Source organism: Mauremys mutica, chromosome 14 (genome assembly GCF_020497125.1).
Source record: "Mauremys mutica isolate MM-2020 ecotype Southern chromosome 14, ASM2049712v1, whole genome shotgun sequence".
Classification (NCBI taxonomy): domain Eukaryota; kingdom Metazoa; phylum Chordata; order Testudines; family Geoemydidae; genus Mauremys; species Mauremys mutica.
In genome coordinates, this window is record NC_059085.1 from 11,097,207 (window position 1) to 11,340,228 (window position 243,022).

At 46.9% G+C, this 243,022-nt stretch overlaps 5 protein-coding genes and 2 non-coding genes across 24 annotated transcripts; 3 read left to right on the forward strand and 4 right to left on the reverse strand.

The window, feature by feature from the left end:
- Nucleotides 1-48,848: 48,848 nt before the first annotated feature.
- LOC123349354 (C-C motif chemokine 17-like) lies at nucleotides 48,849-84,296 on the reverse strand. 13 transcript variants are annotated; one of them, XR_006573504.1, is made up of 7 exons: nucleotides 84,210-84,296; nucleotides 82,961-83,023; nucleotides 81,890-81,932; nucleotides 78,908-78,990; nucleotides 53,807-54,276; nucleotides 51,380-51,994; nucleotides 49,660-49,825 (listed from the first exon to the last, which is right to left on the reverse strand). XR_006573504.1 is itself a non-coding variant. In XM_044987322.1 (6 exons), exons 2-6 carry the CDS (start codon nucleotides 81,916-81,918, stop codon nucleotides 49,095-49,097), a joined length of 351 nt encoding a protein of 116 aa, XP_044843257.1. In that variant the 5' UTR covers nucleotides 81,919-81,932; nucleotides 82,961-83,710; the 3' UTR covers nucleotides 48,849-49,094. The 13 variants fall into 13 exon arrangements, 4 of the variants coding, with proteins under 4 accessions (XP_044843257.1, XP_044843256.1, XP_044843255.1 ...); XR_006573502.1 differs by lacking the exon at nucleotides 84,210-84,296 and adding an exon at nucleotides 83,622-83,729; XR_006573505.1 differs by lacking the exon at nucleotides 84,210-84,296 and having other exon boundaries at nucleotides 51,380-51,500; nucleotides 51,968-51,994; nucleotides 53,728-54,276; nucleotides 82,961-83,715.
- A 121-nt stretch (nucleotides 84,297-84,417) lies between these two features.
- TRNAL-CAG lies at nucleotides 84,418-84,500 on the forward strand. The gene has a single exon. It is a non-coding gene; the product is annotated as a tRNA-Leu (tRNA).
- Nucleotides 84,501-84,692: 192 nt separating this feature from the next.
- Nucleotides 84,693-84,775, reverse strand: TRNAL-CAG. The gene has a single exon. It is a non-coding gene; the product is annotated as a tRNA-Leu (tRNA).
- Nucleotides 84,776-99,976: 15,201 nt separating this feature from the next.
- Nucleotides 99,977-124,091, forward strand: LOC123349564 (plasmolipin). 2 transcript variants are annotated; one of them, XM_044987724.1, is made up of 4 exons: nucleotides 99,977-100,237; nucleotides 117,015-117,188; nucleotides 120,211-120,330; nucleotides 122,962-124,091. In XM_044987724.1, the coding sequence occupies exons 1-4, from the start codon at nucleotides 100,094-100,096 to the stop codon at nucleotides 123,067-123,069; spliced, it is 546 nt and encodes a 181-aa protein (XP_044843659.1). In that variant the 5' UTR covers nucleotides 99,977-100,093; the 3' UTR covers nucleotides 123,070-124,091. The 2 variants fall into 2 exon arrangements, with proteins under 2 accessions (XP_044843659.1, XP_044843660.1); XM_044987725.1 differs by lacking the exon at nucleotides 99,977-100,237 and adding an exon at nucleotides 100,838-100,932.
- Nucleotides 124,092-125,080: 989 nt separating this feature from the next.
- On the reverse strand, nucleotides 125,081-143,638 carry LOC123349206 (ADP ribosylation factor like GTPase 2 binding protein). Of its 2 annotated transcripts, none has more exons than XM_044987090.1 (7): nucleotides 143,553-143,638; nucleotides 140,943-140,994; nucleotides 134,732-134,793; nucleotides 133,187-133,293; nucleotides 131,189-131,274; nucleotides 129,585-129,681; nucleotides 125,081-128,758 (listed from the first exon to the last, which is right to left on the reverse strand). In XM_044987090.1, exons 2-7 carry the CDS (start codon nucleotides 140,981-140,983, stop codon nucleotides 128,663-128,665), a joined length of 489 nt encoding a protein of 162 aa, XP_044843025.1. In that variant the 5' UTR covers nucleotides 140,984-140,994; nucleotides 143,553-143,638; the 3' UTR covers nucleotides 125,081-128,662. The 2 variants fall into 2 exon arrangements, with proteins under 2 accessions (XP_044843025.1, XP_044843024.1); XM_044987089.1 differs by lacking the exon at nucleotides 143,553-143,638 and adding an exon at nucleotides 143,016-143,146.
- A 5,395-nt stretch (nucleotides 143,639-149,033) lies between these two features.
- Nucleotides 149,034-208,730, reverse strand: RSPRY1 (ring finger and SPRY domain containing 1). 2 transcript variants are annotated; one of them, XM_044987087.1, is made up of 15 exons: nucleotides 208,593-208,730; nucleotides 190,566-191,060; nucleotides 185,950-186,002; nucleotides 184,077-184,189; nucleotides 179,543-179,669; nucleotides 177,779-177,837; nucleotides 172,696-172,762; nucleotides 171,868-171,999; nucleotides 169,814-169,929; nucleotides 168,536-168,679; nucleotides 156,108-156,219; nucleotides 154,835-154,937; nucleotides 153,801-153,953; nucleotides 151,506-151,610; nucleotides 149,034-150,544 (listed from the first exon to the last, which is right to left on the reverse strand). In XM_044987087.1, the coding sequence occupies exons 2-15, from the start codon at nucleotides 190,910-190,912 to the stop codon at nucleotides 150,448-150,450; spliced, it is 1,728 nt and encodes a 575-aa protein (XP_044843022.1). In that variant the 5' UTR covers nucleotides 190,913-191,060; nucleotides 208,593-208,730; the 3' UTR covers nucleotides 149,034-150,447. The 2 variants fall into 2 exon arrangements, with proteins under 2 accessions (XP_044843022.1, XP_044843023.1); XM_044987088.1 differs by lacking the exon at nucleotides 208,593-208,730 and adding an exon at nucleotides 195,634-195,717.
- Nucleotides 208,731-208,969: 239 nt separating this feature from the next.
- On the forward strand, nucleotides 208,970-234,755 carry PSME3IP1 (proteasome activator subunit 3 interacting protein 1). 3 transcript variants are annotated; one of them, XM_044987393.1, is made up of 8 exons: nucleotides 209,012-209,087; nucleotides 210,708-210,756; nucleotides 219,207-219,347; nucleotides 219,580-219,678; nucleotides 223,853-223,974; nucleotides 229,436-229,569; nucleotides 231,635-231,696; nucleotides 233,977-234,755. In XM_044987393.1, exons 3-8 carry the CDS (start codon nucleotides 219,218-219,220, stop codon nucleotides 234,192-234,194), a joined length of 765 nt encoding a protein of 254 aa, XP_044843328.1. In that variant the 5' UTR covers nucleotides 209,012-209,087; nucleotides 210,708-210,756; nucleotides 219,207-219,217; the 3' UTR covers nucleotides 234,195-234,755. The 3 variants fall into 3 exon arrangements, with proteins under 3 accessions (XP_044843326.1, XP_044843328.1, XP_044843327.1); XM_044987391.1 differs by lacking the exon at nucleotides 210,708-210,756 and having other exon boundaries at nucleotides 208,970-209,087; XM_044987392.1 differs by lacking the exons at nucleotides 209,012-209,087; nucleotides 210,708-210,756 and adding an exon at nucleotides 215,126-215,281.
- Nucleotides 234,756-243,022: the final 8,267 nt, after the last annotated feature.

Genomic DNA, 243,022 nt, shown 5'->3' on the forward strand with positions numbered 1-243,022 from the left:
TCTGCTACTTTAACTGGAGTTACCAGCCAGCCCAGTTTAACCATCCACTGGATTAGTTTTGATTAAAGATTAAAACCAGTTTATTTAACTCCAAAGAGAGAGATTTTAAGTGAGTGCAAGTCCAAGGCATTGAAGCCAGAAATGGTTGCAAGAGAAATACAGATAAAAAGCTTTCTAGTGCTAAAACTTAACTTAGACTTGGTTCAAGATAAAATCTGTATCTTGTACTTCCAGCAACAGGGCTGACCACATTTCACATCCCTGTTAATTATGCAAACCTATACAATGGGTGGAAGCTGACCTCAGCTGATGATCAGTTTATATCCTGGAGGATGAGGACTGATAGCAAGCATAATTTGGGTCCTCTCTTGTGTAACCAGAGTTGCTAGGCTTAGCTCCTCCACAGTCTGATCCAAGTGCTTTTCAAACTCTGGACATCACCGTGATCCAAAAACCACTTTGTGGTAGGTCATCAGGTCATTAGAACAGGACATAAACTGCAGTGGGGAAGGCCAGGGAAGCAAGAGGCTGGGAGTGGGCTGTGAGATAATCTCGCTTATGGAAGGACCCTTGCAATGCCCAGGGGTTATCCCCTCCAGATACTGGACCAGGATTTAGGAACAGTCAAAGAACAGTCCTGAGAATCTATCCCAGGTTTTATAAGGAGCCCAGTGGTTGCTGGGACAAGAGTTTAAGAATTAGGCCAGGTCTGTACTACAGACCTATAAGTCGCTCAGGGGTGTGAAAAATCCACCCCCTGAGCAACATAGTTATCCCGACCTAATCCTCACAGGGCTGTATGTGATGGGGTTTGTTACAGGGATTGGTTCCTGGGTTAGTGTTTCTGTGGTGTAGTGTGTAGTTGCTGGTGAGTATTTGCTGGAGGTTGGGGGGCTGTCTGTAAGCGAGGACTGGCCTGTCTCCCAAGGTCTGTGAGAGTGAGGGATCATTTTCCAGGATAGATTGTAGATCGTTGATGATGCGCTGGAGAGGTTTTAGCTGGGGACTGTATGTGATGGGCAGTGTTTGTTCTGTTATTTTCCTTGTTAGGCCTGTCCTGTAGTAGGTGACTTCTGGGTACCCGTCTCGCTCTGTCAATCTATTTCCTCACTTCCCCAGGTGGGTACTGGGTGGGTTTTAAGAACACTTGATAAAGATCTTGTAGGTATTTGTTTCTGTCTGAGGGATTGGAGCAAATTCAGTTGTATCTTAGGGCTTGGCTGTAGACAGTGGATCATGTGATGTGTCCCGGATGGAAGCTGGAGGCATGTAGGTAAGAATAGTGGTCAGTAGGTTTCCGGTATAGGGTGGTGTTTATGTGACCATCACTTATTTGCACTGTAGTGTCCAGGAAGTGGATCTCTTGTCTGGACTGGTCCAGGTTAAAGTTGATGGTGGGGTGGAAATTGTTGAAATCTTGATGGTGGGGTCAAATTCTTCAAGGGCCTCCTTCCCGTAGGTCCATATGATGAAGATGTCATCAATGTAGCGCAAGTAGAGGAGGCACGCTAGGGGACAAGATCTGAGGAAGCGTTGCTCCAAGTCAGCCATGAAAATGTTGGCATACTGTGGGGCCATGCGGGTACCCATAGCAGTGCCGCTGACTTGAAGGTATAAATTGTCCCCAAATCTGAAATGGTTGCAGGTGAGGACAAAGTTACAAAGCTCAGCCACCAGGTGTGCCGTGGCCTGATCAGGGATATTGCTCCTGACAGCTTGTAGTCCATCTTCGTGTGGAATATTGGTATAAAGAGCTTCTGCAACCATGGTGGCCAGGATGGTGTTTTCAGGAAGATCACCGATGCATTGTAGTTTCCTCAGGAAATCGGTGGTGTCTTGAAGGCAGCTAGGAGTGCTGGTAGCTTAGGGTCTGAGGAGAGAGTCCAAATAGCCAGATAATCCTGCTGTCAGGGTGTCAATGCCTGAGATGATGGGGCGTCCAGGGTTTTTCAGGTTTATGGATCCTAGTTAGCAGATAGAAGACCCCTGGTCGGGGCTCTGGGGGTGTCTGTGTAGATTTGGTCTCGTGCTGTAGCAGGGAGTTTGTTGAGCGGATGGTGTAGTTTCTTTTGATACGCCTCAGTGGGATCGGAGAATAGTGTCCTGCAGAATGTGGTGTTGGAGAGTTGCCTGGCAGCCTCCTGTTCATAATCCAACCTGTTCATTGAGGACTACAGCACCTCCTTTGTCAGCACCTTTGATTATAATGTCAGAGTTGTTTCTGAGGCTGGGGATGGCATTGCGTTATGTACGGCTGAGGTTATGGGGCACGTGATGCTGTTTGTTCACAATTTCAGCCTGTGCACATCTACAGAAGCACTGTACGTAGAAGTCCAGTCTGTCATTTTGACCATCAGGAGGAGTCCACGCAGAATTCTTCTTCTTGTTGAATTCTTCTTCTCCCAAATAAATCTGTTAGTCTTTAAGGTGCCACCGGACTTCTCGTTGTTTTTGTGGATACGGACGAACATGGCTACCTCTCTGATATATTCATTTCATTCAGGATCAGCACAACCATTGCTCCCAGGAAGGAGGAAAAGCTAATTCAAGACTAGATAATGGCCAGTGTCTGATGACAATGATTCACAACTCCTTGTCCTGTCGGTGGCTACAGCTGTCTTTGGGCATGGTTTGGAATTTGGTAGGGTTGAGCCAGGATTCTGACCTTCGTATTACCTGGAAATGCAGAGAGCTCTGAGCACTGCCTGAATGAGATAATGGCCTGTCCAAGACTGTGATTGGGTGGTGATGTGCACATCTAGTCCAAGGACAAAGGGCCAGGGTGTGACCGGCTGTGTGGGTTAGATCACAGGGGGCCTGTGAAATTTATCAGGAGGCAAGAGAGGAGATGGATATGAGGATGGAGGTTGCATCTAAGACCACGTCAACATAGGAGAAAGAGCATGTGTATTCTAGGCTGTTCTAGGACCTGTCTCTTCTACCACTTGCGCTCAAGATGGATATCAACTGCCCAGCCTGCAATCGCTGCTGCAGTCAATCACTGGCTGAAACCTGGTGCAGGTTTTCAGGGAGATTTCCAATCCATCCTTCCATACACTAACTACATTGCTCGGTGACGGACTATACACAGTTCTGTGAATGCCTTTCCAGCTCAGGGGTGATGTTCAGAGCCCTCTTCTGTAGTAAACACTGCATACCAGGTGTGACCGAATGCACCCCCATATTCACACCCTACACATCATTGTAAAAATATGCCTTGTGAGCAGTGTTCCCTCCCATGTGCAGAATGAATTGTGTTATGTATGCCATCAGTTGCACACATACAAAATGGGAAATGACTGCCTAGGAAGGAGCACTGCGGAAAGGGATCTGGAGGTCATAGTAGATCACAAGCTAACTATAAGTCAAAATGTAACACTGTTGCAAAAACAGCAGGAGTATTGTAAGCAAGACACAAGGAATAATTCTTCTGCTCTACTCCGAGCTGATTAGGCCTCAACTGGAGTATTGTGTCCAGTTCTGGGTTCCACGTTTCAGGAAAGATTTGGAGAAAGTCCAAAGAAGAGCAACAAAAATGAGTAAAGGTCTAGAAAACATGATTTATGAGGTAAGATTGAAAAAATTGGGTTTATTTAGTCTGGACAAGAGAAGACTGAGAGGGGATATGATAACAGTTTTCAGGTACATAAAAGGTCGTTACAAGGAGGAAGGAGAAAAATTACAAGGACGGTGTAGGTTGGACATTAGGAAAAACTTCCTAACTCTCCGGGTGGTTAAACACTGGAATAAATTGCCTAAGGAGGTTGTGAAATCTCCATCATTGGGGATTTTTAAGAGCAGGTTGGACAAACACCTGTCAGGGATGGTCTAGATAATACTTAGTCCTGCCATGAGGCAGGAGACTGGATTAGATGACCTCTCGAGGTCCCTTCCAGTCCTATGATTCTATGTGCACCAATATGGAGGCAGTGTGACACATCACATTTATATTGGTGCCCATAACAAAATTCATGTGGTGGGGGTGGGGCTGAGGTGTTCGGAGTGGAGGAGGGGGCTCAGGGCTGGTGCAGAGGGTGGTGCAGGGGTGTGAGGGCTCCAGCTGGAGGGTGCAGGCTCTGGGGTGGGGCTGGGGATGAGGGTGCCAGAGGCTGCTCTGGGGCTACAGGAGGGAGAGAAGACTCCCCCCAGCTCTCTCTCCCTGCAGCAGCACCTGGGCTGGCAGGGGTAGGTGCCGCTACCCCAGCTGTGGCAGCTCCAGGACTGCGGCGCTAAATAGGCGGCCGTGAAGCTTAGAGGGAACTTGGCTTGTGAGGTGTCATTTGAAAACGAAGAACTCGCTGCTCAGTGATATCATGGTGAAATGTGTGTAGCACCATTGTGTGTAAAGTTATCAACAGAAGCTGAAATCAGGACTGAAATGGTTACTAGACAAGTGTGGGGAGTGAACATCCTGTTTCTCAAAGACAAAGGACCCTACGCTTGGCCCTCAATTCCACAGGAAGTGAGGAAGGGAGGGAGGCCAGGTCTTCTCGCCAGGATGAGACGCAGTCCCCTAGCCACCGAGAGATGGTGCAACACTTTGTTATAGAGCTGGACCCTCTACGCACTCCGCCTCTGTGAGGGGTGCAGAGGAACTCCTCAACGGTGAGCTGATTGTAGGGTTTGTGGGGACACGTCCTAGAGCAGTGGCCACCCTACATGCTGCAGCGCCTTTGAAATGCCTCCTTCTGCCTACGAGCACAAGCTCTGTTTGATTTTAGCAGCTCTTCCTCCCCCGGTGCGGCTATCGGTCAGTTGCTGCACTGGCCGGACGCCTCTGGTGTTACCTTAGATAGCGAAGCACAATAGAGTTGTGTAGCATCGGCATCGTGCTGGCAACTGAGCTACAGAGTCATGTGGAAATATTGAATAGCATCACGGAGAGAACTCAGCCTTTGGGGACTCAGCTCAGGATGGGTCTAGTGGTCGAGGTGCAGGTTCCCTTTGCTACCCCTGGCCTTCAAGGAACAATTCAAACCGTGTTCATGAGATTCCCTGGACCCAAGCCCACCTCCCTCAGGCCACGTTGTGACAGACCCTCCTGAGTGCTATGGAGAGGTCCAGGATGTGAGAACTGACACCTGCCCCAGGCCCATGGACAGCAAGAACGTCCATCAACCCAGGACAGATTGAGGCAGGGGCTATTTTGGCTGTAGAAGAGGAGGTGTGAGATGATGTGGGGAATAAACAGGTCAGCTTGGGCTAGATCTTCTGCTGGTGTAAATCCGTGTAGCTCCCTTGACGCCCACAGAGCTACCTCAGTTTACACTAGCTGAGGCTCTGGCCCATTGACCCTCAGAAGCAGGCCCCACTCTCCCTCCCCACCACCAGCACATTCCCAAGATGCTCCTGCTGTAGCATTGCCATGCAGTGAAGCAACTTGGGAGCTCCAGATAAGCATTGTTCTCCCTGGGTTCCGCACCTGTACAGATTCTTCATTGCAGGGGTGGCGGGTGGACAGGAGTTGAGAGTTGATTGGCAACCTTTACCCTCTAGAAGCTTGAGAAAGTCCCTGCACTGGCTGAGGTTTCCTTTTCATCGGAACAGAGCTCTGGAGAATTCTGCGGTGCATATGTACCAAGGGAAAAAAAAGAAACATCCTACTTCTGCAAATAGGGAAGGGGGAATTCAAGGGAAACGTGTTCTGGCTTGGTGAGAGCTGCTTGACCCTTAAATGCAGTGTGGAAAGGAAGGGGCCAGGGAGAATGTGCACACAGGACCATTGTTTCATCCCCTAGCCTGACTGAAACAAAGCAGGGAACAGATACAGCTCTCTAGGCTCTTCCTTAGGAGGATACCTGCCGGGTCAGCACAGGGTCAGAAAAAGCCCAGCCCAAAATATGCAGGTGACAGAGCCTTAACCATTCAACTCCCTTCTACCTGGGTTTTCTCTCAGTAGTTTTCTCTCAGAGTTTAATTCACCCCTGCCTATGGGGCGTTTAAACCCCACAGAGAGCCAGGACCTGGCTCAAGTACTGATAATACCTAGTAGATCTCACAGTGCTTTACAAAGGAGGTCAGTCTCCTAATCCCTATGTATACATGGGGAAACTGAGGCACAGAGCGATAAAGTGATTTGCCAAGCCTCATGGGGAATTAAATGGTACCTAGGCCTCAGTACTTCTCGTGTCTTGCTTACAACACTCCTGGTAATACACCTCAGAATGATGTTTGCTTTTTTTGCAACAGCGTTACACTGTTGACTCAGATTAAGCTTGTGGTCCACTATGACCCCCCAGATCCCTTTCGTGCAGTGCTCTTCCTAGGCAGTCATTTCCCATTTTGTATGTGTGCAACTGATTGTTCCTTCCTAAGCAGAGTACTTTGCATTTGTCCTTATTGAATTTCATCCTATTTACTTCAGGCCATTTCTCCAATTTCTCCAGATCATTTTGCATTTTAATTCTATCCTCCAAAGCACTTGCAACCCATCCCAGTTTGGTATCATCCACAACCTTTACCAGTGTACTCTCTATGCCAGTATCTAAATCACGGATAAAGATACTGAACAGAACTGGACCCAGAACCGATCCCTGCAGAGATATACCAATCTCCTAGAACTGGAAGGGACCTTGAAAGGTCATTGTGTCCAGCCCCCTGCCTTCACTAGCAGGACCCACCTTATAGTAGCTCCATCTAGGTTGCATTTCCCCTAGTTTGTTTATGAGCAGGTCAGTCTACCCCAGGTGGATCGACTCCCTTCCCCTGCTCCCTGCATCAGCTTTTCTTTTTACAAACCCCCGGACCCCCAACTCCTCCCAGATCCCCACTTCTCTGACAGTGGGTCTCATGTCTGGAACTCTCTGGGCCCTCTCCTCAGATCCACTACAGCCCCTTTGTACCACTCCAACTTAACCACTCTTGCCTGGAGTAGGGCAAATGCTGGAGCAATGTAGAACTGACATAGCAACTTCATGCCACTTCTCCACAGTGTGGGGGCTGGAGAAAAGTGAAAATGTGTCTTTCTTGCTGCTGGAATAGCGGCCAGAGCTGCCAGGCATAGTTAGAGCAGCCCTGGGGCTGCTGTAATTTATGTCAGGGGTCACTCTAACTCGCAGGTGGCCTCTGAATAATAGAGCCACAACTGATGTAAAGCCCTTGTTCCAACCCTCCCACCTTCTCCACCTCTCCTTCATATCCTGCACTGACCCCAACATGCCAGGAGCGGGAGTCTCTATTTGGTCTGCTGAGCAGGGTTAGCCGCACCAGCGGAGCCTGGTCTACACGCCTGTTCCCACTGAAGGAGCTTTGCTGCTGCTTCTGCCGCAGTGGGGAATTTCCCAGACACCCCAGCATAGCTGCAGTCCTGGGTTCGCTCCGGCGATGGTAGCTGGACCTGAGACCACATACACCCAGGCTGAGCCGGGGTTAGACGATTAGTACTGAAGGACTGGGTAGAGGTGCGGTTTGCCAGCTGGCCACTAGGAGACGCCGTTTCTCCAGGAATAAGGCATTAGCAAGGCAGCCTGGCTTCCAGCTAATTGGAAAGCCATTTCCAGTCACTAAAGCAATTAGCATGAAAAATCAATAAGTGCCTAAATTGCAGTTAATTGACCATCCCTTGCTTAACGGTGCACACTTGTGTGTCCCGGTACACGGGCAAGGAACAGGGCTAAGTCAGCCCTGGCGTCACTACAGCCTCCCGCACGGCAACGGAGACCCCTCCCCGGAGGATGTGGATGGTGTCCAAAGGCGACAGCGATGACCTGAGGGAGGATCCAGGCTTAGCAGGGAGACCCTGGAGACCCAGGAGAGTTTGCTGCCCCTGATGTTACAAGATGGTCACAAAAGACTTGCTGCCCTGGGTAGGGATCTCCGCCGGAGGCTTGCGTGCAGGATCGATAGAAGTGTTCGGTCCTGTCCCCCTGAGGATTTAACCGCCTGTCGGCCCAGCCCTGTCTCAGGGACCCTGGAGCTAGTGGATGGCCTGGAAGATTCCCCCAGAGAGGAAGCGCGACGCTGGGGCCAGCGCTGGAGCAGGGCAAGCGGGGGCTGCGATGCACACAAGAGACTGCCGGGGGTAGAGGAGGAAGGCAGGCGACAATGAGAGCTCTGCTCTGTTTGCGTGAGCTGCTTGGCTAACGAATGGAGCCACTGACCCCTGTTGACGTGTGGTGTACTGTGTGTGTGTCACTGCTGTGCAGAGACGAGCCTCCTCTCTTATGTTCCACTGACGGCCTGTGGTACAGTAAGGCCATAGGAACTTCCCCTGCAGATCAGACCAGGGAATCCGTCTAGCCCAGTAACCTGCCTTCAGCAGTGACCAGTACATGCTGCTTCAGATGGAGGTGTAACACCCACAATGCACCTGGCCAGTGGTGCCCTGCTGTGGGCTTCTTTCCCAGACCCACCAGCTGAATCCAGAGGCCCAAACCTGAGAAGTAGTTGGGGCCTGCACCCCTACTACCGCCACCACTGAGAGCCCAGCGTGCTCAGCAATGCTCCGGCTTAGCATTACCCCCCAACAACCCAGCCATCGCTGGTTCACGCCTCTGTCCTGCCTTCAGCACCTAGCATGACTGGGCCCCTATTGAGTTCTCTCCTCAACCCACCTAGACTCTCCTAGAACCCCCCTCTCCCTTTGGCTGGACTCGATTTGCATTCCATAGCCCCTGGGGGCCACACTGACCTAGGTCCCTCCTGAAGCCCCCTTGCTCCAGTTCCACTCATCACAGACCTGCTCTTTCTATCAAATGGTCAGAGTTCTGGGGATTTCTTGGGCCGGCTGGACCTTAGTGAGATTCCCTGCTTCCCCGTCTCTCCCCTGCAGCCAGCTTCCCAGCTCAAAGCTGTGCTGTAGCGTGGCAGGGTTGGCGATGGAGTTCCTCTGCTGTGATATCTCCCCTCAGATCCTTCGCAGTGCTTTACTCCCCTGCTACACTAAAGGAATTCCCCTGCGTGCTTATCTTCCCCCACAGGTTTACTTTCACAGTCCTCCCAGCGCGCCGCTGGCAAATGGTGGGTGGGAAAAGCACACAAAGCTTCCCGCTCCAGCATGAAGGAACGTAGATGGTGCTTGAATGCATAAATCTAAAGCCGTGTTGGAAACTATGACGAGCTCTGGCAGAGCCCGGCCAGGATAAACACAACTGGAAAGGCTCTGAGGAGCAAAAACAAAGGGCCCAGACAACTTTCGGTAGCATGCAAAGCTGTGTTCCCGGAAACCAGACCTCAACAGCTGAGCAATTTGCAAACACATGCATGGTCACCTTCAGCTGCTCATTATGCAAACAGCTCTGCATGTGTCCTCTCTCTCAGGATCCCACTCAGACAGGAGATCCATTGGGACAAATAGCACACTGGTCAGTTCTGGGACACTGGCAGAACAGTGGGTGCAATGACCTGACATTAGCTTTCAACACGTGATCCTTATGGGGCTCATCACAAGGTCGGCTTCCTCCTCACGCGCCTTTCCTTTCCTTTCACAAACCAGAAAATCAAGGCCTCTCTGTCCCAATAAAAACCCCTCCCCAAACAACAACCAAATCCTGAGTCCCAAACAGGATATCAGCGCCCCATGGGCAGAATCTGGTCTCGTTCCTTCCCGGAGTAGCTGTTCCTTTCTTTTGCCTTTCATGCTGAATCCAGTAGAGTGTAAGGTCCCAGCTGCATCTCCTGTCCAGCCACTTACCCCCTCCCTGTCCGATCGCAAACCCTCAGAGACTGGGTGAGGATACCAAGGTTTGGGGCTTTGGTCTACTCAGACTGCCCCATCCCAACAGCCCGAAGGATTTGTAGGACACAGATGGGAAGTTTAGCCTGTCACAGGGCTGTCTCCATGGACCTGAGGTTCTCTCTGGCCTTACCACATGACAGGGCTTGGTTCTGTCTTTGGCTCCCTGAGCTGGCGGGGGCAGGAAGTGCCGTGGAAGAAGAATGCTCGGCCCCTCAGGGGAGCAGCATTTCTCATGGCTCCAGAGCAGCTCTGAAGACTGAGCTTCTGCACGCATCACGCTTTCCCCTAGGAAAGTCACGGCAAGGCGGGACCATGAGGGAGAAGGAGATCATTCTTCTCTGGAGGACAAAATCGGCATGAAAAAAGGAATGATTCTAGGCTGTTTAGTGAAGCCAGAGAACAAAATGTCAAGGCACCGGTGCTAACCCATAGAAAGGGGAAGTATCCCAATGTCCTCCACTGCCGCCAGAAGAGAATGCACAGACATCCGTCCAGCTCGCGGGAGCAGTGTGAGAGTCACACGAGACGCCAAGGAAAGGACAGTAGGTCAGGTAGGAGCTTGGGACGTTCTGCTAGGGGACCCCTGCAATCTATAGCATACGGGCAGATCCCCTCTGTGTTCCCAGAACAAGCCGAATAAACCCAGCTGCGCCGAAGCTGGCCCAGGTTTCACACAAGAGCGAATGCAGGCCAGGGTAGGACGCTGGTTGGTTCTACAGGGGCAGACAGCCCATTGTGAAGTGCTCGGTAAAAACGCTGGTTCCTTATCGCCACAGCCTTGTGGCTTAACAATAGAGTCCTCGTCAAGGGGGGATGACATATTCACCCCACCCTTCACACCGAAGTGCAGACAGTGCCTGGCAAGCAGAGTTGCTGTCGGACACACTGGCGATATTGAAACACCCTATTGAAACCCGATCTGTAGGGCATTTATTCTGAATGCCATGAAAATGTGGGGGCCAGGGCCCCGCAGGCAGCTCCATGCTGTTTAGGGAAGTGAGCAGAGCCTGGCTAGACAAGTGACACAGAGGGGCTAGTGGATTTCCAGGTTGGAACATGTGAAAGAAGAAAACGCCCGTCTGGGGCAGCATTGAGAAAAAGAAAGAAAGCAAAGGAAGCTTTTCTATCTAAGCAGGAAGGAGCTCTCCTGAGATACACAGACACAAATATTCACGGTGAGCCTTCCGGCCCCAGTGAGGATGTGAGTGGTGAGGAGATGCCTGATCTTCTAGTTAGTCAAAGTGCAGGGGACCTGGCAGCTACTGCAGCATCCATCTCTCCATCTTAATGGATGTAACCATGCACATTCCTCAAGAAAAGTGTCGATCAGAGAAGAGTGTGGTGGAGGCACAAGAAACAGCTGCTGCTGAGTTTAATTCCTTACGTCTACATGATCCAGGACTGTGGACAGTATCCTGTAACAGTTGCCAGTGGAGGACGCAGCTTCTCCAAGCTGAAGGAAATAAAAACACATCTACTCTCCACGATGACACAGGAGAGGCTGGTCGGCCTTGCAACCATCTCAATAGAACATGAGCTGGCCCAGACTGTGGACCTTCAGCAGGAAGCAGTGCAAATCTCTGCAACCTAGAAGGCACGGAAAGCACCACTTTGATTATTCAAACAGATAAAAATGCCAGTGTTTACTATGCAGACAAGAAAACTTACATTTGCTGTTCAGGCGTTTGAAAGTTAAATGTTACTTAAAATTTTTGAACAAGGCATTTTAAGTTGTTCGTTCTCCTTTCTTGGGGTAGGTAGCAGAGCAGCACCATGAGAGGAGTGGAACAGGAATGTAACCCTTCTGCCCCTCTGAGTTGGCAGCAACAAGGGCTGGGTTCAGTATCTAGGGGTTCCGTTTCAATAACACAATGCAAAACCGGCTCGAGCCCCCACCCAGTGACCCGGGACAATTACATCCCCCCGCCCCGGGCGCCTCTAGGAGGCAATACTTCCCCACTCGCAAGCACAGAGTCCGAGTGTAGCAAAATCCTTTTAATAAAGGAGGGAAACAATGCGGCATCACATTGGAGAGACACCACAAACAGGATTATACACAAGCCATAAGCAAAAAAAAAACCCTCCTCCAAGTACATTTGGCAATGTCCTTTCCCCCTTAGAGTCTTAAGTCCAATCACCCCAAAGTCCAACAACCCAAAAGTCTCTGGTCAGTGCCCCCCCAGAGTTCAAAACTTTATCTGCCTGGGTGGATATGGGGAGGGTCACACACAGGGTGTTAAGGGGCACCTTACATGGGCCGGGGCCAACTGCTCCGCCTCTTCGTGGAGTTCTGCTGCAGCCTTCACCACGACCGGCTCCGCTCCACCAGCTGTGCCGTTCCTCCAGCCGACCCGTGAACCGCATCAGCCATCCCTGCAAACCGCTTCACTCTGCTCCGCTCACTGTTCTGTGGGCTGCTCAAACATACTGCAACTGCTCCACTCTGCCAGCCACTTAGCGATAGATCTTCAGGCTCCCCCACTAGTTAACACAGCACTCAGTGATCTCAGCTCAGCAAGCTTAGCTCTTTTAGTGATTTCAGCTTGTAGTAGGGGAGCCCCAGTGCTGGTGCACTACTGGTCCAACATGAATTCAGGGCAGCAGCCTCTAGATGAACTCCTAAAGGATTCAAAATTAGCTCTGCTCTTCAACAGTGGAGAGAGGAGGATGTGCAATTGGTGTTCCAGGCCCTCAAAAAGGGGCACACACCATACCATCAAGTACACAGCCCAGTCCCCAACCTCTCTCAATTCACTGGGTTTTGGCACCCATGTCCCTTGTCTAGCGAGTGCTATTTACTTGATGGTGAGATTCTCTGTCATAAGGCAGTTTCATAGTTCCTCATTCACATAATCAGGGTGACAACACTTTATTCCTCCTGCCCCAATAACAAAGAAATTGAGGATCCCACAGCTGTGAAAATACCCATCCCAGGCTGCTGTGAGCTATGCTAAGTGGAATGGGTTTGCCAATGCAAATGCCTGAAATTCCTTTCCCCACGCCAATGCAAAAGCCTGAAATTCCTTTCCCACTCCTCATAATTTACCACCAGATGTCAGGGTAGAGCTCATCCTGACTCTGCTTACAGGAAGAAGGGAGAATTGAGACCTTTCAAAGCTTTGGCCCAAGCGAGGGGGCATGGGGGCGACATTGGAGCTCCCCGCCTCAGGTGCCAAAATGTGTGGGCCAGCCCTGGCTTGGACACATGCAGCAGTTAGCTGCTGGGCCCAAGTCTTTCAGTGCCCCGTGAATTCCAAAGAGGGCATTTCAGACAAGCCCGTCTTTGTCCTAGATGAACAAGACATTGTAAAGAACAGACATAAAGTGTCCATGAGCACACATAGAGTGCATGCATCCCCTGGCCATCTTCACTGAGCTGCCCGCCAAATAGCTGCTCCTCTCTGGAAACCACACAGCCCTTTGAGATTTAAAGGGTCAGTAAAGCCAGTAAAAGTCAACGGCAAAGTTCGCCTCTGATTCCAGTGGCGGCGGATTGGGCCTAATGTGAGCTGGCATTTGCTAAGAAACTGCAACTGTTTTAAATAATTCCTAGCCCGTTATTAGCTGAAAGGAATTCCAAAGTTCTGCCAACACACTGGCCAGGTAGCAGCCCCAAGAACTCCCTCGCTGCCTTATCCTACACCATATGGATGCTTGCAGCCCTGAGCGTAAAAATGACCCTCAGCACAGCCAGGGGCAATCAGCGCTGTCTGGGTGAGTGTGGACTGGATAAGGGGGCACGGCCAAGTGGCTGGGGCACGGTGCTGGAGGGAAAACATGGTCCCCCTGCTCCACAACTGCCCTGCTGCTAGAGGCATTCAGGTTCCTTATCGCCACAGCCTTGTGGCTTGACAATAGAGTCCTCATGGGGGCGGGGGGGTGGCGCCCCCATGAGGACTCTATTGGTCATGGTGGATCCCTGAGACAAACAAGTTTCTTTTCATTTACAGGAGATCATGCTGCCCTCTTCTTATTTACAATGTCACCTGAAAGTGAGAACAGACATTCACATGGCACTGTTGTAGCCGGCATTGCTAGGTATTTACATGCCAGATATGCTAAACAGTCATATGCCCCTTCATGCTTAGGCCACCATTCCAGAGGACATGCTTCCATGCTCATGACGCTTGTTAAAAAGATGTGTTAATTAAATTTGTGACTCAACTCCTTGGGGGAGAATTGTATGTCTCCTGCTCTGATTTACCTGCATTCTGCCATATATTTTGTGTTATGGCAGTCTCAGATGATGACCCAGGACATGTTTGATTTAAGAACATTTTCACTGCAGATTTCACAAAACGCAAAGAAGGTCCCAATGTGAGATTCCTAAAGATAGCTACAGCACTCGACCCAAGGTTTATGATCTGGAGTGCCTTCCAAAATCTGAGATGGACAAGGTGCGGCGCATGCTTTCAGAAGTCTAAAAACAGCAACATTCCGATGTGGCTACTACAGACCCCAAACCACCAAAAAAGACAATCAACCTTGGACTGGTGGCATCTGACTCAGATGATGAAAATAAACATGCTTCGGTCTGCTCTGCTTTGGATTGTTATCGAGCAGAACCCGTCATCAGCATGGACACATGTCCTCTAGAATGGTGATTGAAGCATGAACGGACATACAAATTTTTGGCGCGTCTGGCACGTAAATATTTTGCAATGTCAGCGAATGCCTCTTCTCACTTTCAGGTGAGATTGTAAACAAAAAGTGGGCAGCATTATCTCCTGCAAACGTAAACAAACTTGTTTGTCTTAGCAATTGGCTGAACAAGAAGTAGGACTGAGTGGACTTTTAGGCTCTAAAGTTATACAATGTTTTATTTTTGAATGCAGTTATCTTGTGCACATAATTCTACAATTGTAAGTTCAACTTTCATGATAAAGAGATTGCACTACACTACTTGTATTAAGTATATGAAAAGTCCTATTTCTTTTTTCTTTTTTACAGTGCAAATATTTGTAATAAAAAAGAAATATAAAGTGGGCACTGACACTTTGTAATCTGTGTTGTAACTGAAATCAATATATTTGAAAACGTAGAAAATATCCAAAAATATTTAGCTAAATGGTATTCTATTATTGTTTAATAGAACGGTTAATCACGATAAATTTTTTTAATCGCTTGACAGCCCTAATTCTTATACATTTTCCGTACTCTGGAAACAACGCTTCCAGGGTACTGAAAGTGAGTCCAAGATCTCTTTCTTGATGGGTAGCAGCTAATTTAGGCACCATCATTTTGTATGTATCGCTGGAATTATATTTTGCCACGTGCAGTACTTTGCATGTAACACTGAATGTCATCTGCCATTTTGTTGCCAAGTCACCCAATTTTGTGGGATCCTTTTGTAACCCGTTGCTGTCTGTTTTTTGACTTAGCTGGCTAGCTTGGGTAATTTTATATCATCTGCAAACTTTGCCACCTCACTGTTTACCCCTTTTTGCAGCTCATTTATGAATCCGTTGAACCGCGCTGATCCCAGAACAGTACAGACTCTGGGGGACATGGCTATTTACTTCTGTCCCTTCTCAAAATGGGCCATTTATTCCTCCCCTTGGTTTCCTGTCTTTTAACTGGAGTGCCTGGGACTGCTAACGATCCTTCATTTAATTTAATTTAATGACAAGCCTTTTATTATCTTAATCACCCTATCTCTGTTTATAAACAAGCTTGCTGCACCGAGGGGCGGAGTCATTAGCAGCGCCCTTGCACCCCCACCTCTGCCCCAGGCGATGCGGGAGGGGCATGGGACCCGTCCACACACACACACATCTCCCCTGCAGGAAGCCGGGCAGCCCTTCCCATGAGCTCAAAGGTGCCGCCATGTCTGTAGTCCTTGCCCAGGAATTACAGTCACCGCTGAGGCAGGGGAGTGCTTGTCTGCGCTATCCTAGCCACACATTCTTCTCAAGGAGAAGTGACCCACGAAAGGTTCAGATGAGGGCCCACCCTTCCCGAATCCGAAGCTTTGTGGCATGAGCCAAACCTCAGGCGAGTGCAAACTCCTCCTAAATGAGTCCTTGGGGATATTCACGTGGCTCCAAAGTAGGGGTCCAGGGCCTGGCTGGCTGTAGAATAGGGACTGGGCAACCAGTTTGGGGAAATGAAAATTTCCTTGGAACTGTTTCCATTCAGTTCCTTTTTCTGGAACTGAATGGGGCCAGAACCTTTTTCTGAGGGAAGAAATGGTTTGTCGACCTTCAGTTCTGCCTGGTCAGAAGCAGAAATGCTGTTGTCTCTCAAGACAACATGTTCTGTGCAAAGATCTAGGGCAGCATGTGGTCCATAAAGTGCAAACACATGGGGTGCAACCACGGCTCCATTGAAATCAATGGGTGCTTTGCCATTAAGAGCAATGGGACCATCATTTTACCCAGATAATCAAAGTCCCAACTCACTTCTCCTTAGTGCTGGCATTAGCCTCGAGACATTGATATTCATTATTCATCCAACTACATCCTTTGATGAAGACATTGACTTTTGTCATACAATTTTATTGGTTTTTTCTTACGAAAATACAATAGAGAATACGATACATATACCAGACACATTACTACATCTTAGCACGTGCCAATCCTTTTCACCTTGTGCTTTAAATTAAATAACACTTTCAGTAGTACAGAGAATGCAATTGGAATCCCCTGTTTCCAGCCGCATCACCCCAATATAACAAAGGTCCACCCTGGACAGTCAGTCCTCCCGCACCCTGCCAAGATGACCAGTGTGCAGGATTTTTTAAAGAAATAATAATCCCAAGCCTGTACCAGTAGACGTCAACGGCAAAGTTCGCCTCTGATTCCAGTGGCGGCGGATTGGGCCCAATGTGAGCTGGCATTTGCTAAGAAACTGCAACGGTTTTAAATAATTCCTAGCCCGTTATTAGCTGAAAGGAATTCCAAAGTTCCGCCCACACACTGGCCAGGTAGCGGCCCCAAGAACTCCCTCGCTGCCTTATCCTACACCATATGGATGCTTGCAGCCCTGAGCATAAAAATGACCCTCAGCACAGCCAGGGGCAATCAGCGCTGTCTGGGTGAGTGTGGACTGGATAAGGGGGCACGGCCAAGTGGCTGGGGCACGGTGCTGGAGGGAAAACATGGTCCCCCTGCTCCACAACTGCCCTGCTGCTAGAGGCATTCGGGTTCCTTATCGCCACAGTCTTGTGGCTTGACAATAGAGTCCTCATGGGGGCGGGGGGGTGGCGTTCACCCCACCCGTCACACCGAAGTGCGGACCGTGCCTGGCAAGCAGAGTTGCTGTCAGACACACTGGCGATATTGAAACACCCCATTGAAACCCGATCTGCAGGGCATTTATTCTGAATGCCTTGAAAATGTGGGGGCCTGGGCCCCGCAGGCAGCTCCATGCTGTTCGGGGAAGTGAGCAGAGCCTGGTGAGACAGAGGGGCTAGTGGATTTCCAGGTTGGAACATGTGAAAGAAGAAAACGCCCGTCTGGGGCAGCATTGAGAAAAAGAAAGAAAGCAAAGGAAGCTTTTCTATCTAAGCAGGAAGGAGCTCTCCTGAGATACACAGACACAAATGTTCACGGTGAGCCTTCCGGCCCCAGTGAGGATGTGAGTGGTGAGGAGATGCCTGATCTTCTAGTTAGTCAGAGTGCAGGGGATCTGGCAGCTACTGCAGCATCCATCTCTCCATCTCAAATGGATGTAACCATGCACATTCCTCAAGAAAAGTGTCGATCAGAGAAGAGTGTGGTGGAGGCACAAGAAACAGCTGCTGCTGAGTTTAATTCCTTACGTCTACATGATCCAGGACTGTGGACAGTTTCCTGTAACAGTTGCCAGTGGAGGATGCAGCTTCTCCAAGCTGAAGGAAATAAAAACACATCTGCTCTCCACGATGACACAGGAGAGGCTGGTCGGCCTTGCAACCGTCTCAATAGAGCATGAGCTGGCCCAGACTGTGGACCTTCAGCAGGAAGCAGTTCAAATCTCTGCAACCTAGAAGGCACGGAAAGCACCACTTTGATTATTCAAACAGATAAAAATTCCAGTGTTTACTATGCAGACAAGAAAACTTACATTTGCTGTTCAGGCGTTTGAAAGTTAAATGTTACTTAAAATTTTTGAACAAGGCATTTTAAGTTGTTTGTTCTCCTTTCTAGGGGTAGGTAGCAGAGCAGCACCATGAGAGGAGTGGAACAGGAATGTAACCCTTCTGCCCCTCTGAGTTGGCAGCAACAAGGGCCGGGTTCAGTATCCAGGGGTTCCGTTTCAATAACACAATGCAAAACCGGCTCGAGCACCCACCCAGTGACCTGGGACAATTACATACCACCCCCCGGGCGCCTCTAGGAGGCAATACTTCCCCACTCGCAAGCACGGAATCTGTGTAGCAAAATCCTTTTAATAAAGGAGGGAAACAATGTGGCATCACGTTGGAGAGACACCACAAACAGGATTATACACAAGCCATAAGCAAAAAAAAAAACCCACCTCCAAGTACATTTGGCAATGTCCTTTCCCCTTTAGGGTCTTAAGTCCAATCACGCCAAAGTCCAACAACCCAAAAGTCTCTGTCTCTGGTCAGTGCCACCCCAGAGTTCAAAAGTTTATCTGCAGAGTTTTACCACCCCAGCCTGGGTGGAAATGGGGGGGGCGCACACAGGGTGTTAAGGGGCACATTACGTGGGCCGGGGCCGACTGCTCCGCCTCTCCGTGGAGTTCTGCTGCAGCCTTTACCAAGATTGGCTCCACTCCACCAGCTGTGCCGCTCCTCCAGCCGACCCGTGAGCCGCTTCAGCCATCCCCGCAAACCGCTCCGCTCACTGTTCTGTGAGCTGCTCAAACATACTGCAACTGCTCCACTCTGCCAGCCACTTAGCGATAGATCTTCAGGCTCCCCCACTAGTTAACACAGCAGGCCGTGATCTCAGCTCAGTAAGCTTAGCTCTTTTAGTGATTTCAGCTTGTAGTAGGGGAGCCCCAGTGCTGGTGCACTACTGGCCCAACATGAATTCAGGTCAGCAGCCTCTAGATGAACTCCTAAAGGATTAAAAATTAGCTCTGCTCTTCAACAGTGGAGAGAGGAGGATGTGCAATTGGTGTTCCAGGCCCTCAAAAAGGGGCACACACCATACCATCAAGTACACAGACCAGTCCTCAACCTCTCTCAATTCACTGGGGTTTGGCACCCATGTCCCTTATCTAGCGAGTGCTATTTACTTGATGGTGAGATTCTCTGTCATAAGGCAGTTTCATAGTTCCTCATTCACATAATCAGGGTGACAACACTTTATTCCTCCTGCCCCAATAACAAAGAAATTGAGGATCCCACAGCTGTGAAAATACCCATCCCAGGCTGCTGTGAGCTATGCTAAGTGGAGTGGGTTTGCCAATGCAAAAGCCTGAAATTCCTTTCCCCACTCCAATGCAAAAGCCTGAAATTCCTTTCCCACTCCTCATAATTTACCACCAGATGTCAGGGTAGAGCTCATCCTGACTCTGCTTACAGGAAGAAGGGAGAATTGAGACCTTTCAAAGTTTTGGCCCAAGCGAGAGGGCATGGGGGCGACATTGGAGCTCCCCGCCTCAGGTGCCAAAATGTGTGGGCCAGCCCTGGCTTGGACACATGCAGCAGTTAGCTGCTGGGCCCAAGTCTTTCAGTGCCCCATGAATTCCAGAGAGGGCATTTCAGACAAGCCCGTCTTTGTCCTAGATGAACAAGACATTGTAAAGAACAGACATAAAGTGTCCATGAGCACACACAGAGTGTGTGAATCCCCTGGCCATCTTCACTGAGCTGCCCGCCAAATAGCTGCTCCTCTCTGGAAACCACACAGCCCTTTGAGATTTAAAGAGGCAGCACACAGCAAACGAAGCCATTGCAGTTACTAAGCAAAATACATTGACATTCCCAAGGCAGAGCACTATGTAAGTGCTAACTGTTACCAGCTGGACTATTGTATGTGTATGGAGCGCTCCCCTCCCTCCTCTGCCCCTTCCCTAATAGCACCTGTGGGTACAGCATGCAAGTGACTTCCTCTTCCAAGTCTGACTCTTCTCCACAGAATAACCTGGCCTGTCTGCTGAGGGACACCAGGAGAGCCTGCTCACTTTAGATTATTATTTTATTACAAATATTTGCACTGTAAAAATATTTGCACTGTAAAAATGATAAACAAAAGAAACGGTATTTTTCAATTCACACAAGTACTGTAGTGCAATCTCTGTGGTGAAAGTGCAACTTGCAAATGTAGAGTTTTGTTACAGAACTGAATTCAAAAACAAAACAATGTAAAACTTCAGAGCCTACAAGTCCCCTCAGTCCTACTTCTTGTTTAGCCAATCCCTGAGACAAACAAGTTTCTTTACATTTACAGGAGATCATGCTGCCCTCTTCTTATTTACAATGTCACCTGAAAGTGAGAACAGACATTCACATGGCACTGTTGTAGCCGGCATTGCTAGGTATTTACATGCCAGATATGCTAAACAGTCATATGCCCCTTCATGCTTAGGCCACCATTCCAGAGCACATGCTTCCATGCTGATGACGCTTGTTAAAAAGATGTGTTAATTAAATTTGTGAGTCAACTCCTTGGGGGAGAATTGTATGTCTCCTGCTCTGATTTACCTGCATTCTGCCATATATTTTGTGTTATGGCAGTCTCAGATGATGACCCAGGACATGTTTGATTTAAGAACACTTTCACTGCAGATTTCACAAAACGCAAAGAAGGTCCCAATGTGAGATTCCTAAAGATAGCTACAGCACTCGACCCAAGGTTGAAGATCTGAAGTGCCTTCCAAAATCTGAGATGGACAAGGTGCGGCGCATGCTTTCAGAAGTCTTAAAACAGCAACATTCCGATGTGGCGACTACAGACCCCAAACCACCAAAAAAGACAATCAACCTTCTGCTGGTGGCATCTGACTCAGATGATGAAAATAAACATGCTTTGGTCTGCTCTGCTTTGGATTGTTATCGAGCAGAACTCGTCATCAGCATGGACACATGTCCTCTAGAATGGTGATTGAAGCATGAACGGACAAACAAATTTTTGGCGCGTCTGGCACATAAATATTTTGCAATGTCAGCGAATGCCTCTTCTCACTTTCAGGTGAGATCGTAAACAAGAAGCGGGCAGCATTATCTCCTGCAAATGTAAACAAACTTCTTTGTCTTAGCAATTGGCTGAACAAGAAGTAGGACTGAGTGGACTTTTAGGCTCTAAAGTTATACAATGTTTTATTTTTGAATGCAGTTATCTTGTGCACATAATTCTACATTTGTAAGTTCAACTTTCATGATAAAGAGATTGCACTACAGTGCTTGTATTAAGTGAATTGAAAAGTCCTATTTCTTTTTTCTTTTTTACAGTGCAAATATTTGTAATAAAAAAGAAATATAAAGTGGGCACTGACACTTTGTAATCTGTGTTGTAATTGAAATCAATATATTTGAAAACGTAGAAAATATCCAAAAATATTTAGCTAAATGGTATTCTATTATTGTTTAATAGACCGGTTAATCACGATTAATTTTTTTAATCGCTTGACAGCCCTAATTCTTATACATTTTCCGTACTCTGGAAACAACGCTTCCAGGGTACTGAAAGTGAGTCCAAGATCTCTTTCTTGATGGGTAGCAGCTAATTTAGGCACCATCATTTTGTATGTATCGTTGGGATTATATTTTGCCACGTGCAGTACTTTGCACGTAACATTGAATGTCATCTGCCATTTTCTTGCCAAGTCACCCAATTTTGTGGGATCCTTTTGTAACCCGTTGCTGTCTGTTTTTGACTTAGCTGGCTAGCTTGGGTAATTTTATATCATTTGCAAACTTTGCCACTTCACTGTTTACCCCTTTTTGCAGCTCATTTATGAATCGGTTGAACCGCGCTGATCCCAGAACAGTACAGACTCCGGGGGACACGGCGATTTACTTCGCTCCATTCTCAAAATGGGCCATTTATTCCTCCCCTTGGTTTCCTGTCTTTTACCTGGAGTGCCTGGGACTGCTAACGATCCTTCATTTAATTTAATTTAATAACAAGCCTTTTCTTATCTTAATCACCCTATCTCTGTTTATAAACAAGCTTGCTGCACCGAGGGGCGGAGTCATTAGCAGCGCCCTTGCGCCCCCACCCCCGCCCCAGGCGATGGGGGAGGGGTATGGGACCCGTCCACACACACACACATCTCCCCTGCAGGAAGCCGGGCAGCCCTTCCCATGAGCTCAAAGGTGCCGCCATGTCTGTAGTCCTTGCCCAGGAATTACAGTCACCGGTGAGGCAGGGGAGTGCTTGTCTGCGCTATCCTAGCCACACATTCTTCTCAAGGAGAAGTGACCCTCGAAAGGTTCAGATGAGGGCCCACCCTTCCCAAATCCGAAGCTTTGCGGCATGAGCCAAACCTCAGGCAAGTGCAAACTCCTGCTAAATGAGTCCTTGGGGATATTCACGTGGCTCTGAAGTAGGGGTCCAGGGCCTGGCTGGCTGTAGAATAGGGACTGGGCAACCAGTTTGGGGAAATGAAAATTTCCTTGGACTGTTACCTGTTTCTGGAACTGAATGGGGCCAGAACCTTTTTCTGAGGGAAGAAATGGTTTGTCGACCTTCAGTTCTGCCTGGTCAGAAGCAGAAATGCTGGTGTCTCTCAAGAAAGCATGTTCTGTGCAAAGATCTAGGGCAGCATGTGGTCCATCAAGTGCAAACACATGGGGTGCAACCACGGCTCCATTGAAATCAATGGGTGCTTTGCCATTAAGAGCAATGGGACCACCATTTCACCCAGATTATCAAAGTCCCAACTCCCTTCTCCTTAGTGCTGGCATTAGCCTCGAGACCTTGATATTCATTATTCATCCAACTACATCCTTTGATGAAGACATTGACTTTTGTCATAGAATTTTATTGGTTTTTTCTTACGAAAATACAATAGAGAATACGATACATATACCAGGCACATTACTACATCTTAGCACGCGCCAATCCTTTTCACCTTTTGCTTTAAATTAAATAACACTTTCAGTAGTACAGAGAATGCAATTGGAATCCCCTGTTTCCAGCCGCATCACCCCAATATAACAAAGGTCCACCCTGGACAGTCAGTCCTCCCGCACCCTGCCAAGATGACCAGTGCGCAGGATTTTTTAAAGAAATAATAATCCCAAGCCTGTTCCAGTAAAACTCAACGGCAAAGTTCGCCTCTGATTCCAGTGGCGGCGGATTGGGCCCAATGTGAGCTGGCATTTGCTAAGAAACTGCAACGGTTTAAGTAATTCCTAGCCCGTTATTAGCTGAAAGGAATTCCAAAGTTCCGCCCACACACTGGCCAGGTAGCGGCCCCAAGAACTCCCTCGCTGCCTTATCCTACACCATATGGATGCTTGCAGCCCTGAGCGTAAAAATGACCCTCAGCACAGCCAGGGGCAATCAGCGCTGTCTGGGTGAGTGTGGACTGGATAAGGGGGCACGGCCAAGTGGCTGGGGCACGGTGCTGGAGGGAAAACATGGTCCCCCTGCTCCACAACTGCCCTGCTGCTAGAGGCATTAGGGTTGCTCCTGCCTTGTGCAGCCCACATCTAAAGGTCACTGCCCCCACTCAGGGCCGGCTTTAGGCCTATTCCACCAATTCCCCTGAATCGGGCCCCACGCCTAAGAGGGCCCCGCGCCCAGTGAGAATCCCTTCCCTGGCTAGAGGCGCCTTTTTAATTTTTACTCACCCGGCGGCGCTCCGGGTCTTCAGTGGCACTTCAGCGGCGGGTCCTTCACTTGCTCTGATTCTTTGGCGGCACTTTGGCAGTGGGTCCTTCAGTGCCGCTGAAGACCTGGAGTGAGTGAAGGACCCGCCGCCGAAGTGCCGCCGAAGACTCGGAGCACCGCCCGGTGAGTACAAGCCCCACGTGGTTTTTTACTTGGTTTCTTTTTTTTTTTTTTTAGTCATCCCTGCCGGGGCCCCATTGAAACTGTTTGAATTGGACCCCGCACATCCTAAAGCCGACCCTGCCCCCACCACTGAACTGGAAGGAGCCAGCTTCTCGCCACACACCACAAGGCACCATAACCTTTCGATCAAGAAAGGAGGAATAGCCCTTCACGCCTTATATAAACAGCCGCAGGAGGAATGTAAGGGGCAGACTCTGAGACGGCATTGGGCCGGGACACTGGCACTAAAGCCCTTTCTCTCACAAGAAGTGCCATGGGATCTTCCAGTGGCCCAGACCTCAGTTTTAGGTCTGCAGGTCTAACATCAATGCGCCCCTTAACAGCCTCCTGGGTCATTAGTCGAGAACTGGCTTAGTGGGAAGAGGGAAGACAATAGCTGCTCAGTCACCAGTCCTCCTTCCTGCAGCATCTCACTCCAGCTATGCTGTGATGAAGTCCGTGATCATTGCTAGAACACCAGGAGGACACAGTTTTGTACTGAAGGCATCCGTCAGTCCCAGGCATTGCTAACGTTCACTAGCAAGGGATGGGTTAGGAGATCAGTAGTGTGCACTCTGCATTTGCATTACATTTCTAAAGCTATGTACTATAAAAATAAAAGGCTAAATTTTGTATTTAAAGGACTATCCTTTGTACATCATTCTGACAACCTACGGGTTCCTATTCCCATAGGGCTAAATTCACCCCCGTGCATGAAGGCCTATGTACTTCCAAATAGGGCTAAAGTAATGCAGTAGTCATTGGGTGCCGGCCCTCTGCACAGGGCTGAATTTCACACACAAAACTCAAGTATCCGATCACACTGGGAATCCCTTGTACCAAGTTACCTCCAGCCCCCTCTACAAAACCAACACCCAAGGGGAAGGGAACTGGATCTCAAGCAAAAACAAATATTGTTGGGATGAAACCCATCAGTCCAGCTTCTGGGTCAGAGTCCCTCTACACGCGTGTCTGCTGGTTCCCAACTGGGGTAACCTCAGCACCTATGCCTTTTCTTTCCCAGAGGTTGAGTACAGAATCAGCTGTGGTTAGCTTGTTCTACTGTTTGTATGTACTTAGTGTATTAATCAGATAAAGCAGCTGCATTTTATGTGTCTTAGCTTTTGTTATACGTTTAATACGTTTTCTGCACGCACCTTTATATTCTGGAAGTCCAGTCCTGGTCACATTAAAGTCAATAAGCGCAGCACTGGATTCGTTTTGTATCTATATATGTGCGTGTGTAGCTACAGTGGCCCATATCCTGACGATTTCTTACCCAGACAAAAGTCCTACTGGGGTCAATGGAAATTTGTCCTGAGTGAGGACAATAAAAATTGAGTAAGGGACCTTCAGGATTTGACCCATAGGACTTAGATTCTGTAATGTCTAGACGTATGAAAATCAATAACCATTTGCATAAAAATCTGTCCCCTAGTAGCTTTACAGTCCATTAATACTATGGTGATAGATGCTATATATAAACCTGCGACAGATCGATACAAAGGTGCATTAGTGTAGGAGTGTTACACCTTCCTCTGTATCAGCCAGCGTTGGCCACTGCCAGAGACAAAATACTAGACTAGATGGACCATTGGTCTGTTCCTGAAGAGTAGTTTCTATGCTCCTAAGTCCAAATGTATTACCGCTAGTTACTCGAGGCTCTAAAAGGAAACTACCCATTCATTGTCTTTTGTAACTGTCAAACAGAATCAGACTCCACACTGGTTCCAGAATCAGACTCCACACTGGAAAATAACTAGATGCTTGGTGTCTGGTGGCTTCTTTCCTTTTCAGGTATCACAATGGCTCTTTTTTATATATACAACAGTATGTCTTTGTTCTGTAACATCACATTTGTGGTAGGAACTGGTTCGGTCCAGGGACCACAACTGGAGGAGCAATTTGATTAGCAATGAGTCCAGTTTTTCAGTGTGGGTGCTTAAAGTTTGTCCCCTGAATCCTTAGTTAGACACCTTCATTCTTGTTTTAGCCAATCATGGCCTGATTTTTCACAGGTGTCAAGTTGCAGGTGCTCAGCATTAGGTCACTAAGTGCTAGAGTGACCGGACAGCAAGTGTGAAAAATCGGGACAGGGTGGGGGGTAATAGGAGCCCATATAACATAAAGTCCCAAATATTGGGACTGTCCCTGTAAAATCGGGACATTTGGTCACCCTACTAAGTGCTGATTCTCAGTTGCTTCCAGTGGGTGTTTAGCTGCCAAAATCTGGATTCCGAGGCCTAACTTTAGGCAGCCCCATTGGAAAACTGGACTCAAAGTGGTCAGGTCTGGTAACAGTTAGTGACATGGTTGGCCCTGGAAGCCAGCAACCAGTTGAATGACACCTCAGGCATCACGCAAACAGAATCGGAACAGAATGGCACCACATGGGGACCCAAAGCGCAGGGAGTGAAGCCGCAGAGGGGTAACAAATGCAAAGTTTGGGACCACGCGCTTCAGGCAGGGAGAGGCTCGAGGTGGCGAGGCATTCAGCTTGAGAGCAGCTTGGTTGGGTTTTTAACTGGATGGTGCCGGAATGGAACTATTCCAGTACCAGTTCAAAAACATGCCTTTGGCACCGACTGGCAAACAGCAGCTGAGCTGCTCTATAACTGCTGTTACCTTTGCATATAATGATGCAAGACAAAAGACAAGCAACTCGTTCCTAAAACGTCGCCCTTGGCTCCCTGGGTATTTTTTGGCATTCCACTCAGAAGCTGTGAGTTTCCTTAGTGTCTCTCTACCTTGGCCCATTTGCCTTGCATTGTTTTTTGGCTTAGTCCGGTATAAACCTGATTAATGCCAGGTTTAGCCTCCCTGCTCCCTGTTAGAGAAACATCCTAGAGTCCACCTATTAACAGTAGCAACCCAAGTCCATGCCATGAAGGATTCAGATGGCTTCCATAGCGTATTCATTAGTTCGAGAGCCCAGCTGATTAAAGAGCAAACCTTGTACCGTTTCTTTAGCTGAGTCTCCAGGGCAGACTTTAGCCTTTACATACATCCATAGAGCAGCACTGCAAATACCCAGAATGCTCGCCAGCAAAGCAAGGCTGAGGATGTGGGTTCGGGATGCAGGCAAAATGCTGGACACCAAGGGACCATCTGAAGGCCCCTTTGCTCTGTTCTGAAGTGGGAAGCTTTTGACGGAAAGGACTGACATTTCTATAGATGAAATGGATTCAGGAAAAGAGCAAGGAGGAGGATCTTTCTTTCCTAAAGGAGATAAGTAGCTACCTGTGCGAGCATCAGCCGTAGAGTCACTAACAGCATCTCTTTCATCACCACTGTTGGGACTGACAGAACCACTTTCTCCTCCAGGAGATGTGGGGTGTGGAGTGGATCCCTTGGTGGCATCACTTCCTTTTAGAACAGCTGTGGGTTTTATGGTAGAGTTCTCAGTCACTTGCCCTATAGATGTAAGGCCTATAACAGGCTTGCTGGGAACAGATTCTAGTAGAGAAGGTGTTGTCAGGAACGTAGATGATAACTTGGCAATCTCAGGGCCATTTACAATGGATGGAGCATCTGAAATAAATCTACTGGGCGCACTGGCAAGTCCACCAGCTGTTTGATTTCTAGTAGAGCCTACAGAACTGTATGTAGGTTGTATGGGACTCTCAGACCCTTTGATAACAGTGGTGGGATCTGAATTCAATCTGCTGGGAGCTGTGCCAGGTATATCAGTTGTTGGACTGATAGTAGATCCTGTGGACTTGTTTCTAGATTCTACAACACTCTCAGAGCTTTTCATGACAGGGGTGGGAACTGAATGAAATCTGTTGGAAGTGCTCTCTGGTATGTCAGCTGCTGGCGTTGTAACAGATCTTATGGAAACTTCGCTGCCATCAGTGGCATCACTTCCTTTTAGAACAGCTGTGGGTTTTATGGTAGAGTTCTCAGTCACTTGCCCTATAGATGTAAGGCCTATAACAGGCTTGCTGGGAACAGATTCTAGTAGAGAAGGTGTTGTCAGGAACGTAGATGATAATTTGGCAATCTCAGGGCCATTTACAATGGATGGAGCATCTGAAATAAATCTACTGGGCGCACTGGCAAGTCCACCAGCTGTTTGATTTCTAGTAGAGCCTACAGAACTGTAGGTAGGTTGTATGGGACTCTCAGACCCTTTGATAACAGTGGTGGGATCTGAATTCAATCTGCTGGGAGCTGTGCCAGGTATATCAGTTGTTGGACTGATAGTAGATCCTGTGGACTTGTTTCTAGATTCTACAACACTCTCAGAGCTTTTCATGACAGGGGTGGGAACTGAATGAAATCTGCTGGAAGTGCTCTCTGGTATGTCAGCTGCTGGCGTTGTAACAGATCTTATGGAAACTTCGCTGCCGTTGGCAACAAGCTCAGGGTGGATAGTAGATGGAGTAACAGTCTCTGGTAATGCAGAGAAGGATTTTGTAGAAGACTTCTTGGTCTCTTGCACAGTCAATATGGATACGTTGGGCTCCTCCGTCCTCACAACAGATACGTGTGAAACCGGTGTGCCAGCCCCATGAATGAGATTGGCCGGAACACTGGGCTGTGTTGGTTTAGAGCCAGCATCGCCAACTACTCTGTGAAAAACGCCTGCCCCTTCTTGCACAACTGCAGAAGTGACGGTGCTTGAAAGTGGCGGATTCAGAGGGGCACTTGCTTGGTTTAGCTGTCGGACTGCTTCCTTCACCCAGCTCACCTCTGGATCTGCACAGAACTCTCTATTCTTCTTAGTGACAAATCTGAAGAGAGACCAGAAACAGTAACAATCACAAGAAACAGAACGGAAGAGCTGATAAATATGCAAAGCCTGGATAAAAGCAGCCGTAAGGAAGCTCATGCTACCTTGGCAGAAGCTCGAGACATTGCATTTTCCCAATGACTTCTGAAAGTTAAATATAGCCATGTTCTGGTGTGCAGGAGATAGAGATATAATCAGCTGGTGTTTGAGTCAGGATCTGACGTGATGAATAATTTCCTGACTTTCTTTTTCCTGTTCATTGTTAAAGTAACTATTTTGAAATGGGGCAGTTGACCCGATTTTCACCTGAGGATGCTGTAATGAAGTTAAAATGGGCCGACTGTGTAATCACATATAGGGTCGGATCCTGTTCCCACTGAAACCGAAGGGAATTTTTCTACCCACTGCAGTGGGAGCAGGGCCAGACTAACACTGAAAGTACAATTCTGCTCTGTAAAGTGGCTGCAAATATGGCATCATGGGGTTCCATGTTTGTGCCTCTCTGATGCCAGATTGTTATTTATTATTTAGCACCTACAGGCCCCTACTGAGCTCAGGGCTCTGTTGTGCAACGTGAACATAACTAGAGACAAGTCCCTGGCCCAAAACGTTTACAATCTAAATAGACAGAGCAGATCAACAGTGGGAGGGGAAAGAGGCAGGTCACTGGCCAGACGGGGAACAGAACTCAGCTTTCCTGACTAGAGCTGGTAGGTTTTAGGTTTTTGACTCAATGCAATTTTTAAGAAAAAGTGTCTGCGTTCCCGGGAAATGTTTGACTTTTTGTCCAGAAAAAACAAAACAAACAAACAAACAAACAAAAACCCAAAAAAACGAATGTCCAAATTTTTCAGCTGGAAACCGAAATGGAAAAGCTGTGATCTGGAAATTCTGCCTTGGTGCCTCATGGGAATTGTATCCTGACTGCCTCATTCCCCCTCCTTTCACCCGCCGGGACTGGGTTCCCCAGCTAGACTACATCTCCCATGAGGCACTACAACCAGGGACTTCTATGATGTGTTGTATCAAGAGGGAAGACCATAGTGCAACATGGGAGATGTAGTCTGTCCAAGGAACCCAGGCCATTGAGGAAAATGGGAGCTTGAAGCACCCAAACTACAGTTACCATGAGGCACCAAGGTATCATTTGTAAATCAAGAATTTCATATTTTCAGCTGAAAAGTTTTTGCCAAAAATTTCTGATTTCCAATTTTTCATCCAAAAAATCCACATTTTCCCTACTCATGACTCCCAGCCTGGTGCCCGATCCACTTGATCATGCTCTGGTCTCGCCCATGTTAGTAGAGCTATGCCAGTTCACATCAGCTGAGGATCTGGCCCCAAATCTGTAACAAATTTGGAGAGTCGCACCCACTTAAAACCAGGGCTGAATTTGGCCCAGGCTAAGTAAACTATTAAAAAGGTTGAAATATTTCCCCAGACTTTTCTCAGGGGCTGAATTTCTGGTAACTGTGTAAAGTGTTTATAAATTGAAACCACATGTAGCAATTGTCAGGTTTGTTTAAAATGAATTAATGAGTTCCCAGGGGCTCCCAGAGTGGAAGGCTGGACTTGTGCTTAAGGCAGAGGCCTACTCTTCAGGTCCTGATTCTGCCTCAGGCTTCCTGTAGAACCTTGGCCAAAACACTTAGGCTTGGTCTACGCGCTACCCATTCATCTCACTATAACTACATTGCTCAGGGAAAATCCACAGCCCTGAGCGACTCAGTGATACGGACGTTAACTCCTGGTGTAGACAGCACTGTCGATGGGAGGGCTTCTCCCGCCGACATAGCTACCACCTCTCCAGGAGGGGGAGAAGCTCTCCTGTCGACGTAGCGTAGGTAGCATCTTCACCAAGCGCTCCAGTGGTGCTGCAGCAGCACTGTACGTGTGGACAAGGCCTTCATCTCCGTTGGTCCCCCATCTGTAAAACAGACCTCATAATCTTTCCTTTCTTCTGCCCGTTGTCTGTCTTGTGTATTTAGCTTGTGAACTGTTTCAGGGCAGGGCCTGGCTCACTATGTGTGTGTACATCACCTAGAACAATGGAGCCCTGAGTTCAGCGGCCTGTGGGCAGTTTCCAGCATGTGTTTTGCACCAAAACGAGGATCTGTGCAGGATTTTGGCCCATTTATTCTCAGAGTTGCAAATTAAATTAATCGATTCTGAAAAGAGGACCACATGGTAGAAAAGTACTTACATGATAGCGGCTTTGGGACATGATGGTTCTGTCTTCCTATAGGTCTTCAACAGTTTCTGGGGTATTTCTTTTCGTGAAAATTCAGTGCATAATTTTTTGCACTTCACAAGTGCTCTGGGTTGTCCTAAGGCAAAAAAAAAAAAATTAAAAATTAAACCTAAGTATCAGTTTGTGCTCTGGATGCAGTGAAAGCTGCACGTCATCTCCATTGTCCTCCTGCATGGAGAAATAAAAGCCTGCTGTCTAATTTGGCAATCTTAAAAGGAAGCACGCTGCATCAGTGAAAACAAATCCTAGCAACTACATTCTCATCAGGGCTAAGTGAGTGCTGTAAGAATTTAGGGGAAGATCCTAGCAGCAAAAGCATGTGAAAACAAAAGAATCTTGAGACATCCTTAAATAAAAGCCCCCAGTGGGCTCAGGATGGATGGGGAATGCACAGAGACTCTTGCTTGTGTGGGCCGCAGTTCAAATCTGAACAGCATCATCGCTAAATGCCCCAATAGCAACTATGTGGGTAAAACCAATCACCACACTCCCAAATGAACTCACATCACATCACCTGTGTGTGAACACTTCTCACAAAGAGGTCAACCAGATCGTGTCCTCAGCCTCAAAGGAAACCTGCACGGCACTTTCAAAAGATTAGCCTGGGAGCTTAAATTCAGAACTACATGAGACACGAAAACTCTTGGCCTGAGTAGAGCAGGGGTGGGCAAACTTTTTGGCCTGAGGGCCACATCTGGGTATGGAAATTGTATGGCGGGCCATGAATGCTCCCAAACTTAACACGCCATGTTCCAACAGGGACAACACAAGTTTCAAAATCAAATTCCTGTTTTACAAGATTGCATGCACTGTGAAAAACTGGGCCCTCTCTCTGGCCTGGATTCGTCGGGCATCAGCTTCCAGTCATAGGAACGCATTGAGATTCACCAGCTCCCTGCGCTTAAAAATCTCCTCCCAGGTAGGTCCCGACAGCCCACAATCGAGTCATCTGTGGGTGGTAGGAAAGTCACCTAAGCCAAAAAGTAGCAGGCACCTGGACTTGCACCTTCCAGGCGCTGATGGTGCATGAGGTGTGTTGGGTTGGACACTGGAGTAACACAAGTGTCCTCACACGCATCATGCCGGAGCGCTGGGCGGGCAGAGCGAAACAAGCCCCCGACCCCGCTCCCAGACGAGAGTGCTGGAGCTAGGGTGACCAGACAGCAAGTGTGAAAAATCGGGACGGGAGTGGGAGGTAATAGGAGCCTATATAAGAAAAAGACCCAAAAATCAGGACATCTGGTCACCCTAACTGGCGCGGAGCAGTGAAGCTTGAGGGGCTGGATTATAAGGTCTTACGGGCCGGACGCAGCCCATGGGCCGTAGTTTGTCCCCCCCTGGCATAGAGACACTGGATTTATGGATTATTACAACAATCTATAGCTCACTAACAAGCCCCTCCCCTGGCCCTTTTCCTCCCTCTGACTGGAGTAGTGTTAACGGGCCACTTCACCTCGAATGGTCCCCTGAGATATGCGGTAACTACTCACGCTAAACACGCTGTTCTGCCTTGTATTTAGCTGTGACACTTTCCCAGCCCTGGAGAAGAGCTGTGTGTAAACTCCAAAGCGTCTCTCTCTCTCTCTCTCTCTCTCTCTCTCTCACCAACAGAAGCTGGCCCAATACAAGATATCACCTCCCCCACCTCGTCCGTTTGGTGGCATTTGTGAAAGAAATTAATGGGTCTCAGTCCAGGTCCTAGTGGCTTGTGTCTTTTTGGCTATGGCTACACTTGCACTTCAAAGCGCTGCCGCGGCTAAGTGTAGTCAAAGCGCCAGCGCTGGGAGAGAGCTCTCCCAGCGCTGTCCATACTCCACCTCCCTGTGGGGAATAACGTACAGCGCTGGGAGCCGCGCTGGGGTTTTGACCACACTGGCGCTTTGCAGCGCCGCAATTTGCAGCGCTGGAGAGGGTGTGTTTTCACACCCTGCTGCAGCGCTGCAAATTTGCAAGTGTAGCCATGGCCTTTGTCACAAAAGCAACTGCTGCAGCGGTCGTTCCTTGGCCCCTTTGCTGGCGCTCTCACAAATAAACTCCACCCACCTCGTCGCTTAACGTAGGGTTTGTACATAGGTGCCTGTCGCCATAGAGCGTATGTCTGCACAGCAGCTGGAAGGTGCTTCCCAGAGAGGGTAGCTGTGCAGGTGCTAGCTCCACTCCAGGTAGCATGCTAAAAATAGCTGCGTGGCTGCGGCGGCCGAGGACAAACCCACGGGGTTGGGCAGCCTTGTACTTGGGTGGCTCGCCTGAGAAGGTGTTTGTGCCACTCTGAGTACATGGTGACAGGGCCAGCTTTAGGCTAATTCACCCGATTCCCCTGAATCAGGCCCTGCACCTAAGAGGACCCCGTGCCGGCACCTTTTTAATTTTTACTCACCTGGTGGCGCTCCAGGTCTTTGGTGGCATTTCGGCAGTGGGTCCTTCACTTGCTCCGGGTCTTTGGCAGCATTTTGGCGGCGGGTCCTTGAGTGCCGCCGAAGACCTGGCGCACCACCAGGTGAGTACAAATCGGGCCCCACGCTTGCTAAAGCCGGCCCTGCACAGTGATTTTTAGCAAAGTAGCTCGAGCAAAGCACCTGGCCAGCTGCTGTGTGGGCATACGCTCAGTCTCTGAGCACTTCCTGGGAGTTGGGGAAAAGTGCAAAGGAAACACCTTGGGAGACCTTCTGTGAGTTTTCTCATAACTATTCCCCGGGCTTAGATATTAACAGGAGAGCCATAGACACATCCCAGGTAGCCTTTCTAAGACATGGCTACTGAAAACATCGTTCTGCAAAAATAGCATCTTGCTCAATACGGGCCAAATGGTGCTGTCCTGCCGCACACTGGGGAGACTTTCTTCCTGCGAGCGAGCCCATTGACTTCACTGAGGCTACTGCCCGTCCACTGTAAGCAGGGGTTGCACAATCAAATCTTACGTTCTTCCCTGCGTGCTTTGGCGTTGGAGCGTGTTTGGATTGGCATGTCTTCCATGCTCCTTTTAGCTAAATTAAAATCATTCCTTCCACCCCATAACTCCCTTATGGTATTTTTTTTCCTGAGTTCTCTGTTCCTTCCCATGGATTAGTTAATGAATTACAGACTAGGCCACAGGGTCTTCCTTCATGCTCAGCACTAAGCGGTCTGGGCTGTGGTGCCTGGTTTCTTCCACTTCAGGGAAGTTATACAAATATTTGCTGTTGTAAGGGCAGTAGAGTCATCAAACCTTCACCATCAAGGACCCGCAGTGAGTGACCCTTTGGCAAGCGAGAGGCTTACTCACGGAGTTACTGCTACTCCACAGGAGCAAGGGGAGGGGAGGGCAGCGTCTGACCCTGAGCCAGTGAGGTAGGTCTGCAGTGGAATGAAAGACCCTGTGGCTGGCCTGGGTCAGCTGACTCAGGCTCGGGCTGCAGAGCTAAAAATTAGCTTGGCCTGGAGCCGGGGCTCTTGGACCTTCCCCCCTTGTGGGGTCCCAGCGCTCAGACTCCAGCCCGAGCCTGAACAGCCGCACAGCAGTTTTACAGCCTGAGCCAGCTCTGCGTACATACCCCGAGTGCATGCCCAGAGAGGAGAGTACACATTGCGAGGGGGGAGGGGATTCGCATTGGGACGGGACTCTCAACAGGGTATATCTGGTTGGTTGAGCTTTGCTCCGTAGGCACTCTGCAGCCTATAGACCCCAGTGGGTAGCTCTAGGTGGGATGGTGTATGAGCAAAGATGACCATTGACTCATTATTGCGACTCCTGTTATACAATTGCGACCAATCTTGCGCAAAGTATGTCATGTACGGTGTCAATGGAAAAGTGATGCTTTGCAAAGTAGGATGATCCTGTTTAAATCTATGTATCATCTTTATACCTAAAGTTATTAATGTATTTACATTTCAAATGTGTTTGTTCCTGGGTGACACCTCTCAGATAGATATACATCAAGACTAGGCAGCTCTGTGTCTCATCAGGCTCATCAGGAACACTCAGCTCGCACAACGGGCTATAAAAGAAACTCATCCTGTCCAGAGAGCTCGCCCTGAGGATGCCTCAGACACCAAGTGGGCCAATGGCCAAGCTCTGTGAGTCAGCCAACCATGTAAGGACATGGGACATGCTCATGTGACCCTGGACTCCATTTTGGGCCTGTACCTTTCCACAAACCGGGGGTGTGGGGCTTTGTTTGGGACAGTAATTTTCCACGCACATGGCAGAGGAGATTAAAAGGCACCCGAGACATCGCTATTTTGTTTTCATTTCCTGCTTCGTTTCTCTGGACTGGATGTCTAACAAGGACTGATGACCCCTAATCTGTGTGAATGATTCCAGAGAGACTTTTGCAAAGTAGCTGTTTATTCCATCATGGCTACAAACCTGATCTAAGGCCTTTGCAACCCCTTGCATGTACATGTTTCCTTTCACCATTCAATAAGTCTCTGCTTTTCTTTCTTTCTTTCTTTCTATTATGAACGTTTTCGTTTTTGGTTACTAAAGGATTGGCATCCGCGTGATTATTGGGTAAGATCGGTTATATATTGACCTGGCTAAATCCTGATCCCTTGGGCTTGGAAGGACTCGATATCTGATTAAATTGGTTTTCAGTAACCACTCACCATAAAGTCCAGTGGCCGGGCGGAGAGCCGGGGGCTGGAATGCCGAAGGCGACTGCATGTTTGATGTTTGTTAACTGATGTGGTGAGAGAGACGTTCCCTTTGGCTACTGGCTTGGTGTAATCTAATGCTAGAATAACCACCGGTTTGGGGTGAGTCTGTCCTATTGCTCAGCAGTCTGTCCTGAAGCTGGTATTCTCCCCACTGAGGCACGGGGACACTGGAGTATAGATGAATCTCCCCCACCCCCACCCCCACCCCCACCCCTCCCAGCCAGCAGGTCATTACTGGGGCTGTTCTGAAACGTGTGTCGCTACTCACAGTTACTCCCACTGAGCTTGGGTCTGCGCTGGGCTCGCAGGAGCGGCTGCGCCGACAGAAGAGAAGGAAAAGTGGCTTTAAGCTAAAGTGCCTGGACAGTGCCTGCTCCAGGGGTTAGTAGCCAGTGGGCTGCGCCAAGACCCCCACAATTCCTAGTGCTACAGCCCCACCCTTCCCCAACCCCTCCTAGGCCCCTGCTCCTGGGAACCCTGTGCCAGTGGGATCCTCCCTGGGGCCATTGCAGCCTTTCATGGCCCTTATACACCCCCTGAGCCGCGGGGGACCAGAATCTGAGCCAGTCTTTTTAGCTTAAGTAGAAACAGGCCTGACCCAACCCCCAGATCTGAACCTTCCCCGTCTGCGAACGTTGGGGAAAGTGACAGAGTCCTGGGGCACCTTATAGCCTGACAGACGTATGGGAGCACGAGCTTTCGTGGGTGAATCCCCACTTCGTCAGATGCATGTGGTGGAAATTTCCAGAGGCAGGTATAAATATGCAGGCAAGAATCAGTCTGGAGATAACGAGGTCAGTTCAATCAGGGAGGATGAGGCAGGGTCGGCTCCAGACACCAGCCTACCAAGCACGTGCTTGGGGCGGCACCTTGGGATGGGGCAGCCCTCGGGGTTAGTTTTTGGGTTTTTTTGGTTCGGACAGGCAGCAGTGGGGGGGGCGGTGGCTTGGGAGGCATGGCGCCGTGCTGGGGGCGCAGGGACTTGGGTGGCACGACGTGACGCTCGGGGGGGCGGGGACTTGGGCAGCATAGTGCGGTGCTTGGGAGGGGCAGAGACTTGGGCGGCGCGATGCGACGCACGGGTGGGGCGGGGGACTTGGGCGGCGCAGCGCGACACTCGGGGGGGTGGGGACTTGGGCGACGCGATGTGACGCTCGGGGGGGCAGGGACTTGGGCAGCATAGTGCGGTGCTTGGGAGGGGCAGAGACTTGGGCGGCGCGATGCGACGCACGGGTGGGGCGGGGGACTTGGGCGGCGCAGCGCGACACTCGGGGGGGCAGGAACTTGGGCGGCGCAGCGCGACACTCGGGGGGGCAGGAACTTGGGCGGCGCAGTGTGGTGCTCGGGAGGGGTGGGGACTTGGGCGGCGCGACGCTCGGGTGGGGCGGGGGACTTGAGCGGCGTGATGCAACGCTCGGGGGGGCGGGGGATTTGGGCGACGCGACACTTGGGGGGTGCAGTACGGTGCTCGGGAGGGGTGGGGGACTTGGGTGACGCAATGCTCGGGGGGGCGGGGGATTTGGGCGACGCGACACTTGGGGGGTGCAGTACGGTGCTCGGGAGGGGTGGGGGACTTGGGTGACGCAATGCTCGGTGGGGCGGGAACTTGGGCGACGCAACGCTCGGGGGCGGGGGCGACGCGACGCTCGGGGGGGGCAGGGGATTTGGGCGACGCGATGCTCGGTGGGGCAGGGACTGGGGCAACGCGACGCTCGGGGGGGCAACGCGACGCTCGGGGGGCAGGGGATTTGGGCGACGCGATGCTCGGTGGGGCGGGGACTGGGTCGACACGACGCTCGGGGGGGCAACGCGACGCTCGGGGGGGCAACGCGACGCTCGGGGGGGCAGGGCGATGCGACGCTCGGGGGGCGACGCGATGCTCGGGGGCGGGGCGGCGCTCTTTGTTTTTGCTTGGGGCGGCGAAAATGTTAGAGCCGGCCCGGGGATGAGGCCCACTTCTAGCAGCTGAGGTGTGAACACCAAGGGAGGAGAAACTGCTTTCGTAGTTGGCAAGCCATTCACAGTCTTTGTTTAATCCTGAGCTGATGGTGTCAAATTTGCAAATGAACTGAAGCTCAGCAGTTTCTCTTTGAGGAAAGTGCGGCTCTGATTCTGTACTGGCCCCCGTCTCTGCAATGGACCAAGCAAAAACCCTGGCTCTGACACCCCCCAGCTTTGGACACATTCTTACCCTGACCTACGTCACTACTTAGCAGCTTGCGCCTCGCTCTGATTATAAACATCTTGACTGGAGACTTCACAAGGGAAGTCAGACACAGTACAGTCTTCTGCCACTGCCAGCTGGCCAAGGAGGACAGAAGTTGCATTATGAGAAAAGTGGGAGATCAAGATGATGGAAGGTTTAAAAATAATTATAGCAAAACAAAACCTAATGCCCATCCACATGAACTGGGTAAAGCCTTATGGAACAGTCCTGCAGAATTTAATAGAACATGAGAACCTTTCTACAGGATTTTTGAACCGTCTTATTGATTGAGTAGAGAAATCTACCCCTGCTGTAGAACTCTGTAGAATGGTTCAAACTATAGATTCCCAACCTGGAGGTCATGACCACCCTGCCCTGCCCAGGCCCTATTGCTAGATGGGGTCCCAGTTAGTTGGGTGCGGGGGGTGTCTTGGGATGGAAAAGAGAATAGCTCAGAATCACTGGTTTAGATAAACCTTCCTGTTAGATCCTAGACAGAGCCCATAAAATGACCCTTTATTGAAATGCCTCTATTAGGAGTATCACAAAGATCCCTGCTACTTCTAGCAGGACACAGATTTTGTAATCCTAAGCGAAAGTAATAGTCTAGTATGTACATCGCTACCCCAATATAACACAAATTCGGACATAATGCGGTAAAGCAGCGCTCCAAGGAGGGGAGGGGGGGCTGCGCACTCCAGTGGATCAAAGCAAGTTCAATATAACACGGTTTCACCTATAACGCGGTAAGATTTTTTGGCTCCCGAGGACAGCGTTATAGCGAGGTAGGAGGCGTATCATTATATGCAGCCAAGGATTCTAAAGGTCCTGTTATTTCTCATTCTCTACACCAGCTGTTCTGTGGGGGCCCCCGGTAAAAGTTTAGGCTCCATTCCTGTTGAGTTAGGACTGTCTCTGATTACCCTTGTGGTGTGATACATAGCAACACCCTCCTTCGAGAAGGTCCCTCAAGGAAACCAGCCTTGAGCCCAGAGGAGAACTCTGCCTCGTCAAACCTATTACATTTCTATAGATCGCTATTGGCTTCAGCCTGATTCATTTCTAACAGCGTTTCCCACCACAGAGAGAGGCAGGCAATTATAGGTCTGTGTGCGCGTACTCAATCCATGTTCATTTTTGTATGTTGGAAAGATTCGACTCATACCCACATTCAGATCTCACCAGCCTCCATGTAACATATCACCTTCCTGCCCTGTAATATTCTTATGCAGATAATGGGTCACATTTTCAGACCCTGGGATGCACAAATACAAGCCTTTACCAAGAGCCTGTGCACATGGCTGTGGCCACCACTGTGCCAGCTGAATGCCCAGCAGAGCAGTTATCCCTAATTCCGTGTGTGTCCAGGTGCTATTTAGGCACCCAGATGCACACCCATTCTTGCCCAGGGTAGAGCTGAATATCTAGCCCAGGGGTTTTCAAACTGCGGGTCACGACCCAGTACTGGGTCACGGAATGCCAGGCACTGGGTGGCGGCGGGTCTGGGCAGCACGGCTCACCGAGCCATTAGACGTCCCGTCGGCGGGGCTGCCCGGCTGAGGCAGGTTAGTCCCTACCTGTTCTGACACCACGCTGCACCCCAGAAGTCCTAGGTGGGGGGGGGGCACCGCAGTGCACGTGGGCGAGACCCACACAGCGCCGCTTGCGCGCCTCCACCGAGGAGCCGGACCTTCTGCTGGCCGCTTCTGGGGCTCGGCGCAGTCTGCGGTGCCAGAACTGGCAGGAAGCCTGTCTTAGCACCCCCGCTGCGCCGCTGACCAGGAGCCACCCGAGGAACGTCTGTGCCCCAACCCTCTGACCCAGCCCTGAGCCCCCCCAAACCTGGAGCCCTCTCCTGCACCCCAAACTCCTCATCCCCAGCCCCACCCCAGAGCCTGCACCCCAAGCCCAGAGCCCTGACCTCCCTCCCGTAACCCAACCCCCTACCCCAGCCCTGAGACCTCTCCTGCACCCCAAACCCTTCATCCCCGGCCCCGCCCCACAGCCCTCACCCCCACACCCCAACCCTCTGCCCCAGCCCTGAGCCCCTCCCACACACCAAACCCCTCATCCCCAGCTCCGTTGGGTCGCAGGCATCAACAATTTTCTTCAACTGGGTCACCAGAAAAAAAGTTTGAACCCCACTGCTCTAGCCAATCTATCAGCTACTTTTTTTAAAGTTTCTGTTTAACATTACAAGCCTGGTCTAAACGGTCTTTTTGTCTGCCCCTGTGTGTAGCTCTGACGCTCGGTGTGTGTCTGCCCCTGTGTGTAGCTCTGACACTCGGTGTGTGTGTGTCTGGCTAATCCTGAACCTTTCTCATTCCCTCGCCTGACTCAGAAAACAAACTGCAGCCTGGGCTTGTTTGGATTTCTTTGCTGGGCAGGTTATGCCTCACACCCAGGACACAGGGCCTGTTCCTTCCTTAAAGGAATCTTTGCTTTCTGAAATAACACCGCAGAGCAGTACCATGGATCAGCTTCACCCGCAGGCTTCCCCACCATCCCAGGAAACCCAGCCTTTCCTTCAGTTCTTTCTACTTCAAAGCAGCTCACCTTCGACGCGGTTTTCCACATTCCAGAGCCCCACCAGTGCCAGCAGCAAGACAGAAGCGATAGAAGCGCCCTTCATCGTCCAGCGATCGGGGACCGGTAGCAGCAGGAGGGAGGCTGTTAAGCAGGCAGTGATTTCCCAGAATTATGCTTGGCTGCGTCTTAGGTCTGGACACAGCAGCAGCAGCGTCCCAAGGGCTAGAGGCACGATGCAGTGCCAAGCCTTTATTGAACAAGTGGTTTCAATTTTGATTTTACGTGGGTGTGCAGGCTGGATTTACCACCCCCGCGCTCCTGTCCCGTGACCGAGTGAGCAGGGGAAAACCAGGGTTGGGAATGTCAGTCGGGGGCAGAACAGATGGAGCCGGGAATTTCCCAGTGTGTCAATTATGTAAACTATAAAACCTTTTCTGTATATAGCAGGTAGCAGGGCACTACCAAAACGGGAGTTGGTATAATCTGACGGGGCTCCACTGACGCCAAAGGAGCAGAGTTAATTTACAAGAATCAGAGGGGGAGCCGTGTTAGTCTGGTTCTGTAGAAGCAGCAAAGAATCCTGTGGCACCTTATAGACTAACAGATGTTTTGCAGCATGAGCTTTCGTGGGTGAATACCCACTTCTTCAGATGCAAGCTTGCATCTGAAGAAGTGGGTATTCACCCACGAAAGCTCATGCTGCAAAACGTCTGTTAGTCTATAAGGTGCCACAGGATTCTTTGCAATTTACAAGAAGTCACCCCAGTGTCATTAAGCTGACGCCGTCCGGCTGTTCCTTGCTCTCTGCTCGCTACCTCGTTTCCAATTTCAGCGGAAAGCAGAGTGTTTCTCCCTCTTCTCCTGTTTTCTCCAAGGCAGGTTGTGGGTGGAATCCCCGTCACTGGAGGCTGGACAAACATCTGTCAGGGACGGGGTAGGTCAGGTTTACCTGGCCCCGCCTCAGCCTGGAGGGATGGATTTGCTGCTTTCCCCAGGGCCCTGCCCAGCCCTCTACACTGCTGTGATTCCAGGGTCACGCCGGACAAATTGCAAACCAGTGTCATTGTGAAGTGACAAACTGAGCCGCACCTGAGGCTCCAATGGAATGTTTAGATCTTAGCCAAATGCTTCTCTCCCCACCCGCCCCCGCCCCCGCTGGTTCCAAATATGAAAATTCACGGGCACGGACACGTTCCTGCAAACGGTTTTGATTTCAAGGAAAGGGTATTTGCCAATGAACAAAACGTTCCACTGAAAAGTTTCCAACCAGCTCCATTCTTTGGCTTGCGGGTGACTGCCATGCACTGAGGAAGAGGCAGCCCCTGCCCCATAGAGCAGTGGGTCTCAACCAGGGGGCCGGGGGCTGCGAGCAGGTTTCAGGGGCTCCGCCAAGCAGGGCCGGCATTAGACTCGCTGGGGCCCAGGGCAGAAAGCCGAAGCCCCACCGCATGGGGCTGAAGCCCGGGGCCCTGAGCGCCGCCGCCCGGGGCTGAAGCTGAAGCCTGAGCAATGTAGCTTTGTGGGGGGCCCTGTGATGTGAGGCCTCAGGTAATTGCCCTGCTTGCTACCCCCAATGCCGACCCTGGGTTTTCTGTGCAGAAAACCAGCGATTGTGGCACAGGTGGGCCGGGGAGTTTTTATAGCACGTTGGAGGGGGCTCAGAAAGGAAAAGGTTGAGAATCCCGGCCGTAGAGCCCACAGCCTAAGGGCACAGAGGCAGGGGAAGGGATACAACATACCACCCACGGGATGGAAAAGATGAGGGGCCTGGCTTATTGGATACACGGGCTGTTAGCTTTTAAGGTGAACCATTGGCCCACATCCTCAGGGGGTGTAAAGCAGCCGAGTTGCACTGAAGCCAATACACCGAAGCTGATTTACACCAGTTTTCCTCTCCCAATTCTCTCTCCATGATTCGTCCCGCACCCGTTCCCATGTCCTTATTCCCTCCCTCCTCGCAGGCCAGCAAAGAAAGGGCAGCTTTGATGCAGATTCTGGGGGGGGTTTTGTCAGACTTGCTGGACAGTTGTGGTGTCAGACTGAGACCTGAGCACTGAAACCTCGCCACGTGGCAGTGGAAACCTCAGCACCACTGCTGCTGTGGTTTGTTACTCTGGCAAGCCGCAGACCTTAACCTCTGGTGTGGGGTTGAGTGACCCACTCTCACAGTGGTTACCCCTGAGGCTGGTGGGGGAGTGGAGCACTTTAGGTTTACAAAAGCTCAATTGCCATCTAATACCTGCTGTAGAAATCAACCCTTTCTGAGGCACCGCCACCTTGTGGTGGTGGAGAGGCGTGCGTGGGCTAAAGACCTTCAGAGCTCCATTGGACCCTTTTCTACTCCTGGTAGGGTCCCCCTTGGCGAGCAGGCCTGAGGCGAGGCTCCTGACTAACCATGGCCCAAATGTCACAAGACCCCAATGGTGGATCGGGCGCACACAGAGGACCTTCTACTACTCTGCGACTGTGAAGGCGGATGGAGGTTTCAGCAAGAGGGAGGCCCCTAGTTGGCTTGGATCTCCTTGCCACTGGGTCAGGGTTTTCCTCCTCTGTCAAGTTTCGTGTGGTTCCCACCTGCACACGTGTTTCCCCACATTAAAAGATTTCACGCGCAGGCCTCTGCCAAAGTGTTCACACCTGCACAAAGTCCTGCGGCAATGGACGAGTGGTGCGGAAGACAGGAGCGGTGATCTCTGGGTGTCTTTAGTCACAAATCTGCACGCAGGGGGCAGCCGTGTGATGGTCGTTTTGTGCTTGGTTGAGACAGAAGTGCATTTCGGCAGCAGCGGCTGTGGCTGAGCAGGGCCGTTTGGGGATCCCCTCTGCTCACCCCAAATGGGGAGGGGGCTAGAAAAGGTGCCCCAAGCATAAGCTCTGTCTCACTCTTCTGACTGGATGGGCGCATCCAGTGGGATCACTCAACTCCACGGCCGAAACAAGAGATAGAAGACAATGAATTTCGTCACCTGGAATGTCCGCACCCTCATGGACTCTCAGAGCAGCAAATGCCCAGAAAGAACTGCCATAATTGCCAGAGAACTGGCAAGACTCAACATTGATGTTGCAGCTCTTGGTGAGACCCGCCGGGCCGATGAGGGCCAAGTAAAAGCGGATGGAGGTGCCTACACCTTCTTTTGGAAAGGGAAGCCACCGAAGAGGGACGCAGTCATGGGATCGGCTTTTCCATCAAAAATAAGATCATAGTCAGCTTTTGGAGCTTCCCGTGGGGATCAACGAGCATCTCATGACTCTTCGGCTCAAGCTCAGCAACAACCAATATGCCACAGTCATCAGCACATACGCCCCAACACTTGATGATGAGGAAGACAATCAGGAGCAGTTTCGTAGAACTCACACCCACACCTAAGGCAGACAAATTCATCCTCCTGGGAGATTTCAATGCCAGAGTCAGGTGGGACTCCCAACTCTGGAGAGGCACAATAGGCAACAAAGGGGTGGGAAGTGTAAACCCCAATGGTATTCTCCTCCTCAGCAAATGAGTGGAGCATGACCTGCTCATCACAAATTCCATCTTTAGGCAGAGTCACAAATTTAAGATCACCTGGAAACATCCTCGGTCCAAACACTTGACTATGTTATAGTCAGAGCCTGAGATTATACCGACGTCCGTATAACACGAGCTATGAGAGGTACCGATCATTGTTGGACAGACCATCGATTAGTAAGATCAGTCATGTACCTGCAGCTTGCTCCACCACACCACAAACACCCAAAGACTAAGCAAAAGCGGTACAACGTCAAAGCACTTCAAGACCAAGCCAGCTGTGAGACATTCCAGCAACATCTGCCTGAGAAACTCTCTAACCTGCCTGAAAAAATGCTGGAAGGAGTACTTTGAGAGCCTACTAAACGGCGAATCCACGATCTCTGAAGACACCATTGAGTTTATTCCACAACGCTCAGCAACAGAACACCTTGCTGATCCTCCCATCTTCTGAGGAAATCTAGCATGCCATCACCCAGACAAAACATCACAAGGCTCCAGGCCCAGACGGCATCCCAGCTGAGGTTTTTAAAGCTGGTGGAACAATGTTCCAGCACAAACTTTGCCAACTCCTCGGCAAAATTTGGACCTGCGAAGAAATTCCACCTGACTTTAAGGACGCCAACATTGTTACAATATTCAAGAAAGGGGACAAATCTTTGTGCAGGAAATACAGAGGTATTTCTCTCCTCTCCATCGCAGGGAAGATCCATGCCTGGATCCTACTAAATCGCCTCCTCCCCCTTGCCGAAGAACTCCTTCCCGAATCACAGTGTGGCTTCAGGCCATCCCAAGGCACAACCAACATGATCTTCGTGGCATGACAGATTCAGGAGAAGTGCAGAGAGCAACACCAGGAACTGTTCATGGCATTCATCGACCTAACCAAGGCCTTTGACTCTATCAATCACGATATCCTATGGAAGGTGCTGTGTAGGTTTGGCTGTCCACAGAAATTCAGAGTACTCCATGATGGGATGACTGCCACCATTCTGTGCAATGGCTCAGAGACTGAATCATTCACCATTTGCAGGGCTGTCTCATTGCTCCAACACTCTTCTCCGTTTACATTGCCGTGATCCTGATTCTCATCCATGACCACCTTCCTGATGGAATCGGGATTGAGTATCGTATGGATGGCGAACTCCTCAATCTTCGATGTCTCCAAACAAACTCTAAGATCATGAGAATTGCCATCACTGGGTCCTTCAGTATGCAGATGACTGTGTCATTCTTGCACACACAGAAGTCAAGCTGCAAAGCAGCCTAAATCTTTTTGTAGCTGCTTATCACAGCCTGGGTCTCTCTCTCTCAGCATTGGGGAAACCAAGGTACTCTACCATCCCTCACCTGCACAAACTACTCTTTGTACTCCACCAATCACCATCAGTGGAGAACCCCTGGAAAATGTGGACCATTTTCTGTACCTTGGCAGCCCCACCCTGCCACCATCCACTCCCTCCGACTGCCCCCCACAGAAACCCCAACCCATCCAACTCCCCCTGCTCCCTGATCACCCCCTCCTGGGACCACTGCCCCCCCAGGACCCCACCCCCCTATCTAAGCCTCTCTTCTCCTTGTCCCCAACTGCCCCCTCCTGAGAGCCCCCCACCCTAACTTCCCCCCTAGGATCCCACCCCCTACCTGTCCCCTGACAAACCCCCGGGACTCCCATGCCTATCCAAATGGTGCCTGTCCCCTGACTGCCCCCCTGAACCTCCATCCCATCTAAACCCCCCTGCTCCCTGTCCCTTGACTGCCCCCCCCGGAACCTCCTACCCCTTCTCCAACCCCCCAGCCTCCTTACCACGCCATTCAGACCAGCGTGTCTGGCTCTGTGCAGCGCCAGACACGCTGCTGCATACATGCTGCCATGCTCCCCTGCAGAGCCCACAGCCCCCCCCCCACAAGAACGCTGCCGGCCTGGCGTGCTGAGGCTGCAGAGGAGGGGGGGCCGGGGAGGGACTCTGGCTGATGGAGACACATGCTAGCGGCTCAATCTGGCCGAGCCGCCCTGTCAGCTATGCCGCGCTCTGCATTGGGAGAGAAATCCTGGACCTTTTGAGCATTTTACAAATTCCTCCCGGATGGCTGTTTAAAATCCCAAAAGCCGGACATGTCTGTGAAAATACGGATGTATGATAACCCTAGTAGTGTGCCCAAGGAGTAGAAGGCTTTGGCCCAGCGATCCCCTTCAGAAGACATCCCCAGACTGGCTTAGGGATACTGGTGTGACCTCACCTTGCAGCCCCCAAAGGAGGAATTGGGTGGACTCAATGGACAGGGCCCCTCTCTATCTGAAGCCTAGCAAGGGCGGTACGTGGATCCCACTAGAATTTAAAATGAAAAGTAAGGGAGGGGAGACTCTGGACCTGGGCAGCTTTAGATACAGTACCAGGCACGTAGGAGGATTTCCACTTCTGAGCCATGGAAGCAGAAATTGACTTTTCCTTTCCAGATTTAGCTAATGTTCAGAAAGGGAATCTAGCACCTGCCTTCCAGATTTGAACACCAACATTCAGGAGTGCTCAAACTCAATTTGGGCAGCTGTTACTTCATTTCTCCCAAATCAAATATACTGATCCACTGTCACTTGCTGTAGAAAAAGTAGGATAAAATTGAGCAAGAAATACTTCCCAGTGGTTATTTGGACTGGAATTCCTATTTTCAACAGCCACTGCCTTTTTTTGTTTGTTTGTTTAAAAGGAAGACAGTGATATAGCATTGGCAAATTCCCGATAGAAAGAAAGAGTGGAACAAAAGAATAATAAAGGCTCCTCAACTTTTCCTTATTTATGGAGGACAGTCTTATATATGCATCCAGATCTCCTCCAATCACACAAGCTGAAAATTGTTCCACGTTACTGCAGCTCTGTAACCATATGGGAACCAATCCTGTCTGTGTTTTGTGCACATCCAAAATTCCTGCTGAATGACCCGCCCTGGGAGCGACTTACCAGTGACTCAGGGCTGCGGCGGAGGGAGGGTGCAGGTGGTGGTGGGGAGGGCCCAGGGCTGGGGCGGCAGGAGGTGTGTGTGGGAGGCAATGGTGGGGGAGAAGGGGGGAGCCCAGAGCTGGGCCAGCGGGGGGTGGGGGGGGCACTGGTGGGGGGAAAGAGGGGAGCCCAGGGCTGGGGCAGCACAGGGTATGTGGTGGGGAGAGCCCAGAGCTGGGGCGGGGAGAAGAGCCCAGGGCTGGGGCAGCAGGGGGGGTGCGGCGAGGAGCCCAGGGCTGGGACTGGGGGCAGCCAAAAATTTTTTTTGCTTGGGGCGGCAAAAACCCTAGAGCCGGCCCTGGTACCAGCCCAGTGACCACGCACTCAGCAGACCAGGCCATGCATGCCAGGAGGTATCCCTGGGCTCCAGTGAAACCCCCAAACTCCCAGCTGGCTACTCTCTCAGCGCTCCCTCCAGCACAGCCTGGGGGCGTACATCCCCCCAGGTCGAGCTTGCTGTCCTAATTTAGCCTCTTAGAACCTAGGTGTTACGAGCCCCCCTGACCCATTCAGCACTGGGACACGTGCTCGATTCTAGTGAGAAGCTGGGTCTTAACCAACCCCCTGGAAATGGACCCAGGGTTCAGATGTGAGTTTGCTGCTTTATTCGTACGCTCAGCCTCAGCTAAACCCCACTGCCAAACACTAGGAATTATGGGTACATTTGGTTTGGCTCCTGATTTCAGGCACCAGCATTCGGGAGTGTTCAGATCCAGCGTTCTAAGAGCCAGGAAGACCAGATCCAGATGCAGGTCATGTGAACCAGTGTCCGTGTCACTGCACAGCTGGAACCAGTTATCCTCCCCACGGGCAGCCTCAGCGGAAAAGCCATGGATCTACTGATGCAAGAGGACGAAACAACCCTGTGCCTCCTAGCGATGGGCCTTCCAGGTCTGCCATGCTGGAGGCAGGAGGGTTGGGGTGGGGAGGGATGCAGTGACGGGGGATGGGGGTAGGATGGGATGACATGGGGGAGGGATGCAGTGAGGGGGATGGAGGTGTAGGGGGGTTGGGCCGTGGAGAGATGTAGTGAGGGGGATGGGGCTTCAGGGGCGTTGGGATGGGGAGGGATGCAGTGATGGGGATGGAGGGAGTGGGATGGGGAGGGAGGCAATGAGGGGAATGAGGGTGCGGGGGGGTTGGGACGGGGAGGGATGCAGTGCAGGGGTGGAGGTGTGGGGGGGTTGGGGTGGGGAGGGGAGGGAGGCAGTGAGGGGGGTGGGGGCATAGGGGGTTGGGACAGGTAGGGATGCAGTGAGTGGGATGGGGCGTGGGGGGTTGGGATGGGGAGGGAGGCAGTGAGGGGGATGGGAGTGCAGTGCGGGGGATGGGGGTGCAGTGCAGGGGAGGGGGTGCAGTGAAGAGGATGGGGGAGCAGGGGTTGGGGTGGGTAGGGATGCAGTGTGGGGGATGGGGGTGCAGTGCAGTGGATGGGGCACGGGGTGTTGGGGTGGGTAGGGATGCAGTGTGGGGGATGGGGAGGCAATGAGGGGATAGGGGTGCGGGGGTTGGGATGGGTAGGGATGCAGTGGGGATGGGAGTGCAGTGCAGGGGATGGGGTGCAGCGCAGGGGAGGGGGCATGGGGGTTGGGGTGGGTAGGGATGCAGTGTAGAGGATGGGGAGGCAATGAGGGGATAGGGGCGCGGGGGTTGGGGCGGGTAGGGATGCAGTGGGGATGGGGGTGCAGTGCGGGGGACGGGGTGCAGTGCAGGGCAGTGCAGGGGAGGGCGGCACGGGGGGTTGGGATGGGTAGGGATGCAGTGTGGGGGACGGGGAGGCAATGAGGGGATGGGGCACGGGGGTTGGGGCGGGTAGGGATGCAGTGGGGATGGGGGTGCAGTGCAGTGGATGGGGTGCGGGGGTTGGGGCGGGTAGGGATGCAGTGGGGATGGGAGTGCAGTGCAGGGGAGGAGGCGCAGTGCGGAGGAGGGGGTGCAGCCCCGTTCCCCGCACTCGGAGACGGGGAGACACACACACCTCCAAGCCCCGGGTGCCGGGTGCCGGCGAAGGGGCGACAGACAGACGGCGGGTGGCCGCAGGGCACACGTGCAGCTGGAGCCAGGGCCCGGGGCAGCACGAGGCGAGGGGGCCGGGCAGCAGCGGGAGAGGCGCGCGCCACGTGACTCCTCAACAGCCGCCTGCTGAGCGCTCGCGAGTGGCCGTCGCGCTAGTTCCTCCCTCCCGAGCCAGCCAATGGGAGCTGCGTCTGCAGGCAGGGGGCGGGGCAGCAGCGGGCCCCTCCCTGGCAGCCCCTAAGACTAGGAGCCACGGCGCCGCCGGGATCTCTTTTCGACCGGGTGTTCGGGTCCCCCGGTCCCCCTGTGTTCCTGTCCCGTAGAGGCTGCCGCTCCGTCTCCAGGCCTGGGGACCCAGCACTTTGCACAGTGCTAAGGGGCAACTGAACGTTTCCTCTCAATGTCTTCCAGCCCCCAGAGGTCACATGACCCACCCAATTGCAACAAGCCCTCCGTGAGGCCAAACCTGGGCCTGAAAACGATTGGTCAGCGCTCGCTGTACGCAGAGCAGCACAACGACACACGACACAACTGGTTCCAAAAAACTAAAGATTTAATATATTTCAGAGTCACGGGTCTTTTACATAAATAGAGCCGGGGCAGCAGGCCCCGGGGAGTCCAGCCCTGCTAAGGGCAGCTGTGCTAAATTACTGCTTTCTCCTCAGGCGCCGGATTGCAACTTGTACCCACTTGGCCTCTGGATCGGCACAGACTTCCCTGTTTTGGAGAGTCACAAACCTGCAATGGGGAAACAGGGAGCTCGGTTACTAACTGGTGAGCGAGATTGGGCAGTGTCATACCCTGGCGTCAACTTTACAAAGGGTTGTGCAGACATCTGGGGTGCGACTCCCAAGAAATTCAATTAATACCCCAGAAAGGAAACCTGAAGGGGTCTGAATAAATCGGTTTTACAGCTTTGCTGCCAGCCTCTGCTGTAATATTTGTGCTGCTCGTGGCATACTGATATGAGGCAGCCCGGGAGGTGTCTTTTGCCTCATGTACCTGGTGCACTAAACAGCTGTGAGCTGGCTAGTGTCTGCAGAGGACTGATGGGGGAGAATTTCCCTGGCTGCTAGGTGGTAAAATTCAAATACTTTCCATTTCTATGGCTCCTTTTACCCAAGGATCTCAAAGCAGACTTCACGCTATCCCTGTGAAGTCCTGCAGTTACAGATGGGTAAACTGAGGCAAAGAACGGTTACGGGGCCTGCCCACAGCTAGTGCAGTGTTTCTTCATCCCAAGCCAGCAGGCAATGCTTTGACAACTTCTTCGTTAAAACAGTCTCTAGCTCATGCAGCACCTCCTGTCCCAACATGCCTCATCACATACAAATACACTCCCACTACTGGATTCCAGCAGCTGGAGTTCAGCACACAGCTGTTCCAGAAAGGAAGAAAAGCATCATCTTAGGGGCTGAGTCTCCTCTCACAGACACTGGTGTAAATCAAGAGTAACTCCAATGAAGCCTGTGGAGTCATGTGTATGTGAAAGGAGAATCGGGTCCTTTATGGCTGAGTGAAATTACCCGGTTGGTTTAGGCAGGCTGAACGGAAGAAGTCAGACTGAAGTCTGTCTGGGATGCAGTGGTTAACACCCTTATCTTGCAAAAAGGGCCATGAGCTCTCCAATGACCATAAGGGATCAGCACCTCAGTTCTACTCCTCAAGCCCTTCAGTCTGATCTGACATGTCCCCCTTATCGGGAAGCCAGACTAAAGAAGAATCTATAGCCACTTATGAAAATGCCGCTGCCGTTGAATTGGGGCCAGCTATGATGAGCATGCACCCTCTTCGTTTTCTCTGCGCTGTTTGGGTCAGGAGTGTCTCCACTCGCTGTGCCTTTTAACACCTCTGAAGAGCCTCAGGGCAAAAGCATGTCACATCCCCCACTGCACAGCCCTGTGTACTGGGACGGTGCCTTCAAAAGAGAGAAGGAGGATGTGGTGGCAATTAGGGAGTTAGCCTGGCTTGAATTCCCTGCTCTGTTTTATGTAAAGCTTCTGTGTAAACTGTCATTAGTGCACTGCTATTTAAGGAGTGTCTTTCTGATTGAGGAAGGGAGATAAGGCTTATCAGACGCCTCCAGGGCTCAGCCTATATCACAATGCATGAGGCACCCAGCTGGGAAGCACAAGTGTCTACAGCGCTGCACTGCCTGGAAAGTAAAGTCACTCCCATCAAGTCCTGTTTCCTGCTGGTAACTAGTGATTCTTGACCTGAGCAGTTACCCTGCTTAGCTGCATGGTCAGAATGGTCATCAGCCAATCAGATCCCGCCTTTTCTCTGTAGCATAAGAATGAATCAACACCAGCCCTTGAAATATGCTCCATACATTTGCATTTTTATAGTACAATTAATAAAATAATTATTTGGTTTACACTTGGGGCCTGATTTTCCTCTCGGTCACACCAGTGTCAAGTCGGAACGACTCTGCAGAAATTAATCTGGCTACACTTACAAATTTGCAGCGCTGCAGCAGGGTGTGAAAACACACCCTCTCCAGCGCTGCAAATTGCGGCGCTGCAAAGCGCCAGTGTAGTCAAAGCCCCAGCGCTGGGAGCGCGGCTCCCAGCGCTGTACGTTATTCCCCACAGGGAGGTGGAGTACGGACAGCGCTGGGAGAGATTTCTCCCAGCGCTGGCGCTTTGACTACACTTAGCGTTTCAAAGCGCTGCCGCGGCAGCGCTTTGAAGTGTAAGTGTAGCCAAAGCCAAATGAGGAGCAACTCCACAGGAGTCATACAGCTGCAAAACCAGCGTGAGATCAGAATCAGGCTCCTCGTTACTCAGTGAATAGGGCAGTTTCCTGGCTAAGTGACCACAGTATGGGATCCTTCCCCCTAACACTGGCAGGAGCTGCATGTCTCTGACACACACCTATCCTAGCCTCTCTTCACCCTAAAGCGAGGCCTGACTGACTGAAGGCTACTTACACCACGGCGCGTCTCCTACACCCCGGAGAGGTCCTGTAGAAACTCCTCAGGTTACTAAAACGAATGGGCCCCTCAGTGACGCCTGTGCAGCAGGTTGTGTCTTCCAGGATACCTTGTGGAGCTTTTGGGGGCAAGGAAACCAAATGAGAAACAGTTTCACACACGTTACATCTCTCTAGTGTCCCCACCTTGATGTACACGGAAAAGAGCTTGTGCTATGAATTCCGTTCAAAGACAATACTGACTTGCAGCTACACACCATCTTCCTAGACAGGAGCCCTGAAACAGCAGGCGAGGGAGTGCCAAATTCAACTTCCCTGGTAGAAGGTGTTTACCCAGCATGCTTTGCTACCCATGCTGCTGAACGCCCCTGAAACGGGGGCTGCAGGAAGGGTCCGGACAACACCCATTGGGGAGATCTGACCATTTTCTGGGCTCTTTGCATCACAGAGCAGACAGAAGGGGCTATCGAATCTGGCCCTGGAAGTATGATGAGGCCCTCTCTCACCACGACCCCAACGACATCTCCCCCCACTCCTCACAGCTCCCTGCTGAGAAGGCCTGGCAATGCCATAGGTTCCCACTGACCTGCAGGGATGCGCTGCAGGCAAAGTCCTAGAAGGAAAATCACCAGAAGAGCTGTCGTCAGGCTGTTCATGATTCTGGGAGGTTTCTCCTTGGCGGGAGAGCTCTGGACCTGGACTGTTTCCCTGGATGGCTGGGATGAACTGACAGCCTGGGACAGAGCTGCGGAATTTAAACCTGGCCATGAAGCTGTGGAATTCACCCTTTCCCCGCAGTTTGGAGAACTCTGACTGCAGTTCTGCAGAAAACTGAGCTTGGGCATTCTTAGAACCAAACCTTGTTTCCCTCTGTCATGCTGCCTGGAGTGAGTCATGACCATGACCTCAGGGAAAACTGTCAAAAAGCAGAGGCGACACCCCACCTGGTGGTATTATAGGGGCACAATTAGATTTCACCAACCCAGCATTAAAGGAGAACTCCCGAAGTACTACAGTAGCCTCACTTACGATTAGAGCAGACTCTGGCACTGCAGAAAAATCTCTCTGGTTGCGTGTTATGATATTAAGCTGCTTAGACCTGGCTAAAATGTTATGACCGATTAAAATATCAGTGGGCAGCAAATTTCTGATGCCTACGATTGACGGCCCCTTAAAATCCGCCCACTCCAGGAGGACGTTAGCCAGGGGCGCGGTCACAGAAAATGTATCCAAAGCTAGAATATTTAGACGTTTGCCAGGAAGTCTGTCCTCCTCCCTTCCCAAACCTTCCTTAACCAAAGTGGCTTGCGATGCCACGTCGCCCCAGCCTGTACATTCAGTGCTACTCCCTCGAGCACTCTTCAGTTCTTCGCTACCTTCCCAAGACTCAGTTCTAATATTGTTTATGAGGCCAATCTCCTTCCTCCTCTACAATTTCCCCTGGGATCGCAGTGGTACCATTGGCACTCGTGGGGGGGGGAGGCTGTGGGTGCAGATTGTGGGGTGGCCTTAAGTTTGGGGCAATTTGGTTTGATATGGCCAGGAGCCCAGCGGTGAGGGCAGACTGCCTGCCTTCCCTTAGCGCAAGGGGCTTTAAAATCCAGGCTCCCTCGGGGTTGTTTAAGAACGTTGGGATTAGGTTTATTCCTAGACCCCTCTTTCTTCTTAACCTGGGGAACAAGAGGATTTCCCTTCCCCTGGGGCTTCTGCCCCCCGTGAGCCCTTGACTCATCAGCGATTTCTGCTGCCTCCAAAACTGGGGAAGGTGTTTGGTCACAGAGGGCCACTTTTACCTCATCAGTGACTGTCCACAACAATTGTGCAGGTGCCAACAGATCAAACCCTATTTTTGCATAATTTCTCAAGGCCCCCATATAAACACACACACCCCTGCCTGGCTGCTGCCAGCTGTGGAGCAGTGACATGCATCCCCAGGGCTTGGGGTGCAGGGGCTCCCACCTCCTCCCTCCTGTCAGCTGTGCCCCCTGCTCTGGGCAAGTTCCACACAGCGGCGAGGAAGAGCCGGAGCAGGAGCTGCCAGCGCCGCAAGAGGAACAGGAACAGGGAGCGCTCTCAGCCAGGCAGTAATGGCACCTCCAGCCGCTGCCTCCAGTGCTGCTCGTCTGTCACCAGGAACTCTGGGATACATCCAGAGCACTTCCGGGACCAGAGTCAAGCTGGGGCCATGTGCACACAGAAAAGCAACAGGGGTTGGACCTCACGTCCCAGCTTAACATGGGTTCAGACCCGGCAGCCCTGCAGGGTCCTGGGACCCTAGGTCCAATCCCTAGGTTAGCACAATTGGTGTGTGGACACAAGAGGGGTTAGGCGTCAGCCCAGGCTTACATTGCTGTGTAGACATGCTCTAAGACTCTCCAATCTGTCCTACCACCCGGGCAAGCTGGACTGTGTAATGGTGACGCACCAAAAATTGTACAATATTCGGGTTGTTTCCGGTCCCAAGAGACCAGTCACTTTAGATCTCACACCAAAGACAACGCCTGTAGCCAATCCTGTAATAAACTAGGAAAAAGACAGGAGAGTTATTGACAGGTTAAAGCAAGGAAACATATACACACAAATGAATTTCAATCTGAATCCTAAGAGTGACAGAGTTGTAGTGATCTGTCAATTCGAAGTGTCGTTCATCACTGGAGATCGCTGGCTTCAGTTTGGTGTCTCTGGCCCTGGGAGAGTTCAAACAGCAAAGAGGTGGAAAATTTTCCTGTGTCTTTTATTTCCTTAATTCAGCTTCCCAAGAACAAGCTTTCCTGCAGGTAGCATTTCCAAGGTGCAATAAGGCCAATGACCAATCCTTTGTAGTGCGATGTTCCTTGATGGCCAATCTGATTTTGATAGCCCTCCTGGCCGGGCAGGGGGAAACACTCTTCTCATCTGAGTTCACAAGTTTAGAGCAAACATTTTCAAAGTTATAAAGCAAACCTTACATATTGCCGTATAGCAGGGAATACAGACATTCCACATGAAATTAATCCATGCAGCAACTTGCAAGCATTTCTCAGACTCTGCACTCTAACTACATCCTTATAAGACTAATACCTGTTCTAAGCAACCCCACCACATAAGTGAACTGGTCTGATCTCCAATTAGAGTCTGTCAGTTCTTAGCTAATGCCTGCAGCCTGGGCTAGAGCGGGTCACACGGCGGCCTATACGTGTGTAACGCACTTAGCACAACGGGGCTTTGATCTTTGAGTGGCACCTCTGGGAGCTACTGCAATATAAATAATAATTTATGAAGCGAGGAGAGCTATTGCCTTTTCTTGTCATGTCCCTAAGGTCAGTCTGAAGCAGCAGAGTGCATTCATTACGAGACTCTGCTACACTAACTCTGTGACAAATGTTAGCTTGTGTGGGGCTTTTTCTGAACTAGCATGATTCTTGTTTTTATCCAAGTTGACATGTCGAGCCCATGCCCTGAAGTATGTTTTAAATGGGCATAAATTCCTTTGGAAACCACTTGCATAGGTGTTAGAATGACCAGGTCATCAGCGTCTGGGAGCAGCAAGTGTTTTATCTGGGAATTCTTTACTTGAACTCAGGATCTAGGTGTGATGGGTCTGCCACAGAGTGGTCAGAGATCGGGGAATGGGGAAGGTTTGATGGATCCAATATCTTCCACCAGGAAAATAAACTCCTGTTGGATCTGATTTCATAGGAATCGAATGCTGACTTGCATTCCAGGTGTATCAAATTAGCAAGATAGCACATGTCCCTTCTGTACTAATATAGAAAGAAGTTCATGTCATTTACTTCTTAGGATACTTGCTTGTTTGTACATGTTCCGTTCTGTGTATTTGCACTTAAACCACTAAATGACCCTTAAAATCAGAGGCCCCTTTACTGCAAAATCAGCAAGCCCTGATCTCAGCACTTTTCTGCAGCTGCTTCTAGAGATGAATTTTACAAACGTGGAACAACAGTGCACGAGCTAATCATTCTGCGAAACTCCCAGTCCCCACCCTCCATTTCTATTGTATTTAAACCAATCGACTTTTCGAGGGAAAAGGAGGGAAGAAATTCTGAGAAGGATGCCACAGAAATAGAATTTTCTTCTTTCATTCTGCACAGTTGCAAAGCCTCAATCTGAGAAAGAGGCAGGAAATGAGCAGCAGCTGAGCTCAGTCTCCCCTCTAAGTATTGTGCAAGTCCCTCTTCTGGGTTTTCTAAAAGTGGGATCCTTTTTTTCAAAAGGAAATTATTTCACTTAGCCGAAAATGCCAGAAAACATCACATATGTGCAGCGTAATTGTAGCTTCTCTGCAGAGTTACTGAGGTTAAATAATTATAATGAATTTTGTGCTGGTGAAAGGTGCCAGACAGACAGTACTAAATACTGAGATCCTCTGTTTTCCCACAAAATGAGGATACCGTGAGCAACAGCCGTGCAAGATTCCCACACATGCTGCCCCGCCAATGTCCATCAAAGTGGCCACCTCAGAGCTGGAGGGGAGAAGCTCAATTCCTTGTCTATGCTGAGGTTGGTGGCCAGCAACTGCTGCAGCTGCTCTAATGCAAACCCTTAGAGCAGACAAGCAAAGTGGCCGATCTCAGCAGTGCAGCTTCTCCCGGTTCCAAGCAGAGGTAAGCCGCACCAGTGCAAATCACAGTTTTCCAGAGCTACAGGTTTGCATTTTTGCAGCTACACCAGTGGCTGGAATCGAGGCAAATCCTCAGTGTAAACAAGGCCTTCAAATCCTTAGAGAAACAATCGGGTGAGGCGGTATCTTTTCTTGGAGCGACTCAAGCTGATGAGAGAGACAGGCTTCTGAGCCACACAGAACTCCTCCTCAGGTCTGGGAAAGGTACTCTGAGTGTCACAGCTAAAGGTGGAACAGACTGTTTGGCATAAGTAGTTAGCACATACCATTCAAGGTAGGGATATGACAAGAAAAGGCTATATAGCTCTCCTCGCTTCATCTACCTGGAATGCATCTGACGAAGTGGGTATTCACCCACGAAAGCTCATGCTCCAATACGTCTGTTGGTCTATAAGGTGCCACAAGACTCTTTCCTATCCTTGCAACAAAGCCCGATGCCAACTCTGTCCACATATCTATTCAAGTGACATCATCATAGGACCTAATCACATCAGCCATACCATCAGGGGCTCATTCACCTGCACATCTACCAATGTGATATATGCCATCATGTACCACAATGCCCCTCTGCCATGTACATTGGCCAAACCAGACAGTCTCTACGCAAAAGAATAAATGGACACAAGTCTGACATCAGGAATCATAACATTCATAAACCAGTAGGAGAACACTTCAACCTGTCTGGTCACTCAATACCAGACCTGAGGGTGGTAATTTTGCAACAGAAAAGCTTCAAAAACAGACTCCAGTGAGAAACTGCTGAACTCGAATTGATATGCAAATTAGATACAATCAATTTAGGCTTGAATAGAGACTGGGAATGGCTGAGCCATTACAAACATGGCAGGGAAAATGGGCTACCCCTCTGATACTTGACACCATGCAAGGCACTGCATTTAGCCGTATGGAGTGGAAATCCATCACGGCTACCCCTCTGATACAAACATTAAATCTATCTCCCCATGTACGTATTCTCACACTTCTTATCAAACTGTCTGTACTGGGCTATCTTGATTATCACTTCAAACGTTTTTTTTCTTATTTAATTGGCCTCTCAGAGTTTGTAAGACAACTCCCACCTTTTCATGTTTTCTGTATGTGTCTATATATCTCCTCACTATATGTTCCATTCTATGCAGCCGAAGAAGTGGGCTGTAGCCCACGAAAGCTTATGCTGAAATAAATTGGTTAGTCTCTAAGGTGCCACAAGTACTCCTGTTCTTTTTGCGGATGCAGACTAACACGGCTGCTACTCTGAAACAGGACTCTTTTTGTTGCTTTATTCAAGATAGAGTGGCCAATTAATACCCCTGCAGTCATAGGATAAAAGAGGGGGTTAGTGGGTTACAGATTGTTGTAATAAACCATACATCCAGTGTTTCTGTTCAGTCCATGATTTTTAGCGGCTTGCAAAGTTATGAATTTAAACTCCCAGGCTGGTCCTACCTTCATAGATCCAGTAACTACCCCAAACACACCAAGAAAACTGTTATCTACAGCCAGGCATTCAGATACCACAGAATATGCTGTGAGGAAAAAGTCCTGGATATACATCTGAACACACTCAAAATCGCTTCACCAAACAAGGATGCTCTACCAGAGAAGTAGATCCCATCACGGAACGGGCTTCCCAAACACCCCAAGAGAAGTTACTTCAATTCAGAAATAAACCCCACTCTGACCGCACACCCCAAGTTGTCACTGTGACATTGCACTCCATATGTTTTATGGAAATATGTTTGTAAGTGTGAATATGATGTAACTGGAATATGCTTTATGCAAAAAGGTCTCTTGTAAGGTATCATTACAAAGCTTATAATCTACTGAGTGTGTTCGTCCTATTTGTATGAATGTATCATTCTTGTATCTGAAACTAGAAATACGAAGTATAAGTCTGAGGTCCTATTGTAATTATGCAAAGTGTGGGCCATTAATGGTGGTTTAGGATCTTGATGGCTCTGTTTACTTTCAAGGACAGTTGGTTGTAAATGGCTCTGTTTACTTGCAAGCCTTCCTGTGTAGGCATAGCCCAGCCTGTGGGTAATGAAGAATGAGGTCTTACAGTGACTTGAAACCACTTAAATCCTACTTTTTATACTCAATAAAATCACTTTTGTTTATTAATGAACCCAAAGTGATTAATACTGGGGCGGGGGGGAACAGGTGTGCATATCTCTCTCTCTCTATCAGTGTTATAGAGGGCAGACAATGTATGAGTTTACCCTGTATAAGCTTTATACAGAGTAAAATGGATTTATTTGGGGTTTGGATCCCATTGGGAGCTGGGTGTCTGGGTGCTGGAGATGGGTGACCTGCTGAGCAGTTTTTGGTTAAAGCCTGCAGCTTTGGAGGCATGGACCAGACTTGGGTCTGTGTTGCAGCAGGCTAGCGTGTCTGGCTCAACAAGGCAGGGTTCTGGAGTCCCAAGCTGGCAGGGAAAATGGGCTCAGAGGTAATTTCAGCACGTCAGGTGATGGTCCCAAGAGGGCCTCTGTGACCGAACCCATCACAGTCACCTACCACCCCACACTGAAATCCATTCGGGGTATCATCAAACATTATGACCCATACTCGATGGGGACCCCATCCTGAAATAAATCTTTCCTGAACCCCACTTCTGGCCTTCAAACAACCCCCCAACCTCTCTGAGCTCATCATGAGAAGCAAGCTCCCCACAGACCAGGACACACCAACTCAAAGCAGCATCAGACCCTCCCAGAGCAACCAAAACCATTAAACCCAAAGACTTGAAGCATTTCAGCCTGTTCAAAAGGACTACACTCACTGATTACTTCACACCAGGCCAGAATCTCAGCTGGCATGAACTGGCATATTTCCATGACTTCTTTGAGAGCCCAGGCAGCCTTTTGCATGCAGCACCTTTTTCCCTTCTCCAGGTGGCCGGTGAATTGGGAGGGCCCCTAGATGAGGGGTTTTCCATGTAGACTAGCAAAGAGATTGTGGGGAAAACCCTGTGGGACTGGAAGCTCAGCACTCCCCAAAAAACTGCCCTCTTCAGTGTCAGAAACCTCCACTCGCCAGGACGCTCTCCAGGCAGCCCACGTTCTGCTAAGCCCCGTCTCTGATCCCCAGCATACAGTCCCCGTTGGGGGTGGGGGGAAAGGACGGGCGGACACACACACACACACACAATGTATCCCATGAATTAAAATTACATTTCAGACATGGAATAGTCCCTACGCTGCTGCTGCTCTTTTAAAGAAACAAAAGCTCAATAAATAAGCAGACACCGTTCTATTCCTTGGGGAAATGAAGCTACAGACTCATGCGCTAAAAATAGACTCCTGTTTCATAAGGGTGAACAGCAGATCCTCTTTCCTGCTCCGGCTAATGGTGCCATCATGTGGCCAGTTCTGTTTACTAATGGAAAGCTTCCATGCATTACACATCTTTTCCGTGTAATTCACCCTTGCTCTCTTTGCTACAGTATTAGCCAAAGCTTTGCCCAGATCTCTGCTCCTGAGGAATGGACCCCAAACACACACTGTTAACCTGAAACTGGAAAACTGGTAAAATAGTGTCGCTAGCCCAGAAATCCTAAATTCCAAGCTACCCAAGTCGGCCTCAGACATCCCTAAAATCCCCTACCATGTGGGAATTCCCCAAAGATTTTTGTCTGTGGGAATCTCTCACCGTCCCCCTGGGTCCCACCATGTGAGCAATTCAAACATGCTTCTCAGCTGATGTACATATCTAATTATTTTACCTGAACTATGTCAATTCATAAGAGATGAGGGTCTGGCTGCAGTTTTCAAAACATCCTGCGTAACAAGGAACAATGCCCTCTAAATATTACTGGCGAGACAGAGCCTGAAAGCATGAATGCAACTTGGACTTTCCTCTCATAAAAACAGGGGGAATAACCAGTCTCAGGGACTCTCCATGGTCACCCCCTTATTTGCCCAGAGCATGGAACCCACTCTCACGTCCACACCCTGCTTCCTTTCTTTCTGATAATTCATTCAAAGGTAGCCTGCCAACTAAGCTGCACACATCTCCCCAGGGCTACTGATGGGAGCCAAATGCCCCTTGTGACGCTGGCAGACCAGGAGCCAACTGGTGCCAAGGTCCTCGTGACTCAACGGAACACTAACCAACACCCAGCCGCAACCAGTCCAGTTCCCCTGTGCGATGTGGTATATCCTGACTTTAGTAAAGCTTTTGATATTGTCTCGCATGACCGTCTCATAAACAAACTAGGGAAATACAACCTAGATGGAGCTACTATAAGGTGCATGCAAAACTGTTGGAAAACTGTTCCCAGAGAAAAGAACAGGGGTACTTGTGGCACCTTAGAGACTCACAAATTTATTTCAGCATAAGCTTTCGTGGGCAACAGCTCACTTCTTCGGATGCATGGAACGGAACACAATGAATTAATTAATTAATTAAATTTGTTAGTCTCTAAGGTGGCACAAGTACTCCTGTTCTTTTTGCAGATACAGACTAACACGGCTGCTACTCTGAAAGCTGTTCCCAGCGAGTAGTTATCAGTGGCTCACAGCCATGCTGGAAGGACATAACGAGTGGGGTCCTGCAGGGATCAGTTCTGGGTCCGGTTCTGTTCTGTTCAATATCTTCATCAATGACTTAGATAATGGTATAGAGAGTACACTGCGGATGATACCAAGCTGGGAGGAGTGCTCTGGAGGATAGGAGTAAAATTCAAAATGATCTGGACACACTGGAGAAATGGTCTGAAGTAAATAGGATGAAATTCAAAAAGGACAAATGCAAAGTACTCCACTTAGGAAGGAACAATCAGTTGCACACACACAAAATGGGACATGACTGCCTAGGAAGGAGCACTGCGGAAAGGGATCTGGGGGTCATAGTGGACCACAAGCTAAATATGAGTATCATTCTGGAATGTATTAGCAGGAGTGCTGTAAGACACAGGAAGTAATTCTTCCGCTCTACTCCGAGCTGATTAGGCCTGAACTGGAGTATTGTGTCCAGTTCCGGGTGCCACATTTCAGGAAAGATGTGGACAAATTAGAGAGTCTAGAGAAGAGCAACAAAAATGAGTAAAGGTCTAGAAAACACGAGCTCTGAGGTAAGATTGAAAAAACTGGGTTCGTTTAATCTGGAAAAGAGAAGACTGAGAGGGGACGTGATAACCGTTTTCAAGTACGTATAAGGTTGTTACAAGGAGGAGGAAGAAAAAAAAATTCTTTACCTCTGAGGATAGGACAAGAAGCGATGAGCTTAAATTGCAGTTTAGGTTGGACATTAGGAAAAACTTCCTAACTGTCAGGTTAGTTAAGCACTGGAATAAATTGCCTAGAGAGGTTGTAGAATCTCCATTACTGGAGGTTTTTAAGAGCAGGTTGGACAAACACCTGTCAGGAATGATCTAGATAATACTCAGAGGGGTAGCCGTGTTAGTCTGGGTGCCACAGGATTCTTTGCTGCTTCTAGATAATACTTAGTCCTGCCACGAGTGCAGGGGACTGGACTAGATGACCTCTCAAGATCCCTTCCAGTCCTAGGATTCTGTGATGGCAAAGATGCTCCCTGGATTGTGAAACGTGAACAGAGATTGTCCCTGGCTGTGAAAAGCACCTTGCTGGCGGGTTTCATGACATCACTCAAACAGTCAAACTTGCGCCTGGCAGCCATTCTGCAATAGCAGGGCAGCAGATCACAAGGAAGCAGATTCACGCATGTTCTGGCATGTTTGCTCAATGCAAAGCAAGCCCTTAGCATAAACAGGGTGCTAACGTGGAGTTTGGACTCAGCTGTTGCATCGAGGTGCCCAAGATCCTGCTCTAGCTATGGGGTAGATCACTGCTATTTCAAACGTGGTGTCGGCCAAAAGAAGAGAGTCAGTCCCGTGCACAGAGGGGCTATGGAGCTGGGAACGGACAGGTGTCTTATGCTGCCAAACATTCGTGCTGTTAGTGGATGAGACTCTATTTCCGCTTTCAGTGGCATGGGGGGAAAGAGATGGCTGAAGACAGCAGCTGAGCACCAAAGCAGTAGGTGGAGAAGGAGTTTAAAGCTCTTCTCCCTCCAAGCAGCGGGAGGTGGTGGGTGGAAGGAGAGCTCCAGAATGCCTCTCACACCCCACCGCAATCCCCAATCCCAAGGCTCTGTGTCTAGGGCATGCTCGTTCCCAACTCCCCACCCCGGGCTTGGGTGGCCTGCATCCATGGGGTCTATTCTGCATTCCCCACCTTGACCTCACTACCTGCAACGTTGACAAAGGAAGCCCATTCTCAGCTCCCTCACAGTCACCGTGCGTTTCGCCTGTAATACGGACCGAGCACCCCTTGTCTCAGCAGCGCGGCACAGGTCCACAAAGGGACTTAGGGGTGACAATACTCAGCGGCGCCAGCCCTAACTTTCAGCTGCCTCGAGACAGCTAAGCATCCCACTGGGGGTTCCCCAAGCCTGCGTCAGGCACTGAGGCGCCTTCGTCAAGGCACGGGGAGAGAGGGGCAGCGAAGAATGGGATTCACCAGAGCCAGCAGGGAACCGCCTGTGCCAGCCACTGGGAGATGCCAACAAGAGTGCTAATTCCCATCCCTTTCAAGGAGTTCGGTGCCTATCTCGGCTTGTGATCCAAAGCCAGGAACCCCGAAATCGTTTATTGTGCAATTGTCAGGTTCCTGCCTAATGCCTGCAAAATAGCCTAGGGGAGAGGGGGAAGCCTCTGCCCTGTGTTACATTTACGCAGTGGTTGGGGTACCCACACACTGTGCTTCACTCCCCGCACCCTGATGAGAAGGGATTTGAATAGGGCTCTCCCGTCGCCCAGGTGGGTGCCCTACTCAGTCATGCCTACTGAAGCTGTTCCACCTGAATTCAATATTATTTGGGCCTTGTTCAAATCTCCCCCTTGCCTGTTAGGAAGCGGTTTGAACAGGGATTTCCTCCCTCCCAGGTGCCTGTCCTCCGAGATGGGACATCCCCTCTTGCTCTCCGGAGGCCATTTTCTTCTTGGGACAGAGAGGGGATTTGGACAGGGATCACCCAGCTCTGACCCTCCTGGGAGACCCCTGTTCAAACCCCTTTACGGAGGAGGGGTTTGAACTGGGGTCTCCCACCGCCTGGCTGAGCATCTGAATCAGTGGGGACAAAAGAGTGATTCCCATGTTTTCTTTGGCCTCAATTCATACTTAATTAAAAGTGCAACAGCCCCTCAGAGAACAGCCCATTGTTCAGTGGCACAGGCACTCCCCTTAGGGCGGGGTCAGCTCCAGCTTCCTCCCGGTGTGGGGGCTGAAGTGGGCTAGACACAACAGTGAGGGTGGGGGCTGCACTATCCATCTTTTGGGCACACGTACTGAGTTATTTATTTAACAATACGCACTTAAACGTGTGTTTTATCTCTGTTATCCTCAAAAGGAGAATGAAAATATATACAGACAGGTCGGTTTTAAACTCCATCTACTGCAGCTCACTGGGGCAACATTTATTCACAGAAAGTCAATAGGGGGAAAAAACGAAGCCAATTAATACATACATAACAATAAAAACCATAAGAAAATGCAAACAGCTGGGCAAAAATTACTGGTTAAATAATACCAATAACTAATTACTTTAAATCAGAGAAGGTACAGTATTATATTTTTAAATTAATCATTTGCACATGCAAAGAAAACAAAACAACACACACGATTATTTAAAGCAAAATAAGCAACGGACCAAAACTAAGTACACCGTTTTTCCCTAGATGATCATTTCACTCCATTCCATTTAGGTAATAATTGGAGATATACCAATCTCCTAGAACTGGAAGGGACCTCGAAAGGTCATCGAGTCCAGCCCCCTGCCTTCACTAGCAGGATCAATTTTTGCCCCAGATCCCTAAGTGGCCCCCTCAAGGATTGAACTCACAACCCTGAGTTTAGCAGGCCAATGCTCAAAATCAAAGTTTAATCTATATTTCTCAACCTTTCCAAAACACTGCTATTTTGAGTACACAGTTACAGTATCAACTGTATTTAGAAGCTTTCTGCCAGTTTTGGTGAACATTAAATTATGTTTCTCTGAGTCATGGCCCTTTGGGGGAATTTATTTGTTTTTCCAACTTGGATGCCAGGTAACATTTAAATATTACACAACATGAGAAAAACTGCACGAATTGCAGCAATCTGCATCCATCCAGAGATGCAATGACATTTTTCTATCTTGTGGGTTACCCTAACTCAGTGGTTCCCAAACTTAAAATAAGGGATAGACAGTCACCCTAAAGGACAAAACTGGATCCTGTGCCTGGTATGCATTATTATCTTCATCCGTGGTTACAATAGCCTCTTAGAAGGCAATGCAATCTAGTGGATGGCGCATGGGATTACAAACAAAAGGATCCCAAGTTCATATCCCAACTCAGCCACAGCGACTTGCTGCACAGCTCCCTTAACGTCCGTATGCCTCTGCTTCTCCACCCATTAAAAAGGGGATGGTGTTGACCTCCCTCACAGGTGTTGGGAAAATTACCTAGCTCACGATTGTACAGCAGCTGGACCAAGAGCTCCATGTTACTGCATGACTGTCTGCAACACAACCACGCCACATGCTAAATCGGCTTCCACCACAGCCGTACAGGGGCAGCGCTGAGTATTTCTGGCCCAAATTTTGTTCTGCAAAAATTAACTTTACAAACTAATATTCCTAGAAACATTTTCCTGATGTTTTTTGGGAAATAAAAATTCAAGGGATGCAAGTAAATTTGTGGATTTAACCTCCCCTGCCTCACAGTGTTTAATTTGCAAACACCGCAGGGTCCACAACCTGCATGGGAACCAGGAAGTGAAACTGAGCAGAAAGAGAAAGTGAAACTGAGTCTAACAATAGGTTAGCAAGTGAAACAGGCAAACAAACTGCATCAATAGGAGGAAAGCTCCATTTAGGCCCAGGGTTTTCATTTCCTCCTCAGTTTCAATCATCTACAGTAGGGCCATTTTTCCACCCCTACCAAACATGAAACATTCTATTTCTAAAGTCTCTTAAAAACAACACATGCCACATTCCATGCAAGCTCTGGAGCGACAATGAGGTGCCAGATAACAAAGGAAAAGGAGCAGATAGATAAACAGATTTCCTTCCCAGGGCTGCCCTTTAATTAATGCTGAAGAATAATAGGAAGCAATTCCCTTTCGGAATCCAAACGTCTCACTTCCAAAGGGGATGAGGGCACAGAAAAGAGCAGGCGCTGTCACAGACTCAAATCACATCTAAATCACCCCCTGCAGCGAGGAGTCTAATTATTAACGAGCTTGGTTTCCAAACGATTTGAATCATCTATCACTGCCATCCAACACCGGTTTGCACCCTACCACTGAACTTTTATACGCAGCACCATCCAATCTTTCATCATCCCTGAGCCACCCCTCTATCCCCGCCTGTCTCAGTTTGGCATCCCCAAAACATTTTATATCCTATCCCTCTTGGGCTGCACGAGGCCCTTTGGAATAGACCCACCGGGGTTGAGACTGCGCATCAGGGCAGGTGGCGGGGGTGGGAGGTAACAGAATCCATTCTAAGGCGCATTGTGAATGTGCACTGGACTCTGGAGCGCGGTGACTCATATTTCCATGCATGGTGTGCTTTGGAACAGATCCCATTACACTCATTTCCTCTCTCAGGCTGCTGCTGTCAGGCGTTGCAAGGCTCGTTTTACTCCCATCGCCCCCCTACCAACGAGGAAAGCACAAGTTTTGGAACTTCCCAAGACATCCAGAGAGTTTCCAAAGAGTCTCTTGCATGACTAGTGTTAGGATATAGATATTCAGGCTTGCCTGCCAAGGCCTATACTTTAAGAATTTAGGTGTATTCTTATCACTTAGCTAGTTATAGAGGTATAAAAGAAAGAATCAAAAATCACTGTCTGTCTCTGTAATGGCCTTCTCTTACTGTGACAGTAAGCTAAGATGTAGTTAGGCAGCCATAAGCTGGGAAGTGTATGGTCACATCCTCACCTTCCAAACTAGTCGCATTGAAATAAGGTGCTATTGGGCTATTAGGAATACAATCCTGCCCTGCTATTTCTATCACCTCCAGAGGAAGGGAAGAGCCTAGAAGATAGCATCCTATCTGGCAAGAACTCACTTATCAATAGACACAGCTGGAGAACCCTTATGTCTGTATAGACGTAGTTGTGAAATCCTCACTTCTGTATTGTTTTGTATGTTTATTTGCATGGTCTCTGTCTGGTTCTGTGATTGTTTCTGTCTACTGTATAATTAATTTTGTTGGGTGTAAACCAATTAAGGTGGTGGGGTATAATTGGTTAAATAACCATGTTACAATATGTTAGGATTGGTTAGTTAAATTTCAGTAAAATAATTGGTTAAGGTATAGCTAAGCAGAATTCAAGTTTTACTATATAGCAGGGGACGGCAACCTTTCAGAAGTGCTGTGCCGAGTCTTCATTTAGTCAGTCTAAGGTTTCGTGTGTCAGTCATACATTTTAACATTCTTAGAAGGTCTCTTTCTAGAAGTCTATAATATATAACTAAACTATTGTTGTATGTAAAGTAAATAAGGTTTGTAAAATGTTTAAGAAGCTTCATTTAAAATTAAATAAAATGCAGAACCCCCCAGACCAGTGGCCAGGGCCCAGGCAGTGTGAGTGCCACTGAAAATCAGCTCGCGTGCCGCCTTCGGCAGCCGTGCCATAGGTTGCCTCCCCTGCTATATAGTCTGCAGTCAATCAGGAAGTAAGGGGGGAGGGGAAATGGGAACAGGGACTGGGGATGGGGGAATTGGGATCATGTTTTGCGAAAGGGGGAAATGGGAACAGGGGATGGGAACAGAAACAGGGACACAGACAAGGCTCTGTGGTGTCAGAGCTGGGAAGGGGGACACTGAGGAAGGAAACTAGAATCGTGCTTGCTGGAAGTTCACCCCAATAAACATCGAATTATTTGCGCCTTTGGACTTCGGGTATTGTTGCTCTCTGTTCATGCGAGAAGGACCAGGGAAGTGAGAGGGTGAAGGAATAAGCCCCCTAACAACTAGTTCAGGGGACACCATCAGGTCAAAGTAGGTCCCAAATTTAGACTTGGGAAAAACAAGCATCTCCAGCGGGGGTGGCCAAACCGCGGCTCGCATGCGGCTCTTATGTTAGGTAAAAAGCAAGTCCTACTCACCTCTCCAGCACCCGAGTTTGTGCGGAGTTGGTATAGGGCTCAGAGATCTGTCAGAGACCAGACAACAATTCGTTGATCAACGGGCTCACACCATCCTTAGCTTAAGAGCCAAGCTTTGGAGGAGTGTGGCAAGTTTATTAGGGGTGAGCATCAATGTTTATACACAGAAGTAAACAAAGTGATTAACAGATCATAATGGTCATGCATAATCAATCAAGATTCTACGGGATAAAACAGGTTAAAATGCAAATTGGAGAAGACAAAAGGGGAGATGGCTACTTATGGCTACTTATTGGGAGGGGAAGGGTCATGAGTAGTTTGCAGGTCAAAACTTTTGATTAAAAGTTTCAGACACAGACATGTAGTCTGAGTTAAGTTTCAGTTCATAAAGAGTTCAGACTCAACATTCCTCCATTTGTAGCTATTGGGATAACTATTTACCAACAGCTACACCCCATTTTAAGGAGCCAAGGGCCGCTTGGCAATTTCAGCCTGGGCCAACTCGAAGAGAGTAAGGCCTTTGGCTGAAGTAGAAAAAGAATAAACTGACCCACATGAGTTTATGAGGGAGGGAACACATTGAATACAGCAACACAGTATTATAAGGATTACTATGGCCCCAACAACACCCACCAAGAGTTTTTTAACCCACCCAAATCCAGGCAACCAATTCCATAAGGCTCCCCACCAATCATAAGGTGGCTGGCCAGAGGAGTAGTTCTTAGCCATTTCCCTTAGATGTTTGGTACATTGAAAAGTGTCAGGGTAGGTGTCGTTTACAAAAACACAGCATTTTTCATAAGCAGAAAATAAAATAAAAAGGCATAATAAAAAACATACAGTTGTCAGAATAAAAGGTCCTCTCATTTTTTGAGTCAATTTAAGTCTGATGTCTGAAAGAGGTAAGCTGGTCCACTGGTTAGAGGCAGTATCCTCAGTGGTGGCAAGAGCTGCTGGTTCGTTACTGTGGTCCACTACGGCTGGCTTGACGTGGGAGTGGTGGATCCAGGATTTGCGTCCTTCCAGGAACACTGCAGTCTGGGTTGTTAAAAGAACCTGGTGGGGTCCAGTAAACCTCGGCTGGAGGGCGTCGCCACGAACGAACTTTTTGGCCCAGACGAAGTCCCCTGGTTGGAACGGGTGGATCTGTTCTTCCAGCGGCACGGTCTGGGAAAACTGTGAGGCTTTCCAAAGGGTACGGAGGCGAGCCTGTAGGGAGAGAAACTGGCACGCGGTCATATGATCCCCTCCCAATAGTGAAACATCAGCACGTGGTAGCGCCCCGCCTTTGAAAGGGGGGTGTCCATAGAGCAGTGCAAAGGGGGATAATCCCAATACACGGGTTGGGCGAGTAAGAAGGTGAAACAGGACCAAGGGAAGTACCTGAGGCCAGTTTAACCCTGTTTCCTGACAGTATTTAGCCAATGTAAGCTTAAGCTCCCTATTGTCAGAGGGCAAACCAAAACAAGAAGGTGCTTTTTCCCAAAAGCCTTTGGCATATGTGCAAAGTCAATTTGAAGATGTTGAAATGGAGCAGCAGGCGGAGGTTTTTTACCCTTAATTTTGTTAAGAGGCGGAGCAGGTTCATTACGCTGACATGTGCTGCATGCTTTCACTATTGACAGGCAGTAGGGTTGAATGCCTGGAGCATACCAAAAGCGAGCGATGGTGTCCACAAGGGCGTGCGTGCCGTAGTGACCCCCCTTATCATGGTGCCAGCGAACTGCCACGGGGTATGTGGAGCGAGGGAGGCAGGCTCGGCCATCCGGCATAAGCCAGGTCCCTTTGACCAGAGTGGCTCCGAGGCTCTCCCACGACTGTAGTTCAGCGGGTACTGGTACGGGGTAAAAGCATACTTGCTATCAGTAAAAATGGTAACGGTCTTACCAGCGGCCAACTGGCAAGCTCGGGCCAGGGCGTAGAGTTCGGCGGCTTGGGCTCCCCAGTTGCCTGGCAGTGAGGCGGCCTCTTGAATGTCCCATTCAGAGGTGACTGCATAACTGGTGAAACGCTTGCCATCAACATAGAAGGAGCTTCTGTCCGAGAAGAGGATGCAATCAGGGTTGTCCAGTGGCACGTCAAACAGGTTGTTCCTTATCTGTAAGATGCTATGAACTACTTCCACACAGTCGTGCTGATCCTGGAGGACTGGCAGATCAGGAAGCAAGGTAGCTGGATTAAGGGGCCCACACCTTTCAAAAATTAGGTTAGTGTCTTCTAGGAGTTCGGCCTCTAGCTGCTGCTGACGATGGGCCGAAAAGACTTGGGTCGTGCCCTTACGCAGAAGGGCTGACAAGGCATGAGAGGTCCAGACCGTGGTAAAATGACCCAGGGTCAGGCTCTTTGCCTTTGTGATCAGCAGGGCAGCTGCTGCCAGAGTCCGGGTGCAGGATGGGGTTCCCTGAGCGACAGGGTCGATCTGCATCGATGCGGAGGGCGGCTTCTTCGCGGTTACCTAGTAGGATGTCATCTACGTATAGGACTAACGTGGATCCCTGCGGACTGGTGAAGCCTTCCAAGTCGTGGCGGAGGCATTGGCTGAAAATCGTGGGGCTGTCTCTGTAGCCTTGAGGAAGTCGTTGCCAGACATAACTTTGTCCCTCCCAGGTGAAGGTTGCACAGGAATGCTGAAAAAGGCTGATTTTAAGTCAATAACAGTGAACCACTCAGCATCCCAGGGGATTTGGCTGATGATAGTAGCTGGATCAGGAACTACTGCATGAAGAGGGACCACATACTGATTAATAACCCGTAGATCCTGTACAAAGCGCCAACGAATAGGGTCTCCGTCCTTTTTAGGAGGCTTTTTGACAGGCAGTATAGGGGTATTACAGGGAGTGCGCTGAGGGCGGACTAGCTTTTGTGCAATGAATCCCTCGACAATGGGGCGGATGCCTTCCCGGGCTTCCAGCGACAGGGGGTATTGGGGGACTGACGGGGGGGCTAAGGAGGGCTTCACTTGAATCCTTACTGGCTCTGCTGAAAGGAGCAGGCCAACATCCGTGTCAGAAATTCCCCAGAGGGTTAAAGGCAAGTCAGTGAGGTCAGGGGAGAGAGGGGGGGGTTTCCCAATTACCCTGAGTTAGGGCCGAATCTCCTAACACTGTCATTAATAATCCTACCCCTTCAGGAGTGCAGGTTAAAGTAGCCTCAAGCTTACAGAGTAAATCCCGGCCCATCAAAGGGATCGGACAAGCTGGGGAAAAAAGAAAACGGTGAGAAAAACATTTATCAGCATAAATAACATTTAGAGGCAAAGTGAGTCCCAGAGACTGTGGATTGCCTTCCACCCCAGTTGCAGTTTTAACCTCAGAGGATAGCCAGGGAGAGGGGGCATGATTTAAAAGAGAGAAAGTAGCTCCAGTATCAATGAGGAAACAGACAGGCAGTCCCTGGACTGAAAGGGTTAGATGAGGCTCTTTGCTGGGAGGGGAGAAAGTGAGGGAGGAGCCGGCTAAAGACATTAAGGAAATAAGACCATCACATTGTTTGCCTTCGCCCCCAGGGTACCGTCATTGAGAAGGCTGAGTTTGCTGCAGCTGCTGCTGTTGCCGGTAGTTGATCCAGGCCTGAGGAACGGGCTGGGCTGGTGGTGCGGGAGTGTATTCGTCCCTGGTGTAAGTATCTGCGGATGCGACCGGACCCTCTGGGCGTCCCCAGGGGCATTCACGTTTAAAGTGACCGGGTTGTCCGCACTGAAAACAATTTCCTGGTGGCTGGGGTTGCCAGGACCCTCTTCCCCGAGCACCCTGAAATCCCCTGCCACGGCCATGGCTTCTGCCTCGAATACCACCGCAAAAAGCTAAAGCCATCAACTTATATTCTTCCTTTTCTCTTTCTTTTTACTACTTTCCCTTTCTCCCATGCAAAACTCCTCCCGAGGTGTGCCCCTCCATTTCCTCCTTATCCCTCTGCAGAGATTCCAATCTGGAGTCCTGCAGATTCCCCTCTGCACTCTGGAGAGAGTCCCCTTGCGGAGGAATAGGGGCAGGTGCAGTGGGGACCAACTGACGAGTTAAAACACGCCGTGGTTTACACCCTTCATCGAAATAACATGGAGGGGGTTCACTCTCGGAAGAATACCTGACTGCCATAATTTTTAAAGACTTCCACAGCTCTGCTGCTGTGTTCCAACAAAACCAGTAACATAACTGTCCCGGATGGTCTTTTTCAATCTGGCTCCTTACTCCTCTTAAGGCAGCCTGTTCGAAAGAGCCATACGAAGGCCACCTCATCTCCGGGTCGGCCAATACCGCGGTATACCCAGTCCAATTCCTTACACACAGTGTGTACAACTTCCTCCTAGACATTCCTGTCTGTACTGGGAGTTTCCCTTCATTCCATAACTTATTTACAATCCCCAGCGGACTCTCAAGAGGCACGCTAGTCCCTTGACCCATGGTGTCTGACAGGAGCCCTCCAACTGGCGTTTATCCTGCTGTCCAGTACACGACCCCTCAATATTGAATTGGCTGGGAGAAATCTCCCGTGGCGCCTGCCAATTCGTATATGAGTGGTCTGACCACTGGACAGAGGCACCGCACCAGAAGGAATCCCGGACGAGCCCCCAAATTGTTAGGTAAAAAGCAAGTCCTACTCACCTCTCCAGCACCCGAGTTTGTGCGGAGTTGGTATAGGGCTCAGAGATCTGTCAGAGACCAGACAACAATTCGTTGATCAACGGGCTCACACCATCCTTAGCTTAAGAGCCAAGCTTTGGAGGAGTGTGGCAAGTTTATTAGGGGTGAGCATCAATGTTTATACACAGAAGTAAACAAAGTGATTAACAGATCATAATGGTCATGCATAATCAATCAAGATTCTACGGGATAAAACAGGTTAAAATGCAAATTGGAGAAGACAAAAGGGGAGATGGCTACTTATGGCTACTTATTGGGAGGGGAAGGGTCATGAGTAGTTTGCAGGTCAAAACTTTTGATTAAAAGTTTCAGACACAGACATGTAGTCTGAGTTAAGTTTCAGTTCATAAAGAGTTCAGACTCAACACTTATACAGTGAAAGTGCAGCTCACGGAGGCCCCCCTCCATTCTCCACCTACCAGAGTGGGGGAGGGAGTTTGGGACTTCTGCCCTGCGACAGGCTGATGGGGCTACAGGCTCCTGCAAGGGCAGCTCGAGGAACACTGTGAGTGTCTTGCGGCTCTCAAACGTCTGAAGATTATTGTATGTGGCTCGGCGGGTCAGTAAGTTTGGCCACCCCCGGTCTATAGAACCTAACAGCTATCGAGATGAGTCCAGGATTTAACCACCCCCCCGCCTACATTCTGGTGGAAGCTAGGGGATTTTTCCTCTGGTTCTACACATTCTTCTGAAATGCTGGCAACACAGACGCCCCATTGTGGGACCCAAAAGTGAAACTGATTCATTTAGTGGCATCATTCAAGCTACGAGCCAAGCACGAAACAAACAACTAGTGAAAAATATATTAGGTTGGAAAACTCCGCTGATGTCAAAGAGCGTTAACAACAAAGGAAGAACATTTCTCTTCTAAGCCATCGGTTTTCAGACTGTGAGGAGACCCCACCCTCCCCCATGGCGGCTGGGGACTCCTTGTGCACACTCCTGGCTGCTGCCCTGCCCTGGCCCAAACACACAGCTGGCCACAGCCCCATGTAATTTAAACCCCTAGAGCCTGTGGAAGCGAGAGGCTTGGGGAGAGGGGGCGAGAAGGCCTGGCCCACTCTCGCCACACTGCAGGGATGGAGCCTGCCAGGTCCAGCCACCACCAGGGACGTGAGCTGCCCACTCCCCTCAGTGAGTCACTTTCTGGCTGGATAGCTAGGGGGCAGCCCTCCTATGTGACTCCCATGGAGAAGGGGGCGGGTACCCGTGTCCACACCCCATCTGGCTGTAGTGATCTTTGAACAGAGTATGCCTTGTAAGGTATCCACCGAAAACTCATCATTCCAACCAGCCAACTTTGTCCTGATAAAATATGTGAAGCGATAGGATTCCACTGTCAGGTGCTCTTAACACACGTTCCAAGCTGAGTGTGGCAAACAGGCCTGGCTCAACCAAAGGAACGCTGGCTCCATGGACGGCGTGTGACCCGCCGGCTGGGGGAGGCTAGCCCCCAGCCTCCCCCGCCAGAGCCCAGAGGCCACCCACCGCGGCCGCCAGCCCCTGCCTCAGACTAGCCCCACCCCCAGCGCTCTGGGAGGGTGGGCTGCGCGGCCCCAGTCCCCGAGCATCGGGAGGGTGAGTTGTGTGGCCCCAGGCCGAGCCAGGGCCACCACACAGGGGTAGCGAGTGCAGGGGCAGCCTATTACACCAGCCGCCCATGGTGGGCTCTGCTTAATTTGCATTTAAGCAGCAAACAGTGTCCTCAAGCAGGAAGGGAAACAAAAGAAGGTCCAACAAGTGAGGAAGAGCGGCAGGAGACTCTCTGGGTATGGCTACACTGGCGATTTGCAGCGCTGGAAAGCCTCCACCAGCGCTGCAATTAGTAAGTGGCCACACCTGCAAGGCACTTCCAGCGCTGCAACTCCCTGGCTGCAGCGCTGGCCGAACACCCCTCTCGGCATGGGGAATAAGGATTCCAGCGCTGGTGCTGCAGCGCTGGTCATCAAGTGTGGCCACACACCAGCGCTGTGATTGGCCTCCAGGGTATAAGGATGTATCCCAGAATGCCTGTTCAGCCACTCTGCTCATCAGGTCAGACTCTACTTCCCTGGCCTCAGGTGACCCGCCCTTTAAATGCCCCGGGAATTTTAAAAATCCCCTTCCTGTTTGCTCAGCCAGGTATGGAATGCAATCAGTGAATCTTTACAGGTGACCATGCCTCCACGTGGCAAACGAGCCCCAGCATGGAGCAATGGCGAGCTGATGGACCTCATCAGTGTTTGGGGGGAGGAATCTGTGCAGGCACAGCTGCGCTCTAGCCGTAAGAATTATGATACCTTTGCCCAGGTATCGAGAGCCATGATGGAAAGGGGCCATGAGCGTGACGCGGTGCAGTGCAGGGTAAAAGTAAAGGAGCTGCGGAGTGCCTATTGCAAAGCACGCGAGGGAAACCGCAGATCCGGCAGTGCCCCCACGACCTGCCGCTTTTACAAGGAGCTGGATGCGATTTATGGGGGTGACCCCTCTGTAAATCCAAGGACCACGATGGACAGTTCAGAGCCGGTAGAGGAGGGGGAGGGGGAGGGGGAGGCAGACAGTGAGGCTACTGTGGTGGGGGAAGCCAGCCCGGAGGAGGCATGCAGTCAGGAGCTCTTCTCAAGCCAGGAGGAAGCTAGCCAGTCGCAGCCCCTGGAACTTGGTGCAGAAGAATCACAGGAGCAGGTCCCAGGTAAGCAGCTTTTATTGCAATGCAAAGGTTTGGGGAGATTCGGGGGGATGGTATGGCTGCATGCCTGCATGCCTAGACATGGAATATCCCATTGATGTGGTCTATCACGTCGCAGTAATCTGCCTCTGTAATCTCTTCAAAAGTTTCTGCAAGAGCATAGGCAATTCGCGTGACCAAGTTTAAAGGGAGAGCCATTGTGGTCCCTGTCCCATTCAGGCTAACGCGTCCGCGCCACTGTTCCAGGACGGGTGGGGGAACCATGCTTGCACAGAGGCACGCTGCATAAGGACCCGGGCGGAATCCGCATTGTTGTAGGAAACCCTCCCTTGCTTCTTTGGTAACCCGCAGAAGGGAGATATCTTCCAGTATTAAGTCCTGTGGGAAATGGAGGGAGTGTTTCAGTGCTGGTTTCCCCAACTGCATAGCGCGGCAGGCAGGAACCCCAGGAACCCCAGGGTTAACAAAGCCCCGAAACAGGCAGTCTAGCCATGAAGCAAGAAGCACCCTGCTCGAGCAGACCGCGGAAGGAAAGCCCAGGGTTAATTCCTGAGGGAGATGGAGGTGCTGCGTTTAAGAAAGCACCCCCCCTGCTCGAGCAGACCGCGGAAGGAAAGCCCAGGGTTAATTCCTGAGGGAGATGGAGGTGCTGCGTTTAAGAAAGCACCCCCCCTGCTCGAGCAGACCGCGGAAGGAAAGCCCAGGGTTAATTCCTGAGGGAGATGGAGGTGCTGCGTTTAAGAAAGCACCCCCCCTGCTCGAGCAGACCGCGGAAGGAAAGCCCAGGGTTAATTCCTGAGGGAGATGGAGGTGCTGCGTTTAAGAAAGCACCCCCCCTGCTCGAGCAGACCGCGGAAGGAAAGCCCAGGGTTAATTCCTGAGGGAGATGGAGGTGCTGCGTTTAAGAAAGCACCCCCCCTGCTCGAGCAGACCGCGGAAGGAAAGCCCAGGGTTAATTCCTGAGGGAGATGGAGGTGCTGCGTTTAAGAAAGCACCCCCCCTGCTCGAGCAGACCGCGGAAGGAAAGCCCAGGGTTAATTTCCATTACCATTTCTGGGAGGCTGTGAATTCTCGAGTAGTTGCTGAAATGTGTGAGGAATGCTTGTGAGACTTTAAAATAACTTCAGATTATACACAATGGAAGCTCTCTTAAATGTATCATTTGCTGTTTTTTTACAGTGACCTTGAGTAGTCCTGGGCCAGTCTTATCAGTGACTGAAAGAAAGCTGCAAAACCTGAGGAGGAAACCGAACAAGAGCAAAGAAGAACTGGTGAAGGCAGTTATGAACCAGTGTGCAACAGAGAATAAAAATGCGCAGGAATGGAGAGAAAAGATGCATCACTGGAGGCAAACAGAAAGCAGGAGAAAGGCGTTGACGCTGAAGAAAACCACGAGGCAGCTTATAAACCTCATTGCGCGCCAAACAGACTGTATGCAGTCAATGGTAGCAATGCAGGCAGAGCACTACCGTGCCAAACCCCCACCCTCCCAAACCTCTTTCCCCTATGCACCAATGTCAGCTCCAAGTCCCGTTCCCCAGCATCCAGGTTCTTACCTACACCATCACCAGCTGCCCCCGACACCTGTACGGTCACCTATGAGCCCAGAGAACTACGACCCTTACCCTCTGCACTCAACCCCCATCACCATGCAACAGTACAATCCTGAAGTGCACAGCACTCCTGGCAGTACATATGAGAAACTATGAATGTACAGTTCAACAACCAACCCCCCTGCCCGTGTACTTCATTTTTTTTAAATAAATGATTTCTTTGATTATGAATCAGTTTTTATTATTGCATAAACTGAAAGATAACAAACCCCAATGAAAACACAGGTAACAAACATCAAGGAAAACACAGGCACTGAAAAGCACTGTAACCAGTGCACGTCACTCCTGGTCAAGGCAAAAAAACATTACTGTTGGCTTTCAGCCTCAAATTTCTCCCTCAAGGCATCCCTAATCCTTGTTGCCCTGTGGTGGGCGTCTCTAGTAGCCCTGCTGTCTGGCTGTGCAAATTCAGCCTCCAGGACTTGCACCTCGTTGGTCCATGCCTGGCTGAATGCTTCACCCTTCCCTTCACAAATATTATGGAGGGTACAGCACGCGGATAGAACCGCGGGGATGCTGCTTTCCCCCAAATCTAGCTTCCCATAGAGACATCTCCAGCGAGCTTTTAAACGGCCAAAAGCACACTCCACAGTCATTCGGCATCGGCTCAGCCTGTAGTTGAAACGGTCCTGGCTCCTGTTCAGCTTCCCTGTATATGGTTTCATGAGCCAAGGCATTAATGGGTAAGCGGGGTCCCCAAGGATCACAATGGGCATTTCAACGTCCCTTACTGTGATCTTTCGGTCTGGGAAAAATGTACCTTCCTGCATCTTCCTGAACAGGCCACTGTTCCGAAAGATGCGTGCATCATGCACTTTTCCAGGCCAGCCTGTGTAAATATCAATGAAACGCCCACGGTGATCCACAAGCGCCTGGAGAACCATAGAGAAATACCCCTTGCGATTAATGTACTCGTAGGCTAGGTGGGGTGGTGCCAGAATAGGAATATGCGTCCCATCTATTGCTCCTCCACAGTTAGGGAAACCCATTTCTGAAAAGCCATCCACAATGTCCTGCACGTTCCCCACAGTCACGGTTCTCCTCAGCAGGATGCGATTAATGGCCCTGCAAACTTGCATCAACACGATTCCAACGGTCGACTTTCCCACCCCAAACTGGTTCCCGACCGACCGGTAGCTGTCTGGAGTTGCCAGCTTCCACATTGCAATAGCCACCCGCTTTTCCACCGTCAGGGCAGCTCTCAATCTTGTGTCCTTGCGCCGCAGGGTGGGGGCGAGCTCAGCACACAGTCCCATGAAAGTGGCTTTTCTCATACGAAAGTTCTGCAGCCACTGCTCGTCATCCCAGACTTCCATGACAATGTGATCCCACCACTCACTGCTTGTCTCACGAGCCCAAAAGCGGCGTTCCACGGTGCTGAGCATTTCCGTTACCGCCACAAGCAATTTCATGTCACCCGCTTTAGGAAAATCCATATCATCATCGGAATCCTCACTGTCACTTTGGAGCTGAAGGAGTAGCTCAACTGCCAAACGTGATGTGCTGGCGACAGTCAGCAGCAAATTCCTCAGCAGCTCAGGCTCCATTTCACAGCGTGCTGAACTCACAATGGCAAGAAACGTGGACGGCGAAACTGAGATTGCTGGGAAGTGAAGCGATGCACCACGGGGCGTTGGAACAGGAAGCGGAATGACCCACACACTTCCTTCCCCTTCCCACAATACTGAGCGCCAAAACGGCGCCAAAACGGGATGAGGTGCTCTGTGGGATAGCTGCCCACAATGCACCTCTCAGTACAGCGCTGGAAATGCTGCCAATGTGGCCACACTGCAGCGCTGGTAGCTGTCAGTGTGGCCACACTGCAGCGCTGGCCCTGCACAGCTGGATGACCAGCGCTGCAAACTACCAGCGCTGCAAACCGTAAGTGTAGCCATACTCTCTGTCTCCCGAATCTCAGCTGGAAATGTTTTCCCGGGGGGGGGGGAAATAAGGACACTATAAAATACCCCCAGGCACTCCCTTCTCTCTGTCTGCCCATCAATTCATTGCACGAGAAGGGACAAAGGAAGCAGCCATTAAGCAGAAGGGGTCCTGAGCTAAGAAGTTTGGGAAGAGGGTTCAGAGCACGTGGTGAGAAAAACTTTGCTTTGAATTTAAGATTAAATTAGGCACTAGTTGCAGTTCAGCTTCATTTTTCCTGTACCATTTCTGACTTTTATGCCTCATTACTTGTACTCACTTAAAATCTCTTTGTAGTTAATAAACTTGGTTTATTGTTTTATCTAATCCAGCGTGTTTAAATTGAAGTGTCTGGGGAAACTCCATTTGGGTTACAAGATGCAGATATTATTTCCATTAAAGAAGCAGAGACTTTAGATGAATTTGTATTGTCCAGGAGAGGGGTGGGCAGTACAGGACACACATTTCTGGGGGCGGAATCCAGGACTGGGGGTGCGTTGGGGTCCCCCTGCCGTATAACCAACACTGGTAAGAGAACAAGGTGTGGCTGGCTGCAGCTCACACAGCCATGACTTGCATGTCACACTTCCAGCAGGATCTGGCCTTCGAACCAGCTGCGAGGTTCACCCCAGGGTATGGTGATCCCTTTGTGGCACAGAGCTGGCGTAACGTTCTTTGGCCACTGCCCCGCCCTGCTGGCTCTGTGCCGCCTGGGGATTCCAGCACTAGCCAGGCAAGCCACCTTAGCAATGCAGACTAGTCATGTTGGGGCCAAGAATGTGATCCCATATGTCTCGCTAGTGCTTATGCTACTAAAGATGTGAGCAGGCTGTTTTGAGGTGCCACAGAGGCAGAGTTGTGGACGACTAGGCCAGCTGCAGTGGGGAGCATGGCATGGTTAGGTGGCTGAGGGTAACACCTGCTGGGGGGGAAGCACATACCTTGGCTCTCTGAGGATCTAAGCTTTACCTGCTCCAGACAAATGGGATTGGCCCCTGATCCCAGAAATATGTCACTTCCTGTCCTGTAAGAAAAATAATCGTCTCTTAAAATGAATTCTGACCTCTGCCTGCCCCACCTGTGCAGCCTAGACAGGCGAGCTGCCAGCTCCCTGCATTAGCATGGAGACAGGCGTGACAATGGATCTGTTCACCTGACAGCTAGGAAAACACAGCCCAGGGAGGGGAAATTCCAGCGAGGCTGTTACTCATCCCTCAGCCCTGAGGACCTGACAAGGGCATGTCCTAAACTGTTGCTAATTTTTGCCCTCTGAAATACTTTGAGCTGCTCCAACAGGGGTGTGACGTTATTGACAGAATCTGTAACCGTATTGTTGCAACCAAGGTCCTGCAGTGGCACCAGATCTTGTATAAGGGGGTCAAATAATGTGTCTAAGACAAGGTTACGGTTTGCTGGTTACAAGAAGGGGGGCGGAATAATTGTTCTTAACCTCTGAGGATAGGACAAGACGCAAAGATTCTGTCAATACCATCACAACGGGACACCCTCCTGCTGAGGCTGAGATACTCAGAGTGGGCCAGGCCAAGGGGTACTTTGAAAACCTTTCAAAAGCTGCAGCCACTTCTGCGTGTTACCTATCATAGACTCTTTAAATCACTGGGAAGGGCAGGGGATGGCTGGGCTCCAGGTATGAACCTCGCCAAGAAGCTACTCAAGGGTTGCCAATCAGCCTTCCTGCTCCCAACCTGAGCTCTGCGACCTTTCTTCTGCTGGCCACAGCAGCTCCATTGCAGTTCCACTCCTCGTCTACCAGCAGTACAACCCTGGAGCCACTCTCAGGAGAGCTACTCCTCCATCCTTGCTGGCTGCTCTGTGTTCTCTCACTATTTTGTCTGGGGCCTGCAGAGCATCATCTGTGCCCTTTCCACTTCCGGTGGGCTGTGACAGGGAGTGGCGGGGCCAACCTGACTCATCACACTGGATCTTTTGCTTGAATGTTGAGCCAAAAAAGGACGGATTCAGCTTTTGCAACAACAGAACTTCACTGGGCCCCATGTGCGTTGCATGAAGCGCCAAGGGAAAACCAGACAAGGGGCTCAGCTCAGCAATTACCAGGCTATGCCAAGCCCAGCTCCACCCCGAGGAGACTCCTCCTGTGGCTCGGAGTTCTCAGGGAATCTAAAGTGACTCAAGCACCTTCTGCTCAGGGGAGCAAACCCGCAGACAGTGGCCGTGCTGGTAAGATAGGTCACCGCTCATTCTCTCACCACCAGCTGGTGGCCGCTCTCACTTTTTATCCTAAAATACTTAATTAGCTTTAGGAAACCAAATAAATATGCACATACCCATGTCCAAATCATTGTAATTTATTTATCGCTAGCTAGTAAGTCTGTTGTGAAAAGTGATATTAACAAACATACAAGTCTCACTTTTCACAGCAGACTTACTCAGCCCTGGAGGGAGGGTCGGGGGAGGCAGTGGGGGTCAGGGGAGATGGGGGTGGAGGGCTGGGGGACGCAGCGGGGGCTGGAGCCCGAAGCCTTGCAGCTGGAGGACGGGACCCAGGGACGGAGCCGGAAGCCGTGTGGCCGGAGCCTGGGGCCTGCCACCACGCAGCCAGAGCACGGGCCTGGAGCCTGAAGCCCCGTGTCCAAAGCCTGCCACCCCACCACCCCAGGGCTGAAGCCCAAAGTCTGAACCCACTTACCCCAGGGAAAGTGGGGAACTCTCTGGCTGCCTGCTCCTACAGCGTTGTGCCCCAAGTGACTCCAGAGGGGGGCAGGGCCCAATCCCTGCTGGTGCCCCTAGTAACCCACACCAAGTGGTGCATCCAGGAGCAACAGGGAGGGGGAGGGAGGGCTACTTTACCCTCACCCCCACAATCACAGGCTAGGAGGCTGGGACTGCAAGAAAAGCCCCCTGGTGGCCGCATTTGAGAAACGCTGTGTACTATATATGGTATGTAAAGTGCTTTGGGATTCTTCCGATGACAGATGCTGTGTAAACGCACTATACCATTAGCTGTTATTAATAACAGGCGCTCTAGAATACAACAGAGGAGACACACACACATGGGAGGCACCTAAGGATTTAACCGTGCAGCTCTTCAAACACCATCCAGTTGAGTAATATTTACATGCAGCTGTAAAATGTGCATTATGAAGTCAAGTGAGTGGCAACTGGCACAATACAGTTTATACTTCTGCTTGGTTCATCATTACAGCCTAAAGGACGTCAGCATCTCTTCCTCTGGTACATCACAATCTAACACTTTCATACCCACCCGTTCCCTAAAACCCAAGCCTTGGGGCCTGATCCTGTGCTCCTTACTCCCCTCCACATCCTTGCTGACTTCAGTAGGGTTACTTATGTGGGCAAGAGCTTCAGAATTGGATCCTTTACCTTTTTCACCTTATACGCTCTAGGTTAAATGTTCACAGGCAGGTGCAAAAGGTGCAGCCTCAAAACCACAGTTATACATGCAGAACATTTGTACGCACCAGCCTAATGGCTCACTAATGCTTGCGATTACTCCGACTGTGTGTGCAAATGTCGGTTTTTGCAATCACAAAGACTAGACGCCAAATCCTGGACCCCCTGTGCTAGAGCAACTCTGAAGTCATCAGATTCAGTGGACATGCCCAACCGGATGAGAATTCTGAGCCAAGTTGCTGGAGAGGCAATGCCTTGGTCCTATAGCTGGGTTTCCCAGTGGATGATTTTCCCACTTAGCACATCAGTTCACATGACACCCTTATCGCAGAGCTGCCGGCAGGCGATCGCTGTCCAACTGCCTGTGGTTGAACCTCCCCACACAAGCGTCACGGCTCAGTAACATGTGGAACCTAGTTGTCATGGGAAAGTTAACACAACAAAAACTGATGCCGCAGTGCAAACAAAAGGCAGACAAAGCCCTTACCATACAGCTGCTCTTTACTGAGCTGCAGACAGAGACTACTTACCACCAGCAGTTAAGCCCAAGCACCTCCATTCTGATTTTGACTCCTAAGGGTGAACAGAGACAGAATAATTTGTGCCACGAAGGGACACTGAGACCTTGTCTTCACAGTAGACAGGGTTTGCCACTATAGCTTAAAGTGTATACCAGTTCCCCAAAAGAAATAAGCTATACTGTACTGGCAAAAGGACTTTTTCCCCCAGTATAACTACACTACGTCTCCTGTCAGCCTAACTCTTCCACATTACTAACCAACAGAGCTATGCCAGCAAAACTTTTAAGTGTAGACCAGACCATAGGAAGGTTGCCCGCAAAAATACAGAACATTTAGATGCTCCCATAAATCTCTGGAAGCTTGACACACTATACAACTGCTAACAAATATTCCAGAGGCCGCAAACAACACAGAGACAGCGTAAGAATGACCAAAAGGCTGGCACAGTTAACAGATCCGGGCTCCTTTCTCAGCTCTGTTTGGTTCTTACGCAAGTCAACTTCTCTATACTTCATTTTCTCCAGCTATAAAAATAGGGATAATCTTAATTAAGTAATTAATATTTCTACAACATGTCTGATGCTATCTAAGTATAATACATTTGCAGTGTTGGTCCCAAGATATGAGAGACAATGTAGCCAAGGCAGTATCTTTTATTGAACCAACTTCTGTTGGAGGAAGAGACAAGCTTTCGAGCTTCACAGAGCTCTCATTGTCTCTCTTACAATTTTACATGTCTCTTTGGCCCAAAACTGCCAAACAAGAGGACTGATTGTGCTGTATATCATGTTCTCGCTGGGTACGCTAGCCCCACTGCAGCACAGAAATGTAACGCTCTCCTTAGTCTAGTTCCAGCATGTTGCTCTTGTGTTTGAATATAAAAATGACTTAAAATAAACAGCGGATAAAAAAGGACACACACAAGTGATTATGAGGCTAGTGAAAGTGTAACTGACTATGTCAGCCATATTATCATCAGTGGAATGTGAGGGAAGAAGCAGGAAGACAAACTTTTGAAAGGGGATGGACAGATTAAACAATAAACCTATAGATCCAAGGTGTTCATGCAACAACAAATACCTTCAGCAAGGAAAGATATCCATCTGTAAGAGGAAATGGATGCCTGGCCTGAAAAACAGCCACCTGAAACAGAAGAGGATAGCTTTAAAGACTATGGGCTGGTTAACACTACACATGCTTTGCCGGTACAGCTATAGCAGTACACCTATACAGGCAGAGACACCTTGTGTAGACACAGCCTGTGCCCACAGGAGGGTCCTTGTGATGGTATAACACCACCACCTCCCCGAATGATGTAAACTCTGCCCACAGAAGCTCTGTTCTGCCGGCATAGCTGCATCTACGTTGGGGGTGTTACTGGCATAGCAATGTTGGCTGGAGGGGGGGTGGTTTTTTCACACCCCTGACCGACATAGCTCTGGCAACAAAATGTCCCAGTGTAGACCCGGCTTGGCGTTTTCATCACTTTGCAGTGTGGTAGGTGCTGACGGGTAATGCAGTGAGGCCTGCTCGACACACAGATTTGGTACCAATACGACTATGTTGGTTAGGGAGATGATTTTTACTGATACCAATACAACCCCTAGAGAGACCACAGCAATTCTGGGATAAAGGTGCCCTGGCCCCGTCTACACTACGCGCCCGACACCCGCAGTTTGTCGCCCGGGCTGGGGCAGCCACTCGCTAATAACCCAGCGACACCCACAAACCACTTCCACACCTGGGCTAGACCCGACCGCTACACCCCACCCTGCAGCTGGCTCATGACAAGCGGGGGCAGGCGGGGGGGATGGGGCAGGGCGCACGGGTCCAGGCCGGGCTGGGGGAAGGCTGGGGGGCTGAAGGGAGCTGGGGGGGGGCGTTCTGGCCAGAGGGAGGAAGGGAGCCTGGGGTGGTCCCAGTCAGAGGGGAAGAGAAGCTGGGGGGGGGTCCAGGCTGGAGGGGAGGGAAAGGAGCCAGAGGAAAGGAGGGAGGCGAAGGGAGCCGGGGGGGCGGGGGCAGGATAGAAGGGACGGGGGGGCGGACGGAGGGGGGCGAAGGGAACCCGGGACGGAGGAGGGCGGAGGGGGGCGGCCGGGGGGGGCCGAGACAGAGGGGGATGAAGGGAGCCGGGAGGGGCGGCGGGACGGAGGGGGGCGGAAAGAGCCCGGGGGGGCGGGGCAGAGGGGGGTGAAGGGAGCAGGGGGGGCGAAGGGAGCCAGGCGGGGAGGGGGGCGGGGGTGGGGGCGGTGAAGGAGGGGGGCGGGCGGGGCCGCGGGGCCGGTCCGGGGAAGGGGGGAGCCCGCGGCAGGGGCCGGTCAGACTCAACCGGCCTCGCCCCCCCCGGGGCCCGCGAGGACCCTGGGCCTAGGGCGACCCGCGCTAGCGGGGAGGGATTCGGAGTGCGGCTGCGCGGAGTCCGGCCTCGGGCGGAGTGCGGCTGCGCACAGTTTCCCCGGGGGATGAAGAGGCAAAGTGCGGCTGCGCGGAGACGGAGGCGCTTTTCTACCCTCGGGTGGGCGCTGAGGCTCACGGCTGTCAGGATGGCCGAGCGGTCTAAGGCGCTGCGTTCAGGTCGCAGTCTCCCCTGGAGGCGTGGGTTCGAATCCCACTTCTGACAAAGCTTCTTTTTTTTTTTATTTCCGTGACCCCTTTGAAGCCCTTTATGTTTGAAATGTGCCCATCGCTGCCTCTGCTGCGGGGATAGCGGGCAGCGCGGGCAGGAACAAAACAACAGCGGCGGTCTCCCACCCGGTTCTATGCGCTCTGGGAACCAGGGGCACCGCAGCGTGAAATCCAAAAGGTTGAGCTTTGTCAGAAGTGGGATTCGAACCCACGCCTCCAGGGGAGACTGCGACCTGAACGCAGCGCCTTAGACCGCTCGGCCATCCTGACTTCGCTGTGAGCAGGGCTCTCCCTTTTGTTACATTCATACACAGCTGGGGTCTCTGCCCAGCTGTTGGGTGCGCGGCTTCCAGTGCAGCCTGGTCATGCTCCTGGTTATTGCTCATGGCTACTGAGAGAGACCTGCCGCCTCCTTCTCCTCTGAGCTGGGGGAGCCGGACTCTAGGCCTCCATGAGCAGGCCTCTTTGCATTGCACTGCTCTGTGTGCTGACACCATTTGTAGTTCAGCCTGGTTTTAGCAAAAGTCACGGGTGGTAAACAAAAATTCACGGCCCGTGGCCTGTCCGTGACTTTTACTATATACCCCAAACTGAACCTTGGGTAGGGGCCGTAGGTGTTCAGGGGGGGCAGCCTGGGGTCACCGCAGGTGCTGGGGGATGGGGCCTGGGCCCCCGCTGCTGTGGGGAGGGGCGGTGCGTGGGCCAGGACCCCTGCAGGTGCTGGGGGGAGGGTCGGGCGGGGCTGCCAGGGGCTCCCTACTTGGCTCCGCGTGTCCCTGCAGCTCCTAAGCGGCGGAGGGGCCAGGGGGCTCTGCGCACTGCTCCCCCCACAAGCGCCGGCTGCGCAGCTCCCATTGGCCGGGAACCGCAGCTAATGGGAGCTGCAGGGGCGGGGCCTGTGGGCACGTGGAGCCCCCTGGCCCCTCTGCCTAGGAACTGTAGGGCCATGCCAGTGGGAGCCGGGGAGCCCCCACCCCAAGGCAAGCGCCGCACCCTCCAACCCTGGCCCTAGCCCTGACCCCCTTCCACACACCCAAACTGCTGCTGGCACAGGGGCTGCCCGGCTCAGGCAGCACCTGCTGCTGCAGAAGTCACAGAATCCGTGGCTTCCATGACAGACTCGCAGCCTTAATTATCATTAATGTTTAATCAGCACTAACTCTTATTTGTTAGTCTTTAAAGTGCCACAAGTACTCCTGTTATTTTTTGCGGATACAGACTAACACGGCTGCTACTCTGAAACCTCTTATTCTTGTACTGATCTTGCACTAAGTATGTTCAGTAGTAATTTATATTCATTTCTTTACCACCATTAATGTTCAGAGTATTGCTCTTTATTAATTTCGCAGTACTTTTTAACAAATATTGATTTTTATTAAATTCATCAAGACCCTCATCTTGCAATAAACCCCACGCAGGTGACCCCCTTTGCATTCTGACGCATTCCCACGGCTCAGGGGGTGTGCTCATTTGAAGCACATGATAGGACTGGAGCCTCGCTTTTTATTAAACATAAGAACAGCCATACTGGGTCAGCTAATGGTGCTAGTCCAATAGCCTCTCTTCCAACAGTGGCCAGTGCCACCTGCTTCCCAGGGACCGAACAGAACAGGGTAATTATCAAATGATCCATCGCCTGTCGTCCAGTCCCAGCTTCTGCCAGGCAGAGCTTTAGGGACACCTGGAGCATAGGGTGGATGGTCACAAACTGTCTTGGCTAATAGCCATTAATGGACCTATCCTCCATGAACGTACCTAATTCTTTTTTGAACCCAGTTATACTTTGGCATTCACAACATCCCCTGGCAACAAGTTCCACAGGTTCTGCGTTGCATGGAATGTTCACTTATTTATTCAGTATTTAATAGTCCCCTTCAATCAACATTGATTTGTATTAATTCATTTATTTGGCAGTGACTTTTATTTAGTATTGATTCTTGTTCTTTAAGGCCCTGATCCAAACATGTACATGCCTGACTTATTCATATGGGGATGCTCATTGGCTGTTTGCAGCATAGGGGCTTATGGACATGTACTCCCAGATGTAGGGTTCACTATTGTGCCTATTCCCATTGACCTCAATAGTGGTACAGCCTGGTAGTGGTTTCGGTATTAAAATAATATTTTCCCTGCCACTGCATCATGGGCACCTATAAATATTCTTAATAACGATGATCTTAATATACAAGGCTGCACAGCGTGAATGGAACATGTTGGCTATCTATGTATCGGAGAGGACAAAGGAGATCAGACAACAAAGAATATATGGGAGAGGGTCGGATGTGCATATGCTGGATGGAAGAGCACAGACATTTGGGATGGACTGCAGAGGTAAATAGATGACTTGAATGTAATGAGGCCCTGATTCAGAACAAGTGCAGGACTGAGTGATCCTACTGAAGTTAATGGGGCTACTCATCTGCTTAACCTTATGTACTTGCTAGAGTCTCTTGTTGCACCAGGGCCCTAATGCACAATTTCAGCAAATCCAAACCAGCTGATAATCATTTATGCGTACAGGACTTTGCTCATAAGGGTCAGCTGGCTGCGGATGGCAGTATTGTGCTAACTCATAGGAGCACTCGTAATTACAAACACAGAACAAAAAGCCAGTTCCTGCCCTAAAGAGCTTGCAGTCTGAGACTGGGGGTTGCCCCTGGAGCAGACCCGCACCCATTGTGGTTGAAAGAACAAATGGTGGGAAAGTGTTTTGTTGACAATGAGGTGTTGCCTCGCCTTTTGGGCTGTGTTGATAAGCGATTAGATCAGGGGTTGGCAACCTTTCAGAAGTGCTGTGCCGAGTCTTCATTTATTCACTCTGATTTAAAGTTTCACGTGCCAGTCACACATTTTAACCTTTTTAGAAGGTCTCTTTCTAGAAGTCTATAATATAGAACTAAACTATTGTTGTATGTAAAGTAAATAAGGTTTCAAAATGTTTAAGAAGCTTCATTTGAAATTAAATTAAAATGCAGAGCCCCCCGGACCAGTGGCCAGGACTCAGGCAGTGTGAGTGCCACTGAAAATCAGCTCATGTGCTGCCTTCGGCACACGTGCCATAGGTTGCCTGCCCCTGAATTAGATATAGGCCATGTGTGACCCAGCACTCCAGTGTTCCCTCTCATTTTTATATCCATATGTTGGATGAATTTTGGTATGTGCCCCAATACGGAGGTGATGTGTGGTGGGGGTGGGCCTGGGGTTCGGAGTGTGGGAGGGGGCTCATGGCTAGGGCAGAGGGTTGGGATGTGGGGGAGTGCGGACTCTGGGGTGGAGCGAGGGATGAGGGGTTTGGGGTGCAGGCTGCCCTGGGGCTGTGGTGGGGAGAGAGGACTCCCCCCACCCCCCCACAGCCCTCTCTCACCGCAGCAGCTCGGAGCCAGGTGGGAGATGCCTCTCCCGAGCCGCAACAGCTCCGGCAGGGCTAGGCTGGGTCGGGGCAGGGGCGCCTCTGCCCGCCTGCATGGCTCTTGATAGCCTGCTGTGCGGCTACACAGCTTACAAGGAATTTAGCCCAGTACCCCAGATTTTAGCAATCCTGTGAACTTCCCTTTTGTCCCTGAGCGGGAAAGCAAATGAAAGAAGCCGTCACCCTTCTGTTCTGCTGCAGCGTGTCTGGAACTGATAGGAGATGTGCGTATGTTTCAGCAGTGCCTCGGGGTATGGATGCCGCCGGCCTCCTCCCTGGCAGTGATGCCAGCCTTCATAGCCCGCTTGTTAATTTTCCAACAAGTACCTTTGTGCTTTTTCCTGGGCTGTCCCTTGGGCGGAGCTCCCCATAAACATCTGCAAAACTCACCGACTTCCTTCACATCCCTCCTTAAAACCCTCCCTGCTGGGATACGTACAAAACACCTGATATATGTTGGGCTGCCCGTGTGCTGAGACCATGGCCCAGACCGTGCCCTCCCCCCCCCCCCCGAGGCCTTGCCGAGCTCGGCCTGTGTCCCCCGAGGCCCCTCCCTCCCTCCCCCATGGAAGCAGCAGGTGGGGCCTCTGGAGGAAGAGGCAGTGGGCGGGGCCTTGGGGTGGTTCATCCAGCCCTGGTGCTGTCTACATGGGGGTTAGGTCGGTCAGGCGTGTGGATTTTTCACACCCTTGAGCGACTTGGCAATACCAATATAGGGCTGTAGTGTAGACCTGGCCTCAGACGGCAAGCTCCTCAGAGCAGGAACTGGCTTTTCGTCCTGTGCCTAGCGCCCTGGGGTCCACAATCAGGACTCCTGTGAGTTACCACAATGCTAACAATAATTACAGCCATTCATGGCGTTCTCAGCCTGCCTGGGAAGCGGAGAGGCTGCAGCAAACGCCCGGGTGTCTGTAGTCAAAGGCGACGACTGACTCAAACAATGGAACACGGGGCTGACAACGTGCTCCAGTGAGGGATAAAACGCAGACAATTGTGGTTCTACTCCCAGACACATCCTCAGCTGGCGTCAGTCAGCCCCACGGAAGCCAATCGAGTTACGCCAGCTGAGGATCTGGCCTTCTGAGCTGAAAGACGTGTGAGGCAAAGAACTTGCGTGATACTCACATCACACTGGATGTTGTTGCTCAGTGAGTTAACAGACTGGAGGCAGTTCACAGGATTCCCAGGCTCTGGGGTGCTGGGTCACAGTGGGCCATCGTTAACCATTCCCAGGCATCTTGATGCTTGGATGTAATAATTTTGGGAACGTGAGCAAGGGGGAGGGAATTCCTCCCCCCTCAGGATCAGAGTTTGACCTGCCTCCAAGAGGATTTGGGAAGGAACTCCTACTCTTGGATTCTCTCCCCATGCTAAGTATGGCCCAGACCCCCAGTTGCAGCTGGGGAGCATGCAGGGCTGCTAGGAAAGGGTCCACACACCTTTTCCTCTGACACCTTTGCAGGTCCCTGATTGTGGGACACCCGACAGCTGCTCTAATCTTTGCCAGCTGCCACAGCCCCCAGCAGCCATCCTAATGCCACAAGATCAATGGGCACGAGGGAGTCCCAGCCACCTGCCGGATGGCACAGGAGCTAAACCACCGGTGAATCCTATTAGACTGGTGCGATGGGTTCCCCCCACCTTTGGGGTGCCACCTGGAACTGGGGCAGCACTGAGCCTGCCTGACCCACTAGCCTGGGTTCCCCTTCACCCTGTAATGCTGTGACAAGCTGTAGACACGCTCCCAGCCTCACACTTTCACCAGCACACACGTAGGGACACAGAGACACTGAAATCAGTGCTGCATGGCAACGCTCAGCTAAGGAATTGCTTAGCTCTCAAGTGCACACCTCCCTCTAGAGGGTAAACCCAAAATTGTACCATCTTGCGCTGCACAGAGAACTGGACAGTGCAAGCTCATGAAATTCACCCTCTCCCTCAATGTGTAGAGGGATATACACAGCTTTCTGCTCCAAGTTATGATTTTCACGTGCACTGGTTTTGCATGAAACAAAGCAAGTTTATTAACTACAAAAGATAGATTTATGGTGATTATAAGGGATAGCAAACAGATCAAAGCAGATTACCTAGCAAATAAACAAAAACTTAATATACTAAAGAAATTGGTTATAAGTAGCAAATTCTCACCCTTGATGTTGTTTTAGGCAGATTGCAGAGATTCTCGAAGATGAGCTGCACTTGCTTGCAGCTTAAAACTCCAGATATTTCTCTCACAGGCCAGACAACCCTCTAGTCTGAGCTCAGCCCTTCTCCCCTAGTCCAGTCTTTTTTGTTCTCAGGTGTTTCCAGCAGTTCTCTTTCTTGGGCAGGGAGTCGATGAAGAACAAACGACAATAATATCACTCCCCTACCTTAAATAGTCTTTGCATATGGTGGGAATCCTTTATCTCTCAGTTTGAGTCCCACCCCTGGTCAGTGGAAAAACACTAGTATTATCATGGAGTCCAGTACCATGTGACTTGGTCACATGTCTCTGCAACCATAACACAAAGCCAGTTTGCAGAGTCCCCAGGAAGGTTTCCTGGTGGGAGATTAGCATCTTCTAAGACCTATTGTTCTCCTTAATGACCCTTCCCAATGAGTCATCTAGACTAATTGCATTCTTCTAGTGGATGTTCCCCAGGTGTAAACACATTTGTAATAGATGCACGGACAATATTCCTAACTTCAGATACCAAAATGATACGTGCATACAAATAGGCTAATCATATTTTGTAAATCATAACCTTTCCAATGACCTCTCACATAAAACACATTGGGACTTCATCAGGCCTGATTCTGCTGTCAGGGCAAGGGAGTTAAACCAGGAGTAACTCCACTGCAATGTGTGCACAGAAGGCTGGGAGGATCAGAGAGTGGAGACTGTAGAAACAAGAGAGCCAGCCTGCCCACTTGGGCTCTAGATTATCATACAATAGCGGGGTTGGAAGGGACCTCAGGAGGTCATCTAGTCCAACCCCCTGCTCAAAGCAGGGCCAATCCCCAAATAGATTTTTGCCTCAGATCCCTAAATGGCCTCCTCCAGGACTGAACTCACAATGCTAGGTTTAATAGACCAATGCTATCCCTCCCCTCACATCACTCATCCCAAGCAGTCATTTATTTGTTGAGGGGAAGTTAGCAGGGAACATCCCATCCATCCCACTCTCCACCGTCTGATCCCCAACTCTAAACATTCAGCAACACCCCAGCCAAGGGCTATTTTCCCCCCTCCTCCTCTAAGATATGTTCCTGCGCTTTGCAATATCATTGGCTAACTCTAATACCATCTGCTCTTTAGCTGCAGCAGCAAGACCTTTGTGTGGCATCTCTCTTCCTCTAGGGCTTTTACAAGTAAACACCTTTCTCCAAAGGGTGGAAGGAACCTTTTGGGGTGCTCAGTGATTCCGAGACAATTCTAAAGAGGAGGGAAAAGCGTGAACTAAAATGTCCAGAACGTGTTGTCCGTCAGTCTATTAAAGGGCTGCAATTCCACTGTGGGGTCCTGTGGCCAGCATGTCCCCTCTAGAGTGACATGCAAGCCACCAGCACCCCAAGGTGAATTTTAGGGTGCAATCCCATGTGCTGCCTTGGTGAGCTGGAAGGGGAAGAGGGTGAGGGATACTTCTCTCTTCACACAGCAGTAGGACAGCTCCCTGTAGGGCACTAGAGAAGGGGAACAGCTTCTTCCATGCTGGCTGGTGCATCATGGCTACAGTGGATCATGGTCTGCTGGCTAGAGACATGGCCAGCCTGCTCCTCCCAATACAAACACTTCTGCGTGCTGAACCTCCAGTCACCACCTGAACTCCTGCCCCGGGTGACAGGATCCTGGGAACACAAGACACGTGATGCTCCCACAGGACAGAATTTGGCCATTTCCCATGGTTTTGTATAATATTTACTTAAGGCCCAGTCAAGCATCAAACTGACCTGGTGCTTTTTAGGCCTCCTTGTGGCCAAGGATATTAGCAACACGTACAGTGAAGATTTGCTTGTATTTCCACCAGCTTTATCATGTGGGAGAAAATCTAATTAGCCAGAAATATTTTTTTAGGAGTGAATTGAAGAGGGTGAGATTGACTAAGACCATGTCTACACTACCAGTGCTACACCAGCACAGCTACAATGCTGCAGCTATCTATTGACTTCCTACAGTGATGGAAGGGGGGGGGTTTCCATCACTGTAGATAATCCACCTCCCTGAGCAACGTTAGCTAGGCCGACAGCAGAATTCTGCCACAGACCTCACCACGTTTACACCGGGGGCGAGGTCAGCATAACTACGACACTCAGCAATGTGAATTTTTCACACCCCGAGTGCCGTAGCTACGTCAATCGAACTTTTAAGCCATAAACCAGTCCTGAGTAAAAGACTGACCCAAAGCCCACTGGTATCTCTGGGGGGTCTTTCCATTGACTTCAATATGGTTCAGACCAAGCCCTAAGCGGATGTGTGACGAGCTACGTAGGGGAAGCTATGCTGAAAATGGTCAAGCCTGTGATCGTACTCGTCTCTCACAGGAAGGAATTTCCACCGTCTGGCACACTCATGAGCCTTCGACTCCTGGCTGATGCTTTCATTGTTCCAGTAGCAGGGAGCTACTGAGGGAGGTCGTGGCTGTGGAGGGGGAGGTGATCTCACAGGCTTCTGGGGTCAGTCCAATGGAAGCTTTTGAATATCAGGACAGAGACCTTGAACTGGGCTCGATACTTAATGGGGAGCCAGCCAGGAGCTGCCGTCACAGACTGATTGGATTTAAGGCCAGAAGCGACCTTTAGACCATCTAGTCTGAGCTCCTGTCTCTCACCGACCATTAACTTTCACCCACTTGCCCCTGCATTGAGCTCAGTAACTTGTCTTTAGCTAAAGCAGGTCTTCCAGAAAGGCACCATTCTAGCGCTGAGGTCATCAAGTGCTGGAGAATCCACCACCTCCCAAAGGTAGTGTGTTCCAATGGTTAATCACACTCCCGGTTAAAAATGCATGTCTAATTTCTCATTTTAATTTGGCTGGTTTCGTGGCACAAACAGTCCTACTCATGTGAGTAACATTTGCAAGATAAGATCCTGTATTTACAAGTTGCCAGACTGAAGCAGCCTTAGTTGCTCTTTGGACAGTTACACCCTATAGTCTAGGAGTTTTGTGGGTGTGGATATTCATTATCTTCATCGGAAAATGTGTAATCAAAGAAGAAAACAACCATAGCTACAGTTGCCTTGAGGCCTAGGGCCCAGTCCTAAGGTCCTTCTTTATATTTTACTCAGTCCTTCTTCAGGCGAACCTCCCCTTGAAGTCATTGGGATGTTTACCTAAGAAAGGACTTCAGGAGTGTGTCTTGCCATTTTATTTCCCATCCAATTTCCCATCGTTGGTGCTTGTCACATGGGTGGTTCTGCAGCTACCCACTGAGCAGTGCTGCCTAGCCTGTTTATATGGTCTCCTACTCAAACACACACAGTCTCTTTCTTTTTCACCACAGGTACCTTTCACCCTCAGTATCCAAGCAGGGCAGGACACAACACAGATAAACAGCAGGAGGAGAAGCCTTCCCCAGCTTTCTCTCCTCCCTTTGCTGCCTGTTCCTAGTCCCAATGACATAACCTCCCAGTTACTGAGCGAATTGCCTCATGAGCCCAGAAGTGGGTTCTAGCCCACGAAAGCTTATGCCCAAATAAATCTGTTAGTCTCTAAGGTGTCTCTTGATGTCCCTGTTGTTTTTACTGATACAGACTAACGCGGCTACCACGCTGAAACCTGTCATCCAGGTATCAGGAATCCCTCAACAGAAACAGATTAATTAACTTCACTCAAACTTGCAGTCTTCCCGCAGCAACCTCATTGACCTGTACCCTACAAGGAGCTCACTGTCACAGTGATATTAACAGTGCAGAGCCCCATGGCCGCCCGCCTCGCCCTGCCGTGAGAAAAGAACCGAGTTAGGAATGTAAACACATGAATACCAGGGAGCCAATGTCAATCTCTCAGCTGGGGGATGAGGAGGGAACCTCACCCAGTAAAGCCACGAGAAAGGAAATTGTTTGTTCTGAGCTCGGCTTTATTGGGTGAGGTTCCCTCCCCATCCCCCAGCTTGGCCCCAGGGTGACCTGCCATTGATATCAATGGAGGCACTGAAGCTTGGCCCCAGGGTGACCTGCCATTGACATCAATGGAGTCACTGCAGCTTGGCCCCAGGGTGACCCGCCATTGATATCAATGGACTCACTGCAGCTTGGCCCCAGGGTGACCTGCCCCTGAGATCAATGGACTCGCTGCAGCTTGGCCCCAGGGTGACCTGCCCCTGAGATCAATGGAGTCGCTGCAGCTTGGCCCCAGGGTGACCCACCATTGATATCAATGGAGTCACTGCAGCTTGGCCCCAGGGTGACCCGCCATTGATATCAATGGAGTCGCTGCAGCTTGGCCCCAGGGTGACCCGCCATTGATGGAGTCACAGCAGCTTGACCCCAGTGAAAGGGCCCAATCCTGCTCCCTTTGGACTCAAGGGCTAAGTGCCCATTTGTTTCCACAGCAGCAGCATCTAGAGGCTCGAGCCCGGAACCAATATTTCGTTCTGCCTTTTCCTCCCTCCCTTGCTGGGACTGTTCAGCCCTGGTAACGAATGCAAACTGACACTTGACTGAACTCCCTTCTCTAGTCAATGGGGTTTCTGCTATTCCACAGCCCCAGCCTGCTCCCAGTGGGGTAAAGCGCTGGCCCCTGGTGCCTGCTTCAGGCCTCATTTACACCGGTTTAATGCTGTGACATCACACTGGCTGCAGTGCAGTAATTCCTGAGTCACACCGGTGTAAATCGGAAGAGATTTGGGCCCACAGGGGCCAATCCTCAGCCATTGTGCCACCTACTTTGCACCACGGCAGCAGCACCAGGAGTGGGAAAGCTGCCCTGACGGGGCAGCCAAGGACTCTCCCTCACTCAGAGGAATCCTCAAGTGGTGCAAAACCAGCATAACTGGCTCCACGACACCGGTTTCCCGCTCCCTCTGTGCCGGGGAGGCAGGAGGGGTGTGGGCAGAGGGCACCACCAGCTTCCTGACCATTGCAGCCTCTGAAGCTGCTGTAAATTACATCCAGGGTTGAAATAGCTTCCATCCAGCCCAGGATCCCAGGGGCTGGGGGGACTGAGCCCACAGTCCACAGGGCAGTGCGGAGAACAGACGAGTGCTCGTCAAACAGCCTTTGGGCTAATGCTTTCTGCCTCTGCCCTGGTCACTGGGCTGTGCTAACGGGTATAAATAGTGATAGGTTTGAACAAGAACCCCAAAATCAAAATCCCTCCAACTTGGATACAGATCTGAACTTTGCAGCGAGGGTGCAGGTCTCTATGATTGGAATGCAGGGGTCTGACTCTGAATTCACTTGCACTTGTCCGTCAGTGACTTCAATGGAGTTATTCCTGATTTACCAACTTGTAAGTGGCAGGGGGGCCTGGCTCCATGTTTCTATCTGCGAGCAGGCCTACCACTGCCATGTTCGATTTACCCCATCAGATCCCTCGGTGTGGCCACTGAAAGACAATGGACCCAATTGTGCTGTCTCTTGGTGTTAAGGAGTAATGCCACTGCAGCCCATGGAATTACACTGGTGTCAAAGCAATGTGAGAGCAGAATCAGACCCAGTGACTTTATTAGGCAGAGAACTGAGAATCATTAATCAGAAAACCCCTTAATGGACAGAAAGGCAGAGGAATCCATTACCTCTCACCTCCTGGGAGCTCACCAGCAAGAGAAACAACAGAGCCATCAGGAAGCTTGATGAAGATAATGCCTGTGCATACAGGCCACACCTTGGCCTACAATATCCTGAGCATTTGGCTTTAGGGAAGTTTTCTCTTTTCTAGATTAGGATCAAATAATCCTCCACGTGGAGGGGAAGGGAAGAAAAGCCTTGCGGGGGGGGGGGGGGAGAGATTGGGGTCAGGCCTGTGAAGAGAAACAACTTAGATAATTTTTTACCTCAAGGTTCCCAAGACACAGACAAGGTTTTCATCTCAAGGCCAAAAGACCAAAAACATCAAGACACTTGATCACGGCCTTGGATAGGCCAAGAGACTACTCACGTTACATCAAAGGGCACCGTGTCTTCCCCATGCAGCAAAGGTTTCCGCTACCCTGGGTTTGTAAGGGCTTGTCTTCACATACAGCGCTACCGCTTTACCCCCAGTGCAGACACCACCATGTCGGCAGGAGAGTTTCTTGCACTCTTCCATCAGCGTCTTCACTAACAATATGGTTACTGTAGGTTTCTCCATGGCTGACTGCAGCAGGAGTTCTGGCTGAGTAAGGCCTTCAGGAGCTGGCTCTCCAGGGTAAGATCACCAGGGGAAATTAAAGACCTTGGGCATCGGGGCTTGAAGCCAGAGTTGGAGATGCAGGTGTGTCCTCCTAAGGAGCCCCTGAGGAATCTAAAGGCATGACGATAACTATGGACCAAACCCCATTGCAAACAATACTCCCATAGGAGTTAGTAGCAGGGCCGGCGCGACTGCCGCTAACATTTGGGGGGCGGCGACCGCGGCGGCCGGACCTTCTGCCGCCTCTGTCAGGGGCGGCATTTCAGGGGCCGGACCTTCCGCCGCCTCTGTCGGGGGCGGCATTTCGGGGGCGGGACCTTCCGCCACCTAGAACAGCAAAAAAGCTGGTGGCGCTCCTGGTTAGTAGAAGCATTGATCACCTCTGGGTTGTGTAAAGAGAGCTGGATTTGGGTCCCAATAATGATAACGAATAGTAGTAATAATAACGATAATATTTTGCACGTCTATAACATATAACACCCTTCTGGCCACAGTAGTTAAAAAAGCTGTAAGGCCTTGTGGACTCCTACCCTGTTGAGATAAGCAACTGGAAGAATAGAAGGATACTGCAAACAGTGCTAACCCCAACCCACCGACCTTTCTGTTGTGAGTTTGTGGCATAGCCTGGCACCAAAGACACTGTCAGCTGCAATTATATCTGCAGAAACGACAGATGGTGATATGTCTTACGCAGATACCAGGACTGTGTACATTAGAGACAGAGACAGCTAACTAGCTAGCGATAGGTAAGCAATTCAAATAGTCCCATGTAGAAGCAACATGAAGACTTGTAATGATCTTGCCACTCTGAAGTCCCACTGGACCAGCTTGTGAGCTGGTGTATATTTGTTGTCATTGATTTACAGGGAGCTACATGGTTTTACACCAACTGAGCATCAGGTATGATGATTTCAATAGGAGACAAACAACTGGCAATTCGTGGATTGTTCTGTACTTCGTAGCACACTTTGGACACCGTATAACTAATTAACTAACTAACAAGGACTGAATTTTTTAACACCACGTGCTCTGTAATTTTGTAGCAATTGCCTGTGGATGTTGCCATTTGTAGCTGGCATCAGCAAACTGCTAATTCGGAGCAAACCTTTTCACAATTTTACAGCAGTCCTGGCGGTAACAAGGGAGGCCAGTGGGAATTTTGCCGTTGACTTTAGTGGAAGCAGTATGGGGCCCTTCAAGAACATCTTGATGACACAGTCCCCATACACAACTTCCCAGTGCTCCCGGGAAAACGTTTGGAATGAGATGTTTAAATGTACCTGTGCCTCGAGAGCAGAAGGCAAAATGATTTCTTCCTCTCTGATCCGTCTCTGTTGCAGTGCGCAGCTCTATTGCACAGTGCTTAGATATGGTGCCAGGGGGTGTTATACAAACACCCTCATTCTGATCTTGCTTAAGGCAGTTGGACACTGGTGTGACTCCACTGATTTACACCAGTGATTCCTGATTTACACCAGCGTGCCTGAAATCAGAAGCAGACCCTCCCCTCCCCCCATATCTGAAAATTGTCATTTCACATTGACCAGAGAAGGATTTTGATACCCAGGAAAACCTTGTAAATATGGTGTAAACCTCAACTGCCTTGCAGATGCTTTTTTGTTCATAAGTTCTTCACACCACTTGTTAATTACACTATGGGTCTCATCCTGAGACCATTGAAGTCAGTGAAAAGACTGACAGCCACTTCAGTGTCAGCAGCTCTGGGCTTTAATAAGGATTCCTGCTTTCTCACAGGCCGTTTACTCCTCTTCTGAGTCAGACACAGTGGTTCTCAGCCAGGGGTAAGGTGTACCCCTGGGGTACATCGAGATCTTCCAGGGCATACGTCAACTCATCTAGAGAGTGGCCTAGCTTTACAACAGCCTACATTAAAAGCACTAACTACAATTTCACACAATGACTTGTTTATACTGCCCTATAGACTATACACCACAATGTAAGTACAATAGTTATATCCCAATTGATTTATTTTACCATTATACGGTGTCAAGCCTGATTCCCCACTCTGGCACTTTGAATGCAGAAGGTGGGGGCCCGCAAGGATTCTAAAAATTAATACTGGCCACTCCAGGCTTGTATTAAACTCCCAAGGTTACAGCTTTTCTCTGACCTTCGCTTGGTAAATGCTGCCACCACCCAAATGCAAAAACATCCCTTGGGCCCAGGAAGGAGCACTTGGGAATTCCTCCCTGGGGTGTACCCTCAAGCCCTTTCACCGCCCCCTCCCGGGAAGAGCTGAGAAAGAAAACAAAAGGAAATCAGCTGTTGCCACCAGCTAATTAAACCACATGTGCACAAACCGCCTCAAAAATCCAATCCTGTTCTTAAAAAAGGTAAATTTTATTAAAAACAAAATAAAGAAAATACATCTGGAACTTAGGCTTTTTGCTAGATCTTAAAAGAAACCATGACAAGGATTAAGCATCAAGACTAGCTCTCTTGAGGTTCAGCTTAAAGGTTACCAGCAAAACAAAAGCACCTGGGGGTTAGCACAGAGTCGTCCACAAGTCTTACAGAAAATAAAAGAAATAAACCTAATCCCGTCTTTCTAGACATTTCCTGGTCTATTTCCGTATTTGGGTAGTTCTAGGTATAATCGGATGATTTCCATACCTGGCAAAAAGCTTTTTATGGCACAGTCGTAGCCCTGACTTTGCCCTGTCCCCTCTCTCTGGAGAACAACCCCAGAACACACAGGGGAAGTTTTTTTCCCCCATTTTAAAAAGTTCTAGCCTTCCCATTGGCTCTTTTGGTCAGGTGCCCTCTCCCTTTCCTTTACCTGGGGGATTTTTAAACCCTTTACAGGTGAAGCAAGCAGCCACCAAGAGGGACTTTATAGCTAACTGGCTGGGTGTCCATAAAAGGGAGCTACCCCCTCCCCCCGGTTCATTTATCACACAGGGTAACAATGAGAAAGTCAGCAATCCCTCAGTAACGGTGTGTTGTGACACTTTCCTATTTTGTCTGATTTTGTAAGTAAGTAGTTTTGAAGTGAGGTGAAACTTGGGGCACACAAGACAAACCAGACTCCTGAAAGGGGCACAGTGGTGGGGAAAGGTTGAGAGCCGCAGCTCCAAGTCAGTCCAGACAGAACAGGAGATGCTGACAAAAACAATCGCCAGGAGCAGGGATTGGAATAAAATGGGATTTGGGTGCAATAGGAGAGAACGGCTGGAAGGGAGGGAGAGAGGGAGGGATAGATAGATAGATAGAGGGGGGTGTGGGATAGAAAGAAGGGGTGTGTGGGGATAGATTAGAAAGAAGGGGTGTGAGGATAGATCGAAGGGGTGTGTGGGGACAGATAGAGAGACAGACAGACTAGGGTGACCAGATGTCCTGATCTGATAGGGACAGTCCTGATTTTGGGGTCTTTTTCTTCTATAGGCTCCTATTACCCCCCCCATCCCGATATTTCCCACTTGCTGTCCGGTCACCCGGAGACAGAGGCGCGCTAGGCTCCCTGCCGCGAGTCCCAGAGGCGGCAGCTCCCGGGGTGACGGTGGGATACTCTTGGCTCGCCGGCGCTGGTCCCCTCCTTCCAGCACAAACCCACCCGCCGCCCCAAGTCCCGGCTCGGGGCCGCCCGACAGCCCGGCCCGGCCCGCACCCGCGAGCTCCGGCTGCGACACCTCCGGGCCGCCCGGCTCCGGCGGCAGCGAAGGGGTTAATCTCCCGGCGGGCGGGCGGGAGACTCGCTGCCTGGCGCTGCGGGCCCGCGGCTGGCTGGCTCCTGTCACCGGGTCCCCGGGTGGGTCCCCGCCCCGCTGGTGCCTGCCCCAGGCCGGCGAGGGAGCGCGGCCAGCGCCTGAGCCCGCGGCTGCAGGATCGGGGCCGCCCCAGCGCCATGGCCGAGTTCCCGGCCAAAGTCCGCACCCAGACCAGCACCCCGGCGGGGGCGCCCGGCCCGGCCCGCGGCGCGCTCCCCAACCTCGCCCTGGATCGCGGCTTCCTCCGCTCCTTCCTCGGGCTGCTCATGATGGTGGAGCTGGTGAGTACCCGGCACCGGGGGAGGGGCTGGCAAGGGGGCTGCTCCCCCAGGAGGGAGGTGGGGGGGGCTCAGCTCTGACCCCCCCCCCCCCCGCCAGACACAGGTACGAGGCACCTGGTGTGTGGGGCCAACCCCCACCTCCTTCCCTCCAGCCCTTTGTGCGAACGCCCTGACCCCCCACCCCCAGCTCCAGCCCGACGTGTTGTGCAGGGAGCCGGGGCTGCAAACAGATCCCAGTCCCTGGGGCTGGGAGCCCCCCGCTCTCAGCCCCCTGCCCGCCTGTCTGGGCACTTTCACCGCCTCCCCTCCCCGCCGGCAGCCTTGGTTTCGATGGTGAAATTCACCAGGGAGCCTCTGTGCCTCCCCGGGGTAGGAGCTGCAGGAGCGGAGCCGCTGCTGGGGGAGACACGCCTGAGCCTGCGGCTGCTGCAGCCTTTGTGACTCAGGTGCTTCCAGGGGGCACCCAACCACCAGGGTGTCACGTGACCCAGAGTCCCCCTTTTCTGGGGACAACTCTTGACATTCTAAAAATGGGGCCCTTTCTGCCCTCATTTCAAAACAAAGTTTGAACAAATGCCTAGAGGTGGGGGCACAAATACCCAGCCCTTCCGTGCACTGGAGAGTTTTACAGCTCCATGATTGCATTAGGGAAACGAGCAAACTCAGTGGCCCCAACCTCGACCAATTACAGCAAGGTAAGTGCACAGGCTGGGCCAGACTGTTGTTTGTTTGTTAAATAGGTAATAGCTAGTTAGAGGGCAGCGTACTAGGGGTATTTTTAAAGCTTGACAGAATTAGATGTGTGGTTTGACATGTAATGATGGGAGAAGAGTCTATAAAAGTATGAATGGCTTGATTCCCCGCTCATGGTGTGAATCCGGAATAAGTCCAGTGGCACTGCACTGTAGTAAAATCACAGTGAGAACAGCTGAACGCCTTAGAAAAATTGTGGGCCTGATGCTGATCTAATTGGTGCTTGTTTTACACTAATGTAACTCCACCGACTTCAGCAAGTTACTGCTGGTTTACATGAGTTCAAGTGAAAACAGAACCAAGATTTCACTGCTCCAGGCCAGAGTTGCAACAGTGTAACAGAGGAAAACTTGGGCCCAGCATATTATCATGGTGTTACATAATGACCCAGTGTGCTGTGAACTGGTTATTTTCATGCACCACCTCTGGGTTGCATTCTGATTGTGAAGCATGAAAGGTTGTTTAGTCAATCAGGTCAGTTGATTAACTAAAATTAACCACACATAGCTGGTTGCAAAGCAGTGGAACAGGTACCCTAGTAACACATTCTGCGACCTTTGCCCTTTGGAGCGGAGGAGGGGTTATGGGTAGCAGCAGGGGCGGCTCTAGCAATTTCACCGCCCCAAGCACGGCGGCGCGCCGCAGGGGGCGCGCTGGCGGTCGCCGGTCCCGCGGCTCCGGTGGACCTCCTGCAGACATGCCTGCGGAGGGTCCGCTGGTCCCGCGGCTCCAGTGGAGCATCCGCAGGCATGCCTGCGGGAGGTCCACCGGAGCCGCGGGACCAGCGGACCCTCTGCAGGCACGTCCACCGGAGCCGCCTGCTGCCCTCCCGGCGACCGGCAGAGAGCCCCCCGGCATGCCACCCGAAGCACGCACTTGGCGTGCTGGGGCCTGGAGCCGGCCCTGGGTAATAGCACCTCCAACCAGACTTTCAGCTGTCTCCTGCTTCAAAGCACGTTTCAGTGTTCAGAGTCTCTACATGAGGAGAGCAGTAGCCGGAATATGGTGGTAGCTGGAGAACCTTGAAACAGAGAATTGCTCCGGTTGGCTTCCCATGGAAAATAGACACTGGAGTCTTTATAAAGTACCAGCCACTGTGACCAAATTAGAGACAAACATGAAGGACCCTTTTTTTTTAAAGTGTACAGTCTCATAATATGACAAAAGAACTTGTTTGCTCCCTACATCACCACCAAATCACACGTACATTTTGTACTGAAAGATCAGCAGCCGGAAGAAAAGCATATCATGAGGAATAAGAGGTAAAGCTTTAAAGAGATTTCATGCTGATAATATTCACCTCCTATAGTAATGAAGATCACTCTAAATGGCATAAGAAACTCCATTAAACAGGTACTAAATTACACTCGGTTCCTTGACAATCTGACATGGAGTTAGATCAAGAAACACCTTTGGAAGATCTTTGTGAGAGGAAGTATGAGCTTCTCTTAATCTGAAAGAGGGCTGTAGTGTTTAGAGGTCACATCACACCCCCATTCAGTCTAATACCTCTGCCAGTGCCCCTTCCTCCCAGTCTTTCTACCCACTCAGATGTGTGAATCGGTTCCCTTTCCTAGGATCTGGGAGCCTAGGACTCTTTAAACGCCAGGGGAAATTGTCAGGATAAAAATCCATCCATTAAAATGATTCCTTGGCCCTGTGACCACCTCAGATGAGTTTTTTTATTACTTGCTCACCCACAGGGTCTATTCCACCACGCACCCCCCAGCCCCAAATGGAACTAGATGAGTCACTTTTACTTTCCAATTCCCTGGCACTAGCAGATGCTGCTGGTTTTTATTTTACTAAGCTGGACCCTAGACCATTCAGGGCTTGGAAGATTAAAACCAGCCCCTTGATCGGCACCCAGGAGTGAACAGGTAGCCAGTGTAGAATGCTGAGCGGATTATCAGTGTAACGAAGTATCCATGTATACCTTCAACAGCAACTTGTGAATGCTCTTCCAAGGTAACACCAAATAGAGGGAGTGGCAATACTCTAGTGAGGAGGGGTAGAGGCCAGGACCGCTGTGACAAGGCCCATCTCCCAGAGGAGGGTCTGCAGATTCCTGGCCAACCTTAGATCATTCCTTGCCCAGGCCTGGGAGTGTCTGAGCAATGATGGGCTGAGTAAGTGCCTTGGCTGTGGGCTGTATCGGAAACGTGAAGGCAATAGACTTCCAAGAGCGGGTGCAGGCTCAGCCCACCCACGTTCCCTGCAGTGCTTGCCCCTGCCAATCAGCGTCACTTCCATCCTGAGTGGACTTTGCTCTCATCCTCACCCCCACCCTGGGGAAAACAGAGCCTGCAGTGCTGGGATTCCGTGAAAAGGGACCCCCCTGCTCCTCCCTGCCCTCCCAGGGGCTGTACATACACATGGAACGGGACTGAGGACCGAGGGGAGGACAGTTCCCACCAGGTCCTCACAGAGAGGACAGTGCAAGCCCTTTGTAAGGCCACTGCTCTCAGACCATGCTGGTGCCAGAGAGGAGGCAAGAAAATGACATGGTCCAGGGCATTGCAGACCTGAGATACCAAGCCTGGACTCCTTACCTGTACCCATAGCTAGGAGAGCCTCTCTCACATCAGCCATAGCCACACTGTCTGTGCCATAGCTCCATAAGAACAGCCAGCCTGGGTCAGGCCAAAGGTCCAGCTAGCCCAGTATCCTGTCTTCCGACAGTGGCCAATACCAGTTGTGCCATAGGGAATGAACAGAACAGGGAATCCTCAAGTGATCCATCCCCCGTCGCTCATTCCCAGCTTCTGGCAAACAGAGGCTAGGGACACCATCCCTGCCCATCCTGGCTAATAGCCATTGACGGACCTGTCCTCCAGGAACTTATCTAGTTCTTTTTTAAACCCTCTTATGGTCTTGGCCTTCACAACATCCTGTGGCAAACAATTCCACAGGTTGACTGTGTGTTGTGTGAAGAAATACTTCCTTTTGTTTGTTTTAAACCGGCTGCCTATCAATTTCATTTGATAACCCCTAGTTCTTGTGTTATGAGGAGGAGTAAATAACACTTCCTGATTTACTTTCTCCACACCAGCCATGATTTTATAGACCTCTATCCTCTTCCCCCATTAGTCATCTCTTTTCTAAGCTGAAAAGTCCCAGTCTTGTTAATCTCTCCTCATACGGAAGCCATTCATAAGAACGGCCGCACTGCGTCAGACCAAAGATCCATCTAACCCAGTATCCTAGCTTCCAACATCCTGTCTGCCATCCATCTCCACTGTTAAAGTCAGACTCAGGACTCACAATTTGTTAGACCACTCTGTTTTATTCAGAGGTGAAAGTAAGCCAGCACACCGTGCCGGACCGCATCGGCTTCTGTGGCTGGGATTTGAAGGGCTCTGCGGGGAGACCCAAGCCCTTTAAATCCCAGCCCGAAGCTCTGGCAGCCGGGCTGGGGTTGGCATTTAAAGGGCTCCTCCGAGCTTCCCGCTGTGGCAGGGAGCCTGGAGGAGCCCTTTAAATTCTGGCCCCGGCCCTCCACAGCGGCCGGGCAGGGCCGGGAGGCGGAGAACTCGGGCGGGCTGGGGCTGGCATTTAAAGGGCCTGGAGCTCCACGGTGGCTGGAGCCTCAAGCCCTTTAGTTCGCCCCAGGGGCTACCAGCCACCTCTGCAGCTGGGAGCCCCCTGGGTGATTTAAAGGCCCTGGGACTCCCAGCCTCTTCCGGATGAGGCCACACACCCTCCAGGACTCCAGCCATACCGGTAAGTCCTGTGAGTTACTTTCACCCCTGGTTTTATTAGCACAGCGCGCTGCTAATACACCCAGATAATGTGACTGCTCTCCAAGACCCACACTACCTTATTTATACAGATAAAAAGGGTGCAACCTTAACAAGAGGACAAAGAAAGCAGAACTGACACGTTTACCTGAGACTAGACATACATCGTTAATTTCCTTACTAACTTTTACCAATCTCCGGTTAATGTTTCACCATTAGCTTAAGTGGACTCATTGTTTATGCCTTAATGTTTCTTTTCCTGACACCTGTATTTCAACATTTTTTATTTCTGCTTAAAGGTACAGACAGCATTTCTTTAATCCATTCTATTTTTACAATATAATTCATTCTACTTTCACACCACCCTCTGACAAACAGAGGCTAGGGACACCATTCCTTACCCATCCTGCTAATAGCCAAACCTCTACTCATTTTTGTTGCCCTTTTCTGAACCTTTTCCAAGTCCAGTATATCTTTACTGAGTTGCGGCGACCACACCTGCATGCAGTATTCAAGGTGTGGGTGTACCATGGATTTATATAGAGGCAATAGGATCTTCTCTATCCCTTCCCTAATGATTCCCAACATTGTTTGTTTTTTGAGTGCCGCTGCACATTGAGTGGATGGTTTCAGAGAACTATCCACAATGACGCCGAGATCTCTTTCTTGAGTGGCACCAATGAAACCAGATTGTGAGGGGGTCTGGAATACAGAGCGAACTGGAGCGGCCCTGCTTTCTCAGGAACGTGTCAAACAGGAGGATTCCAAAGTGCTTTGTGGGCCCCAGACAAGAACTATTTGCTCACCAACAAAATGCAACCACCTCTGCAGTGGAATGTGGCAGCTGTGCAATAGCGTGCAGTAATTCTACACAGTAGTTGAGGATAGGAAGTAAAGAAGCAGTAAGTTATCCAATTGATAGGAGAAGGGCAATTTTAAGCAGGCAAGATGAAATTAGGTAAACTGGAAGTTGGCTAGGACTTCAATCAAATCTAGGTGTTTGTCATTAGCAGGGGCGGCTCCAGGCACCAGCACGCCAAGCGCGGAGGGTCCTCTGGTCCCGCGGCTTCGGCAGACCTCCCACAACTCACGGGAGCAGCGGACCCTCTGCAGGCAAGCCACCGAAGGCAGCCTGCCGGCCGTGCTTGGGGCAACAAAATGCCTAGAGCCGCCCCTGGTCATTAGCCCCATTATAGTAACAAAAATGCCATGTGATCTTTAATCCGCACAAGCGGTCAGGGCCTCAGTCTTCTATCTCATTCACAAAACAGCACCTTCAATGGCACACAGCTTTTCACACCAGTTAGGGGCATTGCTCCAGTGCTGCGTTAGAAGGGAAAAGATTTGCCTCCCTAGTAACACCTCTCCCTAGTTTCCTTGTCAGCTTCCTATCAAACCACTCACCCGGCCCCATGCCGCTTAGTTTATGATCCCAGCCCAAGGTGGAGGAGTGACCGGTGTAAGACACAAGCCCTTTAGCCAAGGAAAACATTCAAGGGAGGCCCAACCAAAGCCAGAACCGAGATACACAGATTGTACTAAGCACCAACACCCCAAGCAGCACGTGATTAAGAAACAAAGGCCACATCCTGCCCCAGTGAAGTCAGTGGGATCATGACTGGGCCATAAGGACCATGAGGCTTAAATCTGGAGTATTTTATTTGTATTGTATCCATGGGGGATTTGTTCTCCTCCCCCCTGATCTCAAAGTGAAGTTTGATCAAAATCAGCAAGAAGGATCACACACAAACCGCAGGTTACTCCCGGGTCTAATGTAAACCGTATAACAGCTACCAGAAAACCTTAAGACCTGCAGGGACCCTTCAGTAAATTGGAACCAAGTTTTGATTTTGTGATGAAATGCCGGTGCAGTTCAAACAATGGGAGTAGCAGGGAGAGAATCTCCCTAGGGCAGCAGTCCAGCACATATGGCGGATGCCCTGAATCTAGGTTTCCAGAAGCATAAAGGGCCTGATTTTCTAACATGTGTCCACAGAATTGTGCATGTAAAAGTGTGCACGCAATGCCGGGCCTGATTTGCGTGTGCAGTCACAGAAACTGTGCATGCCAAAGCTCAGTGCACATGCCCAGTCCTGGTGCTTCTCTGTTAAATCAGGTGCTTGCTTCGTGCCCAACTTCACCGCCATGTTTTAGAACATCAGGTCCCCAAACCATTTTTGGTGCCCATGGAACGTCATCCTGCGCTGACATCACACCGGCACTGTGCCAAGAGGCTGCAACACAAAATGTGCCCATCTGGCGTTGTGGGTTGGTCCTAGCGGCCAGCGTTTAAAAGGCAGCAGCCATAGGTAGGGGCCACAGTTCCGAGATGTCGTGAAGAAGGTAGGCTAGAGGTGGAGCTTACACGAAGCTCGACAACTGTTCTGTAGCGTCTCCTGCTTCCTGAACTCTTTGTGAGGGATTTTTTTCTAATGCATATTTTGCAATCACGAGTGTTGGAAATTGATGTGAAAAAAAGAAGGCATTGTCCAGACCGAGGCGAGAGCAGGGCCTTTGTACTCCAGAAGGACAATGACTTTTGTGTTCTGGTGGTTCTTTCTGGACAATAAGCAATGAAGACTTACGTAGCATCTGTGGTGGTAAATCAAGGCCCCAGCCAGCTGCTTTCAAAGGATCGTTCTCCTCTGTGTCAATGGATGTAGAGTCGTCCGTCAGACCCAGTTATCTCAGAACCAGAGACGAGTCTGAATCAGGACCCTGCCGGGCCTAACGCAGGGAAAGTTCCCATCTGGATCCATACTGCACAGCTGACCCCTATCTCGGATATGGGCTGATCCAATACCCAGGAGCCAAACGTGCCCGAACTTTGGGAATAGTCTGGTCCAAACTTTGCTGCTCAGGCCTGTCTCCGGAATGAATAATGCAGCCCCAGAATGATGTAATAGTCATTGACTTGAATAATAAACAGTGGATCATGCAATTAAATATCGTTATCATTCAGCAAAGATGGGGCTGTGCAAAGGGATCTGGTGTGGGAAATATCCTCACTGGGCATTAGGATCCACCCGATTAAATCAGTCAACCTAAGTGAGAACGTTGAGCCTTCAAATGGTTTGATATTAGGGCCTGGTTTGTGCTGGATGCCATCTCTGAAAGCCAACCTCCTCCCGCCAGCCCAAGATAACACCTGCATGAACCGTTTAACTCACAGCCCGGCACCTGGCATTGCTCTCTGGTTTGGCATAGCAGGGATTCTATGTAGGCCTTTAGTATCTTGCCTGGCACTCCCAGTTCCATGGAAATAATCTGCTCCTTCCAGCCATTCTTCGCTAGCTGGATCCGCTGCGCTCATTAAGCCAGTCCTCCAAATGCAACGGACACATGGCCAAGTTAGGATCTCGTGTTCTCAGGTGCAGTGGCCGGGAGGCCAGTACTGACCATGCGTTGATACCAAGGTCTGAATTTGGCTCAAAGTGCTTTGCCAGATTCTTCTTGGATGCCATGAACAGCTTTATCAATGCGAAGGGATGAAATAGTGAACAGGAAAATTTAGGCTGACTATTAGGGATAATGTCTGAACTGAGAGCCTCCCAAGGAAGAAATGGAAGCCCCTATTCATCTGGGACATTTAAGACCAAGTTGGACAAGGCTCTGGAACACAAAGTTAGGAACAATCCTGCACTGGCAGGGAGATGGATTGGAGGACCTTTTCCACCTCGAATTTTAGGGCCCAATCCTAAAGACGGACTGCGTGAAAAGTTGAATAAGGATCTCACGATTTGGCATTAGAAAGTTTTTATATCGTTCTTCTTGATTGTTCTCCAGCAGCGCCAAACCCTATCAAGATCAGAACTCAATTGTGTTAGGTGCTGTACAGTCACACAGTGAGCAAGACTTCCTGTCCCAAAGACCTAGACAAGTGGGGGGCGGGAAGGGGTTGCCCAAAGGTGCAAAGTGACTCGCCCAAAGTAGGTCAGTGGCAGAGTCAGGAACAGAACCCAGGCCTCCCAATTCCAAGGCCAAGCACCTACCCACTGAACAACCCTGCCTCAATGAGGGCCTCTTCATTCTAGGTGCTAAAAACAAACTGGGTGAGCAAAGGCACTTCCGTTTGCCTCACCTCTGTTAGTTCTGAGATTGCACCGAGTGCTTGGCAGCAGCACAGGCCTGGGTGGAGCGTCTGATCACTTTCTGTGCAGTGAACGGCCTAATCAGCTGCTGCTTTATCAGTAGTTTGCTAGGCGCTGCCCCAGGCAAAGCAGGTGTTAAATCATCCTGAACTTTCTGGTGTGACTGGGGTGGGGTAATTACTGTGGGGAACCAGGGCTCTGAATGTCAGATAACCGAGAGGCAAGGTAGGTGACGTCATATCTTTTAGGGGGTGGAAAAGATATGGCCTCACCCATATCCTCATATCCTGGGACCTTGTCTCTCATATCCTGGGACCCACGCTGCAGATAACACAGCATAAGTAGGTGAAAAGCCTCTTCCGAAGATCAGTTATAAGAACGTGCAGTGGGAAGGAAAGTTAATCCATTATTTTCTGACCGGGTTGGGAGGGAAACAAACCCTGGTATTGGTGAAGGGGTGTGGGGAGGATGGGAAAATGTGCCTTTAAGCACTGAGCCTGGGTGGAGTGTGCGTGTGTGTGTTATTAAATCAGCCGGAACAAACTCCCCCGGGAGTTTGTCTATAAACACCTCCCAGCTGAGCCTTGGTTGCTGCCGGCCTGCAGCGTCCAGGGCCCTTCCAGACCAGGGAGCTCCCAAGATGCGTTTGTTCTCTGGTACCTGGCTGGCAGACGGGACTCGCAGGGCTGCTGAGCGTCCGGGGTACCAAAGGGGAGGAAAACGCGCTACGGAGGCTGGGGCTACAAGTCCGATAAGGCAGCAGGCCCCGCAGGGAGCCCATCCCCACGTGCAGTGGGGTTTGTTGCTGAGGTCACGTGGGGGGCTTAGGAGCATTGCTCCACGGAGGGGCAGCCTGGGCGTGTGGCACTCCCTGAGGGTTCCCCGAGGGAAGGAAGTTCAGCTGGCGGCACCACCCGTCTCTCAGGCAGAGGAGAAGAATCGGTTGCCCTGACAAATCTGCCAGGGGGATGGGGCAGGTGCTGCACTGAGGGTTGCCAGTTTTGGTTGGACGTATTCCCGGAGGTTTCATCACATGTGATCTTTAAAATTAATCTTTAATTCCTGGAGCCTCCCGGGCACTCCTAGAGGCTCGAGGACAATCCTGGAGGGTTGGCAACCCTAGCTGCCACCAGCGAGGCCTGGAGACAATGGTCAGGCTGGACACCCAACGGCCCAACCACCACCTGGAGCGGAGAGCAGGGGACGTGCTGGAAATTCCACCGCTTTGCTTTGCGGCACCAGCTGCAGGATTAGCCTCTGGCTAGGAGGGGCCAGAGAAACGGGAAGCTCCACTCCCATCTCTAGCTGCTGGAAGGGAGGAGAAGCTGCTTGTCCCTTCTTCCCCTCTCCCACCTCCTGGTCTCAGCTACGCTACATCTCCCTGAGAGCCTCCTGCAAGGAGGAGGGGGAGAAGAAAGCAGGGCCCCCCTACTTTACTGCTCCCCAGCCTCAGCTTTGTGGGTCCTCCGCCCTCAAAAATAGCTCCAGTGCCTGCCGAGATGGGAGTGGGTGTGGATGCATGTGAACACAGATGTAGGAGTGCCTGCCTGTTGTATGCACTTATGCACATGTATGTGGACACGTATGTAGGAGCTGGGTGTGAGGACAAGCAACGAGCAGACAGCTTCTCCAGTCAGGCAGCGGGGCCTGGGAGCTCTCGCTCTTTAGAGAGCGGAAGGAAGGCACAGTGGAGACCCTGCAGAGACTGAGCCAACTTGGACAAAGGCGCAGGAAGCAGCCGGTGAGCTCCCAGGCCTCGCCAGGTGTGGAGGAGGGGGCAGGGGAAGACAATGGGACCCGGGTCCCCAGAGAGGGCTCCTGTTTCCTGGCGGGGGGAGGGGCGGAGCGAGCTGGCGCAGGGATAACCATGGAAACAGGCTGCAGGTCCCCAGGTGGAGGGTGGGGTATTGCTCAGGCCAGAGCCCAGCAGGGCAATAAGGACAGAAATCGCTGAGGCTGGGGCTGACGCACGGAGATGCCCCCCAGTGACGAGGCAGATACTGGGGCGTGGCAAACGTCACTGTTGTAACAGAGTCGCAGGCCCGATGCAGATGCGGGGGGAGGATTCTTTAGGCAGACGCCTGGGGCTGTAATTAGGGCGAGCGATGGGATGAAATTGTGAAAAGGAACATTTAGCCGGAATATTCGGCATAACATCTTAACAACGAGCCCCCCCGGGAAGGCCAGAGCCGTCCTAAAGTTTCGGCGAGTTCAGATCTGCGGTTTGGGCTCATCTGTCAGATCTCGCAGCAAAGACCTATAGGGCCTGATTTGGCATTGAAATCAACGGTGCAGAATAGCTCACCCTCACGTTAAGCTAATGACCCAGTAAGTCCTCATCAGTAGCATTTCCTTCAAACATAGTCCTTAGTCCTTCGCTCTCTATCGTGCCCATCCTCCTGAGTGAAGGAATCCCATGTGCTTTACAGATGGTACAAGTAAGAAATGCAGCTAGTTCTGGGGTGGAAACACAGCAGCTGTTCTAGTCAGTGACAGTGGGTTTTTATAAGTTTAAAGGAAGAAGAAGGGCTAAATAATATCTCTCTGTGAAACAGCGGGGGTAGGGGAGAGTTGGAATTCAGACAGCGGGCCGGGAACATCATTGATTTACTCACCCTGTGACGTAGCTAGGGCACATGATTGGCACCCCCAACTCTTGCAAAAAGAGTGCTGTGGGCCGCTTGTGCTCACTGAAGATCCAGGACCTTGGTTTGGCATTTCCCCTGAAGACTGGTTGGTACTGAACCAATGCCCCAGCACGGTGGGTAGTGCACGCCAGCAGCAGTGCCCTGCCGCCCAATGCTGGGGCACTGGTTCAGTCCTGGCTCAGAGGGAAGCATGCCATCGCTAGGGCGGGTCTCCGCATCCCCCGGGAGGGCTCCTGGCCCAGTACTGGCTGGCACAACCCTGTTTGGTTTTACAAATTTGGAGTTTTAATTAAGAAATTGAGTTAAAAAAAATATCAACCAGAATTTCCTCTGTCAACACAAAGCCTGATTCTCCTGCACTGGTGTAAACCGAGAGTAACTCCGCTGAAGCTGAAAGGTGTAAACTGGTGTAAGAGAGGAGAATCAGGTCTCTAATTCTCTTACTGCTTCGATGTGGACTGAGCTGCTCAGCAAGGCCAGAAAGCAAATGTCCAGAGGGACTCGCTTTCAGCCTTGAGAGCTGGGGTTGCTCACACTAGAGCGGGCTGAGCAGGGCCGGCTCGAGGTTTTTTGCCGCCCCAAGCTCAGGTGGGGCTGGAAGTGATGTCACCTTCTCCCAGCGCCTGCAGGGGCTTTACCCCCTCCCCCGCCCGGCCGCGCGGAGAGACCCCGATATAAGGGGTGGCACAAGGCAGCACAGCAGCCAGTGCACAGATGAGGCAGCGCAGCGCCAGCTCCCCAGCAGGACTCACCCTCTCCTCCCCAGGTAGCACTGGGCCCTGGCAGCTCAGTATCCCGGGGCTGGGGCTCCCCGCTGCGGCCGGGGGCACGGCGCCTTCGCCCCGTCTAAGTGGCGCAGCTCCGAGAGTGCAACTGCCCCGAAAAAAGAGCAGGGCTGGAATGTGGCCCCTGGAAATGTGCCGCCCCAAGCACCGTGCTTGCTTTGCTGGTGCCTAGAGCCAGTCCTGGGGCAGAGAGCAGAGGGAGTGAGTACAAACTCGCAGTGCTCAGCGGAAGGCAGTGCTCAGAGAGGCCGTGATCAATAAATGAATTAGGAGACTGTCATCACCCTGCCCAACAGGCAGCAGCGCTCAGCTGTGTCGATTACGTGAGGGAGGTCAAGGAGAGCTCGCCAAAGCATGGCAAAGGCGGATAAGTAGAAGCTATTATTTGTGTTACAGTAATGCCTAGAACAAAAACCAGTGGATTCTCTGTTTGTACAGCACCTTGCACAATGGGCTCTTGGGCCATGCTTAGGGCTCTTAGGCACTGTGGTAATACAGAGCATAATAATAGTGCAAGGCGCTGTACATGCCATGTCCCTGTCCCAAAGAGGTTGCCATCTAAATAAAAAAAAAAGTGGAAGGGGAAACTGAGGCACAGAGCGGGGCTGTGACTCACCCAAGGTCCCTCAGCAGGTCGGTGGCAGAGCCAGGAAGAGACCCCAGGAAGTACGGCGACTGCTGACAGAATCATAACTCACCGGCAAGTAGATTCAGAATCCTGCATGAACGCTTGGATCAGGCCCATCAGTGAAACAGCTTGTCAGGCAGGTGTGTCTAGATTAAAAGCTAATGAAGAGCTCTTCATTGTGCATGGAGGGCTCCTCCTCTACAGCGTATGTTGTACTCACCCCTGCTTCAACCCAGGTCTTACGGTCCCCCCTTCTGTTCCTCCTCCTTTATTATTCAGTGGGTGACAAGCGTGACTAATGTTTGACTGGCTATTATAGCCCCTTTGTGTTCCACCGGCCTTTCATTGCTTCAGGACTATATTTCCTGAGGTCTCAAGAGTGTCATTTAAACCAAAGTGGGGCAAGGTGTTAGTTTAGACTATAAAGCCCTAAATCAAACTGAGCCAAGCGACCAGAGGGAAACCAGCTTCAGCTGAGCTCAGTGACAGGACGCAGGGCAGGAGCAGAGCTGCTGCCTTCCCCCGAGATAGAAGAGCTCAGCTGGTGGGGAGGCAGGGCCTTTGGAATTCTCCCCCCAGGGCTGTACTGAAATCAAAACAATTCCGAGCGCTCGGCACCCCTAGAGCTCAGCGTGGCCAAGCACTGCTAGCTCCATTTTACTGGGGGAAACTGAGGCACAGAGCAGTGAAGTGACTGACTTGCTAGGGTCCCATTGAGTCAGTGGCAGAGATGGGAGAAGAACTCTAGTCTCCTGAGGCCTAGTCTGATGCCCTCACCACTAGACAACACTATCTCCCTATCCTGGGCACACTCTCCAGCCCCCCGTTACACCTCTGGCTTCCAACAGGCTGTTTGATTGTCAGGGGCTTTGCTGTATGTATTGTTCATTCCTGCTCTGGTTACTCATCAAGGCAGGCCTGGGTCGAGCGCAGCCTGTAGTGACTATTGCATGTAGGGTGACCAGGCGTCTGGTTTTCGACCGGCGCACCGCCAACCGGGCCATTCAAAGTCTGGTCAGCCGTGCTGCGGAGCTAAGGCAGGCTAGTTCCTACCTGCTCTGGCTCTGCGCTGCGCCCCGGAAGTGGCCAGCAGGTCGAGTTCCTAGGTGGGGGGTGGGGAGGGCCCCAGGGGGCTCCGTGCGCTGCCCCTGCCCTGAGCACCGGCTCCGCACTCCCATTGGCGGCAGGGGCAGTGGCTGTGGGTGAGAGCAGCGCACAGAGCTGCCTGCTGCGCCTCCGCCTAGGAGCTGGACCTGCTGCTGGCTGCTTCCACGGTACAGTGCGGACTCGGGACCTGATTCTGGTACATCTTTCCAAACAAAGGGTGGCAAAGGATCTGTAGGGACCTTGTGCGCGGGGGGCTGGCAAAGGAAAGCAGCCGCCATGAAGACAGAAGTTCTAGAAGGGAACCGGGCTGCAATAAGCGAAAGCTGCAGGAAGAGACAAAACGACAAATACAATGTTCCCAATGGTGTGATGGAAACACTGTCAGGGGCTGCAGCATCACTGGGTTTCTCCCGAGATGTAACTACACACAGGGGTGTTTTCTCAGCCAGCGGCACCCTCAGCCCCTCACCCCACCCCCAGCTTCCTGCCAAGGACCCACCATTCCGTCCCTTCCTCTGCATTTCTAACGCACCTTTCCCCGCGGCATCTAGGCAGGAGACATCGCGGAGCTGAGATCTCCCGGCCCCTTCCTCATTTTACGCCAATTCCCAAGCAGAAAAAGTTGCCCCCAGTTTTAACTAAATTGACTTGAGAACCAGCTCTAGTTAGAGAGGTGTGGCCCCTGGCCATAGTCACATTTAAGCCAGTTCACCCTTTGCTTATAAACAATGCAGATTCAGTCAGTAAATTACTGCCTGGCATAGGTACGGTCTCAGCCCTCTCCGCCCCCAGGGGAATGATCCTGGCCTGCTCCCTTGGTGTGGGGAAACCCATGTGAAGAGTGATTTGTTTGAGGACCTGTCAGGGGGTGCTCCACTCACTGCTGGTCTGGCGCCTCCTCCTGGTCACTCAGGGGATTAGTTCTCAAGGCAGACGCCCCCTTGCACACCATCCCTCTGCCTCACCCTCTGGTCTGCAGCTCCTCTCTCACTCCAGGACCCTCAGCGTCTCCTCCATGATTTAGCCCTCCAGCCAGGTCGCTCGGTTTGCCCCCTTCCAGGGTACAGTCCATCAGTGGTCCTAGGCAGTCTTCCCCTTCGCTGCCTCGCCCTCGGTCGCTGGTAGGGGAAACCGGCTCTGCCCTCTTCTCCGGGTTCCAGTCCAGGGACCCTCTGCTCAGCGGTTCTGGGCTTTCCTCGCTCAGCCCTCACGGCCCCTTCTCTGCACTGGGTCCTACCCTCTGGTTCCCCTCCTCTCTCTGGGGTGCACCAGCTCCTCCAGACTAGCTCCCTGCAGCCCCCAAACACCCTCCCTCTTCCCAGGGAGAAACTGCCCTTTCTCAGCAGCCTTGTCTGCGGCCTGTTCCTGGCTTTATAGGCCCGGCCTAGTCCTGCACAGGTGAGCCTCTCTCCAGCCAGCTACCTCTGGTCCAAAGCTCCCGTTTGCGGATTAGCCGTGCAAGGGCTGGGTGGGCCCAGTGGGTGGAGCTCACCCCACTACGGGGCCCTTTCCTTATACAGCCCGTGTTTTCATAGTCTTCCCCTCCTGCCGATTTCCACACCGTTTACTGTGCAAGCCTCTCGGACAAGCTCCTGTCTGCCTCCCGGCACTTCAGAGGGGATTCCTGCCGTGCCTCAGGCTCACCCTTCCCCTCCCCAGAGCCGATGCACCTGCGTTTACACGGTGCGCTCGGGTAAGATACCCCCACTGCCCCAAGGAGCTTCCAAGCCAAGTCAGACAAGCCACACGCACAAGACAGCGGGTCAAGGAGAGGGAGGAGGTGAGGAGTCCTCGTGCTGAGAGAAAAGCAGGATGGGAGATGGAGAAGATGCTGGTGTTAAGGAGGAATTTGGAGGAGGAGAGAGAGGGTTGTTGAGGGGAGAGGGACTGACTGTTCTAAGTCCTATGGGACGGTATGAAGCTGAGACTGGGAAAAAGAACCAGGATGGAGGTTTGGGGAGAATAGAGGGATTGAGAGGGGAAAATGAGAGCAGGTGGGGCATGATTACATGGGACCAGCTTGGCGAGGGTAGATTGAGATCACTGGCTATGAAGTGTTATGTCAATATCAGCCGTTATGACTAGTCATTATTCTGGTGAGTAACACTGATCAATAACAGGAGGGAATCTCAAGGTCACTGACAGAAAACAAGTAAGGAGGCCAACCCTACAGGGCTGGAGGGAACTCCTTTCATTAAAGCACCCAGCCGACCCCCGCAGGTTTAAGTAATCACTGTCACAGTCTATAATATAGTTATGAGAAACCCAAGTGGGGAAGAGACCGTGGGAAAGTGCCATGCCCATTGCAGGGCTTGATTTCACACCGTGATCATGCCACCTACCTTCCCTGGGGTCAGATCAACCCAACACACCTCACTGGAGAGTCCAGCCTCTAAAACGAGCCACAGGATTGACAATAGATTCCATCCCCCTGAAAGAAATGTTAACAGTAACCTGGAAAGGAGGAGAAATTGAGAGTTTTGTGCCATTTTAGCTTCATTGTGATATTTGAATAAGGGCTCAAATGGTTTTCATGCTTGATTTTTACATTAGATATTGAGGTCTTCCTGAAAAACTCTATGGACAACTTGTATGATTATATCACATCACAGGTACCGGGCAATTAAACCTGACTAATTGAGAGGGGAAGGGATTTACATGCAGACTGCTGAAAGCCATTTGTCTAGTTTGTTTTTTGTTAACACATCATTTAACTCAAATGTTTAAACAAACAGTTGGGAGAGAAGATCTCATTGTTAAAGAGCCAACATCCCCATCCCATCAAATAAACCAGATCTGAGGTCTCAGAAGAGTTTTCCAGCAAAGCCAGGGAAAGTCTAGGCTTGACATTCCAGATATATATCTACAAAGCTTAAGCAGGAAGCACTTGCAAACAATGAATGCACATTAACTGAGGGCTGGATCCTGCTCCCCTTCATATCAATGGCAAATCTCCCTGAAAGAAGAATTGTAAAGATTTCTTTGTTTCCTTCCTATTAACCACTTTTTCCTTTCTGTTCCACAGGTACTTGGCTTGCTGGTGTGGGCTCTCATTGCCAGTACATATTACCAACCCATTCCCGCATATGGCTGGGTGATGTTTGTAGCCGTCTTTTTCTGGCTGGTAACAGTCATTCTGTTTGTGATGTATCTACTGCAGCTTCAGATGAAGCTCTACATGATTCCCTGGTCTGTTGTGGTAAGCCCCTGTAGCTGCAGATAAATGGTGTATTTCACAAGGGAAATCATTCCACATTAAATGTTTCATGGGGCTGACGATTAGATGTACCCTGTCAGAATCAATCTTAGAACGTTTTCTGCATCCAACATACCTGTGTCTCGTAATGTTATTTGATTTTAACTGGACCCGTCAATTACTGAGACATTGCTTTTAAAAAGCCATATGAAAAGTGTCCCTCTAGCCCTTCACTAGAGAGATGGGAGGAGTTCTCCCATCTGTGTAATTAATAACCCAGCTCCCCAAGAGGTGGTCGCTAGGTTGATGGACGACTTCTTCTATCAACCTATGGCTGCCTACACTGAGGGTCAGCTTAACTACCTCACTCACCATGTGGACTTTTCACACCCCTGAGCGACGTAGCTGGGTTGACTTACATTTTGAGTATAAACCTCCATGCACTCTAACTTGCATTGAAATTAACGCTAAATTCAGCTTCCTTCAAAACACAAGGGGCTTCACTGTCCTCTCCGGTGCCAGTTTCACACTCGTGTAATGCCATTAATACAAACCAGGTGCAGCTGCACTGAAGTCACACCTGCTTTATATCACTGTATACCACTGAGGGGGATCCGGCACAAGGTTACCAAACAGGGGCTTGTGGGTATTAGAAAACGTGCACAAGTTAATCAGTTTAGTCACACCAATCCCACCTCTAAGGGCGCTGCACGTACAAAGGTTTAAGCCACATGTTTAGCAGTTTAGCTTAAGCTAAACTCACATAAATGCATAAATGCAGTTAATGGTTTGTACTGGTGAAACTATAGCAATTGAATGACACCAGTGCAAATGTTCTAGTTTTAAACCAGGCCTAGGAAAGGATAAAGTTTTGCAGGGAATAGACACATTTCACTAGGCTTCTAAAAAGCCTTTTACAGTGGAAAGTAAAGGGCATATTGTGATTGGTGAGGCTTCAATAAACAGTAAATAACTCAGCTGGTTTTAATGAGATGGCTGTAAGTTTACTCCAGCGTTATTGGAGTTCTTTGAATATTGGCCCGAACAGGCTGTGGGTTAGGCCTCAGAGCAATATTAGGGATTAACCTTCAACCTCTGCATCCAGCTTTCATGTCAGGAATCTGGTAGGTGCTGGAACAATTTGTACAGTGGGGGAGGCTGAGAGTCATTGACCCAAACTGTAAACCCTGCATATGATGGAGACACCTTCAAGCCAGGGGGTGCAGCAGCCCCCCCACAGCAGCACCTGTGGAATCTAGGCAAAAGCAACTCTGTGTTGCAACCCTCTTAGTTGTGGGAGTTGATGGACTGTTCACAATCAAGGCAAATATAGCAGTGGAACTAGACCACTATAGAGACCAGCATGGAGGCACAGACGGTGCCCTGACAGAGGAGAGGCCTGACTCCACTTTTTATATGTCTGGACGGGCTTTTTAAAGAAAGGCAGTAACCCACTAACAGCTCACGTCCACATTCTTGGCATCATGAAAACGCCCTGGAATTGGAGTGGGAGTGTTGATGATGCAAGGAATGCAGGACTGGGCCCCAGAATTAACAAAGGCAAAATAACACGTCCTTGCAGTAGTAAAAAAAAGGGCTGCAGAGCCCAGGAGTGCATTGGACTGGCCCATATCAGGCATGGAGCGAGTGCTCCTCTCTGCAGAACGCCAGGCAGGTTCCCTGGGCAATGCCATAAGCGAAATGGGAAAGATATGCTGTCCTGTTAATTACCTGCATAGGCGCTGCTTACTCCACAGTGGTTCTGTTAGTACCAGTGATGCAGTGTCTTCGTCACGTTCGCCAACCTCATGCACAAATTCTCTCTTCACTAGCTGTTGAGTTTTCTTCTGTCCGTGTCACTGAGTCATGGGGCTTTTAAGAACCACCCCCAAAGCTGCAATATGTCTATGGGATTGCACAGATCGCACTGCAGAAGTCCAGACGCAATTATAAATATGACTTTAACCCTACAGCCAGATTTTTCAAACGCTTCCGGCATGATTTAGTGCAGGGGTTTGCAACCTTTTTCTTTCTGAGGCCCCTCCAACATGCTATAAAAACTCCCCGGCCCGCCTGTGCCACAACAACGGTTTCTCTGCATATAAAAGCCAGGGCCTGTACTGGGGGGTAGCCAGCAGGGCAGTTGCCCAGGGCCCACCCCACAGGGAGCCCCATGAAGCTAAGCCGCTCAGGCTTTGGCTTCAGATCCAGGTGGCGGCGCTCGGGGTGTCATGGCTTCGGCTTTCTGCCCTGGGCCCAGTGAGTCTAATGCCGGCCCCGCTTGGTGGACCCCCTGAGACCTGCTCTTGGCCCCCCCAGCCGCCCTGCTTGAGAACTGCTGACGTAGTGCATGCTTCGTTTGCTCTTGCAAATCAGCAGGGTGAGCACACGTGCTGGATGCATTTGCATAACCTGAGTGTGCACACAACCCACCTGACACCTATTGTGCAAAGGAAACAGCACACTTCAGCTATTTGTGTCATCAGGAGAACATCTACTGCATATTCTATGGACCTACTCAAAACGTCATGCTTCTTCCTCACCCTTTCAAAGGGAGAGGCAGCATGTGCAGGATGTTTCTGGTATGGCCATCAGAAGTGAAGCAGTCAGCAGTGCTCACTTTTAAGGGGTGTTAATTCAGTTGTAGGCATCCAACTGTGCTATAACACAATGCTCCTTGCGTTGGGCCTGGGCTTTCTGATACCATTTGCAAACTCACAGGAGAGAGAGGTGGGGAAACCAGGTCTTGCCTGTCTGCATGAGAATGGGTTTGTCCAACCCAAGATCTTTGCTAAACTCCTCTCTGCCAGGGGTACTGCTAGGGGTGGAGCCCAATGAATTAATATTGTGTGTGTGTCACATTTTCAGAAGGGACCAGTCATTTTGGGTGCCCCATTTGAGACATCTGAAAGGGGCCTGGTTTTCAGACACATCTGAGCAAATCAGAGTGACAGATAAACAAGTAACAGGAAGAAAAGGAAACAGATTGGTCCCTTTGTCATAAAACAGCCCTTTCTTTCCCTAGTTAGTGATATTCAACGCGGCTGCGACTGTCCTGTACGTGACTGCGTTTATTACGTGCTCCGCCGCCGTTCAGTCTCGAATCTGGCTGCCTGGAGACTACAATAAAAGAGCAGCTGCATCAGTAAGTATCGAATGCGGCCCCTGCTTTTCCGGTGTCTCTCTGCCCTGGGACCCTTCTGGACGGGGCTGTATTCACCTAGGCCTTGTCCACGCTACACAATTAAGTTGTCCTACATTAGGGTCGACTCGCAGCCACCGCAGTGATTACTGTGTTTTTTCATGTCCACCCTGCCCTCCTTCGCGGGTGGAGCGCATCACACCGACTGAACAGGGTGGGGGAGCTCCCACCCGGAACCCCGACTGCCCGGTGCTGGGGACACTGCGTCGCCCTAACTACCTTGACCTAAGCGCTGGGTGTCCCTAGCCTCTGTTTGCCAGAAGCTGGGAATGGGCGACAGGGGATGGATAGATGGACCCTTGGTCTGACCCAGCAGGGCCGTGCGTCTGTACCTCTCGTGGAGGTGGAGTCACTAGGTCGGCATAGGGTGCGACTGACATCGGCAGGAACGACACTGATAAGTAGACACAGAGCTAGGTGGACGTGAGCTGCCGTTCGTAGACCCAGCTCTGGCCCTAGAGACCAAATGACTTTTACCTGCCCGAGATCCAAACCAAGCAGGAAAAAGGAGCGAGCCTTTTAGGAAGATGAGTGGCAGTGACCCAGCTGGACAGGACTGTTGGTTCAGCGACGTGTTACCTGGCTGGTGCGTTCCCTCCACAGTCTGTTGCCAGCACGCTCGGCTCTCCGGTGAGAGGCTGTTTTCAAGGTACAGGAGAGCAGTCAGTGTAAAATCCCCTCTCCACAAGCCAGGGAAACTGCTAGCACCTTTCTAGCAAGACCTGCTTCCTCAGAGCGATTTTAGTGTCAACACAGGGTCTGTGCAGTGCGGGTGAGGACATGAGGCCCCACCCACGCTGCTGGTGTCACCAATGAGTTAATGAACCCGGTGAAACCTTTAGTTCCATTTTAGTGGGGTCTCAGAATCAGCTCAAAGAACAACGGCTTTCAGTTTCCCCCGAGCACACGGAGATGACCCTCTACCCAAGCTCTGCAGCATCTCCTCCTGCTGGACAATCCTCTACTCTGCTGGCAAAACACAGCTCCCCCCTACTGCACTATTCCCCACCCACTCCCCTGCAAAATGCCAGCCTCCTTGCTCTGTCCAGTTCTCCCACGGCTGTCTCTGTGCTGTCCTGCATTCTGCTGCCTACCCACAGCCCCCTCTCCCCAGGCTGATACACCAGGTCACTAGCCTCTCCTGCAAATTCCTGCTCAAGCCCAACTTCTGCTGTGATGCCTACGAGAAATCGGTCAGCTAATATTGGTTCACTAGGAGAGCAGCTGGGGAAGAGTTCATGCAAAAACTATAATAAATCCAAACGAGGTCATCCCACCCCCCCAATCATGCTGCGATGGGTTTTCCTTTGCCCCACGCTTCATCTGTTGTCTTAAAGACTAAGCTCTTCAGGGCAATGAGCAGGTTGTCTCATGGGCTTGGACCATGCCTAGCTCACCAGGCAGGCACTACAGCTACATAACTAACAATGAGACATGCCTGCCAGGCCCTCGCCTGTTTGGCTGGGTTAACCAGCTGCAGCCGTGCAGCGCAGCTGGCCTCTCGCTCCTGAGTCCTCCTGCACCCAGCTGTCCTCTCTCAAGGCTCAGCCTCACGTCCTCCTGCTTCTGCCACAGCTGCCACTTTCTCCTGCCCCATTTTACTCTTGGAAAAAAATGGGTTGCTCAGCATGCGGGGGCCAAAACATGATCGAAAAATCATGCTGCAGCCTAAGAGCCTAGGCAACACTATTGTCTAGCTTACGTCCCCACCTTGGGAAAGACCATCCTCCTCCTAACTCTGATAGGTTTCATTGCCATGGCCTGCCAAATGCTGGTAGAACCCTGCTTGGCCATCGTGCATGAGATTATTAAAGGCTTTAAACCACTTTGTTATAGCTGGTTAGATGGGCATCCTGATGGACTCTTCAGAAGGGCCTTTCCGCCCCACCCAGCCAGAAATCTCAGCTCCAGGAGTGGACATTTCCCAAGGGGTCTCACTTGCGTTTGAGAACTTTGGCCCAGACGGTGCCTAATTCTCATTGATGGGCCCTTTGTGGATCTGGTATCAAAATAAGCAGCTTTCAGTCACGCTCAGTGGCTCCTGTTTCTTACCTGTGCCACGCATGTAGGCAGTACCACTAGATGAAGTCTGGTAGAGGGACACAGGTTCCTGCTCTTTAAAAGGATCTTTGCATTGTATGATTGACTTTTAAAAATTCTTTGCATGTTTAAATTGGATGGTATCCCTGCATTTTATGGATAGGAATGGATGGAGCCCCACCGACTCTTTTAGGTGACATTGAAACACACGATTCCCCTTTCACAGCAGGGGGGGAGTTGACACAGTGCTAAGTAACTTACCTGGGCTCCTACAGTGAGTCAGTGGCAGAGGCAGGAATAGGACCCATTGATAGAGCCCATCCCTGCCTTTTGTGCCGAGGCAAGATGCCTGTCTGGATTTGCCCTAAACCAAGCATCCGTCAGACCAGGCATTTATTGGGCAGCTGCTGCTCTGCTAGAATCCATGGCACTCACTTAGCTAAGCCCTGTGCTGGGCAGCGTTAGCATCAAGCGTTAATAATACTCTGCTGCAGAGAAACTAACGGAGCTTTGTCGTGTTGCTCTCTCTTTCAGTTCTTTGCCTGCGTTGTGATGATAGCCTACGGGGCGAGCACGTTCTTCAGCTTCCAGGCATGGAAAGGATTTGGCAGCAATGCAGCAACCAGTCAAGTGACTGACTAACCACCCCTAAGGCCTGGGTCTCCTGAAGGCAGTTTACAGTTGATGGGGTAGGGGTGGGAGGGCTCACTGGATTTGCATTGAGCGAGGGAGCCTCTCATCACTAGGCCTCTCATTCAGATTGACCTAGGTCTGTAGTGGCTGAAAGCCATGACCGGCCAATAGCTGCTTGGTGGCCTACATGAGGGCTGACACGTGGTCTTTTAATGCAGCTTACAGTGGATAAGTGTCCACGGCCCAAAACCCACCACAATTGGCATCCCTGGTGTGGTGAAAGACTGGCCTGGGAGACTGAAGTCCCTGGAATTGGTCTCTTCATGTCAAAGTAGCTTAGGGCTGGGGTCCTCAACCTTCTTCTTGCTGAGCCCTCCCCTGCCTTCCCCCCAACATGCTATAAAAACTCCACGGCCCACCAGTGCCCCAACAACTGTTTTTCTGCACATAAAAGCCAGGGCTGGCGTTAGGGGGGGTAGCAAGCAGGGGAGTTGCCCAGGGCGCCACGCCACAGAGGCCCTGCAAAGCTAAGCTGCTCAGGCTTCGATTTCAGCCCCGGGTGGCAGGGCTCAGAGCCCCGGGCTTCAGCCCTTCACAGCAGGGCTTCGGCTTTCTGCCCTGGACCCCAGAGAGCCTAACATTGGCCCTGCTTGGCAAAACACCTGAAATCTGCTCACAGCCCCCCAGGGGGCTCCGGACCCCTGGTTGAGAACCACTGGCTTACGGGAAGCGTATCCGTGGCCTCCCTAGGGTGCAGCAGTTCTGCCATCCAGAAGATTTCAGTCACCCAGGCCGGCCAATCCAGCACATTTCACTGGCACTAAATTAACTAAAAAACAAACCAAGACTCCTCCCCCAGCCACTTGCAGCTCTACTGTAAATAATGTAAAATTAACTCTTCGGTCGGAGCAAGGGTGGAGTTGTGGGAATGGAAGTTAGGCAATGGTACGAGATTGCAACTGTTATTTTATCGATTTCTAAAATTTGAAGTACAAGTTGTATATTATAAATAAAAATCTTTCTAAACCCAACAGTTGATCAAGGAAGTTTTTAGTAGAAATTTGCTTCCTTCCTGAAAAAACCATTGTAAGGTAAAACTTTGTGCCAAATGGAAAGCAGAGAGATTCACTTGCATAGTAAAGTAGTACTCACCATGAGTAAGGGCATCTTAGCGTTGAAGGCCAGAGGAGCCGACTAGATCATCTTGTTGACCTCCTGTATATCGCAGGCCACCAAGACCGCCCCACACCCACAGAATCTGGTCCCAAGTGTATGGCTATCAAATGCATTGGGTTTGCCCAATGCTGCTTTAATATTTAAATTTAGAGTTAAGGCACAGGTTTGTCACACTTCCTACCTTAGACAGAGAAGGTGAAAGCCTGGCCCCACTGAACTCAGTGGGAGTTTTGCCACAGATATCAATATTTTGGGTGAAATCTGGTCCCACGGAACTGGGGAGAAGATTCAAATCATTAAGCTGCAGACCCCCAGCTGGAGGTGATCTCCAAAAAAGGTAACATGGTGGGTGATCTGGCAATGAAGACATGAGACCAGAGCTCCAGATATTGACTTAAATGGAGCTTTGCCAATTCACACCAGCAGGGGATGTGGCCAGTCTTTAAGGGATTTGTGCAAATGGGAGAGAAGGAAATCCTGAAAATGGCATTGGTAGCCAATCAGATACCGACATCATCCTGGCTTTCCTTTGATATGCTTTGCTTGTGCAGGGTTTTTTAAAAGCTTAAATATAGTTTGGGCTACTCTCTCACTTACAGGGAAAAGAGCTAAACATTATTTTCCTACCTGTTTAGACCAAGCTCTGTCATTCTTCTATATGCAGTTGACTCCAGCGCTAAACTGATTCCAAGTTTCAGGATAAAAATACCAAAAAAAAAAAAAAAAACCCTCAAAAGAAGTTAAGATAAAATCACTTTAGAAACAAATAACTCTATGCATTTGTTTGAGGAAAGAAATACTAAACTCTGAAAAGTAAATCAGACTTGCACAGAGATATTGCATTTGTATGTAGAAATTTAATTTAATTGTTTTAAAAAAAGCTGCATGAGAGAGAAAATCAGAGACTCTAGTTACATGAATGGTGTAGAGATGGACAATAACGAAGATACTAGAGTATAGGAAACATGCAGGGCAGAAACAGGCAAACACACTGGGCAGAAATTGTACTCATGGCAACAGGGAGTAAAAATAAAAAATATTAGGTCCCAGTGGTGCCCCACTGAAGTCTGTGGGGTTTTCCCATTGAAACACATGACAATAGGGTTGGGAATTTAACAGCTCAACTATAAAAAAGGCTTGGATCACAAACATGCTAAACTTTAACATAGGTTTAGCTCAGCCTTTATACGTGAGTACCACCACATGAAGACTGTTTAAATCAACAGATGTATACCTTGCACACATGTAATATGTACAGACTAATCAGCTCTCATAACTACAACCACAGTTCTCTGCATACAACCAAACCAGCAACCCGCCGTTATAAACACAAGTTAGTTTTCTATTGCCCCTTTACACAATACACTAATTACAAAGGCTAGCTGAAAAATGGATTGGTGAGATTACAGCGTAAAGTTCACAGTACAGATATACCAGAAAAGAGGAGGGAAAGAGAGCCCACACAAGTTGTGTTACAGACAGTGAATTTAACTATTCTGGCATTCAGTGAACACTTCAAAATTCCACATCCAGATAAAAACCACCCTAAGCTGTACCTTATAGTCTCTGACATTACAAGTCACCAAGCTATAAAATCACTACATTTGGAAGAGAATTGTTTTGAGATGCTCATTTCCATCATTGCAAATGAGGAATAATCTGAGCAGTGGTAACAATAAAGGAATAAATACTTTCCCCTTCATCCCCAGTTCAATTACAAGAGCATTCACATTTGTAACTTTAATCAATTATTTCAAGTCAACACTGAACAACGAATTGTTAAAAATGTTTCAGTAGGATTTTCTTTTAAAATCTGACACAATCTATTCCCAATACAAAAACAATTTCAATATAATACACGTGTAAAAAGATGATACTGACAAAAGAATTCTAGCCCATACACTGAAATGAAAAGAATAGTCCGATTCAAATCTTCTACAAGCACTGTCTTTAAACCATGAGTATTTTCTTTAGTGACTGTACAGCAGTTCCTCCAATAGATTCTTGTGAAAGCTGGGGGAACTGCATTCAGCCTGGACCAGACATCTAACCTAACAGAATCTCTCTCATCTCCTCGTCCCAAAGTACCTGTGTGGTCTTGACTGGCAGATTACATACCCCTGGGAAATACTGATCTTTATGGCAGAGATGGTAGGCAAAGCCTTGTAGGAAAATGGGAAACGCAGACATCTTCTGGAGGCAGAGCATAGGCTGGTGTAAGCTGTCATTGTTATCAATGGAGCTATCACATTTTACACCAGATGATGCTCTGCCCTCACATCTTTAGACTCTGATCCTGCAATTGGATCTATGTGGACAGACACCAAGCCTACATGCGGTCCCACTGACTTCCTTATATCGAGCTTCACCACAGGGCTCTGTCTGCAGGATTAGGAACTTACCTTTAAAACTATTATACTGTAACTAATATATTTAACAAATGCCCACGTTACACTAGCACAGTATAAAAAAGTGATTCAGTTTAGCCTTTCATTGCAAAGGCTAAATTAAGTTTAGCTTGTTTGATGTTCAATAAGGTAGAAAGCCAAGAGAATTACTTTTAATCAAAAAGCATTCAAAAGAAGCATTTGGGATAATGCAGTTCCTTCTCTACAGCACATTCATGAGATTTCTAAGTAAAAACTACTGGCTTGTGAAAACAACAAAGGATTCCTCTTGTGATTTTAAGTTGCTTCAGGGTGTGGATTTTCCAAATCAAATCTGAGATCAGTAAATAATTTATTGGAAGAATTACAAAACCCTGAAGGGGAAGGTTTTTAAAAAGTGAACGTGTGGGAGGTTTCTAACAGAAATACTAGGACACTTTCAACCGCTGAGCTGCAGAGTTATAACACTACACTGGAAATTTAAGCTCAATGAAGTTATTTGCTACTGTATTTTTAGGGTTAGGACAGGCTAAGAAACTACAGTTGTTCCATAATACTGAAAGTTTGTGTCTACTCTGCAAAAGTAGAGGAGTTTGAAAAGGTTTGTGGCCAGACTGTATTATAATATAAACATGGTTTCTGCTTGCCTGTGTGGATAGGAATTTTTTTGTAACCATGTTAGAAAACTGCATTTTAACTTCAGGGTGAAATCCCAGCCCTTTGGTAATTAATGGCAAAGCTCCCATTCACTTTAATACAGCCAGGATTTCACACGTAAACAGGTGAACAAGTTTTCCATCTGCACAGCCAACACACTAGCACGTTATAACAACATTGATCTGCCATAGCTTTGGTCTGTCTACACTAGGCTCTTGTTAGAAGTCTCCTAGTGGTATGGCTGCACTGGTGCCAACAGTGGGATTTTTCCTGCTGCTCACAGAAGATAGATGACATGGTGCTAAGAACACTCAGCTCTGTCTACATTAGCACTCCCCTTGTCACTACTGCCTGGTGCAGCAGCATCCAGAGTGTTGCAGCAGTGGGAGGTTTCATAAAGAAGTCTATTGCAGACAGTTGTTGAGTACATCTCTACTAGCAAATTTCTAATGTGTTTTTCAGTATCAGTGCAGCGGCTAGCAACGGTGATATCTCTAGTATACACTGGGCACAAGCACTTTAATCAACATACCACCTAGGTAGTTAGATGATGTGGTGGTAAAAATTCCTGTGCTTGATCTACACAACACCTTCTACCCTGGTAGCACCCATGCTGCATCGCTGTGGAAAAACAAAGTAAGAAAGTTCCTAGTGTAGGCAAAGCTTATGTTTTACAGACATATTTGACCTGGTTAATTCTCTAGTTTAGCTGGTGCCTACATGCAAAGCTGAACATCAGAGCTCTGCAAGTTCATCAGAGTGAGTCTGGGTATCTGCCCATTGGTGGATCCTCTCCTGTCCCCACAACAATTACCACAGAACTGAGAAAGAAATTCTCAAGCTAAGATATGTGCAAAATATATTCTGCATGTGTCACAACATGTTCTTCCCCACAGACGAGCTGCAGCACTTCCAATCATACTGAAAAGATATTTTTCAAAAAATGAAAGGTATTGTGAGCGTGGGAAGTCAGCTGTCACCATCCTACCCAGGAAAAGTTAAATGATCATCCAGGTTATTACAGTCTTGTGGGGTTTTTTTTTCTTTGAGTTTACATTTCTGGAGAGTGACATATCTGGGTTGTAATTTTAACCAATAGGAAACACATATACAGTCACATTTAATGAACTCCTTAGTGCAGAGTCCAAATTGGTTGGTGTGTATATCTTCTCAGGGTATTGAAATCAGTTATTCTGGAGTTGCTGGAGTTATTTTCTTTTATGATCACTCAATGCTAACAGTAATTCAGAAGAGCAGTTTAGAGGATCAGGCCTAGTGAGATGTAGTGAGGCAATCAGCTTTCATTACCACTGTAATCCTCCACTGCCGGTAGTGTTTGGAATGTCCAAATGAAAGAAGCACCACTCATCTGCAGCTGTGAACTAGTGTCGTAAACTGTTCTGAGAAGATATTGAGGACTTGCTTAAAGATGTCACCACTAACCCGCTGCTTAAATCCAGACCTCGACCTTCTTTTTCCTAAAAAGTTGGAGGGAAAAACAATCCTCAGCTCAGTAAGGTTTTGAAACAAGCAGATTTTCAATCTTAACAGATTAAGCAGGCACATTATAATTGGTATTATTAGCATTCTGCTTACTAAACCAAATACAATACCGCACCTTGCAGCATAATTCCACAAGTGCACATAATTGGTTTCTGGGAGCTGTAAAATCTACAGCTGAGCCTCCTCTTTCTCCCACTCTTATTTGTGGATGAATCCAGAAACTAACAAGGGACTGTGGTGGCTGCTGCTGAGTAAGTATCTTGGCTAATGTTCTCCCAGCTGTGGGTAGACTTAGGCACAGCTACAATCAGTGTGCTCTCTGCTGGTCTGGCCTAGGAAAGAAACCCAGTCAGGATGCCTTCTCGCTCCTACTTACCAATTTGGGGATGGGAAGGTGGGTAGGAATGTAGAAAAGGGTAAGAAAACCCCCAGACCTAGCCAGCCCAGAGAGAAAGGGAAACTGCAGTACAACCACTGCAAGAAGCAATGGATGGGACTTTAAATAAAACCCCAAACAATGAAAGGGTACTGGAAAGATTCTGTATTCAACAATGCAGAAATGTACAACACAGGAATTTCACCAGGTAGACGTTTTGTGCAGATTTTCTGCAAGAGTTATCAGATATGCTTTTCAAGCCTATTAAACAGCTACACCATGAAGGCTATTTGCCTTTTGATCCTATATCTCTTGAATGAATGCTGTCACCCCATGAGCTAACACTGCCTTCAGAGCTGTAATGCAGGAGCCATACAAAAGCAGCTACCACTGTGCTAGTTAAAACAACAACCCCAAATACTTACAGCTCTGTAATCCAAGAACATTTCTTTGAATGCCAGAAAATCAGTAAAAGTGAGAAGCATGTCAAATATATCACCTGCCATCTCGTCTTTGTGCTGTCTGTAAAGTGGGAGATGTATAGGTTTAACATAATTGTAATACATGACATCAGGTTTTAAAGGCACTCAGAGGTCAAATTTAGTACACAATATAGGTTGTGCAAAATCAAGATTTAAACAAGACCAATAGGAAGGTATTTAAAATTCTAATGTTAACAGCTTTATTAAACAAATAAACAATCCCTTGCAGTGTCTGCAATCCAAACATGGCAATGTTTTATCTACCTAAGGTTTTTAATATAGTTACGTCTATCCCCATGATACCTAAATCCAGAGATTTGAGTATTGTGCCAGTCGACAGAAACCAGACAGTGAAAGATCAGTCACTTAAGAGGAGTAAAACGTGACTAGTCCACATTTTCATTGTCTGAAATAAGAGAAATGCTAAAAGAAAATAAAGTGAAAAATCTTAGGGTTTTAGTGCTTTTGCTTTTAATTATTTCAGACATCACTAGTAACAAAGGAGTTATCCACTTTAATTGAACTTTAAGTAGATTGTCAGTACACATCCACTTTTGTAATACTTATTCCAAGCAATTCAAATTTTCCTAATATTATTGAAAAGCCCTGTAGCTTACACTGATGGATGGTCTAACCATTCTACTGTACTTTCATGCAAATTTATTGACGCTTTATTCAAATATCTCAAGCAGTTTTATTCTTTTCATGAGAGTCCATTTCTAATAGCATTGATTTTCTTATTCAGCAGAAGAAAATATGTTCCTTTAACAATGTCATTCTCCACATAATTAATTAAGCTAAAGCTGAACAGCAGAAATTACTTTAAATTGAGAAGTATCAGAAGGGTAGCCGTGTTAGTCTGGATCTGTAAAAGCAGCAAAGAATCCTGTGGCACCTTATAGACTAACAGACGTTTTGCAGCATGAGCTTTCGTGGGTGAATACCCACTTCTTCGGATGCAAGACTTCCCTTGCATCCGAAGAAGTGGGTATTCACCCACGAAAGCTCATGCTGCAAAACGTCTGTTAGTCTATAAGGTGCCACAGGATTCTTTGCTGCTTTTAAATTGAGAGTAACCCTCCAACAATGTCAAACAAAGACTTTTCACCAAAACTGAATTACTCATTGCATTCTTTTATAAAACAGGGATTGGGGTAAAGCCATTTACTTAGGCTGTTTCTGGAAGCTTAAGTACAGAAAACCTACTGGGCTTAATGCAAGTGGACATTTCACCCCAGGCTTCGAGTCCTGAACTGGGGAATAATAGAAAGCAAGTTTAATGGCCTCATTCTGGTCTCCATTTCTGCCTATCACAAACCTTCCATACATTTTGGCACAAGTCAGAGGCCTAGAATAGCAGGGGATGGCGGACGTGAGGATGGAGATGAATTACCAGAGTTGTATAGATGAACTCACATTTCCTTTTTTAAACAAGAATCTCTTCCACAAAGGGGGAAAAAAAAAATTTAAATCCTAATTTGGTCCCAGGTACAAAATGGTTAATACAGAGAAAAGCACAAGAAAAATACCCCAAACCAAAGACTTACTGTAATGACATGGTGAAGGCAGCCATATTAAAACCAGGAATCCTGTCAAGCAGTTTTTCTTCTATGTATTTCTCCACTAAGCAGATCTAAAAGAGAGGACATAATCATAAATTCCACGTGCTGACTTTATAAATCTTATTCTCCACAGGCTTGTCTTCATTAGGCAAAATGCATCAAAAATCCCATTGGATGGAACTTTCTGCACTTTTGATGACAGTCCAATGCTTTGCAATACCACCAAAGAGCCATCCTTAAGCATGTTTGCATGCACAGGTTGTAGCAGTAAACACCCTCTACTTGAAACCAGTACCTAAAACTAATTTTAACTAATTTTAAGGAATTGACAACTGAGCTCCTCCAAACAATTTTTGTGGTCTTACAAACACTTTTTCTGACCCTTTTATAGATGTTTTGTTTCTTCTGTTTGTACAAAACCCATACAACGAGGAAACTAACTATACAGAGGAAATTGAGAAACCAATTTTATTCTGTGCTGTCAAATATATTAAGCAAACAGGAAAAAAAAACCCCAGAAGCATTATTTTCCTTTAAGCTCAGTTATAGTAATCTTGTGTGTTATTTACAATGGTAAGTAAAAAAATTACAGACAGAAGTGTGATTTTCAACTTGACAGCATCCCTTTAATTATGATTGGTTCGGATTATACTGTACAGTACCAGAAAAAAATACTACACAAGTCTATTAATTTTGTATAGAGTTTTGTCCTATTTCCTTTACTAGCCTCTATGCAATAGAACTTACACCAATTCATCAGAGAAGAATGCAGAATGTATCAAATAATTTCCCCCTTAAATGCTAGCTAATGTATCAGCAGGGCCATCCCTAGACATTGTGGTACCTTACGAACCCCCCGGCCTCTGCGGGTGTGTGTGTCTGTGTCTGCGTCCAAGTCTGTGGGGGGCAGAAGCAGGCTTGGGGGACGGGGGGAAACAGCCCCCAGCACTCACCGGCAGAGCGGAGCAGGTTGGGGCTGGGTCACGCCACTTCCTGACACCTGGTGATTGCAGAGTGGGCCTGACCCTGCACTCACGGGGCAGTGGGAAGTGGAATGACCCGGCCCCATCCCACTCCACTCTGCTCCGCTCCCCTGGCTCCCAGCCTTGGGACTTTGGGGGCAGGAGGGAACTGCCCCCCAGCATTCACCGGCGGCGTGGCTGAGAGCCAGAGGAGCTTCACTTCCCGCCGCCCGGTGAGTGCAGGGCGCGCCTGACCCCTGCTGCAGTCCCCCAGGACGTAGCTCAGCGGAAGGGGTGGAATGGGGATGGGGCTGGGGCGGAGCAGGGCTGGAGGCTTTGGGGAAGAGGTGGGGCAGGGGCGGAGAGGGGCAGTTTTCCTCGCTGGCTCAGCCAGCCATGGGACCAGGCTGGCCACTGGAGTAGCACGCAGCTGCGTAGTTTGTGTAGGGGTAAGGACAGCCCTGTGTATCAGTCTAACTACAACCAGACCCTAAATGAGGGGGATAAAAAGTCTCATGCAAGTTCAGAATCACTATCAGAGATTAGGATGAGACCTTCATGCGGGACAGCTATTCCCAAATCTGCCTTCTGGTGGGCTGCTTGCACTTTTCTCTGAAGCATCTATGGCTGGGCACTGTCAGACACACGAGACAGGCCTAGATGTTGAATCCAGAATGACAATTCCTGTGTTCCTATTGTACTAATCTAAATACAACTATACCCCACACAGTGGTTGCCTAAACCAACCTTCCATTCAAAAGGCTTTAGCAGTTCTCAAACACTTGTAGAAGATTACTTGGTGAAACAGAAAAAAGTAATTTAGAACTCCAGAATATTTTTTGTTTGCAGGCTACTGCTATACTTCAAAGACACCACAGCTAATAATTTAGATTTACTTGACTCTGATCAAACTCATATTTTAAAAACAGAGGGGAGAAAAGAATCTAACAATGACCTTAAAAGAAAAGCTAAGCACTCTGAGAAAAACCATCACCACCACCACCAAAAAAAAAATTCTTACATATTCATTAAAAATAGAAGTGTAGATGAGCTTGTTTTCTTCTGTATCTTCAAATTCCCGGTAGTGTTTATCCATAAAGCTTCTTTGTATTAACTGGAAATCGTCATCTGAGCCACAATAAGTAAATTGCATACAGTTACATACAATTTATCCACTCATTGCAAGACAGTAACCACATTCACTAATGTTCTGTTCTAAAAGCTCCTACTGCCGTAGCATGGAACCCCACACATACGCACTTAGTCACAATAACAGCACAGCTGTTGTTAGCTGGGCCAGCTTTAACTTCTGACCAATCTATGAGAATATATGGAGGCTGCTAGCAGAGTAGGTGTTGGTGCAGCAAAGAATGCTGCAGATTCAAATTCTGTTTCAGCCAAGTCAGCTAGGATGACCAGGATAGCAGCATGTTGATCTATGTTGCGAGTGCGGTACATTTAATGATGGAAAGAGACAGAATTTGCAAAAGGCAGCAAAACTGCGAGGGCACCTACTTGAACAATCCACTTTTCTAGTAAAGATTTTCACATGTTCTCAATATTAAGACAGTTCTTTAAAATTTATTTTTAATAAAGAGGCTGTTAGTTTTCAAACAATCAGGTTCTTTGTTCAGGTATGTGAGTTATTAGTGAACAAAAACTTTTGTCTTTAAAAAAAAGGTATATTTTTCTTCCCTCTGTTAGTTTAAAAAAGACAATGGATTTTTCTTCAATTTAGGAAGAATATCATCTCTGAAAATGAGTGCAGAAAGCTACAATCCTTAGAGGCCAATTTTTCAGTTATCAATGAGTGAAACTGGAGGAAGGCAAAGGGGCAGAGAGTGGCACTTAATATATCATAACAGGTGCAAATATATATTACACACTTACACATGGTGTTAAAATAAATCTTCACAAATCTCTAATCTTTTTTTACAAATTAACTCACTCAAAACTGGTGAATTTGTTACCATTTCTCCAGATTCAGCTACACATATCACAAGGAGAGCAGCTGAGAGTGAAGAGAATTTAAAAGATTTATGATTTCTCAGAAAGGTGTATGAATAAGGAGGGAGATGTTAACTTAAAGAGGTTGATGACTAGTTAACACCATGAGCTCTCTCTTTCTCTTGGCATCTTGTAAATCCTCTTTATTCAACCTTGACCTCTTACTTCAAATTTCTGATTTGAGGATCTAGAATCTTTTATCCTCCCAAACCCATGGGGCAAAATGGCTGACTGCTCGTGGCATTCTTTGCACCAACAGATCCTGTCACCTGAGGTTGTATGTGAATAAGTTACTTACAACACAAAACGCAAAACCAATTCATTTACCCAGAGAATAACTGGGATGTCATATGACACTGAGGGACAGACAGCAGAGAGGATGGAAAGCCTCGGTTTTCACGTGAGATTTTATCAGGATTTTTATTTACCACAACTTTATCAATGAAGAGAGGGTTTCTAGTCTCCTCCACACACCTCTGTCAGTGAAGTTCAATCCTTATTTTGCCTTTCAATATTTTTACTGCTCATTTTTTAGGCATATCTAAATGCAGGAGCTTACCCATTATAATATCTTCTAAATACCCAACAACCGCATCAAATTCTGCATCTGAAGGAGAGGAGCTGAAAACAAAGAAAGGAAAGATTATTTTTTTAATGAAAGCCTAGAGACAAATTAGCACAATAACCCAGCCTGCAGATCAGAGAAGGGAATTATCTCCCAACATCACATTATAAAAAGCTCATTGCACAGAAAACTTTACTTAATAATAAAAAGTTTATTCCTGTAACAGACGTTAATCTCACTAGGTCTCCATTGTATACTAAAGGGGGTAATTACTTATTGGAAAGAACTGTTTTACTGGGTATCTTTGTTGGTGTAATTAACCTCTTGGTGCAGAAGATGTTTAAAAGGTTTGTTCAGAGCAATGGTTCTCCATCTTTTCCATACCGTGACCCTGTATCACAACGAAATTTCAGTACCCACCTCTCATCTAGCCATAAAAGGTGGTTGTAACTCTCCTGGAACTGTTCAAGACCCATCCACAGAGGATCCTTTGAAGCACTCAGTCATATATTACCAGACTGCGTATATTTTTCATAGTGTAGCAAAGGTAAATGATGTAATTTATAGGAATTGTTAAATATTTCTCGAATGCAGTACACCACACTGGGGATTTAGAACTAAATTTCGTAATCCCTTAATCTAAAAACATGGTGCTGCTGTCGTTTTACAACAAAAAAACATATGCTCGCTTTCAGATGGACTCCTTTAAATGGAGAAGCATATTAGCAGCACTTCAAAAGTCTGGGTCCCTCTGGCAATGTTATATTGTGCAATTTGTTCATAGATACCAAACTCTCCCTGACCATGGCATTTTAGGGATGAACTTTACTTAAATACATTCTCTAATGCATTAAGTGCACAACAGGCTTTTCTCCCATATTGGGAATGCAAGTCTTGTTGCACATTTTTCTTGAACATATTTATCTTCAGCCATTCAATGAAGGCCCCACTTAATTAATATACAAATTCCTCTCTGTCTCTCTCATGGGATGAAGGATATTGCTTTAGACTGTCTATTTACAAAAAATCTTTTACAATGATATTGCTGTTATCACCATTAGCCCATCCATTATGCCTTTGCAGCTCAGAGGATAACACAAAGGAATGGCAGATAACAGCTCAGATAACACAAAGGAATGGCAGAGTACATGATACAACACCAGAGGGCAGAGTGCCACAACAAGAGTAGCTTACAAACACCAAAAAAAACAGGAGTACTTGTGGCACCTTAAAGACTAACAAATTTATTGTAGCATGAGCTTTCGTGAGCTAAAGCTCACTTCTTCGGATGCATAGAATGGAACACACAGACAGGAGATATTTATACATACAGAGAACATGAAAAGGTGGAAGTATGCATACCAACAGGCAGAGTCTAATCAATTGAGATGAGCTATCGTTAGCAGGAGGAAAAAAAACTTTTTGAAGTGATAATTAAGATGGCCCATAGAAGGTGTGAGGAGAACTTAACATAGGGAAATAGATTCAATTGGTGTAATGACCCAACCATTCCCAGTCTTTATTTAGACCACAGTTAATGGTATCTAGTTTGCATATTAATTCAAGTTCAGCAGTCTCTCTTTGGAATCTGTTTTTGAAGTTTTTTTGTTGCAAAATTGCCACCTTCAAGTCTGTCACTGAGTGGTTAGGAAGGTTGAAGTGTTCTCCCACTGGTTTTTGAATGTTATGATTCCTGATGTCAGATTTGTGTCCATTTATTCTTTTGCGTAGAGACTGTCCGGTTTGGCCAATGTACATGGCAGAGGGGCATTGCTGGCACATGATGGCATATATCACGTTGGTAGATGTGCAGGTGTACGAGCCCCTGATGGTGTGTCTGATGTGATTAGGTCCTGTGATGGTGTCACTTGAATGGATATGTGGACAGAGCTGGCATCGGGCTTTATTGCAAGGATAGGTTCCTGGGTTAGTGTTTATGTTGTATGGTGTGCGGTTGCTGGTGAGTATTTGCTTCAGGTTGGGAGGCTGTCTATAAGCAAGGACTGGCCTGTCTCCCAAGATCTGTGAGAGTGAGGGATCATCTTTAAGGATAGGTTGTAAATCTTTGATGATGCGCTGGAGAGGTTTTAGTTGGGGGCTGTAGGTGATGGCTAGTGGTGTTCTGTTATTTTCTTTTTTAGGCCTGTCCTGTAGTAGGTGGCTTCTGGGTACTCTTCTGGCTCTGTCAATCTGTTTTTTCACTTCAGCAGGTGGGTATTGTAGGTTTAAGAATGCTTGATAGAGATCTTGTAGGTGTTTATCTCTGTCCGAGGGATTGGAGCAAATACGGTTGTATCTTAGAGCTTGGCTGTAGACAATGGATCGTGTGGTGTGTCCGGGATGGAAGCTGGAGGCATGTAAGTAAGTATAGCGGTCAGTGGGTTTCCGGTATAGGGTGGTATTTATGTGACCATCGTTTATTAGCACAGTAGTGTCTAGGAAATGGACCGCTTGTGTGGATTGGTCTAGGCTGAGGTTGATGGTGGGATGGAAATTGTTAAAATCTCGGTGGAATTCCTCGAGGGCTTCTTTTCCATGAGTCCAGATGATGAAGATGTCATCAATGTAGCGCAAGTAGAGTAGGGGTGTTAGGGAACGAGAGTTAAGGAAGCGTTGTTCTAAGTCAGCCATAAAGATGTTGGCATACTGAGGGGCCATGCGGGTACCCATAGCAGTGCCACTGACTTGAAGATATATATTGTCCCCAAATGTGAAATAGTTGTGGGTGAGGACAAAGTCACAAAGTTCAGCCACCAGGTTAGCCGTGATATTATCGGGGATACTGTTCCTGATGGCTTGTAGTCCATCTTCGTGTGGAATGTTAGTGTAGAGGGCTTCCACATCCATAGTGGCCAGAATGGTGTTTTCTGGAAGATCATTGATGGATTGTAGTTTCCTCAGGAAGTCAGTGGTATCTCGAAGATAGCTGGGAGTGCTGGTAGCATAGGGCCTGAGGAGAGAGTCCACATAGCCAGACAATCCTGCTGTTAAAGTACCAATGCTTGAGATGATGGGGCGTCCAGGATTTCCAGGTTTATGGATCTTGGGTAGCAAATAGAATACACCAGCTATCTTCGAGATACCACTGACTTCCTGAGGAAACTACAATCCATCAATGATCTTCCAGAAAACACCATTCTGGCCACTATGGATGTGGAAGCCCTCTACACTAACATTCCACACGAAGATGGACTACAAGCCATCAGGAACAGTATCCCCGATAATATCACGGCTAACCTGGTGGCTGAACTTTGTGACTTTGTCCTCACCCACAACTATTTCACATTTGGGGACAATATATATCTTCAAGTCAGTGGCACTGCTATGGGTACCCGCATGGCCCCTCAGTATGCCAACATCTTTATGGCTGACTTAGAACAACGCTTCCTTAACTCTCGTTCCCTAACACCCCTACTCTACTTGCGCTACATTGATGACATCTTCATCATCTGGACTCATGGAAAAGAAGCCCTCGAGGAATTCCACCGAGATTTTAACAATTTCCATCCCACCATCAACCTCAGCCTAGACCAATCCACACAAGCGGTCCATTTCCTAGACACTACTGTGCTAATAAACGATGGTCACATAAATACCACCCTATACCGGAAACCCACTGACCGCTATACTTACTTACATGCCTCCAGCTTCCATCCCGGACACACCACACGATCCATTGTCTACAGCCAAGCTCTAAGATACAACCGTATTTGCTCCAATCCCTCGGACAGAGATAAACACCTACAAGATCTCTATCAAGCATTCTTAAACCTACAATACCCACCTGCTGAAGTGAAAAAACAGATTGACAGAGCCAGAAGAGTACCCAGAAGCCACCTACTACAGGACAGGCCTAAAAAAGAAAATAACAGAACACCACTAGCCATCACCTACAGCCCCCAACTAAAACCTCTCCAGCGCATCATCAAAGATTTACAACCTATCCTTAAAGATGATCCCTCACTCTCACAGATCTTGGGAGACAGGCCAGTCCTTGCTTATAGACAGCCTCCCAACCTGAAGCAAATACTCACCAGCAACCGCACACCATACAACATAAACACTAACCCAGGAACCTATCCTTGCAATAAAGCCCGATGCCAGCTCTGTCCACATATCCATTCAAGTGACACCATCACAGGACCTAATCACATCAGACACACCATCAGGGGCTCGTACACCTGCACATCTACCAACGTGATATATGCCATCATGTGCCAGCAATGCCCCTCTGCCATGTACATTGGCCAAACCGGACAGTCTCTACGCAAAAGAATAAATGGACACAAATCTGACATCAGGAATCATAACATTCAAAAACCAGTGGGAGAACACTTCAACCTTCCTAACCACTCAGTGACAGACTTGAAGGTGGCAATTTTGCAACAAAAAAACTTCAAAAACAGACTCCAAAGAGAGACTGCTGAACTTGAATTAATATGCAAACTAGATACCATTAACTGTGGTCTAAATAAAGACTGGGAATGGTTGGGTCATTACACCAATTGAATCTATTTCCCTATGTTAAGTTCTCCTCACACCTTCTATGGGCCATCTTAATTATCACTTCAAAAAGTTTTTTTTCCTCCTGCTAACGATAGCTCATCTCAATTGATTAGACTCTGCCTGTTGGTATGCATACTTCCACCTTTTCATGTTCTCTGTATGTATAAATATCTCCTGTCTGTGTGTTCCATTCTATGCATCCGAAGAAGTGAGCTTTAGCTCACGAAAGCTCATGCTACAATAAATTTGTTAGTCTTTAAGGTGCCACAAGTACTCCTGTTTTTTTTGCGGATACAGACTAACACGGCTGCTACTCTGAAACCTTACAAACACCGTAGCTAAAGCATTAGCATCACATTTGTGGTTCAAGACAATGGGGTAATTGTTTCTCACTTATGCACAAAAGCAGGAGACGTTCATACCTAACTCCCAGTCTTTTCTTTAATGAGAGTGATGGGCTACACCAATGAAAGAAGAAATATCTCTGTCATTTTTGTATAGCTTGTTCTAACATAGTTTAAACATTAGTTTTAGATTTGGTGTGGCAGCGAGTAGGGGAATTCTAATTATATTTTGTCCAGAAAAAAACATCTCTATTTTCTATGCATTCCAACCACAGCACTCATCAATTAAGAATACCAGAGCCCATAGTGCTGTGTAAGAATACATCTCTACATTCATCACGCTCTGCAAGGAACACATTCAAATACAACTTCCAACCGCAGTAAACAGGGTAATAGAGAAAGTGTGAAATTATATGGTGGCGGGGGAGAGAAATTTTGAAGATACAGACATCCCTATAACTAAAGGGTCAGATCCTCAAAGTTATGAGGCTTCTAACTTCCATTGAAATCAATGGGGAGTTAGGTACTCAAATGCCTTTACAGATCTGGGCCACAATACTTATTTTGGTCCTTCAGTGAGGGGAATGTGTGGGAGAACAGCATGATCAAGGAGGAGTTATCATCCTTCTGGGTATCAAGGGAAGGTTCATGCAATTTTGAGTTCAATATTGCCTAAACTCTCACTTGTTATTGTTACCTCTCTGGTGCATCACATTGTTCTGAAGTTCTTATTGTTCTTACATGAGTCTCTGTCTTCTCATCTATATCATCTAACATCATACTTGTTTTTTTTCCCTTTTCTATTTTTATTTATTTAGGAAGATTTTACAAGTTTACAAATCCTTACCATGTAAATATCAGAAACAAAACAATCATTACAACAGTTAGCTTTTGTTTAAAGAAAGATTATACAGGAATTTAGTCATCAGATCTTTCTATTTAACAAGGTGGTACACGATTACAAAGTGAAAATCCTTACAACCCCTCTGTCGTTTCTAGTGATTTTATTAAACTGAATTAAATCTTTATGTACACAAGTTTAACTCAGCAGGCTTGTCTATCACATTTTAATATTAAAAAAAATGAACAAGTATGTGGCTGGGTTTTTTTGCAGGTGAATACACGTTGAATTTTGAATAAAAGGTAACCAAATATATAAGTATTTGTCCTCTCTCTATTTTGCCAGGTATATAATTGGCATGTTAATTTTTCCATAATCACAACCTCCCATATTTTTTGAACCATTCCTCTAAAGTTGGGCTGTTATTCTTTGTCCAAAAAGAGGCTACAGTGGAGCTATTTTTAACTAGTAAAATGTTATTCAAATGCTGATATGGAATCTGGATTATACTTACATGGACACACCAAAGTTTTCTTCTTCTAAAGTCTCCATCATTTCTGCATCACCTGTTGCACCAAACAAACTTTTAGATAAGAATTAAAATGTTTTCTATATCAGCAATGTGTTTACTTTTTAAACAATATATTACTTTTAGCACACATACAGCTTAAATCTTCAAAGTTATCTATGAACATTGACTAGTTAGCCATAAGACAATCATGAAATACAAGACCTGCATCTTGTAGGATTTTGTGATCTCATTTAGGCATATTCTTCCATGGCTACTGAGTTCTCTGCTTCTCCTCTAATACTCTGAATCCTTTAGTAACCTTCACTGACTATAGGAGAACAGTCCTAAAGAAATTTGCGTAACCCAGGAAAATGGTTTCAGTTGATACCTGGCACTTCCACCCAAAGCATATACCACTGGCCACTGTCAGAGCCAGGATATGGGAACTGGATGGATCTTCATTATGATCCAGTTGGGAAATTTCAATGTTCTCATGTATCATGTATTCTGTTCAATAAATCCAGTGCATTGAGGTCTGGGCAGACACCCCAGGCCTAGTGTATCCCAGAGCACACAGCGAACCCTACCCTGGGCCATCACCTGGGTGCTGAATGGACGAGGTCTTTTCAAACCAATTACTGGCCCTTGCTGGTATGGCAAACAGAGGGGGACCCAGCCCTTCCAGGTTCGCTGTGCTGGGGGCCCTGGAGTTGTGCAGGACAGGGGCTGAGCCTGGGCTCGTCGTGCTAGGGTCTCTCAGAGGTGTGCAGGCCGGGGAGACTCAAGTGAGCCCAGGCTCACTGTAGGCTCAGTGCTATGTAAGGAGACGAAGGAGCCCTGCTGTGCCCGGGCTCGGCTCTGTGCACCCAGGACAGGCTGCAGCACAGTCTGCTGGGCACTGCATGAACCAGACGGGCAGGGGAATGGGGAGCTCCTCTGGGGGCCAGGTGGGGCCCATGATCCTGGCGCCCCATTAGAAACACACCCGCTGCTATCAATCTGGAGGAAGGGGTTAGGACCAGGCCCCATCCTGCTCTGCTTGCACTGTGCCCTGAGATCCCACCAGCCAGCTAACTCCCTCCCCACCGCCCACCATTTGCTCCTCTCGGCCTGCCCGCTGGTCGGCCGAGGGCTCCGCTCCACCTCCTGGCCTCATCCTCCAGCTTCTCTCTTCCTCCTGGATGGACCCCAGTGCACCTCCAGCTCCGGCCAGTCTCTGCTTCCCACCACCCGGGGGGCCCCACCTGTCTCCCCAGAGCTGAGCCGCCTGGCACTGGTGCAGAAGCCTGGCCAGTCTCAGACAGTTTTGGGGAGACAGTGGGGGGGGGGGGGTTTGGCTGGGTCCCTCCAGGGAAGAGGGTCCTGAGGGAGCCTGGCCGGGGCAGGCCCTGGCCTGGCTGATCGCGCCACTCCCAAGGGGCTGGAGCGATTCCCCGCCCCAGGACCAGCCCTGGCTGCGCCCGGGGCTCAGCCCAGCAGACACAGTCGCCTCCCAGCAGGGCTGGTGAGTGCGGCCTGGAGGCAGGGCGTGGGGGAGTGGGTCTGTGGGGCATATGGGGGGGTGCTGGGCAGTGAAGGGGGTGGGAGGAGCTGTGTGTGTTGGGGCACTAGGGAGTGGGGGTTCTGTGGGGGGTGCTGGGCAGTGGGCAGGGGGTGTTGTGCAAGGCGCTGTGCATCTGTGGGTGGGTCGGGGGACGTTGGGGGGGCTGTGGGTGGGGGGTGTTGTGCAAGGCGCTGTGCATCTGTGGGTGGGTCGGGGGACGTTGGGGGGGGCTGTGGGCAGGAGGTGTTGTGCAAGGCGCTGTGCATCTGTGGGTGGGTCTGGGGGGGGCTCTGGCCATAGGGAGTCGGGGGGCGCTGGGGGGGGCTGTGGCACGGCACGGGACGGGCCCACCCCCGCGGGGAAGGGACAGGCTGGGGGCCCGGGGCACCGTTGTGCATCTGGCGGCGGCTGCCGGGCTGTGACTAGTGCCCCCGCGCTGGGGGAGCGGAGCGGAGCGGAGCGTGGCCCCCCCCGGGGACCCACAAAAGGTGAACGCGGCCCTGGCCCGGGGTATCGGCCCCTCCCCCCCGTACCTGGCTGCCGGGGGCCGCCGCGCTCGCTCGGCCTGGGGAGGCCTCCCCATAGAGTCCGTTACACACGCCCCGCCCTTCCGTCGCCTAGGCAACACGCCCTTCCTCCACGCGCCGCCCCGAGCCAATGAGCGCGCGAGGCTGGGGCTGCGCAGCGCGTGACGCCCGGCCCGGCCGGGGCGGGGGCGCGAGCGCGTCCCTGGACCCCTCCGTGGAGCTGCCGCTACAGCAGCCGCCCGCCCGGCCCCGCGCCGGGGAGCAGGATCTCGGGGAGAACGGGCGCGTGCGGGGCTGGGCTCCCGGCGCCCCCTCCCGGCCCGGCCCGCGCGGCACCCAGGCCAAGGCCACGAGCAGGGAGCGGCTGGCACCATGGAAGCAAAGGGCCCCGCTGGTGTTCCTGCCCCCAGCCGCTCAAAAGCCCTGAACCTGCCTCCGCCCACAATCAGTCAGGGGTTTTAAAAGAATAAAGACGGTGCTGTTCGTACTTTCCTGGGCCAGGAACGGGGCTACTAACTAAACAAAAAAAAATCAGATCCTTGCCTAATCCCGTTACTCCAGGAGCTCAGGCTTTAAGGAAAAACACACAAGACTCAGTAAAATTGCACTTCTGCTGGCCCCATAGCTACTGCCTCTCAGGGAGGTGGATTATTTATGCTGCTGCTGCCAGGAGAGTTGTACCGATGTAACAGTTCTAGTGTAGACTAGCCCTTAGCCACGCTGGTGATGACAGGGACAGTGTGTTAGTAGGTTTGTTGCAAACCCAAGACAAGCAGTGGGCCATAGCAGGATACAAAGGAAAAATCAAAATAGATATTTTTAAAAATAATCTATTTTTTAAGCAGAACACAAAGTATCCTGCTACTCGCCTGATTTGACATAAGATACAATTCTCAAGATGTCCCTTTTTCTTGGGAGCACAGTTTCGGCCATCCTTAAACTGCTTCCTAAGTAATTTTACTGTGGTGAACCAGTACTAAATATTCACCCATGAAAGCTCATGCTCCAATACGTTTGTTAGTCTATAAGGTGCCACAGCACTCTTTGCTGCTAGTACTAAAGTACATGTAAAAGGTAATTAAACAAGTTGAACAGATGAAGTGTCACAAAGTTGGGTGTAATCATTTTAGAATGAATCTTTCCTACTAGTTCTGGCAAGTGGGTCCCAGAATCTTAATCAGTATTTTAATTAGCAGATAATATCAATTGACACGTGAAATTCCTCTTGTACAGAGGAGATATGGGAGGGTTGGTTCCTGTTCAAAAATGGAATGCAGGCTAATTAGCATTCCCCAAAAGTTTTAATAAAGCCAGGAGCTGCAATTCCATTGACATACTGCCAGCATACTTTCAGGAGGAACTAGGCCAGGCCTGGCCAACCTGAGCCTGAGAAGGAGCCAGAATTTACCAATATACATTGCCAAAGAGCCACAGTAATACATCAGCAGCCCCCTCACCCCACTCCCAGCACCTCCCACCCACTGGCAGCCCCACCAATCAGTGGCTCCCCCCACCTCCCTATCAGCTGTTTTGTGGTGTACAGAAGGAGGGGTGGGGGGGGGAGAGGAGCAAGGGCATGGCAGGCTCAGGGGAGGGAAGGGGTAGAATGGGGGCAGGACCAGTGGCAGAGCCAGGGTTTGAGCAGTGAGCCCCACCCCGGCACATTGGAAAGTTGGCACCTGTAGCTCCAGCCCTGAGTCAGTGCCTATACAAGGAGCTGCATGTGGCTCCGGAGCCACAGGTTGGCCACCCCTGGACTAGGCAATAGAACTGGTGCATTGGACAACACTCCCACTCGCACCATCTCACATTCAAGGCTGTGAAACTTGTCAATACATAGATAATGTTGCATATTGTCAGCATTTAGTGGAATACATTGTTGAATAATTTGAAAAAAATCCATTTTCTGATAGAGAATCCTTTCAATAGTATGTCCCCTTTTTTTTTTAATACACATTTTCTGTTCCCCTGTTAATGTTTATAAAGATCTTCACAAGAAAAATTAACTATGGGGAAATAAAACTAACTATACAAAGTGCTATCAGATGCACAATATGAATGAGAAAAAAAATCTAATTTCTTCCTGTTACAGTGATCGTAGAAGGGTACCTAACTATGAAGTAACAATGTCAAATCTGATTTTCAATAGATATGGTCTAATTAACCAATTAAGATTAACTGTGACTGCTGAGTTTGCCTGTAGCTGTTCCACAGTATAAAACTTGCTGGTCTGTAAAGTTAAATCCCATTCCATTTATTTTGGCTATTGAACTCCAAGCCTGGCCACTGTTCCACACATTAGTGACCTCCGGCCTCACTTGCTGACATTTACCTAGAAATGAATGAAACCACTAAAAGCAGCTTGAGATGGTGCAGAACATACCTGCTGTATAACCAGTTGATGCAAATACAGCATGCTGGTGCTGGACAAACTTCCCAGAGAATTCTGGATTGATTTCAAAATCTTGGTCCTGCTCTTCAAAGACTTCTACAGACTGGGGCTAAGATCCCCTTAGAGCTGCTTTTTCCTCATCCCTCGAGGTGAAAATCAGCAGGATTTTAGCCAAAAGCTGCTCTATGACAAGAAAGGTTTTTACTTTGTATTCCACTTGGAAGGCAAAACCACATATACACAAAGTCAGCTGTTCAAAAACACTATTAACTGAACAGCCTTTGCTGCTGGATCAAATTTCATAGAAACCTTACAGCACACTTGAGTGAACGGCCATGTAAACATCTTTTCATAATTGTTTAAAAAAAGACAATAGCACATGCTAGATTATCCAAATAACTCAAAGACCATTCTATTTTTTGTATATTTAAAGCTTAAGCACCTTCCCCACCATGGACCTTCTGTTCTACTTGGTGCAACACTGCCTGATAGACCTATCCAGTAACTGGTTCTCTTTTCTCCACCCCCACCTGTAAGAGAAAGATCCTTCACCCCAACCATCTCATTGCCTTAATACTCAAATATTTCTTCTACAGACAAGAGAAAGGGCTCTGTCGATCACTGGAGACCCATGAATATCGTCATGATGTGCAGAGGATAGGTTAAGAACAACTGTCCAAGCCAGACTGGACCAGCTCTTTAGTGGGATGTCTGGTTAAGATGAGCAGGGAACTAATTAACTCTTAGCAAAAGGAGGTTATTATTTGGATTTAAAGAACCACTCATGATTGATAACCTTTATGGGTGGGGGAAATGTTTTTGTCCTTCTTGATTCTTTATAATGTGTACACAGGAATGAGAGCTTTTCTTTGGTTTTCTGCTTCTTTTTCACCTTAGAAATATGACAGCTGCCAGGCTGACCTTCCAGTTGTGACTAACCGTTTCCTTGGCGGGCTAGAGAAATGGGGGGGGGCAAGGAGGGGGACGCTCAGCTCTTGATTGTGGGGGTGGGCGATTAAATTTTTACGCTCTTATCTCAGCTGTTTAACCCCTTAAACAAAATAAACAGCCAAAGCTTTAAAACAATTTCACTACAAATTGCTTTCCCCACAGGTTTCGCTTCGTTGGTACCTGTGAAGCCACAACCTCTCCTAGCTTGTTCTTAAGGGTATGTCTACACTTCAAGGTAAGCCCGGGGTTAGTGGGACTCAGATCAGCTAGCTGATCCATGTTAGAGAACCGTGGGCTTCAGCATCTACACTCTATTGTAATTCTAAGTTAAGAATTTTCTGACCCAGGCTCAAACCTAGTGCTCTGATGTCCACACTATAGTGCACAGACCTGAGTCAAGGTAACCATATCTCAGAGGCCCTAGCAGTGCCGCCCCCACCCCCCGAATGGGGCTGCTCTAGCTTATGGTGCAGCGGGAAAACTTTACTGCCCACCTTGCAGATTACCAGGAAGCCGCTCACTTTGCAAAAACCGTGATTGGTTCGCTCACCCTTGCAAACCCAGGAGGCTCTGTGATAAGTGTGCTTGCAGATCAGTGGTCGGAACAGAATAGATTAATGCTGACCTGAGCTGCTGCTGTTTGCCAAGTGTGGGGGCTTTCATTTTCAATAGAGTGCACTTCAGATTGCTAGGATATAGAGGACTAAGGAAGTTGTCCCTGGAATTGTGGAACACTTCCAGCTGACTCCTGTAACCCGAGTCAAGCAGGGCTACAGCTACACTACAAAGCAATAGGACTTAGACTCTGGGTCCTGGCTTGACTCGAGCTTGGACCGTCCTGGGGCCCTGGGTTTGAGCCCTGGGTTAGTGCAATTGCAGTGTAGATGCAAGGGGTGGGGTGGGGTTAGGCTCAAACATGGGCTTACATTGTAGTGTAGATAGCCTATAGGTCTTCCAGGAACTAACAACAGAGCTGAATGTGTAGTGTAAGAGTCAAGCTGAACTGCGCCACCCAAAACTTAAAAAAAATTATTATATATATATTCAGGCCTTATTTACATACACCTCATGAAGTTTAATACAGAACAAACAGTTGCATGGGCTACCTTAAGGTAAACAGTGGTTCCTATTTTTAAGCTCTTGTGCGCTGTACAGAAAGAGGAGGAAGCCAATAAGATACTGTTGGTAAGATATAAAGTGGCACGGGGAAAAGTTTCCAAACACATCTATTTTCAAAAGCAACTTAGGCACTTGGGAGCCCAAGTCTCCTTGAAAGTCAATGGGAGGTAGGAGCCTAAGTCACTTAGGTGTTTTTGAAAATTCTACCCCAATCTACCCTGACCAGGGAAAAAACATGGAAACTAGCAGCACCTTTCTATGAAGGCAGATGTATAGGGTTCTGGCTCATATGTTCCTTGGAGCATCAACAGTGCCTTGGAACTTCTAGAACCTCTATTTTTGCAATCAGAAACTTAATTTTGATGCGTCTGACGAAGTGGGTATTCACCCATGAAAGCTTATGCTCCAATATGTCTGTTAGTCTATAAGGTGCCACTGGACTCTGTTGCTTTTTACAGATCCAGACTAACCCGGCTACCCCTCTGATACTTAGCCCTGGTCTACACACACACCCTAATTCGAACTAGGGTACGCGAATTCAGCTACGTGAATAACGTAGCTGAATTCGAACTACCTTAGTTCGAAAACTTACCCGTCCAGACGGCGGGGAAGCGAAGTCCGCGGCTCGCAGGTCGACTCCAGCAACTCCTCCTGACGCGGTGGAGTACCGGAGTTCGACCTAGCGCTTCCGGAGTTCGAACTATCGCGTCTAGATCAGACGCGATAGTTCGAACTCCGAGAAGTCGAACTCCCCGCGTCGGACTGCAAGGTAAGTGTAGACCAGCCCTGAATTTTGAAACTAAATCTTAAATTCTAGGCTTTTTGGGGCAACGACTAGGTCTACTTCTGCGTTTGTAGAGCATTCAGCACAAGGAGGCTCAGCTCTGGCTGGGACCTCTCAGTACTATCATAAAAATACATTTTGGAAATTACAAGAAAATCCATGGGGAAGAATGTAAATCCTCTGAATACATGGATCTTCCCTTGTGACTGTTCCAACCTATAAATCAGGACACAGAGCTCTGAAGGAACTAGCTTTGAGGTGGAAGAGAAGTCATCACTGTAACTTTAATAAGACGACTAAGTTACGCTAGTCTGTATTCAGTCTAGTAAGAAATAACTATTTGGAAAATTCAGAAGAAAGAATGGTTTATAACAGATTTCTTAATTTGTGCGAGTGAGAGACTCGTTGAATATCTGCATTTTGGGGGTGAAAGTCACCCTTGGGCAGAGAACCAGCACAAAGAGCTACACAGTACTTAAGTCCAAGCCCTCAAGTGGTGAACAGGCCATTTGCTGGCCATCTGCACAGGGGTGACTTTCATCACCCGTTGCATTATTGAAGGCATCGAGTGAAAGAATAAGTTCAAGGGTCTGATTCTGTGAGGTGCTCAAGGCTCTCTGCTCCCATTGACAAACAGGAGTTTAAGGTGCTCAGCCCGTACAGTCAGGCCCCAATTATACTTTGTATTAAATATAATTTACTGGTACACTAAATGTATATACATTTTTATTTAAATAAAATACATCTTGCAGCACAAGAGCTTACTACAGCAATCTCCGCTATTAAATCTTAGCCAAGAAGTGGGGATTTTTTTGGTCTAAGTTATTGTGTGTGGATTAGCATGGCTATTGTACCTCGAAAGAAAAGTGTAAAAACTTGGGAGATGCTGGGTCAGGTTCTCAAACTGGCACAAGCTGGTAAAGTACCATTGACTTCTATGGTGTTACACCAATTTGCACCAGCTGAGGATCTGGCTCTGTTTTACTAAATTTATACTTGGACATTGAAACAACCCATCTATCCACAGTTGCCTGTGGAAGTGAATCCTTATTAACTAAGTTTCACAAATTTATAACAGGGAGTAAAAAAAAAAAAAAAAAAAAAGGAATCACCACTTGTCAATGGCAACCAAAAAGAAAGTGTGACCCAAAACCTGCACCCGGTGCAGGGGACCGTGTGTGAGGCTCTCAGTGTAGGCGATGTGCATTTGTGGTTAAAGACAGAGTTAAACAGAGCAGGACAGAATGTGCTATTCAAATAACATGTATTCGTTTAAAACAATATTAATACATTTGCTCAGAATTCTTTCCAGACCTTTTGAGAATATAGCTCAATATTTAAAAAAAATGTACATAACTTTCAAAGAACAATACTGATTAAAAAAAGATGATTGATGGTACCTTAAAAATACCCAACATTTCAAACTGTCTCCTGTCCAGCATTACAATTAGTGTAAGAATTCCTCCTGAAAATTATTCTTTTCACTAAACATGGGTACTGAAATTGAAGTAATTAGAAACACTATGAATGTGAAAATACCACCAATTTTCCGGAGTTTAAAAAAAGAAATCGGAACATTCTTTGGAATCACTGAGTTATCAAAAATTTGGATTTTTCTACGGTCTCTGCCCCTTCTTTTCAAACCAGTCTGTCTGTGTACAGATTTCAAGTCTTTGAGCAGTTCAATATCCATTGTCGGAAAACAGAGTCTCTGACCAGCAGGAGGCTACATTAAAGACATACTGGCATACTTTATTCATGACTTCTGCCAAAAATAAGGACTTTAGAGCATGAGACAGAATGTCCCTGTTTTAGGAGATTTTATGTACTTTGTGTATATTTCCAGTGCAAATTCTTTTTCAGCACTTGTGATAGGTGAGAGAGAAAGAAAAAAAAAAAGAGAAAGAAAGAAAGAGGAAAAAAAAAAAAAGACTCTCCTGTGGTCTTGCTTGGAGATAACCAACAGCCATAAAATGTTGAACTATTATCTATTGTTGAAGCCAGTTCCCCAGCACTGGCAAGTTGGGTTAGTTTATTAAAGATTTCATTTCTAAGATAAACAGACTATGGCGTAGCATGAAATCTGGTCACGGCTATGGTTTTGATGTGCGTATAGATTGGTTAGAGATGCTTGTCCCTTGCAGTATTGGCTGGAATCGATTAGAAATAAGTCCATGATATTTCTCCACGTGTCATGAAATGTGAGAGATCTGTCTGACTCTAGTCTGTATTTCCTGTCGACACAACGGGCAGGTCTCCAGTTGCAAGGCACACTCCATGCACAGGTCACTAAAGAAGAGAAGATCAGTTACAAATCTGAATATATGCCGATTTAAAAAAAGGAGTAGAATCAACACCATCCAGATGCTAATAAATTCCCCTCAATACAAAAATGTAATTCAACCACTGTGGAAAAAAGGTCAGCAAGATGGATTTTCCCCAGCGTGAAGGCTAGGTACTGTGTCCTCAGCTCCCACTAGAGTCAATGGAAGCTCATGAGTCTCAACTCCCCCTTCCTTGCAGGAGGCGATCAGTATCTTGCAGGATTTAGGTCCTTAATGCTGCTGAGCAATTTTTAGTGCAGTCACCCTTTAATTAATCCACAGACCAGGTATGGTTTGGACAATGGCAGTGTCAATAACTAGAGGTGACAGGGAGTTATATTCTGCACACCCACTCAATCCTCTCTCTTTCTGCTAACTGCCAACAAGAATGTCAATTCCAACAGTCGTATTATAGAAAGGTCACTAAGAGCTGGACACTTAGCTGCAAACTCATTTAAGACAGGCAATTAAAAAAACATCCTGGCAAGGACATTGTCAGTATTTAACTGCATTTGAACTGGGGACTTGGTAAAAAGATCCAAAATGCATTAAAAATCCAGTCCCATTCTTGATTTTCTCTAAACAATATTGTATTTTATTTGGAGCTTTTATACTATAGTTATCTCAAGCCACTTTCCAGATCAAGGAGTTAAATTTGGTAGTGCAGGCACTGTGAAGACACACAAAAGCAGGTCTATGCTTAGCAACAGCATACACCCGCCCCCTTGGATATTACATCTGTTTTGTGGAGGGAGATGTTGGTCAAATGACTAGTGTTTATTTATCCTGTACTCTTTTTCAAATCTTTAAAGGGACAGATCTTTTCGTGCAGGCTGGGTAGTCACCAGAGATGAGCAGAAATCGACTTTGACTGCATTTTCACACAATGTGGTGCAAACAGACAAGATCTTTGTGTTTAAATTTACCTGTGTCCACACGGTCTGAGTTCTGTGTCTGCTACCTCATCACAGCACAGCGTGCAGCAGTTCTCTCGGATACTCAGTTGTTTCAACAAAGCCAGACGTCTATGTCTGAAATAGATGTACAAGAAAAACATTTATCACTGAACTACACTCCTGAGTAATGGATCCAGGCCAATACCACATCTGCAGGTATTTTTCTCCTACACAAATTCTTTACTGTTGTTCTTAATTGACAATTAAAAACAAAATCAGTAAAAACATTCCTAAACAAACGTAAAATTATTTGGGACAGTCTAACAACCCTATTCTGGCTACGCTGTGGGGAAGAGGTGGCTAGAGTAGATGAATCAATACATCTTTTTTCCATCTCCAATTCCTATGACTTCCAAAAGTGGAACACTTCTAAAGAAAGAAAAAAAAATCTCTTATGATTTAGTTTGATTATATACACTGGTATAATAGGAATGTTTTTAAAAACATTCTCAATATGCAAAGTTTCAGAAACAATATAATATTGTAAAACTGTTTACAAGAACATAGATACAAGAGAGGGACGACAATCCAACATATCAACCAACACAAGAAGAGGAAAAAAGGCCAGGATGGAGGGGGGAAATGTATGGTGTGTTAGTATAAAGGAAATGTCCAAGGAACCAAGTTAATAAAAACATTTCTCCATATGTTTGGAGTCTAACCATGGAATTACAGCTGTATTCTCAAGTGACACCAATACCAAGGAATTTCAGGTGAGAAAAATCGATGAAAAAAGTGATAGCATTAGCTGCTGTCCAGAAGAATTGCACTAAGTAGTTGGAGGGACCTTCTACATTAGATTAAAAATGAGGAGATATAGTATGTCATTTTCTTGATAAGTTTTGAATGAACACAGGGAGGAGGCTGAAATAAGGAAACAGTCAAAAAGTGTAGGGTAAACAGTGCAGCCACATCTCTCAACACTAACAGTCACCAATGTTAATATAGAAAGGTGCCGGAGAAAAAGCATCAGAAATTTCACGGATGAAAGAAAATAATTCCTTCCAACACCAAAGAAATGATAAAACATCAGCCCTGCTCCTTCGGTGGGGCTACTAGCAAGCTGCACTCCTGTGAATTCAGTGGAACTCTGTGTGGATAGACGGTACCAATGGAGGTTCAGTCCCTTGATGATTTTTTTCACCCACTCAGCATTTGTGGGACTTTTGATACCTCTCAGAAGGAGCGTGAACTGAACTGAGAGTGCAGCTCAGCTAGAGAGCTGGGGCTCGCCAGGAGGTGAAGGGTCTTCAGGTCACTGTGATGGGCCCTACTGAATTGTGTACCCCCGGAAGGGGTTTGGTTGTACACATGCAGATTGTGTGATTCAGCTGGAGGGCTGAGTCACCAAAGACCCACCTGATGAGGGCAGTAGCTCGTGGAAGGCACTGTGAGCAGTGCAAAGCTGAAAAAAGTGCAGGCACAGGCATACCAGATAGGAAGTGCTCGTGAGGGACGAGTGGCCCAGTCACAATAACTACCTTTAGGCATAAAGTTTAAAAATTTAGGTTTTACCCCAGGTTACATGGTGAGTTACTGGCAAAGCAGGGCCACTGGTTCCCAGCACTGTGCTCTCCTGCACTGGATCACACTTTTACTGATTACCTAAAGCTAGAATTGAAAAATTTTCCTTTTTGCAGAAATGCAAAATTTATGCTGATTTTATCCGAGTAGACGTTCTGAGCATAAATTAAGCCAAAAGATGTCTTAAACTGTTCATAAATCAGGGAATTGCCAGTCCACTCCAACATCTTTCCTTGGCAGCATCTTTCATAGTAAGGAAGTATTTTTATTGAGATTAGGAGAAGAGAACAATCGCTTCAGGCTTTATAATTGCTTGCAAAGTGCTTCTACACGGCCAATGTCACAAATGAGGTCACTTTTAAGCAAGACACCAATTTTAATTAAGATCATTTTTCTTCAATTATCTTCACAGTTTATACATAGCAGGAAGTGCTTTTTACTGTGTGTATTTTAAACACTGTGGTGTTAGGTAAAATCAGTTTAATTTTAAAACTGCAACGAATACAGAAGGAAGATGGACAAAATTTAGCATGTGCTTAAGTGCTTTGTTGAAGTGGAGCCTGAAGTCTAGTCCTTGCGTGAAAGGGACATGCTAATCATGTGCTGAACTGATCACAAAGTTATTTATGTTCTGGGAGACTACAATGTTAGACCATTACACCAGAAATAAGACATATCCTGTTCAAACCGACACATCTGTATATTGTATGAATGTGGAATAACCAGGCAGAGAGAGATTACCTTGGTAAAATTATTTTCTCCTCTGCTGTCAGGAAGGCGTAATCATTAAAGGTGCTAAATTTGATTGAAGGTGAATACTTGAAAGGTTTTGCTCCAAAATTGAACTCACATTGTTGATAGGACATGAAACTAGCTGCAGCAAAAAAGCCAGATCTGCAATTTGAAGGACAGCATGAACATCAGAAAGCAATAGTACAGGCAGAGCATGCTGGACATACTCATTGGACCAGAAGCTATCCCACCCTGGAACGAGACTCCCAATACTATAATTCAGCCACTGTTATTTGGGAGAGAAACTCCAGGGCACCTGATTTTAGCAGCACATATTTTCCTTACTTGATTCTTCATTTCTGAATTTAATTAAGATATGTGAACCATGTCCATTGCCACTGTCTGCCAGAGCCTCTACTGACTGGCTACAAACAGGATAAGCTGCATCTATGTGGAAGGCAAACACATGCACCTGAGTGGGTGACAACACTATTATCTATCCAAATCAGTAGGAATAACGGTTTTGTCCAAAACGGGGCTGTCTGTTGCTGTTTGGGGAACAGGTTCAAGTGCAAAAGATTCACATCGTAACCCCCACATCTTTCCCTTATTTGCCTAGGCACAAAACTTGGGGAGCCCTGAGCAAATTAGGAGCATGCAAAAAGTTCACACATTTGAAAATAACAAAACCTTGTTTTTGTTGCTTCTCTCTCAGGGAACCAAAATCCTCAGTATTATATAGCAAGTGTTCGGTAAGTTGCTAAAATTGCACTACAGAAAGCTGTATTAAACTTAGGCTAAAGAATGTGTTTCCTCTGGCCCTTAAATCCATTTGTAAATTCACACTAATGTCATTGATTTTTAACTGCTTTCAGTGCTTTCAATAGGGAGCTCTGCTTAAAAGCAATAGCATCTATGACTGGTAAATACTGGCTTACTGTCAAACTAAACCCAGAATTTGAATTTTTTTCTTTTAACTAATGAGACCCATTATACATATTGCACTTTAATTCTTGTCTCTGTCAACATGAAAACATACTTACACAGCAGATGAAAACACTTGCTTCTCAGCGGGAAGCTGGTTTCCATTTAAATAGAAGATCATCTGCTTTTCTTGCAAATCGAGTAAAAATCCTATGGTGTCTCCTTATGTGCAAAACCAAAAATATTTTAGGATTAGGTTTCAGATATTTACGGCATTCAACCAACAAAACCAATATGTTTGGGAGTTGGAGGTGCTGATTGTTGAGGAAAGGTTAAGAAGCTGACTGAATAGCTTGGCTAAGGAGTGACTAATAGGGAACAACCTACCATTATCTGAATAAGCACTAAGGAGGGAGAAGAGTTATTTACCACAGTAAAAATGGTATAATTAGGAGGAAATTGGATGAAATTAAGGAAAGGGAGATTTAGGTTGATTTGTGCACACACAGTTACATTTAAGGAATATTAACACTGCTAAGTTAAATATTCAAAAGTTAGCAAATGCAGGCTTTAGGGTTGCCTCTTTCCATTCCCTCTCCAGGCTGGAGTATGTCCAATGCAGACAATCTTCAGGGAATTTAGCTGCTAAAAATCTAAAGAAGTCTCTACAGAGCATGTGCAAACTGAGGTATTTTAAAGATTTTACAAGTTTGGCAAATTTGGGTTGATTTTCATGTAGGTTACAGGCACATCACTAAGAAAAAAAAAAGAAAAGAAAAAGGCCACCCTCCTCCCAAATTTCAAAGTTCCTACTCCAAAGAAAGGGGCTACTATCGCTTCTCAAAGCAAAGATTGCCAGAATTTCCTCTCTTCTTTATACAGGGGCCAAACAATGTATTTCCCAAACCCTGTTCAGCAAAAATGGTTTGGCTGTTTCTGAGAAGACAGACAGATCAGCCTGAGGTAAACACCTTGCATGGAAAATTTCCACTGCAATGACTTAAGTTTGACCCAGTTATAAGCAACTGAAATCAGCGTCTTATAAAAGGAAATATTATGTGACATTAAGCTAAGGTGGCACTATCAGCATCGCCTCTAATAACCGATGGTGGTGGTAGGGATTCCCCAAAGTGAGATCTGTTAGGCTGGGGAATGTCTCCATGAGAAGTGGTGGACAGTTTCACATGACATTTAAGAAACCAGATAGTACACCAGTAAGCGTACAGTAATTCATGATCCTGTAATGGCAAGAAGTTGGCTAGATGATCTCATCTTCAGATTCTCTGAAACCGTTAATAAACTCCAAATACAGGCTATTCCTCCTGTGAGTATTCTAAAAAAGCTCTCTGGAGGAAGCAGGCTAGGATAACTGCCACAAGATGAAGAAAATACCTTCTTTCCAACAGGGATGGGAATGTGGTTTACTTCTGGCATTATACCAAATCAGCTGCCGGCAGCCATCATATGCACAGGAGTACTCGTCGTCCCCAATACCATAACCTTCCTTTAGAGAAACAAAGCACAGCATTTTAATCTGCAGTCACTCCTGTTCTGTGGGAAAGGGCTGGATGTCTATTTTTACATAACCAAATCATTCATCTAAGAAGTTCAATTTTATTATATTCTATTTTCTCTCTCTCACTTACACCCACACACCCCTCATTCAGTATCATTTCCTTACTCTTCTTTCAACCTAAAAATGCGTCAGAACTACACAGCTCTTCATATGAAGGCATATTTACTTTTTTCTCCTCCAAAATCCTTTGGAAGAGATACTTTCAAGGTCAAATGGATTTTACTCCTTTAAATAAAAAAAATTAGGAGTGAATTTAATGCTCATGAAAGATGAAAGTCTAATAGCATTAACTGAACCAGCCTACAGCCTGGGCTGCACTAGTGGGGGGTTCGAACGAAGATATGCAACTTCAGCTACGCTATGTGCGTAGCTAAAGTCGAAGTATCTTAGTTCAACTTACCTGGCTGTCCTCACAGCGGCGAGTCGATTGCCGCGACTCCCCCGTTGTCTCCACTTACTCCTCCTGCCTAGGTGGGAGTACGGACATAGATTCGCGGATCGATTTATCGTGTCCAGATGAGACACGATAAATCGATCCCCGATACATCGAACACTACCCGCAGCTCTGACCATGCACCTCATTTCTGATCTATGTTCAGCAGACAGAATGACTCAGGGCATTTACTGGGTAACATAGCATGACCAAAGTGGTGTTTGCAATGTTCCACACAATTTTTGTATTATCATTTACCCAGGTGTTACAATGTTTCCCAGGGGTCAGAGAGGGAGTATGGTCTGGGGGGATAGTGCCCAAGACTGCAAGTCAGGAGTTATGGGGTTTATTTGTGACTCTGCCAGCAACTTGTTGGGAGACACTGAACCTCTGGGCCTCAGGTCCTCCACACTTGTAAAATAGGGCTAAAGCTTGCCTACCTCCTAGGGGCGTTGTAAGGATCAGTGTCTGCAAAGTGCTTTGAGCTCCCTGAATGAAAGGGACGATACATTTTATATGTTAACTAATACCTGATATATTATCTTTACAACAAGCCTAGGTATCTAAACAACAACATTTTACTTGTTTTCTCCACAATGCCACCGCTCATCTAACCGAAGCTACTCTCAAACTCAAGAGCTGAGAGAACTTGAGACAATGACAAGTTATATTAGTTATTTTCAAATAAAGGAAGTGGCTGCCAGCACCAAGACTGTGGGAAAAACACAACGCCCTCTGTTGCCCTTCTCTCTCACTAACAAATCCAAAGACTGTTCTATAAAAAGCTTCCCACAGACTCCTCACTAAACCCATTTGGAGGCAAGCAGTAACTGAACGCAATATCCCTCAATGTGCCAGAAAGCCACCTCCCCTCGTTGACGAGGAGGAACCAATTAGCAGCATGGAAGAAGAGACTAGTTTCTGCTTGCTCTATGGGATTTGATAATGGCAGAGATGCCCGTACTCCTCCAACAATGCAAGTTTCACAGGTCCCAAATTATAGCTAACTTCAGTCAATTTTCAAGGGTTAACGAGATAAATGGCCCCAAATACATTACAAATAAACTTGTTCAACTTGACAAACATTAGTCCAGCTGAGATGCCGGAAGTACAGGCTTTAATAAAAAAGCTGAAAAATAAAATAAAGCAGCGAGAGATGATCAAATTACAGCAGAAATGCTTAAAATACTTGATACCAGCATCCTAACAAAACAGAGAGCTGCTTAATGAAGTTTGGGAAAAAGAGACCTCTCCTCACCAAGAGAAACATGGAATAATTGTCAGAATATTCCAAAAAGATTAATTTTACTAATTGTAACAACTGGAGAGGAGAGTTACACTACTCTCTGCAGCGCTGTATCTCCCTGGCTACAGCGCTGGCTGTACTCCACCTCGGCCTGGGGAATAACGACTGCAGCGCTGCTCCACCAGTGTGGCCACCAAAAGTGCTGTTATTGGCCTCCAGAGGTATCGGAGGTATCCCAGAATGCCTGTTCAGCCACTCTGCTCATCAGTTCGACCTGTACTGCCCTGGCCTCAGGTGACCCGCCCTTTAAATGCCCCGGGAATTTTAAAAATCCCCTTCCTGTTTGCACTCCACACCTGGCTGAGCAATCAGTGAATCTTTCCAGGTGATCATGCCTCCATGCGCCAAATGAGCCCCAGCATGGAGCAATGGCGAGTTGCTGGACCTCATCAGTGTTTGGGGGGAGGAAGCTGTGCAGTCCCAGCTGCGCTCCAGCCGTAGGAATTACGATACCTATGGGCAGATATCAAGGGCCATGCTGGAAAGGGGCCATGACCGGGACGCGCTGCAGTGCAGGGTTAAAGTGAAGGAGCTGCGGAGTGCCTATTGCAAAGCCCGCGAGGGAAACAGCCGCTCCGGCGCTGCAAAAACGGCAGGTCGTGGGAGCAAAGAGCTGGACGCGATACTTGGGGGTGACCCCACCACCAATCCGAGGACCACGATGGACACTTCAGAGCGGGGGGGGGGGGGGAAGGAAGAGGAGGAGGAAACCGAGAGTGAGGGTACTGGGGTCGGGGGAGACACCCCGGAGTCCCTGGAGGCATGCAGCCAGGAGCTCTTCTCAAGCCAGGAGGAAGGTAGCCAGTCGCAGCAGCTGGTACTTGGTGGAGGACAAACAGAGGAGCGGGTTCCCAGTAAGCGGCTTTTATTTTCAGGATGGAAATTTTTCGGGAGAGGAGGGAGGGTTCTGCATGCATGCATGCCTAGATGTGGAAAAGCGAGGGGTGGGGGGACCATTGCTGCACACAGGCAAGCTGCATAGGGGCCAGGAAGGAATCCGCATTGCTGTAGAAGACCCTCCCGCTCTTCCCAGGTGACCCGCAGCAGCGAGATATCTTCCAGGATCAACTCCTGTGGAAAATGTTGGGAGACTGTTCAGTGCAGATGCCCCCTGTAGCTGTTCGCTGTCCCCAACGCACAGAAACCCCTGCACAGCCCTGAAGCAATCAGTCCCCCTTACTCACCATTTCGGGGCTCCTGTGGGTTATGTGCGCTCTCTTTGGTATGGGAAAATTATGCTACTGTGAAGAATGTTACTCCTTCACTGTGTGGGAATAACTGTCTGAGATATAAACAATGCTGCCTCTGTTAAGTGTTGCCTTTTTTGCCTTTCCACAAGCAACCTTGAGTTCTCAGCTGCCCGTGTTATCAACAGCTCAAAGACTCCAAAACCTCCGGAAAAAGCCATGAAAAAGCAAAGACGACCTGCTGCAAGCAGTTATGGATCACTCTGCCAGAGAGAATCAAAAAGTGCAGGACTGGAGGGAAAGGGAAAGCAGGATCCGCTAGAAAAATGCAGCGGCCAGGAAGGCACAAAACAGCTGATAAGCATCCTGGCGCGCCAAGCGGACTCTATCCAGGCGCTCGTAGCCATGCAGGCAGAGCACTACTGTGCCGGCGCCCACCCCCTGGCCCAAACCTCTTTCCCTTGTGCCCCACTGTCAGCTCAAAACTCCCTTCCCCAGCATCCAGGTTCTTACTTACCACCACCAGCTGCCTCCAACACCTGTACGTTCACCAACCAGCCCTGAGAACTATGACCCTTACCCTCTGCACTCAACCCCCATCACCATGCCGTATAGGCATCCTGAAGTGCAGCAGTCATTGCACAGCACTCCAGATAGGACATATTCAAACCTGTGACTGCACAGTTCCCCACCCCACCCCCCTGCCCTTTTAGGTTCCCAAAATGTTGTGTGTCTGTCAATAAAGTTATTTTCTTTTCAATAAATGAATTCTTGGCTTTGAAAACAGTCTTTATTATTGCAGAAAGTCAAAGATACCTTAGCCCAGGAAAGAAACAGGCACTGCAAATCAGCTTAGGAAAAACAGATTCCTACTAACATTGTAACCACTGCATTTCACTCCCGTGCAAGGCACCAAACATTACTGTTGGTTTTCAGCCTCTAATTCCTCCCTCAAGGCATCCCTAATCCTTGTAGCCCTGTGCTGGGCCTCTCTAGTAGCCCTGCAGTCTGGCTGTGCAAATTCAGCCTCCAGGCGTTGAACCTCGGAGGTCCATGCCTGACTGAATCTTTCACCCTTCCCTTCACAATTATGATGGAGGGTACAGCACGCGGATATAACCGCGGGGATGCTGCTTTCCCCCCAAGTCTAGCTTCCCATACAGAGATCGCCAACGCCCCTTTAAACGGCCAAAAGCACACTCCACAGTCATTCGGCACCGGCTCAGCCAGTAGTTGAACCGGTCCTTGCTCCTGTCAAGCTTCCCTGTATACGGTTTCATGAGCCACGGCATTAACGGGTAAGCGGGGTCTCCAAGGATCACAATGGGCATTTCAACGTCCCCTACTGTGATCTTCCGGTCTGGGAAAAAAGTCCCGGCCTGCAGCTTCCTGAACAGGCCAGTGTTCTGAAAGATGCATGTGTCATGCACCTTTCCAGGCCAGCCTGCGTTAATGTCAATGAAATGCCCACGGTGATCCACAAGCGCCTGGAGAACCATAGAGAAATACCCCTTCCGATTAACGTACTCGGATGCTAGGTGGGGCGGTGCCAGAATAGGAATATGCGTCCCATCTATCGCCCCTCCACAGTTAGGGAAACCCATATGTGCAAAGCCATCCACAATGTCCTGCACGTTCTCCAGAGTCATGGTTCTTCTTAGCAGGATCCGATTAATGGCCCTGCAAACTTGCATCAACACGATTCCAACGGTCGACTTTCCCACTCCAAACTGGTTCCCGACCGATCGGTAGCTGTCTGGAGTTGCCAGCTTCCAGATTGCAATAGCCACCTGCTTCTCCACCGTCAGGGCAGCTCTCAATCTCGTGTCCTTGCGCCGCAGGGTGGGGTCGAGCTCAGCACACAGTCCCATGAAAGTGGCTTTTCTCATCTGAAAGTTCTGCAGCCACTGCTTGTCATCCCAGACTTCCATGACGATGTGATTCCACCACTCAGTGCTTGTTTCCCGAGCCCAAAAGCGGTGTTCCACGGTGCTGAGCATTTCCATGAATGCCACAAGCAATTTTGTGTCATACGTGTCAGGCGACTCGCTATCATCGTCAGACTCCTCATCACTTTGTATCTTAAGGAATAGCTCAACTGCCAAACGTGATGTGCTGGCGAGACTCGTCAGCATACTCCTCAGCAGTTCAAGCTCCATTTCCCACTGAAATTGCGCTGCACAGAAACCGTTGAGAAAGATGGCGCCAAACGTTGAGGGAAACACAGGGATTGCTGGGATGTGAAGCGATGCATCACGGGGCGTTGGGACAGGAAGCAGAATGACCCGCACCCTCCGCTCCCTTCCCACAACCCACGGCGCCAAAATGGGACGAGATGCTCTGTGGGATAGCTGCCCATAATGCACCACTCCCAACACCGCTGCAAATGCTGCAAATGTGGCCACACTCCAGCGCTTTCCCTACACAGCTGTACAAAGACAGCTTTAACTCCCAGCACTGCACACCTGCAAGTGTAGCCAAGCCCTTAGAGAAGAACAGGCTGGATTCAAGCCCAAGAGATCCTGTGTAGGTCAGATATTCACACGAAGGACCACAGAAGAATATCTAAAATGGGAAGCTCCCTTCTTCATCAATTGATTTTCAAGAAGCATTTGATAAGCTGCACTAACATACATTGTGGAACATTGTTCAGTCCTATAGAATCCCAGCTAAAGTCATCAGGACCACGTAGAGATGTGAAGTGCTCTATAAAAGTGAACAATCAGACAGAGTAGTTAACTGTTGACATTTGTGAAACAGGGCTGCATTGTATCTCCACTGTTTGCTGTAGACTGGATAACAAAGGGCTTGGCTACACTGGAGAGTTGCAGCGCTGGTGGTGGGTTTACAGCGCTGCAACTTACTCACTGTCCACACTTGCAAGGCACATACAGCGCTGCATCTCCCTGGCTGCAGCGCTGGCTGTACTCCTGCTCTGCCTCGGGTATAACTATTGCAGCACTGGTGATGCAGCGCTGCTCCGCCAGTGTGGCCACCAAAAGCGCTGTAATTGGCCTCCAGAATTTTCCCATGCTTTTAACTAAAGAACTCTCTTTGTTTTGTTATGATGCCTCTCTTTGTTTTGTTGTGAACTCGGGGCTCCCAGAGCTGCTTATCTAAAAAACAAACACAGCTCCTGTTTGCTGTGAATGAGGCAGGCAGGGGGATGAATGTCTACAGCTAGTGTTTGCTTGAGGAGAGAAACAGCACGGCGGGGGCGGGGGGGAGGAAAGGGAGTCCGTTGAAGCAGCTGCTTATCTGGTCTGCAGGCTATTTGCATTTAAGAGTGAATGAGGGGTCGGGGAAATGGTCAGAATTTGCAAGGCAGGGAGCTGACACAGTGGGAGCATGAACGAGGAGGTGAGAGGAGCCGAGGGTTGCACGGATATCGCCTTGGGCAAACTTAAAAGAAAGGAAGGGATCGGAACTTGCAAGGCAAAATCCAAAAATCCACTCTCTCTCCCCCCGCACGCTCCCTGTCACACTCCACCCCACCCCCTCTTTTGAAAAGCATGTTGCAGCCACTTGAACGCTGGGATAGCTGCCCATAATGCACCACTCCCAACACCGCGGCAAATGCTGCAAATGTGGCCACACTGCAGCACTGGTAGCTGTCAGTGTGGCCACACTCCAGCGCTTTCCCTACACAGCTGTACAAAGACAGCTGTAACTCCCAGCGCTGCACAGCTGCAAGTGTAGCCAAGCCCAAAGAAGTGTATTAATAAAAACAAACACGGGTACAGCATGGCTAGATGGCTAATGCCTAGATGACCTTGACGATATTGTGGTACTGAGCAGCACCCCCAAAAATTTACAAATAAAGACAGACAACTTGGCAAAAACAGCCGGCTAAGCATGGCTCAAAATTAGTTATGCTAAAACAAATATCCTTGAAAGCCAGATGTCAAGTGCTAACATCACAACAGAAATCAAAAACAGGGTGGATAAAAATCAATGATTAAAAAAAAAACAAAACAAAACTGGAATTTTTTTTATTTAAATCGGATTTTTTTGATTAAATTATTTTTGAGGAAAAACCTAATTAAAGATAGTTTTAATTAAGATACATGATAGCTCAAAGATATCTCATCATGGAATAGAGATTATAAATTCTAATTCTATAGTATGAGACAATATATAATGTAATTTTTACAAAACTTTTCTTAAATTAGTTCCAATAGTTCATGGATTAGGGACCCAATTTTATGAGGTTCCAGAGGGTTCTGTACAGATTTTGGTTAATCTTTTTATCTACCCAATGGGACTCAGTGCTCAGTCTAGAAGATACCATCAGAGATGCTTAGTTTTGCAGTTCTCAGACTGTGGATTTGTGTCTCCAGAGATAATGGGCTTGTTAACGGCAAAAATGTTTTTAAATGCATACATACATACTATATAGAGGTGAGAAATAACAGACCTCAACCCTATTGTCCCTCTGCAAATTTGTGTACAGAGTGTCAATCCCTTACCTCTCTTTGAAAGTGCAAAGTTTCAAAAAGTTCAATGAATAGAAGAAGATTGTTGGGAGCAGAATAGATCTGGACAAGGAGAAGAAGTCTGGAGATAAATGCGAGAAGGGAAGGACATGCAGTAGAAACTATTTGAGAAGCATATTCCAGAAGTCTTGAGGTCTTTCTGAGAGTAGCCTTCCTTGATTTGAGCTCTACCATACCATTTTCTCCCTAGAAGGAAAAACCTATAAATGGCAGCAGGCTGTAAAAAAAGAGACCCAGTTTGGGAATAAGAACCAGTCAGGAAATACATGTTTGTTGATATTTTAAAGAAAGTCACACCAGCGAACTGGTGGAAGTCACTTAAGCATTTGGATTCAGAGACTGTTGAAGTGCTAGTCTCACTTAACAGCAGTAGCTTCTTCTGCCGGTGAAGAAAGAATATTTTCTTCCTTTGGACTAATTCATTTCAAATTGAGAAATCATTTGGGACCTGAAAAAGCAGGAAAGCTTGTTTTTCTTTTCCAGATTATGAACCAACAGGAAAATGAAGGTGAAGACGACTGAGTTAGCTGCAGAAGCCAATATTTTAAGTTTCTCATGTTGACCTGGCGGACAGTCAATTTAATGTTTGTTTTTTAAAAATATTTCATTTATATGAGGGGAGGGATAGCTCAGTGGTTTGAGCATTGGCCTGCTAAACCCAGGGTTGAGAGTTCAATCCTTGAGGGGGCCACTTAGGGATCTGGGGCAAAAATCAGTACTTGGTCCTGCTAGTGAAGGCAGGGGGCTGGACTCAATGACCTTTCAGGGTCCCTTCCAGTTCTATGAGATATACCTATTTTAGTTAAAAACAATTTTAAGAAAAACAATGCTGATTTTAAAAATCTTGAATATTTAACTAAAATAAAAAATGCACATGCTTGTTTTGTTAAAATATTATATGTTTGCTGTTGAAGAAAAAAATCCAGAATACATAACGTTGTTGTTTTAGTTAAATAAAACAAATTTAAATATCTGTCTGGTGATGTTCTCCTCCTAATACAGCATGGCAAGAAAATCATCCAAATATTAATGATTAACCTGTTGAATTGGAGATATTTATGAAGTCACTGGGAGGTGAACTATCTATTTCAATTACCTTTGGTAAATGAAATGACCAATCATTTTCTGATATGGCTTTAAAACTAATCTCAAAAGTTTTCAAAATAAATCACTTTAAAAATGTAGAGTGTGTGCCTTCTAAAAATGAAACCTACATCCATCTCTGGAAGTTGTGAAGAATGTGTATTAAGGTTATAACAACCAACAAAAATGCACTTTTATGTAGAAATCCATGATTAAATCGAGTCTTCCTGACTAGTGATTTAAATCAAATCCACCCTGGTCAAAAATATCACGAAGAGCAACTCATCTACTGGGTAGTACCATATTAGTTAACGGATACCTCAAGAAGGAAGTGACATCAAGGACAGGAAAGACATCCACAGTATTTAGTAAACTTAACAACATATGGCAATCAAAGATATTCAGCACCAGAACAAAACTGACAATTTTCAATTCAAACGTAATCTTGGTGCTAACATAGGGCTGCAAGAACTGGAGATCTGCTAAAATGTTAGAAAACTAGATGCATTCAAAAGTAAGTGCCTACAAAATATTCTGGACATTGGTTGGAAAGACTTCATCATCAGTGAAGAGAAGTCCCCAACCAGCAGCTCATTGCTCAGGAATCAGAAGGCACCGCTGGACATATTTGGGGCATGTACTTTGGAGAGTATGCATTGGCATCCAATGTGAAACTGTCGAATGGAGACCAAATGGTGTGAAGACGTGAGGGCACCCATGAGACTTCTTAACAACCACCCTTAGCAGGGAGAGTAGCCTAGTAGAGCAGACTACTAGAGAGTAGACAGCCAACAGAAGCAGCAGCAAATGACAGACAGGAATAGAAGAGACTGGTTTCCGCCCTGTGCGCTAACATTGGTGCAGGAAGGATGTAAAAAGCACATTCCACCTACATGAAAAGCATGTGACTACCTGATAAGCCTGGCTGGCATAATCTGAGGTGAAGATGGTGGGGAGGTTTTTTATTATTATTATTAATATAAACACACACACACACACACCCCTAACCCCCATTTCTAAGGTAAATTAAAATTTGCTAAACAGAAAATACCAGAAATATCCAATCAAGGGAAAAATAAATTGTAGTAAAGCAAACTTCCAATCTTTAACTAGAGACATTATCTCAATTCTCCCTACTTAGATATTCCTCACAGGAAGCACATCAGACAGAAAAAAAACCTAACCCCCAAACAACTGTCAAGCTACTTATGGTGAGTGGGAAAAATCTTTTAAGCCTCTTATAGTTTAAGGGCTGGTGGGTTGCTGTTTCATTTCACAAACAGTTTCCATTACAGTCAGTGTTGGCAACTTCTCGTATTCAAGACCGGCTTGCAATTTTTTACGTTTCTTTTGCAATACTGTGCAGTAGGTAAGGGGCCATATTTAGAGATGATGTAATGGGATGTGTAATTTATGTCAGCAAGGGGAAGTAACTTACATGAATGAATGTAAGGGAGAGGATAGCAGGAAGAGTAACTAATGGGGGCAGGGAATCTACTTTATCTTATTCCTTCTTACACTGTCCTATTAGCTGCTTTTCTCGCTATATCCTCCTTTTCCATTCCCTTGGCACTTCCTAACTTACGTTCATCAACACCAACATCTACATCACATCACAGTATTTGGTCTACGATGTACATCAGGTTTTGGAATGATTTTTTTTCCACAAAAGTTGGAACTGAGCAGTTTTAACTCTGGTCATTCTTGTATTAGAACATAAAAAACCCAAAACAAAGCTCCATACAATCTGCCCCCTTATCTTAAAGTATTAAGACGAGCAGAAAAATGACTCTGGTTATATGAACATTTTAACAAATTTCAGGATTCTGACTGGACAGCAAGCAGATCTGTTGCCTGCTGACTTTACCAAGGAATGAGCTTCTACTACTTGATGCGCCTGTTAGCTCCGCAGAGCCAACGCAACAGAGGAGACCTGGATTATTTTTCTGGCTCGTGTACAAACAGAATGGGCAACTAAGGACCTTACCCTGTTCCTACTCTAGTCAATGGTAAAATGCTAATTGACCTCAGAGGCAGCAGGATAGGCCTATACATTTCTATTGCAGAACTATTAATAGTGATTATGGGTGAGCCAGAAAGTTGGATTTTCAGATGCCGGGTGCGGTTACAAAGGTAACAATTATAAAAGCCATCCTTATTTGTAAACTGAACACACTTGCTATGAAAAGCATTGTGACAGATTCCATTAAAAAAGGAAAAAGCAGAATAGGAGGATCTTTAACAGTAGTGTTCAGGTGGAGAATTCAGGCAACTCTGAAAACAAGGCTGCCACGGTAACCGTTACACTACCCCCATCTTGCCTGAGTACACCTGAGTTTACAAACCAATATACACACACAAACCACTACACACAAAACCAAAAACGCCACATCACAAAGGTATTTGCCTTTACTGTGAAGACACAGTGGCCTTTGCTGTGAAGATCATGAGGGAAAAAAAAACAAAAACCTTTTATTCCCCCATAAAGCTTGTCACAAGTAAATAGAATTTTGCAAGGCAGATTGAGTAACGAGATGTGACTGGCAAGGCACCTGCTTGAAATGAAGAATGAAACCACCAGTACTTAATGCTAATCATGTCACCAAGTGACATTTATGCTGTTTTGTGCTACTCTCAATCTGTGCCTCAGGTAGTTCTTGTGTTTGTATGAATTTATTTATTTTTGGAAGGCAGGGAAAGAACATTTGGCATGCTATTTCCACATATGTACTCTTTCCATCGGAAATCAGTCTTTCCTGCCAGAGACAGGGAGAGCTTCCAACTCCTTGCCAGACTGGAAAATGAAGCGTTAGCATTTCAGAACAGGCCAGGTGCTATTTGTTGCTCTCAATTAAAAGAATAGGCAAACTCTTTATATTGGCATCGTTCACTAGAATTCATCTAGATCGGGAAATGGAAAAAATATCCTCCTCACATTTCTGTTATCATTTGAACTAGCCCATGATCACAGACTTTGACCAAGTGATGCATGCAACTGCAGTGTATTTTTTAAAAAAGCAACATATATACAAGCACTAGGAATGTGTTGTGTCAAATAATAACTCACCAGAGCAAGTGTGAGCAAACAGAACACACTAGAGGGAGCTTATGGAAGGAGTCTTGAGAAAGACAAAGTTAGATTGGCAAAATAGTTTAATATACAATCCAGTTTAATTCTTGCTTTACAAAGATAAAATATCCTGCGCGGAAGGTTTCATGTAGATTAGAGGCCATTTAATTTCTAGTCAACAAGTTTGTGAAATAGGAGAAAAAAAGTAAGAAAAACCACCTGATGGCTTTTTGATGGCCTAAGTCAAATGAGTGAATAGCATATCAGCTCTCAGTAAGCAGGCGATCACTTCACAAAAACATAGCTGGCAGTAACAGACACCCTTATTTGCAGTTGGAGCAGAGGCCAAGAGTGGAATGGGTCATAAAAATTCAACTACCTTCCTACTGCTCCAGATCAGGGTTGAGGCATGCAACTGGTGGTGAGAAAAGTTCTCGCTACTGATGACCGTGCTGTACTTTTGGAGATAAGTGTCACTCCAGCACCTTTCATGAGTACTAAATTCACTAACTGTAACGGCGCAAATGTATGGAAAAAAATAAGAGGAAGAGGCAATGCATATGGACAATTATTTCAATAGACTATAAAAAGCCATTTGTATAGGCACTGTAAGTAAAAAAAAAACACCCTAATATTTAGTGTCAGCTGTGTGACCTCACATGTACTCACATGATTGAGAAACTTGCTGTCTTTGGTGGCCCATCCTATCTGCATCACTCCTGAAGTAATTACTGTGACTTCATAGTACCAAACCCCAGAATCAACGCAGAACGTACATCGAACACTTTCAAAAGAGGAGGCATCACATCGAGCCTGAAAAACCAAAGTGGAAAATGTATTAGTTGTAATTAGCTGGCAGTCACAAAGAATTCTGTGTGGTAGATTTGATAAGTGCCTTACAAGTAAAATTGTAAAAGCACTTACATTTCCAAACACAATGCAACCCCTTTCACAACAGCAAAGGCTGTATACCCGATAGAATCTCAGTAAAACTGATGTAGTTCAGAGAAGAGCAACAGAAGTGATCAGAGGGCTAGTGGAACTGATTTAAAGATTAAAGGCTAAAAAAATGACCAAGTGAGGAATGATCTAGAACAGGGGTCGGCAACCGGTGGCTCGCGGCTCGCCAGGGTAAGCACCCTGGCGGGCCGGCCCGGTTTGTTTATCTGCTGCGTCGGCAAGTTCGGCCGATCGCGGCTCCCACTGGCCGCGGTTCACAGTCCCAGGCCAATGCGGGAGGCAGGAAGCCGCGGCCAGAACATCCCTCGGCTCGCGCCGCTTCCTGCCTCCCGCATTGGCCTGGGACCGCGAACCGCGGCCAGTGGGAGCCGCGATCGGCCGAACTTGCTGACGCGGCAGATAAACAAACCAGGCCGGCCCGCCAGGGTGCTTACCCTGGCGAGCCGCGAGCCACCGGTTGCCGACCCCTGATCTAGAACTATCTGATAGGTATAAACATCAAGGAGGGACAGGAATTTAGTGCTCTAGGAATATATCCCTAGCAGTCATGGAACAAAATTAAGAAAAAGAACATTTTGGCTGAATTTCCTGATGGTGAGAGGTACTTTCTCTAAGGAAATGGAATCCCTGTTGCTTTGGGCTTTTAAGATTAGACAGGACAATAGAAAAAAACAGGGAACAAAAAAAAAACAAAAAACCCCCCACAATCTACTGTAGGGAACAGTTCTGCACTACATGGGAGAAGGATCAGATGGATCTAAAGAGGGGGTGATGTTTTACAGTGGTCATTTCCGGTACTAAAAGCAGGTTAGAGACATTACAGTCCATTGCCAAAACAGAATTCCTTCACTAGTTTTGCAGAGCTCAGAAATACAGACTTGTTGATTCTCTGAAGAGTAAAAAAATGGGAACAAAAAGTGAACTGAAATGCTGATATCTTGTAGCTTTCTTATAATTCTACATTAAAATAATCAAATGACATCCTACCTCCAGTCCACGTGGTGAGATCTTAAGGTATTCACTGACATCATTACTATTCAGCATGGCCTTAATATTGGTCAAGTCAACTTTCTCATATGTAAACTGTCTGCCTTCTTTCAAAACTGCAGAAAAAAATTTAAATAAAGCGCTATTGCAGGAACAAGTCCAACCAGATTATTTCAATAAATACAAATCTACACACACAAAGGATTCAATTCAGTCTTGGCATCTATAAAGCAACACAGGCATTATGCATACTTGAATGCAACATTATTTCTCTACAGTGGCACCCAATGTTTGTTAGAACTATAACCAGGAGCAGGGCATGTCTTGCTTTGAGTATTTGAAAAGCACCTAAGGGCTAATTGTGCCTCTCAAGGAACCATGATTAAGCATTAGGGGCATCAGAATACATACCAAGATGCGATTCCTTCAGGACACACAAGACACCACCTTGAAAGTTAACATGGGTGGAATTTTACTGTAGGAGGAATGGTGCCAGAGCAATAGTGAAAACTCTAAACTTGCTGCTGTCAGCTATTGGGCTAGGTTTATGAAGCTGACCGGAGCCAATTAAGGCTGCCTTCCCCCTCCACTTTCAGTCCTTTCCCCATCACTTCTGTGACTCCTAGACCCTCACACAGTGCTCCCACACTGGCTGATCAAATGCTTGAGTTTCATGGCATGCAAAATATTTCAAGTAAAAGCAAGCAGCCCCTGGTGGTATCTTTGTAACAGCTCATGATCAGTGGAGAGAAGAGAAGCCAACTGTTCGACATGGTCTCCCCATATTTGCTTTAACTCAGGGTGGCATTTGCTCCAGCCTTGAGCTGTTATAAGTTATACTGTACACGGGGTTTTGTTAGAAATTCCACCCTGGAAAGCACCCAGAATCAGGGCAGGGAAGACAAAGGATGCTGGGACTGCACAGACCCAGGAGGCAAGTTGCAGAATAGCTGTTGTGCTAGGCCATGGAAACTGCTCTGTACCTTTTCCTCCATATCGTTCTCTTTCACACTGGGGAGGAATGGAGAAGCATTTAGCTCAGGGGTTCTCAAACTGGGGGTCAGGACCCCTCAGGGGGTTGCGAGGTTATTACAGGGGGGTGATGAGCTGTCAGTCTCCACTCCAAACCCCGCTTTGCCTCCAGCATTTATAATGGTGTGAAATATATATATAAAAAAAAAGTGTTCTTAATTTATTGGGGGTGGGGGAGGTGGTCGCACTTAGGGGCTTGCTATGTGAAAGGGGTCACCAGTACAAAAGTTTGAGAACCACTGATTTAGCTCTACAGGCTGAGAATCATACCAACAACACTGTAATTCATCAGAGGGAGTGAAATGTACATCACAGACTCATTACTATATATTTATTGCCATTCGTAACAAAGCACAAGTAGATGCTGGGTTTCAGCATAAGCAAGACAAGCTGCTTCCTGGGGCCAACCAAGTAATTTCATTGCCTCTTCTCCCAGCGGTAGTGAACAAGAGGGGTATGCCTCAAACAAGGCTGGCAGCCCTGTGGGGTCCTTCAGCGGGTCAAAGCTTTGGGCCCACTAGTTAGGCCTGGATTGGTTTGTTAAATAAACGACAGTTTACCAGAGAGCTGCTCTTTTTTGGTTTCTTAAATCATGAGAATCTAATCTGCTTAATAAATCACAGGTCATAATCCGTCCTTATGCAGATGTGGTATTGGTATAGCCAAGAATCTCACAATGGTTTTCTTTGGGACAAAGTCAGAATACAAGTGCAATCTAGCTATTTTGAGCTTCTTTGCTGAAGCATCACAGCAGTTACAGAGCAAATGAAGTTGAAGAACTTTAATTTTATTAATTACATAAAAGGTTTGCTTTTCAAAAATTAAGGCATGCAAATGCACATGGATTCATGCACCTTATTTCTGTGTTGACGCTGGATATTTGCACATACAAATATGACCAGACATACAAAACTATCAGTAAATACTTACACAAAACATGGTGTCTGCGTGCGCGCACGCGCACACACACACAATCCTGCAAAGAAGCCATAGTGTGAGAATCCTGCTTACACTATACTTACATAGATTGTCTAAACTCCACTGGGCACAGAATCCCACTTGGCGTTTTAAATAGTCTGGATTATCTGTCCATTTCTCTAACAGAGCAAGCTGGTCACTAATACAGGATTCAGAAATTGTCATTTTATTTTCACCTGTAATTTAAAAGTGAAAAAAGTAATAGTCATAAACAAGAAACAGTGATTTAAAAGACAAAAGGTAAATATTTTACAAGTAGGCTATAGAAATATTCTAAATCTCAATATTAAACAAAAAATATGAGTTCATGTACCTTCTCCTGACAGATTAACAGGAAGAAATGCAGTATTAAATATTCAGCATTTACTGTACTAAATCATCTGAGAGCAGGGCTATTAGCTAGGAAAATAATAATTATAGTCTATTAACAAGACATTTTTTTTCTAGCCATGGAGATGCCTTCAAAGGGCTCCTATGCCTCTTCCCATCCCCAAAGCTACTTTTGATGGATAGCAGACCCTACATGGCAACAATCTGAGCTATATTTGAGGACAGCACACAGGATAGTGACGGAATTGTGTTGCACCCATTCTCTTTCCAAGGGGGTTGGGGTCACTAGAACAGCAGGAGTCTCCTCCTGCCTCTGAGGGCCTGAGCACACTTTTCCCTACAGTGATCCCATTCCCCGTCAGCCCAGGTATCACTGATCCTTACGGTGCACTAGGCTTAAGCTACAAGTTGGGAACTTCCACGTGCTTATTTCAAGTGCATGCACCTGGGACAGCAGATGTGATCCGATGAAGGAAATAACCATTCTGGGGCAACATTAGCTCTATTGTTTTTACCATAAGAAGTACTAGGCTAATACTTACTTGTTTGTGCAAACTTTTCCAGTGCTATTAGTGCAAAAAGCATTACCGTCGGATGGGACTGGAAATTCTAAAGACAATGAGAGTATTAAACATGTGCAAGATGTTTTTGTTGGTTTGTCTAATACAATGAAAACATTTTCTTAAAACGAGCAGTCAGATTACATTTTCAAGCCTCTTCACAAGAGAAAGGCAGAGATGTTATGAGTAAGGCTACGTTTTAGTCATGGGTATTTTTAGTAAAAGTCATGGACAGACCCAGGAGGCACCCTGACCTGACCATAACTTTTAATACCTGTGACTAAATCTTACCTGCTGGGAGGGGGCGCTCCTGAAGACTACTGGGGGGCGGGGGGAGAGGAGGGGAAGGAGAGCGCAGGGCGATGCTTCTGCTGGGGGGAGGCACAGCCTGGGGCCCCGCTGCCTGGGGCTGCCAGAGCAGCAGCTGGTGCGGCTGGCCCTGTGGCTTCCCCAGCTGCTGGGGTGGTCCTGGGGGGAGCCGCACGAGTGCTGCAAAATTCATGGAGGTCATGGAAGCCGTGAATGATTTGCAGCCTTAATCATGAGCCACGGGCACAGTAGTAGGGGGAAGTGGGCCACGCTAGAAGTACTCATAGGAACTATTTCTCATGTCACAAAAGTTTTTAAACCAGTGTAGTCTATCTACAGTAGAATCTCAGAGTTACTAACACCAGAGTTACAAACTGATCAGTCAATCAGACACCTCACTTGGAACCAGAAGTACACAACAGGCAGCAGAAGGGGGAAAAAAGCAAATACAGCACACTACTGTGTTAAACAAACTACTAAAAGAAAATAAAAATAAAGGCAAAGCAGCATTTTTCTTCTGCATAATGAAGTTTCAAAGCTGTATTAAGTCATTGTTCAGTTGTGCATTTTTGAAAGAACCACCATAATGTTTTGTTCAGAGTTAGGAACAACCTCCATTCCCAAGGTGTTTGTAACTCTGAGGTTCCACTGTACTTCAATGGAGTTGCTCCTGGTTTACCCTGATGTGTCACTAGCTCTCATTGAGGGCCACTTAATTTAGAAAAACAAAAAACAAAAAAAAACCAACCCAAAGTTTCTAGCTCCAAATCCTAAGATTATTTTTTTCAGAAAAACTCATTTTTTCTGAATTAAACCTTCAAGATGCCTCATTCTAGTCACCTCAAATTTTGCAAGTTTTTTTTTCCTTTGAATAGAATTCATGCAAAAGAAATTTCAGATGGAAAGCAGCTATTTGAAATAATTAAAATGCAGGCTTAGCAAAAAGGAAGGCTAGCCTGCAATATGCTCCATAATATAAACAGAAAGTTTTGATCCATACATATTATGTATTTGATATATAATTTTAAATGTCCTTATCAAGTGTTATGTAGAGTTCTCAGTTTGCCTTTATAGCAATTAACACAAACAAAGGAGATGCTAATAATGATTAACAAGTAGTTTTTGGCACTATCCCAAGAGAAAGTTTGGTAGACAAAGTAGTTTATTTCTTAATCAAACAAGCATTTTATTAGCAAGTGAAAGTTTCTTCTAGGTTAGCCATGTGATTTCTTGAGAATTTGGTAAACTGTAGTAATAAGTAATGCTTGGCACTTATATAGGTGCTTTTCATTCGTAAAGTTCAAGTGCTTTAAAAAAAGGGTATCATTACCCTCATTCACAGATGTGGAAACTGAGGTACAGAAGTTCAGTGATTTGCTCCAGGTCACAAAAGTACATCAAATTTAAGAGCTGAGAAGCACTTAGATCTCCTAAATCCCTGCATGTGGCCAACTGCAGGCCATTCTGCCATGAGGAAAGAGGTGACCCCTCCCAGAGGTGAGTCAGGAAGCTGAAAATTTGTTAGAACCCTTTGTGGGACAGTCTTAGTAGAACAACCTAATTTTTTTTTTAAGTGATTTTAGTGGTTGTGAAAGATTAAACAATATCCTCTGTTCATTCAGAAAACAGACACAGCATGAGCAAGATCCCCCAGATTAATGGGGCAATTTATCTGAACCATGAGGGAAGGAAGGGAACACCCCTCAAGGATGTCTACCCTGCAGCTAGGAGCGAGCCTCCCAGAGTGGGCAGACAGACTCGCTGGTGGGGCTTGAGCTAGTGCTAAAAAAATAGCAGTGTGGACCTACGGTGCTATTTTTAGCATGCTAGCTTAAGACCACTAGCACGAACGAGTCTGTCTACTCGAGCTGGGAGGCTCACTCCCCGCTGCAGTGGAGACGTACCCCAAGAGTGAAAATACAGTCTCATCCCAGACACCCCACCCCCAAAATACATACACACGCCTATATCAGTTTCAGAATAAAAGACAAAAACAAAATTTACAAATAAAGTCAAAACAAATAAAACCTGACAATTCTGCTCTGCCCTTCCACTATATATAAATCTACACAAGTTCATCATGCTCAGTGGTGACATCTGCAAGTAACATGTGTCAAACCAGAGACTTATGTTGTGAGTCTCCCTTTGAAATGACAGCTAACACAAGAGATGCTTCATCCAACCTGTAACTACCTGCTAAATGGCAGGTGTTATTACAGAAAAAATAAAATGTGATCCACTGCAATGCTCGGATAACAAGTTATGTTCAGTTAAAAAGAAGTTATGGTTATATTGTGCCTTTGCTTAAAAACACCCCCCCCCCCACACACACACGTCTTTGGTTCCATGATACCTAGAAAGGATTCAATGAACTAGCAAGTTCTGCAGTTTCCAAAGACATTTGACAAGAAACAGCCACCAAAAGAGAGAGACTTGACTAAATTGGCTCCCTTAATATTATGCCAATTACTTGTAATCTCGGTAAACTGTAAGTGCAGAAAACCTTTTGAAATCTTTTATACCTATTACAGTCAGCATTTCCCACGACAGAATCAAATAACTACTGCAAAGTGTGCATGGCTAATAATGCTTTCGCTCTTGGCAAAAAATGGCTATGGAGTTTATTAACTGTCATGAAGATTTTCTCTATATATAATCTAGGACCCTGATTCTGTCCAATGCACCATTCCCTTTACACCAGGGGTTCTCAAACTTCATTGCTCTGTGATCCCCTTCTGACAACAAAGTTACTACATGACCCCGGGGGAAGGGGGTGGGGAGCCCAAGCCCCGCCGCCTTGAGTAGGGGATAGAGAGGGGCTGAAGCCGGAGCCCCGATGCCTTGAGTAGGAAGAGAGGGAGGCTGGAGCCCGAGCCCTGACCAGGGCCACCCTAAGGATTCAGGGGGCCTGGGGCAAAGCGGGGGAGCGGACATAAAAAAAGGTGCCACCTGCTGCGACGCTTGTACTCACTGGGCAGCGCTCCGAGTCTGCGGCGGGTCCTTCGCTCGCTCACAGTCTGTGGCGGCACTGAAGGACCCGCCGCCGAAGTGCCGCCAAAAGACCCGGACCACCACTGGGTGTGTAGCCAGAGAAGGGATTCTTGGCCAGGGCTCACGGGGCCCCGGGCAAATTGCCCCACTTGGCCCCCCTGCTGGGCAGCCCTGGCCCCGACGCCCTGGGTGGAGCTCAGGCTTCAACTTCAGCCATGGGTCCCAGCAAATCTAATGATGGCTCTGATGAGCCCATTAAAATGGAGTCACGACCCACTCTGGGATCCCAACCTACAGTTTGAGACCCGCTGCTTGACACTGTTCAGTGCTTTAGCCCTCATGTCAGTTCTCCTCTGTGCGGAAGGCTTGCATAAGATCCTAAGTGAATCATGTGCTGGGAGCCTCTCCTATATCGGCCATTCACAACAATTCTAAAGCTCTGTTCTTCTAAACTATTTGAAGGTTAGTTTTGCTTTAAGGGGCTTAAACTACCCAGTGCCAGTAAATTCAAAGGTCAGGATTAAAATGTTTTCCTTTTACCCCACTGCACTGGTAATGCAATCCGGCTAGTATGTCCGATTGTTCTCTGCACCTCCATCTGATGGAATGGTGAAGGACAGACTTTCAATCTTAACCTCACGTTTTCTGGAGTTGTTTGGCCAGGCCCTTGATGTTAATGTTGCTTTTGGATTTAATATAAACATCATATATTCATTTCTAGGTACCAAGTCCAAAATCCCTAGGATTGCTCCTAGCAGGAAATATTCCTCCTCTACCAGAGACACCCATCCTTAGTCAGTGTTCTGCAACCATGATCACCAGTTACCGATCTGAACTGGCAGTAAGATACATAACCCAGACTATAAACCTTCTATCTGAACCTAGGCATCTTTGGCTTGATTATGGCTTATTGTGAATGTGTATCTGAAATGTAGATAATTTTAGCAGTACAGTACTTTTTGGTGAACTGTTTGCAGAAGTAAGAGCACAACAGAAATTTTAGAAGGAATAAGGATCACTGCAAGATATCACAGGGCATTAAAGTACAAGATAAGGGACATCCTTTCCTTTACTCCAAACTAATGTTCAACTACATCCCTGACCTTTGAATTCACAAGACAGTGACTTCTTAGTTCAGATCTGTTCTTCACTTTGACCAAAGTGAACGGATGAACTTGTTGTCTAGGAATACAATTGTGTAAACCGCATCTTCCATAGCACATTGGTATCAATGCCAGGGTCTGAACGGCATTTTGGAGCAGGGACTCATTTTCTCTAGGTTCTGTATTGTGCCAGGCACATACTCTGTGCTTCACAAATAAATAAAACAAAATTGTGGTATTTATTTTCATAGATAGTCCTTCCTTTCTTTTTCATTCTCTCATTAAGCCTCTCTCTCATTAACCCTTCCTTATTAAATGGAATCTTTCTATAGTCTGATGTTAGATTTTCCAACATCAACCTAGAGTGTTCAAAGTTAATAAGTCTGTCCTTTATTTTGATTATTTTTAATTTGTATGATTTGGTTTTGTATGTTGAGCTCATGATTGATTTAAGTGAAAAATGCTGTATGTAGAGACAAAGATGGATAAGATCTCACAATTACAAAAACTGATCTTACTGCGAGCAGTTTCATACAAAAAAGAAAAAAGAAAAAAAATTAACAGCAACATTTGCTGAAAAACAAGAACATTTACCACTTATGCATACAGAAGCAATTAAGAAGCTAGAGCAGCTAAGAACGCTACTGTGCTTGGATACTTACCAAGCTCTGCAGTAAATATTCCAGTATTCCTGGGCTGAGTAAGCCTATACTTGCAGGACCTGCAAGAACACTAAAAATGAAATGCATGTATGGGAACTGCTGCATTATCTTTTCATGTCAATTAAAGTTTACCAAGGGGGGCATTTTGTCCCTGAAAGAGACCTTGCATTCACAAAAAGAAATTAAAGTAGTACTCAGGGCTATGTTTTTGCACACAAGCAAAAAATGTACACTCTACTGTAGGCTTAATTTATGCATGCAGTTACTATGAATGTGCTCATAAATCAGGTACCTGAATGCACAGTCATGGATCTACCTTCCCTTTCTATGCACAAATAGTCATGTGCATGTGCCATAGCTGTAACTGTGCAGTTCGAATTATCTTCAGTATTACTATAAAGACACCTGTCACCTTGATATCAGATAACACTTATGCCTATATATTTTTGAAAAAAACAAAAACAAAAAAACCCCCACCAGTCCCCAATGTATATTTATGTAAAGCAGGTAGTTTCTCAGATATTTTATATTAATAAATCAAGGTTAAAAAGATCAGCTTCCTCAATCACTGACACAAAATGAGTAATGCCCACAGGATCAAATTCTGCCAGTTTGATGCCTAATCACCCAATCTGCGATTGGCATTGTGGCAACCGACCAATTAAAAATGCCCATGAACGCTATCTGCTTAAGGTAGTGTGGTAGAAGGAAGGGCATTCAGCTTCATAAAACACATGAACTGTGACAAATTGGTACACATACAAAAGCACTATTATAAAACAGCATTGACCCCATCACTGCCTGCATTTCTAGAGAAGCATCTGCTCTCACCTAACCAAATGGAAACGGTCAACTAACATAGGATCTTATTTTGACCTATGGTATCGAGAGGGTGGCAAAGAGGAGGAATTGTCATTTTTATGTCAAATATCTACATCAAAAGTCACTGTTCATGTAGGACCTACACAAAAATGTTTTATGGTCTTTAGTGCTGTCTCTGAAGCAGTAATTAAATGCTATTTTTAAAATGGTGCTCATATCAACAGTGGGGCACAAACTAGGAATTTTAAAAAGACATGTTAATTTCAAGCACCCCAGAAAGAAAGAAAGAAAAAAAAAGTTGCCAAATGGGGCAACAATCAGAAGGCAATGGAAACCTCACTTTCAGCTTCAGGCAGGGCATTATAAATAAGAGGAGAATAAAGAGACCTATAAAAACAAGAGTCACTTTTTAAAAAGGAAATTCTCAGTGTCCTTTTAAATAATGTAGCTGAAGAGCATTTGTCTGTAGTGGAAAGAACATCCATCATCCTTCCACGTATTCTCTTTAATAAGAATAATTTGTCCTTTATCATCATCTTGCCTACTGGCTAATGTGTTCCCAGAAATTCTCTCATCTACCTAGGTTAGGCCTGTAAAAACATTAGCATTGGTAATTGCATCATCAAGGCTGTGTGTCAGGACATCTTTCTTTGCAGATACTTGAAATATATACACGTGTGGATTGAGGTTTTATTTGGTAAATCAAGTATTGAGGGAGTTCAGTGTAGTAAAATCAAAGTTCAGAGCCAAGCTGTTTGCTGGTTACTGAAATTAAGCCTCATCAATATTTTGATCATGCAATAGATTTGGCCCGAGCTGGGAGACAAGATCTCTCCTTGTTCCAAAATGTGACCTCAGTTCTACAAAGTCAGCTCTGAACGTTGCTATATTGTGACACTATAGAAAACCCAGTTAAGCTTTCAGACTGCTCCTTCTGCTTACCTGCTAGTTTCTCAGCCAAACAGCCCAGAACTGCAGTTGTATTACGATGCTTGGCAGGGTGACAGGAATCCTGGCAGGCAACCGCTCCATTTAAATTTAATATTTCAGTTAATTTCTGCAATGCATCCTAAAACAAAGACAGAATGCTATTTAACACTATAGGAATTACGGAACACATTGTTTTCCACTCAGTCAATTCAATACAAGTCAATCACTCTGCTTCAATATCAATGCTAACAGGATAACATTACAGATGCCAAGTGATAGTTTATCTGTTTTAAAGACAGACCAGAAGTTTAATTTATCTTAAAGAGTTACATTAATTCATTGGTTACTGCCAAATGAGCCAAAGTATGTCCGATTGCTCAAAAGTGATGTGCTGCCAACTGTATGAGAAATATTAATGTTTCCTTAACTTCAATGAATCAGTAAGATAGATGGCAGAAAACAGGGAGGACTACCACCAAAGTGGTTTAATCTGTTCCATATATCCTGATGCTACTTAAAAAAAAAAGTTGATTGTGTTATAAAATTGAAAATAGAGTAAAAAAAAATGATTTGAGCACAACAAAAATGGAGATAGCCCCCCCGAGTCCACTTTACAAAACTATCCTGTTGCTGACTCTAAAACCACACCATCTCTCTCTCTCTCTCTCTCTCATGGCATATCCTCCTTATACTTACTGTGCTAGTCTTTTAAACAAGAAAGAAAGACTAACAGAAACCTATGTTGAGCGTTAGCTTCCTCTGGCTATTAATGTAGGATTAAATTCGGACTAAATCCAGAGTAACTCCCACCAATTTCAATGGACTTACACCAGTGTAATTCCAAATTCAGAACAAAAATTGCTCCACAAATGGATCCAAACTGCAACTCCAGATTCATCTCAACCCCTCTATCCTCACGCTTTTAGGAAAGTTTCAGTTCAGCTGATTCAGACTCAAGCTTCACAACTAAGCCCAACATTTAATTAAAACAAAAACTACTCTCCACACAGAAGTTATCAGCAGGGCATTTGGACAAGATTAGTGTAACTGAGTTTATAAAGTTTGATGTTTATATGCTTTTTGGGTCAGATTCTGATCCGGATTTAAACTAGTGCAACATGCAAAAAATCTGATCTTTGATAGAGGTTACAGGGAAATGTAATTGTGTTCCCAAAAGAACAGCCACAAACAGAACTAATAGATAGGGCTGACAAAGCACAAAGAGCATAGAGAAGAAAGAAAGAAATAGCCAGCAATGATTGAGGAAGGGACTTGAGGTGAAAAAATACAACTAAACTTAGAATGAGGATGACATTCTCAAATGCAGCTTTTAGCCAATCTTAGTGGAACTACAGTAGAACCGCAAAGTTACAAACTGACCAGTCAACCACACAGCTCACTTGGGACCAGAAGTGCGCAATCAGGCCGCAGCAGAGACCAAAAAAAGGCGCAAATACAGTAGAGTACTGTGTTAATTGTAAACTACTGAAAAAAAAAGGGAAAGTTTAAAAAAAGATTTGACAAGATAAGGAAACTGATTCTTTGTTTCATTTAAATTAAGATGGTTAAAGCAGCATTTTTCTTCTGCATAGTAAAGTTTCAAAGCTGTATTAAGTCAATGTTCAGTTGTAAACTTTTGAAAGAACAACCTGTGATGGTGCCCACCACAAGGCTTTATGGAATATGCTTATGAATATATATGTGACATAACTGGAATATGTTTTAGGTTACATAGATATGTTACATGGCATATGTAAAGGTTATGATATACTGAATATATTCATCCTATTTGTATGTATGTGTCATTTTTGTATTCGAAGTTACGAATATTGGCTGTGTTCTGGCTTGATTTAAAGGAGCCTAGCGGAGCATTTGGTCAGCTTCTTGAGAAAAGTGCAAATTAAGTGCCCAGTCAAAAACCACTTAAGCCAACAATGAACTTGAAGATGTCAATCCACATCTGAGCCTTCCCAGGAATGTGGCTTGGCTGGTAAAAAATGAGTCATGCATGGAAATGTGGCTTGCCCATCTGACTCCAAAACTCCATCTTGGAGCTGGACTTTGCATAGGAGAGAGGAGGGGGTCTCCACCCACAAGAGAAAGTCTATTTAAACCCCTGGGAGACTCCTCCATTTGGTCTTCATCTGGCTAAAGAGAGAGCCTCTCCACCCCAAGGATATCTGAAAGAAACTGGAACAAAGAACAGTAACTACAGGGGGTGAGAGTGATTGTTGGACCCCAGACTAGCAGGAGACAAGTCTGTAAAAAGAAGCTTACTGGAACTGGTGAGGTTATATCTGTATTCAGTTTTCTTAGACATAGACTTGGATGTTCTATTTTATTTTACTTGGTAACTTTGTTCTGTCGGTTACTACTTGGAACCACTTAAATCCTACTGTCTGTATTTAATAAAATCACTTTTTACTTATTAATTAACTCAGAGTATGTATTAATACCTGGGGCGGGGGGGAGGGGGGGAAAACAGCTGTGCATCTCTCTCTATCAGTGTTATAGAGGGCAAAAAAATATGAGTTTACCCTGTATACGCTTTATACAGGGGAAAACGGATTTATTGGGGTTTAGACCCCATTGGGAGTTGGCATCTGAGTGTTAAAGACAGGAACATTTCTGTGGGCTGCTTTCAGTTAAGTCTGCAGCTTTGTAGCACGTGGTTCAGATCCTAGGTCTGTATTGGATCAGACTGGCACGTCTGGCTCAGCAAGACAGGGTGCTGGAGTCCCAAGCTGGCAGGGAAAGCAGGGGCAGAAGTAGTCTTGGCACATCAGTTGGCAGTTCCCAAGGGGGTTTCTGTGATCCAACCCGTTACACAACCATAACGGTTTTTTCTGAGTTACAAACACCTCAGGAATAGAGGTTGCTTGCGACTGTACTAACAGTAACTGTTTTGACTTTTTTTTTTTTTTAAATATAAAGACTCTACTCCACAGAGTTGCCAACGTAAGTATAAACAAATAAAGGAAGATTGAAGTTAAACATCAAAAAGCTAATGTTACTTTAGGTTGACTCTCTATGGAAAATTGTGGCTTTCCAAAAGTTGGGAATACTGACTTGACAACTCTGCAAAAAAGTCTTCAATTTATCCAGAACAGGTAAAGGCTGGACAACAGCACTGCCAGCTTCTCCCCAGTGCTCGCAAACCTGAACGTAGGAGACTGAAGGGTTTCTCAAAGGTGAGAAGATAGCTTATTCTCTATGTCCCACTTAGACCAGCCTTTTCAAAACTGGATGCCTAAAACTAATGCACTTGAAAAATCAGACCATTTAGAAGTACTGGGCAAGTCATTAGAAACTGGGGCATTTTATACCTCTGAAAAAATCAAGCACCCACATTTGAAAGATTTGGTGTTAATACTTGGCCTCTCCTTTGATAATGCCAACAAAAGAGCCATTTAGTGCCAACTGTAATGGTGGGTTTGTTTTTAAATCTGGAACTGGCTGAGATCACATCTTATTTCAGTCTACCTGGAAGACTGTATGGTGTTGACTTTTCACTACTAACTCAGGCAGACTGGAACCACTAACCATGGAAGAAAGAGGCTCCTTACCCAGTTACAGTATTTGATCAACTCTTGAGTCATCAGCTACTCAGTTTATAATTTTATTTAAGAGCCAATGAATTAGAAGCTTCCCAATCTCTCACCCTGTGGCAATGTACCGTAAAAATTAAAGTTGGCACAGTAACAAGTGTAATACTAATGGAAGTTGCAGCAATGCCAGTGTCAGAAAGAGTTCATGCCAAAACAGAGATTTAAAAGGCCTTTAAAATAACATACGTCAAATCATGCGAGGTGCTGTGTGCCCTGTACTCCCACTACATTCAATGGGATCTGCCGAGTACCTCACAGGATTGGGACCCAATAACATCACTTCATTTCAGTTTTTAAAATGCCAGAAGCTAAACGACTGACTTCTATTTGTAGTAAAATACAATTTATCCAGTTATGAACACACACCTGGCCATTCATTTTAACCTTACTTTAAAGTAATGCGATCCAAAAGTCAGTATGCAGCAAACAAAAGCCTTTTTTTTAAATTTACAATACTGATCCATTTATGGCTAAAATGTGTAAGCTAAAGAGAAAAAAAGTGTTTTGTCTTATACGTAGATAAGTTATGAGGAATTCAACACTGACACAAAGAAGTGCTGGTTTAAAACACGGAGAGCTGAATTTGCACTGATTTGGCATTCACTGGGCATGTACAAGGAGTAACACACACCAAGAGGGCAGAAGGAGAGCATAGTGGCAAAAGCAACGAACAAAAGAAACCTCCCTACTCTCCCTCCAAGCACAAACTATTTTTCACTCTCTTCTCACCATTTTTTCCTGAAACACTTCTACCATCAAATAGCCCATTGAATGCCAGATCCTTGCAAGTTACCCTACTTTATAAGTAGCGTCTGTTTTTAGCCGACACCCAGGACACAGTTTACATCACTGGTGAAAGCAACCCAGAGACTTCCATGGGAGTGGCAACCACACCAGGCTGAAATTTGGCCACAGAACGCATGCATTATGAAACTTACTTTTGTTGGCAGTGGACACTCATCCAGTAGTAATGTTATAACAGCTGGCCCCAACGGATCTTCTAATGGAATAACTCTAATTAAAGACTGGACAACTTCCAACCAGCCTTCATCTGTCAACCACAAAACAGAAGCAACTCAGAAAATGGTACTGCTATTTAGAAGTGTTCAAAACATGCTGGTCAATATAAAAATCACACTTCAGTGGCATTTAAAAAAAAAAGTGACCCTACTGAACTCATTTGAACGTCATATTTTAATGGGTATTATTAAAGGAGCAGTTAATCATGCACATTGTAGAGCTATGGAATTTTAATTTGTAATTTGCTGAAGGCTTTTATTTTGGAGAGAATGTAAATTTCTACAATTGCCAGGGTAATGCTAGACAGAAGATTTTAAAAATGTTCCGGGAAACAATTCCACCAATTGTGAGCACCTGGCTCTTGATTGGTTACAAATGAATTGGTTCTGAGAGTTAAGTGAGCAATGCCCATTCTTGCTGTTAAACAAGCATTTACACTTACTGCCATGCTTCAGACCAGATTCAGCACTGACATCAATGGGACTGCAGGGAGCATAAGTCAATTCTGATTTTGACTTTTCATTGTTGCTTATGAAAAGCATTTTCAGAAATTCTCACCAATTCATATATATGAACCAAGATTTCCATTTACAGGAAAGCAAAGGTAAATGGTACATAAATTTAAAAAATTATTTACAAAAAAAATGCATCAATCTAGGTGTTAAAGACAAAGTAACAAGAGTATTGTCAATGGAAGATTCGGGTATGCAAGAAATAAGGGATGGGCATATAATTTTTCCCAGAAGCAAAGAAAATATAGAAGATTATGGGTTTTATCTGAAAATGACCAAGAGGAGATAAGAGAGGCTTCAAAAAAACTAAGGGCAAGTGTGCATGGACCATGCGGGAGTTCCAGTCAGTGCCTTGGTAAAGTTTTAGTGGTATTTGCATGTTGCCTTGAGGACATATTTTGCTCACCAATCAAAGCTTAATGATTACTGTCTGAACAGGTTAAGTATTTCTTAATTACTTGTCTGCAAACTAAGGGCATGCTTACACATATACTCACTGCACCACAAGCTAGGGTGTAAACCAATGTGCCACGCAGTAACTGTCCATGTGGACCCTGCTGATGCACACACAAAGCTCCCTAGAGTGCTTTGAGCGATGCGGATTTACACACAAGCTCACCATGCAGCAAGTGTACGTGCAGACATGCCCTCAGGTGCGCTGGGCCCAATCCTCAGCTCTTTGTGCACACTAGACTGGGTGTTTTGGATCCACAAGGAATGTAGTACCAGGTCTAATGTGGTGCAATCTTACAGGGGAACGTTGCATACTAAGCGACAGGAACAGACTCTGTGCCAGCACAGCTCAGCATCTAGAGTGTGTTTAGGGACAGGGTGAGGGCATGGCCACTAGATCTGTGACTGCTGCTGCTACTAGACCGGCACTAACCCCTATCTGGAGGGGAAGGGTTGCAGTCACTATTCAAGCACAGAGGCTGGAAGTGTGGCAACCCACTTCCTGTACATGGATAAATTCCATCCCTTCACAAAAGTCCAGCGTACCTCATTGCAGAAAGCCTGTTAATTGAGTTTATAGCTGTCAGCTGGCTGATTCTGCACAGTTCACTTAGTAAATTTAACACAATTAGAAAGTGCATTTTACACTAATACGATGAGCACAGTGAAATTAGGAAGTACTGACAGTATTTCAATAATGAACACAAATTGCTAGAATTACTAGATATAACAACATGTAATGCAGCCATATGTTTCTCTTTAGAAGGAAGGTATTTCTCTGCCTCTGGCAGTTGCAACCAAAATACTGAACAAAAAGCGTTAATACCTGTTTCTGCCATTTCATGTAATGTTATCATTGAATAAGGAGGTTCCTGGTCACTGAAAGACAAATATTACATGGTCAAAGTTGCTGTACCACGATCAACACCACATACTTAGAATAAAGTTCAGTGAACAGACATGTATTGGATTCATCTCTAAGGAAAAAAAAAAAAAGTTACAGACTGCAAACCTCCAATGGGATCTGAAACAGAAATGTGTATTGCCTTGTACTCTGGCTTAAAGTTACCGTTTGCATCTCCAGAACAGCTGATAAACAAGATATACAGCGATCTACATCTGCATGTTTAAGATCTAGAGCCCCTAAAGTTTAATATACTATACATTGTAAAGCGTTCCTGAAAACATGTAGTAAGAGATACTGTACTTCAGAGGCACAAACACAACGAAGAATAGACTGTGAAAGAAAAAGACATTGAAGATTAAATGATGGTTTTTTCCCAGAAAATCTCTAACATCCCCCTTCCCCCCCCCCAAAAAAAGGGGGGAAGGGGGCCTGAAAGACAAACAATCCACAGTGTCTCTACAAACTTCAGTGTATTATCAAGGGCAGCAGAAAATAGGACTGTTAGAGGGGTTTGGTGAGAACAAACTGAAAATATTTAATCCCACCTTCCCTTCTCCTTCCTCACCCAAAATCTAGCAAGTGTTCAGCTTGTGAAATCGTAAGAAATACAGAACAGCTTAGGAGTAGAAATAGAAGAGAGACAGAAAGTCTAACAATACAAGATACTGGAATATTGTAAACAAATGGTAAAAGAAAACTTAGGACTCATGGGAAAGAAAGTAAGACAATGAAAACAGAGGGAAAGCTCAAAGGATGTCATAGATGCCTCTGATTCATCTGTTCCAGTGAAGCAGCGCAGGATTTATCAGAGATTTAGAATCGGCAGGTGAAGAATGAGTAGTTCATGCAATAGTGGAAAGAGTTATGAAAGGGTGAAAGGGCATTTCAAAAAAGATAAGAAGGAAGTCTAGAGAAGCTGGAAGGAAATGATCAACAGCCTGAGATACAGAAAAGATAGCAAAATGCAGTGTGGTATTAAGTGAGAATTGTTTTTCCACCAAGAAGTTAACAATTTTTAGACAAGTCACTATCACATGCTCGATCTCAGGCAGCATTAAACAAAGTTTCACATTAGAGGTTAAGGATGGAATTAAGTATCCTACAAAGGGAGGTTTGCACAAGTAACAAGATGCATTTTCAATGCCCTAAAACAAAGATTAGATAAAAATGAGGACTCAAGTACAAAAATGTTATTAACGAGGCAGAGGGATTGATGTTGAGATCCCAACTTCATTCTACACACAAACAGCTATGTCCCATGGCAAATTTTACTCATCTATCAGTACTACCCACACAACGGGGGCTGTACCCATGTAACAGAGTAAAACTGCAGCTCTAACAACAATACTTAGTACTTCTGTAGCAATTCTCATCTCCCAAGTGCTTCACAGATGCTACTTGTTCAAGGCTAAAGAGGGAATCTGTGGCAATGCCAGTTTTAGAACTAGGGAACTCCTCACTCCCAGTCCTGCGCTTAAGAAATCTCTATAAATTTAATGTAGTCTCATCTACCATGTTTGTGTGAACTGACATTAAATACAGTTGGATTAAAAATAAAAATGACCGATTAAAAAGGGTGCAGCTATCATACCTTAAAAAAAACAAACCCACAGAAGGCAGTTTAAATTACCTAGGAAGAATTGCAGCATTAAACAAAACAGTATTAAGTTTCTAAATAAAAACGAGTGGTGAAACTGGTCTTTTTCTTACAAGAAAAGGCTGTATTTCCTGCTGAATGTTTTTAAGTTTAAAATCTATGTTACCACAAAAATATTAACAGGATATTAATTCAAGTATTTTGAAGCAAATCTGACCAAGCTGCTACACATAAAACCTTAAAACCAGATTGAAAAGAAAGAAGGTAATAATCACTAACGGAAAAGGTGGAACTATGTTGAAATCTGAATTAACCTCAAGATAAAAGATATAAAAGATAAGAGGGCTCAGAGAAATAAAATGCAGAAGTAAATGATGAAAAAAAGAGGTTATTTGGCTCTGCAGGTGTTCTTGTGCATTGTAAACTAGCCCAGAAAACTGAATCAGAAGAGACTTACTCAATGTACAAACCTCAGAAATGTATAAATCAAGTCATTTTAGTACCATTAGTTTTCTCACTATGTGCAACTGTTCACCCATATCTTTTTATTCCATTCCTTTACACTTAGTTCTTAATACGAGGGCTCCATAGACACTCTTCCGTTTCTATCCTCCCTGCAGCACAATGCTTTATGAGCATGTACCGGTATATATTCTCTGGAAGTCTGTTACTGTGTTGTTTTCACACAGTGGAGCTGCTCAGAGCAGCCGGCAGAAGAAGTGGGTCTTTCCTTCCATGTTGTTCTTTCAATTTCAGTAAAATTCAGTTCCGTAAAAACACATTTCTAGCATTTTGGTTTTACTCTTCCTTGTCTGTAGTAGACATTTTAGTTTTCCAAACATCATTCCCTCCACCATACACCCTTCCCCATGTTTGGGATGAAAAGGAAAATCAACATAATTTTGTTCACTACTTCATTTGCAGAACACCACCTTCCTCCACTGCACTTTTTAATTCTTCATTCTTGTATAGACAGGAGGTACCCCGAAAACACCCCCCCCCCGGTTTCTTATAGTGTTTTTTGGAAAGAATGTTGGATTTTATTTAAAAAGCTAATGTTAAAAATCTGCAAAAGAATGGCCATTCTTGTGGATCATGATATAAAAGGTAAATCATATGTGGAGTAATTAAATAGTCCATTTAAATGGACTTAAATTACTTTTCAGGACAGTGGATTTTGAAGAGAATGCCGTGAAGCTAATTTTTTAGAAAACAAATATCCTGAAATATGTTACTAAAACCACATAATTAAAAGCTAAACAGTTTTTTTTTTTCAAATCTATGTTTACTCTGAAAGAGCATCTGAATATTTCTGAACAAAGGAAGCTTGCTTGCATCTGGTTCCCAGGTGGGCATGGTTCAGATCCACCTCTATTGTTTATGCTGTTTAGCTTACACTTGGTTCCTCTTTTCTCAACTTGGACAGAGATTGGCCAACTTCACTGTTTCCTCCAAGCAGCAAAGAATCCTGTGGCACCTTATAGACTAACAGACGTTTTGCAGCATGAGCTTTCGTGGGTGAATACCCACTTCTTCGGATGTTTCCTCCAAGTTTCATTTTTAGGTTCCCAAATAAAACTCTGTTCTGAGCTGGAGACACCATAGGGGAAAGTTTCTGTTTCTATAGTCTCATGTTATACAAAACCTTCCATTCCGCTGCATTTTTATTTATTTATTTATTTGTTAAGTCCAGTGGAAATATTTCTTTTGGTCTTCAAGGGACACTATCAGCTTAAAGTCTAGTCCTGAGATTCTCCAACTTTTCCACATATATGGTATATAAATGGATTTTCTTATGGACAGTTCCCCATCATTCATGATTACATGACATCTTTGAGGCAACTACAGCAACTGATTATATGGAAAACAACATTAAGAAATAATGTATTTTTTAGCTATCAATACAATTTAGCAACAGAAAACAAGGAAGTGAGTCAGCACTCCAACAAAACAACCCCTCCCCCCAAAATTTACTAAACCACAGAAGTTTATAATCATATTTTTCTGTTTTTGTATGTGTTCTTCTTTCCCATGTTGCTGAGGGAAAGATCCACACCGAGTTAAGTAGCCATAAGGTGGTGTCAAATTCATAAAGTAAATAAATGGGGGAGGGGGAGATGAGAAAAATATACATTTCAATAGCTTTCATTTATAACACCTCATAGGTGTTGCTTGTAACACTAGTAGGTAAAATTCCAGCTGAAGGTGTCCTTTTAATGTTTTTATAAAAAAATATAAACGTCAAGGCAACTCTGACCTCACATGCCCATTTACAGCACCCTCCAGCAGAACGACAGATTCCTCCAGCAGACACGTTCCAGAGTGCCCATGCAGATGCATGAATCAAAGCTCATTATCTTGAGATTTATCCAGTTTAAGCTCAGACCGAAGTGCAACTGACATCGGTAACAGTTTCCTCCTGTTTTGGGCTCTCCAATCCACACTTTTATCCAATCCAAATAATGATAAACAAACACTTGAGGCCATTTTAAATATTTATGAAAAGCAACAGCATAACCATCAAAACCAGGGACAGATCCTGTGATCCTTGTGTATCCAAAACCACCACAATGGGTGCTCTGAGCATGCAATAAGTGCAGCACTTGGCTCACCATATGAACAATTATAGTGTGCTGGCTTTAAGAATAAGAAATTAGATTTGCCACCTGGAAGAGTACACACATATCTAATGAAGATGAAAGCCATCTCTCTATAGGTTTGTTTAGCCATTTCCAGAGAGAAGTATATACAAGTAAACAAAATTCTTCCAATGCAATTGATCTTTGGAGACAAATAACCTTCCCTCTTATTTTAAAAATATTAATTTCATGCATGCTCTTGGTGGTTTCTGAGTAAGAGATCTCTTTAATCTTTAGCATCAAAGTTTTCAATGGAACAGTTTTCATTAATACTGAGTGATCCTTTTGGAGGTACTTACTTATCTACCAGCGTCCGTATTACTGCCAGCGTGTCAAGCACTAGTCCATCCACATTCTGTTTTTTCCTTCTTGGTTCATGTGGTCCTCGCCCCCTCCTGGGTGGCCTTACAGGGTCCCTTGGATGGCTTCTTGCTTCAGGTACTGGTACTCTACTATTCTGTGTTTGTTGATTCTGGGATTCTACGTTGTCTTCCACACCACTATCATCTCGACAAACACAAGAGTTGCCCATGTTGCTAGCACCCAAAGTTCCCAGTATGCAGGGGACGTGCTGCTCTAGAGTCAGCAGTAAACCTTGCAGAAGGCTTCTGCTAGCGTAGAACACAATCAGAGCAACTACAATCATCTAGAAAGATTTAAGAGTAATGTTTTTGTGATCCTGAATTGTGGTCTTTGCATTTTGTGTGTTGCTAATAAGCTGGAATGAATGGGGAATTGTAGATTTAGCTTCCGACATCATCAATTAAAATATGCATTGTTATCCAGAAGCACATCTGGAGGGAAAAAAGAAAGAAAAATGGAAGTCAATAATGTTTCAATAAATTTGTTGAGTAATAAGCAAGTCTTAAAGTTCCTCCTTCAACAGCAAAGTAAACAATTAGCTTGAAGATACCTGGATGGTGTTAGTTTGTATCTGGCGCACATCTTGACATTTTTGTGTACCCAGAACTCCCACTGAAATGCCTGGGAATTTGGTGCGCAAGTAATGCTGGTGTGCAAACTGGGCAAGTTTTAAACAACTCAACATGTGGAAGCACATGTTGAAATTCTGGCAGAAAACAGCCCATAATCTTTTAGGCTAGAGCAGGGATCGGCAACCTCTGGCACGCGGCTTGCCTGGGTAAGCAGCCTGGTGGGACGGTTTGTTTACCTGCCACGTCCACAGGTTTGGCTGATCGCAGCTCCCACTGGCTGCGGTTCACTGCTCCAGGCCAATGGGGGTTGCGGAAAGTGGCAGCCAGCACATCCCTTGCCCGTGCCGCTTCCCGCAGCCCCCACTGGCCTGGAGCAGCGAACTGCGGCCAGTGGGAGCTGCAATCGGCCGAATCTGCGGATGCGGCAGGTAAACAAACCAGCCCAGCCCACCAGGGTGCTTACCCTGAGGGGCCGCGTGCCAAAGGTTGCCAATCCCTGGGCTAGAGTATCACACAATGTGTTGCTTCTGGAGGTCAAACACATTGCACACCCCAGGGACTCCCTGCATCCCTCCACCTCCCCCCACAAGCTCCATGCGTGCCCACCCTCCTACCCCTCCCTATTTCAGGGAGTCCCTGCCCCCGGACACCTCCTCCCTGATGTCAGGGAAGCACATGGAAGGTGTCAGAGGCTAAGTGTGCCCCCCCTTCACCTCAAGGCAAGAGCTCCATGTCATTCTCCCCCACACTACTGTTCCCGATTCCCCCCCCTCCGCAATCCCCATATGCCTGGAGTTGTGTGCCAGCCCCTTATTTCTGGTCTTTCGGTCTGGGAGATTGACTCTCTGAATGGCCTATCATCTGAACTGTACTGGGAGAACAGACAGAATGGAGATAGCGGTATTATTATGCTGCAAGGTGTTAACGGCTTTTATCAGCTGGTTCTTTGCCCCAGAGACCATTATGGAGGTGAAGCTGTTGGGACTAAACAAATGCAAGGGGCTCTGTGTGTCCTCCATTTCCCCATCCTCCCCCCAGGGATCTACCCATTGATGTCTAGAACATTCCTTAAAAATTTGACATTGGATGTGGCATTCAACATGCACTGTGTTACAGACACAGAAATGCCATCGAGCTGAGAGTAGGAGCTCACTTTGCTCAGCCGACATTGAGCACCAAGTGGTTTGATGTTGTGGGTCTTCCAGATGAAACCGTAAACCCAAGGTCCTGTCTATCTTTGAGAAACTTTCCCTGCAGTCTTTAGAGGAGCCACATGAAAGTGGATATAAAAAGTTACCTAAAATCAGTCACACACTCCCTTCCCTCCCTCACTCCGCATACACTGTGTGATGTGCTCTTCACTCCAATCCAGAGTGCATTTCTGCTAGGACAATATTAACACAGCGGTGAGAAACGTTAAGTCTTATTGCACTGTGCCGACTTCTCTTGGGAAAGGGCAGCCAATGACAACCACGTTAAAAGACTAAGGTCACAAAGTCAAGCAGTCAAAAGTTAGTAATGTAATTAAAGACTGTATCACAATGCACATGCACAAGGGGGCCAAATTACAGATCTTCAGGATTGGAGATAGGAGATATGAGGAAAACAGACACTGCAATTTGGGGGGTGAGCCACACAAACCCTCTCCTATAAGCACCATGTGGTGGCAGCTATGAGATAAGCCTCATGGAGTTCTCCTTACATTCACTCCAAATGTTCTTTCCTCTTCTTGCAGGCTTTAGGATGAAAAGGGTGCAATGTTTATATACAAGGTCCAGGTTGCTTCATTTATTTATTTTAATATACATCCATCCCATCCCATTGTTTTGAAATAAAAAGGTATTGACAAAAAGCATCTCCCCCCTCATAGAGACACTGTTTAGCACAATCAATAAAAACAAGAGCAAGTGCACTTTGGAAACTGATCCTCAGCAGGAGTTGGGTATTTAGAACCACTGCAGATCAGACCCTGTATTTACCCTTCAAAAGAGGCTGTGGGAACACAAATATTAAGTTCCATATCAGCTGTCTATATAGACAGACAACAGACTTCACAGTGAACTAGCTGTTTAGTCTTCCTATATATAAATATTTTCATAGGAGTTCTTATTTTAGACAAATGATATTTACTTAATAAGGGCCCGGCCCCAAGAGTCACTGAGAATCAGCAATTGCCACCCAAGAGAACAGGAATTGTAGGTATTTAGCATCTCTTAGGATCAGGTCCTAACATTATTTTTTGGTACATGGTTGGGTCTCGTGGTGACCAAGCAATCTGTCTTTGGTGGGAATTTTGAGATCAAACAGTTTTATCGAGTCTTAATCCAAGTGGTTTCATTTATATAACAAAACAAAGAAAAATCTAGTGCTGGAGTGATGCTAATCAATGAATTAAGTCCAATAAACCATGTGCTGGGGAGCTAATGAACGGGGAGAGTGAGAGGATATTTAAATCCTACCTCACCACAGACCTGTTAAATATAGCATCTGTATTAGTGCAGAGTCATTATTTAGGCACAATCTGGCCAACAGTTGTCCTTGCAGCTTCTCTGTCCCACACATGACTTCACTGTTTTGGATACAGTTCCAGCAAACTGTTTCCAGAACAGTTGGGCTCCATAATGGAACACAGTAACAGAAATGGACCGTACCGCCTTCGGGCACTGAAGCTGTTATACACAGAAAAGCAGCACCATATGGGCTTCTCTCATACTCAGTGAATTATGCTGTTCCACTGATTTCAACAGCTGCACTTTAAGAAGGAGTGATCCCAGGTTTGGGATGAGCCACAGCGCACATGTGTGGTTTGGAAAGAATGATTCACTTGGAAGATACGTTGCCAAGAAAGGAGGTGGTTTTCCTGATGGCTGAGGTAATAGAGAATTCCCAGCTCCAGGCAAGAGATTGTGCTGTGCTTATCAAAAAAATAGACATGCCACTCAGGGCTCCAAAAGTGAACCAGCTAGTAGCCTTAGGACTAAACCTATCAGCAAAAGCTGATCCTTGTTGGTGTATGCTTAGACTCCTTAGAGGCCCTTAAGGGGAACTCTTTGCTTTCACAACCTTGGGACTCTGAAACAGAACATGGGGTGGGGAACTTTCCTCTCCCAAATTACTGGTTGCTGAGAGGGGAAGGGAAGCATCAGTCTCTGTGTGAAATAGCTACACATGACACAAAAGAGTACCATTGACAAAAAGGCCTCACTCTGCCCAATAGAAGTTGGTCAAGCAGAATGAAACTTCTGCAAATCATAGAATCTCAGGGTTGGAAGGGACCTCAGGAGGTCATCTAGTCCAACCCCCTGCTCAAAGCAGGACCAAACCCAACTAAATCATCCCAGCCAGGGCTTTGTCAAGCCTGACCGTAAAAACCTTTAAGGAAGGAGATTCCACTACCTCCCTAGGTAACCCATTCCAGTTCTTCACCACCCTACTAGTGAAAAAGTTTTTCCTAATATCCAGCCTAAACCTCCCCCTCTGCAACTTGAGACCATTGCTCCTTGTTCTGTCATCTTCTACCACTGAGAACAGTCTAGATCCATCCTCTTTGGAACCCCCTTTCAGGTAGTTGAAAGCAGCTATCAAATCCCCCCTCATTCTTCTCTTCTGCAGACTAAACAATCCCAGTTCCCTCAGCCTTTCGTTCTACTTCCTGTCACAGTGTTGCTGTGCAGGGCTGCGCTCATCTGTGTATCAAGATCACTTGCAATTAGGAAGTGCAATTTCAAGCCATGAGCAGAATCAAACCAAAATGACAAACAGTTTTATATGTAATTGTAAACTGAGCAGTCGATAAACCGGCCTTGTAAAATTCCACTTTCCCAGGGGCAGTAAATTGACAAGTAAATGAAGTATTTGTTTTAAAGGGCATGAAAGACTTTGTTTGTTTGTTTAAGCTCTGTCATAGTAATAGGTAATGGAGTAGACTTTGTGCCTGGTCTAGTACATTCTCATTACAAGTTTTGCAAGGCTACTATGAACAATGACTTCAGTATCAAGCTGAGGGTGGCCATTCCAACTAAGTCAATTTTGCTGCTGAAAAGAAAAGGAGGACTGAACACAGAGTATTAAATTGGAACTTTAGGGACAGACGCAGGGTAGAACAAAGGGACAAAAGAACAATTAAAACTGCTTTGAAACATCTCAGAGCAGTAGAGACAAAAAAGGGGAACAAATGAAAGGCACAAGCAGTTTTATTACATAAATACAACTGACTCGTTTGGCAATGGAGGCGTGGAATCAAATGACTGGAATGGCATAGAAGAGTATGATCTATCCTGGGGACATAATGCAACATTGTCTCCCATGCATACAAGGAAGTACACACATTCTGAAGCGCACATGGCCATGGAAGATAAAAAGTGTCAAAAAGTCTAACATAAAGGAAGTAAAGTACAGACAGGAATTCATGCTAGAGGTATGCTGTACAGACCTTCACGTCAGAAAGGGAAGGTGGACAAGGGCTTCCAAGATACCAAACTACAGCACTATAGTAAAGAGGACTTCACTGGTTTTCCCAAACCCAGCTGAGTGCAGTTCTGCCATAGAAAATAGAAAACAAGTTTGCAATTAGAAAAAACTATTGGTTTTGTTCTTGTCCAATTTTGGACCACTCACCAATTGAGAGTTTGTATGAAAATAAAACAAATCCCCTTAGAACTGAAAACTCATATTTAAGCAACAGTCGAATTATTACCCTAAAAAAGGAAAAAACCCTGATAAGGCTAAAGAAAGTGAGGGAACTAAAACTAAAGGATCATGGTCAAATTTGGCCCAAAATGTAAGCTTTGTTTAACAAACAAACTAATTCTTTATAAGACAGGAAACCAATAGAAATGTTTCCACAATTAAAACAAAAATAAAAATACTTAAAGACCTCTACCTACACTGTTTACAACCCAAACCTTGCAGCACTAAGAACCCGGAAGTAAAATTGACTTCACTGATTTTCCATTGTATATGTCAAGAGAAATCAAAAAAATAAACAAAAATGGATTTAAAAAATTCTCTTTAGTTTAACATATTTCTAAGAACATAAAGAAATTTCTTTACAACATGTTTTCAGCTGAATATGTTCCATTAATTAAAATACCTTGACTAAAATTATCAATATAATAATATATATGTCTGAGAAAGTAATTTCTACAGACATGAAAAGTAAATGTGACATTCATGCTCAGTGTCTCATTATAGCATAATGTTTAAATCGGAGTATAAATTTAATATTGCTTCATGTAATAAATAAAAAAAGTACATAATCATTAGACACTTTTTAAGAAACCTACTTGAGTTCAGACCCTTGCAAATAACTATTAAATACTTGGCTTATTCCTCCAATCTCAAAATTGTCTTCCCTGTTGGAAATTAGTATAATGCACTATTATTCATCAAAGCCCCGCTATTAGTTTTACAGGATGACTTGTACAGTAGAACCCCGGAGTTATGAACACCAGAGTTGTGAACTGTCCGTCAACCACACCCCTCATTTAGAACCGGAACTACACAATCAGGCAGCAGCAGAGACAAAAAAGGCAAATACAGTACAGCACAATACTGTGTTAAATGTAAACTACTAAAAACTAAAGAGAAAGATTTGACATGGTAAGAAACTGTTTCTGTGCTGGTTTCATTTAAAATTAAGATGGTTAAAAGCATTTTTCTTCTGTAAAGTTTCAAAGTTGTATTACCTCAATGTTCAGTTGTAAGCTGAAAGATCAACCACAATGTTTTGTTCAGGGTTACGAACAACCTCTAGTCCCAAGCCGTTCGTAACTCTGAGGTTCTACTGTAATCACTTTACAATACAAAAACTAAAATTCAACCATTACCAACGGATACTAAAAAGGTCAATATGCTCAGAACTAAGCACAGATCTGTTTTTATGGTCATTAACACGACAACATCCCTTCTCAACTCCCCCTCTCTCTTCCCCAAACTGGACTAATAGTTTTAAGTAGCAGATGCTCATCGGTTTCAAAAAGGATTTTGTCACCTTAATCCTAACAGAACAGGAATGTCAATTATACATGATGTATGTAGCATAGCTGTACCCATGTTGGTCCCAGGATATCAGAAAGCTTTCAAGCTTGTCTCTCACCAATAAAATACATTACCTCACCCACCTTGTCTCTTTAAACTGTATATGTTGAAAGTTTTTAAAGACCATTCAAGTTCAATCTTAAACTCAATGAAGTCAGTGGAGTTACTTAATTAAATACACCAGAGTTGAACATAACCCATTAAGAATTGAGAAGGGAAAGAAAATCCCTAAATCCATTATCTTTTGGTTCCTTAAAGCCATATCCAAATTTATGCAATTAGGGCTTTGATCCTGCAAGATGCTGAGCACACCTGCTTAAATACTTCCTTGGATCAGGCTATAGTGCTCAGAACGCTGCTGCAAAAGGTCAATTTCATAACCTGTTGCTTCGACTATGTCACCCCTTTCTTTAAATCTCACCACTGGCTCCCCCTTCTCTATTGCATCAAACTGCTTGTACTCACTTTCAAGGCTACACAAAGCCAATTCCTCACCCTATCCTCTCTCATTCCTTATCAGGCTTTCAATGGTTCCTGCAATCAGCCAATGATGCTGGTCTACTGCCCACTTGTTAAACTTTCAAATACCTTTGTACTTTCTCCCACGCTGCCCTACACACTTGGGAGGCACTCCCCATAAACATCTGCAAAGTTCTCTCATTTCACCTTCAAATCGCTCCTCAAAATTCTCATTTCCCATAATGTTTACAAAACAAACCAAAACCACTTAACAGGTAGGCTGCTGGTGTGCAGAGACCACTGCCTACCACGCTGACCAATACTGTCTGTCTGCACCTGTTGTCTCACACCGCTACCTCGATATAATTTCACCTGATATAACACAAATTTGGATATAACGTGGTAAAGCAGTGCTCGGGGGGGCGGGGTCCTGATCCTAGGAACTACCACAATACAGTAAATGTTAATAAGTGTAGATGTAGTTTTGATTTATATAAGGGAATATATCAGAATTGCTCATGCTAGTCAGAGAACCAGCATAAGGTATACCAGTATAAGCATTTTTATAAATAAAACGGTCTCTAAACTAAACGGGCAAGCCTTCCTAATTATACTGGCATAGTTAAACCAGTAAAGTTTTCTGGGGAGGACTAGGCTCAAGTAAAATTTAGTAAGCCTTGCAATGTTGCTCAATTTCACTGAAAACAAACAAAAAAGGGAGAAGTGGTACACTTTCCAAGTGCCACAAATAAACATTAGACGGCAATAATTAAAACACTTAACAACAACAACTATTGTACTTAAACGGCAGTGCTTGAAAATCAAGCCAAAACCCACTAGCCTACATTCAAGGCAATCCCAAGATTGTAGACCAAATTCCCCTCTGAGGTCTTTTTTTTTTTTTTTGCAGAGTGGGGGAATCCCACCAGTGCTCAGTGGGGTTGCACCGGTATCAAAAAGAATAGGGGTTAATGAAACAGAAGGTGTACAAATCAGAACAAAACTGAAGCCTTTAAAAGGCCAAACTAGACTTTTTTATGTTTGGAAATACCAGAGTTGATTAATTAGGCTATATTATGAAGAGGCAGTTGCCTATGGATAGTTAAAGTTATAAGCAGTTTCCCATTCTAAGCTTGATTTCTCTTTCACTCACACGCTCTGAAATGAAAGAGAGAGAGTCTCTCTGGTTCAAATTTCAAATGTGACCTGAGAACAAAAGAGAATTTTTAATGCCAAATTTGGGAAAGGTTCAAGAAATTTTGGAGCGGGAGGGAGGAGAATCAGAAGCAGTTAGACAGGCAATAATTTGAAAGTTAAGAATGAGTCACATTTGGAAAATTATTTTAATGCTTTTGTCATCACTTTGATACTTTCCATTTTACAACAGAAAGAAATAAAAGAGGCCCTGTTGCATGCCTACATGATGAACTGTGGTCACGCACATATAGGAACTGCAGACAGCAGAAGGAATCAAACCTCCCGGGACCTCTATTAAACAAACAACTATCCTAAAATACCATCTGAGCTAAAGAATAATTCACTTAGCTGAGAGAGAAGCAGCTTTTAGCCACAGCTGTGGCATCTTGTTGGCAGAGGCCATTCAAAGGATGGATTGAGAAAGCACATCCACCTGCCATCATAGAAATGTAGGACCTCAACAGGTCATCTAGTCCAGTCCCCTGCAGTGAGGAAGGACTGATTATTATCCAGACTATCCCTGATAGGTGTTTGCCTAGCACGTTCTTAAAAACCTCCAATGATGGAGATTCCATGACTATTTCTACCTATTCCTATCTTGGCCACAGGAGTTTATTGGCCCCTTGCTTCCCCAGCTGGGGGCCTAAATTAAGCAATGGTTACAGTAGTGATCCCATACAGGTGTATATATACTGCATGTCTGACACGATTGATAATATCAAACCTACCAAGAGGCCTGGTCCCAAAAGATCTTGGAGAGAATGTTAGTGAAGATCTTGGCTGGAAATGGCATCAATCTAGTTTTCTCTAATATACAGCCCAGGGATCAATGATTTACCTCTTCAGACATTTGGTTACAGCCAGCCACAATATTGCCTCATGGTGGAAAGAAAGCCTCCCCTTTTTATGAAGCTGAGAATACTCCAAGCTAATGAGGAATTGATACATAAAGACGTAAGAAAAAGCAGTTTCAGACACTATACCACTTTTTGTTTCAGTTCCCACTCATCACTCAGAAATGGTGTTAAGTATAACCAGTATTTTCCCCTCCCAAACAGTTGAGTAAAACAATAGCTTTCATGTCACGGCTGTCTGAATTGTCGTAAGGATGTTGAATGAATACAAGAAGTTAAGGGATTTGCATTAACCTGGTGTTCTATTGAGAAGGTAAAATATTTTCAATTCTTGCTAGAGAACTTAGTTTTCTAAGAGGGCACTGGAACAGAAAATACTAGGTCTCATTAAAAATGAAGATTCTCTTTATATTCTCTTTATATAAAAGATTCTCTTTATATTCTCTTTATATAAAAATAAGAACACAAGAAAAATTTACTGAAGTTCACATTTCTTCTCTGAAGACTACTGAAATTGGAGAAAAAACAGGGCAGAGAAACATCTTGGCTGATAGATGAACAAAGTTGTTTGGCTTCCATTATAGATGCTGAGCTGTGTTCAGAGCGTAGATTGCAAAAAGAGTGATTACCAAATTTTATGCCGAACAACGTGCATGTTCTATCTAACTGAGCGACGTGTTTCAGAGATTCCATGACAATTGGCTAATCAATTCTTATATTTAATTTCTTTAAAAAAATATTCCTGGTCCCTAATTCTACAAGGACATGGCCTCAACATTCATAAACCCCAGCACTGCAGGTCAGGGTTTAGTTTCCATATCACAATTGGATTTACCATCACAACTGGATCCCCTGTTAGCAGTATCATTAGTGTTAACAGAAAGAGAAGAGACTTAGACCCTGCTCATAGCACTTACAATTCTGGACCTCGATCCCATCAGTGGAGCTCCACATGGGCTGAGGCATCTGGTTATGCAGAGTTCACTGCAATATTGGGGTTTAAAATCCTTCAAACCTTTCTCATGAGTAATCCCACTGAAGTCGGGAGTGAGTAGGAGCTGAGAGAACTGGTCTCACATTAGACATGATAGGGAGAGAAGTCAGCAATCAAGAGAGAAGTAAAAGGAGGAAGTTGAGGGTATGAGACTGTAATGTTTTGTGCATATGGTGGTCATTCCAATTTCTTGTTTTAAGTTGGTTTTACTGATATTATGCCAGGTCAGGGTTGACATTCATTGGTGGGGCAGTGTGGGGAAATCTTGTCCTATCACTGCTGACTGTATATATTGTGTGTGGCTAAATCATGAACATGTAGGGCTGGAAGGGACCTCAAGAGGTCATCTACGTCACCCTCCTGCACTGAGGTAGCACCTACTATATCTGGACCATCCCTGACAGGTGTTTTAAAAAACATCCAACGATGGGGACTCCACAATGTCCCTTGGAAGCCTGTTCCAGTGCTTATCTATCCTTATAGTTAGAACATTTTTACTAACATCTAACCTACATTTCCCTTGCTATAGATTAATCTGATTACTTCTTGTGCTACCTTCAGTGGACATGGAGAACAAGTGCATCCTCTTTATAACAACCCTTAACATATTTGAAGGCTTAACAGGTACCCTTGCAGTCTTATTTTCTCAAGACTAAACATGCCCAGTTTTTTCAACCATTCCTCACAGGTCAGGTTTTGCAAACCTTTGATCATTTTTGTTGCACTCTGCTGGACATTCTCCAATTTGCCCACAGCTTTCTTAAAGTGTGGCGCCCAGAACTGGATAATGTACTGCAGCCAAAGTCTCACCAGAGCAGAGCAGAGCAGAGCAGAGCAGGACAATTGCTTTCGGTGTCTTTCACGCCCATGCTGTATCTTGTGCACAGATAAATGAAGGATGTCAGTCCCCAGGGCTACCAAAATATAATTTTAAAAAGCGCGAGACTGTTCTGTCACTGTTCTCTCCCAAAGGTTTTACCAAATATTTAGGCCTCCTGGCTCTCATTATCTTGGGAGGAAGAGATTGCTTCTCTTCTTGTGCTAGTGTTACTTAATATTTGGATGGTATTGTCCTCTCTGTGTGATAGAATGTTTAAAGAGCTAACCCAGTGTCACGGAGTCCCCAGGCGATGCTCTGGAACTGCTTCCCACAAAGCCAGTCAGGACTTTGGGGAGCCTCCTCTCCCTTGGAGCAGACTGTCTTCAGGGCAAGAAGATCACATGGCTTCACCTTCCTGGGTCTGACCTTGGAGCATTCAGCATATGCCCCCTCCATGCACTTCCCACAGCGAGTCTGCTCAGGCGGGGTCCTGGGGAAGCCACAGGGTCCTGCACCCCCACTTCACAGTCAGACGTGACTCTTAGCCAGCCAGTAAAACAGAGGTTTATTAGATGACAGGAACATAGTCTAAACCAGAGCTTGTAGGTACAGAGAACAGGACCCCTCAGCCGGGTCCATCCTTGGGGGCCAGCGAGCCAGACACCCACATTTGCACTCACTCCTCATCCCCAGCTAGCTCCAAACTGGAAAAAACCCTCCAGCCCCTCCTTTCTGGCCTTTGTGTCTTTCCCAGACCAGGAGGTCACCTGATCTCTTTGTTCACCTTTAGCTAGTCCCTTGCAGGGGGAAGGGCCCCAGCCATTTGTTGCCAGGATACAGAGTGTCAGCCAGTTATGCACACTGGAGGCTTAAGAAATGCATAGGGGAAACTGAGACATCCACACAGTATTCAGAGGAAACTGATAAGAACAGATTTAAATTTTATTAGAGAATATTTAGAATAAACGATACAAAGTGTTTAAAGCGTCAGTTATTGTGTCATTGGGGGTAACATACAGGTTGTGGGGGGATGTTAGCGTTTACTACCCTTGATCTGAGCTCAAAGAGCCGACAGTCCCACTTCATCACACCTAGTTCTCCTGTCGACACACTCCAGCATTACCAGGCTATTCAACATGAATCCTGATAAAACAGGACACTGCTTCCAAAAAACTAACTTTCAGATACAGCAGAGGGGTAAAAGCTGGCTTCTCTTTTGAGTAAATATTTTTGAGTTAGGCTGTAATGACAGAAACACATTTTTAAAATCAGGTTCCTTTATAAGTGGGAAGGATTATGGGAACATGAAGGTTTCATGACAACTGCAAGGATGAATCACGTCCAGCACGATGGGGTAGTGGGAAAGTGTTTTGGCTCAGCCCTTGTCTGAAGAGATGCAGAGAGAAGGACACACCTATGTTTCAGAAATACGCAACAGTGACAGGAAATACAGCAAACCCCAGTCCTATGAGCAAGAGAGATGCAGACACACTAAGAAACAGAAAGGTTAAAGTTTCAGAGTTGGCCAGCAATAGAGGAACTTACTCCTGTGAGTGAGAAAAAAGTTCATAGAAAGATTGTGATAAGTTGCAGCTGACATTCAATTGAAGGAGGAAAAACAATTGGGGGTTTGGGATAATCTTTCCCGCAGGTACCAAATATTAGAGGTTGTAAATTTGAGTAAAAGAGTGGATTACATATTTATTCTTTCTAAATGGACTATTTTTAAAACTTGTCTAGTTGAAAAAAAAACAAAAAACACTACAATTCTTCATTCAACATTCTCTCCATGTATTAAAACCCAGAGGAGAGGTTTTTCTATTGGTACTGTAGTAACTTTTTAAAATAATAAAGCAATATCTTATTGAAGTAGCTTTTAATTTTATTACAAGGAAATCTACTTAAAATGAGAGTTGAAAGGATTTGTACCAAGAAAAATACATGCCATACCCCTGTGAATCACGTTATGATCTACAGTATAACAATGGTAATTCCCCAGTTAGGTAGTATGACTAATGTATTATGGATGCATAAAATATGCTGAAACAGTTTTGGATGTGTGAAACATTTTGCTAACACTGTTGAAAGAAATTCAGTGCTGGCTCAGTTAGAAGTTTGCACTGTAAGTCGTCAGACAATTGCCTAAACACAGAACGTAGATAATGTCTAGGACCTCCAGTCTTAGTCCTGCAAAACAAACACTGAAGTGACAAAATTGGGGAATGGGGTAGAGCATAATTACCAACTACATTCTTCAACAATAGGAAAACTGACTACTGGCTCAGAAGAAGGACATCAGAAGAATTTCGATCTCCTGTTAATTCAAGGGGAATATCTTAAAATGTCTTGAGAGGAAGGATGGTCTTGTTAAGGAGTGGGCTCTGCCACAGACTACCTATGTGACCTTGGGCAAGTCACTTGAACTCTCTCTGCCTCAGTTCCCGATCTGTAAAATGGCAATAACGACTTCTTTTCTCCCATCCTTTGTGTTGGTCTATGTAAACTCTTCAGGCCAGGGACCCTCTCAGACTCTCTTGCTATGGCTATATATAGAAGCTACCGTAGTGGGGAGCCCTGATCTTGGCTGGGGCCTCTACATACTACTGTAATATAAATAATAAAAACTCCTGCTGTATAAAAGGTGGCCTGCAAATTATTTATAACCCCCACACACTAGATTTCTGCCCATTTTATGTAATATGATGTATAAAGAAGACAAGGCCTGAGTTTCTCCCCCACCCCAAGAAGTTTCAAACACAAGAACTTGGCTGCCATACTGGGTCAGACCCTGGTCCATCTGGCCCAGTATATTGTCTCTAGCAGTGGCCTGTACCAGTGCATCAGGGTGTGTACACACAACAGGGCAATTATGGACTGATCCACACTGTCTTCTGGTAGTCAGATGTTCAGCGTCACCCCAATCACCGTAGCTATCTGTCATGAACTTATCCAGTGCTTTCTGAACCCAGTTATAATTCTGGCCATCACAACATCCCATGACAATGAGTTCCATAGGTTAGTTGTACATCGTGTGAAAAAGTACTTCCTCTTGTTTGTATTAAATCTGCTGCCTATTAAATTTCATTGGCTGACCTCAGGTTTTTATGTTGTGTGAAAGGATAAATAATACTTCTCTATTCACTTTGCTCACGCCACTCATGAATTTATAGACCTCAATCATATTCCCCCCCGCCCCCATTCAACTAAGACGAACAGCCCTAATCGTTACAGCTTCCATGTGAGAAGAGGCTATTCCATATCCATGATCGTCTTTGTTGCCCTTCTCTCAACCTTTTCCATTTCCACTCTATCCTTTTTGAGACGGGGCAACCAGAACTGGACACAGTATTCAAGGTGTGGACATATCATGGATTTATATAGTGGCATGATGATATTTACGGTCTTATCTATATCTTTCCTAAGAGCGCCTAATATGCTGTTAGCCTTTTTAACGACTGCTGTGCATTGAGCAGGTTTCCAGAGAACTAGCCATGATGACTTGAAGATCTCTTGCATGGATGGTAACAGCTAATTTAGAACACATTATTGTACACGTATAGTTGGGATAATTTTTCCCAGTGTGCACTTCTTTGTACTTATCAACACTGAATTTTATCAGCCATTCTGTTACCCACTCACCCAGTTTTGTGAGATCCTTCTGTAACTCCTCATTGTCTGTTTAACGACCTGTCATAATTTTGTATTGTCTGCGAACTTTGCCTCTTCACAATTCAGCCCGTTTCCAGATCATTAATGAATATGGACAGCACAGGTCTCAGCAGAGAACCTTGAGGGACTCTGCTGTTCACCTCCATCTCCTTTTTTTAAATCCTGAAATGATCAGTCATAGTCTCTTCTGGTTTTCCCTGGAGGACTTCTCGGGAATCTCAGAAGATGTCCCATCTCATGAGCTCTCTCTCTCTCTACATTTAAAAGAGGCGGCGGTTGCAGCATTAAAGATCTAACAAAGATATTATTTCTCCAAAGTGTTTTTTCAACACTGGAGTTAGGTATTAAAAATAAGAGTTTTGAACGGAGACTAAGAGTCCCTTCCCCTCCCTCTATTGATCACTTTTCAGTCTCTTATAAATCACTACTTCTCCAGTGACCAGAGACTTCCAAGGTGAACAAGACAAGAACCGAACAGCTCATGTAAAGACTTCAAAATAAATAAATAATGTATTTATTTCTAGTCTTCTCCAAACATCACAAAGCAGCAGGGGAAGGAGGAAACTGCACACTTTTCTTCTTTCCAGATTACCTTTCAATGTGTCCCATTCTATTTATTACCACACACCCACACCAAAGGTATAGCTGCTAAGAAAAAAAAAAAATCTTTAAAAGCAAAATAAAAACAATTAATCTGCATGTATACCAACTAATAAGGCTGTGATGGGTATAGAATATATATACACAAGTTGAAATATGGCTCAAGATTTAAGTTTTGTTAAAAAAACAAAACATCTTAACAAAAAAAAAACCCCAACAAAACAAACCAAAAAAAAAGAAAACCATAAAAAAACCCTCAAGCCCAATTTGAAATGTTTCCATGATTAACAGAAGTCTTCAGAAAAGACCCTCTGTATGTAACATTTGCAATTAATGTAGAATGGTGGTAGCATGTTAATAGAAAAGATTAAACTGACTAGTTCATTGTAATTTTCCAAGCTAAGAGAAATACAAAAAGTAAAATAGTAGTAAAAAAAAATTATCTTGAATTTTTTAGTCAGTTTATGAAGATGTTCTCTGTAACACAGGCAAGAAAATTTGTTTTATATTTAGCTAGAGAGTGGGCCACACACTATTTAAAAAGCTTCTGACTTTAGAGTCTCTCTCTCTCTCTATTTTTTTTAAATCAATGGGAGAATCTCTTGAAATCCTTCTGGCTTTGTCTGGCTCCCAGAAGGAATCCTGTATTATATTATAAATAACAGAGAACTCATTGCAACCCAATGTATTATGGCTTTTTTGTGAACCAGGAAGTAAGTCTATGATGCTGTTAATAAGTTAACATTTATTCCTGTGCTTGATGTCACCTGCAGCCTGGTTTGTGGATTTTTTTGGCAAGTTCTATCTTCATTTTTAAGTTCACTTTTATAGGCTGCATCACTTAAAAAATAGCCTATTCACTTTGGCATCCAATTCACCAAGGCACTACAATACACTTCTACGTTTAAGCACTGTTAGCGTGAATAAGGTTAAATATGGTTTTGAGTGCTTGCAGAGTCAGGGCCTTGATGTCATATGCTACTAAAAACAAAAAAGTAAAGGGTCCTTTTTTCATTTGTTTTAATAGCATATGAACACACACAACTTTAGTCATGCAAGTTGTCCCACTGGAAGCAACAGGACTACTTGCACGAGTAAGGATTACTAAACGGAGTAAGGATACAGCCCCAAAATATTGTTGGGCTCACTTTTTTTTTTTTTAAATATAGACATTGCTCCTGCTCATTTTCCTCACACAAGCAGTCTCTCTGACTTCTGCCTGAGAGAGGACAGCAAGATCTACCCTCGATTTAGATACAATTGCATGTATAATACCAAGACCCTCTGGCCATATGTTTCAGAGTAGCAGCCGTGTTAGTCTGTATCCGCAAAAAGAACAGGAGTACTTGTGGCACCTTAGAGACTAACAAATTTATTTCAGCATGAATCTCAATTGATTAGACTCTTCCTGCTGGTATGCATACTTCCACCTTTTCATGTTCTCTGTATGTATAAATATCTCCTGTCTGTGTGTTCCATTCTATGCATCTGAAGAAGTGAGCTGTAGCTCACAAAAGCTTATGCTGAAATAAATTTGTTAGCCTCTAAGGTGCCACAAGTACTCCTGTTCTTCTGGCTATATGTGGCACTCCATTACCTTTATGTCAATCCACCTTCTATTCTACTTCAGAGCATTCTTTTACAAATACTGCAAAGTATGCATCTATAACAGGACCAGAAATCCAGAACACAGCAACCCTCGCACGTTAGATACGACCATACCTAAGTGCACTCACTACAAGTTATGGGAGAGACAGGATGAGGTGTCTGCAAACAAGAGGACGTCCAACTTCTATGCAACAATCCACCTACCCTTACTTCCATTGTTAGAAATAAGACAACTGCGCATACTAAGGCAGTGGCAGAGCCTACGCATTTACAACCGTGACTTTCTGAGAGTAAATGCAAATCAGGGTTGCACAGGACGCATCTCTGATCTTTCACACACCCCTTTCCCTAGTCAAAACAGACACCTGCAGCATGCCCCACGAACCAGCAGCGCTGAGCCCAGCCAGCACGAGGCGAAACGGGAACCCAGAACAACCTCCAGGCAAACGGACCTATTGCATCTCCCGCACGCCGTTCACCTGCGGGGAGTGGGGGGAGGGAAACCGGTCTCCAATCCTCTCTCTCTTCTACAGCCCGGTGCCCCCCATGTAACAGGGGCCAGGCCCGTTGCTAACGAGACCCCCCCCTAAATTCCCGCCCCGCACACACAGATCCCCCACCCCCGAGAAACCCCCCCACATTCCCGCCCCGCACACACAGACCCCCTCAACCCCGAGAAACCCCACAAATAGACCCCCAACCCCAGAGAGCCCCCCCAAATTCCCGGCCGGCCCGCACAGATCCCCCACCCCCAGAGAATCCCCCCGTAGGACCCCCTCCGACCCGGGACGAGCCTGCCCCCAGAGCCACCCGCTACCCCAGCCCCATAACTCTCGGCCGCCCCCATTCAACCCCCTCCCCCTGCCTGGGATCTCCCCGAGCCCGGGAGACCCGATCTCCTCCCTAGACCTCCGCCCCGCCCCCAGGCCACCCAGAGGACCCTCCCCAGGGCCCCCCAACCCCTCCTCCCAGGATTCCCCGAGGAGCCCCCCCAGCTGGCCCCTCCCCCCCCGGGGGTGCCAGCCCCACGCCTGAGGGGAGCTCCCTGGGGCTCGCCCCGCCACAGCATCTCCCCCGAGGCTGGGGTCCGCCCGCCCCGCTCGCCGCCCGGCCCCTCCAGCCCTGGGGGGCTCCCACTCCGCGGTACCTACCGGGGCGGGGGCGGGCTCGTCCCGCGCTCAGGCCCGCGGCCGGGCGGCGCTGCCCCTTTGTGCCATCTGGGCGCGGGGTGGAAAGATGGAGGCGCCCGACCTACCATTCCGGGAGCCGACTCCTCCTCCGCCCCCGCCCCCAACCGCGTAGCCCCGGCGACTCGACTCGCCTCGCCCCGCCCCTTCCCTCGCCAAACCCACCAATCCGGGTGCGGGGCCCCGAGCCAGGGACACTTCGTCCAATCACACCGCCTCATTACGAGATCAGCCAATCGTCGCCGTGTTATTGGGACGGCCAAGGAAAAACGAGCGCCGGGGTTGGCTAGTAGTGGCCGCGTGAGAGGAAGGGGGCAAATGATTGGCTGGTTGGGGCGGGAGGGGGGTGTGGCTCCTAGCAGACCGGGGCCCCGCGGGGTCAATGGTGGCTGCGGTGGGGTATGGTGCGCACGTCGCTGTAGCGGCCCTGCTCTGTTGAGGGGCCCGGCCGAGGGGAAGGTGGGTGGGGGCCTGCGCCGCGGGGGGCGGGGGCAGCCTTGGGGCAGGGGCTGGGGGCGAACTGGCTCCTGGGGGGCGGATGCGGGGAGGGGACGAGGCCGGGCTGCTGAGGGAGGCCGCGTTACGGGGGGAGGCTGGGGGATGGGTTGGGGGATGGCTGGGGGCATTAAGGGGAGGATGGGTTAGGGCTGTGGGGGCTAAGGGGAGGCTGGGGGATTAAGGAGGATGGGTTAGGGCTTGGGGGATGGGTTGGAGGGAGTCTGGGGGGATTAAGGGGGATGGGTTAGGGCTTGGGGGATGGGTTGGAGGGAGTCTGGGGGATTAAGGGGGATGGGTTAGGGCTTGGGGGATGGGTTGCAGGGAGTCTGGGGGATTAAGGGGGATGGGTTAGGGCTGGGGGGATGGGTTGGGGGAGTCTGGGGGGATTAAGGGGGATGGGTTAGGGCTTGGGGGATGGGTTGGGGGGAGTCTGGGGGCATTAAGGGGGATGGGTTAGGGCTAGCTGGAGTGGTTGGAGGTAGTCTGGGGGAATAAGGGGGGAGGTTTAGGGCTGGACAGATCGGTTGGGGGGAGTCTGTGGGGATTAAGGGGGATGGGTTAGGGCTTGGGGGATGGGTTAGGGCTGGGGGGATGGGTTGGGGGGAGTCTGGGGGATTAAGGGGGATGGGTTAGGGCGGGGGGGATGGGTTGGGGGGAGTCTGGGGGCATTAAGGGGGATGGGGTAGGGCTTGGGGGATGGGTTGGGGGGAGTCTGGGGGCATTAAGGGGGATGGGTTAGGGCTTGGGGGATGGGTTGGAGGGAGTCTGGGGGATTAAGGGGGATGGGTTAGGGCTATGGGGATGGGTTGGGGGGAGTCTGGGGGCATTAAGGGGGATGGGTTAGGGAGTGGGGGAGGGGGTGGGGGGAGGCGGTGGGGATTGAGGGGGATGGGTTAGGGCTTGGGGGATGGGTTGGGGGGAGTCTGGGGGGATTAAGGGAGGATGGGTTAGGGCTGGGGGGATGGGTTGGAGGGAGTCTGGGGGAGTAAGGGGGATGGGTTAGGGCTGGGGGGATGGGTTGGAGGGAGGCTGGGGGATTAAGGGGGATGGGTTAGGGCTTGGGGGATGGGTTGGGGGGAGTCTGGGGGGATTGAGGGGGATGGGTAAGGTCTTGGGGGAAGGGTTGGGGGGAGTCTGGGGGGATTGAGGGGGATGGGTTAGGGCTTGGGGGATGGGTTGGGGGGAGTCTGGGGGGAGTAGTTAGGGCTGGGGGGATGGGTTGGGGGGAGTCTGGGGGATTAATGGGGAGGGGTGAGGGCTGGGGGGATGGGTTGGGGGAGTCTGGGGGGATTGAGGGGGATGGGTTAGGGCTTGGGGGATGGGTTGGGGGGAGTCTGGGGGGATTGAGGGGGATGGGTTAGGGCTTGGGGGATGGGTTGGGGGGAGTCTGGGGGCATTAAGGGGAGGATGGGTTAGGGCTTGGGGGATGGGTTGGGGGAGGCTGGGGGCATTAAGGGGAGGATGGGTTAGGGCTGTGGGGGGAAGCCGGGTGGCTGTAATGTGGGGGATACAGGGAGGGGGTGGTGAGAATAAGGCTACAGATTCTTGTGTGGTGACGTGTGTTAGTTTGTGTCTCCCTAGCCGAGCCATTCTGCCTTGGAACCCAGCCCCCCTTTGGGCTACACAGCAGGTGAGCTAGGTAAAGGTGTTGTTCCAGGGCACAGTATGGCTAGTCGAGAACAGATGCCTCTTGCTGTAGAAAGATGGTGCAGTTCTCTCTAAGATCCTCCTCTTTTCTTGGGCTCTACAATGGAAAGTTGATGTTTAAACCAGCATTGCCGGGATTCAGAGTTAACACCACTTTTGTGATAAGCAGGATAGTTCACAGCCTTTTCAGACATCAGGCCACTTCAGGCTTGGGCAGACGTCACTTTGGAACACTTTAGGATATTTTGAAGGTTTTCTGTGAGGTTGACTATTATTTGTTTGTGTTACATTAGTAGCTAGAGGTTGACGATTATGAATTTATTGTGCTAAGTACCGGACACATGTATACTGGAAACACTGGCTCTACTCCAGAGAACTGGATGATGAGGGCTGTAGGATTACATTTTAAAAAAAATGAAAGTGTTCATTCTGCCATATGGCAGCCTCCAGGAAAAAAAAGTAATAGTTCATCACCTCACGAAGAGCTGTCACAAGTGGAGTTCTGTAAATACATCTACCTTTCTTCTTCAAGTTGCCCCATGACAGCAGTAGCCTGTTTCAGGCATTGTTCCTAGACTGGCACCCATTAAGCTCTATGGAGTTAAGGACATCTTAAAGAGAAGTGTTGCATTTAGAAAGTTTTTCACTCTCCGTGCTTTTTCTTTAGTAATCTGGATGGAAAAACCCTTTACATTTAGTGCATGTAGTTCTTAATTACTAATCATACAGCAATGTACCATAGCCACAACTGATAGTTTCTTCACTAGATTGTTGATAAACAGAGCTAGCATGAAGACAAAATTAGTAGTACATCCCTGCAGAGGTGATTCCTTCAGTAATTCAGCCAGAGGTTGTCCGTCTATTACAGGAGTGGGTGAGTAGTCAAGGATCTGTGGCCTGCAATGTGCAGGAAGTCAGACTAGATGATCAGGATGATCCCTTATGACCTTAAAGTCTGAGTATTTGGTTTTCTGGCGACTGAGGAGATCGTGTTTATGTGTAAGATTCCTGTGATCTGAGAGCTCTTCCTGCCTGCATACAAAAACAAAGCACCCTTGGAAGTATGGTGGTAGAATGCTTGTAGGCACTCAACCACTGACAGTTTGGATATCTACTAGTTGGAAGCTGATAAAGTTCTTTGGGGCGTCAGCAAAGTGCGTCCTCTTCTACTCATAGCTTTTCCTAATAGCTATAGAGTGAAATGGATGCGATTCTTGTAGGTTTCAGTGCTGCCCAAAGGGTTCTGAAAGGAAACAGCAATACTTATCTAAGTCTAGTCATTTTACTTGTACTGGAACTTGGGAAAAGGTCTGAGAAGCTTCAGAGATCCTTAAGCTCTCTGCCTGCAAACTAGGGAAGATAACACTTTTTGGGGGTTGCAGTCAGTTCAAATTTGGACAATAAACTCTTTTAAATAAATGCCTAAATTCTGCAGAAGTTGATGTCTTAAGTCCTATCTGCTTGACTGTTTAATCAGTTGAAAGTGAGTACCTTGGTGAAATAAGTCACATTATGAAGGAAAGATAGTCAAGGGTTTGGAGTAGTACTTCACAGTTCAGTGTCAAGCTCTGCCTTTAATTTGTCATGTGGACTTTAGCAAGTCACTGCACCTCAGTGCCTCAGTTTCCCTATCTGCATAATGTGAACTTGACTATCTAATTCCTGGTGTGGTGCTCCAAGAGACACAAGTTTTCTTTTTAAAAATCACCTTTGTCTCAACACATTATCTCTTGTTACAAATAACACCCCCAAAATACTATAACTGACTTTTTAATTTTTTTTTTCATTTGGAATCTTTGATAACACTACATGGGGGGATACCTTCACTGCTTGACTCTGTCAGTGAGTTTCTCCTATTTATGTGGATCTTTTACACAGAAACAGTGTGGAGAAATGGGTGTTTGATTGTGGGTGGGGGTTTTTTTAAGGAAAAAAATAGGCAAATGTGATTCAGACTGCACAATCTGGCAGGGGGAAGTACATCTCACCTTTTTGTAAATTGATAAGATTTCAAATTGATGGTGTCCCTTTAATGTTTTTAAATTGATCTGAGATCATCAGATGAAAAGTGCTGTATCAGAGCAAAGTACTGGTTCTGATTGTTTTTCTTTTGTGATTGAGATGAGTACAAGAAAGCTAGTGATGACCAAACTTAAGTTAGAGTTTTGAACAAGCTAGCCCTGTCTGCACTATGGAAATCCTTGAAAAATGTCCCATGGCTACAAACACCAGTGTTTTGTAATTTTAGGAGCCCTACTCTAAGTGTCTGACGCTGTTTTTAGTACCTCGCACCTATCGGGTTTGGGGTAGCATGATGATGAAAATGGTGGTGGCACCCATCAGGCTTTTTGCACTAAGGCTGCCCCAGCATTTCATACACCTGCTGAACCAGTATTACCAACCATGGGAGATAGTTTTAAAGTTTCCCTAGTTAGGGATTCTCTTTACAAAGTTCGCATTTAACTGTGTAGCTGGAAATGAAACCGGGGTCTGCCTTGGAATCACACTATCAGTTTTGTTACATCAGAATAGTTATTAGCTAAGTAAACTGGGCTAAAACTTAATGGCTTAGTAACAGCAACCAGCTTTGAAAATCTTGCTAGACCTATTTCTCTGACACATCATATGTCTCAATTTATTCATCATGAGTTAAAAATAAAAATAACTTTTTTGTTTATCCTCTCACAAAACAAGAACAAATGATGTTCAGCAAAACAAAGGTTGAAAATCTAAATGAATACAAGGAACTGTTTTCAGCCTATGAAACACATTACCTCAGTATATCCCTGAGGCCAACAGCTTAGCAGGGTTTAAAAATGGACATTGCTATAGTTGTTACATTAGTAAGGATTTTTAAAAAAAAACACCAAAGAGTTTGGAAGTGAGAAACTCATGTGTCAGGGTATAAACCAATCTCTAACTAATATATCAGGAAGAAGCTTTCCCAATGTTTTTTTGTGACTGTCTCTGAAAAATCTGGTATTAGCCACTATCCGAGATGGCGTACGCCATGTCATAGGTTTCTATCAAGATGCACTGTAGGATGGAAATTTGCAGCTCATACTGCCGTTGACTAATCCCTGATGCTTTTAACTTTCAATCCGCCCATAAGATACAAACTAAATTATACTGGGCGAGGGAGGTGGATTTAGACTTCTGTCCTAAACAGACACATTTTGATCTGTTTTTCTTTTTTGCCGCAGAATTTAACAGTATAGTATTGTGATATTTCAAACTTCATCTTCTGGAAGTTATCAAGGCTAGAAAAATCCTATAGCCAGTGGGGAGGCTTTAGCTGTCAATTCCTGCAGACCAAGTCCTGATCCTGAAGATGTTTATGCATGTGCTTAACTTTTCTACTTAATAGGAGCCTTGAGTGTGCAAGGTTTAGACTCCAAGTCTTGCAGGTCTTTTCTGTTCTGATGTAAGCATTGTGAATGATGATAGATGCTTAACAATCAAGCATGCCAGTCAAACTGAGGGTATGAAATAAATCCAGCCATGGGGTGGGGAGGGACTATTCGAGACTTCTTTTCCTGGGGTATTTATTTACAAGGCTTTTGAAGACCAGTTCTCTTATCTCTCCATTACTGATGGCTTTGTTTTGTGCTATGAGTCGAACATTAAATGGGGAGCATGAGGTAGATCTGTTCCTTAAATATAATCCACATCAGTAGAAATCCCCCTGACAATGCTTTAAATCTTGAAGAAATTGTGTGTGGGAGGGTTAAAATAAAGGTTTTAAACTAGGCATTTCTAAAAATACCTTATAGGTTTCAGATCTGTTGAAAGGTTTAGAAAAGAAAACAGTTTAGAAGTTGATACACTATTTTTATATGTGAAAGTTGTGAGGGAGGTAATTAGAACTAAAAGAATGTTTAAATTGTTTAGAATTTGGTAGTTGGAGAGACTAAAATCTTCACTTATTTTTCATACCTGCCTTTCATCTCTTGTTACTTTACTGGTGAGATTGGATTTGGTGTGTGCCATTTCTGGTGTTGAGGGTGCAGGGAGAATGCCATACAGAATGCGTAGAATCTCCCTCACTACCTCAGAAGTAGATCCCTGCTGTGCACCCTGGTGGGACTTCTGAAGAGTTAAAGAGGAATGATTGCACCCAACTTGGTGCTGTCCTAGCCAGATAAGAGTCCCCTCTGCTTACAGAGCAGTGGGGATGCCTTGGGCCAGAGTAAATGTTTTGACTACAAATACCTTGGATTCAGCAGTGAGGAAAAAATCTCTGACAGCCGTTTGTTCTGAAGAGTTAACAGTAACCATCAGTATAAATACTGCGTAGCATCAGCCCTGTCATAAGAATCTCCTTTACTTATCATTCAGCAGCTCATCCAGATGACATCACTGAGTGAGCCTCTCAGTATTTTACAGGAGGAAGCAGAGAAACTAGTACACGTTCCTGATTGTTCAACATTTCTGAGTATACACAGGCCACTAAGTAGCAATAAATAGAAGTAAAAAGCAACCTTTCATCGTCAGCATTACAAATGCAGGTTAGTTGTATTTCCCCTAGTTTTTGAGAGTGAGGGGAAAGAGTGAATCTCATTATAAGCTGCCATCTAAATATCTGGACTTCCTGAAGGTAAAAATGCTGACTTATCTTGCTGAAAAATGAGAGTAACATTGAAAATGATCCAGTTTTTCATTTTTAAATGGCATTTTCATCTTTGTGCTCCAGGATGTGGCTACTACGAGCACGTTTTCATCATGCTTTCCGTAATGATGCTGAAAACACTTTTGTCCTACATAAAGTCACAGTTAAGCTGTGGCACCAGTTGAGGGGAGAACCTGGTTTTTGATAACTGTTGTACATAGATTATTTCCCTAGAGTAAAGGGATCCTCTGAGCGTACTGATTTTTTTTAGGATTGTGATGTGCTTAGGTTGGACAATTTTGCATGCAAAAGACTAGCCCTAATGAAATTGCGGTAGCATACAGAATACACGCACAACGTGTGGCAGTGAAAGGCAGTCTGCAACTAAACTCTTGTCACTGCAGTGTGTAGTTACACATCTGGCCAGGGGGAGCCTTTCACTGTGGTGGGGAAAGGCTCTGGCAGCGGGACAGTGCACTGCTAAAAATAGCAGCATAGGGGTGAGAGGTATTGCTTGGGCATGTAGAGAACTGTAGGGTATATACGCTGGGGGGGGGTCAGATGTGTAGGGAACTCTGCTCTACTTGCCTAAACAGTGTCTCACCATCTATACTGCACTGGGTGTGCAGTGTCTGTACTCTGTACACTGTACACTGCAGTAAATGTAGGTATAGCCGGAGTCTCTGCCCCTTCACCCCATCTACATTCTTATATGCCCTACCATCACCAACATACCTGAATCCTTTATCCCTTTCCAAAAGGAGTTCATGAGACGGGACAGCTGCCATAAAAAGAACGTATCATGTATTAGGGAAGGAAAGATGTTCTTATGGTTGAGGCCCTGGACTCAGACCCATGGGGCATTGGTTCAACTTCCAACCCTCCTTACTGGTTTCCTGTGTGTCTTTGAGCAACTTATTTAAGCCTAAACTTTCCTAAGTGACTTGTAATTTTTGTGTACCCATTTTGAGACAGCTTAAAAGGGCCTCATTTTCAGAAGGCATACGCTCAGCTTTTTCTGAAAATCAGGCCTATTTTAAGGTATATATTTTATTTTAGTTGTATACCCAAAAATGTGGTACCCCAAATCAGTAGTTTCTCTTAAATGCTTACTTTATCTCTCTGTGCCTTATGGTGCCATTTGAAATATGGGGATGATGAGCCTTTGTTTGTCTTGTCTATTTAGATTGCCAATTCTTCAGAGCAGGGACTACCTTTTACCATGTGTTTGTACAGCACCTAACACATTGGGCCTGGTATTTGCTGGTATAATACAAATAATAAATAAATTGACAACTGCCAACTCCTGCTGAAGTTGATATCAGGCTCAGCTCTTCAAAAGATTGAACCCATACTGATAAGAGAAAGGTGTGTTAAACTGATCCTGCCTAATCTTGAAATGCTGACCTCTCCCCAAAGGAATCAGGAGGGCTCGGTCAAGTTGCAGTGGGGGAGGTTTAGGTTGGATATTAGGAAAAACTTTTTCATTAGGAGGGTGGTGAAGCACTGGAATGGGTTACCTAGGGAGGCAGTGGAATCTCCTTCCTTAGGGCTTGGCTACACTTACAAATTTGCAGCGCTGCAGCAGGGTGTGAAAACACACCCTCTCCAGCGCTGCAAATTGCGGCGCTGCAAAGCGCCAGTGTGGTCAAAGCCCCAGCGCTGGGAGCGCGGCTCCCAGCGCTGTACGTTATTCCTCACAGGGAGGTGGAGTACGGACAGCGCTGGGAGAGCTCTCTCCCAGTGCTGGCGCTTTGACTACACTTAGCGCTTCAAAGCGCTGCCGCGGCAGCGCTTTGAAGTGTAAGTGTAGCCAAAGTCTTAGAGGTTTTTAAGGCCCGGCTTGACAAAGCCCTGGCTGGGAGGATTCACTTGGGGATTGGTCCTGCTTTGAGCAGAGGGTGGGACTAAATGACCTCCTGAGGTCCCTTTCAACCCTGATATTCTATGATTCTATTTCCAGGGGGTTTAAATGCAAGCAGAATTGGGCTCCAAATAGAGAATACTTAGCACTGACATGATGGTTTGTGTCAGTAGACACCAAAGTATGTTAGAAAAGAGGAAAAGCAGGACTATGTCAATTTTACAGATGGGGAGATTGAAGCACAGAGGTTAAAACCATCATGCCAGCAACATGCTCTAAGTAATAGCAACAGATTTATTCTATGAACAATCTTACACTTGCATCAGTTTTATGTATCATTCTAGAATACAGAGCTATAAATATCTGGATTAGGGGCATAACTTTATATTGGCAGAATAAATCTTGAACTTCGAGGCTTGTAATATATTGCATGGGTTTAAACTGGGAGTAGGACTTTCGATGTCAAGTTAATTAACTCTCTTCGAGGAGGATCACTCTAACACTTGTAAAGCATTTCACTTGCTTCACCTGCATGATGGCCAAGCATTGTGACTTTTTGTGTGGGTGAAGACTGGGAGGGAGGTGTCTCTCCCTTGTCACTGAATACTGCTGCTGGTCACTGGGAAAGCCTCTATTCAAAATGAAACCAACTAAGCCCTAATTACAGGAAATTCCTTACGGACATCAGTCTTACAGTGGCACTGATAACTATAGTAGAACCTCAATTAGTGCTAATGAGTAGGAAATCCGATTGCAAATTACTTATTAATGTACAAGATTCAGTAAGACATGAACAAAGAGCATATATAATGCACCATAAAATAGACTTAATTTCTTTGACAACGTTCATTAACTTGTTGTTACATTCATAATGTTCTGAACTGTATTTTTGTAGAGAAAATGATGTTTGAGTAGTAGGCAGCCTCATTTCAATGTTGTCTATTGCTTTTAAATTTTTGCTGAGACGTAGGAAGAGACTACTTTCATGTGTCAGTTTAAGGGGCTGGGTTAGCAGTGTCATCTTTGGTCCAAAACTTTTTTTTTCATAAACGGGTTTTAAAACCCTGAATATAAACAGAAATAGTTTGATTACATTTTAAAATGTCTTTTTGTAAAGTGTACCTTAAACTCCTGTCTGCAGTGTTGTTAACCCACAGGCAGTCTTAATTGTGGCATTTCGTAACTTTGGAGTGCTTGACAATAGCAACATCAATGTTCTTTTAACATAGGTTTTGGTGTGCAGTTTCCTAGATTTAGGAGGGGAAAATCAGACTGAAAAAAACTCCAAATCATCCAAATCATCATCCTTGGAAACAGATGAAGCATTTTGGCTGAAATTTAAAAACAACAACAAAAAAATATTCACATGAGTCAGACACTTGGCATGGAAAATTTCAGCCCAAATGGTTGAAGCGTGGCAAAGCTTTATAAGCAACTAAAAGTAGGGTTTATAATGGGCAGTGTTGGACAGCCTTGCCTGCCTGAAATAGGCAAATGTTTCTGTATCTTGTTTAAATGTTTTTGAGGTTCTCTATAAACAGGTTTGTTTTAACAAGTTTTTTTAATCCCTCACCTTTCAATTTTGTTGCTACATGCAAAATGCACCCCTCTTCTGAGCCTTTTGACCAAGAGCAAGTATAGTATCTGTTTAGTATCTATCTGCTGTTACTGAGTTGGGTTCTGTGATGGACTCTAATAGATCTCGCTCTCTCACTAAAGATGTCCTACAAGTGGCACTTTGGAATCAAAGTGAATTGTGTTCATTTTTATGTTGAGTTAATATTTAATGTTACATTTTTCAGCTTGTGGAGTCAGACTCTTATCTCCTATACCTTATGTATCTTGAAGGATCTGTATTGCTCATAAGTGCAACATTCTGTTTCTAGTATTCCTTATGCAACTGAAACTCGAATCTGGCCTCCAGTATCAGTATTCTCTTCCATGTATCTTTTTTGGACAGGCTGTTCCACAATGGATGGAGGAGATAGCACTGCTGACCTTGTAATTAACAAAAGATTTGTGTCTGAATCGGAGCTAGATGAGCGGCGGAAGAAAAGACAGGAAGAATGGGAGAAGGTTCGAAAACCTGAGGACCCAGAAGGTACTAGGATATAGTTTGGTAATTGCAGGAAAGAGAACCAAAGAATATGTAACTGTCTCTACAAAAATCAGAGGAACCAGCTGCTATGCTTGTGAGATTATTTAAAAGCTTTAAGGGGAGGCGGGGGGGGGGAGGGGTGGTGGATTAAAAGCCATGCTTACTTGTTAAAAAATAATAAAAAATAAATAATCTAAGATATGTTCTTGTCTCTTGCTCTCTTCCCGTCTCTCAGAATGCCCAGAGGAGGTGTATGACCCACGATCACTATATGAAAGACTCCAGGAACAGAAAGACAAGAAACAGCAGGAGTTTGAGGAGCAGTTTAAATTCAGTAAGCACCAGCAAGTTATTGTTCTGAGCTGAAGCCCAGAAAAGTGCCACATCTTTGGTAACTTTGAGATACCTGGCCAGATGGATAGCTCTTTCCTGTCTGATGCCTTATTTGTCCTTTTTCAAAGCACAGGTTTCTTACATCACGGTCACTTGGAAAATAATCAAATGGGTGGATCGTACTGCTGCAGTGCATCCTAAAATATGCACAGTAATTATTTGCATTAAGAGAGCATTTGGCATGGAAGGAATTAAGTTACTTAAAAATGTCCATCAAAACTCACATTCCTGTGAAGTATGGAATTAGATTATGCAGCTCAAGAAGCTGAGGCAGAAGGATGTTGGAATTAGTAGTGGAGCTGGAAATGGAACCCAGTTTTCGTGACTCCCCATCCTGTGCTTTAAACATTAGACCACTCCCCGTGGTGTTTTGTTTGAACGGCGAACCGCGGCCACTGGTTGCTGAGGACGCTCCAGGTAAACAAAACATCTTGTGGCCCGCCAGGGGCTTACCCTGAACAAGCTGCGAACCAAGTTTGGGAACCACTGTTCTAAGGAAAAGTGAGAAGTTGGGTAAGAGAGCTTGAAGTCAGGTGCTACAGGAATGATGTTTGAGTCAGTTCTAGATTGTTCTTTTGAACCAGTGCTCCAGAGTGAAAGGGGACAAACAGTAGTTAGAGATTTAATCTTTCAGACATTTAAAAGAGATGCCCTGACTGCTTGAGGTGCTTTAAAGAGCGTATGGTACTCTTTGCAAGGCTCAGGCTTTGGGCAAACCCCAGTTTGGGTAATTACATTCTGCCTAAATCTCTACCCTGCTGTTGCCACATCAAATGGAATTCTTCTTTCTCCATCCTTGATAGATGCATAATGTTACAGTGCTCTGTTAGAACCAGCACTGCCATGCATGGTGCTCACTGCCTTGAATAGCGCAATTGATCGCTAGTGCTTGTTAGGATCCTGTCCATAATGAAATTGCTTTTTAGGGGAAGGATGGCAAGGCTTGATTAGTTTAAAATCTGTATTGGTGGCTCCAGAGAGTTATGACCAATTTACCTCAGTAAGGGGGACTGTTGGCCTGACGCAGATTGTGGGGTGGGGTCGGGGGGGAAAGTGTAACATTAAGGCACACATTCTGCTGTATGTGTGCCCAACGTGTATTGACTTCATAGGAATTGTGTGGACGTATGAGGGCAGAATTTGGCCCTAAGAGCGATACAGATATGTTGACTCACTCTTAGCTATAATGAGCAGGTTTGAACATTTTTGAAATAAACAGATTTATCAATATTTGGCCATCTTCTGAAAACAGAACATTAAAAAAAAATTTTTTTTAAAAACAACTTTCCATTAAATAAAATCTTGAACAGAAATCTTCATGAGAAAATGTAGCCTGTTCTTCAAAAAGACTTTGGGGGTTTTCATTTTTCTGCATTGTCAATTTTGATTGGTTGGCAGAGTCACATGGTGGGATTGTTCTTCAAATCTAGTTAATTCTTGTTTTAAAAACATTTTAAAAATCCATGGGAAAACCTAGAAAATGAAAATTGGGCCATTGCATAACATCATGAAATGAAAAATTCTTTGGAATCTAACAAAATTCTGTCATTTAATTTGAGTAGTTCTAGTTATAATGTAAACATAAACATGGTTTCTTAAATACCCAGTGTACTTTATATGTTTGTGTATACAATATATGAAGCAGATATAAGCAGTCGGAAGAAGATAGAACAAATAAACAGTGACAGTATCTTGCTTCTCTCAGATTGTTCAGGAAACCTCATATTGTAATTGACAGAATATAAGCAATATATTAGGACTGCACAGAATCAGACTTCCTTGCAGGATTTGCTGCTTTTAAAACAACCAGAAAAAGGACTCATTGCCATATTCTGGTGCTTTTAAAAGAAAGATACTTTACTACAACTCTACTGAACTGCCATTGTGCTCTGTTTCCCTTCTGAACAGTGCTGAGCGCAGAGATGTTTGTGTGCATGGAAGCCATCTCCTTTCTGGGGTCTTGAATGAAGCGCTGCAGCTGGTAAAAGTTGTATAAGACACAGAACAAATATAGTATGGGCAGCAGCTATTCAGGCTTCCTCATTCTGCCCCATGGACGTCCCTCAAACCCAATACCAGTGGGACAGTCTTTACATGGAAGAGAAGAATTCAGTTTCCATTCAGATTCAGCCCTGGGTACCTCTGTTGACACTGCTGTCAAGGATGCCAATTGTAACAAAAGACAGTTCTACTGGGAACTGACAGACAACCAGATCATTTCATGTTGGCCACCAAATAGCTATCAGTTTGTCAGCCGTGACCTAGGGGTCAAAGGCTCCTTGTAGCTGTCTCCTATCTAAACCAGCTTGTTTCTCTTGCCCAATTATGCTGTGTTTGTGACAGCTCAATTTCATTTCAGAAAAAAATTCAATATAGCTTAAAGATTGGACTGAGATGCATCACTGCACTGGATAGCAGGAGTAGGTTGACTAGAAAGGAAAGTGCTGTTGACACACATACCTTGTTGATTGATAATGCTGGGGAAAGTGCCCATTCTTTTCAACGTGCTCATTGGTAAGCTTTAAATATATATATATATATATTGGTAGACAGTTATATTGGGGCTAAATTCTGCCCTTGATTGTGGTTTAAAAAGTTTATCCAACACCTGCGAGCCAGAAGACTCGCGTACCAGACAAACATTGACTCATAGGAGAGCGATACCAGTAAAATCTAGGGACAACCACTACTGCCTTGGCAGCTGCTGCTTATAGTTTTATATACCAAGCACCTGCTGAGTAAAACTAAGGTTCTTGTCAGTTTCATGCAGTCAGTCAGAATGGGACCAGTGAACCTGACTAGTGTCTTATCACTTGCTGTTGCTTCTGAGGAAAGCTCTGAGCAGTAGCAGACACATTGGAGACTATTGGTCTGGAGACTCAGGGAGCAGTACTATATTCTTCACAACTGTGAGAACTGGAACTTCTAAAATTAAAGACTTAAATTCAAGAAAAATTGACTTTGAGGCCCCACCCTTCCTGAAGCTTGCCACTCATCAGATTTTTCAGGCCCTGCCTTTTGAAGTTATGTGGGACTTTTATCTGAGGGTAAAATACGGCTCTTAAATATGTAAAGTCCTAAAAATCATATTTAGGAATTAAACCTTCATGAAGCTAAAACCAGTGAAATTTGGCCAGTTGCTGTAACTGAAGAGAATTTTCGGTCTGGCCACAGACACCGTGGGCTTGGCTTTTTTAAGCCTTTCATTAGCTCTCTGAAAATGTGTGGCTTTGATGGAGTGATTATCCTTTGCATAACAAGAGATTCAAAGAACCTTCTAATAAGCTATCTGTACCCTATTTGGAAGAGCACATAGGATACCAGAATGGAAATTTAGAGAGTAAATACATTGATAGCTACACATGATACAGTTAGCTAGTTTAGCTTTTACTGTGGTTATAAATGTGGTTGAGTATATGTTCAGTAAACTATCATGCTACGTTTGCTTTGTTCAAAAACATGTGTCTGAGGCCTGGTCTACACTAGAAAATTAGGTTGCTCAGGGGTGTGAAAAATCCACATCCTTGAGCCATGTAGTTAAACTGACCTAAGTTCCCCTGTACACAGCGCACGGTTAATTGAAGAATTCGTCCAACTACCGCCTCTTGAGGAGATGGGTTGCCTAGGGGAGAACCCCTCCCATTGGCATAGGTAGTGCGCTGAAGTGCTACAGCAGTGCAGCTGCAGCATTTTGAGTGTAGACAAGCCCTTCATTTGAATATGCTTGGGAGCTCAGCTTTGCTAATCTGGAAACCCATTGATTAGAAAATCTTTAGCCTGGAGAAGTTTGTTCTCTCTCATTAGTTAGAAAAACAAGCTGATTTTTGGGTGGTTTGTTTTCTGAAGGGTCTGATATATGCTTACCTTTTTTTTTTTAAACTGACAGCATGATCTACTGGTTAGAAGAGAGAATTGATAGTAGCCATGGGTACTACTTCCTACCCTACCAGTGATCGCTTCCCCTCTCTGCTTTAGTGGTACTATAGATGCTACCTGTAAAATACCTGTGGATGATTATCTACCTTTTGAAATCCTTGGATGAAAAGTACTGTTGCATGGTCCTCCACTCTACCAGCTTCTTAAATGGCTTTTAATTTTTGCTTTGCTTTATTCAGAAAATATGGTAAGAGGCTTAGATGAAGATGAGACAAAGTTCCTCGATGAGGTTTCTCGGCAACAAGCGCTAATAGAAAAGCAACGAAGAGAAGATGATCTGAAAGAACTAAATGAATACAGAATATCCTTTGCATTGAAATGTCTCGCCACTGGTCTGAGTAGAAGGTTATAAGACAGGGAGTTACAGTTGGGTTGTGCTGCAATCAGACTTTGTTGTCCACACACTTGTTTTTCCTGCAAAGTAGTTTTCTACACAGAAGTGTATATGATGATGATCTGCCTCTGAAGTGCTTTCTTTTGTTCTTATTTTGGATCTCTCAGAATCTCAGCTTTTTTGGTCATGTCTTCAAAATTTTTCTGTGCGCTCCTGTTTCCTTCTAATTGCTGTTATCTTCTTCTGATATTTCACACTGCTACAAGGATAGAAAGGGAGGATGTATACAGAAGGATGGGCTTTCCCTTTTTGCAACCTCTGCTTTATCCTGCACCTAGTTTAAAAAGCAGATCTGCTTTCACCAAGCTGGGGTTTTTTCAGATGTACATTGATAGGTTTAAAATAGCCAAACTGTTTGAAGTAGCTATTGAATTATTGCCTTTCTATTGCTTTTGCAATATTTAAGGCTGTTCATGGAGAAGTGCTAGGGATGCTCTTTTTCTCCCAGCCTGAGGGTTAAGCCTGTCCGTTCTACTGTGTTTCTATCCCTCGCCAGACCAACATGCTGGGGACAATCTCAGGACCTCAGACTGGGCTTGCACATATGGCAAAGCATTGAGCTAGTTATGACTGCCTTTAAGGTTGAAAGGAGAGAATTGTTTCCTCTCATCTACCAAGATGCTGATGGTTCCTCCCTTTCTGTTCGGTCATGATCAAGCCCATTATGTTTAAGTAATCAGTGGCTGATGTGCAAACTCTGACACTTTGGTGCAAGTTAGCAGGGGGACTAGAGGGGGCTTGAAGCAGAACAAGGAGGGTCAAACTCCTCACAGGAGGAATGAAGTGGGGAGAGAATCAGGTTGATACTGGTTTTCGATAATATGTATTGGAAATTCATCGCTTATCCATGAGACAGGAACCGCCAACATCTAACTTGGTAGGATGTGCTAGTCCGCCCCAGCTCCTCTTTTTGTAAATGATGCGAGTACCATTAGAAATCACAAAACTTAATGTGGGACATAGCGGGCACGTTTGCATATAGAAGTTTCCTTCGATTTATTCGGACTGATGATTCACGGGATATATTTAGTTTCTACCATGGCTGCTTCAGGGTGTGCTGAATATTGGGATGTTCATGGCAGCTGCTTCCACAGCACAGAGCTGACTGCACTAGCCAGGTCAAACAAGTCCAATAGTGAATCATGCTAGCCTAGAAGGAGTCTTGTGTGCCCTCTGTTAGCTAAGTAATTGACCCCTGATGTTACTGGGCAGCGTATCTTCCAGCGTATCTTACTGTATCAGTAAGCTCAGTCTTTACAGCCTTAAAGTATCATCTGTTTTTGCATCAACAGGCCTTGCTATATACTACAAATTGTAGAATCCATGTCCTAACTTTGATACTGTCAATAAGAATTTTTAGCCTTTCACCCTATATTTGTTATCCTGTTTCAGTTTCCTGGCAGATTGAGTAACTCCAAGTGGCCCATCTTAAAGTTCAAGCTAAGCTACTTTTAGATGGTGGCATGGAGTTTTAAACGGAAGATTGTTTCTGCACTGTGAGATGTAAATGGATTATTAGTAATTGTGTGACTATAGAGCTCAAAATGTGGTAGGATGCCATTGTCCCTGCCCTAAAGTCCTTCCTGTCTAAAAAGAAGTGGATCAAAAATGTTGCTTTGGTCATTCCATCAGACTTCCCCAGCATTACATCCAGTTTAAGCTACGCAGAGGCACCAGCCCACAGCACAGACCTAGATCAATATTCTCCTTCCATGTATGCACTGTAATAGGTGAAAAATGTGACACCACCCTATGAAACTGTCTCAGAACGATTTAACATGCTTACACCTTGAAAGTCATTTTAAAAGAAAAAGTGGATTCCAGCTGTAGTTTGTCAGATAAAATGTTGCCTGAAGTAGGAATTGAAATGGCCAGCTCATAACCCCCAAAGCCCACGGTTAACACTGGGAAAGGGTTCCAGTTATGGGTGCTGCTTTAACTAATTCTGTCTCTAGGTAAGTTGTGAATGTTCTGGGTTTCTCTAAAATTAAGCGTGACTTAGACTCGGGGTTACCTGGCTGTGCTAACCCAAGGCGTGCAGATGTATTAGGAAAACTGAAATAACTAATTGCATTGTCTTATAGCTCATAACTTGATAGTCATGAATACATATTGGCTACAGACAATGGTTGAGAATTTCAAAGCATTCTAGGGGATTTAGATGCTTACTTTTAATGGAAGATGTGTCTGAATGGCCTACATTGCTTTGTGACAGGTTTCAGAGTGGTAGTCCCTGTTAGTCTTGAGCTCTGCTCAAATAGATTTATTAGTCTCTAAGGTGCCACAAGTACTCCTTGTTCTTTCTACATTGCTTTGAAATCTCAACCATTTTTTACTTTTTAAAAGTAAAATTCAGGTTTGTATTTTAATGCTCTGTTCAACACAAAGCAAAACTTAAGGGTATGTGATGTTTGTAGGGGTGTGTATATTAAACATTGCTTCTTCTGTACTGCAGAAGTGACTGACTACTCAGTTTTTCCCTGATAAAGAACTTTTAGCTGTCTGCCTGTATTATTTTTGACGCTTCTTATAAATAGTTTTGTAAACACATTTTTGCTAATTTACTAAACTCTAATTTACTAAACCCATTTGCTTTACTAATTTGTATTACAGTAGCCTTAGAGGCCTCAACTGAGATGAAGGCCCATTGTGCCAGACGCAGTACAAACATACCGAGAGAGAGATCCTTCAAGAAGCACTTGCAATCTATTTAGATAAGACAAATGAAAAGCATGAGAGAGGAAATATCCATATAATCTTAGAGCTCTCTGAAAAGGAAGTCCTGCCAGTCATCTCTCCCATAAACTATATTGTAGGGCAACTATTTTTATGCTTGTATCCAGGATTAACACAACGCTCTGTACATATGTTTTATATAGCTTTATGGGAGGGAAAAGTAATTTTGCTTGTAATGTCAATCCAGCAATGGGAACTTCTGCCCATAGAGCTAATTTAGCTAAAACCAGCAATGGGTGCATCAGTCTCTCCAAATGGATGTTTAGTTAGTGGCTGAGGATTTTGGAGGTATGGTTGCAATGTTTGCAAAATAGCATCCTTTGCCATGGAATCTGTAGATAGAAATTACACTTCAGCTTGCTCATAATGGCTTTAGCTAGCCTAGTATTCAGGTGTAATATAGCAATAGAAATAGAAGATGAAGAGCCTACCTCACTTACATAAGTGAAAAGAACCACATGTTGCAACATGAAACTGTTTTAAAGAGGTACTGCCTGTCTAGAGAGAGCATTTATTACTGCAAGTGGCCACAGGATGGCACCATTGTTCCATGCCTTTAAAAAAAAAAATTTTTTTTTAAAAGCCACTCAGCAGCTACAGCTCCTAGTGGCTGTTTAGTTGTTGAGAGGGGGAAGAAAATCACAAACATGACAGACTGGCTTATTGATGGTAACTATGTCCCTGGAAAAATCAAATAAGGAATGACCCACGTTATGAACTGGAAAGATTAAAACAAAGCTTTAAAATAGATGTTCAAAATCTCCAAAGTATGTGTGTAAATACACTTTAAAACAGAGTATTTGCACATCTACTGCCTCTTTACTGACATGACCTGCCAAGTTTGACGTTTACTGTGTCCTGTGTCTTCCCTGCAACAGCTGATGCTGTCTTTTACTTATTTGTGCAACTCAGATTTTTGTGGTGTTTATATGAATTTGTGCTGTCCGCTTTTTCAGGGAATTGTATCAGTTCCGTCTTTGACTACTGGAGTTAAGGGTAATTTTTTTTATTTGTAACCTTGTAGGTTACACTGTTTTTGTAGGTAAAATTATAAAACTTTCCAGAAGATTTTTCAGGTCCCCATAAATACCAGAGTAATGCATTAGTAGCAGAAAGGAAATGAGGGGGAGGGGAGTATTTTTTCCGATGGGTCCTTTATCAGCCCAGCCGCTGCCAAACTGGACTTCTCCATAGGAAGAGAACCAGTTAGTGTTTCTGCAGACTCTTGGGTGTGGCTTAACATCTGAAAGCCAGCCCTTGAGACCTATCCAGACTTGCCTGCTTCGTTATGGGTTGCACCTGCATCCCACCTTTCAAATGTTCTGTTATAGGCTACTCATTTCCTCTGTGGGCATTGCTGGAACTGGTACGTGATGCTACTCGTTAACAGTGGGGGCAGCATAAAGAAGCGAAATTAGGCCAAAGAGAATGTGTTTTTTATTTCTGCGGCAGAGTTGTTCTTAACAGGTGCTTATAAGCCATGGCGGGGCATTAGAAAATGTAACATACGTTTTATGGGATGACCTGTCCTTTAAGATTATTACTTTATTACTTGTATATGAGGACAGACAGGTTTAAGCCACTCGTACTTGACCAGCCAATAAGTTTGTATTTCACTGAGGAAGGGAACTTCTGGGCCCTCGATCTTTTGCATTAGTAGTTCGCAGAGGCCTTAATTGTGTTCAGGGCCCCCGTTATACTGGGTGCTCACCATGCACAGGTACACACAGTCCTTGCTCCAAGGAGTTTACAGTCTCATTGAAACAAATCATTATCTGCCTTGTCCTCGTGTTGAGGACAAACTGCTACAAAATTCTCTGTAAGAAAGAAGATTCCTTCACTCCAGCTTTTTGGTTTTTCAAAGGTCTGGTTGACTCTTAGTCCAACCACATTCCACCCTGGCAGGGTTAATTTTCAGGCTGTCCGTGAAGGAAGGAGCCTGCTGTGTGATCAGTAATGAGGCCAGCATAAAGGGAGGAAAGAATTTATAAGAAGGCCTTGTGATATGTAAGGCTAATTCGTTCTGCTTTATGGTAGACCAAGTGGGATGAATTCTCCTGGGGCTGCATGGTTGCAAAGTGGAGAGGAGAATTTGGCCCACTAATGAATTCTCTCTCCTTCAGAAAGGTTGGGTTGGGAAACAGCTGGTCTGTAACAAAAGTGTCTCGGCCCAGGGGGTGGCAGGAGGTCCCATGTCATCTTGTGCTTGCACTTTTTTCCCCTTGCACCCTCCACCTGTCCCAAACTTTTTAAAAACGAGAGAGGACACAGGCCTATAGGATAGCTCCTCTGGTGCCAAGAGCACTGCATGTTGGTCCAGTACAAAGTCCTTTCCTTGCTATCCTGAAGTAGCTGATGAGGAGAATTCCCACTATGCATCTGCCACTATAGCCTGCATCCCTCTCTGCCTGCGAGTCCTCCAGGAACAGGCCTGGCATCGGAACACCTGCGCCAGCTCCTGAGGGTAAGGGTCTCACACTGCTGGCATGAGGTACCTGCTTAATGCCATTCAACAGGCTTGCACAGGCTTATGAGGCCCTCAAGCTGTGAATGAACCCCCAGGCCAGACTGAATGTAATGCAGAGGAACTGTCCTCTCTCACATCCTGGTTGATCCTTAACTGTTAATTCACAGCACTCTCGCCAAAGTGGGCGTCAGCACGGACCCAAAGAAGGAAGCAGAGAAGAAACTCACTGTGAAATCAGTAGAAAATAAGAACAAGTTCTCTCAGGCAAAGCTGTTGGCAGGAGCTGTGAAACACAGAAGGTTAGTTTCACACCTCTATAAATTCACAAGGGAAGGAACGGAGTTAGCAGTATGGAGTGAGGCAGGCCAAAAGCTGCCTTTGGGAGATTGTCAGAGGTGTGAACCTTAGCAAAGAGAGGGGGACTAGCATGTTTCTATAAGTCTCCCAGACTGGGGGGAAACTAAGATGATTCAACTAGACAAGGCTTCAATCATCTCAGATGGTGTCAGCGTCATTAAATCCTATATTTGGATCTGAAAATGGCCTATCTTCAATCTTATTCATGCCACTTGTATTGAGTCAAATGATTTGCATCACATGTCAGCTTGTTTTATTGATACCTAACTGCATAATTTTGACTGTTGGTGTAACTCATTGGGACAATCTGCTCCTGAGGGCAATGTGCAAGCTTCTCTTGTTCTCCACCAGTTTGGCTTGACAGCGTGGTTGCAAAACCCTCGCTTCCCAAGGGATAGGGCAGTTTTATGTCAGTGGCCCATCAGCTGTTTCGCCTCTGAGACTCCCATCTTAGCTACCCGTTACAATATTGTGTAATGGGAACAACTGTCCTGTAGGAACTGGACTATGACCATGTGTTCAGGCTATGGAAGTGCAACCAGAAGTGTGACTTGCAGCTCACGTAGACACACCCATTCTGGCTAGCTCGCTAAAATGATAAGTGAGGACGTGGCACTGTGGGCTGTGCAAGCCCCCTGGGTATGAATTCACATGGCTAGCTAGCTCTGCTGCATCCTCAAGGCTGTTTTTTAGCGAGCTCTCTAGACTGAAGCTAGCACAGGTATGTTTACATGAGCTGCAAATTACACCACTAGTGGCAGCACAGACCTAGCCTCACTCTCAAAGACAATCAAACAGTCCTTCTGATAACAATGACTCTTGTTAATTAGCATCTAGAAGTAATCTGGTTGTAGTTGAAGGTATAGGAGGTTCCTTCAGATGCTTCTGACTTGTGGTGAGTATTTCATCCCCAGTGAAATAGTAACTCATAATCTAGGAAGCTGGCTTTGGTAAATTCAGTATGGGAATATCTCAAAACTCCTCTTCCAATCCATGATGTACAACTTGGACCGGTTTTTACAAGGGAACAAAACTTGGATGGTAGCTATCACCCAAAAGAGCTATTTTTCTCCCTAGCCGTTGGCATCTAAGCAGCAATTTCTGGCATGTTGCTTGATGGCACATCTGATGGCTACAGATGGCATCTATTTGAAAAGAGTGTTTCAAAATTGACATGTCAGTGCCTTGACATTAAGACGTTTCTGAAGTCAGTCACTTTTTTCTTCTATTTCAGGCTATCTGAGATTAAGTGACGCCTCAATTTAACATCTGTCTGGGCATTATAGACTTTCCTTGCCAATAAATGGACATGTATTATTGCAGGTTTATTCTGTGACTAACTTTTTGATGCAGGGAGAGGCTTCACTGTCCCCTCAGATGAAGGAGAAGCGTCTTCACATTTACTGTTGGTGTGCTACATAATGTTGCTTAACAATTCCCAATTAGCACATGGGCAGAGGAACTGTCTGTCCTCCCTCAGGGATAGCAGGCACTTCTATACAGGAGAGTTGACTAGCGAAGGGGTGACTGGAATGATTTTTCTAATCAGAAGCATTTGGAGGAGTACAGAAGTGACAGCTCTGAAGGAAGAGCCCATCCTTTGTAAGCAGGCTTGTATTCTCTTGGTGAGATGAATGCTGTTCCTCAGTATAGAGAGATGCAAACTTATTTGGGGGTTTTCCTGTGCACAAACTCTTCACTATTTCAAGATTAATAGTCTCAGCTAGGTGGGCAGCCCTGCCACTAGTGCTGTGTTCCCATACAAAAGACGTGGCTTTGATTCCTAGATCTGGATTTCTACTACCTAACTTGGCAAGGGATGGGAATACAGAATAGGCAGTATGCTGAATGTCTGGATACTAGTGATCCTTCCCAACTAGCAGCAAAATTATCAAGGTAGTGGGCTGGAATTCTCTTTGGCACTCAAGGCAAATCTAGTTTTATGATTTTTGCAGTTATAAAGTGACTGTTTTCTGACTAACCAGGTGACTCCACTTTCTCTTACAGTTCAGAAGGCGGTAACAGTGTGAAGAGACTGAAACTAGACACCGACAACGACAAGAATCAAGGTGCGTTCTGGCCTTGGAGTTTGATATGTACAGTGGTTTATATCTGGGAAGTCATAACTTATTTGCCAGTGTTATTTGTTATAAAGGCTCTTATCTTTCTCCAAGATTGAAACTAATTGGACTGTGTTGCATATAGATCTTTTTTTTTTTTTCCATAGTACTCCCAAGTATTTCCAAATGCTTTGCAAAGCAATAGATGGTCATTGTGGCTTCGGAAGCCCAAAGCCTCAGAGATATTTAGGCACCTAACTCCCAGAGATAGGTGCCTAAATACCTTTGTTCTGGGCAGGACAAACTTGGCAGCCATTTAGAAACTTACAGAAATGCAAACATGATTAAGACAAGGCTCCACCATGGAGGTTTACTATTTGACCGTAGAGGGCCATTGGTCTGGGCTATGGGATTCTCTGCAAACAGCCAAGGGATATTTTGCTTTTGTATGGAAAATGACCATTCATGGACAGAGTCGGATAGCAGCCCCAGTTTTCAGGGGGATGAACATAGAATCCCTAGCAGTTTAGTTCCCTTTCACTTCAGATATTTTTAAATAAAGCTTCATAAAATTCTACCACACAAGCACTATAATCTGTAGTGCCTATGTAAACACAACTGCCAACAAAAGGTAGCATTGGTGCAAAATGAGGTAGCAGTGAAATTCTAACTACTTAAGGAGCTGGGCAATCCCAGGAGTTAAGATAACTCAACCACATGATATGTCCAAATAAAAAATATCCTGATCAAGTATGTGCAGTGTGGTTGGGTGAACTTTGTGAATGGAGCTTAATGCTTGGGATTCCCTTCCCTGAGTGCTCAGGATTTCGTTACTGCTCGGTTTTGGCTTGGTTTTTTTTAAAGGGGAATCCAAAACTGTTTGGTGTTGGGGAACTCACAAGTTTGAACAACAAGACTTAAAAGTCCCTTGGTCCTGGGCCAATGCTAAAGGCTACTTGACCTGGCAGCTCTTCCTATGCAGAATGTAGGCTGAGCAGCTGTTAACAGACTAATCCTTACCTGAACGTGTGAGTGCTTTGCTTTTTGGAGCTTACAGGCTCCAGTGGCCTCACCCATAGGGTATGTCCAGACTACCCGCCGGATCAGCGGGTAGCGATCGATTTATTGGGGATCAGTATATCGCGTCTCATCTAGACGCGATATATCGATCCCCGAATGCACTCCCCGTCGACTCCGGAACTGCACCAGAGCGAGCGGCGGTAGTGGAGTCGATGGGGGAGCCACAGCTGTCGATCCCACGCCGTGAGGATGGGAGGTAACTCGAAATAAGATATGTCGACTTCAGCTATGCTATCCCCGTAGCTGAAGTTGCCTATCTTACATCGACCGCCCCCCCCCCCCAAGTGTAGACCAGGCCATGGAAAGAGATGCTCACAGCAGGAGTATGCTTAAGAAGGGGGTGGGGGAGTGGGGAGTTCATGCCTAAAGTGGTCAAATTTAAACTTTTAAACTACTGATTTCCCTGCTTTTCAAATCTTAGTAAGATGCACAAAGGAAGCTGAGTTAGACACATCTTCCTTCAGCCGTCCTTGAGCTAGCTGGGAACTAGTTTTGTCATCCAAAGCAATAGGGGCAAATGGGACTCCTGCACTCAGCTCATCAGGAGGGTTGACCAAAATCAGAACTACTCCCCTTCTGGGCAGTGGACTGGCCTAGGAAGTTTCAGCCTGAGACAAACGTGTTTGAGAAAGTTGTGGGCCACCAGAAAAAAAAGGAAGTGGAATCAAGCTGGATTCCAGTCTTCGTTGCCGTGGCTGCTATTGCCAAGAGAGAATAGCTTTTACTACCTAGACACCTCGGCCAGCATGGAAGTAAGCTGTATAACTACACCCCAAGGCACATTCTGAAACTCCAGCCATTCAGTTAACTGTGTTTCCAGCACTCTAAAAGCTAACCAGCTGTGGAGTGCTGGAGCCGTTGCTTTATTCCACTGCTGGAGTAGGCCTTCTCCCAACCCAGTTAGTACATGGCACATATACGAAGCAGAACCATTTAGTGTTCATGGAATGCATCAAACTGGTGGTCTTAGAAGGAAATCCTGCCTTCCCAGGCCCGGACTGACTAGTGATGAAAAGCTCGGGGTGCCGGTCCTTCCTACTGGAGGAAGTTTTAGTGTAGCAAAGCTGCTTTAGCGGTATTAGGTAAGTACAGTGTTCAAGTGGTAGTAGTATATGAATAGCATCTGGTTACGCTCTCTCATTAAAAGCTACGTGTGTCTCATGCTCTTGCTTTTTGAAGAGCGCAATGATTTGTTAATGTGTCTTTCAGAAAAGCCAACTTGTGTTCCACTCGGGAGCAGCTCCGTGAGTGGCTCTGCGGTCCACTGCCCCTCTGCAGCTGTGTGCATTGGCATCCTTCCAGGCCTTGGCGCCTACTCAGGAAGCAGCGATTCTGAGTCCAGTTCAGATAGCGAAGGCACTATTAACTCCACCGGAAAGATTGTCTCCTCGGTCTTTCGTAGCAACAATTTCTTTGATGGGCCATAACATAAAATCCCTCCATGTCAATGTAGCTTGGAAAGATAGTTTATGCCCTAGAGGGTGAAAGATGCATCCTTTCTCCCCCAGGATACCCTTCCTAGCTAACCTCTCAAGATTAACCTTCTGGGTACCCTCACATAACCAAAATAATCAATCGATGTTCTCTTTCCCCAAAGCTTCTTCCATTTCTGAGGTGCATACGAGCCTGTTTGATAGGTTTCTACTCTAAAACATTGAGGGAAAATACTGCTATTGTAACCAAGATGCGGGGTGGGGGGAATGCAGGAGAAAGCCTTCTCTTTTAAAGTTCTTATGGAAAGAAAGATTTTCCTGGTGATTGAAGATGGGTTTTGTTTTGTTTTGTCTTGTCATGACCAGAGGCTAAAGCATTCACTTGCAGCACCAAAGGCTTGTAAAAATGGCCATGTGTTCTGTTTTTAAAATGTCACTTTTTATTCTGTATTTGAGAAGTGGCGGCAGAATAAAATCAAGCAGATGGTGGAAATGCAGATTGCCATGACACTGTAAAGAAGTTTGTGTGACATGATTAAAGAAATTCTGAATGCATTTTTATCTTGGCTTTTGCCATTCATAATTCATTGGTGAGGCTGTGCCATTAAGCAATTTCTACTGTGCCCAGCCCCTTGCCATCAAAGAGCAGCACGTGCCAGCACCCTATGAAGTAAGAAGAGGCAGCAACACAAGACCCTCGCTCTGAATGGAGCTCTTCCCAGAGCGTAGATGTCTGAAAAATCAAGTCTTGCTGTTTAGTGCAAACCGCTGGTCTTCCTACCTGACTCGTTTTACCAAAGCAAAACTATTCAGCCAAACCTCAATTGTTAAATGCACCTATGGGTGATGGATCTAATATTCACCCCCTCTGCTCAAGGCTGAGAGTATAGCCTCTCTCTAGATATACACTAATCTGGGATCCTGGTAAATGTGGTGACTACCAGCTTTCCTCTAAGAGAAGGATATCTTAAAGTAGCTACTCCCGTCCCCGAGGGGCAGTAGCTATGGCAACAGAAGCCCTCCCATGACACAGCCCTGTTTGCACCGGGAGTTAGGTCAGCATATCTGCTTGGCTCATGGGTGTAGATTTTCCACACCCCTGAGCGATGTAGTTATCCCAACATCAGGTGGGATTGTATGGGAGCAAGGCTTGGGCTACTGAGACTAACATATTTTGCCTGTAAAAGAATAAGTGATGTCTTATGGAGTAAGCCAGAGGAGCCCACAAGGAAATAGATCTGATGAAGGCCGAAGGAAACCAGGCATTTCTTGTTAAGGCACAAACTGTAACTGGGCAATGACATCTCCTAAACATTTTACTTGTACAAGAAGAGTATTCCCCGAAATGGGCAGTTCCTCAGCTGCTGCTCGACCCCGACCATCTCCTGCAGCAGTGCAGGCTTTTGCCTAGGGAACCAGATAGGTCCCTTGACTCCATTCACATTTCATGGGTGTGGATCTTGGGTTACGTGGATCCAAAATCCCACACGTTTTCCTCAGTGATGGGATGTTAGATGGGGTGGGATCTGAGTTACTACAGAGGATTCTTTCTGGGTGCTGGCTGGTGAGTCTTGACCACATGCTCAGGGTTTAACTGATCGCCATATTTGGGGTCGGGAAGGAATTTTCCTCCAGGGCAGATTGGCAGAGGCCCTGGAGGTTTTTCGCCTTCCTCTGCAGCATGGGGCATGGGTCACTTGCTGGAGGAGTCTCTGCAGCTTGAGGTCTTCAAACCACGATTTGAGGACTTCAATAACTCAGACATAGGTTAGGGGTTTGTTACAGGAGTGGGTGGGTGAGATTCTGTGGCCTGCGTTGTGCGGGAGGTCAGACTAGATGATCATAATGGTCCCTTCTGACCTTAAAGTCTGAGTCTTTGGCTAACGTGCTTCTGTTGCATCAACTCACGCACTTGCATGCCACAAGCTCCAAGTGGACTTCCCTGAATAGCACGTAGCTTTTGTTTATGTTCCCTGCAGTTACTGGTTCCTAAGTGCACAGCTACTAAGTGACAGAAGCTGCAGAAGAGGCCTGACCCTCTTTGTAAAGCGGCATGAATTGTGCAAGTGATCCATCTATTTCTGCACAGTTAGCCAGAACTGTGCACAGCGCTTTCAATCCGCCTTACAGGTGGCGGTATTGGGCCTAACTTCCAATATGCTGGGCTTGCTTTTTGAATGGCGATGCTTCACCCACAGCTGCAAGTTGACAAAATAGTCAGTTCCCTTCATTATGCGAAACACTTGCTAGAGCTCTGAGGGGGATAAGCTTCAGAAGAACCGGTGGAAGGGAAGGTTCTTTACTGCTGAGAGGAAAGCTGTCTGTTTACCTTAGCATACACTGCTTTGGAGCACACTAAGTGCACCCAGTGATTTGCTGGAGGAATGGGCGGGGGCGGAGGGGGGGGAGAATAGAACATGCAGAAAATCAGCTGGCTAATCTGACACTGAGCTGGTAGCTCTTCAGGGCGGAGGCAGAACTGAAATAGACATGCATTGCCTTGGGGTCAGTGCATCTGTAGGGGAAGTTTGACAGCACGGTAGCAGTCCAGTAACTGAGTTGCTTCATTTATTTTTAAATGCCAGTTTCTCATTACAAAGCACGTGACTAATCTAGCAAAAGACTCTGCAATAGTAAAATTAAAAATAAAATGAACATGGACAAATAAGACTTGAGCGGTGAAGATATCTTTCCAGAGTAGAGGCATGCAGCCAACACGTACGGAATTTCCTTGGTAAGAACCAGCTGTGAGTCTGAGCCAGGGCCGGCTCCAGACCCCAGTGCGCCAAGCGCGCACTTCGGGCAGCGTCCCGCGGGAGGGCTGGTCCCGTGGCTCCAGTCCGCAGGCACGTCTGCAGGAGGTCCACCGGAGCCATGGGACCGGCGACCGCCAGAGCGCCCTTCGCGGCGTGCTGCCCTGCTTGGGGTGCCGCAAATCCTAGAGCCGCCCCTGGTCTGAGCTGTAAGACTCCAATCTGGAAGTTGAACACCCCAAAGTCTGGGGGTGGGGGAGGTTACTCTGAGTTGTTTCAACCTATTGTAAAAAATAGCCACTTACACGATTTGGAGCTATTTGGAAACCTCTTTCTCACCCTTCCAAAGTTTGGAGGGTAAGAGCTGAATGTTTCATTAAGATCCATCTTTTGCAAAGACAAATGTCACATACAAGAATTATGTTGCTAGCCCAAGTCCTGTGCTTAAATAGAGCTGTATTTAAAAATCAGCTTTGATTTTTACCGCAAGTGATAGCCAATAGATTGTGCGAAGCAGCCCATGGCGAGCAGAGTTGAGCAGCACTTTTGCATTAAAATGGCAGCATTCCAAACAATCAGCTGAAATGACTGGAGCACTGGCCTTGTTGCCAGCACTCCAGTCAAGTTGAGAGATGACCAGGCAAGCTAGAAGTAATGGTCGTTCCAGCTTGTTACTGTATTTACTCCTGGGGGCAGCATGGAGCTGCAGGAAGCTTCCACCACAAACAGTTTAGCTAAAGGAAAAAAATCAAGTCTAATAGAGTTTGATATGAGGAGTGCTTGTCAGTGGTTCTCATAATAGAATTCACATTTTACAATTATCTTTAAAGCTTGTTCATCTAGTTAGTGACAGAACAAAGCAGTAATTAGTGCTGAAGATCTCATTTCACTCATCAACAGCTCAAGCAAATGCTTAGAGAACATGGTTCTAATTAGCTAGATGCCCAGTTTTTCCCAACTGGCACAGATCTTTCATCACTTCGAAGTTTCTAACAGGTAAAAACCACAAAGATGAAGAAACCCCAAACTCTCTTCCCAGCGTGAGGCAGATTCAGTTTAGCCACAAGCCTTGCCAAAGCCTAACTGAGAAGCGAGCGCAATGCTTCAAAGGCATGCAAAGTAATTAACGAGTTAATCTGTGAAATTGATTAAATCTTGTCAGACATCACTAGAGACCTGAGACCTGTATTCAGGTTTTTTTTGTTGTTGTTTTTAAAAGAAAAATAAACAGGATGATTCCTAAAACTGGCTGATGGGGGGTGGGGGGGAAGAGAAGCGGGGCCAATGCTCCAAAAAGCAGAGACAAAGTGAAATCCCACTACACAGTTAAACCCAGTATGGGCCTGGGCCTGAGGAGCGGCTACACGGTGCAGAGCACAAGCTAGCTGGAGCGGGAGGGTTGTGAGCCCAGATCACAGCTCCCCGTAGCGCTTTGTTAATGCTGCTCAATACAGGTCAGTCCCCCAGCACGGCAGGAGCTCTGAAAATGGCTCTAATTTGTGTCAGGTGACACACATGTGGCCTAGAGACAGTCCAGCTAAACCCACTTTGGCCACATCCCATTTCCATACTATGCCAACATGGAGGGGCAGTGGACCTGGGCTACCGGAGGCTCACCCTGACACTGGGAGTGCGGCCTCAGCGCTGGTCTGGTTCAGCTGGCGTTAGAGCCAGCGCCTGCTGGGTGTGTGGCACAGCCCTTAAGTGCTTTGCTACTGAGGGCCTGTGCGCCCCGTACTGTGCTGGATAATGTGCCATGCCGTAGTATTTACGTTCCCTGCAGACACACTAAAACCATCTCATAAGAGGCGCTTCCTAGCTAATCAAAATGTTACCGTTACTACGTGACAGCATTGTAACCTACTGCACCACTCAGGGAAAAACAAACAAGAACTTAAAAGCTAGGAAATGAGTCATTTAAGGCCCCATCAATCATGCCTTGCCCATGTAATAAACACATTCTGCTCAAGTATATAAGAATGTGTATAGCATATCTCTCTCTCACACACACAGTCTCTCTCTCTCTCTCACACACACACACACACTCCCCCCCCCCCCCCCCTTCTTCTTGATTTTTGGTATCTAAGTATTTTTGTTGAAAGGATCCTGCCAAATGGGACCCATTATTTGTCAATTCAGACACAGGCTAATTTGGCCAAGTACTACTTGCTGTTGCTTTAGAATAAATGCCATAGTTATCGGACAAGTGCACTCTTATGGCTGCAGGCTTGTGGTTGAGGTTAATCCGTTTGTCAGAATGTATATACGTGATTTGGCTCTTTTTTCCAAAACCGTTTTATATAAATCAGTTTAAATAAAAGGACTGCAGAACAAACAGGAATGTCAGTCAGAGTTAAGGTTATTCTAAAGTGCCTGTTACAGGAATATATCGCTATACAAAGCTGTGATTTTTAGGGGCTTGAAAAGGCATGTCCATGGTCATTAGACTCTGTTACGATCCCCTTTATTATTAAGCCGTTCTGTTATAGTCGCATCCCACCACACCTGTCAGGATGGGGGGGTTGCAATTTAAAGACTGCCTGCACCTCTTTGTTGCTACAGGTTACAGGTTACTCCTGTCTGTGTTGTACTGATGTTTGCAACCCCAAGGTCTTTGCAAGGGGGAGTGGGGGGGCAGTGTGGCAACACATGTCTGATGAGCGGGGTGCAGAAGAGATGATGAATCTAGCTGTTTCCTTTTGAAAGGTACTTGGGTAAACATTGAGCTGTCAATAATGTTGTCCCTCCTTCTCCTGCACTGAATTGGACACAGATCTAAGGCCAGAAGCTTTACACTCACACCCAGTTCCTGTTACTCGTCAGAGAGCAGCCCAGGCACTCCATGTCTTCACTACCATCGGCAGCAAGAGTGTCTGGGCACGGGTTCTAAATTAGCCTGCAGCCAGCTCCCATTTCTTTATCCAATCTGAAGTGACCAGTGCATCATTCATCTGCCATATTCAATAAGGCAGCATGGTCTGAACAGCAAGATCTTCTAGACTTATTCTCCCCCTCCAAGATGCATCATATGACACCACCACTTCAGGATCCCAAGCAGGGAGGAGGAGAGTGTCTGGGTGGCATGTGCCTTGGGGACATGCAGGAAGGAAATAAAGGGCATTTGTGATGCATGGCTAGAAAGGGTTAACCAGCTTGCAGGCTGAATGACCCAAAGCCCCCCTTTGAAGTCATGTTTTAGAGCCATTCATGCTAAATCACCTAGAACTTTGAAATTCAAACCCATATTGTTAGACTAACTGTGTGTATCTTAGATGCTACCCGGAAACAGACAGTTTCGGTCTGTCACTATATTGATTCAGAGATCAAAAGGGAATATTAACATTTGGATGAATCTTGGTTTAAAATAATGTCGTTGTCTTTGACGTTTGTAATAGACTGACTACTGGATAAATCGCCCTATGTTAATTTGTTAACTAATTACTGGTGGTGTTTAGAAAGCAAAAGGTTACATCAAAAGCCTATTGTTTAACCAGGACTGGGTGGTCAAGGGGATGTTAAGACACTGTATAAAAAGACCGGGTCCTGATCCTGTATCCGCTTGTAAGTGGCCCTGTGAGGAGGTGCCTGTTCAATCGGTTTCAGTGATTTCAGCGCCAAGAGGCACCATTCCCAAGTTACAAAGGGTGGTTTGCCCCCAACTGGCAAACCTGACTTGGGATCCCAGCATAAAGCTGGACTCCTTCCTTCTTGTGCATTAGCAGCAGCAATCGAGTCTCTGCAGGCCAAATCAGGTCTTCAGTTACACCAGTGTGATCTCTCCCCCCTCCCCCTCCCCCTCCCCCTCCTTCAGTAGGGTAGTACAGGTACAACTGATTGGAACTTAAACACTTCTGCTGAAGGCAGAGTCCAGCTCGCACCCCTGTGGCTGTGTTCTCTGCAGGGCAACGAGGCGTGACAAGGCAGCAAAACCCTATTTTATGCACAGATCAGCAGCTATGGATCGGCACAAAGAGCAGATCTCTTGACTACAACAGCAACCTTTCTACACAGTCACCTTTCAGAGTAGAGCTGAACATTGAGGACTTGTTGAAACAAAAGAAAACTGCGGAATAACACAGTATCTCCCTAATCAGCCAACAGTGCACAATCCGCTTCCTAGTTCAGTGGCTGCAGTGAGGGAGATCTAGAATCGTATTCACTGATGAAGGAAGCTCTCCAGGCCAGATCCCTCAAAGGTAGTTACAGGTCTAATTTCCATTGAAATCATTGAGGAATGGGGCCTTACTCACTATCGGAGAAGTTGCCATGGGAGTAACTGCATGCTCTGGCATAGAAGGTATTTACTGGGAAAGCCGTCAGTTTAGATAACGTATAAAATATGATAGGTTGTTTCCATGGCACGGAAAGCGTAGGAGAGTGTGACCCAGCACACCAGATCGGTCTTCCAAGGCATCATCTTCAAGGAAAACATGGAGCAGAAATGGCGTTACAGTGGCTATTTAGATGGCAAGTTCTCTAGGGCAGGATATATCTGTAAAAAGCATAGCACACTAAGGCCCTGATCTCAGCTGGGGCCTCTAGGTGCAGCTGGTATGAATAAATAAATAAATACCACCACCACCGAGCTCTTCTGCAGTGTTTCTATCAGTAGATCTCAAAGCACTTTACAGAGGATATCAGAATCATATCCCCATTTCGCAGGTCTCCTGAGTCCCAGTCCAGTGTTCTAGCCACTAGGCCTTCTGCCCTGCAAAGAGCACTTCCAAAGGGAATTGCAGATCCGTGTAACCCTTCTATCTGGCCTTTTGGACCCCAGTGAAGGGTAAATTGTGGTGTCAACCAAGTCTCTTTGGTTACAGAACAAATAGAAATCCAGCTCAATCCCCTTAGAGACACTTCCTGATAAGCACAGAAGCCAAGAAAACAAACTACAGGAGGGAGTACAAAAGAGTGAGATACGTGTGGGTGCTTCTCCCGTCAGCCAGGGATGGGCAGAGAGTTGTGAAAGTCCCCAGGTTGCACCTTGCTAAACCAATTTAACAGCCAAATGGTAAAGCCAGGTCACTCCCCACAGCATCAGGACATAGTACACGGATAGGAACACAGGAAAACACACCTAATGTCCCCCCTTACTGTCCCATCTGAGCACCTCTCCAGCTACAATGCATTTCTCCTCACACCCCTGTGAGGCAGGGCAGTGCTATCATCCCCATTGTGCAGATGGGAACGGAGGCACTGAGAGACGAAGTGACTTGCCCAAGGTCACACAGGAAGTCTGTGGCAGAGCAAATCTTCCAATGCCTAGTTTAGTGTCTGACCCACTGGACCATCCTTCCTCTCTACCCACCTGCATACAGCAAGTGCCTGCTCCTTAGCACAAGGAAACCTCGGTAGCCACCCCATAGGTGCAGGCAATGAAAAGATCTTGCCGAGGGGGACACTGGATGGAAATGCTATGGGTGTTGGCCTCATCAGCCAGGTAACCATCTGCAATTAACTTTGAATGAAACTCACCAGAGCAGGATCCAGGGCTCGGCACCAGGAACCTGGGGACAATGAAACAAAGCAGATCGTGAAGGGATGGAGCCAACTGGCCCCCGGCCCTCCTTTCTCCCCTGCCACTGACAACCTTCGTCACTGCCGGGGCGTGGCACGTGCCTGTCTCAGCTCTGGCTGCTGCTTTGCCCAAAGGAAGCTGCCGCCGCCCCCTCCAGATCCTTTAGGTTCCTGAGGGCGGGACGAGACCGCTGACAATAGGGCAAAGAACCTGTCAGTCAGGGGTTGCTGGCTGGCCAGTAAAGCCAGGGGAGCGCGTCTGCCACTCACTGGGTTTCCCTGGTTTAAGCTGACGCTACGCTTTGGTCTTAAGAGCACAGCTGCGGTTGTTGCCGGCTGTGTGATGATTTATTCCGCTTAAAGACAACTGCCTGGCTACAGTAAAACCGGACCCTGGCTTGCTACGGTGCGCGGAGCAGGAAAGGCCATTCCCCCCAGCGGGACTTTGAGCAAGAGGGTAGATATAGGGTGACCACATGTCCCGATTTTATAGGGACAGTCCTGATTTTTGGGTCTTTTTCTTATATAGGCTCCTATTTCCCCCCACCCCCG

Coding starts and splice junctions, on each gene's coding strand:
- LOC123349354 (XM_044987319.1), bottom strand. Junction 51,501..51,967: donor CCTGCAGCGCATCCCTGCAG/GTCAGTGGGAAC, acceptor TGCCCCCAAAAG/CTCCACAAGGTATCCTGGAA. Junction 49,186..51,379: donor TGTAGGAGACGCGCCGTGGT/GTAAGTAGCCTT, acceptor TCCCCATTGCAG/GTTTGTGACTCTCCAAAACA.
- LOC123349564 (XM_044987724.1), top strand. CDS start 100,094: ATGGCCGAGTTCCCGGCCAAAGTCCGCACCCAGACCAGCACCCCGGCG. Junction 100,238..117,014: donor TGCTCATGATGGTGGAGCTG/GTGAGTACCCGG, acceptor TCTGTTCCACAG/GTACTTGGCTTGCTGGTGTG. Junction 117,189..120,210: donor TGATTCCCTGGTCTGTTGTG/GTAAGCCCCTGT, acceptor TTCTTTCCCTAG/TTAGTGATATTCAACGCGGC.
- LOC123349206 (XM_044987090.1), bottom strand. CDS start 140,983: ATGATGGAGACTTTAGAAGAAGAAAACTTTGGTGTGTCCAT. Junction 133,294..134,731: donor TTTAGAAGATATTATAATGG/GTAAGCTCCTGC, acceptor ATTGTGGCTCAG/ATGACGATTTCCAGTTAATA. Junction 128,759..129,584: donor TGTTCTTGGATTACAGAGCT/GTAAGTATTTGG, acceptor CCAACTTTTTAG/GAAAAAGAAGGTCGAGGTCT.
- RSPRY1 (XM_044987087.1), bottom strand. CDS start 190,912: ATGATTGTAGTTGCTCTGATTGTGTTCTACGCTAGCAGAAGCCTTCTG. Junction 186,003..190,565: donor ATACGGACGCTGGTAGATAA/GTAAGTACCTCC, acceptor TTTGTCTTTCAG/TGACCAGGAACCTCCTTATT. Junction 177,838..179,542: donor TTTGGCTGAGAAACTAGCAG/GTAAGCAGAAGG, acceptor GTGTTCTTGCAG/GTCCTGCAAGTATAGGCTTA.
- PSME3IP1 (XM_044987391.1), top strand. CDS start 219,218: ATGGATGGAGGAGATAGCACTGCTGACCTTGTAATTAACAAAAGATTT. Junction 219,348..219,579: donor AAAACCTGAGGACCCAGAAG/GTACTAGGATAT, acceptor CCCGTCTCTCAG/AATGCCCAGAGGAGGTGTAT. Junction 219,679..223,852: donor TGAGGAGCAGTTTAAATTCA/GTAAGCACCAGC, acceptor TGCTTTATTCAG/AAAATATGGTAAGAGGCTTA.